General features: G+C 45.2%; 3 protein-coding genes and 1 pseudogene across 7 annotated transcripts; 3 read left to right on the top strand and 1 right to left on the bottom strand.

Annotated features, from left to right (window-relative positions):
• Positions 1 to 16,281: 16,281 nt before the first annotated feature.
• Positions 16,282 to 50,779, bottom strand: USP16 (ubiquitin specific peptidase 16). Its single transcript, XM_088481695.1, has 18 exons — positions 50,562 to 50,779; positions 43,450 to 43,520; positions 42,071 to 42,252; positions 41,059 to 41,162; positions 38,945 to 39,054; positions 32,266 to 32,453; positions 32,087 to 32,182; positions 31,532 to 31,665; positions 31,038 to 31,125; positions 30,336 to 30,417; positions 30,127 to 30,218; positions 28,714 to 28,770; positions 27,430 to 27,588; positions 24,819 to 25,617; positions 21,490 to 21,584; positions 21,046 to 21,132; positions 19,421 to 19,577; positions 16,282 to 16,826 (listed from the first exon to the last, which is right to left on the bottom strand). Exons 2-18 carry the CDS (start codon positions 43,499 to 43,501, stop codon positions 16,702 to 16,704), a joined length of 2,607 nt encoding a protein of 868 aa, XP_088337821.1. The 5' UTR covers positions 43,502 to 43,520; positions 50,562 to 50,779; the 3' UTR covers positions 16,282 to 16,701.
• Positions 50,780 to 51,081: 302 nt separating this feature from the next.
• Positions 51,082 to 60,967, top strand: RWDD2B (RWD domain containing 2B). 4 transcript variants are annotated; one of them, XM_088481694.1, is made up of 5 exons: positions 51,082 to 51,161; positions 52,449 to 52,674; positions 54,227 to 54,294; positions 55,560 to 55,919; positions 60,526 to 60,967. In XM_088481694.1, the coding sequence occupies exons 2-5, from the start codon at positions 52,462 to 52,464 to the stop codon at positions 60,770 to 60,772; spliced, it is 888 nt and encodes a 295-aa protein (XP_088337820.1). In that variant the 5' UTR covers positions 51,082 to 51,161; positions 52,449 to 52,461; the 3' UTR covers positions 60,773 to 60,967. The 4 variants fall into 4 exon arrangements, with proteins under 4 accessions (XP_088337820.1, XP_088337818.1, XP_088337817.1 ...); XM_088481692.1 differs by lacking the exon at positions 51,082 to 51,161 and adding an exon at positions 51,377 to 51,548; XM_088481691.1 differs by lacking the exon at positions 51,082 to 51,161 and adding an exon at positions 51,395 to 51,467.
• Positions 60,968 to 71,995: 11,028 nt separating this feature from the next.
• LTN1 (listerin E3 ubiquitin protein ligase 1) lies at positions 71,996 to 197,642 on the top strand. 2 transcript variants are annotated; one of them, XM_088481642.1, is made up of 30 exons: positions 71,996 to 72,218; positions 82,030 to 82,233; positions 90,084 to 90,182; positions 97,053 to 97,283; positions 103,440 to 103,492; positions 105,379 to 105,559; positions 105,777 to 105,950; positions 108,701 to 108,891; positions 110,320 to 110,467; positions 113,246 to 114,046; positions 115,451 to 115,492; positions 123,059 to 123,251; positions 127,640 to 127,879; positions 129,448 to 129,601; positions 130,661 to 130,811; positions 130,937 to 131,135; positions 136,992 to 137,154; positions 137,334 to 137,438; positions 138,302 to 138,444; positions 139,195 to 139,330; positions 141,363 to 141,513; positions 152,498 to 152,711; positions 161,650 to 161,884; positions 164,787 to 164,858; positions 174,134 to 174,320; positions 178,965 to 179,136; positions 181,087 to 181,307; positions 182,789 to 182,983; positions 185,132 to 185,299; positions 195,466 to 197,642. In XM_088481642.1, the coding sequence occupies exons 1-30, from the start codon at positions 72,177 to 72,179 to the stop codon at positions 195,526 to 195,528; spliced, it is 5,328 nt and encodes a 1,775-aa protein (XP_088337768.1). In that variant the 5' UTR covers positions 71,996 to 72,176; the 3' UTR covers positions 195,529 to 197,642. The 2 variants fall into 2 exon arrangements, with proteins under 2 accessions (XP_088337768.1, XP_088337767.1); XM_088481641.1 differs by having other exon boundaries at positions 141,360 to 141,513.
• LOC148513596 (U8 small nucleolar RNA) lies at positions 75,223 to 75,344 on the top strand (annotated as a pseudogene).
• Positions 197,643 to 286,671: the final 89,029 nt, after the last annotated feature.

The raw sequence follows: 286,671 nt of genomic DNA, 5'->3' as shown, positions 1-286,671 counted from the left end.
CTGTGTTGTTTTCCTGCAGGCGCTGTTCGGCAGGGGTTGATGGGGTGCATTTGTCTCAGGACGGTCTGTGCGGGCGGTGCCAGCTGGTACCTGGTCCCTCTAAACCCCCGGTGGTGCAGGATCCTCCTTGGGCAATGTTTACACAAGTGCTGGCGTCGATCGCGGACCGGCTTGCGGTCCCGACTGCGGTCCCTTCTGGGGCGTTGCCCCAGCCTACCATCCCCCGTTCCCCGGGTGTTACGCATCTGGTGCAGTCTCCTCCCGTGTCTCAGACTGTGGGTCCTTATGTGGGATTGCCTGTATACGTGCAGTCTCCCACGGTGACGCAGCAGTCAATGGTACCCTTTCAGGGGTATCTTCAGACGGTACCCCCTCCCTGGGTGGATGTCCTCTCCAGCTCTGTTCGGAGCCTGGCGGCTTCGTCATCGGCTTTTCAGTCAGTGTTGCACAGTGATTTGCCCCAAAGGCGTCCAAGCGACCCATTCCGGTTTCACTGGCGGCGCAGTTCACGGACATGTCTTCGGATGACTGAGAGATCCATGATGACTCTGACTCGGATGCCGGGGCCCAGGAGGTGGAGGCTAAATCCTCCATTAATGTGCTGGCATTGGTTAGGGCGGTGCGGGCCATCCTTCATATAGAGGAGGATGCGCCGGCTCCCAGGTCGAAGTACCCTAATTTTAAAAAGGCCAAAGTAGCTTCGACTGTTTTTCCCCTGTCCGACCAGTTGACGGATCATATGGCGGGGGCCTGGCAGTTGCCCAGTAAGAGATTCCAACCGCAGAAACGGTTGGCTTCCAACTATCCTTTTCCTGAGGCTCATTGCAGGAAATGGGAAACTCCACCTGCGGTGGATTCCCATGTCACCCGCTTAATTAAAAGCGCTACGTTGCCTTTACCGTGTATCTCCTCCCTGAAGGATCCCACGGACAGGAAAGAGGAGACTTGTTTAAAGTCTATCTACTCTCTCTCTGGGGCTGTGACCCGTCCGTCCATGGCCATCTCTTGGGTGGCTAAGGCCATCGAGAGCTGGGCCAATGCTTTGGAGGATACCTTTCCGGATGATGCTCTGGAGATCCAGAGAGCGTTGATAGGACAAATGAGGGATGCGGCTTCCTACATTGGGGAAGCATCGTTGGACGCGAGCCTGTTGACCTCTAGGGTGTCGGCTGCAGCTGTGTCGGCGCGTCGGTCCTTGTGGCTGCGGTCTTGGAGAGCTGACGCAGACTCCAAAAAATGCCTGGAGGCCTTACCTTTTAATGGAGAGTTGCTTTTTGGTCCAGACTTGGACAAAATAGTGGATACTCTGGCTAAGTCTAAATCAGCCTTCCTCCCTTCGGCTTCTGCACCTACCAAGGTACGGAGCTCTGCCTTTCGGTCCTTTCGGGTTCAGGGCAAGGCCAAAGGTCAATCTTCCAGAGACAGTGGGCGACCAAGGCCGCTTCTAAGCCCAAGAAGCAGGCCTGGAGTGCCAGGCGCCCTTCTTCCAAGCAGGAAGATAAACCTTCTGCCTGATAAGACAGGCCTCCCTCTGGGGGACCCCAGAGTGGGAGGCCGACTTCTTCAATTTGCCCAGTGCTGGCACAAAACCATCACGGATGCTTGGGTTCGAGAAGTGGTCTCCCAGGGGTACGCCCTGTGTTTTCGGCACAGGCCGCTCCACCAGTTTTTCTGCACGAGTCCTTCTCAGGACAAGACCAAGGCTTTACAGATTCAGGAGGCTATAGAGTCCTTGCTGAAAGCAGGGGTCATTGTTCCCGTTCCTCAATCACAACGAGGGACGGGGTACTATTCTACTCTTTTTCTGGTGCAGAAACCCAATGGTTCTCATCGTCCTATCCTCAATTTGAAGTCTCTGAACAAATTCCTCAGAGTTCCCAAATTCAGGATGGAAACGTTACGTTCCATAATTCTGGCGATGGAACCGGGGGATTACATGGTGTCCCTGGATATCCAGGACGGCTACCTCCATGTTCCGATAGCACCTTTGCACCAGCGGTATCTGCGGTTCGCTATCCTTCAGCATCATTATCAGTTCCAGGCGCTATCCTTTGGCCTCTCCACGGCACCGAGGGTATTCACAAAGGTTATGGCAGTCAGGGCCGCACATCTTCGGAACCAGAATGTACGGCTGCTGTATCTGGACGACCGCCTGTTGCTGGCGAGCTCTCCGGAGGTACTGCTTCAACTTCTCCACCTGACGATTGCTTGCCTGCAAGTGCACTTGTGGATGATAAATTGGAGAAAGTCCTCCCTGATTCCATCACAGCGGATGGTTCATTTGGGAGCTCTGCTGGATTCTTGTCAGCAAAGGATCTTCCTGACTCCGGAGAAGGTCTCCTCCCTACAGCTGCGGATACGCAGTTGCCGCCTGTCGGTCCGTTCGGCAATGAGAGTTCTGGGGTCCATGGTGTCAACATTCGACATGGTAGAATTTGCCCAGTTCCATTCCCGGCCCCTGCAGGGGCTGATTCTATCGGAATGGAACGGGTTACCTCACCGGATCCGCTCTCAGATGCTGGTGTTGTCCCCGGAGGTTCGGCAGTCTTTGGCTTGGTGGCTTCAGACAGCTCATCTGGTCGAGGGGCGCCCCTTTTGGATACCGGACTAGGTCCTGCTCACGACGGATGCCAGTCTCCGGGGTTGGGGGGCAGTGACCGGCTCGTTGTCGCTTCAGGGTTGTTGGTCTGCGGAAGAAGCTCTTCTCCCCCTCAACATCCTGGAACTGCGGGCAGTATACAGGGCCCTGCAGTCGTCCGGCCCCGCTCTTCACAGAAGGGCGGTTCAGGTGCAGTCCGACAACGCCACCACGGTGGCATATATCAACTACCAAGGAGGAACTCGCATTCGGGCAGCGATGTCGGAGGTTTCTTGCATCCTTGCTTGGGCGGAGTGCCAAATTCCAGCGATCTCGGCGGTCTTCATCCCCGAAGTCCTCAATTGGGAGGTGGACTTCCTCAGTCATCACGACGTGCATCCCGGGGAATGGTCACTTCACCCAGAGGTGTTTCAGCTACTCGTGGACAGATGGGGGCTGCCGGAGCTGGACTTGATGGCCTCCCGTCACGATCACAAGTTGCCCGTTTACGGGTCAAGGACAAAAGACGCAGGCGCCTGTCTGGTAGATGCTCTGTCGGTGAAATGGACGTTTCACCTGGCATATCTGTTTTCTCCGATATCCCTACTTTCTTGGGTCCTGCAGAAATTCAAGCAGGACGGCAGCACGCTCGTGCTGGTGGCTTCGGCGTGGCCCAGACGTCCTTGGGACTCCGATCTGAGGAGCCTCTCCATCGACGCTCCGTACCTTCTTCCTCAGCGTCGGGACCTGTTGTCTCAAGGGCCCTGTCTTTACCCGGATCTGGGTCGGCTGTCTTTGACGGCGTGGCTCTTGAGACAGCCGTCTTGAGGTCTCGGGGCTTCTCCAGTTCGGTTATTGGTACCATGCTCAGGGCAAACAAGCCTGCTTCTGCACGGATTTACCACAGGGTGTGGCGCACTTACTTTCAGTGGTGTGAGTCCAGAAGCTATGATCCTCAGGTGTTCCGAGTTTCTAGAATCTTGGAATTTCTTCAATCGGGTTTGGACCTCGGCTTACGTCTTGCCTCTCTGAAGGTTCATGTGTCCGCTTTGTCCGTGTGGTTCCAACGACAGATTGCTACACTGCCAGATGTTCACACTTTCCAAGGTGTTCTCAGGATCCAGCCTCCATTCGTGCCTCCTGTGGCTCCTTGGGACTTGGCGGTGGTGCTACGGGTCCTCCTTTTGAGCCTCTTGAGTCAGTGGAACTCAAGTGGCTGACATTTAAGACCGTTTTTCTCCTGGAAATTGCTTCTGCCAGGAGGGTTTCAGAATTGGGGGCGCTTTCCTGTCGCCCCCCTTTTCTGATTTTTCACCAGGACAGAGCGGTGCTCCGCACTCGTCCTGAGTTTTTGCCTAAAGTAGTCTCAAAGTTCCACATCAATCAGGAACTTGTTGTGCCAGCTTTTCAGTCACCTGATCTTTCTGCTGGTGAGGCTTCCTTAGATGTAGTCCGGGCGCTTAGAATCTATGTGGACCGGCCTGCTTCGGTTAGGAAGTCTGATTCATTGTTTGTCCTCTTTGGTTTTCACAAGAGGGGTTGGCCTGCCAACAAACAAACGTTAGCCCGTTGGCTTTATTCCTTTATTTGTGAGGCTTATGCACAGGAGGGTTTACCTGTGCCAGCCTCTGTTTAGGCTCATTCCACTCGTTCTGTGGGTCCCTCTTGGGCTGCTAGACGTGGCACCTCTGCTGTTCAGCTGTGCAAGGTAGCCACTTGGTCTTCAATTCAGACGTTTTTGAGGTTTTATGCGTTTGACACCTTCGCCTCTCAGGATGCATCCTTTGGGCGCCGGGTACTCCTTTCAGCACAGGAGCATCCCCGCCCTTAGTTGAACTGCTTTGGGACATCCCCAAGGTCAACCCTGTGGACCCCCTATGCACCCTGAAGTAGAAAACAAGAGATATGGTAAGAACTTACCTTTGTTATCTCTGTTTCTACGAAGTCCATAGGGTCCACAGGGCGCCCGCCCTGACTTCATATGGGCTGTGTGGCTGGTCACCGGTTTTCCGTCTCCCATTTCCATGAGTATGGTTTCTTGTGTGTTCCAGTCTTCCTTCTCTCTGTTTAGTCTCCTCCTCCGGCCTTTGCTGCTTACCAACTGAGGTGCCTGTGGCTCGGGGGTGGGGTATAGAGGACGGACCCAAGTGCATCCTGGGAGCAGCAAAGCTTTAACTGCGTGGTACCCGTGGATCCAGATCCAGCTATACCCCAAGGTCAACCCTGTGGACCCTATGGACTTCGTAGAAACAGAGATAACAAAGGTAAGTTCTTACCATATCTCTTGTTATTACATAACTACAATCTCTACTCCCTAAAAACACAAATTTCAATGTACAGTGGGCCTGATTCAGAGCCGCTCGTAAGCGGCCGCTTGTTCGCTCCGAGCGATGTTCGCACATCTGCGCATGCGTATTGGTTGTAAACTTGTAATACGCATGCGCCAACCAGTCAGTGCGGTCGGAAATCGTGTGTTTGCAAAATAGCGAATGCCTGCTAATTTGAGTGACAAAAGTGGGTGGTAACAGGGGAAGGTGCTTGAAAACGGGGAGTGGAGATCCGAACGCAGGCATGCTAAACGGTCAAAACGGGCGTTTTAAGGGTGTGCATAATTAAAAAGCAGCGTCATCGACCATGTTATTTGGTTGTCTTTTAGCCTGAACTGCTCGCATGATTGCGGTAGGAAAATGCTACCACAAGAATAGCGAGCAGTTCATACGCCTTTCGATGTACTCGATTAATCTAATAAATAGTGGAGATGACGTATGATGCGAGCGGCCAGGGGGCGTCTTTACAAAATAGCGAGCGCATGTTTCGTTCGCTCGTTCAGACATAGAGGCGTCAACAGACCGCAAAGAGCGAGCGCTCTATTTAAATATCCGGCCCCTTTTTCTGAACGAGCGAGCGCAAATAGCATCCGGCTCTGAATCAGGCCCAGTAATTCCCTGATAACACCAACACTATATGACTAGAACCCTCTTTCTCTGCACACTGTGAAGCTCAGAAGGATGGAATATATAGGAGAGTACAGGAGGGTAAGGTTATGGGGAGATGAAGAGGAAATGGGGCGGAGGGCCTCAGGGAGAGTAGAAGATTAGAGAGGTTAAAATCAGAAAGGGACGGAGCATCATAGCAGAAAAAGGGGTGGAGTCTTGGGGTGGAAAGATACTAGAGTATGATTAACATTGGGGATTCGGAGCATACTCTCACGACACGAAGCATACAGAGCACAATAAGAGCAGCACAGCCACATCACAGATCTGAAAAGATGGGGTGAAAGTCTTGTGAGATGAACAGCTGGGGAACTTAGGGATTTTTAAGCCATCCCCAGCTGTTGACTGCTGGCATCGGTGGCAGGGGGCCCCCCAGTCCCCACCGGGCCATAAACAACTTGCTCAGCTGCGTCAGTGCTCTTGACTTCTGAGCCGCCTTGCTCTGAAACTTTTAACACGGAGAGGAGCAGAGCCAACAAATTTCTAGTCTATTGTCAGACTCAGCCCCAGCTAATAGGTGGTGCCACACTGCCAATTACAGACAGTACAGGTCAGACTTGCCAGTCAGCACACTGCAGCCACAGCCCTACTCAGCCTCTACTTCAATCAGTAATGCCGATATAACCATAGCCTGGTCCCCAGAATCTGCTCGCTCCCTGCCTCTGCTCAGCACGCAGATCGGTCCACAACTACTCTAAACACTCACCCCTGCTACCGCGGCCCTTGTTGGAGGGTGGGCCAGGGTACATCTGAGGTGGTCCAGCGGGAAGTGTCCCGGTTTCCCGGCGGCCCAATCCGCCCCTGTATTTGCCTATGAAGCGCCATTGTTATTGTCATATCCCGGGTAAGTTTCAGCAGGATCTCATTAGATTCCCTGCTGAGAAACCATCAATAAGCATGTATCTGCAGTCTAAGCTACACCTGCTTGAACATTATAGTAATGCACAAGTGAATTAGCTTCTATGCCTAGTGAAAATTAGGGATGAGCAGGTCCGGTTCTCCGAGAACCAGACCCAACCAAACGTCGTGATACGAGGCGAGATCAGAGTCCGGCTTGGGGTTTCGATTTGAAAACGAGGAAAAACTTAATCCTCCCACTATCGGATTCTCGCGGGTTTTGGATTGTATAAAGGTCTTGGTGATCGGCGCCATTTTCATTCCGGCTGTGGAGAGTGTACAGAGCAGACATGCTGTGTTCTTCTAGGGTGCAGTCAGTGACTTGTCACTATTTGTTCAAGGGTGCAGTGTTGTCAGGCTGGGGCTGCAGTACATAAAGTGGGGGGTGCTGCTGTGTCACTCACTGTTCTGTCATTCAAGGGACTAGGGCTGCAGTACATAAAGGGCTGCTGCTGTGTTGTCCTGTCCATCAAGAGGCAGGGGCTGCAGTACATAAAGGGCTGCTGCTGTGTTGTCCTGTCTATCAAGGGGCAGGGGCTGCAGTACATAAAGGGCTGCTGCTGTGTTGTCCTGTCCATCAAGGGGCTAGAGCTGTAGTTTATAAAGGGATGCTGTGTTGTCCAGGGGTGCTCTTCACCAGTGTAAAAAAATAAGTGTTAAAATTAAAATATAAATGGAAAGTCCTGATTTAATTGCTCCAATGAACAATAGCCCTGTATATTAAAGTCTGCCCTTTATAATAATCATATACACTTTGCAAACCGAGTGGTTATCTTACTTTGGGCCTGATTTAGAGATGGATGGTATAGCATAGCCAATGTATCTTTGTACGCAGCGTCTGTGCCAAATATGATAAAGCAGCAGGAGGCGTCTTAAGTAAACAGATACCCACTGCCGGCTACTCCGATCCGCTGCTGCATCCAAAGACGCAGCCATCGGATCAACTGAGTGACCATCGGCCATCCGTGTGACCCTCAGGTTGCTTAGGATGCCTGGGAAAATCATGCTGCTGTGGCTAGTGACGCTGCGTCTAAAGAAGCAGCCACTGGCTTCGACACGCCCAGAAAACAGGGCCGAACCCCACCCCACTCTGGAACGCTTTATGTCGCCGCCCCCAATCACCAGCAGCGATATTGCAGCCTCAGATCTGCACACGCGCAGTGCGGCTTCTGTGCGCCTACAGGCATAAAAACATTGGAAATGTGCTTAAACATCAAATTTACATACATCTCTGATTTAGGCCCTTAGTCCAGATGGGACAGAATTCCATATTAGAAAACTCAGCAGCAAGCTGAAATTCTACTGTCCACGTGCTGGGGAAGCGAGTGGTATGACTATAGCAGTACCGATTCTTGCAGGGTTGTAGTGGTGGAATAAGTTTCAAGGTCCCAAGGCGGCTTTTACCAGGTAATCAATAGGTTAGAAATCCATGTTTGGGGGCCATGGTATGAGCGTTCTGATGTTGATAACAGGTAGCCGCAGACTTGCCGACATTTAGCTCCCTCCTTCCGGGAGGGAGCTGTAGGGCTTACAGAGCAGCGGGGTGTGGCACGGTCAAACGGGGCGGGACCCAGTGACTCATCATTTTCTGACTTCCCCGGTTCTCAGACAGCCTAGATCCGCCTAAGTCGGTCTCATGTGGCTGTAGACCGCTGTAGTAGTAAAAGGCATTGATAAAAATAAAAATGAGAGTTATGGTAAAACTTACCTTTGTTAACTCTCTTTCTTCGAAGTCCATAGGGTCCACAGGGATACCTTGGGGTTTAGGTGGAGGTTAGGACCAGACAGTTAAAGCTGTTGACTCCCAAGATGCACTGGTCCTTCCTCCTATACCCCGCCCCCAAGCCAGATGCCCTTCAGTTAGTTCTGATGTCTGCAGGAGTCAGATCACCGTTTAAGCAGCCCATAAGCTTTTATTTGATTAGTTTTTACTTATTTTACCACTCCATCATCCCTCTGGCGTCGCGACTCCAGTTCCGTCTGGTACTCTCGACAGGCTCCCGGGGACCTTGCTAGCTGGCCCCGCGGGATGACCATAGACTGCAACTCGGACACAGGGGACATGTAAGACGGGTTACCGCTTGCGGAAACCCGCACGTGGGCAGTCTTTCATATGGTCTCAAGCGACGGACCGGAGAACGCTGAGTGTGTACACCGGGGTAGTCCGCATGCTCGACTAAGACCACCAGGGTACATATGGTGCGGGAAACCAGCATCCCTGGGGTCAATAATCAGCCAGGGGAGGCCAGCTTTCCCTGTTTAAGAGGCCCCTCCCCCAGGACAGTGTGCCATTCCGCAGGGTCTAAACTGCTCTGAGCTGCATTTCCTCTCCGGCCACGCCCCCTCAGAGGTCTCTGACGGCCATCTTCTCCAAGGCTCAGCCACAGCTCTCTCAGGGAAACGCTGGGTCCGGGTCCCCCTACATACCTCTCCCTGGAGCTAGGTTATGTAGCGCTATAGCCTACCAGACATTAGAGTCTGAGTAGTTGATTTTAGTGCCAATTGTGCAGTTACGTTTCTGCATTGTATGCGATATGCTAGCGCTGTGTGTAGGTTTGATATTTTCACACGCTGCCAAACTTTGCCTATCATTTTTTTCTCTCTGGGTCCCTAACAATACCGGTGTATTAAGGGTCCATATACACTTCATCTCTTACTGGAGTTGTGAAGTTATCGCATACTGGGGCAGTTGCACTATACATAGTGCCATGAACGTGCTGAAGTTCTATAGCTTATATTGCTTCCCCCTTGAGTTTAGCTTTTGTCACATACTCCGTGGTTGTATACTGCCTCATACCATAGTGCTATACTACTCTACAATATGTCTAACACAAGCAAGAGTAATAAAAACAAGAGATATGGTAAGAACTTACCTTTGTTATCTCTGTTTCTACGAAGTCCATAGGGTCCACAGGGTTGACCTTGGGGTATAGCTGGATCTGGATCCACGGGCACCACGCAGTTAAAGGTTTGCTGCTCCCAGGATGCACTTGGGTCCGTCCTCCTCTATACCCCGCCCCCGGCCACAGGCACCTCAGTTGGTAAGCAGCTAAGGCCGGAGGAGACTAAACAGAGAGAAGGAAGACTGGAACACACAAGAAACCATACTCACAGAAATGGGAGACGGAAAACCGGTGACCAGCCACACAGCCCATTTGAAGCCAGGTGCGTCAGGGCGGGCGCCCTGTGGACCCTATGGACTTCGTAGAAAGAGATAACAAAGGTAAGTTCTTACCATATCTCTTGTTTTCTACTTCAGGGTCCATAGGGGGTCCACAGGGTTGACCTTGGGGATGTCCCAAAGCAGTTCAACTAAGGGCGGGGACGCTCCTGTGCTGAAAGGAGTACCAGGCGCCCAAAGGATGCATCCTGAGAGGCGAAGGTGTCAAACGCATAAAACCTCAAAATCGTCTGAATTGAAGACCAAGTAGACGCCTTACACAGCTGAACAGCGGAGGCGCCACGTCTAGCAGCCCAAGAGGGACCCACAGAACGAGTGGAATGAGCCTTAACAGAGGCTGGCACAGGTAAACCCTCCTGTGCATAAGCCTCACAAATAACTGAACGAAGCCAACGGGCTAACGTTTGTTTGTTGGCAGGCCAACCCCTCTTGTGAAAACCGAAGAGGAAAAACAAAGAATCCGACTTCCTAACCGAAGCAGTCCGGTCCACGTAGATTCTAAGTGCCCGGACTACATCTAAGGAAGCCTCACCAGCGGAAAGATCAGGTGACTGAAAAGCTGGCACAACAAGTTCCTGATTAATGTGGAACTTTGAGACCACTTTGGGCAAAAACTCAGGACGAGTGCGGAGCACCGCCCTGTCCTGGTGAAAAATCAGAAAAGGGGGGCGACAGGAAAGCGCCCCCAATTCTGAAACCCTCCTGGCAGAAGCAATTGCCAGGAGAAAAATGGTCTTAAACGTCAGCCACTTGAGCTCCACCAACTCAAGCGGCTCAAAAGGAGGACCCTGCAAGACCCGCAGTACCACCGCCAAGTCCCACGGAGCCACCGGAGGCACGAAGGGAGGCTGGATCCTGAGAACACCTTGGAAAAAGGTGTGAACGTCTGGCAGTGTAGCAATCCGTCGCTGAAACCACACGGACAAAGCAGACACATGAACCTTCAGAGAGGCCAGGCGTAAGCCGAGGTCCAAACCCGATTGAAGAAACTCCAAGATTCTGGAAACCCGGAACACCTGCGGATCATAGTTTCTGGATTCACACCACTGAAAATAAGTGCGCCACACCCTGTGGTAAATCCACGCGGAAGCAGGCTTGCGTGCCCTAAGCATGGTACCAATGACCGAACTGGAGAAACCCCTAGACCTCAAGAAAGCTGTCTCAAGAGCCACGCCTTCAAAGACAGCCGACCCAGATCCGGGTAAAGGTAGGGCCCTTGAGACAACAGGTCCCGACGCTGAGGAAGAAGGTACGGAGCGTCGATGGAGAGGCACCTCAGATCGGAGTACCAAGGACGTCTGGGCCACGCCGGAGCCACCAGCACGAGCGTGCCGCCGTCCTGCTTGAATTTCCGCAGAACCCGAGGAAGCAGGGATATCGGAGGAAACAGATACGCCAGGTGAAACGTCCATTTCACCGACAGAGCGTCTACCAAACAGGCGCCTGCGTCTCTTGTCCTTGACCCGTAAACGGGCAACTTGTGATTGTGACGGGAGGCCATCAAGTCCAGCTCCGGCAGCCCCCACCTGTCCACGAGCAGCTGCCTCTGGGTGAAGCAACCATTCCCCGGGATGCACGTCGGGACGGCTGAGGAAGTTCGCCTCCCAATTGAGGACTCCGGGAATGAAGACTGCCGAGATCGCTGGAACGTGACACTCCGCCCAAGCAAGAATGCGAGACACCTCCGACATTGCTGCCCGACTGCGAGTTCCCCCTTGGTGGTTGATGTACGCCACCGTGGTTGCGTTGTCGGACTGCACCTGAACCGCCCTTCCGTGAAGAGCGGGGCCGGACGACTGCAGGGCCCTGTACACAGCCCGCAGTTCCAGGATGTTGATGGGGAGAAGTGCTTCTTCCGCGGACCAACGACCCTGAAGCGATAATGAGCCGGTCACTGCCCCCCAACCCCGGAGACTGGCATCCGTCGTGAGCAGGACCCAGTCCGGGATCCAAAAGGGGCGCCCCTCGACCAGATGCGCCGTCTGAAGCCACCAAGCCAAAGACTGCCGAACCTCCGGGGACAACACCAGCATCTGAGAGCGGATCCGGTGAGGTAACCCGTTCCATTCCGATAGAATCAGCCCCTGCAGGGGCCCGGAATGGAACTGGGCAAATTCCACCATGTCGAATGTCTACACCATGGACCCCAGAACTCTGATAGCAGAATGGACCGACAGGCGGCAACTGCTCAGGCAACTGTGTATCCGCAGCTGCAGGGAGGAGACCTTCTCCGGAGTCTGGAAAATCCGTTGCTGACGAGAATCCAGCAGGGCTCCCAAATGAACCATCCGCTGTGATGGAATCAGGGAGGACTTCTTCCAGTTTATCAACCACCCGTGTGCTTGAAGACAAGCAATGGTCAGGTGGAGATGTCGAAGAAGCACCTCCGGGGAGCTCGCCAGCAGCAGAAGATCGTCCAGGTACGGCAACAAACGTAGACCCTGACCCCGAAGGTGGGCAGCCATAACTGCCATCACCTTGGTGAACACCCTCGGAGCCGTGGAAAGGCCAAAAGGCAACGCCCGAAATTGGTAGTGATGGTTCAGGATAGCAAACCTCAGATACCGCTGATGTGCCGGTGCTATGGGCACATGGAGATAGGCGTCCTGGATATTGAGGGAGACCATATAATCCCCGGGTTCCATCGCCAGAATGATGGAACGTAACGTTTCCATCCTGAACCTGGGAACTCTGAGGTATCTGTTCAGAGACTTCAAATTCAGGATAGGGCGATGAGAACCATTGGGTTTCTGTACCAGAAACAGAGTAGAATAGTACCCCGTCCCGCGCTGAGACTACGGAACGGGAACAATTACCCCTGCTTGTAGCAAGGATTCTATAGCTACCTGAATCTGACCAGCTTTGGTCTTGTCCAGAGAAGGACTCGTACAGAAAAACTGATTGGGGCGGCCTGAACCGAAAAGACAGGGCGTACGCCTGAGAGACTACTTCTCGAACCCAGGCATCCGTGGCGGTATTGTGCCAACACTGGGCGAATTGGAGAAGTCGGCCTCCCACTCTGGGGTCCCCCAGAGAGGCCCGTCCCATCAGGCAACAGGCTTATCCTCCTGCTTGGAAGAAGGGCGCCGAGCACTCCATGCTTGCTTCTTGGGCTTGGGTGCGGCCTTGGTCGCCAAATGTCTCGGGAAGGACTGGCCCTTGGCCTTACCCTGAACCCGAAAGGACCGAAAGGCAGAGCTCCTCACTTTAGCTGGCGCAGAGGCCGAAGGGAGGAAAGCCGACTTGGACTTAGCCAAAGTATCCACTATTTTGTCCAAATCCGGACCAAATAGTAAATCACCATTAAAAGGCAAGGCCTCCAGACCCTTTTTTGAATCTGCATCAGCCCTCCAGGACCTCAGCCACAGGGAGCGCCGAGCAGACACCGCTGCAGCCGACACCCTAGAAGTGAGCAGGCTGGCATCCAAAGACGCTTCCCCAATATAGGAAGCTGCATCCCGCATCTGTCCCACTAACGCTCTCTGGATATCCGGAGCCTCATCAGGAAAGGTATCCTCCAAGGCATTGGCCCATGCCTCAATGGCTTTAGCCACCCAGGAGATAGCCATGGACGGGCGAGCCACCGCCCCGGAAAGAGAATAAATGGACTTTAAACAAGTCTCCACCTTCCTGTCCGTGGGATCCTTCAAAGAGGAGATAGACGGCAATGGCAGCGTCGCGCTTTTGATCAAGCGGGTAACGTGGGAATCCACCGCCGGCGGAGTCTCCCATTTCCTGCAATGAGCTTCAGGAAAAGGATAGTTCGCCGCCAACCTCTTCTGTGGATGGAAACTCTTACTGGGTAATTGCCAGGCCGCCGCCATATGATCCGATAATTGATCAGACAGGGGGAACACAGTTGAAGTCACCTTGGCCTTTTTAAAATTAGGAAACTTCGACCTAGGAGCCGGCGCATCATCCTCAACATGTAGGATAGCCCGCACCGCCCTATTTAAGGCTGGAACATTAATGGAGGACTTAGATTCCACCTCCTGCCCCATGACATCAGAGTCAGAGTCCTCATGGATTTCTCCATCATCTGAGGACACTTCCGAGTCCGACAACTGCGCAGCTAGTGAACTCACAACCGGACGTTTAGACGCCCTTGGTGGCACATCACCTTGCAACATGGACTGAAACACCGAGGATGAAGCCGCCAGACTCTGTAAGGAGCTGGAGAGAACATCCACCCAAGGCGGAGGAGCCGTCGGAGCAAAACTCTGCAAAGGCACTACAGACTGACGCGTCCCTGGGGAAGACTGCACATACACAGGCAGTCCCGAGTAAGGACCCACAGTCTGGGCCCCGGGGGGAGACCGCAACATTTGTGGAACACCCGGGGAATGGGGGATGGTGGGCTGCGGCAACGCCCTAGAAGGGACCGCTGATGGGACCGATAACCGGTCCGCAATAGACGCCAGCACCTGTGAAAACATCGTCCAAGGAGGGTCCTGTGATACAGGGGGGTTGGAGGGGCCCGGTACCAGCTGGCACCGCCCGCACAGACCATCCTGAGATAAATCCTCCCCATCAACTCCAGCAGCACAGCGTCTGCAGGAAAATAGCACAGGAGCCACAGAGCGCTCAGTCTCCTCATCAGACATGATACCGTAAATCACAAGAAATAGGTATCACCAGAGGAATTACGGTTTTAACACCCGTGCACTCACCAGTATGCGACACAACAGCCCAGATATGGTACTGTGTAGCACACAACAGTATGTGACTGACCCCACAAATACGTGTTTTATATAAGTGAGGGTCTCAGAAAAACGCCCTTCCCCCACACACCTGCCGGGCCGCAGGAGAAGGAAAGGGATAGTTATAAGCTGACAGCAAGGAGAGTAAGTCACAGACAGGCAGCACTAGCAATAGTCACATACAATGCAGAAAAGTTAGTACTCACTGCACCTTCCGCTACAATCAACCGCCCAGATTCAGTGTCTGGGAGGGCTATAGCACTGTGTACACTGTCCTTTAGCAGGGGAGAGGTACACAGGGGGACCGGTCCACTTGATACCGCCTGGGAGTCTGCGATGTGCCAGTAAAGATGGCCGCCGGAGACCTCAGAGGAGGAGTGGCCGTAAGATAAGAGCAGCTCAGCAACGCCAGACTGCTTGTTGAAAGGCGCGCTGAGCTGAGTGGAGGAGCCGCTAGACAGGGAAGGCTGCCTCCCCTGGCTAGCAATTAACCCCCGGGTTGCCGGTCCCGCTACCAGCCTGTTACCCTGGTGGTCTAGCGGACACGCGGGGTATTCCTCAATTGAGGGGGAGCCCGCCGCCGCCGCTAGCGCCTCCGGTCTGTCCCCAGAGACCGGAGGCTTCTGACTGCATACAAAGTATCCGCGGGCCACCGCACGCGGCGACCCGCGGCTTGCCTGATCCCCGTCGCGTCCAGCAGCAGTCAAGGGAGTCCCCAGAGCCCGGCTAGTACAGGCTCTGGGGTCCCGCCGCGATCCCCAGAGCTGTACTGGCGTCGCGGCGCCAGCGGGGAGAAGGAGCGGCAGCGTGGACGTCCTAAAGGACAGTCTGATGCTGCCGCTCTAAAAGTGTAAAAAAAGTAGAAAAAAATAAAAAATTTCTCTTTTAAAATAAAGCTTAGGGGCTGCTCCTGCAGCCCCACTGCGACAGGGTGACCCGACTCCGGCCGGGCACCAACTAAAACTGAGGTGCCTGTGGCCGGGGGCGGGGTATAGAGGAGGACGGACCCAAGTGCATCCTGGGAGCAGCAAAGCTTTAACTGCGTGGTGCCCGTGGATCCAGATCCAGCTATACCCCAAGGTCAACCCTGTGGACCCCCTATGGACCCTGAAGTAGAAATAGCTTCTGCACCCACACTGCTCTCATGTAAATCATGTGCTGAAGGATTAAATGAGGATGATTTAATCCAAGAGGGACTTTGTGCCACCTGTTAAAATACACCTGGCCCATCAGTTCCCCCAGCCCCTGTCCAAGAGCCCCCCTGGGCTTCCTTTACTCAGGTGCTAAATACACTTGTTGACCACCTAACAGTCCCGGCAGTAATTCCTCCTCTGGGGTTGCCACAGCCGGTACAGGCTGTAATTTCCCCTATGGGGCTGCCACAACAGGCACAAACTATACCAGTGCCTCCTCTGCCCGCTACCTTAGAGAAGATGGTATCCATGGCTGCTAATAGCAAGAGGTTGACCACAGATGCAGCGCCAAACCAATTTGCATCCTCCTCTGAATCAGGCCCTATTTCTGTGAACACCCTATAAAACAGTACCAGGCAGGATGGGGCTATGGAAGAGGGAGGAGATAACATCGGAGTATACTGTAGGTACCATCGTCATGAATGAGACTATGGACCAGATTCCGAGTCGCACGCAAAAGCAGACGCAGCAGCGCGTATTGGCGGTCCCCCATCTGTGAGTTTAGGCAAATGGCCTACAAATGTGGCTTAACACCCCCCCACTTAATGAATCTCTTCTTGGAATGTGATAAGTGTTACGAGGCCCGGTATAAACCCATAAGGGCTCAGTCCTTGGCTTTTACAGTTATTGCTGGTAAAGGGGCAGCTTCCAGGTGCAAACTAGCTCCATCTCACATAGGTATTCTAGACTACCCATTCATTTAGTTAGGAGAAAAGGATTTTAAGTAAATATTATTAAATTAATGATCACAAATTATATAAATTTTATTCAACAGCGGCATGGCTTGTACTCGCAGTTGCTATCGTTTATTGCATATGTTCAGAATAGAGGAACAATGATTAGGGTAAATGCAGAGACACCCGGAATGGTCCATCAATATAAAACTCACTATGGTTGTGCTCATATATACAGATTTCTCATAATTATAGTTTTGGAATCAATGAAAGCGTACCAGTCACCTATACTGTGAGTGCAGCCATCAATTCACTGGGGACTAGTGACAGCCGCAGTCATGGCGAGCTGGTAACCTGCGTTCCCGTGAATAGTGGCTTATTCCACAAAATAGCTGTCATTGTGGTCAGGCAACTGGTGCTCTGAGAGTTCAATTAAAATAAATATTCCTTGGCAATTCAGAGCAGGATAAGCACTAATCCTCATCTTACAGGATCCTCTCATAAAATAGCAGGTAGGCCTGTGAGCTGAGCACTTTGGTAATTGGCACTGTTTGCACCTGGCTGTCGCTGATGTGGTACCAATGGCCATTCAAAGGTTCCGTATTCGACACTGCAGGGAAATAAAGAAGCATAGAAAATTAGACAATAAAGATTTTTTGGTACTCACTGTTAAATCCGTTTCGCTTACTCCATTTGGGGGACTCTGCCAACTTTGAACATTAGTGGGAGCTGTGAGCAGTGGGTACATTAAGCTAAAGTTATTTTTGAACCCCTTTACATCCCATCAGCCCCCCTCAGCCAATCAGAAGCCAGTTGAAAACTTAAAATTCATAGGAGTCTAAACAAGTACTAAACTAGAACCACACTCAAACCTTAGAGTGAACAAATACAAAGTGTACAATGAGAGGGAGGGGAGCGCAGTGTCCGCAGATGGAATACAAAAACAGATTTAACAATGAGTATCAAATATAGTATATACTCCGATCTGGGGGACACTGCCAAACTTTAGGATGTTCAAAACTGCCCCAATGGGAGGGTATGCTTAGCCAAAGTAGTGTGCAAAACTTTCTGCCCAAAACTGGCGTCTCCAGCATTGAACTTGTAACATTTGGTAAAAGTGTGAATGGCCCTGTACAAATGCTCTATAGACGCAGGGTTAAGCCGCCCAAAAGGTGCTTACCGATCTAGCGGAATGACCCAAAATATGCTTTGGGAACACAAATCTGTTCCGAGATGTACACCTAAGAATATTAGCCATGATCCACCTGGACACTGATTGTTTGGCCAAACACATTGGTGCAGATCATACAAGATGAGCACACTGTCAGTCTCACGCAATTACGCCGATCTACAGTATGCAAATAGATCCTCAAGGCCCAGACTAAATTCAGAAGCGATAGGTTATCTTCACTACCTGGAGCCAAATAGTGAGGCAATGAAGGAATTACAATGACCTGATTTAAGTAAAATCAAGACACGATCTTTGGCAAGAAAGAGGGACCCCTTTGTAGGACAGCTCAATTCCGGTGGAAAACCAAATACAAAAATCTACATGAACAAGCCACCAGTTCAGACACTCATCTGGCAGAAGAGATGGGCAGCAGAAAAGACACCTTCCAGGTAAGGTACTTGAAGTCCACAAAATCAAGTGTCTCAAAGGGGTTATATTCTGCAATGCTAAGAGAACCAAGTTAAGGTCACAAGGGCCCACCAGTGGAACATGAAGTTGTTGGACATACAACACATCCTGAAGGAACGTTTGAACTTCCGGAATGGTTCTCTCCATCTTATAAAAAAGAGAAACGATACTTGCAAACCAATATTCCACTTTCCAGGCCATGCTGCAAGAATGAGAAGAGGCTTGCCAACTTCAACACAAAGCTTTTAAGAGACATATTTTGCAAACTCTGTGGTAGTTTTTGGAAGATAAAGGTTTCCTAGCCCCGATTATCGTCTGGATGACCCTGTGAGAACTCCTTGGAGGACCTTGGTTTCAACAGCCAAGCTGGACTAAGTCTGGATGGAAGAAGGGAACTTGACTTAGCAGGTCTACATAATCAGGTAGTCTTCACAGTGGCTCCACAGTCAGCAGACGAATGTCAGAATACCAAAACCAGAATAACTGGGACCTTTTCTGCCTCGACTTTCTTGAGGTCATGCAGAATGATGGGTAAAAGAAAACAAAGATGGTAATGCCAAGGAGCAGACATGGCATCCACTAGGATGTTCAATTACTCAGAGACTACATGGGGATCCCTGGTTCTTGCCCAACATAGCTGAACCTTATGGTTCAGTCAAGATGCCATCAGGTCTACCAGATGGAGAACAGACACTGGAGTGAAAGCCAAGAGCACTGACACCTGACGCAAGATGGCGAAAATCTTGTCTTTTGGCAAAAACACCTGAACAATCTTATGAGAAGAGACCCAGGAACTTTAGACAACGAAACAGTACCAAGCCATGTCCCCTCCAGAGTCTCTATTGTCAATTGGAGAAGTGCTGCAGAGTTTGCTTTTATAAGCAGGTCATTGAGGTACGGGATAACAGTCACCCCTTTCAACAGCAAAAGAGCAGCCATTACTGCCATGATCCTTGTGAAGAATCGTCGCTAGACCAAATGGAAGCACACGGGAATGAGCACTGCCCAATCCAAATCTGAATATTGCTCCAAAAATTTGTCTCCCTTCATGGCATGAATCACTGATGAGAGGGATCCCAGTAAGACTGCATGTGCAGATTCAAAGATTTTATATTCAAACGTGGGCCCCAGCGCGCGGTCCCCAGGCTAAGCAGTCATCGCCTTGGGGTGGAGAAAGTGGAGAAGCCCGGGTCTCCCCACCATTTAGAACTGGAGATCATGTGGGCAGCCACAGCGAAATGAACGTCAAGGGTGCTCATCTGCCCCCCCCTCTAGGAGAAGCAAGTGAAAAGTATAAAATAAAAAATACTCACAAAGCTGCTCCTTCAGCCAACGATGTTGGTGCAGACTCCAAGTGCACATAAAGAAAGCTTGATTCGGATTGACTAAGGGAGCTAATGGGATGAAATAGGGGGAGTGCTTAGCTTCAAAAAAGTTTAGTTTAATGTGTCAACTCCTCACAGAGCCCTCTACACCCCAAGGTGGGTAGTGTCCCCAAGAATAGAGGACAGACAAATACCTATATGCTAATAAGTATCTAATACATTGTTAGAAGACAGTATTACCTTCGGGAAGTACTCCGCGGAGTACTAGTTCACCCAGGTTAGGGTTTGGGACCCGTGATTTCACATAAGCGGTGTAGTGTCCAGAGCGCATGGTGCCACTGTGTTCTATTACTCCATACAAGGAGTACAGCAACCTACATTCTTCATTAGCGATATTCTGTGAATGACAAAGCAATAATAGCTACACAGCTCTATGGTTACCCCACCCTATCACCACACTATTCCACATATCCTCCTATAAACCACAGACACACAATACATAGAAGTTGTAGCTTAATGACTGAAAAAAACATTATGGAGAAAACTGCTACAATTTGGGGGAAATCCATTACATGGACTAGTAAATGTATTACCCAGAAGTCAATGCTACAGAAATTGAGAGACTCATTAGAATATTTGCTGCACTATAACTTTTTCTATGGTTTCTGTGAGTCGGCCTCAATAGCACTTAGATGCTGAGCAGGGCAATTCTGTGCCATAAACTAATAAGCTGACAATCTAATAATGTGACAAAGGGGGTAGCTTTACCTTTTCCCTAATACTTTACATTACTTTAGTGAGGTCATTAAATTCAATGTTTCTCCTTATAGTTTAGTACATCACCAAACATCGGAGAAACACACATCAGAAAAAAGTGAGCAATAGTAGCAACCATCACAGTCCTGCAATCAATTGCTGAGAACAATCACCATCGGACAGAAAACATCTATACCCATAGAAGCGGTATGAAATCCCGCCGGCCACATGGCCGGGAGTTCGAATCCCGGCAGCGGCAGGCAGACAAATGAAGAGATCCCGGCAGCGCTGGAAATCTTGATCGTCCGTAGGTAAGTACTTACTAACCTAACCCCCGTAACCCTAACCCTCCTTAGGGGTGCCTAACCCTAACCTCCCCCCCTATGCCTAACCCTAATCTCCCTTCTAAACGCCTAAACCTAACCCCCCCCTTCCCTGCTGCCTAAACCTAAGTCCCCCCGGGGTGGTGCCTAACCATAACCTCCCCCCCGGGGGTGCCTAACCCTAACCCTCCCTCCCCCTAGCCTAACCCTAACCCCCCCCCCCCCCTGGGAGCCCTAAACCTAACCCTCCTCCCCCGCAGCTGTCCGCTCGCGTCGCCCGGCATCGGAAAAATGACAGGCGTCTAGATTTAGACGCCTATCATTTAACCCTCGCCGGGATAAAGCAGTCGGCAAGCCGGCTGTCGGGCTTACGTCAGCCGGCTTCCCAATTGCATCCCATACCCATGGTTCCAGTGTCTCCAGTGGCCATCCCCAATTCTTTGCTCTACTCCTCTTTAAAGTCCCCCACTCACTCTATTTGCAAACCTAAGAAGTTTAAATTCCCCCACTGACATACCCCTACTCAGCCTCTATTACCGGCGGTGACAGGTATGAGATGGAATGTGCAGATTCCATGTGTGATCTATATGAAATCTTATAGTATGCATATGGACAGCCCAATGGAAGTGTAAGCGTGTTTATTTTATTTTATACAGTGTTGTATTTGAAAATGTTACAACTACACATTAAATCTGCTACATTCACAACTATTAATCCGTCCATTCAGCTGGTGTGGCAACATTAGCGCTCAGGTGGTGGAATGAACACATGGTGGCTGCCACCTACCTTACATTTGACCGTACAGAAGGGAGCCAGATCAATCACCTCTGGAAACTTTATATGCTTATTGATCTTGTGGAGATTAAAACCGTTCTAAAAAAAAAAAAAAAAAGTGATTGGCAAAATCCCCCCCACAAAAACAAATTTAAAGCCGACCACTAAAGTCAAGACAATTTGTAACTATAAACTTTAACAAATATTACCACCAACATAATACAAGGAAGAGATAAAATGTTGGCTAAGGGACTGTAGCAAGATAGAAAGTTTGGACACAAAGCTAAGGTTGGATAGCTCCATGGTATAGGGGAATGATGGCTTGTGGAGGAAGAGAGGACTGTAGTAACAGAAGAGTCCATTTTCCTAGTGACAGCACCTATAATGCTTTGGTTCTCGTGCGCCCACACTTAACACTATTCAGACCAGCTTCAATAGAACTGGCGGCGGATTTACCTGCTGAAACCTCTTTAAGTGAAGCGTCAGGATGGGAGGTGGGGCAGACACTAACATCTGTTTCTTGGCATTTGTATAAACAAACTTATTATCACCTGAAAACAAATGAAAAAAAAAAAAAACAAGTAGTGAAAACAGATAGAAGTAAATTTACAGAATTCAAAAATATACGTTGAATATTACTCGTGGGAAGAATGTTCTTTGCAAAACTATGGTGCAAAAACCCCACATCTTATTACCGCCGGTTACTTGCACTTTTTTCACAATGCACTTAAAGATTTCTAGATAAAAGACACCACTCCTGGCGTGAAGGGTTTTTGCCTGCTCTTAGGTCCGTGAGAAGGAACCATTCACGGGGATTGAATAGCAGTGTCCCTTCTCCCCCCAGATACAAATAGAAACCATAGATATATCCACTGCACTGGAGCTTACATAATAAACCTTATTGCTTCACCTCTCCTTGAACATATCACGATATAACAGTAAATAATACTAATTATAGAGTCCAGCAGAGAGGGGTGCTACCAAAGATTTATGTAGATATATAGAATTAGACCAGGGAATGGGGGAAGCGGAAAACAATCTTGGACTAGGTGCACTCGAGCAATATATCAAATATTAAAATGTAACTTTTATTAAATCATATGTTAAAAAGTTTTTTTAATTTTATTAGCACATGTGAAGCTAGCGAAATAAAAACATAAATAGAAAAGAATGTGTAAAGAAATAAACAAGTGATTAAAATGTGATACCGCTGATGCTTATATTTATTAGCATCCAAATGTTCCTATGTTGTCACCATAAAATAACAACTATTAAAAATATGCTGTTCTTAGTATATTTTAGTGCAGCTGCCAGTAGTATAACTGTTGCAGAAATTACCTCTATAATCGCAACAATGTTGTACTAGAATTGTTACACAGATTGCAGATTATATTGTACTGTTACATATGCATGATGTTCATTGTATCTGAGAATTAATGCCACAGCGGTCAGAAGAAAATTCCTCTGACATCCTTCAGTATGGATTGAAATCCTCTCATATGATAAATCAATCCTGTATTCTGTTGAAATATAAATGATATAACGCAGCTCCTGCAATTGCTGCAGTCAGGGACCTGACTTCCAGCTAGATCAGGGTGTCATCGGATATAGATATCATAGTGTGGATATACAGTTAACTGATGAAAGGGAAGATATCCCCATGTGGTATGTGCGTTGTAGCAGCACTCGTTGCTAACACTACGCAGGATCTAGATAATACCAGTCTCCCGCAGGCATACATATAATAATATTTTTAATAATTAGTGGTTATTATATGGTGACAACATAGGAAAATTTGGATGCTAATAAATATAAGCATCAGCGGTATCACATTTTAATCACTTGTTTATTTCTTTACACATTCTTTTCAATTTATGTTTTTATTTCGCTAGCTTCACATGTGCTAATAAAATTAAAAAACTTTTTATCATATGATTTAATAAAAGTTACATTTTAATATTTGCTATATTGCTCGAGTGCACCCAGTCCAAGATTCTTTTCCGGTTCCCCCATTCCCTGGTCTAATTCTATATTTCCCCCCAGATATACCCTTGGAAGCAGTTTAATAGCGGTCTGGTGAAGAGAGAATGGGAATGCCACCGAATGGAACGGTGCAAATTGCACTGCTTTGAAGGCAGAAACCTTCTATCTCATGACCTTCCTACAATGGTAAACAAAATACCCATCTGCAAATTAACACACCAAGATGACCTTGTCTCCTGGTAAGAACACTCTTTGCTGATGGGTCCTAGTATAATCATCCAAATAGAATCAGCCAGGTTTGATTTCGTGTAATTGATAATCTAACTATGAGACTCCAAAGTCTGGGTCTTCAGAACATAACCCGACATGCAGTAAGGCTGGAGGGATCTCCTTGACCAGCAGATTGTCCGAGTAAGGGATGAAAATCATCCTCTTGTACCTGAGAAGACACCGAAAGGAAGGGATTCAATGGCAACCAGAGGAGACAGGTGTTCCCCCTCCTTGACTGGAACATGTAAGGACATATCCATGATGTCTATAGACATCATGAACTCCTCCCATTACATGCTGTTGAAGACAGAACGCAAATACCCTTTTGAAGCTGCCCACCCACAATATTTAGAGAATTCCAGGATAGGTTGATAGGAAGTGTCCGGCATTTGGACTTGGTAGACTTGTAATGAAAAATAATCTGGGATTTCAAGAGATCTATGTCGTCTGTGGTGGAACTGAACCATTGAGAAGAAGACGGGCTCTCACTGATTGAGTTCCCAGAGGGCAGCCTGTCAGTCACGCTGAATCTTGCTGTCTACTTTGGAGACACGTCCCAGATGATGGCACATAATAGTGGTTATCTTTCTACTGTGTCTGCTAAGGGATCTGATCAGGCTATTAACAGGCGTTGTGCTCCTTTTCGGGCTACAGGCTGTGACATTGAGCCAATTGACAAACATAACATAAAGTGAGGTAGTAGCAGGTGGGCAGAACTAGGATTAAAAACATTTTTTTATTGTTTTACTGAACTAAAGAATATACCTGAAGTAAATAAATGTGTCCAGGATGTGATCTGTCTCATCTACGAGACTGATTCTAAGTGTAACGGACCTCTGTGCAATGACGCATGCCCATCCTGAGTCAGACAGAATGTGGCTGGATGTGTTCTGTGAAATTGGGCTTTTCGGGGCGGTGACAATGCGAGAACACAGAACCGCGCTGACTTGTGGGAGTGTCATGGACATGTATTAAAGCGCTGTGCCATCCTGAGCCGTGCATAAGTCCTCCATCCAGCCTCATAGTAAGCAGTGCCACAGCTCATGTCTCCTGCTCCCGACGGGCAGAATGTGCCGCAATATGGCGCTATATGAATAACTGTAATAATAATAACAACACTGTAATCAGGCTCAATAATAGAAATATGAGAAGCCCCTGTAGCATTCAAGACAAGAGACAATATTTTTAAGCCTGTGGTACCCAGCTGTTCATGTCTGTAGGAGGGTGACCTCAGAATAGTTCAATGCTGGGTTCTCTCTTCAAAATTCAGACTATGGGGGGAGATGTATCAAACCTTGGAGAAAGATAAAGTGGAGAAGTTGCCGATAGCAACCCATCAGCTTTTAACTGTCAATCTATAGCCTGTGCTCGATAAATGACAGCTAGAAGCTGATTGGTTACAATGAGAAACTTCGGTCACATTATCTCTCGAAGATATGATACATCCCCCCTTTATATTGGTAAGATGATGTACTATGGATGAGGAGCTGGGTTGTGGAATCTTGCTCTGTGCATTTTGTAGGTTTTCTTACCTTTAGTATTATTTTGTATTGCCTTTGCCTGCTTCTGTGTGCAGGTATTACAAAGCAGCTGGTTACTGCCCACCAGGTTCTCCTTGCGTGTGAATTGATAGAGGCAACTCAGGACTGACCACTCATCTAACTGCATCTCCTTTCTGTCCGAGAGGGTGCAAAAGGCCGTTTTGGGGTCTTCGTTCACCACCTCGTAGATTTGCACGCAATGAGGTTCATCGATTATTTCAATCTCGATGTCATTGGGTTCAAGGTCGGAGCTCAAATTGAGCCTATTGATGTTTTCTGTTAGTCGGCTGACCCCAGTGTCTTCTTCTGCTTGTGGACTCTCTGATCCATCTAAAGTCCTCGCTTTACCATCACTGTTATCAATGTTCAGTTGACTATCATCTGTGTTTTCAAGGACCTCAATTGTTTCACTGCTCGTTTCACAGTTATTGTCTAGATTTTCCGAGCCGTCTTCAGTGTTATCCTGATTCTTCAGACTCAATTCGTGGCCATCTTCCCGATCTCCTACAGCTCCATGGCTGAAGTCTTCTGCATCTACCACAGCATTGTTCTGCAGATTATTTACACTTAATTCTGTGTTATTTTCCACTTGCTCTAGATCTTCCCCAGTCTTTTCCACATCTGCTTTATCATTTCCGCTTAAGCAAAGCCCATCAGTTTCCTCTTGCAGCTCAGAGATGTCATCCACTGCGTTATTGTTAGTGATGGATTCTTCATCATCGGGAGGTCTCACATTGTGACCACTGAGCGTCACCGTCTTATCCTGGATTTTCTGCTGTCGGCGTTGATTCTGAGGAATTGTAGGAAAACAATATAAAAAAAAGAAATTCAAAAAATCAATCTTGGGCTTGGGAGGCAAAGCATAGGATTAGACGAGTTGGTTCTAAAACCATTAAAATATACAGCTGCATTTGAAACCCCTATTTTCTTGCATTAGTTTGACAGGGACGCAAGACCACTACTTAGTGCTGCTGAGGGACCTTGCGGTTTCCACTGTATAACCCTCAGTCTGTGGCTTCCTTCTCACTTTCATTCCTCTCCTCACATGATATTTCACAGAGGCCTCTCATCAACTATATCACACAGGCGACTCTTAAAAGATCATGAAAAGGTGTTGGGAATCTTATTCATATACACATGATATACCAGACTTAACATAAGATACGTGATATTGAAGCTTTTATTACGTAGGCCTGTTTGTGTGTTATTATCACCATCTTTCCAGCAAAGATCTTAAATCGATATAGCTATAGATCTACATATATATTACATCTCTCTCTACACTGAAACAAGACACTCCCAATACGGACCGTATACAGCGGGAGGAACTGAAGCTCTTTTACAATCTCCTCTCCCCTAATACAATTATTCCCATGGCTCAGTGATACTTGCAGTTCTATGAAGAAAAGCAGCAGAGCAATTGTATACACCACAAGTGTAGGGCTCGGTAAGAGATCAATGATCCCTACATGACAGCTATTTACATAATAGTCTTAAATCCAACCATGCAGGGATGACTGTGGAGTAAAGCCACTTATGAGCACATATATTACCATTTGATATACCTACAGCTACAGCATAGCTGTGATCAGACACACAGTGTATGTGTATAGCTGTGATCAGACACACAGTGTATGTGTATAGCTGTGATCAGACACACAGTGTATGTGTATAGCTGTGATCAGACACACAGTGTATGTGTATAGCTGTGATCACACACACAGTGTATGTGTATAGCTGTGATCAGACACACAGTGTATGTGTATAGCGGTGATCAGACACACAGTGTATGTGTATAGCGGTGATCAGACACACAGTGTATGTGTATAGCTGTGATCAGACACACAGTGTATGTGTATAGCTGTGATCAGACACACAGTGTATGTGTATAGCTGTGATCAGACACACAGTGTATGTGTATAGCTGTGATCAGACACACAGTGTATGTGTATAGCTGTGATCACACACACAGTGTATGTGTATAGCTGTGATCAGACACACAGTGTATGTGTATAGCTGTGATCAGACACACAGTGTATGTGTATAGCTGTGATCACACACACAGTGTATGTGTATAGCTGTGAGCAGACACACAGTGTATGTGTATAGCTGTGATCAGACACACAGTGTATGTGTATAGCTGTGATCAGACACACAGTGTATGTGTATAGCTGTGATCAGACACACAGTGTATGTGTATAGCTGTGATCAGACACACAGTGTATGTGTATAGCGGTGATCACACACACAGTGTATGTGTATAGCTGTGATCACACACACAGTGTATGTGTATAGCTGTGATCAGACACACAGTGTATGTGTATAGCTGTGATCACACACACAGTGTATGTGTATAGCTGTGATCAGACACACAGTGTATGTGTATAGCTGTGATCAGACACACAGTGTATGTGTATAGCTGTGAGCAGACACATAATGAAGCAGGGCATGTTCCATTCTTTAAGCCCCTTGGAGACTCAGAAGAGAGACAAGAAAGGTGAGCTCACAGGGATCATACATCCCGTAGGGACATATTAGTAACATTACCATATATTACATCACTGTGATCGTCGCCTTAATGCGCAGATCCCAGATCACCAACCTTGGCTTGTTTTCTCGCCTGCTTTTTTGCCTTCTTTTGCAGGTGTTTACTCCCTCCAGGAGCCACATCGTTCCTCTCTTTTACATAACTATCGTCGTCGTCCTCTGCATTCTTTACAGAGACAGGTTTTGGTGTTTTTGTGCTGTTTTTCTTTGCAGGCTGAAATGCACATTGCACACAATATTAGGAGGGCAATTTAAACATCTGAGCCCTGTAAAAAAACAAAACACTGTCTCACCCTCACTAGAGACACGGGCTGATACACGGGCTGATATGTTATCTAGAGGTCATTTGTGATAAATGCTTTGCATGTTTTTCTACAGTATCTTTGTTCTATCCAATTACACTATTAGCAACACTTTACAAATAACTATTCCCCTTTTTTTCTACACAAGCAAAATAAAATCAGCCCCCTTTACTAGGATGCAATTCTAAGCTCACCATAACACTATGACGTCCATTATCCAATCCCCACCACTTTCTTACATCTGTTGGGAATCGGGACAAATGTTCTGCAAGTACTTTGGGCAGTAGATTAAAGAATTAACCTCTCAGCCCAAAATGGAGGCACCACTGTGGAGAGAGGAAGCCAAGCTCCGTGTACACTGTATCTGTTTGTATCATATCTACCGTTTAGTTGTTTTAATAGCTATTGGTAAGCAGCCAACACTACTCTTCCTGAGGACCCTGCTCTACTCCTGCAAGATGCCGACAGTATATTTCGGCTCGAATCTTGTAACCTAACCCTCTAATCTGCCCCTGAGCTGCCCTATGTGCAAACCCAGCACCCTGGGTAAATGCTCTGCCTGCTGTCTTGCAGTACTGATGCTGATCAGGAGGAACCAGCCACAGTCACCTGCAAAGTGGTGCTGCAGCAGCTGTATGCAACAGTAAGCAGGTGCCGAAACTACTCTCCTACAGCTTTTGTGCAGTTGGCACTTCCAGTCTGAATGTTGGGTGGCCCAAGTAATACTAACAGGAGTTGTCAATAATGGCAGGTTACGGATGTTAGGCGAAACCACAAGTTCCCACACAAGGTGGCAGAATAAGCACAAATGGACTTTTTCAGTACATCTCTACCTAGTTATATTTTATAGCATTGATTTAATCTTTTTCCAGAAATGTTCTTTGTATTCTTGCTTTTAAAAACAGCTTGCCGTGCTCACTCATCACTCCTGAGGACAAATTATTGACAAATTTTACTTGACCGACAAGAGTACAAATGTTGCAGCCTTCAAAATAAATCAATAATCATCTTTCACTGCACATCAACAGCGTTCTTACCGAATCGTCCAGGACAGGAAGGGACAGATCAAGAAAGGGCTCACGGACTAACGATACCTTTAAAGAAAAAAACATTTTTTTTTTTTTTTATGGATAGTCTAATGCGCAGTTTACGTTTTGACTTTTCATTGAAGCATAATGTATTGGTGCAGAAACTATAAAGTGTAGATCACTCCAATATAGCATAAGCCTTCTGTGGGCTGAAGCAGTGCTGGATTAAGGGCCACATGGCCCTGGGGCTGAAAGTGACCAAGGGTCTATTGTGAAAAGTGGAGGAGGTGTGACCAGTGCTGTGTAGGTGTCGCCAATGTCATGTGGGTGTGGCCAGTGCTGTATGGGAGTGGCTAGAGCCATGTGGGCGTGTACAGCCCGTACACTAGCAGCTCCACTATCACCCTAAACACATAAAAATAGACCCATCTGCCCCACTGTTAATCTGGCCCTGGGTTGAAGTAATGTTTATGAACATTGGAAATTCTAAGTACTCACTATATGTTGTATAAAATAACGGATATTTGCAGCACGTGTCATCAGAAATAAACACCGCCAACATTTTCCCCATTTCTTCACTGAAGAAATAAATGCAGGGCAGGGTATAAATAAATATTCATGAAATAGCACTTTAAAGTGGCGGTAACAATCACAGCAATGTTCGTACCTGGAGCCTATTCTGAGCGGGGGAAGCCATTATGTGGACTGAACTGATACGCACAGCTATAAATCTAGTAGTAAGTAGCGTCATCTCTGGTGCACAAACCACAAACGTATCATTGGTTCAGCCCACAAACAGGCTTCTTCCATTGTGTATAGCTGGCGGGTACAATCTGAGGGCCCAATTCTGAGTAGGATGCTGCAGCGTCCGTGTGTGTGCGCGGCATTAGCTAGTATTGCTTCTGCATCTATGCATCAATGCCGCTACAAGCCCTTCCCTGATGTGCAAGTGTGCGTCTGTCTGTGCAAGGACTGAGACGCCCACTGTGGCGTGGTGCTTCTTTACACCTAACCATCAGTCGCACCATGGAAACCTAGCCCCATGCTAGGTGTCTATTTCCCCCCTGAGTATGGCCTCCAATGTGAACGATTAAGCAGCAACTTCAGCGCCGCGCCTGCGATACTCCCATAACATGGACCATCTACGTGCACCCGCACAGCCACCTCCCTGTCACTGCCCAAAACATTTTCAAACCATTTCTAAGGCTGTGTGTCTCAATCAACTGTGACTGTGCGCACGGACCCGGGAAGCGCAGTGCGACTTAAGATTCAGGCGCAGTAGAATAAAAAAAATGCTCAACTGTATCAGACACAGGCGTTTGTGTTCTCCCCGTTATTAGGCCCCAAATAAATAAAAAAGGATATTATAAAAGGTATTTTTCATCAATACAGTATTTAGAAATAACAGAAGACTAAACGCACCGTCTGACAGGCCTCGCACATTATCGTACTCGTGAGCTCGCCTCCAAACAAGCGATCCACAAAGTTCGGGATGGCTCTTCTTTTTTCATAATCTAAACAGCAAGATGATCACACAGTAAGGAGCGAGGCTTTATACAGCTTACTATACTGCAGGCTGGACATTACCCAGAACAAGTAAAACATAATACATACTGTGCATACATGAATACCTTTAATAATCTTTTTCACTTCACTCTCATCTATGGTCTCTGATGCATCCTGTATGGTCTTGGAAAGGGCTGAACTTACTCTCTAGAAGTAATAAAGAAATTAAATCAGTATGAGACATACATGAAGGAGACCGAATCCTCTGTAGCGGTCACCACTGGTGACTCTTAGGGGGCAAGATTCAATTGTTTTGCACCCCCTGCTGGTCGTCTACACGAATAGGCGCCCGACTAAACAATTCAATGGTTTCTCCTTTCGGGCGCCCTTTAGTATATAATGCGGCTACAACAGCGGCTAAACTTGTCTAAAGAAGTGGTTATGGCGCAAAAACAGCCATTTAGGCGCCCAAACTCAAACACCGGAGTTTGCCCACATTTCCTCTCGCACCTAAGGAAGCTGCAATCAGAAATGCGTCCTCCCGCGGCTTCAGGCATCCGAACGGAGCAACTATTTAATTGCTCTGTTGGGCGCCCAGTCGTATAGAGACCCAGCAAAGGGGGGGGGGGGGCGCTGAAAACAATTGAATTGCCCCCTAATTCTGCTAGCGGCCTTATTTTATGCCAGTCCTCAGCAATCACTAGAAGTGCTGTGAAAAACACAATGACCACAGGGGACTTAAGGTGTTGGTGCAAAATAGTTCTCTGCTCCTAAACCAGTCTAGATACAAGTTAGAGAAGACAACACAGATGGCCGCTCAGTGATACCTGGATCTCCTCTCCTCTCATGCCATCTAGGAGGTAGCGGAGAAGTTCCTGGCTGTCTTGCTGTTGGTATCCTCTGAACTGTGCAGCCCTGGAAGGAAACACAATGCACACAAACCACTCTCATGGAGAATTATTAAAATCAAACAAACAAATAAAAAGTACAAATAAAATGAGCCTCAAGCGAGATCACTTATGACACCAATTTAAGTACAAGGTGAACAAAGCAGCATAGGAAAGCCTAGAGGAGGAGATTAAGCAGGCTCCCATCTGTACTGCTCTGAGTACTTAGAAGAAGAGTAACAGTGCCTCTGGAGGCGAGTGCAGGTAATGACCTGGTGATTGGGTATAGGGTTAACCATTGGGTTATCTACAACGATTTCACCCTTCCTGGCTTACCAGTAGGTAAATACATACAGGTAAATATCAGAAATATAGAACAAATGCAGCTTTGGAATGTAGCATAATATTTTGTCACACTCTTGGTACATACTCACTTTTTACAGACCTGAGAGAAAAGCTCTTTGGGGGTTACAACTCCCTTTTTGGTCTCCTGCATTTCAGTCACAAACTGCCACATGGCCAAAGTCAGGGGTCCCGGTTGCTGCTCCAACTTCACTTCCCGGTGTGACTGTAAAACAGAAGTATATGTAGGCCTAGATCAGGCAGAAATGCACATACACATTAACTATAACCACATAAAGAGTAGTGTACGGATCTGGGTACCATAGTTCCTTTGTTGTTATGCCTCAACAGTGGATAGGGTTATCAAGACCCCTCCACTACTCTACTATTTTAATATATTTACAGCCAAGGTCAGGATCCACAGAACGTGTCTCCAGGAGGCTGTGGGTTTTATCGGCTACAGTCAAGAACAAATCCATTTACTGTGCCATCGGAGGGATTCACGGGAATGGGTGCCAGGGAGAAAAGTATCACAGCAGAGCTCCGTTAACAGCTTCATTTTTTTTTTTTTTTAGCCAAAACCACTCTGATTTTTTTTTTTTAATACTTAATAAAATGTATAATGTATTTTTAAAACCAGCACTTACAGGTTCAGAAGAATCAGACACCTGAACAGTCACAGTTTGTCCCGGATGCTTCACATCATCTAGAAGTTCTCGTAGTGTAGGCGTCTGCGACAAATTCTTATAGAAAAACACAAAAACATCATCATCAGTACTAGAGTTACACTAACGTCTAATCACGTGACACGTGGCTATATACCCACCTGCATTACAGCATTGAAGAAACAAGTGTTCCCCAGGTTACTGAGCCCTCTCACAGCGACTTCTTTACGCTCATTATGCGTGTTGGGCGTTTCCTCCCTTTTAGCTATACTCCTGGCATCTTCAGCCATTTGGCGCGTTTTGTTCTCCTGCGTTTTCTCAGGGTGGCATGCATCTTGGTCTGATTGAACTTTTAATGCAAACACAAAAAGGAATGATGTCAGCTGTCAAACAGACGTTCTGTCCCAGTAAGGCACTTTGCAGCACATTTACACAACAAATTCAAAAAGTTGTCATAACTGCTCCTGCTTCATGTTCTGAGTAACAAAAGGAAAATCAAGCACCAGAAACACAATTTCATTACCTTAAACTACACAGAACAAGAAAATATTGCTCATGTGAGACACTTCTAATAATACACCCCCCCCCCCTTTCCCCCAATAACTGCATCAGTTTCTGGCCAATTGCCTGGCTGCATTTTCATCAACATTTGTTTCATCAAATGGCAGCCGTGATTGTGTGTGGAAGAGAATGCTACACTAATCTCTCCAACTGCACTGCAAATGGAGGAGACTAACTGAGGTGCTCAATTTCTGGCTGGGCATATTTACCATATCCCAACTGTCCCAATGTAGGTGGGACAGTCCATAGTCTAGTACTGTAGCTGCCAGGACTTTTACTGAACTCGGTGGGCGGTGGCACATCCGACTGCCACTGAGGCATAGGGCATTCCAGGGGGGTATTTAGAGGTAAGGTTTTGGGACACCCGGCACTTCAAAAGTGCTAGGCACATGCCCTAGAGGACTAGGCCTGCTACCAGCATGACATAAGCACACCCCTTTTTTGGATTCCCAAGTCCAGAATTTGTTGGACAGTATGGAAGTGTGCCACCTAGAGGGCACAATAATAAAAACAACATTAACAGTCATAACAAGGTTTTATATAGGAGGTAGGAAGCATATCTTCCTGCAGGTTGAAAGAAGTCTAATATTATTACTCTGCTGTTGGGCTACATGTTGGCCTAGACCAGTGTTGGCTAACCTTGACACGCCAGCTGTTGTGGAACTATATATCCCAGCATGCCCTGCCACAGTTTTAGCATGCCCTAATAGCAAAACTGTAGCAGTGCATGCTGGGTTATGTAGTTCCATAACAGCTGGAGTGTCAAGGTTAGCCAACACTGGCCTAGACTTTCCCATTACATTTAAACTAGGACACATAGTAATTGCCAGAGTTGAAATATTCTGTACTGATGATACTATTCTAATGTGGGTCCAATGTCATATGGTAATCGTAGCTGAATGACGACGACATCCCCCTGTGTTAGCAATGACCGCACTAATATGACTCCATCGGAGGCAGATATTTGGCATATGGCTATACTACTGGTCTATGTCCATGCGATCCAGCAGCGAGTCGGGTGGAAAAATCAGAGTTATGATATAACACACCTTAGATAACTCTTTTTCTTCGAGGTCCATAGGGTCCACAGAATCTACCTTGTGGGTATGTAGTTAGAGAGATCCATTGCACCAAACAGCTACAGCTTTAAAGGTCCCAGCATACACTGGTCCTCCTCCCTATATATCCCGCCTCCAGCCACAGGCATTGAGTTTGTAAACAAGCCTAACGGCAAGAGACGGAAAGTGGAGAAGCAAGTACAATGTACCCAAGAAACACGCTCAAAATACCAAGAGGGAATCAGTGATGCAAAAAAGCAAAGAACAGATCCCAACTGACGCCAGGTGCGTCAGGGTGGGTGCTCTGTGGACCTCGAAGAAAAAAAAAAAAAAAAAAGAGTTATCTAAAGTATGTTATACCATAACTCTGATTTTCTTCTTCAGGGTCTATAGGGTCCACAGAATCTACCTTGGGGACATCCTAAAGCAGTTCCCTTAAGGATGGGGACGCTCCTGAGCGGAGAGGAGAATCCGCCGCCCAAAGGAAGCATCCTGGGAAGGCAAAAGTATCAAATGCATAGAATTTTATAAAAAGGTATGGACCAAGTGGCAGCCTTGCACAGCTGTGCAGCCGAGGCACCATGTCTAACCGCCCACGACGGTCCGACAGACCGAGTAAAATGTGCTGAACAAGGAGATCAGCCTGTATATAGACTTGAGCAATACTCGTACGCAACCAGCGAGCCAGAGTCTGCTTGTTAGCTGGCAGCCTCGTTTGTGAAACCCATATAACACAAAGAGCAAATCTGATTTCCTGATGGAGCTGGTACGATCCACGTAGATTCGAAGGGGTCGAACAACATCCAGGGAAGCTTCATCTGTAGACGGGTTTGAAGACTGAAAAGCCAGGACTACAATTTCCTCATTTATATGGAAACGGGATACTACCTTCGGAAGGTAACCCGCCTTAGTATGAAGGACAGCTCTATTTTGATGAAAAAAATCAAATATGGAGAGCAACATGACAGTGCTGCCAAGTCAGAAACACTATAAGCTTAGGAGATCGCGAGGAGAAAAAGGGTCTTAAGTCCACCTTATCCAAGGGTTCAAAGGGGAAAGCTTGCAGCGCCCTGAGAACCAAGGATAAATCCCATGGTGCTACCGGAGGGACAAACGAAGGTTGCAGTCGGAGAACCCCCTGCATAAAATGTTCTTACATCTGCCAGGGGCGCAATTCTGCGCTGGAACAAAATTGACAAAGCAGAAACCTGAACCCTCAAGGTAGCCAGACACAGACCTAAGACTAACCCAGCCTGCAGAAAAGAAAGTAGTCTTGAAACCTTAGGGTCATATTTTGTTTGGGAACACCAACGAAAATATGAATGCCAAATCCTGTGATAGATGCGGGCTGAAACAGGCTTCCTTGCCCTCAACTTCGTCTGGATCACAGAAGCAGAGAAACCTTTGGCCTTTAAGACGGAAGCCTGTCAAAGCCACGTCAAGCCACGCCGTCAAAGCCAGCAAGGTAAATCCGGATATAGGCAAGGACCCTGCACTAGCAAATACAATCGTAGAGGCAGTGGAAGTGGCTTGTCTATTGATAGACATGTCAGATCGGTGAACCAAAGTCGCCTGGGCCAGGCCGGATCTATTAGTATTAACCTGCCACCTTCCTGCTTGAACTTTCTGACGACTTTTGGGAGTAGGGATATCGGAGGAAACAGGTATGCCAACCTGAAGTTCCACCTCACCGCCAGAGCATCCACGAAGGTGGCTGAGGGGGTCCCTCGTTCTGGAGCCGTACCCGGGGACCTTGTGGTTGAGGCGTGACGCCATGAGGTCTATGTCTGGTAGTCCCCACCTGTCCACCAGGAGTTGAAAGACGCCCGAATGAAGAGCCCATTCTCCGGCGTGCATGTCCCGACTACTTAGGAAGTCCGCTTCCCAGTTGAGGACTCCTGGGATGAATATTGCTGAGACTGCTGGAAGATGGCATTCTGCCCACAGCAGAATGTTCACCACTTCTCTCATGGCTGTCGGACTTTGTGTGCCTCCCTGATGATTGATGTAGGCCACTGTGGTCGCATTGTCGGACTGAATCTGGACAGGCCTGCCGTGAAGAAGGTCCTGCGCCAGACTGAGCGCTCTGTGCACTGCACGAAGCTCCAAGATATTTATCGGTAGGTGACTTTCCTGAGTCATCCAACTTCCCTGAAAGGTGTGACACCCTGTCACTGCTCCCCATCCTCGCAGACTTGCATCCGTGGTGAGGAGTACCCAGTCTGGGACCCATAACGGACGACCCTTATCTAAATGAGTCGTCTCAAGCCACCAAGCGAGAGAGAGCCAAACCTCTGGCGAGATGCGGATCATCTGAGACTTTATCCGATGATATAAACCATCCCAATGAGACAGAATCCATTGCTGCTGGGACCTGGATTGGAACTGGCCATAGGCCACCATATCGAATGTGGACACCAAGGAGCCCAGCACCTGCATTGCCAGGTATACTGACACACTTTGTTTGCAGAGTAGACTGCGCACACAAGACTGTAGTGCCGCAATCTTGTCCTCTGGTAGGAGAATAATCTGGCCCAGAGAGTCCAGTAGCGCCCCCAAGTGCACCATCCACTGAGTTGGAGAAAGAGAGGACTTTTTCCAATTTATTATCCAGCTGTGCTCTTGTAAGCACACAATGGTCATCTGAAGATGACATTGTAACAACTCCTGCGATTGTGCCAATATCAGGAGGTTGTCCAAATATTGCAGTATCCTGACCCCTTGTTGTCAGAGATGAGCCGTCATCACTGCCATTATCTTGGTAAATACCCGAGGGGCTGTGGCCAGCCCGAAGGGTAGAGCATAAAATCTCCAGGCTCCATTGCCAGCATAATTGATGGTAGGGTTTCCATATGGAATTTGGGCACATGGAAGAATCTGAATCTGTTGAGAGACTTGAGACTGGGCGATGTGACCAATATTGTTCCTGAACCAAAAATAAAATTTGAATAAACCACCCCTTCGCTGTTGCGTTACAGGATTATGACTCCCGACCTCAGGAGGGCCCCAAGAGACTCCCGGAAGGCCAAAGGTAGGGTTGTACCAACAAACCTTTGAGGGGGATGCCTCAAGAACGTAATGGCGTTGCCCTGAGAGACCACCTCTCGAACCCAGGCATCTGTCGTGGTCTGATACCAGGCCTGAGAAAACTGTAGGAGTCGGCCTACAACCCTGAGACCCCCCAGGGGGAGGCCCGCCCCATCAGGCAGTGGGCTTACTGTCCGGCTTGGAAGCAGGACGCTTGGCTGACCAGGATTTCTTGGTCTGCCGTCTCCCGTGGGAATCATCCTGTCTAGATGAAGACTGTTCCTTTGCCCTACCACTGAGTAAGACCCCGAACTCTGAGTATCAGAGTGCGATGAGGAGGGTGGGCCAGAATCTTGAGGCAATGTCTGAAGAGAACCTCTCTTATGCCCCTGTTTCTTTACTGCCACTGGTCTATTTGCCTGCAGCATACTCTGACTAGAGTGAGCAAAAGAATCAAACCGACAGGGATTCATAGGGGACATGTACATAGAAGGATGCAACTGCTGTGGGTATCCCACAGTAGGAGGCAATATCGTGGTAGGAGCACACGACGCTGCGACCTCATGCACCATATGCGGCAAAACCTGCAACCAAGACGCCACCCAAGATGGCTCTAGTGTAGGTGCAGGTGTACCAGACAGGAAAGGTGGCTGTTTACAACAGGCACTACACAATCCATCTTGCACAAAATCCTGTTCAGACAGGCCTGCAAACCAGGATTTACATGACTTGAGCAACGGAGGCTCACCCTTCTCACCTTTACCCTCAGACATGCCAAATGTGTGATCGGTATAAGGTGTACAGTATAGATGCAATGTGACCCTCTTCACATATGAAAAACCCCACACACATTTTCAGGGGGATGAGGAGAAACACAGTGATAGATATAACTTACAGTTTGAAAGCAAAAGACAGTATATATACAGCAGCTAGCATGAAAGTCACATACAATACAGAAATACAAACATTGCTATTGCAAATTGACTCTGAATCAACTGACCAGCCCCGCCGGGGTATTGGCAGGATATAGAGCACTATATACCAGATCCAGAGGAGAGGTATACAGGGAGACAGACCAGACCTCCAAGACAACCAGCCTGCAGCAGTACGCACAACTGTGAACTGCGAGCGTCTCGCACACGAGGTGGTCAGAAGCAGCAACCCAGAGGCAGGAATCCGTAACCGGAAGTTGCCTCTGGGGCAGGGAAAGAGCGGCCGGGGGAGCGCCTATCTCCCCTATGCTGCGATTTTGACGGCACGGGTATGCTGGCCTCACAGTAGTAGACTCCAACTAGTGCGCTCTAGTTCGTCTACTACCCATCCGCGGCAACAGACGATATGGCCCCGGCCGCCTTAGTGAGTACACGTTACACGAGGCCTTCACCCGCAGCCGCCTCTGGTGCGTCTCCTACACCAGAGGCCTGGACTGCGTCTCGCACGATTCCCCTCAAGAGGAGTCGCTTACCTGCCATTTCTGAATCTGATCACAGTCCGGACCCAACCTACTCCGCTAGCTAAGCCGAAATCACTAGGGTATATAGCAGTACTGGCGTTTCGGCATCGGCGGAGGTAGATGGAGTTGCAGTACCTACGTCCTATTTGATGCTTAGTACTGCTCAACTCAGAAGTTCAAAAAAACTAAGGTAGATCATAAAAGAAAAAGCCTGGGACTGCCTAGGCAGTCCCGCTGTTAAACAGGTGCGTCTGCCGCGCAACAAAAAAACCCCAAAAAACTGAATGCCTGTGGCTGGAGGTGGGGTATATAGGGAGGACCACCAGTGCATGCTGGGAGCTTTAAAGCTGCAGCGCTTTGGTGTAATGGATCTCTCCAACTACATACCCCCAAGGTAGATTCTGTGGACCCTATGTCGCTGAAGAAAAAACAAGTGGGTTGTCCAACATTCAAGTTTTTCTTTTTTTCTATTAAATAAAGAGAAACGAAATGAGCTTATGCAGAGTCAAGTTTTGTCTAGATGATGAAGTTGGTCAACTGATCATGTTTTGATTCAACTTTCATGTGATTAACTTTAGGAGGGTCAAACGTAACTTTTACAATTACTGAACTTTAACTGAACAGAAAAAGAATATATTTTTCTAGTTCTTAGCCTTTAAAAGACGTTGTATGCAACCAGTTGTAAACAATGTACAGAAAAGATGCTCTGACCCTTGTTAAAAATACCTCACATGTACAAACCTGTGCTTGCCGTCCTAATGTTCAACTTAGATTTTTTTGTTATATATTCCACCAATTGCCGAAGCCGACCGGAACACTCGTAATCAATTTGGTTATCACACAGGTAGCACCTAGTACAGACAAGACACAATCAGCAAATACATTGCAGCCACATAAATAATTTATTTTGCAATGGAAAGATTATGTCTTACAATACATAAAGTCTCAGAATAAAGCGGGGATATAAGATACAGGCAGGTGCATAAATATTGGGACATTGACAGAATTTTCATATTTTGGCCTCTCTTCACCACCACAATGGCTTTGAAATGAAACAAACAAGATGTGCTTTAACTGCAGACTTTCAGATTTAATTTGAGGGTAATTACATCCAAATCGGGTGAACGGTGTAGGAATTACAATGGTTTCTATATGTGCCTCCCACTTTTTAAGGGGCCAAAAATAATGGGACTATCAACTCAAAAGCTATTTCATGGACAGGTGTGGGCTATTCCCTCGTTATTTCATTATCAATTAAGCAGGTAAAAGGTCTGGAGTTGATTCTAGGTGTGACATTTGCATTTGGAATCAGTTGCTGTCGACTCTCAATATGAGATCCAAAGAGCTGTCACTATCAGTGAAGCAAGCCATCATTAGGCTGAAAAATCAAAACAAACCCATCAGAGAGATAGCAAAAACATTAGTTGTGGCCAAATCAACTCTTTGGAACATTCTTAAAAAGAAAGAATGCACCGGAGAGCTCAGCAACACCAAAAGACCCGGAAGACCACGGAAAACAACTGTGGTGGATGACAGAAGAATTATTTCCCTGGTGAAGAAAAACCCCTTCACAACAGTTGGCCAAATCAAGAACAGTCTCCAGGAGGTAGGTGTATATGTGTCCAAGTCAACAATCAAGAGAAGACTTCACAAGAGTGAATATAAAGGGTTCACCACAAGATGTAAACCATTGGTTGAGCCACAAAAACAGGAAGACCAGATTAGAGTTTGCCAAACAACATCTAAAAAAGACATTACAGTTCTGGAACAACATCCTATGGACAGATGAGACAAAAATCAACTTGTACCAGAGTGATGGGAAGAGAAGAGTATGGAGAAGGCAAGGAACTGCTCATGATCCAAAACATACCACCTTATCAGTTAAGCATGGTGGTGGTAGTCTCATGGCGTGGGCATGTATGGCTGCCAATAGAACTGGTTCCCTTGTATTTATTGATGATGTGACTGCTGACAAAGGAGGAGAATGAATTCTGAAGTGTTTCGGGTAATATTACATACTCATATTCAGTCAAATGCTTCAGAACTCATTGGACAGCGCTTCACAGTGCAGATGGACAATGACCCGAAGCATACTGCAAAAGCAACCAAAGAGTTTTTTTAAGGCTAAAAAGTGGAATGTTATGGAATGGCCAAGTCAATCCCCTGACATTAATCCGATTGAGCATGCATTTCACTTGATGAAGACAAAACTGAAGGGAAAATGCCCCAAGAACAAGCAGGAACTGAAGACATTTGCAGTAGAGGCCTGGCAGAGCATCACCAGGGATGAAACCCAGCATCTGGTGATGTCTATGCGTTCCAGACTTCAGGCTGTAATTGCCTGCTAAGGATTTGCAACAAAGTATTAAAAAGTGAAAGTTAGATTTAGGATTGTTTAGTTTGTCCCATTACTTTTGGCCCCTTAAAAAGTGGGAGGCACATATAGAAACCGTTGTAAATCCTACACCGTTCACCTGATTTGGATGTAATTACTCTCAAATTAAATCTGAAAGTCTGCAGTTAAAGCACATCTTGTTTGTTTCATTTCAAAGCCATTGTGGTGGTGAATAGAGGCCAAAATATGAAAATTCTGTCAATGTCCCAATATTTATGCACCTGACTGTATTTACAGAAGTTTGCATATCATTAGCACCGCTTGTGAGCAGTCACAACAAACCACCTAATATCAATGTAGCATGTTAAAAGGGAAAACCATGTTGCATTCAAAAATAGTTACCCAACTATCACGACATTTAATAATGTGTACTTGGCTTTACCAAGCAGTACATTTTGAACAAAAGCGCTCATCAGTTAAGTCATACCCCAATTTATGTATCAAGAGATTAACATATTACCATACGTTCCAGTCCCCAACACTGAGCACCAGGCAGTGCGGCTCCGATCTTGGGGTGTTATAATGGTTCAGCGCATGCTGCTGCTCTGAATATCTGCCGCACCCCTGCAAGGACAATAAAACAAACACACAAAAATTATTCTGCTTTTCATACGCTGCAACAAGTTAACTACTGCAATCTTCTGCACCACTGACACATATGCTAGAGGTCACAATTACGTCACTAGTGGACAGACCATACAGACTGGGGACCCATATATCATGTGTGGAAATGTCCATGGTCCTGGGTGGGAGAAGAGAGTACAGTATATGGCTTCTTTCCGCTATAGACCATTTGTCTGCGGCAGACAAAGGGCAAAATTTACTAAAAGGAGGTTTGACGGCGGTTTCTATGCCATTGTAAACCCCGGCGGTTTGGTGGCGGTTTCTATTCTATTCTAAACCCCGGGGGTTTGGTGGCGGTTTTGCATTGGTTTCTAAATGACAGCCCTGTTCTATTGTATTCTATTCTAAAGTGTGTTTTGACTGCGGTTAGGCGGCGGTTTTGCTTTCTGCAGATTTACTAAGGCCAAAACCGCTGCAAAACTGCCATCAAAACACATTTTAGAATAGAATAGAACAGGGCTGTCATTTAGAAACCACTGCAAAACTGCCACCAAACCCCAGGGGTTTAGAACAGAATAGAACCCGCCACCAAACCACCGGGGTTTAGAACAGAATAAAACCCGCCACCAAACCCCAGGGGTTTAGAACAGAATAAAACCCGCCACCAAACCCCCAGGGGTTTAGAATAGAATAGAAACCGACTTCAAACCACCGCTTAGTAAATTTTGCCCAAAGAAGCTAATTTTGGAGACAGTGATTAGATAGATGGAGCATGTGAATACTTCTTTATCAAATAATTGATTGCTACAGGTCCTGATTGAATAAAAGGTCTGGTTTAGCCATTGTGCAGGCTGTAAAATGACGCTTCCATTATAGTCGTGATATGGAGAAGTATGATGGAGTCTTACCCTGTGACCACATCGCAGACACAGCCAGACCACGTCCGGTTCCCTGTGTTCCTCCTCTCCATCGTTCGCAGTTTCCTTGCAGTCTGTCTGGCAGTCCTGACAGGCGTCCCACTCCACATTCACCAGCGCTCTCTTCACCGTCCCCTCATCCAATCCCTTCCGGATGTGTTTACAGGTGGGTTCTGAAAGCACAAATGCTGCAATTCATGGAGGAGTAGCCATTTGTGGCCTGAACAAATTAAATCATATTTAGCAGGTGAGTCAATTGTTTTGGGTGTCCGTAGCCCCCGTCTAAAGAGACTGGAGCTATACAAATGTTTGCACAACCAGCCCCGCACTGGTCACGTCAACCGCATTCTCGCGCCCAAATGCACTGGATTAGAAGAGGCTTCTCCTGTGCCAAGTGCCAGGCGTACTGCAGCTGAGGTGCGTCCGGCCCCAAACCACTACTCTAGGGAGACTTCTCACCCCTCGGAAGGGTGCGAGCAGTAATCTGCAGTGTGTGCATCCTCCCGGTCAGTTCAGACGGGAGCTACGGGTGCCCAAAACAACTGAATCGCCCCATTAGAACCGAAAGACTAAAGGGAATTTTCTGTAAAAGAAAAATTTTGCCTTAAACTGTCTTTTAAGAATAGTTTTTGTATGTGCTCCATTTTCTATAACAGAGATTCCCATATTCCATAGTCCTCAAGGCACACTAACAGTCCCAGTTTCAAGGATATCCACACTAAAGCTGGGTACACACGTAAAGATTGTCTGTCCAACCAGCCAACTAGTTGATTGGTTGGAATGAAAATCTGGTAATGTATGGGAGTAACTGATGATCAGAAATTTGCTCCTAAATGCCAGAAAACAGATGAAAATGGTCTTCAGACAAGTTTGTTAAATGTTTAATCTAAACAATTTGTTCAAACAACAGTTTTTGTCCATTTTCCGGCGTTTGGGAGCAAATTGCTGATTGTCATTTGCTTTCATACCGCACCAGATTTTCATTCCAACCAATCAACTAGTTGGATGGTTGGACAGAAAATCTTTACGTGTGTACCCAGCTTTACATAGTAACTCAGACATTTTGATTTACCAATGTGTGCTCAACCATGGATAGCCTTAAAACCTGAAATGTTACATGCCTTTGGCACACAACTTGGGAACTGCTGTTCTATAATGTTATACCACCATTTTTTATACAACTTCCCCCTCAGCCTTTGCAAAGTAAAATAACAAACAAAAAACAAAACAAAAAAGCAAACGCACAGATGTGATATAGGGGACATAACTATTATCCCTACACATTCCCGACATCGTTTCCGGTTAGTCTCGCCTTAAAACAAACTGCTGCTTTAAATGTACATTCCACGTAATCATACACATCATGCTACCTGCTTCCACGGAATCCTGCACAGGGAGATTCTTCACTTTTCTCTTTACCATGTCACCGTTTTAACACTTCCTACAAAATACAATGGAATAAAGATGAGCCAAAAGCATAACGTATTGCATAACTTATTGATTGCACGCAGTGATTCATGGGGACAGTTAGTGGCAATATGAGCCCAAAGTCACTATCTGTGGTCAGACAAATCCTTATTATGAGATAGCGGGATGTACAACATCAACAGGGCAACTACTGCTTAGATAAATTTAAATGAAAGAGCACTCGCTTAATTTTCACAGCTATATACAGAAGAGATCAGCATAATTATACGTAAACTTTCCACAAAGGATAAAATCCTCCAACCTGTCTATTTCACCAATACATCATCTCTCCCATATTTAAACACATATAGCTAAAGCTACACTACCTGTACTTTATGTATTCACTTAAAGAAGTTATAAGGGATGTTCACCTTCAGGCCTCAACCCGTTGTAAGTAGCTGTCCTTGTGATAGCCAATATCAATCAATAAGGATACAGAAGGCCTATGACCGGTTACTAAAGAACAAAAGATACTATAGCTATCCAATTCCCTGGAGGCTATAGTAGTCTCAGCGCTTATAGAGAGGTATATCAATGCATAGAGATTTTTTTCTATGTACTAGAAATATTTACGGTCAATATAAATAAAAAAGATGAATTGTTTCAGCAATGCAGCTGGACTAAATGTCAGTTGCAATTCTGACATATAATAAAGAAACACCATAAATCAAATAGAGACCGCGCTATTGCTGACAAATCACCTGTCCTGAAAAAGCTCCCAGGTACGAGTGAAACGCATGGATTGGGATACCCTTGTTCACCTAACTACCTTGGAATAACCTATTTCTCTATTACAATCAGCGATCCATTTGTATATTTGTACCTCCCAGTGGCAGCCCTTTACCACCAATAGGCTGTGTACCCGTGACTCCAGGAGAAGGCGGGAGTAGTAACCATTAAGTTATTCACCCGGAATTTTAGACAAAACCGGGCGGCTGTACGAGATCCTCTTACGGCGTTACCAACCGAGACACAGAGAGCCGGGAAGCAGCACACTGGGACCCACAGCTATAATCTCACAAGGAAGGTGAGATAAACATTTATCATGCACCCTTCTCTCTTTCTTTGCATAATGATGTATTAGTGCAGGGCGTGACAAATCCTGGGGGCCAGGTCGCCATGGCGACCAGATTTTTGCTGCCTGGCTACCAGATTTTGCAGGGAGGGCGGAAGCAGACCCTCGTCAGCCCTAGTGCAGATTAGTGTCTGTAGTATTGCAGTGGTCATTTCATGCACAAGAGGACATGTGCTGAGAGTCGCCTCCGGTGACTGATGTGTCTGTCCGTCCTGGTTTCTCTTGTACGTCCCATCCTGTGCTGACTCATCCTCTCCATCCCGGGCCTGCTGTAACTCCTGCTGTCTGTCCCAGTCTGTGCTTATCCTCCTGTACGACCCGGCTATCCGCTGTATTCTAACTCCAGCTGCATCAAGCTTTCCGGTAAGAGGGTCTATGTATGGCCAGGGATTGCGAATCGGCTTCAGGAGGGATAGTGGTGTGACCACGAGGGGGGTGGTATGGCCGCAGAAGAGTGGTCTGCCATCGGGTACCCCCCTAGTTGTGTGGGTATTGGGGGGGGGGGCTAACTGCACAGTAATGTAACTGTGGGGGGGGGGTTGTTTATCTGGGTGGAAGCTGCACAGCAATGGTTTGCCTGGGGTACTCCCTCAGTAGTGTGGCTGTGGGGGCTGGTTGCCTGGGGGGTAGGTGCTCAGGAATGTGGCCCCGGGGGAGCTGTGCAGAGCAGTGAGGGGGCCTCCATTTTACTATATCCATTCAACTGCGTACGTTTTGTGGACTAGTATAGTGTGTATAACAGTTGCACAACACACAGAGCTGTGCTCCTCACTCATTCCTGTATTTTTCTTTGGGGGGGGGGGGGGGGCGGCGGTCTGGCTTCTACACTTTCTTCCTGGCTGCGAGATTTTAGAAAAATTTGTCAAGCCCTGTATTAGTGGGTATAAATATCCACATTTGGAAGGTCCCTGTACACCCTGAGGAAGGACCCTATTGGTCAGAAACACATTGGTGGTGAAAGGGGACCCTCCATCTGTATGGACTCATTCAGTTTGTTTTCCCATCAGCTAAGTTTTCTAATTCCAACTCATTTCAGGTGAGGAGGGTATGTTAGCCTTGTGAGACCATCTGTCATTTGGAGGACCTGTTGTTTTATTGACCGTTTACACTTTTTTTGGGAATGAAATACTTTTATGAAAATCATCCGGATCTTTTGATGTTCCACGATCACGATACCTTCATAATCTATGTACGGATCTACTGATATAAAGAAACCTTTTGAGGAACGCCTATACCTGTGCCCAGGCGAGTCTATCCCCAAGGGGGAGATGCATCACTATACCTTCTTTTCTGCTATATGGAGGGGTAAGAACACGAGAGATACCTTTCAGTGAATGTATTTCACCTTCATTAGGTGAGTTTGGAGTTGTTCCAGATTGCCGAATGTGTAGTTTACAGGCACTAAGGACTAATTAGTATATTGTGTCTATATTTCTTTCTTTTCCCTAGAGGGGTACATTCCCATTACCTGACTCTAGAGAAGACCGATATATTCCATTCAAGGGACAGCGCCTATTGGTCCGCTCATTTATTTAATATTTCAGCTAAACATTTGATTTGCTGCGGGGGCCCAGTGTACAACGGGCATCTATGAATTAAATCCACGACCAACTGGTACAGATATATGATCATATTGCTCATTTACAAATGTCATAATCTACCATAGACTCTGTTGATATTTATACATATGGTCATGATGCACGGCTAATTAAACTCTGTGGAGTGTTGCTGAAGTGGTGCACTACAAGCACCAGCCTGCACTAACAAACTGGACATTTACTGGAAAAATATCCCATTGAGTAGCTAAGGAATTCCAAACAATATCCATGCTGAAATACTGCAGTATATCTATTATTAAGAAAAATTTGGGACAATCAGTCTGGACAAGTTAATAGGAGCGCGGTGATTTATAAGTTTGAATCTGCTGATGAGAAGGGTGAATTGGATAGGAAGCACTGTGATTATAGGTTGCTAATATCACTATCCATAATTAGTTACAGTACATTGTATTGGTATTAACAATATTTGATACCTTTTATCTACGTTTACATTTTTAGAATTTCTGTATAATAAATTGTTACATGATACAGAGAAGCCTGTGATCATTCCAGTGTCATTTATCAATTGTCAGCAATAGCGCGGTCTATATTTCATTTATTCTATGACCTGTTACTACTCTCGGCAGTTAGAAGGAAGCTGGCTATCTGAAGTAAAAGTGGACACTTCCTTGTCTTAAGCTGGGTACAGACATGAACAATGGTGAAACGCGGCAATGTAACAATGTATCACATCACACAGACGTACACACGGGTTGGGTATGAAATCCCAGCTGTCGGGATACCGCTGGTCAGAATACTGACAGCCAGAATCCCGACACCAATAGGGAAGAAAGGGGTTTTCCTAACCCCTTCCATCGGTGAAAACCCTAACCTCCCCCCCTAGTGCCTCAGCCTAACCTCCCCCTCCCCGCACACTAAAAATAACACCCCCTCCCCGGTGCCTAAACCTAACCTCCCCCCTAGTGTCTAAACCTAACCTCCCCCTACTCGCACCCTAACCCTACCCCTAGTGCCTAACCTTAACCCCGCACCCTAACCTCCCCCTAACACCCTGATACTTACCTATGGGATCCCAGCAGTCGGGATCCTGGTGCCGGGATCCCGACCTGTTGGGATTTCGGCGCCGGTATTTAGACAGTCAGCATCCCGCACGGCGGGATGCCAACTACATCCCGTACACACTACACGATCCGCAGTACGACAATGCTTCATGTAACAATACTGCGTCGTCCGTGGCATTGTCCCATCTTTAGTGGAGCAAATCAAAAATGAAACTATGCAAAAACCTAATTCATCAAATGATGATTTGGGAGGATTTGCCCATACACACTATACGATGGTCGCTACCATCCTTCGCGGATCGCAAAATCAGCCGATATATTGCATAGTGTGTACCCTGCTTAAAATAAGTGTAGCAGCTCTTTTTAGTGTGTGATGTCCAAAGGCCTTTTCCCCTGTAATTACAAAAACAAGAAGTGGGAAAAGCAGGAGGACACTGTGAGGGGCCTCACTTCATAACTCCAGGTTATTTCCTCTCTTTGTGAAGGGACAGATCATTAAATTACTAATTTCATTGTCCGTCATAAAAATAGGCGGGCGTTAGCTTTACAATCTGGGAGCATGTGTTACCTGTTATAACTTTTTGAATAAGCAAGAGTATTTTTGTAATCCTGGATTTATGTAGAGAGGTTTTTTTTTTTTTGTTTGTTTTTTTAACCAGAGTCGTCAAAAAATGGGATTTCTGTACTTCTGGTAAATCCCTTCCTCCGAGTCAGGGGACACTGGAAACAATGGAGCATAGAGCGTAGTAACAAGAGCTTGGGTGCTGGGCAAAGCCACAAGCTCCTCCCCCTCTATGCTCCCATTGGCTGCTTTGGAACTTTCAATACACTACCAACAATAGATGGGAGAGGAGACAAACTACAATCTAAACAAGGAAAACTGGGAAGCAGCAAACAATGAACAGAAACACAAACAAAGAGCAAAATAAAAAGAGGGCGTCCAGTGTCCTCCATAAGATTCGGAGAAGAAGATTTAACAAATACAAAATTCACAGTTTCTCATTCATGCTCTGAAACTGGAAACGTCCATAGGTGATCTCTATGGGAGCAGGGTATGCTCAAAAGCGGTCACGGTCCAATGTAAGACTGGCACTGTAGTGAAGGAGGACACCTGCTTGCGAGCGAACAGGGACTTCACCAGCTCCTCTAGAAAGAGGACATTGGGGGAGATGTACCAAGCCTTGGAGTGTGATAAAGTACTAAGATGTCTATTTATCAAGCAGTGAAAAGCGTGTAGTGAACCAGTAGAGGAGTTGCCCATAGCAACCAATCAGCTCTCAAGTAGCATTTATCAAGTAGAGTCTATAAAATAATAGGGAGGAGCTGATTGGTTGCAATGGGCAACTTCTCCACTGGTTCACTTCTCCACACTTTTCACTGCTTGATAAATAGACCCCCTAGTCTTCATTCTAGCACCCTGCACCTGTCACAACCCGTGCAGTTCCTCTTTCCTGTCTGGCGTGTCACGCTCTGCTCTGGTGCTTCTAGCGCACTCAGCTGATGCAACAAACTGCTGATATACAGACCAGTGTGTGCTAGAAGCACCAGAGCTGAGTGACACACCCCAGACAGGAAAGAGGAACTGCACCGGTTGTGACAGGTGCGGGGTGCTAGAATGGAGACTAGTACCAACCATTCAGTTCCTAACTCTCACTTTTACAGGCTGTGTTTGAAAAATGGCAGTTAGGAGCTGATTGGTTGGTACATTATCTCCATCCATCCTATCACTGTCCAAGGCTTAGTGCATCTCCCCCATTGTCCTCTGGTAAGAAGATTCTGGTCTGACAGTACTAAAAAAAAAAAAAACACAAGAAAATAATCTGCAGGGAATGTGTCAGGTTGGATCTCTGTAAATGAAAATCCAACAGATCTCAGCTGTCTCCAGAACAGAATCTCTGGATCAGAAGGGAAGGGATGACCATCATCTCCCTGGATCGGAGAAGATCAACCACCACTGCTATAATCCTTCTGCGTACCCTCGACACTGTGGCCGGGACAAAAGACAGGGCCCGAGATTGAAAGGGATGGGACTGACCAGCAAATCTGAGGAGACACTGCTGTTCCTCCCTGACAGGAGCATGCAAGTATGTGTCCACAAACACTGTGCGGTTGATGACCAGCCTCAAGGACCCCATCTTGAACCAGTTCACCGTCACCTGAACGTTTAGTGATTGCAGAAGTAACATTCCGGTTTCTGGACCAGGATGAGATTTGAGTAAACCCCAATGGGAAGATGTATGAATGGGTGTTAGGTGTAAATTTGGGAACTTTGCACGTTATGTGCTGCAGTTACCGCTTTCCTGCATGTAAAAACGTAGAGAAGTGATCAGAATGACAGGGGAGCTATGCCTAGATAGGGCGCCAAAGTGGTCTGGCAAGTTATGAGCGGTTAGTGGCACAGACCACTCTGACAACCGCAGCTATCAATTTTGACAGCTGTAGCTGCTGTTGCCGCACCACAGCACTGTCCCCGGCTGTCGGAATACACAGCAGATTCAGCTCAAGCTCCAGTCAGACACCGAAGAGGGAGCGCACAATCCACCGGACAGGCCAGTTAATACTCTCCCTCTTCGGTAAAAGTTCTTTTTAATACATTCCGTCGGTAATTGGACCTGCATCACCTCCATAATGAGTGAAGCAGGGCCAAGCAGTTGCCGAACGTTAACCACCTGTTCCATATGGGAGGTAGTTGATATGCCGGCTGTCAGGATACCGATACTCAGAATGCCAGTGCCGGCATCCCGACGGTAAGTAGTGGGGCTAGGGGGAGGGCTACAGTTAGGCATTAGGGGGTGGAGGATTAAGCTGCGGGTAGAGAGGTTTAGTTAGGGGTTGGGTACCTACGTTGTCGGTATTTTAAACCTGTCGGATTGTGGCGTCAGGATTCTGACCTCCGAAAACCCGAGCGCCAGCATTCCGTACCCAACCCGATCATACATCTCCCCCTTGGGCCGTTGTGCTCATCTTCCATATTTACTAAATCAGTAAAAAATTATTTTCGAGGTGTCTTTTACCCCATTAAGGTTGATTAGAAAATCATGTGAGTTTTTCTTATTTACTTTCGGTATAACAACAACCAGAGTGATAGAGCCAGGTGTTATTATAACTCAATGCTATAGTTTGGCATAATGCAGAGGCTCCTGGAAGTGACATGGAGTGATTTGGGTGGATACTAAACACATACATGACTGACACTGATGCTGAATAGGACCAACCCCAAGAAAAGTGCCACAACACAGGCTGAGCAAATCTGTGACCGGCATTCCACTACAACTTCTTATCTGACTTACAACAAGGAGGTAATGACTCTGCCCACCTACCTCAGAGGGTCTGTGCAGGCATATGGTGGTGATGCTGGCAATAAGGGAGCACTGCTGGCAGGAATTGCTGGCACATACCAGAATAGTGGGTACTAGAGGTTACACAATGTCCACACGCGTGTCACCTATTCTCTAGGGCTCTTCTACTCACTACCGGCTTACGGAAGGAGATCTAGCTGCTCCCACCGGCTTACTGAGGCTGCTGTCCGCCCCCAAGCCTAGCACAAGGCAGTGCCAAAGATAGAGCTTATGTTGTCGATAACATATTGCACATATAATGTCTTCAGCTGAAGGGCCGAAAAGTGCGTGCATCGTCCATTTTGTCGGAGACCAGAATCACATAAGAGCTTAAGAGAATGGACCCACACAAAATGGTTCGTAGATTGGGGACAGAAGACAATGAGCCATCTACGGGATTGAGGCGCAGACGTCTATTTTACGGAAACGCGAGTTGATGGATATCTGGGTTCCACCAACTGAAATAGAGACACGAATCTAAAATGTGACGGAACCGTGATTAGGCTCTGACGATGTCCTCCATTTTTGCTCCACTTCATTACTTGATGACGGTTGCTGATCCACGCCAAAATGGCGTCCAAGGTGACAGTCTTTAGTCACATATTACAAACAAAGACCACTAATACATTATGATGCCTTGTTTGAATAGCATATATTATATATTTACCAGGTGAATTAAGTGGACTGGTAATGTGAAAATCGAGGTTGCTTCAGTAACGATTACCAGTTCCAAAATGGCCACATCGGAATCAGCCGAATGTGGCCATTTTGGAATTGGTAATCGTTGCTGAAGGATTCGGAACCTCAATCATTTTCACATTATCACTATCAGTAGAATGGTCCTGTTGATTTGCCGATGGTGGTTAGTAGACCTTCCCTGCAGCTGCTGTGAGTAGATCTTTGGACTCTAGTCATTGCTGCATTTGAGGAAATGCTTTGTAGCTAAAACCTCTGGAGGTTCTGGTATAGGTAAGTACAGTAGAAACTTTGCTGTAGCAGGCACCTATCCTAGACAGGGAACCTGTGACTCCAGCTGCTCCAGGAAGCAGGGATGTGTGCTACAACAGCGGGTGAGCACTGCTTTCTCTAGGCTAGTAGGATACAGTCTTCTGTGTGTTAATGACAATGTTACCAATGTAGAGACAAATTTAGTATAGATACAGTACCTGTTCCCTGGGTAATGCTCCTGGTTTACAGCATTGTCCAGCTGTCTAGTATAACTTCTCTTTTTTTCTGTAAGTAAAATGCAATGATCTCTTTTATTTTTCTCTGGCTTATATAAGTTAATATATATATATCAAAGACAATTATTTAAAGTACAAATAATCTGACATTATAGTAATTTTTCCTGCTGCACCAAGATCTGTGTAGCATGCTTAGGTACACTACCAGTGCCTCTGATCACCTCAGTCTGCCCAAGCTCTGTCTACCCCACCCCTTCTCGATCTGTTGCTCTGCACACTGCTTTTGAGATTCAATGAAGAGGATTAGCCATGTAGAGCTGTCTGTCGAAACCAAAAAAAAAAGGAACAGGGAGATTTGGATATGTAATAGACACCGTTAATAGTTTTTCTTTATATAAATGCAATTTTTATAATAAGAAAAAAAAAAGGAAAGTGCCACAGATGTGGCCGCCATATTTAACCAATGTACATAAGGATACAGCTTATCCACTCATTAGGAAGTAGTGACATCACAAGGAGACGGAGTACTTTGGTGATGTCACTTGCTTCTAGTGAATTGAACGGATGCATTGGTACAGTCCATAAAATGGCTGCCTCCACTGTGTGCTGACATGAGGTGAAGTGTAATGTACATGCTTTATATTATTATTTATGTACTGCTTCAACTACCGGCCTGTTTATCTAGGCTCTCCCCAAGAATGATGAGCCAGGAGGAAGCCGAGGCTCAGATCTCTGAGCTAGATCTCCTCTCCAGTATGTTCCCCACTGAAGAAGAGTTTGCTGTGAGTGACCAGCTTGCGCTGGTAGAGTTGAGGGATTATGCAGAAAGACGCAGCTCACTTACGCCAACATTCAACATTCAGTACTCACTTACCATGAAAGTGGAGGACCGTGATACCGCCAACATCCAGGTAAGTTATCTGTGTATAACACCCACATTCCTGCGCAGCTCACTCTATGTGACCTTATTGTCGGGGCTGGACATGTATGAAACGTGGAGCAATAGAAAAATGTGCTGTAACTCCTAGCAACCAGACAGGGTCTGTCATTTTGGGCCTGATTCTGAGTCACGAGCAGGTCACGTTGCAGGTGGTTTACACACATAATCGTACTGCGCCTGTACGTAGGTCTTAATGCATCGCACCACACCACACCCCCCTTTTCCCGTACATGAATTCAAAGATCATCATTATCATTGGTAGTTGCACCTTCCTCATGCCTGGCGCATGAGATGCAACTGAAATTGGCATCCTTTTGGCGTACACACGGCTCAGAATATGGTGTAACTCTGGCTATGCTGCCACCAGACAATCCTCTTCCGAGTTGACACGTAGAAATGCCCATATCATGGACGAAAAGGAATGCCCAAAGTTTGTCTGACTCGGAATCGCCCACAAATGCGCCAAGATGCGTATGTTGACTATGGCACATGCCCAGTTTGTAAAACTGGCCAGATGCAGCCACATTCTCTAGCAACTGAGAGCAGATATCTCACAGGTTTGCATAGAGGACCTGATTCAGTGGTGAACGCTGAGCAGCCGGTACTGCGAATCATGCTGCAGCCAATGGGCTGTCTATTGAGAGGCCCACCGGCTGCAGCTCTAATCCGCCGTGGTGCACCATTAAGGGGATATCGGCCGCACCATCAGACTTCTAAACAACCCACTGGTTGCTCAGAATGTCTGACAGTATTTTGGCTGCCGGTGTCAGTGGAGCTGCGTCTTCTGATGCAGTCCCTGACACCGGCACACCAGCCGACTCAAACCAAACCCACCTCTCACCTCCTAGGAATGCCTATCGGAACTGCATGACTGTCTATCTATCTGCGTCCAACGGCGGTAACTGTCAGGGTACATACGCAGGGTGTATACTTATCTGCGTCCAAAAACGGTGACTATCGGGACACATATGCAGGGTGTCTCAGATGCATGCGCATAAGTAAAGCGCCCAGTGTTTTTTTTTTTATCCTTCCACCTCTGAACCCCAGAGTCCCGATTTTCTTTATATGTCCCCAAATCTGTTCCCATGAGCTTAGGGTGGCTGTTCTGGTGGGTCATGCTGAATACATACTAGTACACAGATTTCTGGTTATAAAAGACTACTGCACCAAAATTACTATCTGCCCCTTATAACAGAACTACTAGCGACATTCAAAGATGTATGTATGTGTGTATATATATATATATATATATATATATATATACATACACATACATACACACACCTTGAAAGACCATGAGATGTTATAGATTTATCACTTAGGGACTCTTTATTTACTGATAGTGGGCGGAGCTGACATTGCACTCAGGAGTTGTTTTTTAGGGATGGGAAGTTCTCCATAATAAAGACTCCTTTTTGCACAACTGCCGTTACCGATACATATGAAACGCTGTAACCTGCCTTTGGTTTTCTTTATCATTTAATTTATGCCATTTAATTAACAGTGATCTCTTCTTTTTGTAGCATGTGCTTTCCATGCATTGCTCGTACCCCCCACACTATCCAAATGTGCCGCCAGAAATCGTAGTCAGGTAATGAGCACATGTATGTTCTGTAATATCACTGTAACTACTTGTCTACAAACTTTAATGTGAATATTAGTTTAAAACCCACTTACTGGCTGGTAACAGTTACAGACTTATCGCAGTAGCTGTAATCTGGTATGAGTTGTGTTCAGCTCCTTTGCCTCATGTGATTGTGATGGTCCCCGCTGTCATTTGCCCAGTACCATCGTCGGAGAGGTGCTGAACTCGGTTGTGATACCAATCTACTGTTCGGCTAACCCAGGCAACCAGCAGATATGTAAGGAGCAGAGCCAAATGTTACAACTTTGCACTGTGCCTGTTATTACGCACTAGTCCCTGCAATATGCGCCTGATTTGCTGTGACTAGCTGCTTGCTGTATACAGATCCTTCAGCACTGGTGGATTAATCCAGTTCTAGCTGTACAAGTGCCTGGGAAAGGAACGTGACTTGTTTGCACCAAGGAATTGCTTTGGCTGCAGATATACATTTCAAACAGCTGCCATGTGCCTATTTTCAAATTGCACCAAATAGCCCTGTTTGGCACGCAGCATAATGCATAGGCCGCCTCATGCGTCCCGCTGCACTGTTGTTACCGAGTATGCATAGAAGTCGTATCGCTAAAGCCACAAAAGGACAGTATGCGAGTAATCTGGACACTGCATCTGGCATTTCATACAGCAGCAGTGGGTGACTCGGATGCTAGGGGGATATTTACTGAAGTGGAGATGTTGCCCATAGCGACCAATCAGATACTAGCTATTATATTCTAGAAGGTGCTAGATAACTGTTAAGTAGAATCTGATTGGTTGCTATGGGAACATCTCCACTTCTAAAAACATGCACTATAGTAAATATACCCCACGTCTCCAGTTTCTGTGCTGAACGCTGTACTTCTGCAAGGTATCAGCCTGGCTGGCTCAGGAACTGAACTCCTAAATAGCAGAGGCTATCTAAAGGTGGAAAACTCCTTTAACATATGCAAAATCAGCCTTTACAAACCGCTCTGCCCAATTGCAATCTTTCAACATACTCGTTGTGAACTCCAATGGGAACAGCGTTATAATGCTACTCTTTATTATTGTATAACTTTATTCTGTTTTCCACTTTGAGTGGCATTGAGTTATGTGCACGGACCTGTCTATGATGAGACCTGATATAAGATGTATATTCCCAGCTTTCTAAATAGAATTGTTAATCCTTTAAAATGCTGCAGCAATATTCTGGCGGGGGCTCTGCTATTTTTTGAAGAAGTTTTGTTGTTTTTAAATAGATCCCCGTCCCTGGTCCGGTCGCAGCAAGCCCAGCTCAATTCCGATCTAAACGCTTTCCTGAGAAGCAGCTGCAATGGCGATGTCTGCATGTTAAGTGCCAGCGAGTGGGTGAAAGACAACGCTATCACCTACATGAATACGATGTCTTCTGCAGATCACCAGCCAGGAACAGTGACCTCGGAAGAAGCCGTGTTCACCAGATTGTGGATTTACAGTCACCATATATACAATAAGCAGAAAAGGAAACATATTTTAGAATGGTCGAAGGAGTTGGGACTCTCTGGGTTCAGCATGCCCGGGAAGCCTGGTATTGTGTGCGTGGAAGGAGCACAAGAGGCCTGTGAGGAGTTTTGGTCCAGGTGAGTGGTTAGAAGAAGCACAAATCTCCTATGTAGAGCAGAGGCAGCCATTATGTAGGATACTAACGATACTGGATCAGAACCTCTATATACCACTGCCTATACCTTCTAATATCCTACCTATAAACCTCTAAGGATGACGCTAATTTGCGTACGCAGTCATACAGTAAATAAAGACTTAAGACCTGGAATCTGTGGTTCCAAAGCACAAGTATTATTCAGTTAAAAGTACAGTCAGTTACACGCTATTGATCCAGACACAATTCGGCGCAAAGGAATTATACAGATCCAAGTACAGTATACATACGCAGCGCTCCTGGACCAGATGTTAGGCATCAGCAAGAAACCCCTCGTCTATCAGCATTCAGCACGAAGACTAAAGACCCAGTGTTGGAGCACACATGTTTATACCCCCCAGGAATAGACAAAACAATTGAGACGTTTGTTGCTGATGCTATTGGTTCCCAAGGGGGATCCATCTGTTACAGACCATTTAACCGGCTGATTCAAATAGACACAACCCAGCCTCCGACAACTGAGGGTCCCTAGATTCCCGCCACATGCAACATCCTAACAGTTATTCATATCATAGTCGAGAATGCATGATGCGATCTCCCCACCGATAATACCGGAATACTGTGGAAAGAGTACGCATCAGTACAAAACCAAACACGGCTTACTTATCATGTATAAAACCTTAGTTACCAAACAATCTTTATTTCATAGCATTTATACTCAATGAACAAACTTATCTTATACCTTAAAGCTTATGAAACCTTGTATGGGAATATGTAATGTGTGAGTATGCGGGGTTTGATATAAAGACGCTGGTTAACTTGGTGCGGGTGCGTGCGCATTTAGCTACTAAACAGTGTTTTCATATAGGAATTTAGGCATTCGCTAATATGCGACTAGTTAACAGCGCAATTGTGCGTATTAATGTGTATATGGGAAATGATGAAAGATGCAATCACATGATGCTATTAGTAATATCGCCATATGTACTTAAATGTGAGTTTATCTAAAATGGCTCTTGGGCGGCCATTCGCAAAATGGCGTCTTGCGATCTCATTTCCAAGATGGCGTCTTGCGGCCAGTCGCAAGATGGCGTCGCCACGATTCAATTTTAGACTGATCTTGTCTCAGCCAATTATCCAGCTTCGACAATACCATGATGGTGTCCCAGTGATGTCACTGGTTCCTAATAAACTGAGGCTGTACTCTCTGATTTATGGTTCCACCCACAATTCAGCTGCCGGAGTCCAGGACATTTTCTGCATGTTTAAATGTAAGATGTCACATTACATATATGTTGTTTTATAACAGAAGGGAACATGGAGCTTTCCAAGTTTGCAGGTCTCCAAATTAATGTATTAAGTTTATATTCACTATTCAGTAGACCATTTTGTTTGTGTAACTATATTAGACCTGCTCATGGTATTTGGAAGCACAGTATGCTTGAGCCCAGGGGCATATTTATAATGGGTGCAGGGAGGGCCAGCACCGCACTCCCATAAAACTTACCTCTCCGGAGTCCCACGTAGGCTCCGGTGTCTGCATCTGTAAAAAAAAAAAAATGGCTGAAAAATGGCTGCCGCTGCTATTTTCTCTACGTTTGCGCATGCGGAGCACAGGGAAATTGACCGCCATGGCCATTTTCCTGGTGACCTGCGCGTGCGATATAGACTCTGGGCACACTCTAGTGCCCAGAGTCTATAAGTGTGGCGCTAAACCGTGCACCGCTCAGTGCACAGTTGGCCGCTGAACGAAGAGGAGGGGGCCCATGGCGGAGACTGCACACGGGCCCCCTCCTCTCTAGAAACGCCCCTGCTTGAGCCGGTTGTGTCAGTGAGTTTGTGAGACCCTTCCAGTTCTTATACCAGGTGTATCTAGGTCAGTGGTTCTAACCTCCCAGTCCCCAACAGGTCATGTTTTGAGGTTTTCTGTACGTGGAAACGTGGGATAATCACTATCAAAATAAATGAACTCACCTATGCATGATTAAAGAAATCCACAAAACATGACCTGGTGGGGACTGGGGTTGAGAACACTGATCTTGGTGACTGACTAGCAAATCCAGGAAAGACAAGGGGAGTTTTTACAATTGGGTGAAACTCTGGCCCTCATTCAGAAGCGGTCGCAAGAAGCGATTGCTCGTTCTGAATGAGGGTGACCGCTTCTATTTTTTTGTGCGGCCTCCTGGTCACTAGCTAAGCTGTGGGTTACCACCCACAGCTTAGTGACCGACCAGGTTGATGGTCATGACGGTCAAGACCATCGAGGCTTGCAAAGAGACCCTAAGGTTGGGTCTCGGCAACCGCAAGCCCCAGGGAGCTTCCTGCTCTAATTGAACAGGAAACTCCCCACTGACATCACTGCTGATGTCAGTGCGGCCGCCAACAAAACGGTAGGCGTTCCTTAAGGAATGCCTCCATTTGTGAAACCACCCCTCTCTCTCGCTCCGGGGCTTGCGTACGCGCAGTGTGGCCGCTGCGTGTACGCAGGACCAAAACATCGACCCGGTTGCGAGCGCTCAGCGCTTGCGACCGGGTCTGAATGAGGTCCTCTGATCTTTAAAGTTAGAAGGTGTATAGAATAAACATGCAATTGATTTATTAGAGTTGACCTAAGAAAAGATAGAGGTTTTTTAATCCATCTTTATACAGATGTGTCCACATATATCTTACCTCCATGCGCTATAAGTCTTGTTAAACATAATGCGTGAGCACCGAGCGACTTTTTAGCTTCAAATGCTGACACTGTAATGTAGCATTTTGCGTGCAGATACACCCGCCGTCACACACAGAATATAGGCATGGCGCATATCATTTTAATCAGAAGAAGCTGCTCGTGCATCCAATTCGCTAGCATCTTTTTTGCATCTTTATTTTCACTGAAAATGTATCTAAATCGCAATGCGATGCGACTAGGAAGCGCTAGCAGACTGTGCTGATTAATGTGATATGAGACACCTGTATAGCTGTGTGCTCCTGAGTTTGCATGTGAAGCACAACAGAACTTGGAATGAAAAAAGCTGCGGGCGCGACATTGTAGTACTTCATATACAGATTCAGAGACTAATTAACACCCGGGAAACAGTCAAAATGCAGACGGCTGGGGAGCCATCTGACTAAATCCCAGCATCTAAATACCGACGTGGGACTAGAGATAGGCGTCGAAATCCTGACGCCGGAATCTAGACAGACTGCTTCCCGAACGAAGGTAAGCCGGGCAGTGTTAGTGCTTAGCCACGGAGGGGGGGGGGGTTAGGTTTAGGGACTCCCTGGGGGATTTAGGGTTAGGTACCACCCCAGGAGGGTTAGGTTTAGGGTTCAGGGATGGGGGGGTTAGGTTTAGGCACCCCTGGGGGCAGTTAGGATTAGGCACCTACTCGGGAGGTTAGGTTTAGGGTGCGCGGAGGGGAGGTTAGGTTTAGGCACCCCTGGGGGAGGTTAGGCACCACTAAGGGAGGGTTAAGGCGGGGAGAAGGGAGGGTTAGGGTACTTACCAGCCCCAGTCGGGATCTTCACCTTTCGGGCTTGTGGCGTCGGGATATAGTCAAACGGCTTTCCGGCCGTCAGCATTTCATACCCAACCCTCACACTCAGATATACAAGTGTCGCATATCAAATTAATCAGCATAGTTTACTAGTGCGTCCTAGTCACATCTCATTGCGACTAATCCGCATTTTCTGTGCAAAAAGATGCCCCAGCGTAGGCAAAGTCTTGCGGCACCTGGCGCGCCAGGAGTGGCTTTTTAGCGCGATTGCAGCAAAAATTTATAGGGACACATCTGCACCTGCTCAAAGTGAAGGAAGCACAACCGGTGAATCAGCGATAGACACATGCGCCCAAGGCTCATTGATCTACGTGGGTAGCGAAGGCTAGCCCGCCTGGTCCTATCCCACGGAAGAGATACTGTAGCACAAATTGCTGAAAAGGTTAATGGTGGCTATGATAGGAAGGTGTCAGAACACACAGAGCATCGCAGCTTGCTGTGTATCCGCAGACCAGTCAGAAAGCCCTTGCTGACCACTGTCCACCGCTGACAACTGGCACGTGAGCGTTAGAACTGGGCAGTGGAGCAATGAAAAAAAAAATGGCCTGTTCTGATGAATCACCATGGCAGGGTGTGTATGTATCATTTACCTGGGGAAGGGTTGGCACCAGGATGCACTATGGGAAGAAGGAAAGCTGGTGGAGGCAGTGTGATGCTCTGGGCAATGTTCTACTGAAAAACCGTGGCTCCCGGTTTTCATGTAGATATTACTTTGACATGTACTGACTACCTAAACATTGTTGCAGACAAGTACACCCCTTTATGTGAACGGTATTCCCTGATGGCTGTGACCTCTTACAGCAGGATAATGGGCCCTGCAGAGATGGTCTGAGGAACATGTCAAAAAGTTCAAAGTATTGACTTGGCCTCTAAATTCTCAGATCTGAATCGTGGAGTCCATGCCTTGACGGGGTAGATAGATATATATCAGTCTGTCTGTTTAGCCCGAATACTTAACAAAACTGTAGTTTTGTGGTTTCATAAATGCTTTTCACGTGACTTTACATGAATGCAATATTTACTTTATTTTGTCTTTTGAATCCTCAGAATAAGAAAACTGACTTGGAAGCGCATTTTAATTAGACATAAGGAAGATATCCAGCTCTCCTGCCCTGCATCAGACACACAGACAGCCACCCAGAAGCTGAGGAAGTTTCCAGCGCTAGAGGAGAAGGCCTTCGATGTACACGGCACCCGGGGAAACCACATGGATCTAGGACAGCTCTATCAGTTCCTCCAGGAAAATGGATGTGCTGAGGTTTTCCCTATGTACTTTGGGATTGAAGGACGGTAACGAGAATGGACATAATCTATGAAGAATGCCCTGGCTGTGGAGAACAATTACATGTATCTTCTTGTAGTAGTAATAAACTCTTACAGTTTTTAAATGCCTTGTTCGGTCTTAACAAAAAAACACGTTCAGTATATTTTCTAAAAGTCCATCCCTGTAGAGGTATCTTTATGATTTATTTTTACACACCTTGTAGTAGTCTCAAGAGGAGGCCTACCCGTACGACTCCTTCCTATGTCCTACAATCTGTTAAAAGTCGCGGTCACGACTTGTTTCCTTCAAGCAGTTTACCCAGTCAGGACGGGGTTACTCCAGTTTCTCCTGTTGCTAGGTGATCGGCACGCCTCAGGAAGTGACATGTCTTCCTCAGTGCAGCGTTATTGGTCCGTCCTTCTATTTGTACACACTGGACTTTTGCCGCCTCGCTGACTATAGCGTATCTGTGGGTTCCATCGGCTTGGCTGCATGGTCAGCGTTCTGTTCCTCCTCGTGGTATAGATTTATGGCTTTTCCTACCTCCGGCTCTCCAGCTTCTCTACGGCTTCCTAGCTGCATCTATATCACAGTGCTGCCATCGGCTCCCCAAAGCGGCAGCACCGACTACCTACTTCTACCATCAGCTTTTGCCGCACCAACTGCTTCCGTGCTGTTCCCGGTTCTTCAGCCTTTTCTACGGCTCCCAAGCCGCACCTACACCTCCGTGCTGCCATTGGCTTTCCAAGACGCAGCTTTACTGTTGACAACCTATTTCCGGCTGTTGCCACACTATCAGCACATTAGCCGCACCTTCGGCACATTTGCCGCCCATCGGCTCTCAAAACCACAGCATATCCATTAACTGTCTACCAATGGTTATTACCACTCCATTGGCACACAAGCCTCACCATCGGCACATTTGTTGCATCATCGGCACATTTGCTGTATCATCGGCTCTCAAAGCCACAGCATATCTATTTACTGTCTACCAACGGCCACTGCCGCACCATCGGCACATTAGCCGCACCATCGAATCTCAAAGCCACAACATATCCATCAACTGTCTACCAACTGTTATAGTCACACCATCGGCACACAAGCCTCACTATCAGCACATTTGCCACATCATCAGCACATTGGCGGCATCATCGGCACATTGGCTGCACCTTCGGGCTTCCAAAGCCCCAGCATTACCATAGACTGTCTATCTACGGCTATTGCCACACCATCGGCACAGTAGCCGCATAATTGGCACACTTCACATCATCGGCTACCAAGCCATATCTCTCCATCTGAATTATCTGCTCTTCCTGTACAAGACTCCTTCTTTTATTTTCAGGATTCCAGTTGACACTCCTGTAAGCTGCTACTACTCCGAGCAGTAAGTCCAGGCGGCCGCCTAAGTATTGGTGAGCAATCTATCTCTAAGGGAACAACTGGCGGTTGTTAGTGGCAGAAGACTCGTAGCCTGGGTTCTAGACAACTTACTTGGCGTGGTCACTGGTAATCGTAACACAATCACTGGTGGAGCACAGCAGCCACATCTTCTTTTGGCGGCAGAGGTATTGCCACAGGGTGAAAGGCTAAAGGCAGCACCTGATTGGACCATTGTGGTCCCTACACTATCAGGTGTTCTGTTTGAATCTTAAATATCTAATTGAAGAGAAAAAAAGACAAGCACCATTCATGTGTGGGGTTGTTTCTCAGCCAAGGGAGTGGGATCACTCACAATTTTGCCTAAGAACACAGCCATGAATAAAGAATGGTACCAAAATATCCTCCAAGAGCAACTTCTCCCAACCATCCAAGAACAGTTTGGTGACAAACTCAGACCTTAATCCCATTGAGAATTTGTGGTCAGTCCTCAAGAGGCGGGTGGACAAACAAAAACCCACAAATTCTGCCAAACTCCAAGTATTGATTAGGCAAGAATGGGCGGCCATCAGTCAGTATGTGGCCCAGAAGTTGATTGACAGCATGCCAGGGTGAATTGCAGAGGTCTTGAAAAAGAAGGGTCAACACTGCAAATATTGACTTTGCATAAATGTAATATTATTGTCAATAAAAGCCTTTGACACTTATGAAATGCTTGTAATTTTACTTCAGTATACCATGGTAACATCTGACAAAAAGGTTTAAAAACACTGAAGCAGCAAACTTTGTCAAAACCAATACTTGTCATTCTCAAAACTTTAGGCCATGGCTGTATACTGTAACATAATGGGTAAAATATTCTTTAGTAAAGTATTACTTTTCCCTTCCACACCTCAGATATTTGTTCCAGGCACTAATTCTACTTCTAGATTGCATGTTAATCTGATGATGGCATTGATCTGCAAAGGCTGGGAATGGCTTTTTGCCCATTAAGTTAAAAATGAATTTCTCAGCAGCCTTACATAAGGATATGTTTGCTGATTCTTATATAGTTGGGGGGTGCAGATGGGCAGGCGAGACTGAAGGCAACCTCCATCCCATCACGCACCAGAGGGGTGTGCTGGATCCGCCATGGCTGCAGACTGGCAGCTGAACAGCATGTTCCAGCCGGCTCCTGCCACACCTGACACAGGTCAGGGAACTCTGTTGTTCCAGCTGCCTGTGCTGGGGACACAGCACCCGGTGCTGCCGGCGTTGATGATGGGACCTGTTGCTGCCTGTGCTGGTTGGAATGATATCATCCTGGTGCATGGCCAGCTTTACACTGTTGATAACCTCTCTCTGGGGCTGACACACTTATGCAGACTTGTGCACGGCCGTGGCCAAAGTTGTGTGAAAAGCAAGGGAAGAAGCCTCCTAACATAGGCCAAGTACAGTAAAGGTGTGTATACAGTACACCAATGCAGCTCATGCATATACACCTGTAAGGAGGCGCATCTTGTGCTAATGCTACATGGCCAGAGCCGTCACTAGACTTTTTTGGTGCCCTGTGCCAGAAAGAGCATTGGTGCCCCCTCATTTTTCAAAGGGACATAATGCACCCAAAAAATGGCCATGGCTTCATGGGGAAGGGCCAGAGAAGAGACAGGAGAGGCCAGGAGATGCTGGGGATAAAATAAGAGGAAGCTACAAGCAAGAATGATAATAAACAGAAAATTTACAGGCCCAAACAGTACCCCCGGACCTGTGGTGCCCTGTGCGATGGCACCGGCCGCACTACCCTAGCTACGGCCCTGTACATGGCAGGTGCAGAGGGGCGCACTGATGGTAACACTGTGTAGTAAGCCAGGCACACATACTGCTGGTGCAGCAGAGGTAGACCCATCTCCATGTATATGACTCATTATATGAGCAGAAATATACCGGTAGGTGGAGGCAAATTATATTGTGAATTACACAGCTCTGGTACATGGAATTGTCATCAGCAGAAGCCCTCGGAACAGAGTGACCGACAATAATTTAATTAACACAAACCACGATCAGAAGACAGGACATTAGCATCAGTGGATAGATAGAATTTAGGGTAAGGGTAGAGCAGAGGCAAAGTCTGGCCACAGGCTGAGCTCTGCATCAGGAGAGGATAACTGGAAGCCACACTCAAGGTCAGACTCCACAGACAGAGGTCAGGAATGTGGGATTCGGAGTATGAGCTTGCAGAATACACATGGGGAAGGTTAGAAAGCAGAGTAGCCAAAATCCAAAACCAGGTCTGTATACAGGGATCCAGGCAAAGTGCTGAAGCTTCGGGAACACCTGTCAATGATGATGTGAGGCATTACTCTCAGGCTGAGGCTCACATAGGCCTCTGATTGTCATGATCAGTAGCTGCTGACAGTGAGCATGTGCAGACCAGACAGATGCAATTGAGTATGCCCAGGAATTCTGAAGGTAATCTACATAGAAATTAACTAGACATACTATGAGAAAATATATAATCCAGACAGGTTCCTGGCACAAGCATCTGACAAAATGTTCTATGTCTCATGAAAATATTTATAAACTACTATTACGGACCCATTTGCCGGGTTGCTGGCTGTTGTGCTCATCATTGGTGCCCCTCCCCCCCCATATGTCTGTCCAAAATTTCCCTCTCTCTCCCCTTGTCTTATGCCCTCTCTGGATCTCCCTATTCCTCTTTTTTTCCCTGTCTCTCTCTCTTTACCCGTCTTTCACCGCATCTCTCTCCCCTGTTGTCCCTGTCCAGCCTCCCCATGTCCCTCTCCCGCCACCAGTGAAGGGAGACTCCTCTCAGCACAGGGAGACTTGTGTCCGATCTGAAATCGGGACTTACACTGAAGGGTGGACTCTGTTATTATTCCATCTACAGGTGACCGTGTCCTCCACACTGCACCATTTTAGAGAACATTACAGCAGAAGAAGGAGGCCGCATTAGGAGAGGAGCATTTACCCCTGACTGGGCATATCAAGGACAGACTTTTTATAGCATTATATAATATTGTACATGTCTAATTATAGTGGTAAGACATCTCACACAGCTCATTTTTCAGTAGACTGCAATTCTTGTTTTTGCTTTTTGTTACAATATCCTTATCTTCTCCCATATCTGTGCTGATAATCTTCTTAGATGGGTAGCCTAATGGTATTGGGTAGATTATCTTATGGGCATGGCCAAGTTCCAAAACATATGGTGAAGATGTACCCACCTTCTTCAATTTTGGCCTCAGTCTAATATAAAACTATGTCTAGAAAAGGACCTGCAGAGCCAGCAAACCGCACCAGTTTAGTTTATTGCCCATTAAAAGTTCCATAGTTAAGTACTTAAAATGATGTGACAAAGGGGCCCATTTATAAATGATCACATACAATGTGTTGTGGCCGCGATATTAACGCCCATTATCTCATTGCAGTATGCAGTCATATCGGCCAAATATATCACAGAGCAACCGTAGGAACGGGCTCCTTTCTGTGTCTATCCTTTCAATGTGCTTGGAGTGAAGTCACCGCGTTAGCGGTCTCTTCACTCCTGCGCTGGGACTCCAGCGCACGTGCCTTCTACTGACCATGCAAGCGCCATGGCCATTGTCCACGCATGCCCCTCTCCTGGTATTTTTTTTCAATCTGTAGCCCATAGGCTACAGAAGTACAATGCCATCTTTAGATGGCGATAGCTGCGGAGCTTGATAAATCCGACAGCATTGCATTCCCCATAGAAACCTAAGAGGGTTGTGGCTGCTGCGGAAATGGAGGTCCCTCCATAATGCATTGCAGGGATACTAATTATTTGCAGATATCCCCACGAAAACGGGTGTTTATTGGGTGATATGCCGCAAATATTTAATGATAAATGGGCCCCAAAGAGCGGTATTCTAGGTTAGAAGTTAGAACCATACGGCATGTTGTGTAGGACCCATTGTTTTGGCCATTTACAGCCGTCTTATGGATAGGTGAATTTGAGATCAATTAAAACACACCCATACCCCATCCTCATCCACCTTGTGCAATGATGTTGAACCTGTCTGTCACTGATGAAACCATAAACTTATAACTGCTACCATTGTAGATTAAAACGTTTTAGTCAGTCTAAAGGTGCCCATCCACTAGACGATTTATGTGAGCTATTGAACGATATCATTATCGTTCATAAATCATTTGCAAAAATGTCTAAAACGACCAGCGATGCGCGTGCCCCATGGTCGTTTAGACATCTATCATTGTGTGACACCCCGTTAAGGGTGTGCTAGGGTGATTCCTTACCAAGTACTTGTCTCTGGCTCACCTTGGGTTCTTCCGGAAGGTTACCAAATAGATACAGGCAATAATGGCAATAAGATATTTATTCAATTATTTGTAGTGCAGCAAAGTAACAACTTCTACACTAGTATCACAATACAACAATTTCAAGTACAATTTGTTACACAACTTTACACCAGAAAAAGTACACTGAAATCCGTAAGCTTTATTATGACTGAAACTCAGGAACCTTTGTCCAAGCTGATGAGGAAAGGGGTTAAGCAATAGGCATGCAACAAGAAAATATTACCATATATCGTCAATAATGGATGTCATAAATTGCCCTATTCTTTTGTGCACAAAACAAATTATAATTTCTCGTCCATTATGCATGCAGTGGAGTGACTAGTTGATGTAATGTTTGCAAATGGTGCCCGAGATATTTACTGAAGTCACTATTATTTAACTCCTAGGGAAACTGCAGACTGTATTGACGTCTTTTGAGACCGACTAATAAGTTTATGGTCTCCTGCCTCTTTATTTTCCTTTCCTTTGTCATTACAGCTGACAAAACGTTGAAATAACGGCTAAAAGGTTGGTTATGCAGTGAGATTTTAAGATGCAATTCTTTTTATGGCGATATTCCAGTTTATTCCTCCTACAACTTACACAGCGTAATAACTCTACTACCTCCAATGGGGCTATGTGGTCACTGGTAGAATAAATATAAGATTTTCTGCTGCCCATTAACATAGGGGTTCTCGACAGTTCTTATCCAAAAATGTATTACTGACTTGGGCTGTTCTATCCTTGAAGAATAATACGGTAGGATAATGTTTGAGATCTCAATTGTCTACTTGAGTGAAGATAACAGAGACAGATATATTGGGGGATAATCTGCATACACACTGTCAATTCCAGTAAGTTTTAATGTACTTCTCTTGCGTCTGTTAACAAAGTCTCTGCTGACTATAACTATGGGGGTCACTGTTACACCTCTCTATTAAGTCTTGTCAGCCCCTGACACTGTGGTGGTGGTGTGTATGTTTTATTAAAAAGGCTGGCTGGATTACTCACACGTCCCACCTCCAGCTCAACCCCCGACTGAGGTAGTCGCGCCTTCGGTCTCCAACACCACCGACTGATCACAGGGAGGATGACGTTGGACAACTCATCACCTCTCCAGAACTCCTGCTTAGGGCAATCACCTAACCAGCGGCTGCGTCTCTCCTCACAGCAGCGGCAGCGGTTCACAGCATCTGCCGGTCAGTCCCGCTTCTCAGTCTCCTCAGACAGCTCTTCCCCTTATCACACTGCAGGGCAGGCCAGACTGAGGAAAAGCTCCGCCCGCTCTCCACTCCCCCGATCCGCCTCCTGTCAGCGCTGATTACAGGACGGCTGCGTTGGGGAAGACTTCAGATCTACCCACTGACGCCGCCCCAGGACATGGACTCTCTGCTGGGGCGCTACGCAGCTCAACCTCCCCTGGAGCTCTGAGGTGAGCGCAACGCTGTGTACAGGACCCCTCTGCACTAGCTGCCTCAGGCACACTACACTCCGAGCGGCACCTCTTCCCGCCGCCCGCACGCGCCGCTTTAGCCCACTGCACATACTGGGCTTCTCCTGGGGCCATCTCCTCCCCTCTCCTAACGTCCCTGCCGCGTGCCCCTCATTTCTTATTGTACAGAGAGGGTAGCCTGGACCAAATACCCCTCTGCAAAAGGGGGGGGGGGCACTCATGTGAATGGGCAGTTTTCTCAGTCGAAAGGGTACACGGTACATATATTAATTTATGTATTGGACATTATACACTTTTGGGGTATCACATTCCTCCCCGCTAGAATGATGCATGTCCCCATGCATCTGCTGTTCCTAACAAGTTTAAGCAAACTGTATTTACAATCATCACCTTTAGATACACTTGTAGCAACAACACTAGTCACAGATGTTACTAACAATAACTTTACAAGTAACAATTTAATTTGCAACAGTTACTAGACATACTATTGCCTGTATCTAATGGGTAGAATTTCCTTTGTGTCGCTTTGCTGATTTGGTACACGCCTTTTTCAGAATAGCTGCTACCTCTTGAGAGCTTACCGTGGTGAACTCGTGGTCTGGATGGTACCATGCTGGGAAAAGGCTTCTCACTGTTCTCTTAGCTGGACTAGGAGTATCGGTAGATATATCTAGTTCAAACTTCTGTGTAGCTGAAGCTGGGCATTGGGGTTTACGCGGTTCAGATTCTTCTGCCATGGCCGTGTGAATCTCCATTTCAGGTTCAACGGCCTTTGAATTTTCCTGGTTGAAATAATTTACTTGGGGAGGGATATCTTCCACTATAGCTTCGCTCTCAGGTTCTGTAGGAGATTGTGGCCAGATTACATTCTGCCGACTCTGCCGTGCTGCTTCACTTTCTGATTCTTGAGGTTCCTCTTTATATTCATGGTATTGGTAATTATGTGGAGAACTCCTGCGACGTAAATAGCGCCAATAACGCTTACGATCTGCAGCATATGTGCTGCCTTGTACTGGGAAACCACCAGGACCGGTGACATTCGCTGCTTGCAGCTCTTTCACTCCTTGGACCACATCAAACTCTACTTTTTCTCCATCTCCCAAACTGCAGAGGTACTTCCTGGGATTGTTCTTTTTGATTGCAGTGTAGTGGACAAACATGTCTTCTTTGGTGTCATCCCGGTTAATGAATCCATACCCGCGTTTCACATGGAACCAGACGACTTTTCCGGACATTCTTCCTGCAGGTTGAGCGCTCACAAGTTTTATTTGGTTCTGTGATATTGGGCCTTGATTCACTTCTCCGGGTTGCCTATCTTCCAGCATTGGGCCTATTCCATCTGCCCCTCCTGAGGGTTGGCCCTCAACCTCAGGACTTCCGTGTTTAACAACTCTTTCTGATTGCAATAACATTCGATGTGGCCACTCTGGTGGCATCTTCGACAGATGGGTCGTCCTTGGGCATCGTATCTATCCGTGGCTCTTCTCCTCTCCCAGTGCCAATTATCTTCTCTGGGTTCTGCTGCGTGTCTCAAAAATGTCTTCATCTCCTGAAACATATCTATCATTCCAGATGCTAATTTTTCCATCTGACTCATCAAGGTTTGTAAAGGATCCGAAACGGTTGACTGTGCACTTTGTGCCACATTCTCCTTTATCTTGACGGCACCCGATACTGGTACCTCCCGTGTTGCTTCTTGGAAACCAGGTATTTCTGGATAGGTAATATCATCATTTTGGCTGGACCCCGCTACCTTAATAGAGGCTTCTTTGAAGTCAAGAAATGTACTCCGGGGCATTTGCATCCGTAGAAGGCGTAGTTGTGCTCTAGTACTCTCCCCTCTGGATCCTTCACTGAATTGATTGATGAGGGTTTCATCTAGGTTTCGCACTTCATCGATATCCACCGCTTGGATTTTCCGCAGTGCTTCCTGAAGACTTAAAGCGAAGCTTCGGAGAGATTCTCCCAATTTCTGATTTCTTGCGTAAAATGTCAGTTTTTCTCCTGGGGCCATCTCCTCCCCTCTCCTGCGGCTATAGTCCAAATGTCCCTGCCGCGTGCCCCTCATTTCTTATAGTACAGAGAGGGCAGCCTGGACCAAATCCCCCTCTGCAAAGGGGTGGGGGGCACTCATGTGAATGGGCAGTTTTCTCAGTTCAAAGGGTACACGGTACATATATTAATTTATGTATTGGACATTATACACTTTAGGGGTATCACAATTGTGCAAACATGCTGGACAACCTGACGATATCATTAGGTTCAGCGTGTGTGCAGATGATTAATGACCCTGCACTGAACGCTCGTTCAGTGTAGGCTCATCACAGACTGACAAACGACTGCACGATTACAATGTCGTAATTGTACAGTCGTTTTCATGTCTGCTAGTGGATGGGCACCTTAATACCCGTTCCATTAAATCATTTGACACACAAACGAGTTGTTCATATTTAATTGATTTATTCTCTGGGTTTAACGTTGTATAGCAGAGCGTCAGGCGGTCTGGGGAAAAAAAAAATCTTTCTAAAATGTTTTCTACCAATTTAGGTCATAAAATATTTGTGTAGCACTATAAATCCTTTTTACGATTGTTTAGCAAATGGGCGCGGTTTCCTGTGTAAATTGCATCATGAGAATTTGTGAGGTAAGCCCCAAAATATTTCCACCTAAAAGATCTCCAGGTGACATAAGACACTTAAGGTGCGTACACACTAGGTGATTTTTGGAACGATACATGCCCAATTCTGATGCATCTGAATGACATATTGTTCAAAATCGTCATGTGTACGCTTCATCTCGTCTGGTGCGCGCTCCCGTGGGGACGGCAGTTGCATCGTCAGGTTGGCCTGCATGTAGGGCTGACCTGGCGATGCGGCTGACTACCGCATGTAGCTGGATACGGCAGGGGTCGACATATCGGGCGGTTGGGCACCGGATTGTCTGTGTGTAGAAATTGATGATGAATAGACCCCTATATATTTCACTCCCTCTCTCTCCCTTCCCCCTTTCTTCACCCCAGCAATTTTATTGTTGGGGCACCCACAAGTCTTTAGGGCCTGATTCAGAGCTGCTCGCTCGTGCTGTGCGTTCGCAAGCGGCCCGATGTTCTGTGTACGTGCATGCTTTGTTCTGCGCATGCGTGAACTACACACTGCGATCGCAACCCATTCGCTCGCCCAGCAAAGGCAGCCCAGGCTAATGAGTGACAGGAGAGGCCGTTTGTGGGTGGTAACAGGGGCAGGACACTAATAACGGGGGGTTGGAGATGCGAACGCAGGCGTGCCTGAGTGTTTCAACGCTGTTTAAGAGGCGTGCATAATTAACAGGCAGCGTCATAGTACACATCACATGCCAGTTTTTTACACTGATTTCCTCGCAATGCTTGCGGCAGAGTAAAGCTACCACAAGCACTGCGTTCATATCCGATGGTGCTCGATGTACCAATGTTTTAATACACTTCCTGGAGATGACGTGTTGCTGGTGGGCGGCTCTGCCTGTGTGATCGGGCGTACATATACACAAAGTGGCCGCTCTCTAAGACATGGTGAGCGTGCTTATGCCTTGGCGAGCGATCGCTTCCCGTGGCGTCACTTTGACAAATTTGCATACGCATCCAGCGAGTGTACACAGATAGCAAATGGGTCTGAATCAGGCCCTTAATCCGGCCCTGCATGCTGAAGCAGCCCCAATGTGTCGGCTCCTGCGTACGACTATGGGCACTATATGAATAACTCCTAATAAACAAGTACATTGTCATGAACATGAAATACTGTATAATCTTACTGTATGCTGCTGTACTGCGCATATCTTGCTCTTGTACCCAATAAAAAAATATAATTAAATTAATAAAAAATATAATCGAACCATCAAAGCCAAGAAATAGGTACTAGATTGAAAAGTGAAAATTATGTTTAAAAAACAAAACAAAACAAAAAAAATCAAACTTAATACCGAGAGAAGTAATTTAAAGTGACACAATGAAAGGTGGGAATTAAAAGGTCACATAATCTCTGTGCAAAGCTGCCATTGAATTACAAAAATCCAACTTTACTAAATTAACAGCAGCAGCTCCCAAACTACAGAACTTTACTGCAGTCTCTGCGGTGAGTACCGATGTCATGTTCAGAGTGAGGGCGGAAGTACGGCAGAGGCGCTCTCAGGCCTGATGACGGCAAGAAAGGTTTCAGAGGACGTAATCGATCGCCGATCTGTTGGAGCAGACACGGTGGTTCGGTGTGTTGCCGGCCCGGTAGAGTTGTATCCCGGTGTTAATCAGAGGAGCGGAGGATGGGGGGAAAGAACAAGCAGAGGACGAAAGGAAATGTCCGAGTGAGTCACCCTGAACTTAGACTATGGGGGGGTGGAGGGCAAACTATGGAACCTCACCTGTGTACCATGCTTAGGCAATCTGCGGCTGCTTCCCAGCTGTTGTAGAACTACTACAAGTCCCAGGTTGGCCTGCTAGACTTTATTTGGCAAGGCATGCTGGGATCTGTAGCTACACAACAGTCCAGGTAGAGTTGCCCACCACCCCAGGCTCACCAGCACTTTGGGGGTAAAGGTGCCAGGTTTGTGTGGGGTTTTGGGATCACATAGATATGGGGTAACAATCCATAGGCAAAGTCACATCGCCATGAAGGGAGCAGAACCTCCCTAGGTGAAGGTTTGTGGGTGACAATGTGGCATTTGCTGGTACTGTCGTTTATATGCGTTACCTCAGACTGGCTAATCTGCGGCTTCATACTAATTCCTTTGCAACAAAGTACTAATCTCATGTACCCGGAACACGGTAAGGGGTCTATTTACCAAGCAGTGTTAGGAGACAGAGTGAAAAGTGATAAGGTGCCAGCCAATCAGCTCCCAACTGTCATTTTTCAAACACAGCCTGTGAGATGACAGGAGCTGATTGGCTGGCACCTTATCACTTTTCACTCTGTCTCCTAACACTGCTTAGTAAATAGTCCCCTAAGTGACTTAGCGTGCAGCTACCATGTGAATAAGCGTCTTGCACCATGTGACATAAAACATGAGGTGAATGAGGACAGATCTGTAATCTCATTTGATCATGAAAACTTTTATTTATCATACTATACAGTTTTCACAACTCTACAATAACTCTATGGGGGAAGATGTATCAAAGCCTTGGAGACAGAGAAAGTGGAGAAGTTGCCCAGTGCAAATTGCTGATTGTTATTTGCTCCCATGCATTACCACCTTTTCGTTCCAACCAACAAACTAGTTGGATGGTTGGTCCGGTGTGTGGGCAGCCTTAGAAGCGGATCGGTTGCTTTCGGCAACTTCTCCACTCTATCTCTCTCCAAGGCTTTGTACATCTCCCCCTATGTCTTATGTGGGGCACAAAGTTATCAGATGGGGCAGAACGTCCCCGTCACTTTATATGTCATTGCCCCAACAATTACTTTGTATGAAAGGGCCAAAAATATCCAGCTAACAACGGCAAAATCCAAATGTGATTGTCAGACTGTTATCTGCGATTGTGAAGAATCACATCAGCATGTGAGTGCAATCTACATACATAGCCCTTCAGTGACTGCACTGATTGGGCCCCATGTAGTACGGTTATGTGGTCTGATTGCTAAAAGACCAGCCTGTAAGTTTTGACCTAGAGTACCATATGTGGTAAACTGGTAACTTATATTCATCAGAAAGTAATTAATGACAACACAATACATGCGGTTATTAATTACGTGCCGTGATCGTTGGGTAAATGAGTGGGCTCAGGAGTGAGAGAAAATAGTTGGATGTCTTTGAACCATTGCTGCTGAGCCCAGTGTTTCTATTCTCTCGTGGAGTGACCTCGGTGGATCAATCTGTCTGTGAAATATATATATATTTTTTTCTCTCCTTCATCCACTAGGGGACACAGGCGCTCAAGACAGTGGGGTATAGACTGGGGTAGAGTAGAGCCTGGCACTTTAAATAATGTAGAAGCGTGATTGGCTCCTCCCCCTTTATGCTCCATCAGCTCCAGTTTAGAAAATGTCCCCGAGAGAGCCGGTAGCACATTAGTCTGTCTCCAATCTTTTCATATATTTTATCTTTTTCTTTAGTTTTTTTACAAACAAGCTTTGAGGACAGCCAGACTGCTTGCTGTGGCAGTCTGCCTGCTACAGGGGAGCCACCAGGAAGGGCACAGTCATGGCTACTGCAGCCTGTATCCGGTGACCCTAGGGAGGGGGCTCACAGATGGAGTCATCGGACCCTGCGAGGACCCGCCACAGCTGACATCGGCTTGTGTCCGGGTTCCTCGCCGCCCCCTCAGCCCAGCATCCCGGCTGCAGCAGCCTGATTAGCAGGAGCAGTGGATTTTATAGCTGGGCTCTGTGACATGCTGCGGCTGTCACTATTAAAAGAGACCCCCCGACCTCCTCACCCCCTGCATCCCCGCACCAACAGTTCTAATGGGAGCAGTCTATCTCAGCTGGGGTTAATTTCCGATTAGAGCGCGCTGCCGGGGCGGAGTTAATTTTCGGCGGCCATAACAACTGCCGCCCAGAGCAATGGCTCGTCCTGCACTCCAGTGGCGCCATTTAGTATTCGGGCTCTCCCTCACAGTGTGACGGCGCTATGACTGTAACACACTTGGGCGCCTGCTCTTCCCTCCTCTATGGTAGAGAAGAAGATATATATATTATTATTCGCTGCGGTTTTCCTACGGCGCATGCTCACACATCAGCCTGCCATTTTCTAGTAAGGCAGCATACACCACACCCGTAGCGCAGGGTTAGCATCTATTGCTGCATTGTAATCACCTCCCAGGTGTGTGTGTATGTGCACACTTTGGCAGTATATATACTAAAATTGAAAGTTGGGTTTAACTAGCCCTGTGAGCAATAGCTTAGGTGGCTCTAGGTCAGGGGTGAGGAACCTTTTTTCTGCCGAGGGCCATTTTGATATATATATTATTATTCACTGGCCTGGTGCAGGTCACACGGGGGCAGGGCCACAATCGCCCGGTGATTACAGCAATGCCCGGAGTATCTTGAGGATGATCCGGGGTGCTGTAAGGGCAACGGTGTGACCGTCTGAAGCGTCCTAAGGACGCTCCAGGCGGCACTGCTGCATAGATTCTGGCTGCAGGTGCCATTCTGTGCACCCTGTTAGTTAGATAAGGCGAGCAGGAAAAAGCTCCGAGGGACAGACCAATCCCTGCTGTAGGTGCTAGGGCTCAGGCTTTACAGCTTTACATTGTGATTATCACAGTTTAGATTTCGTTACCACTAAAATGCACGTGGCACCCATTTACCACTGCAGAGCAACAGTGACAGTGTCCCCCAGCCTCCTAACCGCCCACTGGACCCTGCAGAATAGATAATCAGTGAGGTTGATCCTTACCTGTTCCTCCTTATGGAAAAACAGACATGATGAATGAAAGAGGGTCCGCTTCGGCAAGTGATACAGGACGGTGAATATATATATATATATATATATAATGTGTGTGTGTGTGTGTATATATATATATATAATGTGTGTGTGTGTATATATGTATATATATATATATATATATATATATAATGTGTGTGTGTGTGTATATATATATATATATATATATATATATATATAAAGTGTGTGTCCTGTGTCTATCTCGTATGTAGGTACATGTATATAAAGGTGTGTGTGTTCCTGGGGCACTGGCTGTCCAGATACGGTTGTAGGCTCTAATGGTGAAAGACGGAGCCCGAATAGCTCAGTGAGAAGTCTTCCATGCAGTGGCCAGCACAGTGGTGTGCACCTTAACTCCTCACCTGGGGCACCGCATACACGGGTTCAAGACCCGTCCCATTAAGTGACCACCGCATTGGCAGGGAACCATCAAGAGGACGTCCTGAGCTGACGGTCCCGTTACCAGTGGTCTGGGATGGGAATTTGAAGACATTCTACTCACAACTCTTGGGCTAAAATTTAGTATAGCACTGTTCCTATTAGTTTAGATCTGATACGCCCCTTTCTAGGGGCCTATTTTTTTTTAAATTGCAGTAATCTAGCTCTAAGACCCTGAACTCGCCTATCTCGTGTGATCTTGGAAGCTTAACAGGATCAGGCTGGTTAGTACTTGGATGGAAGACCGCCCGGCTACGCAGTATTCTAGGTAGTTGTGATGTCCCATAGCTCAGCAATAGAAGTCTCTAATGCAGTACCTCCATGTAGGTTTCCAATCAAAACATAAACATTTCGGGTTCTAATCCACCCTCAGAGCTTAAATGGGTTAAATTATAACATACTGCTGTTACAGCTACTAATTCTGCAGGCCCAAAGGTCACCCTCAAAGATGTTAGGCAGGGTGAGGTCTGGATGGAATAATATTTGCAATTATATTGTTTATTTTCATTGTCCTTCTTGTTGGCAACCAAAGTCTTTTTGTCACGGGTCACAGGTTTGGGATTCAGGGTTGAATCTGTGATATTTCTATGTGGTGATTCCGCCTCTTTAGCTAAAAAGCTCTTCACCATCCTAAAGTTACGATACTTACCCTGCGTTCCAGTGGGTAAAAACAGTTAGGAGGTACTGTGAGGATTGGCCTCTCTATCTTTCTTAAGCACACAGAGTGTTTAAGCACCCCGTTTTTATGGGTGGGGGGTATATGTATATTCTATATTTGTCTGTGTATATATATCCTTAATGGAGCACTCTCAGGTAAGATCATAGAGTGCGGTTCTGTTGTATGACCTAACTGTCTCCACTAACAATTCTGCTAGTGTTCTACTGCCACATATCCAGGCTGAACTCTGAGCTGTAGATCTTGGAGTCTTATGGTGCATACACACGATCAGATTTTTCCTTCAGATATGAACGATAACGATTTTAAAATCGTTCAGTCGTTCATATCTGAAGGAAAATCGTTCATATCTGACATGCCTGAACGATGGACGATCAACGATGCGCGTTCCCGTTTGTCAGATAACGATATCTGACATCTGATGGGTTTGCAGTCAGACTTGGACGATTCCATTCATTTTAATGCAGTCAAAAATCGTTCAAATCGTTCAAATCGTTCAAAACTTTGGTAAAATCATTCAAATCGTTCAAATCGTTCAATCGTTCAGTCGTTCATCTGACAAATCTGACAAGTCTGACAAATCTGACCGTGTGTACGCTCCATTATGGTGCATACACACGGTCAGATTTTTCCTTCAGATATGAACGATAACGATTTAAAAATCGTTCAGTCGTTCATATCTGAAGGAAAATCGTTCATATCTGACATGCCTGAACGATGGACGATCAACGATGCGCGTTCCCGATGGTCAGATAACGATTTCTGACATCTGATGTGTTTGCAGTCAGACTTGGACGATTCCATTCATTTTAATGCAGTCAAAAATCGTTCAATCGTTCAAATCGTTCAAAACTTTGGTAAAATCGTTCAAATCGTTCAATCGTTCATCTGACAAATCTGACAAGTCTGACAAATCTGACCGTGTGTATGCTCCATAAGACCACCTACGGAACTTATTGCTACTCTTTATACCGGACGAGGCTGGTTGCTGCGAGATGAGAAAGGTCAGTGACCTTTTACAAAGCGTCCATAGGCTTCCTGGTCGCCTACAGGTAGACAGGCATATCCCACTAATGTCTTGGATGATACTCCTGATAATGCACACCCTAGCTGCTGTCCTAGCAGTCACCCGCCCAATTAGGGTACCCGTTCACTTCAGTTGGCTCTCTACCTTAGAGCTTTCCTAGCGTTTGGGTCCATAGTTCCAACACAGCTTTATTCCTCCTTCCCATAGTCTGTCTCCACGGGTGTCGTTAGTATCTTCCTACCATCGTCCAGCAATGATGTCACGGATAGGTGTGAGCATTTCTGGCTGAGACTTCGACACATATTGGAATCGATGGTTCCAGTTTTCTTAAAGACATTTCCCTCTTTTGTCACAATTCTTCTAGGAGCGTTAATCCTCAACTTGAGGGAACCGTCATTCTCTGACATAAACTGATATATAATTCCACTTTCTCCTAGATGGAGAAGGGTAGTTTTCTCTCAGAGTGCAAGGTTAGCTCGTAGTGATGCTTCTCAATGGCTGTCGCTTGTTTTGGAGGCCTCTCCTGAGTCATCTCTTAAAATGGACTAGAGATTTGTGACGTTATTATGCTAGAATCTGTTGGGGTTATGCTAAATTCTGGACTAAGGTGCCTAAATGGGCTAGTGCACATGTTTTGCAGCATTAATGTGTGAGAGTCACAGGTTCAGTTATTAGACAGCGATGTTTCCACGCAGGAGACCTTACTGTGTTTTACTGTTTGGTATCTGTTGATACTTTCATTATACTGACTGTCTGCTTCCTTATATCCTTGTTTTCCTTAGTCTCCACTTGGTTCTTCTGGGGACAGAGGTCATTACTCCCTTTCGTATATCCAGGGACTCTAATGGGTGCATTACAGTTCGTACATGGCTTATAGACACGAGCTCTCCACCTTTTCTAGGGTACCTACAGGATTTTCCTCCTAGTGTTCTAGCCTCACTGTATAGGGTGCTTCCCTATATTGGTAGTTCTTGCAGATTGCTCGTGTCTGTTCACTAGCTCTTCTTCTGCTAAGGTATTCTGGTTGTTTTCATATGAGGTTCGGGCCAGAAAGCTGGTTCTGACTGCACACTTCCATCAGGTTTGGAAGTCGTCTGTTGTTTGGGTTTTTAATGCTGTAGTTTTTCTTTTCTGCCGTTACCAAGGGTTGGTTGGTTTTCCAGACGAGGCATCTCATCCTCTCCAAGGTGTTGTAGTCTCCTTTACTCTCGATTCCGCCTCCTGACCTGTGGGATCTCCACTCGTTTGGGAATTCTATGATCTAACCCTTCCGATGGTTAAAACCACCCCTAATTATATGGACCTCAAGAATGGTCTTGGTCGACTGTTCTGTACTTGATTCTGGCCTTCAGGTATACTCTTTGCTAGTGAAGTCTGTGGTGGATCAGCTTTGAATATGTATATACAGTATGTGTGCATAATTTATTTATATATATATATATATATATATATATATATATATATATTTATATGGGATGTGCAGGCTCGGTTTTACTCGGATCTCAAAACGGCATTTTATTGGCTATCGCCTATCATGTGTTTTGGATAGCCAATATAATAAATCCGAAATTTGCGGTAAAGTGGCGATAAGGACCGAGTAAATCCGAGCCTGCACATCCCATATATATATATATATTCTGATGGCCAGCAGTGCTGGGATTCTACTGTCAGCGGCTGTTGCTTCTTCCTATTTTTAACAATCTGGTAAGGGTCTCTCGAGTTTTGTTCTCGTGATGCTTCCCTTCTCCTACGGATGCTTGTTGGGGCTGTCTTCTGCCAACAGTCCAGTTTGGTTTGTGTTCAGCTGATCTTGCGATGTTCTGACTTTTCATGTTTGCTATTGTCCACCAGTGTCACCATTCTTCTGTTCCATACGACTTACGCTGTATGTTGTGGAATCTTCTGTGACTGTCGGACGAGGAGTTCTGATTGTCTCTTGGGCTCTACGACGCTTGATTCTCAGCTCTTGCTTTTAATTTGAGCCTACGGTTCTTGGCGGTCCCTGTTTAGGTTGGCCACAAGGTCGGGAGGTTAGCTTTGGGACCTCATCACTGCCTTGTGCTCCAGTGTCCCCTAGTGGATGAAGGAGAAAACAGGATTTTGGTACTTACAGGTAAATCCATTTTTCAGATTCCAAAGGGGAAACTGGACGCCACTCGGCGCTGCGAACCTGCTGCTTTGTTCTATTGCGATTGTCTGCATGGTATGGTTGTGTGACTGCATGTGTTCCCTGCAGTGGGTTCCTCTGTCCTCCTTCAGTTGGTTTTGTTCAGTTTTGTGGACTACTTCTCCTCATCTTCCTGTTGTCCTCCATCTCCTCTCGGGCTCAGTTTCTTAACTGGGGCTGATGGGGCATAGAGGGGGAGGAGCCAGTCACACTTCTAAATGATTTAAAGTGCCAGGCTCTACTCTTCCGCCGTCTATACCCCACTGTCTTGAGCTCCAGTGTCCCCTGTGGAATCGGAGAATTGGATTTACCGGTAAGTACCAAAATCCTGTTTTTTTTAGATTTAAATTTCCACATATATCTCAGCCGCAGCCCCCATAGGCATGTGATGCTGTCTGATTTACCAATCTCCAGAATGCTCCCAGATCGCATTGCAAATGTAATTATTGATAAATGGGCCCCTTAGTGACATAAATTGTAGTGTACTTTACCTTAGCTTCCACTCTTTATTATTGCTCATAAGTATTGCTGCAAAGTAAACTGCCCAGTGTGAACCTGTACAAGGAACACTGCTATGTAATTTACTCTACATCCTTTAATATATTTTTATTTTCCCCTTTGAAAAGTTGCTTGCTCAGATCAGGCCTAGCCCATTACTTTCAGGGGGAAAAGTACTATCCGTGAAGTAAAAGATGCACAAACTGCCATTGCATAAAATAAATGATTTTGTCGCTTTTTTTTTTTTATGTTTCTTTTTTTTTTTTTTTTTTGGGGTGGGGGGGGGCGGCGAGTGTTTAATTATTTTCACTTGTTATTTCATTGTTTGGTGATAAGAGCACAGGGCCTGATTTTGGCCAAGTGCGCATGCGCACGAGGGAGCCGGCTCCGTCGTGCGCATGCGCGAGACCCGAATAACGACGGCCCTGCCGTCGCTATGGGTCTCGCACCAAAGGGGCGTGCTGTCGATGGTGATTGACAGCACGCCCCCTTTGGTGGGCGGGAGTGCCGGGGGCGTGGCTGCCCAGACGGAGGCATTACCATGGGAACGCCTACCGTCTGGGGCCGGCCCCACTGACATCACTAGTGATGTCAGTGGGAGTACTTTTGGACTTGCGGCAACGAGACCCTACCACAAGGGTCTCGCTGCAAGCCCGATGGTCGCGATGGTCTTGACAATCGCGACCATAATTTTGGCCGCTCGCTATAGCTGTGGGTGGTAACCCACCGCTATGCGAGCGGCCAGGAGGCCGCTCTTAAATTCAGAGGGACGGCCCTGATTCAGAGCGAGCGCTCTGTTAGAGCGTCCGGCTCTGAATCAGGGCCTCAGCCCAAAGTGACGGACCCCCACCCCTTGCTCATTTTCACATGATGGGGGAAAATCCAATTCTCAGCACTGTGTGGTGTGAGTATCACGGCTCACCAACATCGCACATTTATCTGCGTACCTCGTGCCTCTGTGAGGTGCTAGGGAAAATGTGTGACATTGGTGGTAGTGAGGTGGCGGTGAACCGACCATTTTTTCCTTCACTTCATGCCCATCACTTCCAGTTCATTTGACCCAAAAAAGTCTGTTTACACAGAACTCCACTGAAGGGTTTAATCTTTTTAAGTTGATTATGCAGAATATATTTTCAGCACTCAGTAGGTGAATGAAATATAGTGTTCATTCTAGTACCTGTCACGTGCAGTTCCTCTTTCCAGCCTGGGTGTCACTCTGCTCTGGTGCTTCTAGCACACTCTGGTCTATATCTCAGCAGTTTGGGAGAAGCACCAGAGCAGAGTGACACCCCAGGCTGGAAAGAGGGACTGCATGGGTTGTGACAGGTACATGGTGCTATAATGAACACTAGAAGTAGATATGCTTAGGAAATTTTGGGGTGTCCACCTTGTTACCAAAAGTCGGGTCACTCTTCATATCGCCCACTTCACTACAGCCCGGGGGGAGTATCTAAAATGGGTGCAGGGTTACACGGGCCGAGCCGGCGTTACAGAGCAACAAAAATCACTGGGATAATGGCGTCGCCCATTTTCCCAGTGACGCGCATGCGCAGTGCTGCTGTCCTCGGGAAAACGGCGCAGGCGCCATTTTCCCGGAGACCCACGCATGCGTAGTAGATTCTGGCACTAAGCCAGAATTTACTGCACCACGGCACCGCCAGAGAGGAGGGGGCCCATGCTGAGTCTGCACATGGGGCCCATCCTCTCTTACTACGCCCCTGACACTGCTAATAGAGCTCTATTGTGAAGGTATGGTCAGATTCAGTTCTTCCGCTCAGTGCAAGTTCCTTCAACTGGGGGCCCCACATTGTCTGTTGGTGCTGTCTGTTATATCGAGGAAAGATCGTTCACAACCCCTTTATATTGTAGGTTTAGTGGTCCTGTACTGTAGCTCACAGATGGGGGACTAAACCCTGTCTATATATTGCAGCCGTCAAGCAGCGGGAGGGCCGCAGAGCTCCTTGCGAAGGAAAGCGGGACAGTGCCTGGTTTCATTGGGTTTGGATCCTCACAGAGTGACCTGGGTTACGTCCCTGCCGTGCAGGGCGCCGAAGAGGTCGACAGTCTTGTTGATGCCGACTTCCGAATGGTGTTACGTAAGCTGTCCAAGCGGGACGTCACAACAAAATTAAAAGTGAGTGTTGTTGCAAAATAATAACCAGTATGATATATATATTGCTCTTTCTTGTTACAGAAGATACTTTTTTGTTTTTAAAATCGTAACTAGCAACGGACATTGCTAGTAATTTTTCTGCTCCTCTATGATAAAAAATTGACCTGTTACCAGGTTCCCTGGTGTCATTTTATTACATTACCACCCTTGTGCCACCCGGTGGAGGTTTTATTTATCCATAGTGCTCCGTACACTCCATGAGGCCGGCAACTGGCCTCCTCCAGAATAGAATTGTAGAAGCCCAGGAGTCCATCCTCATTACGGAAAGCGCAACTTTTTCTTCAAGGGAGGATAACCATAGTGTTCATTCTAGCACCCTGCACCTGCGACACCCTAGACTATAAAGAGGAACTGCACTAGTTGTGACAGGTGCAGGGTGCTAGAATAAGCACTAAATAAGAAATAAAATGAAATGTACATCTTTCCTACCAGGAAGCCAATAAAGTAGTGGCACCTTGTGGCTGAGCTTTCCTGAGAAATGTTACTTATGACTCATTTCACATTAAATAATCCTCCTCCTTAATTCACATTAAATTTAAGTTTCTTCTTCAGGTTCTATAGGGATCGACAGGGAAACCATGGGTATAATGTGGTTGGAGTTATTCAGGCGCCAAACAGTTAAAGCTTTCAGCTCCCAGGATGCCTCGGGTCCTCCTCCACATATACCCCGCCCCTGGCCACAGGCATTCAGTTGTTCGTTTGGTGCGGCAGGATTCAGATGCACCTTTGTAACAAGGGACTGCTCAGGCAGTCCTAATCTTTTATTTTATGTTCTATTTTATTTTCTGTGTTTTGAGTTAGCAGTGCTGAGCATCTGAATTAAGAAGCATACAATGCGACTCTGTCTACTTCCGCCGGGCCGCAATATCAGTAACATCTCTGATGATTTCGGCGGGTCATGGCAGAGCTTGCTAGCAGCGATGCTGGGGTCCATACTGCAACCGGACACACGGAGATGTCAGGAAAGGCAAGTCCTTGCTTCTGGCACCGCGTCCTCACTAGACCATCGGGGCCTTATCGTTCTGACGCCGGGGATCGCCAGCTCTTCTGCTGCCATGAAGCCGGCTGGTTGATGCAACTTAGGGGAGGTAGGCTCTCCCCCGGCAGCTCCTCCCTCAACCCAGGCGCAGTTCCTGCAGAGGTTATCGTGCGTATGGGTCGCACCTCCTACCCGTCTCGTGTATATGAGACGCTCACATTCCACTATCGGTGCGCTGCTGTAGCTGTTGATCTCGGGCTTTTTGGGTCAGTCTCCTTGCATACCTCTCCCTTGGGTCAGGTATAGAGTGCTCTATATCCTACCAAGCCTCGTGTTTTGAGTAGTTAATTCAGAGCCCATTGCAACTAAATTGCATATGCACTGTATGTAACTGTTTGCTAGCTGCTGTGTTGATACTGCCTTTCTCCTCATCCCTCTGTTGCAAGTGTTTTTTTGTGTTTTTTCTTTATACTTCACATTTACTTGTTATTTGTGAAGGCTGTCACATTACATTACTTTTGCATTGTTACCTTTATAATTGATGTGTAAAAAATTAAAGGGAATCAGGAGGGGGAGGCCCAATGCTGGTTTCATATAAATCCTGTGTGGCGGGCTTGTTCCCTCAGGATTTTATAAATGATGGTTTGTGTGCTGTCTGTTATAAAGAGCCACCTCACCAGTCCAGTATACCAGTTCCTGTACAGGAGCCATCTTGGATGTCCTCCTTGTCTCATGTAATGAAGCAGTTTGTGGATCGTATGGCTACTCCCACACTGCCTCCTTGTATGTGGTACCCACAGCATGCTATGTTTGCACCTCCTATACATCCTTCCTGGATGCTCATGCCCACTCAAGTCAGAGTATGGCGCAGTCAGCTGTTGCGAGCAGACCGGTAGTCACTAAGGCGCCTAAATGGAAGTTAGATTTTTATTGGTCTGTTCAGCGTATGGATTCAGATGCATCATCGGATGAATCAGATGATGCACAGGGTTCTTCTTCGGGGTCTACCTCGGGAGAGGAGGATCATCCTTCTACAGTGGATGTTCCTTCTTTGGTGAGGGCAGTTAAATTAATCCTAGATATACAGGATGATGAACCAGCTCCTAGTAAGAAGGCTCCATTGTTTAAACACCGGAAGGTGGTAAAAGCTGATTTTCCTAAATCCAAGCTGCTCACTGAACTTATGGAAGAGGCATGTGGTAACCCAGATAAACAGTTTTTTGTTACTAAAAGATTAGCCTCATTGTATCCTTTCCCAGCTTCTGAATGTACTAAGTGGGTAATCCCTCCTACTGTGGATGCTCAGGTGACACATTTAGGGCTCTATTTACTACAATCCGCATATTGAATGCGGATTGTAGTGTGATATTACCGAGTGAATTCGCATTGCGAATTCAGGTAATATCACAGGGATTTACTATAAATCCCTTGCAGGGACAGAGCTTGCGATAAAGCTCTGTCCCTGCGGATCCCATCCGCACTCTAGTCGCGGTATTTTCGGAAAAAATACCGCGACTAAGAGCCCGCGCATGCGCCGACCGACCACCGCTACTACCCCCCCACCGACGCTAAGCCCCGCCCCCGGCGCTAAGCCCCGCCCCCGCGATCGCGGACCCCCGCGAACCCCCCTCCCCCCCCTCCCTTCATTACACTTACCTGCATCCTCCTGGCCTCCGGTGGTCTTCTCCGGGCTTCCCGATCAGGTGATCTCCCATACTGCACTGGGGCCCGATCACCTGATGACCGGGCCCCAGTGCACTGTGGGAGACCAGCTGACCGGAGAGGAGCCATCACCGGAGGCCCGATCACCGGTCCCTGGATTCAGGTAAGTGAAAAAAAAAATGTTTAATTTTTTTTTTCTTTTTTTTACAGCAATCAGCTTGCGATCTATTTAGACCACATAGCTGATTACTGGTCCTGGCTCCCGCCTCTGCTCTCCCCATTAGAGCAGAGTGGGAGCCCGGTAACCGGGTGAGACCCTGGATAACGCCACCTCCAGGTGGCGTTATTATCACAGGGCTTCCCCCGGTATTTTTTTACAATTTATATTTAGTAACTTGCACACAGATCACATTTCCCATTACAATTATGGGAAATGCGATCTGCTTTACTAAAAATAAGTGATACTGGGGGTTGGAGTAGAATTTTACTAATTCTACTCCAATTGCCCTGTAATAAATACAGGTGAAACTAAAATTATGTGAAAAGGGTGTGAAAACACCCTTTTTCACTTTATTTTAGTAAAAATAATGTTAATAAATAGAGCCCTCACTCAGGAATGTTACGTTGCCTATTCCGTCAGCATCTTCTCTCAAAGATCCTACAGATGGGAAAATGTAAACATATCTTAAGGCAATATTTTCATCATCTGGAGCTGTTACTCGTCCAGCTATGGCTGGGGTTTAGGTAGCCAAAGCGGTTGAAGAATGGACATTAGAGGATTCTCTACCAGATGCTACCAGAAAACTGCTTCCCGTATGTGGGGGATATATGTTGAGCTAACTCCTATTTGGGAGAAGCTACAATAGATGCGGGACTCTTAGCTTCTAAAGCATCAGTAGACTCAGTGGTGGCTCGTAGTGTCCTTTGGTTAAAGTCCTGGAAAGCTGATACAGGGTCAAAGAAGGCTCTGGAATCCTTACCTTTCTATGGAAATATACTTTTTGGAGCAGAGGGCCTGATTCAGAGCTGAACGCTCTGACCAGAGCGCTCGCTCTGAATCAGGGCCCTCCTCCCTGAAAATGGAGCGTCCTCTTGGACGCTCGCATAGCTCTGGGTGACCACTCACAGCATATGCGAGCGTCCATCGCGACGGAGACCCTGCGGTAGGGTCTCGCTGCCGCAAGCCCAGGAGTGATTTTGGCTCTATCAGAGCCAAAATCACTCCCACTGACATCACTAGTGATGTCAGTGGGGCCGGCCCCAGACGGAAGGCGTTCCCATGGGAACGCCTACGTCTGGCAGGCACGCCCCCGGCACGCCCACCAAAGGGGGTGTGCTGTCAATCAACATCGACAGCACGCCTCCTTTGGTGCGAGACCCGGAGCGACAGCTTGGCTGTCGCAGTCCGGGTCTCGCGAATGCGCACGACGGAGCTCCCTCCGTCGTGCGCATGCGCAGTGGGGGAACATCGACCCGTTTTAAAGCGTCCTTTGCTCGCGAACGGGTCTGAATGACCCCCAGAGTTAGATAAGATAATAGCTACTCTGTCAGCTTCAAAATCTGCAGGTCCGGTATCTATGGCTACATTAAAGTCCAAGGCAGTTTTCTTTTTGGTCCTTTTAGTCCTCAGGGACGAGGAAAGGAGCAGTCTTCTTCCAGGCCGTCTAGTTTTCGCAGGACAACCAGGTGACAAACTAAGAGGTCTGGGCCGGCCAGACGTTCAGCTTCTAAGCCGGACGACAAACTCTTGGCCTTATGGGGTGGGCCTCCTCTTGGGGGATCCCAGGGTGGGGGGCCGACTTCTTCAGTTTACGGAGTATTGGTCCGAGAAGTGCTCTCAGGGGTATGCCCTTTCCGGAGGCATCCTACCCAGAAGTTTTTTTGCACAAATCTTCCATTAGATGCCATCAAGGTCTTGGTCCTTCAGAAAGCTATTTACTCCCTGCTGCAGGCAGGGATGAAAATCCCTGTTCCTGTGTTGCAACAAGGAAGGGGTTATTATTCCACTCTGTTGTTGGTTCAGAAACCGAATGGGTCTCATCGCCCTTATTCTAAATCTGAAAACCCTCAACAAATGTATCCGTGTACCAAAGTTCCGTATGGAAACTGTTTGGTCAATTATTTTGGCAATGGAGCATTTGGATATGGTTTCCCTGGACATTTAGGATGCGTATCTGTATGTGCCTATTACGCCATTCCACCAGCAATTTCTACAATTTGCTGTCCTGCAACAACATTACCAGTTTCAGGCACTGCCCCTCTGGTCTTTACCAAAATAATGGCGGATATGACGGCCTATCTCAGGTGTCAGGGAATCCAAATACTACCATATCTGGATGACCTTCTGATATTGGCACAGTCTCCAGTTGTTTTACAACACCATTTCCAACTGACCATTGCCTGTCTACAGAAGCACGGCTGGATCATCGATTGGAAGAAATCCTCTCTTTCTCCAACACAGCAGATGGTACATCTGGTGGCACAAAGTGTGTATCTGTCAGAGGGCAAGGTTGCGGCCCTATCATTGCGAGTACGCAAATTGCTATGCAAGCGAAGGGTATCCATTGCATCAGTGATGCAGGTCCTGGGGTCAGTGGTATCCACCTTCGACATGGTGGGGTATCACACCTTTCAGGGAAGATGGACAAATCAGGAAAGTCATCTGCCCATAAACATTCTGGAGCTTCAAGCAGTATACAAAGCACTCATCGTGGCTCAGGACCTGTTCCAGGGCAGGGCGGTCCAGATCCAGTCTGACAACGCGACCACAGTAGCCTATCTTAATCATCAGGGAGTCACGCGAAGTCATGCAGCCATGAGGGAAGTGACAAGAGTTCTTATTTTGGCAGAACGTCATCTTCCGGCTACTTTGGCAATATTAATACCTGGGGTTCTCAATTGGGAAGCAGACTTCCTAAGTCGTCAGGACATACACGCCAGAGAGTGGTCTCTCCATCCGTGAGTCTTTCAACTCTTGGCAACACGTCACAACCGCAAGGTCTCCAGGTACGGGTTCAGGTCCAGATACCCATCAGCAGTCTTCGTGGACGCACTGGAAGTAAGATGGGACTTAAAGCTGGCATATCTCTTTCCTCCGATTTCCCTCCTCCCAAGGGTCCTTAGAAAATTCAAGCAGGAAGGCGGAACAGTAATACTAGTGGCTCCTGCTTGACCCAAACATCATTGGTTCAACGACATACGGAATCGATCCATAGACAGTCTGTATCCTCTTCCTATATGGCCGGATCTGTTAGCGCAGACTCCCTGCCTGCATCCGGACTTACCTAGCCTATCTTTGATGCCATGGCTCTTGAGTCTTCCATCTTAAGAGCCAAGGGTTTCTCAAGCTCTGTGATTCAAACGTTGCTTAGGGCATGAAAGATTTCCTCTGCCCGCATCTATTACAGAGTTTGGCGTTCTTTTGGTCAATGATGTCCCCACAGAAAATATGACCCTAAGGTGTTTAGTGTTTCCCGGGTACTGGCTTTTCTCCAGGCTGGATTAGAACTTGGTCTCCGCCTGGCCATTTTGAGAGTGCAGGTTTTGCACTGTCAGTTTGGTTCCAGAGAAAGATTGCTTCTTTACCAGATGTTAGAATTATTTTTCAGGGGGTTCCCCGAGTTCAGCCTCCTTTTGTCCCACTTGTAGCACCATGAGATTTGTCTTTGGTTCTTAAGGGGCTACAAGCTCCCCCATTTGAACCTCTGGACTCTGTAGACTTGAAATGGTTGACAGCAAAGACACTTATTCTTCTAGCTATTTCTTCTGCACGCAGAGTCTCTGACTTGGCAGCGTTCTCTTGTCACTCACCATTTTTGATTTTTCACCAGGATAGAGCTGTTCTTCGTACAAGGGAGGGTTACCTTTCTAAGGTAGTGTCCCGTTTTCATATGAAATTGTAGTTCCATCTTTTCATGTTTCAGATCTTTCTGTAGGTGAAGCCTCCCTGGATGTCGTTTGTGCTCTCCGTATCTATGTGGAACGTACAAACTCTTTTAGAAGATCAGATGGTCTTTTTGTGTTATATGGATTTCACAAACGAGGATGGCCAGCTAACAAACAGACTCTGGCTAGATGGTTACATATGGCTATCTCTCAGGTATACACACAGGCTGATCTCCCTGTTCAAAACACAGTGACAGCACATTCTACTCGGGCTGTAGGGCCATCATGGGCGTTTAGTCGTGGTGCCTCTGTTGAGCAATTGTGCAAGGCAGCCATGTGGTCTTCTGTTAAAAACTTTTCTCAGGTTCTACGCCTTTGATACTTTTGCCTCTCAGGATGCTTCCTTTGGACGATGAGCTTTCCTTTCTACTCAGGAGCGTCCCCACCCTAGGGTAACTGCTTTAGAACATCACCATGGTATCCCTGTGGATCCCTATGGACCCTGAAGAAGAAAAGAGTTATGGTAGACTAACCATTGATAACTATTTTTTTCTTCGAGGTCCATAGGGTCCACAAGGCACCCACCTTGACACACCTGGCTGCATGGGTAAGTTTTCTTTTTGTCAATGATTCCTTGATCTTGTATGAGAGTGTTTCTGGTGTACGATTGCTCTTTCTTCTCCTCTTTTTCTCCTGCCTTGGGCTTATTTACAAAACTGCATGTGGCCAGGGACGGGGTATATGTGGAGGAGGACCAGAGGCATCCTGGGAGCTGTAAGCTTTAACTGTTTGGTACCTGGATCACTCCAATCACATTATCCCCATGGTATCCCTGTGGACTTCGAAGAAAAAGAGTTATCAATGGTAAGTCTACCATAACTCTTATCATTCATAGACACTAATGGAAATTACTTCAGTCAGATTGAAGTCATTTTTCAGTACAGTTGAGCCTGTAGTGGAAATTTTGTCTCTGCAATGTCTACAGTTCCTTTGTTCTTATCTAAATTATGTCAGCCCACAAAATGGCTGCCTGCACTGTGTGTGTTGTCAACCGGTTCTCTGTACAAAGCTGGTCTTGGTATAACATGATTGGGAAGATTAGCTCGCCCCTAACAGGAATAAAACCCCCAAATAAACATACATTTCCTATATCCGTTCTTTTTTTGACAGAATAAACCTAGTAGAAGCAGTCCTAAACAAGTGTGCGGGCACAGTGTTCTACTTTTTAGGTTAATTATTTCTGGGGCAATATTATCATTCATTTATTTTGTATTTAATATTCTAGGCAATGCAAGAGTTTGGTGCAATGTGTAAGGAGAGAGACAAGGAGACAGTTCGAGGTGTCCTTACTTATTGGCCCAGGAACTACTGTAAGATCTCCCTGGTAAGTATTGTGTATGATCAGTGAATGGTTGTACAGTAGCCTTATACAAATTAAGACTTTTTTTTATCTTCTACATGGTTTATATTGAACACAAAAAATGTAAAACATTAAAATTCAGGTCTTTTCATACATTTAACTTGATAAAGGGGTAAGATGCTTGTAAGATGTTCTGATGATATCGCTTAAGGTTTTATAGTGATAATAACGTTGCCCTTGCCCGGACAGACTTCAAGATTAAACAAGGGTTAGTCATTTAGTCAGGGCATAAATTACAATAACAGAAAAGAAATGATCTTGTGCCTCATGCCTCAGTGTCACTGATTGTGTTGACTGTTCTCGTGAATCTCAGCTGTGGCCACAAAATGGCTGCCTCTGTTATACCGTGTAGGTGATATGAACTCTTTATGGCTGGATACATAGAGCGGTGCAGTAAAAAGTTGTCTTCAGCTGCTTTCTATTGCTATGCTGTTAAATAAGAGTGATCGTTCTATATGACGATGTACACGCAGAATGTTGCAATAGATATTGGCTTGCAGTCACGGCCCTCCCGATACACCTCTTGCAGTCACGGCAGTTTCTTCCCGGGTCTCGAGCAGGGTTTTACGCGGGTAAAACCCTGGTCAGGCTCAGCGGAAACGGGTAACCCGGGTCTTCCGACCCGGGACCCGTTTCCAGCACGGTGATTGTGTGTCATTCGGAAGCTGTCTGTGTGACAGCTGTCACAGGGAGGGAGAGATTACAGCCTCCCCATATGGGGCCGTATTCAATTTGAGGCGAAAAGTCAGTTTCCATGATACTTTTTCGCCGATGATGTCATTTTCGCCTGTTTTGAGTTTCCTCCGTACTCAATTTGGAAGACTTTTCGCCTAGGTGGAAAGTCAATGCAATGTAATAGGCGAAAACGTTTCGCCTATGAATAGCAGGCGGAAAAAAGTGCAGAATTGCGGGTTTTGGGGTACAACATTGCGGGAACCCCCGTGCAGCCTGAAGACAGTCCCCTAAAGGTAAACTGCGTAAAAAAAAGTTTAAAAATATTCTGGACACCCCCAAAAAATTGTTTAATTTTGGGGGTAAAAAAAAAAATAGGGGATCAAAGTGCCAAACTATCTAAATTAATTCAGGTCGGGTCCCCATGTATGCGGCAGGTGTTTCCTTCATTGCAGGGACAAGCGACAGGTGCAATTTTGCAGATATTTTAAAAATAACTTTAGGGACTTAAAAAAATGCTTTACCCCCCCCATTTTCATGTACCCCAAATTTGATAGGAATAGTTATTTCCCCCCCCAAAAAAAGTGCTATTCTTTACCACTTCTTCATAGCTGCAAAATTGCAACTTGCGCGGCTATTACAAACCCCGACTTCCTTCAGCAGGCAAAAATGGGGGTACCCCCATGTCTGGACATCTTTAGGGGGGTCCCAGGCATATTTCCCGAAAATTCCCTTTTTTTTTCTTAAATGGGGCGAAGGGTCATTTTAAAAAAACGGATAATTTTTCAATTGCCTATAGCAGGTGAAAAAAAAGTGCAGATTTGGGGTTCAGGGGTGCAGGCTTAAAAAAAATAGCCTGCACCCTTGGGGTTGCCCCCTTTAAAACGAAATGTGCAAAAAAAAAAAAAAAAAATCTCAACACCCCAAAAAAATGTTCTTCAAAATTTTGGGGTGATAAAAAAAAAATAGGGAAACAAAATGCTAAACTAAGGAAATTAATTCTGGTGGAGTCCCCAAGTATGTGGCAGGTGTTTTTTTTCATTGCGCAGAGTAGCGGCAGCTGTATTTTTCTTCCGGGGGTACCTATAGTGATCCCCGAGGTCTGGACATCTTTAGGGGGGTCCCAGACACATTTCCCGAAAATTCACGTTTTTGTTCGTAGATAGTGCAAACAGTCAATTTAAAAAAAAATTTGATTTTTTCAATTGCCTTCAGGAGGTGAAAAAAAGTGCAGATTTGGGGTTTAGGGGTGCAGGCTTTAAAAAAAATAGCCTGCATCTTTGGGAATGCCCCTTTAAAACAAAATGTGCAAAAAAGAAAAGAAAAAAAAAATCGGGACACCTCAAAAAAACATTTTTTTTGGGTGAAAAAAAACAACAACTAAAAACCACTTCTAAAATAGACAAATTAAATCCACAGGGGTTCCCTTATGTGCGGCAGGTGTTTTCTTCTTTGCACAGAATAGCGGCAGGTGCATTTTTGCAGAATTTAAAAAAAATTAGTTTAGGGACTTAAAAAATATGCTAGTACCCATTTTCAAGTACCCCAAATTTGATGGGACCACTTTTAATAATGAAAAAAAAAGCTAAGTGCTCTTCTGCATCACTTCTTCAAAGTCGGGAAAAAAACACCTGCCGCAACTATTAAAAAATCCGGCATTTTTCTGCAGGCAAAAACGCGGGTACCCATAGTGATCCCCCAGGTCTGGACATCTTTAGGGGGGTCCTACATTTATTTCCCAAAAATTCACGTACTTTTTCGCTGATCCAAGTTTCGGCTGTTCCCGTTTTCGCCTACTTTGGAATTGAATACGGGGAATAGCGGGCACGCGTGCGATACTTTTCCGCCTGGAAAACAGGCCGAAGGAGACGAAAAGTCTGGACTTTTCGCCTCAAATTGAATACGGACCATGGTCCAGACCGTTTTTATCCCACCCCCACTTCTCACGGGGAGGATGTAATCTCTCCCTCCTCAGTGACAGCTGTCTGTAGTGGAATCTAATACACTGGTGGGGAAGCTACCTTCTATCTTCTCACTACCCATAGTATTGTGTTATAGGTTATTAGCTAATCATGGCACCACAGGTATCTGAGTTGCTATACATTATTAGGAGTGTAAAGTGTTGCATTAGCTGAAGTACCCTCTAGGGCAGAGGTGTCAAACTCGTGGCCATCCAGCTGCTGTGGGACTACATATACCAGGCATAGCGGGATGGGCTTTCTTTGCCACCCTGTTGGAACTTTACATGTTATCTGGGGTTTTAATTACCACCAGTATCTTGTGTACCATTTCTACCTGTATCACATGGCCAAGCCAGACAGTTGTCTACTGTGTCAGCTGAGCACTAAAGTGTTTCCCCAGTCTTAGCAGAATAGCTGCTGCCATCGCCAGGATTCTTCGCTGGTACATGGGTGCTCTCCCGTGTGGTGTGTGTAACTTCTGTAACACCTCCTATCAAGTTACCCTGACTGGTTCCTCGTGACTGCTTGATTTGGATCAGGAAGGCTGGGTAGCATGCAGCGAGTTGACTGCAGTGTTATCGCGTAAATGTAGGTCATAGGAACACAGCTATTATAGGCATCTCGCAGGAACAGAGCAGGATCTTTAGTAGTCATGATGTTTTTACTCCGAAATGTATTTTACAAGAGCTTCTATACATAACACCACTTGCAGCTAGTAGATGTTATATACATGTTCCATGTTAGCATGCAGTAATGAAGGCCCCTGTCCATTTAACCAGTCCAAGCTGTTTCTTTTATCTATCACGAGGAATCCACCTGGAACAGCGCTCACTCTGAATCGGGGCCGTCCTTCTTGATTTTTTAGAGAGGCCTCCTGGCCGCTCGTATAGCTGTGGGTGACCACCCACAGCTTTAGCGAGCGGCCAGGAAGATGGTCGCGAAGGTCAAGACCATTGCGACCATCGGGCTTGCGATGAGACCCTTGTGGTAGGGTCTCGTTGCCGCAAGCCCTAGAGGGCTTTCGGCTCAAACAGAGCCGAAAGCTCTCCCACTGACATCACTTGTGATGTCAGTGGGGCCGGCCCCAGACAGTAGGCGTTCACATGGGAACTTCTCCGTCTGGGCAGCCACGCCCCCGGCACGCCCACCAAAGGGGGCGTGCTGTCACTCAACATCGACAGCACGGCCCCTTTGGTACGAGACCCGGAGCGACGTTTTGCCCATCGCTATCCAGGTCTCGCGCATGCGCACTGGCCCAACATCGACCCGCTTACGAGCGCGGGTCTGAATCAGGCCCTCTGTTCCAGGGTGCTATGCTTCCTCAGGCCACTCCCCACTGGTAAATGTCATCTTTGAATGTTGCACCGAAACTCACTTTTAGGATCCCTGCTTTGGGCTACTGGTAGCAACTCCAAGCTGAAATTGGTTTCAGAGAAAGCTGGCCAGTAGTCTCCCTGCTGCCGCCACAGAAGCCCCTGGGGTTCCAGGATAGGTGTTCGCCTCCTATGACTGCTAAATGAATTCAAATTAATTCTGGAGATAATATGTGAAGCCCACCAGATCCCCCTGCTCTGCTGCTCCCATTTTCCGGGGAACCTGAGCAGTGACCCAAATCTTCTCCATTCCCACATCCCACTAATCACCAGGTTAAGTCCTTTTACTTTTCTTTTTTTTTTTTTTTTAACTTGATTTAGCATTTACAATATGTACACATTATTCTGCACAAGATGCATTGTACCTGCAAGATATATAGCAATGGGAAAATGATATAGGAAATCCCTTTCCTGCAGCACGTGGGGGAAGCGGTACTCCAATACAAGTGGTCTCTAAAGGTCCTTTCTTCCCTCCCTAGGTGAGGACTTTGACAGATGTCCCCCAGTTGGCTAAATGACAAAATGGGCTTTATTAATATTCTATGGTATCTTTATTTCTCTGAAGCCAGTGTGGGACACAGGACTATCTAGTACAGTGGTCAGGGAACAGGGGTAAATTACCCCACATGGGATAAAAATGAAATTCCTGGGGGTAATGGATGGACAGCCAGGCATGCATATGAATCATTCTATAATATAGAATGATTCATATGCATGCCCGGCTGTGCCGCAGGGAGGCTCTCAGCCGGACGCCCGCTGAGATGTTATTACCAGCGGGCGCCCAGCTCCTTCCCTGCAGCGCCGCGTTAGCCGGAGGCTGGAGTTCTCTTCTGAACTCCAGCTTCCGGCTCTCTCCATGCGCACTGTGGGAGAGACGTCATGACGTCTCTCCCATAGTTCCGAGGAGCAGCCGGGCGGACAGGACGGCGGCGGATGCAGGAGCGAGGATTAAGGCAAGTGTTTTTTTTTTTTGTACAAATGGCACTACAGGGGCATTATATGGGGGAACTACTACAGGGGCATTATATGGGGGCACTACTACAGGGGCATTATATGGGGGAACTACTACAGGGGCATTATATGGGGGCACTACTACAGGAGCATTATATGGGGGCACTACTACAGGGGCATTATATGGGGGCACTACTACAGGAGCATTATATGGGGGCACTACTACAGGGGCATTATATGGGGCCACTAGTATATGATTTCCTTCCTTTCAAATCAAGGGGGTAACGTCGGCGTATCTAAATATATTTTGGGGCAAAAGGTAAAAAAGTTCCCTGACCACTGATCTAGTACCTGAAAGGTCTCTTTTGGAACTTTTGTTCCACCCATGTTTCCTCTTCCCAAGCTGGATACACACAATGTGTCCATTGTACGACATATCGTTCTCACTCTGAACAATATATCATGTGGATTGCATAGTGTGTACACCCGATGGCGTCTGCCCACGGATGGTTTCTCGCATCATCACATATGCTATACAGTAGATGGGACAATGATCAACACCACGTAGCGAAATGCAGCATGGAAAGATGCTTTGTGCTGCAGTTACTTTGTTTCATCCTGTTGGCTGGGTACACCCTTGTGTAGTGTGTACCCAGCTTAAGATTGATCAATGTTTATATATTTATGTTTATATCTTTACCCTGATGTCAGTGGAAGGAGTTATGCCTAACATGGGGGGATGAGTTGTATTCTTGTTGCCTCCTGTACTTGACCTTAACCCCAGAATACTGTCTTATTTCCCCAGCGGCCTCATAGACGATGATTTTGCAGTCCCAACCTGTACACAAGCACTTAGCCTATAGACTTCTATGGTCAGAGAGCTCCTCTGTGACTTCCAACACCCATATCCATTCAGGGCCTGATTCAGTGCGGATCACAACTGCGATCACAATAGCGATTACACAAGCACTATCACTGCGAAGATATGCTACTGATTGCAATCACAATACCATACGCAGGCTAACATAAGGACGCCCCCTTTACCTTGCACACATCCGTAATACTTGTGGTGCATTCACACGGGACGATCGATAATGATATCGTTGAACGATCTCCCGGGTGTGCTGGATGATCGATATCGATCATCCAGCACACCACCAACGATGGCCAACAACCCACGATCAATGATCGCAGATCCCTATAGTAACCTGGTTGATATCGACAATATTGTTATCGTCCATACATGCCCGCGAATCGCAGGTCGTTGGTGGGTTGGAGGCACCGAAAAATGCACAATATTAACGATATGATCGATAACGATATGATCGATGTCGTTCATAACGTGCATTTTAATCGTACCGTGTGTACGCACCTTTAGCAAAACTGCATAACCATCGGTAACTTTGAGTACAATCGCAGCCTCACTCACACTTGCACAAGGTCTGACCTTACTCAGGAATTGCTAACCTCGTTACACTCAGTGGAAGCCCGAGCTGCGTATGGCATCGCAGTGGCTAATTAATGCACACCTTTGCAACGGCGTTCAGACGCACTGGCACACCTGCGTTTCGCCGACCACCCCCCCTATCAACACCCCCAAACGGTACTTCTTGTCAATCACTCTGCGATGGGTCTGTGTAGTCACTGCGATCAGTCCCTATCACAGTTGAGTCTTCGCGCATGTGCAGTGCAATGCATATGCGTGCGCAGTACGCAACAATCGGCCGATTGCGTGCGTAGTCGCAGTTGCGAACGCTGCTGAATCAGGCCCTCAGTCGGGTGTGGATTATCCCCTTGTATCTTATTTTGCAATAAGTGAGCATTGTCCGTACAGCTGTCCTGTGAGAACTGATTGCATTTCACTCCGCTCCCTGCAGGACCACGACCGCAGAGTACGGGAGGCCACTCAGCAAGCCTTCCAACAGCTTATTCTGAAAGTGAAGAAGTATTTGGCCCCTCACTTAAAAAGTCTGATGGGGTTCTGGCTTATAGCCCAGTGCGACACCTACTCGCCAGCAGCAAGTGCAGCCAGAGGGTCCTTTGAAGCTGCCTTCCCTCCGCACAAACAGCCGGAAGCCCTGGCGTTCTGCAAAGACGAAATTGTGCATGTGAGTTTGTGTAATGTCTGAGGTCACCAATGTAAACAGGTTCTCGGTAAGAACATTCCTCTGTCGTGGCCGTGCGTTTCAAACATTGGAATCAAGAGAGGGGTTTGCACAAGCAACGGGCCATCAAAGAGTCATCCAGATTTGTACAATAGCACAACATGAGGAGTTGACCTAACGGAACAGCACTTTGCAGCCATCGCAAATAATCATATTGACCACTTATATATATATATTTTTTAGCATTTGTGTTATATACATGTATAATACAAGCATGCCTAATTTAAGCTTTTGGAAGCAGAACTAAACTGATTACAAAAACAAATGTTTAGATATGTGTTGATGTCGTAATGATGATAAGCTGATGGGTCTTTTTAACTATTGGTTAGACATTTTAAAAAAGTTTGATTAACGAAAAAAGAAAGGGGTGTATTTACTAAACTGCGACTTTTCAAAGCTGACCATTATCAGCCTTTTTACCCGCAGAATTTAACTTAATTGTATTGCGGGCAAAAATGCTGAAAATTAGCAGCTTTGTAAAGATGCCTTTTAGTAAAAACCCCTAGGTATGTGTGACAGACTTTTACGTAAATATGCCAGCATGCAGCGAGCAATGGAATCATTGACCAGAGTTGTTCTAACATTTAAACAAATTGAATAACATACAGTTTGACACCCTCGGGAACATTCAGTTTTATATTGTTTTGTTTGTTTTCCCCCCTGCAATTACCTCTCAGAAGGGCTGCGTTTATTCCTGTTCTAGGCAGACATATTGGGATTGCAGAAGTGATTACAGTTATTGGTCTATTACCACAAATTATGTGTAAAAGTGCTCATTACCTACGTACAGTAGAATGGTGGTAACCAGTGCTCAGGCTATCAATTCACCAGGAACTCATGGTATCACACAGGCAACTGGCACATAGTAACGTCCCTTTGCTGCTAGTGGATTGATTTGCTGTGTTCTTGTGAATGTTGGCTCAGCCCACAAAATGGCTGCCGCACCTGTGTGGAGGCGACTGGCACCTTCTTTTTCAGGTTCCTCCGTTATATTAATGCTATTGAAATATATGCTCCAAACTAAAGATATTTTAGGGGTCATCATCATAAGTATCGTAGGGCACAGGTTTTTAAACTCTGTCCTCGGGACCCCAAGCAGTGCATGTTTTCCAGGTCTCCTCACAGAATCACAAGCGAAATATTTAGTTCCACCTGTGGATTTTTTAAAATGTGTCAGTGAGTAATAACTACACCTGTGCAGTGACCTGGAAAATGTGAACTTTGTGAGGTCCTGAGGTCTAAAGGTCTCATTCAGACCTGGTCGTAAGCGCCGATGCGCTCGGAACCGGGTCGATGGTCCCCACAGAGCATGCGCACGACGGAGCCAGCTCCATCGTGCGCATGCGCGAGACCCGGCTAGCGACGGGTGCTCCGTCGCTAGGGGTCTCTTAGCAGAAGGAGGCGAGCTGTCGATGTTGAGTGACAGCTCGCCCCGTTTGCTGGGCGGGCCGGGGGCGTGCCCGGCCAAACGGAGGTGTTCCAGTCAGAACGATTGCCGTTTGGGGGGCGGCCCCACTGACATCATTGATGATGTCAGTGGGGAACTTCCTGCTCAAACAGAGCAGGAAGTTCCCTGGGGCTTACGAGAGCCCAGACCCAACCTTAGGGTCTGGTTGTAAGCCCCGATGGCCGCGATGGTGATGACCATCGCGACCATCACCCTGGTCGGTCGCTAGAGCTGTGGGTGGTAACCCACAGCCTAGCGATCGACCAGAAGGCGGCACTTAAAAAAGTAAGTGGCCGCCCTCATTCAGAGCGATCGCTTGCAGCAAGCGATCCACTCTGAATGAGGTCCTAAGTTTGAGAACCACTGTCCTAGGCAGGGGTGGGTGCAGAGTCCAGGAGGGCCCACACCGCACACACCCTGCGCTCATTTATTAAATACTTATCTCTCTGGAGTCCTGTGTCGGCGGTAACATCGCTCTACAGATCGCCTGAAAAATGGGCACCACAGTCATTTTCCCGGCATTTTGCGCAGGTGCAGTAAGGAAATCACAGGGGAAATGGCGCGACGTAGCTCTAGAGTCTGTTGCGGTCAGTGGCTGCCATCCGCCGGGGTGAGGAGGGGACCCCGGACGGAGACTGCACACGGGCCCCCCTCTTTTAATACGCCCTGAGTCCTAGGGGTACTGAAACATACCGAAGTATGGTTAATGCTGTGTCCGCCCTGTCTGGTCTGGACTTAGAACTAATATGTTATGTTACTGTACTGTATATAGAATTGGTTCTGATTAATTATATGGGGCTATAAGCGTGATGTAAATATAGTGAATAAAAACAATCTACATTTTTGCCTATGTATTAGTTATTTTATATTGGCAAAATGCTGCAGGGAAAAACAATTTGGATTATTTGTTTCAGAAACAGTATGCATTTCCTATTTTGCACTAATATTTCCAAGAACTAATTTCTCAACAATGTCAGTTTAGCTAAATGACATGTACACATCTGTTGTTTTTCCCCCCTTTGCGTACATCTTATTTAGTTAGCGAATGGAACATTACACTTTATTGGCACCAATCTAAACCAGCTATTACACAAGGTTCTAACTCCAACATCTGCTGTGGTTTGGCCGCCTATAGATCAAAATGCGTCAGGAAAATAGACATTAATCTGCTTTACATCGTGTGCAGGGGGAAAGCCCCTTCTCTGGACCTTTTCCGATCCTCGCTGTTTACTGTGTGTGTGTTCTCCTGTCAGTCTCCTTACTTTGGCTACGTCTGAAGTTTAGCGCAAGTTCAGAAGGACTTGTTCAATGATCTCCCTCTCTTAGGGTTAGTTCAGAGTATATTATGTTCTAGGACATCGTGGCATTTTTCCTGTTTACACCAAAATGGAATAATGTTCTCTGTATCAGATCTGATCCTGGGTTTGTAATTTATTATTTTTTTTTTTACCTTTTTGTCCTATTGGTTTAATTAAATCTATACACGAGCCAGAAGATGGGATTTGCTGTGCCTATCGCTGGCATTTAGCGGATTCTACCAAGATGTAATAAATACCACTCTAATTGATATTGTGGGTTTATGACATCCAGCTTCAGAAAAGCCAAAAGCTGTGTAATGTCAAAATATTTTATTTTTCTCAAAACAGTTTAGATGATCTCCTCCTGAGCTAGGTGGCGATGCAGTTACCGTTCACATGTATGATTTGGGCGCTTTTGACACCGCACTCTTCCTGGGGACAGGACAAGCATATCGCTGCTCTGATTGGCACCCAGCAGATACCAATAATTTCCACACTTCGTTGCAGCAAATGAGAAGCCTTTGGGGTGGGTAGGGTTGCATAAAAATTGGATTTTTAAAAAAAATAAATAATCAAAAACTGATTTATTTGATTTAAATCAGATTTTTGGGGATTTAAATAGGATTTTTTATTAATTATTTTTTTTTTTAAGTAAACGGTTTAAATTTGAAAACGTTTACTTAAAAAAAATTTTTTCATACAAAATCCTGTTTAAATCCCTCCAAAAAAATCTGATTTAAATCAAATAAATCAGTTTTTGATATTTAAAAAAACAAAAACAGATTTTTATGCAACCCTGGACTGTGGGACAATCGTAAATAACGCTCTGATTGGCCACTTAGTTCATCCATCTAGTGCGTAGCTTGATGCTGTTCACCAGGATTAGTTTTGGGACTGTCCGGGGGGGACGGGGGCTCTAGATGAAAAGTTTGGGTGACAAGCATAGGTGCATAAGACAGATCCACTTTGGGAAACCTTTGCTATATGGACGATTATCATCGTTTGTGTATATATAACTTTATGATAGCACTCGGCTCTCTACAGATACATTTTTCTACATTCCCATTAGGCCCAATTGATGTGAGATAAAATTGTGATATATAAATCACCAACCAATCGGCTCCAAACTGTCATTTCTTAAACACAGCCTGCAAAATGTAAGTTAGAAGCTGATTGGTTGGTGATATATATCTCACAATTTTATCTCACATCAAGCTTTGATACATATGCCCTTTAGAGTGTAAACTCCATTGGGCCTAATGGGAATGTAGAAATATTATCTTTACAGAGCTGAGTACTATCATACATGATACATACTGTATGCCCCTAAATTCCTTAGGAGTAAAAAAAAGTGCTATTTGCAATAGTGCTCATAAAAAAAACGTCAAGAAGAGAAAAAAAATTTAAGATAAATCTTTATGGGGTTTGTTTTTAAAATTTGACTACATTTGTTGGGCTTCGTGAAATAATTTAAAACGATGGTGAAACGCAGGTGTATAAAAGACAGCGGATAAGAAATGTTGTGTTACTTCATATTCCTGTACAAATAAAACCACTTGACAATAATACTTTTTACTTAATACCAATAAAGATTACGCATTCATTTACATGGTAGGATGAGTGTCCCAATAAGCGAGAGTACCCCTACTTTATCTGCTTTTATATTACTCTAGTCCCACTCACATGGGCGCACCTCCACACCACCTGCTCAGTCCCTGTTATTACGCCCTTATTAGTGCTATTGTGGACATACTACCCCCATACACCAGTTGGAGTATACCAGTCTTGGCGTCTCCCCCCTTTCTCCTTTTCCTTGGATTATAAAATCCTATTCCGTTATAATGATCTCCCTAGCCATTATTACCATACAGTTCTTTTCTAATATCTTTCTTCTTAGTACGCCACTTTATCGCCTGTATTCACCTGCATTTTACTAGTGTTTCAAGTATTTGGCCTGTCTAGCGAAACCCGACCAATGTAGTTAATATAAAATCTGTTTCTACTCCTATTTGAAACCGTTTATTTTTTTATGCACCACTGCAAATAACCATACAGTAGTTAATTCCAAAGCAATAAAAAGCCATCAGTAATTCATACTTCTAATTTGAAGTTATTACTACTGTAATTCGAGGGCCAAAGCAGGACTATATTCCTACTTGTGCCGGCCCTGCCCCCGCTACATGTCATGTCCACTGGAGCCAGGAATGGGTGGCACTGCAGCTGTGGTCGCTTCGGGTGACTCTGTAGGCTGCAGGATGCCGTTCCCGGCAAACTGCGGGCCAAATGCTGGTGCCACGGGGGAGTGATGGTGCTTTCCCTTGGGCGTTGGCATCGCTTGCCCACCCTTAGTTACAGCCTTGCTGAATACTACCGGACACGTGCATACGGATCCGTTTAAGTTGGCAGCCGTTTAATATGAAGAGGTGTGGGCTGTTTATTACTCTATCTTAGTTGTGGTTTCCGGTTGCAGCTTTGTATAAAGCTGTGAGATAACATACAGGCAGCACCAGCGTGCTCCTTGAAATACCCCAAAGTTTGGGGGATTGCTCCTCATTAGTTGGTTTGGTAGGACCCTCTGCCACAGAGGAGAGTAACCAGTAACACGTCACAAGAAAGATGCCAGATGACTTTATCTTTCTGTTGATATTCTTGTGAAATGGGTGAACAGCCCCCTTTTTTTCTCTAGGGGTCTAATTACTAAGCTGTGTTAGGGGATAAAGTGAACGGTGATAAGGTACCAGCCAATCAGCTCCCAACTGTCATTTTTCAAACACAACCTGTGAGATGACAGTTAGGAGCTGATTGGCTGGCACCTTATCACCGTTCACTTTCTCCTAACACAGCTTAGTAAATAGACCCCAAATGGTGGGTACACACTACACGATATGCTCCCTGAGCGATATCGTGTAGTGTGTCCCCAGCAGGCTGTGCTCAATGTCATTCATGACACTGAGCACAGCCGCTGAACGATATCATTAACGATATAGTTCAGCGCCGGGCTCTCTCCCCCATTCCCTGACATGCAGCAACCTGACGAGATCGTCAGGTTGGCCTGCATGTCAGCCCGATAAACGATGATGACGAACGACCCGCGGGATCGCGCGTCGTCGTCATCGTTCATCTTTCTGGGGTTAAAAATGGACGACTGAACGATATCGTTATCGTTCAGTCGTCCACTTTATCGCCCAGTGTGTACGCACCATTAATGTTTTTCTTTTTTGTCCCAGTGTTGGCTGTTGTATTTTCTATATTATTATTATTAATATTTATATAGCACCACAAACTGCGGTGTTTTTATAATATACATTGATAAACGGTTTTAATCTTTGTTTTCTTTTCCTGTTCTGTTTTTAGGTTTTGCTTGATCACCTGCTGAAGGAAACACCCGACTCGCTAAGTGACCCCCAGTATGCCTATTCCTGTTTATTGTTTGTGCCCATTTCTCTGTGTATTTGGTGTTTAAATATTATCTGTTCCTATATTAGCCCAATTCTCTTGGTAATATTTGCCAATGTTTCTGTCCATTACTGCCTGACGATAACCTCCATCGTATTAGCACAAGAGTACTCTCCTCTGCATCTCCCAAACTGCAGGGCTGACACATAGCGATTACCCTCAGCTGTACGTATGAATACAAGAGGGAGCTTTCTGCACTGTATAATGTTCGAGGCATTTACATATGTCGGGAGTTCATCAGAACCGGAGTTACTGTGTTAGGCTGCCATCATATGGAGATTGTATTGCCTACAAGCACTTGCCTGTCTGTTTATCATATTGCATTAATGGGCATTGATAACTGAATAAAGTACCATGCAGGGGGCCTCTCTGTGTGTGAACTGGCTGATAACAGAGTACAATAGCTTAGACTCATCCACGCAGTAAATGTAGTCACCGCCAAAGGTAGTGTCACTTACATGCATGTATATGTGCGTGTATGTATATGTGTGTGTGTGTGTGTATATATATATATATATATATATATATATATATATATATATATATATACATATATATACATATATATATATATTATGCAAAAGATATGGAAAGCGCACAATCGTGAAAATAGTATAAAAACTAATTTCACCTACATTAAAGATAACAGTATCAAGCATGTGACATACTATGTTCCGGTCTCCGTTCACGCAAGTGTCTCTGTGCCACACTGGGCACAAGACTTTCCGATTAGACTCAGTTGCACTTTCTAGAGTAATCTCCGGCCGCTGGAAGCGGCGAGTGACGTCACCGTGTTCCACATCCTCCAGACATGCCCTATGCATTTCATCACTATATGACGAAGTCTGTTCTAGTGACGAAACGCGTAAGTTATCTAATCGGGAGATATGCTGCCCAGTGTAGCCCAGAGACTCTTGCATGAGCGGAGACTGGGACATAACAGCTTGTCACATGCTGGATACTGCTGTCTTTGTTGTACAGCATGTCAGCTTTATTTATTAGTAATATTTTATATTTATACTATTTTCATGATTGTCCGCCCTCCATTTCTTTTGCATGTTTTGAATACTATGTGCCTTGCGGTTAAGGCTGGCTGGATTGTGCTGCACTTCATCAATATTTAGGACTGCAATCGGACATATATGTACACTTTTTGGCTCATTGGAACTGTACTAGAAACTGTGCGAACACTGGGTCTCATTCAGTGCCGCTCGCAAGCGGCCGCTCGTTCGCTCCGAGCGATGTTCGCACAACTGCGCATGCGTACGGATTGTAATACGCATGCGCGAACCAGTCAGTGCGGCCGAAAATTGTGTGCTCGCTAAACAGCGAATGCCTGCTATTTTGAGTGACAGGAGGAGGCGTATGTGGGTGGTAACAGGGGAAGGTGCTTGAAAACGGGGAGTGGAGATCAGAACGCAGGCGTGCCTAAAGGTCAAAACGGGCGTTTTAAGGGTGTGCATAATTAATACAGCAGCGTCATTGACCACGTCACTGGGTTATTTTATAGTCAGAACTGCTCGCAAGATTGCGGTAGGAAAAACCAACCACAAGAATAGCGAGCAGTTAATTCGCCTTTCGATGTGCTCGATTAATCTAATAAATAGCCGACATGACGTATGATGCGAGCGGCCAGGGGGCGTTTTTATTAAAATTACGACCGCAAGTTTTGTTCGCTCGTTCAGACCTAGAGGCGTGAACAGACCGCAAAGAGCGAACGGTTGATTTGAATAGCCACCCCCTTTTTCTGAACGAGCGAGTGCAAATAGCGTTCAGCTCTTAATCAGACCCACTGCTCATTTCATTTTGGTTATTAATATGTCCGTATGTGTCCCAGGACCGTTCCAGCTGAGGAGAGGGACGCCAAGTACTTCCGTGTTGTGACCTGCTCCATGCTGGCCTTGAAGCGTCTTCTGTCCATGTTACCCAGCAGCGAGATCAGCTCCCTCCAGGAGAGACTTGCTCACCTGCTGTCACAGAGCACCTTCTGGAAGTACAGCAAGCACAAGTCACCAAACGTAAGTACCTGGTCTGACCAGTAAGCCCATTACTAACATTATAATAGACACGTAATACTACTGAGTGATACAAGCGCGGAGAACTATCCGGAGAGAGATACGATAGATGCAGTCGATATTTCAGCAGAACTACCCTTACCATTTCATGAAAGCATGTGTGTCATTTAAATTGTTGAGGGTGTTAATAGTTTTTTATGTTTCTTTTTGTGTTCTGTAGATTCGTTCGGCTTTCTTTGAGCTCATCTCCGCGCTGTGCCAGCATCTTCCTGCCCTCATAAACGCTGAGGCCTCTCGGGTGTGTCTGGCGGTGCTGCTTAGTATTGATGATAGCGACGCCGTGGTGTGTCCGGCGCTGTGGGAGTCTGTCCTGTACACTATAACCACCATAGAGGTAATCTGACCGCCATCAGTACATACATTGTTCGTTTATAATGTTGTTTTTTTCTTAGTTGTAGTCATATCCCAGATACAGATCACTGCTGAGCAATTAATGCGCCAGATGCAGGTTGAAATGTTTAAAAGTCTATGTTCTCAGGGAAGTCCTGGTTTAGATGTGTTTGATTAGGGTCAGAACACCTATTATACTACTCCTTAGGGTCTGATCGCTCACAGAAGTGCAGGAGATTAAATAGAGCAACCTGTAACCAACGACAACATTATAATGTTAAATGACGAGTATTTCATCTCGGGTAGCTCCTGCACGCCTGAGCGGAGGCAAATTTGCGTATGAATGGGCTCGGGGCAACATGAAGGCAATGTAAGCAGCAGCCCACAAAGTACTGAGGCTCTTGCAGGAAGCTTATGGGTCCTTATCCACAGTTGCAAGTTGCTACAAGTTCATCTCCCTGAGAAAAATGGGATAGCAGCAGTATGTAATGGTATATGGTGTCACCGTACTGTGTCTTGGAAATGCCCAGTCCTGCATCAGTTGTAATCTGACATCTTGTGAGTCACTTTGAACACCAGCTAGGCTGCGCCTGGCAAGGCAACGTGAATAATCAGAGTTTGAACGGGGCTTGATAGTGGGTGCCCAACAGATGGGCCATTTTATTTCCGAAGTTGTGCGGACAGTCAACATTCCTCCATCTACGGTGTCACGTGTGTACCGGGAATACCTCCTAGAAGGCATTACCACCCACCGTGGACAGTGCAGTGACCGACCACGGGTGCTTAATGATCGTGAGCAGAGGTGTCTGTCTGGCCAGTGTTGTCCATGGTAACAGACAAGCGATACTGGCTCAAATTGCATCCACATTCAATGCAGGAGGACGCATATTCAGCAGGTCAGTGCAGCATTCTTTAGCTTCAGTAGGATTTGGGAGCTGAAGACCCACCAGAGCGCCCTTGTTAACACTAAGACACTGGACACAGCGTCTCTCCTGGGCTTGTGACGTTCCTAAGTGGACCCTGTAGGACTGCCAATGTGGCATGGTCCGATGAGTCACCCTTCTAGTTGTTTTTGGCTCATGGTAGGGCACAACCCATTAGGCCATGGGCCCCAGTTGACAGCATGGCACCATGCAGGATGAAGGTGGTTCCATATTGGTGTGGGCTGTGTTGACGTGGCATGACTTGGGTCCGCTGGTCAGATTGAATACGTCAATGACCGGTAACCGCTACGTTGCATTGCTTAATGACCATTTGCAGCCCTTCATGGACTTCATATACCCCCACAACAATATAATATTCCAGCTGGATAATTCACTGTGTCATCTGTCCCAAGTTGTCCAGCACTGGTATGAGGAGCATTCTGGAGAGTTCAGACGAATGGTGTGGCCACCACTTTTGCCTGACATGAACCCAATCGAGCATTTATGGGACGTGGTGGAGAGGTGCATCGCCCCCAAGATCCCGCACCTACAAATATCAGGGAGCTGTGGGACGCTATCCAGACGGCATGGGTCAACATCTCTCCACCTCCATGGGCCGGTTCACTAATGCACACCCGTGAGTCGTCAGCGACATCGCCCATCGGACCTGCATGCAGTTCAGACGGGCGACATCGTTAGCAAGGGCCATTCTGTCGAATGCAGAATGGCCATTGTGCTGTCGCTGCCGGCATCAGCAAGTGTGTATGCACTTGCCGATGCCGGCACCCCGCCGGGTGCCTTTGCTTATGAGCTCTAGACAGCGTCCTGCTCTCCGACTGAGAAAGAGAAACGTTTTGAACATGCACAGGAAAATAATACTTTCAATATTAATGAAAAACAAACTATTTTAATATATATAGGAAAATTCCCTGGAAATCAAGAGAAGAGGTTGGAGGTGCACCATAGAGAGTAGTACATTTAACTCAGAAGATCAGAAGGACCCCAAGATGAAAGCGAGCGTTCTTTAGTTGGACTGATCTTTGGGTCCTTCTGATCGTCTGTGTTACCTCGGACTGCCCTGATCAAGTGCCACATGTCTGACCACCTGACACTGGTCATGTGAGCTGCTCCTGACCCAATCAGCAGCTGCAGAAGCTGCTGGGAATTGTGTTCTGTCTGTGTAATGACATACACATGCAGTGTACAGTGTCAGACATAATACCTCACATAGCAAACTAAACCACGGAATGTGTTTTGTGCACTAAAAAATAAAATGCAACATGTGGCAATTTTTTTTTTTTTAATTTTACAAATTATATGAGACAAGCATCATGTACCTAAGCAGCTTCTATATTTTCCAGACTAGCCTTGTGATGAGGCTATTGAAGGACAGTGCCAGGGATCACTTATAGAAGGGTGTGGTATATGTCGACAGAATGTCGACATGTGCATTATGTCGACATGGAACATATCGACCAAGAAATGTCGACATGCTCATTATTTTAGTTTTATGCCTACATTTAGCATTACACTGCAACGTCAAAACTTTTACTATCGAAATGCACTATGTCGACATGTTACATGTCGACATTCTGACTGTGTACTTTTATCAAGCAGTACAGAAGAATTACATTCAGCTTCATTGTTGTTTAAAATATATTCTATATTATTATGATAGAGGAACATTCAGATATGTTTGTGACTGTTCTACAATTACTTACATGTTGCATCAACATAACTTTAAGTTTAATATTGCTGTAGCTCTGTGGTGTCCCTGTGACTGTGCAGATAGCTGTGTGAATCTTGGATCGTGTTCTTCTGTTCATTCCAGAACTGCTGGGATCATGTAAATCTAAAGAAGGGAGTACTGCCCAAGCTATGGACAGTCCTGAGAGAGGGCGGAAGAGGCCTGGCTACCGTCATCTTCCCCAACCTGCTACCGTTTATTAGCAGAATCCCACAAGAAATAACCGACACTCGTCTGGACTTCTACAGCACCTTGTTTGACTCTTTAATCCAAGGGTATGTATGTTGCAATTCCAGATAAGCCTGGTCTGGATGCTGGCTCAGGGACTGTCTGTCTCATTGTGTTGAGGTTTATAAACAGGGAACAGAAGAAAAGATGTCTTTCTCTGCCCCAGTGCGTACTGTGGGGAGGATTGACATGGTGATTTTATTTTTTGAGTGTGGTTATATTTTGGCTTCCAGCTCAGAATGTGACTTGGATAAATCCAATAAAAAGTGCTCATACACTAGACGGGCATTACAGGCAGTAGAGTGGCATATACATCTAGCACTAGCAGCGGGGGAGCCGGGCAATAGAGGCAGTAGAGTGGCATATACTGCTAGCACTAGCAGCAGGGGATCCGGGCATTACAGGCAGTAGAGTGGCATATACTGCTAGCACTAGCAGCGGGGGAGCCGGGCATTGCAGGCAGTAGAGTGGCACATACTGATAGCACTAGCAGTGGGGAGCTGGGCATTACAGGCAGTAGTGGCACATACTGCTAGCACCAGCAGCGGGGAGCTGGGCATTACAGGCAGTAGAGTGGCACATACTGCTAGCACCAGCAGTGGGGAGCTGGGCATTACAGGCAGTAGAGTGGCACATACTGCTAGCACCAGCAGCGGGGAGACGGGCATTACTGGCAGTAGAGTGGCACATACTGCTAGCAGTGGGGAGCTGGGCATTACAGGCAGTAGAGTGGTACAAACTGCTAGCACTAGCAGTGGTGAGCTGGGCATTACAGGCAGTAGAGTGGCATATACTGCTAGCACTAGCAGCGTGGAGCTGGGCATTACAGGCAGTAGTGGCACATAGTGCTAGCAGTGGGGAGCTGGGCATTACAGGCAGTAGAGTGGCACATACTGCTCTCACTAGCAGTGGGGAGCTGGGCATTACAGGCAGTTGAGTGGCACATACTGCTCTCACTAGCAGTGGGGAGCTAGGCATTACAGGCAGTAGAGTGGCACATACTGCTAGCACTAGCAGTGGGGAGCTGGGCATTACAGGCAGTAGAGTGGGATATATTGTCACAAAGTAGAGTGTTCTGCCTTTACCAGTATTTATAATAGTAATATTAGAAAAGACAAACTGTACCATTAGAGCAATTTAATTGTAACTTTGCTGGCAGAAAGGATGCCGGGTTGCAATAAACAGATCAGCTCACAAGTATTCTGTTTAGCAATTTATTGTAATACTTATTACAACTAAAAGGATTAAAGCAACTAATTGCGTTATTATTCCCTTTGGCTGGGCAGCCCCTGGCAATCGGGTTAATCCTACACATTATATTTCAGTCACGTTGTGTTGCATCTGGAATCTGTGTTGTAAAATGCTGCGATACCATAATAGCGACACTGTTTATAGACTGTTATTGGAAATCAGCTATTTGCTGCAATGAATAACCGCAATACAATTGTATTTCTTTGTATTTCCTATCCTAACAGCCTGTCTAGTGAGCGAGCCATCGCCAGCCACATGGAACATTCCGCCATACTCGCCGCCTACACGGAATGCCTGCGCTTTGCCATGCAGGAAAACGCAGGAGAGGGAGAGGAACGCGTCGGGTTTCGTGAGATGCTTATTACCAACCAAGTACGAGATGTTAATTATCTGATATTAGAGATTAAGGGGAAGATATATTAAACCTTCTATAGAGTGAAGAAATTGCCCACAGCAACTAATCAGCTTCTACATATCATTTTATAGAAATTACGTCATGACATCTCTCCCATAGTGCACTGCACACACTGCTGGAGACGGAAGCCGGAGCTCAGGAGTGAGCTCCAGCCTCCGGCTGGCGGTGCGGTACAGGTAGGGAGCCGGGTGCCTGCTGGTAACAAAATCTCAGCGGGCCCGGAAAATGGAGCCTGTTGGCTGACCGCGGGGAACAGCTCTCTCCGGTTGGCGGGCCACCCGACAGAGCTCTGCGGGCCATGGGTTGAAGACCCCTGGTTTAATACATCTCACCCTAAGTTTTCAGTTTCCTGGACACTTTGTGACGCCTTGTAAATAAAATATGCGCGTCTGAAAAGGGGGCGGGACCAAGGAAAAGTGGGCCTGTCTTTAATACGCGTCCCATTTTCGTTACTCTTGGGGGCGTGCCTGGCACTTATGGACATGCTGGGCTGCCCCCAAGTCCTGCTATCAGTGTGAATGGATGCTGTGTGCATGCGCCCGGCATCCATTCACCGGCAGTGACCGCTACACTGCAGTATTCCCCACCCGCGGGACAATGCGACCTGCGGGTGGGACGGCACCCCGTAGGCTGTTTCAGTGGGGAGCCGCACTGGAGTACAGGGTGCTTTTTGCCCTTTAGAAATAGGAATGAGCGCTGCGCCCCGCTAAAACAGCCTAGTGGGAACGCTAGGCCAGTTAGTGTGGCAGGTTAGTAGATAACAATCATAAGCCAACTGAATCTTCTGTTTCTTCGGGAAATGATAGATCCTGGTATATCACAATTGGCACTTTTGTGCCCCCAAAGTCAGCAAATTTAGTAGACAAAAACATTTCACTGCACCGCACATACTATTTTTCATTTGCTTGGTGTTTTTTCGTCCAGTTGTCATGGTGACCGTGCTCTCATGATCGTGTTTAAGCTTGACCTAAGCTTGTGTAATTATTTTGTATTAGTTTTTTTTAGGGGTGGAGGGGGGCAGAGTTGTGGAGGGTGCTCAGAGTTTGTGGAAGTTTTTTTTTATTTTTCATAGACCTCCGCAGTAGGTACACATTGTGCATGTTAGATCCAATGTGCTCGCAAGTGCAGTGCAACTACGTGATGAAATAATTATCAGCACAAGATTTTATAATAATATAGATTATCATCATTTCATCCTTACAACAGTACTTTTTGGAATTTTATACCCCCCCCCCTTTTGTGGATTGTGCATCCCTTTGTGTCTTTTTTTCCTTCTATGCTGGATGAACTTTTTGGTTGTGGATAATGTTGTGGAGATGTTACTAGGTGAGGAGTGTTTGTGTTTTCCTCATATTTAATATGAAAAATATCAAGTGTTTGGAAGTAACATCACTGACACGAGTGGGAGAGGTCAGCGTTCAGACCAATTATCATTGCAATCCAACGTGATGTCATAATTTTTATCAGCAGTCCATTTTATTATAGTGATTAATCAAAAACACTAATTTTTAGCTATTTAGTATTTTTGTAGAAGGTAATAAAGAGTAAGTAACTATGCCATGCTTGTCTCTATGTTTAGACAGTAGCCAAAGTTAGTTTTCCAGTGACCTTTTGTTTCTGTCAATGATATTAAATCCCAGAAGCAATGTGGTTTCAGCTGGCAGAGGCCTATTTGGGTCATTATGTACAATAAATATTTTGGTCTGTTATAATCTGATTACTAAAATGACCTCTGTGTTATGGGTATAGATTTCTGTATTTGTATAGGTTTTAAGGTTCGGAATAAAAAACAGTGCAGCCACTTGGCATCAGTCGTATATACAAGCATATTTGTTACCATCCCAAGTGGTGGTGTAATCTTTGGCATTGGCTGTACATTTTCGGATTCTGAAAATATTCTCCCTCCCATCTGCAATAAATAAAGTAAAAACAGACCTGTCATTACTGGATTGCGATGTATTGTGATTCCTCTAACTCCACCCCCCCTCTATTATATCTCTCTTCCTCCTGTTCTCTCTCTTCCTCTTCACCCCCCTGCTCTCTCTTTCCCCCTCTTCACACATCCCCCCTCATTTCTTTATTTTTTTCCCCTGCCCCTTCGTCTTTTCTCCCCTCTCGGCCTCCCCCCTTTTCCCTCTCTTCCTCTTCTCCCTCTTCCTGTTCCCCTTGTTGTCTCTCAGCCTCTTCCCCCTGTTCTCTCTCTTCCTCTACCCCCCCCCCCCCGCCCCCTTCCTTTCTACGGCTCACCTGACTGGTTCTACTGGTGTTCTCAATTGTCTAATATCCCACCGTCTGTGTGTTTCTCAGTCTTCCACCAGCAGCTTTCCTTATGGTGCATACACACGGTCAGATGACGAACGATTGAAAATCGTTATCGTTCAGATCTGAAGAAAGATCTGACCGTGTGTATGCACCATTCGTGTGTTTCTTGTGACGTTGGCCGCCATTACTGTGAGTGGGAGCTTCTGTGGTCTTTGTGACGTGCGTGCGACCGTCTGCCTTCTCCCTGGGCTTTCATAGATCCCATTTCTTGTTTAAAAAAAAAAAATATCTTAATTATCCTGGTTAACATCGGTTGGTCTGAGGAATGTTTCATGTCCTTTCTTCCATTGCTGCGGTATGAACATTACGACCGGTCCCCTTAAGTGGACCAGGTGTTTGTATCACAATGTTTTGTCATGCATTATTTTTATGTGACTGACAACCTCTAACCCTGTAATATCTGTCTTCCATAGCTAATCCCACTTATCGATTCCTCGTTAAAAGATCCAAAACTTCAGAACAGTCTACTCTTTGGCCAAGTAGAAGAAACGGTACATGCTTGGGAGAAAAAAGCTGAAAACCAAGGGGTCGGCGATGACCTTCCCATGGCATACATCACTGTGTTGTCTTCATTTTGGGAGAACCTGGAACGGGTGTGTGTGAGGCATGTCGATGCAATAGAAGCTGGAGAGAGGGAACTAGCCGGGGTTTCGGGACTTCTTCAAGTGCTAAAGAACCCAAACAGTTCCGTGAAGACATGCAAAAAGAAGGAAGCCAAGATCCGATTTACTGATGAAGAAGACCGCATAAATGATGATCTCAAAGTGGATCCTCATCCCTTGGAATCTCAGGTAGCCTCAATGGTTCTGACCAAGGATGGGGAATACCACCGGACTCCGCTGAGGCAGAAGCGCCTCGAGGACTTGGTTTGCAAGCTGGCGGAGCTGAGCATGGTGTATATTTCTGAGCAAAGATCTGATCGGCACTTGAGGTTCTTGGCTGCCCTCCTAAGTACTTTCCCCTCCGTCAGGGTGTTCCAGGTGCTCCTAGAACAAAGCAGTGAAGGAAATGTTACTAGGGCACAGTCAATGGAACAGGACCAGCCGCAGGAAGCTGGAAACCCAGCGGTGCAATTTCTGTATGAAAAACTAACAGTCTGGCTGCGAGAAGGCAGCCGAGAAGTGGCCGATTTTTTAGTAGACATTTTGTACAGTGTTCTGTATTGCTGTCTTGGGCCATTAGAAAGAAAACTGCTTTTGAACGACTTGACAAAGGTAAAAACAAATGGAACAAAGATAATCCCATTCTATTTATGCAGAAGTTCAGAATCTGAAGGGCTTTTGAACAGTGGTGGGTACACACGTGACAGATATATCTGCAGATGATGGTCGTTTATACACACTGATCGGCCATCATCTGCGGGTCCCGGCGACCAGGAGTCGTGTCGGGGGCGTGTTCCACCCCCCTCCTCGTAGCTGCCGCTCTGTTTGTACGGGCGGTCTGTAGGCTGCCCGTACACACCTGCTGATGGACAGATATGTCTGCAGACATATTTGTCCATCGGCTATGCAGCACAGTCAATGCGATATGTCTGTGGACGCCGACGTTCACCGACATATCGTGGGTACACACTGCCCGACGGGGAGCAGATACATTGGCCGATCAATTGCTCGGCCAATGTACCTGTCAGTGTATGCCCAGCTTTAAAAACAAGATTTTTTTTTTTGGCATGGTTTTTTGTGAGTCCGATGATTTGACTGTAAAATGTCAATCATGCACTTTTTACATGGTAGCAGTATTATGGCAATACCATACGTCATTTTAAAGCAAATACAGTTCAATCATACATATGTTAAAAATGCAGTAACTACAATTTACATTAACAAACGCAAGGCACAGGTCTGATAACATAATCCCTTTATCTGTTTGCTGTGGCCAGGCCTTGTCACAGGGGATGCAATTAGCCAACCATTGCTGCTGTACCATAGATCCGCCTGCTGAATAGTCAGTGTTGACCAGGCAAGATTATTGCTGGCTGCAGTAGTTCCACAACCAGCTCTTGACTGGGAGTAAAAACACCTTTGTACAGCCTACTGTAAACAATAATACAACATAGACCTTAATGTATGTACCATAAGTATGAATGATTACACATCATTCCGGGGTGCCAGGGAGGGGGAACCATAGTGTTCATTCTAGCACCCTGCACCTGGCGGAACCCATGCAATTCATCTTCCCTGCCAGGGGGTGTCGCTCTCTGCTGTGGTGTTACTAGCACACTCTGGTCTGTATCTGAGCAGTTTGTTGCATAAGCTGAGTTGGCAGAAAGCACCAGAGCAGAGAGTGACACCCCAGGCAGGATAGAGGAACTGCATGGATTGTGACTGGTGCAGGGTATTAGAATGAACACTAAACCATATGGGTGATGTCTGCTGATCCCAGTCCCTGTCTCTGTGTGAAACGAGGCGCAGTCTATTTGAGGTATTATACCCAGGGCCAATGGAGATAAATAATAATATGAATACGTTATTGAGACGCTCAGAAGGAATAATAACACAATGCATTTAATAAAAGTAGCAGGAGGGGACAGTAAACAAAACAAATCACTGGAAGGTGATAAACTTCTTTGGAAATGCCCAGTTACCCAGCTAACGGTCTGATCTTTATCTCTGTTCCAGATGGATTTTCAGTGGCATATTTTTCTCTACATCATTCGTAAGGTAAGTTCTGTGTTCCCTGTACTGTATTTCTTAGTGTGCATTTAGTGGTCGTGTTACAGGAAACTGACTTATACTAAGGCCGTGTTAGGCCGCAGCTGGTCCCGTGTTAGGCCGCAGCCAGTCCCGTGTTAGGCCGCAGCCAGTCACATCCCTACCCATGTGACACGAGCACTATGTAGAACATATAGAATGTATTGAAATCCAACTAAAGTGAATGTTCACTGTTCTGTAAATGCAGGTCAGAGATGCCGGGTGTTCAAGGACAACTCAACCTATAGTATGTTACCGATTATAAAATACCTCCTATCAGCATTCATAGATGTAAATGTCTCTCTGTACCTTGGTGCATTTTTAAGATGGCTTATTTAGTGTTCATTCTAGCACCCTGCACCTGTCACAACCCGTGCTGTTCCTCTTTCCTGCTTGGGGTGTCGCTCTCTGCTCTGGTGCTTCTGGCACACTCTGCTGATGCAACAAACTGCTGAGATACCAGACCAGAGTGTGCTAGAAGCTTCAGAGCAGAGAGCGACTCCCCAGGCAGGGTAGAGGAACTGCACTGGTTGTGACAGGTGCAGGGTGCTAGAATGAACATTATGTACAGATCAGTGCAAGCTATTGTTCTCTGTTACCAGAAATTGGGCCTGGTTCAGAGATGCACTCCCATACGCAGGTGGCGTGCAAAAATATGCAAAGGTCGCAGCCGCCGAGATATCTGTTGAGACGCCCCCGGGCGTCTTTGCAAATCCAAGCATCTGCGTGCAAAGACGCAGCATTGATTGCAGATCATTCGATGTTCGTAGTCTTGAGTAACTATAGGGTTGTGCAGAATGGCCGCAGGAAATGAGATGCCGGAGCCGTGTTTACAGTGTATGGGATCGCAGACTCCGGATGTGACATGCCGCCGAAATGGCCGTGGCACACCTGCGTTTTTAGCCGTTACTCCGCTGCAATCCACTACGGTAATGTACCTTGATGCATGCGCAGACGGACGATATTTGCTCAGCCACGAAACCATCGGCATAGTGTACAACTCTGAGACAGGCCCTTTTTTTCTTCCTCCACTATCGAGCACAGAGATCACTCTGGGTATAGCCTGGTGAGGAGAGACTGGGCACCAAACAGTTACTCATTTTCTTCCCAGCAGCCCCCGGCTCCCTCTCCACCATACCCCGCCCCCAGCCTCAGGCCAGCAGTTTCAAGTTTGGTGTGGCAGGAGCGGCACCGTTACTATGGGGGGCTGCTTTTAAGTGGGACACAGCAAGTGCCTCTCTACCCTGGCAGGTAAGAGACCAGCTCCCTGCTTGCAGGGAGCTTTATCATTGTGGCTATACCCTACCGGTGTTGGGAGAACACCGGAGGGGTGGATGTAGTGGCCATCCAGCATGCTGCTCCGTCCACTGGACCACCAGGGCAGCGTGTAACAGGGCACTGTTGTGGCAGTGTAGAATCACAGTCTGTGGGGGTTTTGTCACCTGAGGGGGAGGTAAGCAGCCTGTTAACCCCTCCCCTGCTCCTGGGCACACTTGCAACATAGTTGACTGCATGACACGGTTGCTTCTCTCCTAGTCAGGGCCCGGCTCTAGGGGTGTTCGACCTAAACAGTCGAACAGGGGCGCCACCCATAGAGGGCACACTCTTCCCCAGCATCCCGATTTCAGCGGGACAGCACTGTCCCGCTGTTCCATCCGTGGGCCGAAGTGGCCCGCAAGTGGTCAAAGAGGGGGGTTGGGGACCCCCACCGCCGCAGCTGCGGCGGTGTCGGGACCCCGGAGTCTGAATAGATGCTGCGCGCATGCGCGTGGTAACTATTCAGTGCCGTGAGAGGGCTGGGGGAAGCCCAGCTAGTGAGGCTTCCGCCAACCTGACGTTATTTGGAGGTGTGCCATGCATGCACGCCCCCCAGATAACGGTACATAAGGGGGCGTGGCATATGGTAACTAGGGCACGCCCTCAATTTCAGTCGCACGCGGCTGCTCTGCGCACGATAAAGAGCGCAAGCCACTCGCCCGGCACAGGGCGCTGATAGCCCTGGAACCGGCCCTGCTCCTAGTATACCGGGCAGCCATTTTAAAGCACATGCCATTTTAAAGCACATGGTTCCCTCCACTCTGGACACAGTGAGAAGCTTGGGCTCCAGTCTCCTACATACCTCGCTCCTAGCTGCCCGGTAGTAGTAATATACTCCTTCCTGCTCTCTCTGGCTGGAATGTTGAGCATTTTAGCCCATTTATTCAGTGCATTGTCTTGATTTCTCTGCTGGTATTGTGTTTTTTTCTGATAGGAAACACCTCACAGGTCTTTGTGGTCCTCCCATGTTATATTGCAAAAATATATTGTTTACAGGTGCATTGTCACTCTGGCATTTTAACTAAAGTACTCACCATTGCTTCAGCCTTGTGTGTGGAATATATTTAGATTGCATTTAACAAGGAGCTGAGTGCTCCAGTGCCACGCACTTTTTCCTCAGAAATCATAGAGAAATTACTTCAGTATGACCTGAGTTATTCTCTCTATAGCCCCACTTATTTCTCTATTTGTGATGCTTTATCATTCGCTGCACTACCCCGTAACTACACATCACTGTTTTTATAACTTTTGTGTGGGGGATACACTTGGACTGCTTTTAAATATCTTCCAAGGTTGAAGCATCCAGAGAGGTGGGTGCTCCTGTGTTAGGTGGAGAGAAGGCTGAATCAATCACATTGAATCTTTTTGAGGCCTCTATGTACTAAAGTACTTTTTCCACAGACCTTTGTGTTCTGGCATTCTGAACCACGATGACAGAGCAATCCCTATAACAGACCTGTGTTTCAAGGCTATGTGGCATGGGGGTTCCTTCGATAATGGCTGCCAGTTAACCCGGCAGAGGCTTCCAACTACAGGTAATGCGGATGTTAACTAACCAGGTTGCAGCACCTGTCCCAGTTAGAACTTTCTATGAGCCGACATTGTGCAGGTCTCCTTCCTACAGGAAGTTCACACCTGCTGTAGAGCCAGGTAGATGCAGCACTCCTTCTCTTTCTTGGTACAGGAGTGGATGATACTAGCCAGCAAGTGTATGGTTCAGCACAGGCCAGACAGTGCTAGGTCCTGTCCCGATTATACATCTACTCCTTGCACAGGAAGCTAGATTCTCCATTCCTGTAAAAGGGTAGAGACCATGATAAGGATATTTCTGTTTTTTTAAACAGTTCCCTCTGGTCTAGAGCCAAGGTTCTTCGGTGTTAGCTGAGGGTATGACAACAGTATTCTCTTCCTTTAGGTACTGTAGCTCCTGTCACCTCTTACCGGAGGCTTCTGGATATCTAAGCACATTGCTTTAGTTTTTCCGCTACCAGCATCGGGCAACTTGGCAATCCCCCGACTTGTTAGATCTGATATTCTGGGCAGCTGAATCGTTGCTCCAGAATGATCTATTGTAGTGCAGGGGGCTGCCGGGCACATGCCCTACAGACTGTCGCCGTTCGAGGACAAGTTATTGTCTTTTGGAAGACAGATGGGCTACTACCTAGTTTGTTCAGAGGTCATTGACAGTCGTATTAACCTCTTAAGTGTGGATATCTGTTGTGATGGCCAGGACAGTCCTCTGACTGCATTCCTGGCGCGCTGTCACAGACTCTTAAGAACTTAGAGGACCTTCTGTATTCAAGGAAGGTCTTCGTGGTATGGGGTTGGACAAGACAGTCTCTAGGTAGCGCCTAAATACATTCTCTGACTTTTGCACCAGACCGTCTACTTTCTAGGTTAACGAAGTTCCTCCTTTATAAGCCCTGGGTCCTGACATAGGTGAACAGTCCGCCAGACAGCTGGCAGGTCTGTTGCCACAGCTTGAGGTGGAATTCCACCCAGAGAACCCTAGTGTGGGGTCGGGATAGCCGAGTGGTCTAGGGTGCTGTGTACAGGCCGCAGTCTCCTCTGGAGACGTGGATTCAGATCCCATTTCTGACAAACAACCTAGCTGATTAATAACGTTCAGGGGTAGTGTTCCCTTCTTGGGACCAGCACAGCCCAGGTTCCAGTCCACTTAGAGGCTTATTTATACCTTTGCAGGTTTCCCACACACTCTTTCACTCCCCTCTGACCTCTAGGATCATTGTCCAGTTCCCCTGTCTATGAAGGTGATAATTACTATATTGGCCTCTGTCTGGTCAGATGCCTTCCTCATTCTCTAAGCGTCAATCGGGAATCCAAGGTTTCGCAAGGGGTTGGTCCGTTTCGTCATTCGCTCAGACTAGAGGTTTTCGAGCATCCTTTCACACCTAGGAGGCCTATTTTCATATCCGAGTCAGTCACCTGCACTTCCTCAGGTAGACTGAACGGGAACGTCACTTCCAGTTTCCGGTATCTCTGTTGGGAGTAGATCTGGTGGCTCATTGGGCTAGAGCGCATGTTCTACAGTTTTACACTGTGACTAGGAAGGTCCACAGCCCTTCGTGTTTTTAATAAGGTACAGGACAGTCATGGCAGCTCCTCTCGACCTACTCTTCAGGGCTCAGTCTCTGGACCCACAGATGAATAATTACTTGAAAGCTTTTCTCCTTGGGGGAGAGCTTTGCTGCATTCCAGGGTTCGGCAGGTATTTCTCCCTGCCGTTAAACTAAGGGTCTTTTGGTTACCGTTCCCTCTATTCTGGCATCTACACAGAGTGTTATTACACTCTCGCAGGCAGATTTTGGGCTCTCTAGTCTACTCCTTCGACGAGGTTGAGATCATTCCCTGCTTCTTCACAGGGAAATGTGGGTCCTATGACATAGATCCCGTCTTCTCTTTATGACACAGCAATCATTCCTATTTTGAGGTAGCCAATGGCTCTCCCTTTGGGATCCAGGACAGGGTTCCTTCTCAGCATCGATACACGTTCGCTGGTGGAGGGCAGTAACCTGTCTTTAGACCTTTAGGATCGGTGGATGGATCAGGAGAGCCTGTTACTGATCTTCCTCCTGCTGCTCTGTATAGTCTTCAGAACTCTGTCTGGTTCTACCTCTCCTCCAGCATCATCCGGTCCTGGTACAGTCCGTCAGTGCGACACACGTTGCCCGCATATTCCATCAGGATGGCGCTCTCTATCGCGGTTCCATTAAGACGGTTGGCCTCTCCCCTATTTGGGTGGAGTGTCAACTTACAGCTCTGTAGGCGGTCTTCCTTCCCATAGTTCTCCTGGAGCAGCGGACTCCTAAGCTGCCAGGTTGTTCACTCGGGGGAATGGGCTCTGCATATGGAAGCTTTTCAGCACCTTGTGATCGCTTGGGCCGGATGGACATCGAGATTATGATGTCTCGCATACCCGCTGGTTACAGAGATACTTTTCAGGCTCCAGAGTTTCAGGAGCTCCCTTAATCGTCGCTCCGGTGGTACAATGGAGCTTTCTTCGTGGCTTAGCTTGGCCACGGCAGCTATAGTACGCAGCTCTTTCCGCCTCTTAGTCGGCACTCCACTGCATCTTCCTCTACAGTCGGCCCTTTGGACTTCGGGCCCGAACTTCCGTCAGATTCTGGCCTGCCTCGCTTTGCCAGAGTGGTTCTTGACACCTGTCCTGAAAGCTAAGAGAGTTATTTCCAGAGGAGTTAGTTGTACCATGTTGCAAGCCTATTAGCCAACTTCAGTCAGAATTTCATACCGAGTTGGAGGACCTATTGGGTGTTTTGGTTAGGCTTCCCCCACGATCATTACAGCTAATATGGGTCCTCTCTTTTCTACAGATTGTTTGGGGTTTGGGCCTGCATCTCCCTCCATAGAGAAACAGGTCTCGGACCTGTCGGTTCTCCTCCAGCGACTGCTTCCACTCCTACCTGAGGTTCAGGCGTTTATTTTCAGCTTGTCCTCTATGTGCAGCCACCATTTTTTCTTAACAGGAGGCTCCATCGAATCTCTCCAGGGTTATTTGGTCTCTTCAGTAAGCTCCCTCAGAAGTCCTTGATTATGGTGCACATTGCTCATTCGTTCGTTTACCTGGATAGCGGTTTTCCTACTTGCCATCGCTTGGCGTGGTGGGTGTCGGTTTAAACACTTTGTCTTCCTGCTTCCCCTCTCTGATATTATTCTTAGATCAGGCCGTTCTGCGGTCTCACTTGGATTCCTATCCAGAGTTGTGTCTCTGTTCCTCTCACCCTGCGTTTGGGTCGATCAGGCTTTCTATGTTCCGGACTCCTTACCGGAGGACACATAGGTCTGATTCCAGTGATTTTTCCATGAACAAACCCAGAGATCAGTTTCTCTGTGGTCCTGTACGATTTTCTCAAGCAGGGCTGGCTGATTTCTGAACATTAATTATCCTGGTGGCTTGCTTGGCTATACACCACCATCTGTCGCGGTTCTCCTGCCCCTGTTGTGGTGACTGCTCTTTACTGTGGACCTTCTCACCAGCTCAGCGTGGTGTTTCTGCGGTACAGCTGCCACATGGTTCTCTGCTCACTCTTCAGTTGTTTTTATGCAGTTGTCACCTTTGCGTCCCCGGACGCGGCCTTCGGGCAAAGAGACACTCCATGCAGCCCAGGAGCGTCCTCTCCCATTGGGGGACAGCTTTAGGACGTTCCAGAGTGATCCCTGTGCCCCCTAGTGGAGGACCAAGAAAGGAGGATTTATGGTCTTACCTTGTTAAATCCTTTTCTTCAACTCCATCGAGGGCACAGGGTGCCCACCCTGACGCACCTGGTTTGCGGGGCTTATTTCCTCTGATGCCGGTTCTTGGCGCACCTTTCTCTGACTTTGTCCTGAGTGTATGCCGGTCCACTGTCTCCCTCTTCTTCTCCTCACTTCTGCCATTGGCTTGCTAACTTAAACTGCTGGCCTGTGGCTGTGGGTGGGGTATAGTGGAGAGGGAGCCCGGGGGCTGCTGGGAAGAAAATAAGTAACTGTTTGGTGCCCAGTCTCTCCTCTCCAGGCTATAACCAGAGTGATTCCTGTGCCCCCTATGGAGTCGAAAAAAAATTATTTAGGGTAAGACCATAAATCCTCCTTTTCTGCATAAAATGACCTACTATTGTGATCTTTAATAGGATTACGGACGGGGGGGAAGGGCAGATGGGGGGCATTGCCATATATAGGAACGAAAAAATTCTCCATCATTTCTTGTGTCATTCTAATCAAGTCCATACATTTTTACTTATAGGTTTCTTTTGCTTAGACCAAGTTCTGTGTGTATAGCATCAGCATTTTATTCTTAAGATAAAATCCATTAAGTGTTGTTTGAGCTGTGTACTGTTATCTTTTTGAAGAGACAAATCTAAATACGCATGATATCTACCATCATATTTAGGTCTAGGAGGTGACTGTAAACGACTCGGTCAGGTATTGATCACCTGACAGATAAATAGAAATTGAGAAAAAAGGGGCATTATGAGGTGTAAGGCTCAGAAAATCAAACTTTGTTCATCAAGAACTATTCATTTATTTTCTGGGTATGATATTCCCGGTGTTGGCAGTTCACTAACTGCCCTATACCCAGGCAGAAGTGCGGGCATCCTACATTACGTTTGTCTGTCTTGTATGGTTGGGCAGGGACCTTCTGTATTATAATTTTATTTGGAGACTCCCTTTAAATGTGTTTTTGTCTTTCCTTTTAATCAGGGATGTTCTGATCCTCTGAAACACACCTTGATCGCTGATTGGCTGAAAGGTGATATTCTGGGTAACAAGCTGATCTCTCTGGCAAGTGATTTGTGTACCAGTGGTTTGACAGACAAGGCGACACGCCCGGAGTCCTATCGCTGTGACCAGTGGTCCCTGCTAAGCTTGGTACTCTCAGAGCATGTTAAGAATGGTGAGTACAAATGATGCAGCGAGACCACTCTGTAAAGTCATCATAGGTGCATAGTGATTCAAGGAGTCAACGTTATGCTTTTCCGTCATCATTAATCATAGTAGATTGAAAACTAAGTAATGTTCTTTGGCTGGAGAGAGAGAAGATGTAACATCAACAAAGGTTTCCGTAAGTGAGGATTTTCCTTATCTGCTTAGTTAAAAAGGAGGAATTCTCTTTGGAATATGTTCTTACTATGCTGGCTTTTACTCTCTTTATACCAGTCTTTTGCAAATATGCAAGTCCAGTAAAGGTTTGTGCCCTACAGGAAGGGGCTGCCGACTCTGCAGAGAGAGGGGGACCTAGGTGGCAGTTGTGGGGTATGCACCGGTTGCCATTCCGCAAGCTGTGATTGGCTCGCGCCCGGCGTCATAATTCAAATGCCGCCAATGCCCTTTCTCCCTGGCTATCGGTGCATTTCCCACCGCTACCACCCGGGTCCCTTTCTGCATGACGGGCATAAGAAATCTGGTATGTAGCGCCTGACCCTGCCCTGAGCACTCCCTAGTCCAGCCAGCCTACCCTGCACCCCCCCCTATTCTAGCCATCCAGCTTGCCTTTCCTGCCCTCCCCCCCTCCCAGTCCAGCCTGCCTTTCCTGCCCTCCCCCCCCCCTCCCAGTCCAGCCTGCCTTCCCTGCACCCCCCTATTCTAGCCACCCAGCCTGCCTTTCCTGCCCTCCCCCCCCCGTCCAGCCAGTCTTCCCTGCACCCCCCCTATTCTAGCCACCCAGCCTGCCTTTCCTGCCCCCCCCCAGTCCAGCCTGTCTTTCCTGCCCTTCCTCCCCCCCAGTACAGCCAACCTTCCCTGCACCCCCCCTATTTTAGCCACCCAGCCTGCCTTTCCTGCCCCTCCCCAGTCCAGCCTGCCTTTCCTGCCCCTCCCCAGTCCAGCCTGCCTTTCCTGTCCCCCCCCCAGTCCAGCCTGCCTTTCCTGCCCCCCCCCAGTCCAGCCTGCCTTTCCTGCCCCCCCCCAGTCCAGCCTGCCTTTCCTGCCCCCCCCCAGTCCAGCCTGCCTTTCCTGCCCCCCCCCCAGTCCAGCCTGCCTTTCCTGCCCCCCCCAGTCCAGCCTGCCTTTCCTGGCCCCCCCCCCAGTCCAGCCTGCCTCTCCTGCCCTTCCTCCTTCCCAGTCCAGCCAGCCTTCCCTGCGCCCCCCCCTATTCTAGCCACCCAGCCTGCCTTTCCTGCCCTCCCCCCCAGTCCAGCCAGCCTTTCCTGCCCTCCCCCCCAGTCCAGCCAGCCTTCCCTGCACCCTCCCTATTCTAGCCACCCAACCTGCCTTCCCTGCCCTCCCCCCCCCCCCAGTCCAGCCAGCCTTCCCTGCCCTTTGCCCCCCTTCCCCCACCATGTCTAGCCATCCCTGTGCCCCCAATAGGTCCAATCCTCACTGTCCTGTACTTCCTCCTTCTGGCTTTTTATGTGGCTCTGGCTATTTCAGTGTATTTTATGTAGTTACGGCTTTTCTTTTATTCATACACATATATATATATATATATATATATATATAATATATATGTATATATAGAGAGAGAGAGAGAGAGAGAGAGAGAGAATCGACGTTGCTTACCCTATATATTTAGTATAGATACTAGTTTTCTCTGTGTGAATTTGCAGCAGTTTTCCCTCTTATATTTCTGTATTTGTATAGTTTCATATATAATATGAGAGAGTGACTTGTGATAATAACAATCGCCCCCACAGCCAAAACTTTGAGAGCATTGAAACTGTTTTATGCAACAATTGATGCCGCACCCCTGAAATAGCTCCACCCACATCCACAGCTCCGCCCACCTCTAGGCTGCCTATTTTGTCAGTACCCGGCCCCACAATTTCTGATGGCAGCCCTCCTCAGGCTATTCATTTCAAGTCTCTCTAAACATGGCCTCTGAGGCTACGGATTTTTGATCAGGAACACAGCCGTGGTCACAGAAACACCTGTGCCACGTAACACGCTCAGGAGACGGCCTTTTTGTGTGCAAATCAGGCCACCAAATTACCAGCGATCCCATACGCAACTGCGATCACCATCATACGTTAGGTTCGTGTCTGTGCAATAAGGATTTTTAGGACTTTTCGTGCAAAAATCTGTCAACATCGGCGTAGCGTCCATCTCTGAATCAGGCCCAATTTCTTTAGCCCGCACCCATAAGATTCTTTATAGTGAGATTGTAAATACTCCGTTTTACTGACGGGAGCATTAATTGCACCGAAACAAGGGAAAAGGCTAATTGTGATTCCACTTCTACCTTTGGGACCACCCGTAACTCGTTATCTACACCAGAACATTACGTATGTATCAGAACAGCGCCTTTACTTCTGCAATGGCCGCAGCTTTCACATTGGCCTGCTCTTACCCGGATACTAATGTGGACTACGCCACCAGACCATCAGTAGCTGGAACTCTCACACTGGCCTGCTCCCATCCGGATACTACTGCAGACTATACCATCGGCCCATCAGTAGCTGGAACTCTCACATTGGCCTGTTCCCACCCGGATACTAGTGTGGACTATTCCACCAGACCATCAGTAGCTGGTACTCTCACACTGGCCTGTTTCCACCCAGATACTAGTGTGGACTATGCCACTGGTACCATCAGTAGGTGGAACTCTCACACTTGCCTGTTCCCACCCGGATACTAGTGTGGACTACGCCACTGGACCATCAGTAGCTGGAACTCTCACACTGGCCTGTTCCCACCCGGATACTAGTGTGGACTACGCCACTGGTACCATCAGTAGCTGGAACTCTCACACTGGCCTGTTCCCACCCAGATACTAGTGTGGACTACGCCACTGGGACCATTAGAAGCTGGAACTCTCACACTGGCCTGTTCCCACCCGTATACTAGTGTGGACTACGCCACCGGACCATCAGTAGCCGGAACTCTCACACTGGCCTGTTCCCACCCGGATACTAGTGTGGACTATTCCACCAGACCATCACTAGCTGGTACTCTCAGACTGGCCTGTTCCCACCCAGATACTAGTGTGGACTACGCCACTGGTACCATCACTAGCTGGTACTCTCAGACTGGCCTGTTCCCACCCAGATACTAGTGTGGACTACGCCACTGGTACCAGTAGCTGGTACTCTCACACTGGCCTGTTCCCTCCCAGATACTAGTCTGGACTACGCCACCGGACCATCAGTAGCCGGAACTCTCACACTGGCCTGCTCTGCTCCCTCTTGAATACCAATTCAAACTACTCTATAGGATCATTGTAATGGAGCTTTCCATTTTCCAGGTATCAATCCAACATCTCTGAGAGTACAATTGTGTGGTTATCCGCCATGGACAGTGCGGGCTGCCTACACCTGGTAACTGATCAGCTGCTTTATACATGCACTTTGCAGGATTTATTTGACAAACACAATATTATTTTATTTTTGTTCACGGTGCACGAAAGCAAAGTCTGTGTCACTGGAACAATTACCACAGGCCAAAGTTATCACATCACTGCTGAGGTAACAGTAATCCTCCTCCTCCACCTCATTCTCACCCTCCTCCTGTAATGTAGCCCCCTGTCTAACCCATCCGAGATAATATATTGCGCAGGATCTGCCTGGAGTAAGCCTGCAATTTTGCGCTGTTTTCAGATGTGTTTAATCCATAAAGTCTCCACTCAGTATAACATCTATGTCTTCTGCCAGCTGCCTAGTGTCACATCTAAGATGAACTTACATTTGCTGCCTTTATAGAGCTCTGATTTGTAACCTAGTGTAATGGGTCCTCCAGGGTGCCACTCACTATACGGATTCAATGAATCTGGCACTACCGTGAAAAACACAAATATACCCTTATATTTTATACATCAGGCTCACAGAGCCAGCATTTTCAGTTCAAATGCTTTTATGCAGCTCATGCGGACAACTTGGTGCAACACAACAGCTTGTGCAACTGTAATTGATTATTTTATATATTAAAAATCAACATATACTCAAGTTTCTAACTAGTCAGCTGGAGATCCCAGTTGGCATATATTTATATGACAATATAAGAGCTGTCCAATCTCCTTTCCCTCCTGATTGCACCCAATAAGGCAAGTCAGGCCTTCACACCGCTGTTAGTATTTTACTATGGTGCAACAAAGCAACCAATCAGCTTCTAACTCTTATTTGTCTAGCACTATCTTTGAAATGATAGCTACAAACTGATTGGTTGCTATGGGAAACTGCTCCACTTGTCCACTTCTCCACTCTTTAATAAGGTTTAATACATCTCCACTTATGTTTTTTTTTTTTTTTTAAATTATTTTAATGACCAAATATTTTAAAACTGGTAGGATTGGATCTGTGCAATTATGTCAATTGAATAATATTTTTTTTTAAATATTTTAATTATTTTCAGAGTCATTGATTGCGGAAACCTACATGGAGAAGATGATCGATAAACTTCACTGCGCCCTGTCCAAAGCCAAAGACCTCTCTGACGCCGGTGATATTGAGCAGTCCGTGTCCTTTATCTGCGACGTCGCCTCCAACTTCTTCAGTTCCGTAAAAGGCTGCTTGCAGATGCCATCTGCTGAGGACCTGCTCCTTACCGTATTCCAACTGTGCGCTCAGCCAGCTGACGTCACTCATTTATCAGGTAGGATTACAGTGCATGTATTACATAGCGCAGTGTGGTGAGTAATGTTTTGCATACAGTTAATAAATAGTGCTTTTAGATGTAGCAATGTTCACCTATAGCTGTGCCACACTCTGATAATAGTGCTGTGGAGCTAGCAGATCTAGACCGATCTGCCATCAAAGCGGGTGATTGGTAACCTATGCACACTTACCAGTCTGCCGCTCGATGTGTCTGGGCTGACATCCCAACTGGACGGGCATTTAAATTGCCCGCCCAGTTGTGGTGTCAGTGTCGGCAGTCCCTGCAGAAAGTGTACGGGCAGTCGCCCGTACACACAGCCAGTTCACGGACGTTTTGTTCACAGGCATATCGGGTGTACACACCTGCTGATGCCCTGGCGATATATCGCTCGTCAATAGAAGGAGCGATATATCGCCAAGTGTTTACCAAGCATAAGGGATGTGCTAGATCACACAGTTTAGTCAGATGAATAGAACAAGAATAAACAGAATTGGGCAACAAAAGGGGGTATCTACATTTGGCAACAAGCTTGCTAAGGACATTTGTTACTTGTCCTGTCCTCTAAATAAGCTGAGACAGGAGCCTAGTTGTAAAAAGTAGGCGCAGGAGACTGGGGGTCAATCCAATTAGGTGCGAATTGAGAGTCTCAAGTGAGTTTATTTCATGAAACTCGCAGACTCTGCACGAACGCACGCTCCCGAAAATTCTACAATCCAATTAAAAATGCCTATTCGCAGTACTCGCAGCGGAGGTTTGCAAATTGCCTGTCAAACGCGATGTAAGAGAAGTACATGAAAAAGTGGGGAAACCATCTTGGACCCCCCAAAATTGATCATTTTGTTAGCAGGACCGTATAGAAGGCAGTTTGTGGGCATTAGGAAAGTACTGAAGGTTTTTAAATGCTGTCAAATGGCTGATTTGTGTGTTTTTTTTTTTAAATGATAAAAAGCTAACTTTTTTGTTTCAATCTCAAATTAATTAAATGAAAAATGGTAAAAAAAAAAATAGGAATAAAAAAGATTTTGGGGTACTTTGAGGGCACTGAAAAATGGTAAAAAAAAAAAAAAATGATGGAAAAACAATTATTTTTCAATTAAAAAAATACTGTAATTAAATACTGTAATTAAATTTGGGGTGCCTAAACTAAGGAAAAAATTGATTTTGGGGTTATCTGAGGCCATTTTTTTTTTTTTTTCTTAAAGCCTCCCCTGTCATAGTCCCTCCACTATCATACTCCCAGTCATGCTCCAGACATTTTGATTTAAAAAAAATTGTTTTTATACAGTACATGTGTGCCTCCCCAGCCATTGACTTCACCGCACATCACTGTTACTAACATATAGGGGTCTATTTACTAAGCAGTGCTAGGAGACAGAGTGAAAAGTGATAAGGTGCCAGCCAATCAGCTCCTAACTGTCATCTCACAGGCTGTGTTTGAAAAATGACAGTTGGGAGCTGATTGGCTGGCACCTTATCACTTTTCACTCTGTCTCCTAACACTGCTTAGTAAATAGACCCCATAGTTCGTGAATTGACAGTTTATGAATTCTGTGTGTTCCTGCCAGAAACCCTGATGTTGAAGTTGAAACGCACATGGATGGCCGGTCTGAATTCACTGGTGCTCCAGTTTCACCTTGTACCGCAGGGAAGCACATTCCTGAACCGATCTGCCAAGTGGGTCAAAGATCAGGTTCAGGCATCACACCTGAGTGTTCAGAGGTAAGATCCTATTCATAATTATGTTATGGCGTGATCCATAGCCAGCATCTGGTCTGAGGGCTATTAATCCAGAGTTAATGCTGAAATCACAGGTTTCCCTTCCAGAATATAAGATTACAGGTATTATCATCTGGCCCCACCTGCTTTATTTGAGTATGCAAAATATTATTCTCTATGAAACAGCTAAAAAACATTTGTGTTCCTGTGGGTTTTATCATGGATCTGATTCATAAATAGTTTTTGACATAGCAGCAAATCACACAAATAATTATAATTTTTTTTAATCTAACCCAGTTTTTGAATTGACCATTAGAAGCTGATTGGTTGCTTTGGGCAATTTCTCCACTGTATCTCTGTCTAAGGCCTGATACATCTCCCCTAACATGTTATCTACACCCTGCACCACCAACTGCTGTAATAACCTCTGCTTCACCTGTGACTGGTTACTATGGCTAGTGCTCTATTGGGACTAATATTGCGTGTAGGACCACAGATTTTACCCTTTTATATGTAAAATGATATGTTATTGGATGCAATTCCAAACCGCTCCCAAACCCAAGTGATTGAAGACTAGAACTGTTGTATCGGATGGGTTGGGTACAGGATGCCGGTGCTCGGGATCCTGGCGGTTAGGAACCCAACACCGGCATCCTGGCAGGGATAGGTTACCGACACTTGTTGGTAAGTACCCTAACCAAACCCTTAAACCTAAGCCTCCTTCCCCGCTGCCTAAACCTAACCTCCACCCCCGGCCCCCTCAACGCAGCCTAAACCTAACTGTTCCCTCCCCCCCTAGTGCCTAACCCTCTCCCTAGTGCCTAACCCTGTCCCTAGTGCCTAACTCTCACCCTAATGCCTAACCCCACTACTTACCGTCGGGATGCTGCCACCAGGATTCTGACTGGTGTCTGCATTCCGACACCGACATGCCCGTGTTGGACATATTGCCATAGTTAGATGCCCATTAGAGTAGTGCCTCTATCTTCTAAACAGTTCATAGATGGTGCTCTTGCAATGTCTGAGGACTAAATGTCTCTATATGGACGTCTATTTGCTCAGCCTCCAGTCACTAATAGCCGCCGTGAATAACTTGCACAACAAGATTCTGGAGTCCGGGCCGCCCGCCTCTAATTTCCTGGCCGAGCACGTGGCCCTGATGATGCCGGGTGACGAGGGATGGCAGAGGATGCGCCAGTGTCTCCCTGGACAGGTCTGTGTTTTCTTACTCACTGCTATGTACATGTAATCATGGTAAGGTAGATGTCCAGTGATATCTCATGGAGACAGACGAGGTGCGGAAAGCTATTCTGTTGTGACCGCTCCGCTCTGTTACAGTGGCTGAGCAGACCGCTTTTGGAAGGGCGATTAAGCCTGAACTCGGAAACATCTGGGACAGATCCTAAATCATTCCCCAAATCTTGGCTGCCCCACCACCTCTGCACAGCCGCTCTGCTGAGCAAAATGGCTTTCCGGCTGCTGGAGAACGACGCGGTTATTAAGGAGAAGGAAATTGAAGTGAAAATAAACATTACTGGTAAGCACATTTTATTGGAATGCAGAGAGAGTGATGTTTTATTTCTTTTATGTCACTGGTAATATTTCCATTTTCTGTTATATTTTTTTTAACAGTTTAATTTTTCATTTTTTCTCTGATTGTTTGGAATTCACCTTCGTCGACGCTGGGGCTGCCAAAGCTTCTTCTCGATTCTAGGACAGAACAACTTATGTTTAGATTAAACCCAATTAGTGTCCATTAATTGGCCAGCTGGAACGCTCTGGGAACATTGCGGATTGTTCTACCCACGCATCAGTTAGAAAGCTTTTCCAATTAGCTATTGCTCACTTGGGGGAGATGCACTAAGCCGTGGAGAGAGATAAAAGTACCAACCAGTCAGCTCCTAACTGTCACTTTGCAGCTAAACTGATAAACCACCAGGCAATAAGCTCCCAACTGTCATTTTTCAAACCCAGCCTGTAACATGACAGTTGGGAGCTGAGTGGCTGGTCGTTTGAAAAATGACAGGAGCTGATTGGTTGGTACTTTATCTCTTTCCACTTTATCTCTCTCCAAGGCTTCGTACACCTACCCGATTGTCACTGCTTGTAAGGTAATTGCGGACTATAGATCCGTGCTGTCAAAATCAATTTCTTTCAATCAGCATTTTTTTCCCAGCCCATCAACTCTCACCCAATGGGTTGATAACAGTAACCTGCCTCTTGCAGAGATGCACCCTCAGTGATAGTTACAGTATTTACTGTAGAGAGACAGAAATCTAGCAGCCCTTCTTCAGCAGTGAAATCCCTCTCTCCCTCTTAGGCCCTCATTCAGAGCCGGACGCTCTGAGCAGCTCTGAATGAGGGCCGTCCTCCATAAAAATGGAGCGTCCTCCTGGACGCTCGTATAGCTGTGGGTCACGGGGTCGGGGTTTTCGACCACAAGCCCTGGAGTGATTTTGGCTCTATCAGAGCCAAAATCACTCCCACTGACATCACTAGTGATGTCAGTGTTGCCGGCTTCTGACGGTAGGCGTTTCCTTGGGAACGCCTCCGTCTGGGAGGCACGCCCCCAGCACGCCCACCAAAGGGGGCGTGCTGTCAATAAACATCGACAGCACGCCCCCTTTGATCAGACACAACGAGCGAAGGAAAGTCCTTCGCTCGTCGCGTCTGGCGCATGCGCATGACGGAGCTCCCTCCGTCATGCGCATGCGCAGTGCACACCATCGACCCACTTGCGAGCGGACAGCCGCTTGCGAGTGGGTCTGAATGAGGCCCTTAGTCCGTTCAGTAACTTCTATCAAGGGAGATGATGTATGAGCTGGAATATGGAGAAAAGGCCTTCGGAAGAACACTAAGAGGGGTATTCAATATGGGTGTTTTTTGCGTTAATATCGCACTTTTTATCGTTTTTGCGTTAATATCACTGGTTTTAGTTTTACACCGTATTCAATATCAAAGACTTATCGCAGTTTTGAAAAGTCTTTGATAAAAAACGGTGATAACTTTTCACCATTGAATAGGTGTTGAAAAAAAGTGCAGAATTGGGGTTTAGGGGTGCAGGCTTAAAAAAAATAGCCTTCACCCCTGAGATTGACATTTAAAAAAGAACTGTGTCAAAAAAAGTAAAAAAAAAATATAGGGACACCCCAAAAAATTAATTTAAAAATTGGGGTGCAAAAAAAAAATAATGGGAAAAAATTGTTAAACAATAGGCAAATAGGTTCAGGGCTATTCTGCAAGTATGCGGCAGGTGTTTTCTAGAATAGAATTATAGCTGCAGGTGCACAAATGCAGAATTTTTGAAAATTTACTTTAGGGACACCAAAATATGCTAGTACCCATTTTCATGTACCCCAAATTTGATGGGACCACTTAAAAAAACGAAAAAAATAACCTAAGTGCTCTTCTGCAACACTTCTTCAATGTCGGGAAAAAAGCACCTGCTGCGGCTATTTAAATCCCCGACTTTCAATTAAAGGCTAAAACGGGGGTACCCATAGTGATCCCCCATGTTTTTACAACTTTAGGGGGGTCTTACAATTATTTTAAGGAAAAATTCATAACTTTATGCAAATCCAACTTCGGAGGTTCCCCTTTTTCGTTTTCGTTAATTTTATATTGAATACGGGGATAAGCGGGAGCGCGCACCAGACTTAACGCAGAAAAAAATCTCCGATATGAAACGTTAACTTCGGCAGTGAAGCTAACCTTTCATATTGAATACCCCTCTAAGTATATTAAAACCGTCCATAAAGATATAAATAGCCTCTGTGTTCTTTCAGCGTACAGAACATGGGGATACATAAAGAACCTATGTAGGTGCCTCAGATACAATGGGGTGCTCCTGTCAAATAAGTAAAATGATTGCAATCCACAACAATACATTTATTAGGGAAGAATAAAATATATCCAAAGCTAATTGTAAAGGATATTTAAAAAATAAATAAAATAAAAACGTGTAAACGTGAATTTGGATTAAATGTAATCAAATATGGGGCACATTGAGTACGTGTTATGGGTCGCCTGGTACAAACATTTTCTCTCACACTGAGACTGGCAAAAAAAGGAAAACCGTTGTGATACTTTGGGTTAGAGGCATCGTTGCGTCGCAGGGCCTGATTCAGGGGTGCTGGCTATTACAGCCGCGACTGAGTCTTTTACAGCAGCGTGACTGCGTTTTTATGCTGACGGACTTTGTACAGAACCGTCCACTGGCTGCGGAGCTGATCCGTTGCACCAGTCCTATGGAGACGCAGAGTATCCGTCTGAACATGGCCGCCGGCATCCGTGCAACTGCCGCAAACTGCGTCTGGCTAGCCACCCCTCTGTTGCAACCCAGAAACGCCCAAAATTGTCTCTCTCTCTGTCCAAATACGAGGGCTTATTGAAAAGTAATGAGACTGATTTTTTTATTCAGAATTCGATTACTCCACAGGATCTGAACATTTTTTTATTTTTCAAAGTAGCGTCCTTCACATGTAATATGTTTTTTTGCAGCGTTTCAACAATAACTCAGAGACGTGCAGTAGGCTGTTCTGTGACATCACTGTTAGTGTTGCAGCTGTAGCATTTTTCACTTCATCGTCTGTTGAGAACTTCTTTCTGCGCAGTTGTATTTTCAAGGTTGGGAATGCCCAGAAATCACAGAGCGCTAAGTCCGGGCTATGTGGAGGATGTTCTAGCGTAGTCCCATTCATTTCAGTCAGTGCTGCCAATGCAACAGCAGCAACATGTGGTCGGTATTGTCTTGGAGCAAATACCGCTGTTTCTTCAGCAAATGTGGTCTTTTCTTCCTCGTTGCTCCACGTACATGTGGTTTCAGGATGTTTGCATAGTAGTCGTCATTAACATTAATTGTCTGTCCACGGGGAACCCAGCGCTGCAGGATTATACCGTGTGCATCAAAGAACAGCAGAAACATGACTTTACACGCCGAAGGAATCACAAGGAATTTTTTGGGCGGAGACAAACTCACGTATCCTCTCCGACATTGGAACGGTGCTCTTGCCCGATTCAACTTGTCATCGTATCTGCTCTTCTGTGAGATCTCTGGGTACCCACCTGGCACACACGCGATGCATTTTCAGTTCCTTTGTCACAATTTGTTGATCCCATTCGAATGAGATGCCAAGAGAAGACGAAAGTTTGCGTAAAGCTACCGTCTGTCATTTTGCGACATCGCCACAGCTTTGGAAATGTTGACATCTGTAACCGCGGTGGATGGTCTCCCAGAACACGCTTTGTCAGTCACTCGCGTATTACCCGCTTTAAAGTGCTTCCACCACCGAAATACTGCAGCACGGCTAATTGTTTCCCCACCATATGCTGCCGTAACATTTCATGAGTTTAATTTCCCCTTTATCGAAGTTTAACACAAAATTCAATCACACATCTCTGACACATCTCACATCCATGTATGAGCTTCACAATGACCAGCGTAGCGTTGCCACGTCTACCTATGGGACAGGAAAACAGACGGCAGCCTCATTACTTTTCAATCAGCCCTCATGTTCTGTGGCTCCCAACGCTAAGCATCAGGACCCGTGCACAATGCAGCTCGGAGGATATACAGAACGAAAACATCGGCCGCTTGCATGCGACGTCAACACTGCGCACACCCCTGCGTCTGAGTCAGACCTACAGTCTATTACTACTTTCACTGCTACAGTGTAATAATCATTCTTTTAAGTGCATTGTACTCACCATCCTCGGTCTGTAGCAAACATACAACAGGAATCTCAGACAGTCCGTTCACATAATATTCAACCCCAAAGAAGCGGTGACAAATATACAACTGTGTATAGTAACAGTTAGCGGTAAAATAACCTGATTGGATGGTAGACTGGTCTTTGCCAGCAGGACATAACAAAAAACCTTTGATGAGGGGATAACTTTATTTAAACTGTTTGGACAAATTCTCATGGAAGGTGTCTATTTCATTATTTGTACTACTGATTTGCAGAATGAATTAAAACACAACTACAGTATAGTCCATATTATTTTTTCCTTTTATCGTCTTCCCGAGACTAGAGGGGTATATTACTAAAGTGCAGGTTTTTAGAAGTGGAGATGTTGCCCATAGCAACCAATCAGATACTAGCCATTATCTTCTAGAAGGTGCTAGATAAATGATAAGTATAAACCTGCACCTATTAGAACTGTGAGACGCTTGCCTGCCTTTTTGGTAGATGCTCAGCTCTCTCTTCTCCAGGTGTAATGACCTGGAAAACTTTGAATGTGACTAAGAGTTGGGGTGCTGCTTGTTTTGGACGGCTGCCTCCTGTAGTCATGTCTCAATTTTAACCTTAACATTGATTACATTCGTGACAACCAGATGGTGAATAAGCAGGCACTGTATGGATGGACGATCAGGGGATCTGCATCTTTTGGTCAGTATGGGTTCAGCACTTGTTCATCGATACAACACAATCATTGTCATGGAAAATCATACCCCTCCCCCTTTGTCATATCATTAATTTGCACCTGTGCACATGAAACCTTCATTCACAGGACACCTCAAACTGAGCAAATATTGATCCGGCAGATATATTGCATTACCTGCATTGATTGGGAATCGGCCCAAGGTCGGAACCTAACTATTGATGATTCCGATATTTCAATGGAAAAGGGGAGGAGCCAGGATATCTCATGAGGCTGCTGGGGATTGGACCTCTTTGGAACTCTGGGCCTGATTCAGAGCCGCTCGTAAAAGGCCGCTCGTTCGCTCCGAGCGATGTTCGCACATCTGCGCATGCGTATGGGTTGTAATGCGCATGCGCCAACCAGTCAGTACGGTCGGAAATCGTGTGCTGGAAAAATAGCGAGTGCCTGCTAATTTGAGTGACAGGATGAGGCGTTTGTGGGTGGTAACGGGAAGGTGCTTGAAAACGGGGAGTGGAGATCCGAACGCAGGCGTGCCAAACGGTCAAAACGGGCGTTTTAAAGGTGTGCATAATTAACAAAGCAGCGTCATCGACCACGTCACTTGGTTGTCTTTTAGCCAGAACTGCTCGCATGATTGCGGTAGGAAAATGCTACCACAAGAATAGCGAGCAGTTCATACGCCTTTCGATGTACTCGATTAATCTAATAAATAGCGGAGATGACGTATGATGCGAGCGGCCAGGGGGTGTCTTTACAAAATAGCGAGCGCATGTTTCGTTCGCTCATTCAGACATAGAGGCGTCAACAGACCGCAAAGAGCGAGCGCTTAATTTAAATATCCGGCCCCTTTTTCAGAACGACCGTCCGCAAATAGCGTCCGGCTCTGAATCAGGCCCTCTCTTTTTCTGTGAACTACTTAAACTAACTTGTCCGGAGAAATGTGCATTGGTGACCGATTGATTTACAACTGTCAGGCATCCTAATTCCCCCCCCTATATTTTCTCAGTTGCAGAAATGCTCTACAGTTTACAGTGGTGCGAGGAGCTGGAGAGACCTCCGGCTATGATTACGGAGTGTTGCGATATGCTCCGCACAATGGACGTTACCCATGAAAGAGTAAAGGAGCTTGGCCACCACCTTCCTGCTCTGCCGGTGCTGCTGTATAGCCGGTGAGTCATCGGGAAGACTTTTTCCTCTCTTCTGCTCAGAATGGTTTTTTTGTTTCTAATAACTCACCCAAGAACCTGGCGATTAGAACACAATTTGGATTAACGAATAATTCTCATTCCTGTGTCGTCTTTCTTTTGTTCTGCATAAATGAATGGGATGTAATCTCTCCGATTTACAGGTCACTAGAGATGGGAACACTTTGGTCCCTGACTCTTCACAAACTTCTTAGTTTGAGGAATCCTGGACGCGAAGAATTGGATCTGCTGACAGCGAGCACTGAGAGGTCCGTCGTCCATTCTTCCTTGTGTTTTATAGCATCAGTTGTGCATATATAAAATCTGTGATGGGCAAGTGGTTAGGATACAATGCTCTGGGTACACAAGCTTTATTAAAGGATTCCAATACCTCCTAGTTGACCTTTTGCATTTCGGTGTTGGCATTTGTTTTAACAAAGCCTGGCACTAGCGAGCATAGCAACCACCCAATCAGGCTGGCATTTCAGACCATGTACCTATTCTAGTACAGTTTGGCACAGGATGTAAGGGGCAAGAAAAGGTTGGGAAACCATGGGAAATACTAAAACAATGGCACTCTATATCATTTTTTTTTTCTTCGTATTTCGCTATTTCCGTACAATCCGTTTGCCTAATTTTGACACCACTAAGATTGGTGGGGTGTGTCGACATGGTAATAACCCTCCCGCCTGCAACCTAACCCTAATGTCGACATTCTGGCAATGTCAACATTTCACGTGCCAACATTCTGCGAATGCTGCCATGTTGTCCTCGACATTTTAACAATGTCGACTACATAATTGTCAACAATTGTAATTGTCGGCCTATTTACTACATCCCAATTGGTGTATTATGGCCTCACCCTCTATGGGAAAGTATTTCTTGCATAGGGAGATGTATCCCATGCACCACACGCTGATGGGCAGTATATTTCTCTCCCGCTAATGCGGGGATGTTGGTTTTATTTGGCATTGCCCATGTCGCAGCTTCCAGATCTGCAGCGTATTAGTACCGTGTACCGCTGAGTGCACTGGGAAGGAAATTGGGATGCAGATTACAGTTTTATCCTGAATAAGTGTACAGTACATTTCTTTATGCAATCCAGTAGATGTTTATGTCTATTTCCATATAGCTATTTTCCTGTGACCCAAGGCAAGCTGCACACTGTCCAGTGCCTGTCTCCATTCTTAAGTAATGAGGAAAAGGAGTCTCTTATAATCCAATGTACGGCCAGACTCATGACCTGCTGTGCTCCGGCTGTGTCCTGTACAGATGGTGAGTGAACACCAGAGGGCGTACTTTTCATCTATACCAGAGGTTCCCAAACTTTTTAGAATCACGGCGCCCTAGAGTAACAGCATTGTTTTCACGGCACCCCTAAGCCAAACATTTGCTATTGAGAAATTCAGAAAAAAATGTAGTAAAGTAATAAAGTGAAGTAAACTGCTTACCTGTCATCCTTCGGGTCAGTTATGTGGTGTTGGACAGGATTGAGCTTCTGTTTGTCCACATATTTCCATTACATTGACCATAAATAATGATTTAGTGCTGGACCACCAACCTGAGGCACCCCTGCAAGTGTCCAAGGCACCCCAGGGTGCCATGGCGCACGGTTTGGGAACCACTGAACTATACAATTAGCTCCTTACATGCTAAAGAAAAGTGTGTTCTATCTTTGATTCCTTATCACAAGGAATTTTGGATGTTCTGTTCTGTTCTTTGGTATAATTTGAATGCTACGTGGGATTTGCCACCCAGTATACTTCATAACTTTGGGGCAGTTTACCTAAAATATGTTAAATTTGATTCAAAATGGCCCCCGTCCCCTCATTGCCCCGGCATTTCCTTGCCCATTGCCTCGTGTGGTGTGATAGTGTGCGGCTATCGAAGAGGTGCTCCGTAATCACGCCTGCGTAATTGGCCACCTTGTTATAACCTTACTCAGTCTTCATTTTATTACTATTATGTAACATTTTATATAAGCATTAATGGTGGGTTTGTTTTTCAACCCCGATTCTGTGCCAGGTGGATTTGGTTATCTGGCTATTATCATCTCATGCCTGGATTCGGAGTCCATTCCTTCTGCGGAGGTGCTGCCGGCCATACTAAAATTAATTTCAGAATGGAAGAATAATCAGGACAATCTCTTTCTGTTCAGCAGGTGAGTAAATATAATATACACTTGCTTACCTATAGAATGCATAGGGAGCTGTACGGGCTCAGTGTATAAGAGGTGTTAGCTAGATCTGTTATATTGCATAGTATCTTGTTATCACACAATCCTGCCAGTTGGTTTGGATGAGAAGTAGGTTGTAGACCAGGGGTGTCAAACTCGCAGCCCTCCAGCTGTGGAACTTCACATCCCAACATGCACTGCCACCGTAAAACTGTGGCAGGGCATGCTGGCATGTGTAGTCCCACAACAGCTGGAGAGCCACGAGTTTGACACCCCTGTTGTAGACAAATTAATGTATGGACATGTCAGGTATACATACTGTATACATAGAGCGATACATGTATGGAATGTATCTTATCAGACATCGGGAACGGTCTGTCTCTGGAATAACCAGGCAGACGTTGACAACTGAATATAAATTGGCACCGTCAGCGAGTAATTGTCATACTGAAATGTCCATAGTGGGAGAGGTCATGTCTGCCATCTTGTTGCTGTAAAATGCTATGTCGTAGGCAGCGGTATATAGGAATGGTATTACTGTACTAAGTTAGGCCAGTGCAGTCTCGCACATTAGACTGTTTAGAGCAGTAGTGGGGATTACCTGCTGTCTTCTGACCTCCTTATTATGTGTTATTGTTGTGTATGAAGCCCTTGGTCAGATGGACACCTTGTACCTGTAGATGATACAGATTGTACAGTGAAAGATGCCTGAGGCCCAGCTGAGTTCAGTGTTCTGTGAAGTGTCTGGTTCTATGTGAGATCACAGGATATATTTATAGCTGTGTTCCTGATGCCAGGGGTTCCCCAACTTTCTTTAATCACGGCGCCCTAGAGTCTCAGCACATTTTTTACGGCACCCAGATGCCGAAAGGGTCTTATTGAGAGATCCAGGGAAAAAAAAATGAAATGAAGTAAATTGCGCTTACATGCATGGGCGTCGGAACAGGGGGGAGCAAGGGGGCGGCTCGCCCCCCGCCTGAACACTTGTGAAGCACCAGTGGAGCGTTGGCTGTGGAGAGGGTCAGGGACTGTGCATTATAGCAATAGGCTACACAAGAGGAGGAGGAGGTGTAATGTGTGGCCTTTGTTCCTCTGTGCAGTGCGGGGGTTGGGCAGCCTATTGCTATAATGTGCGCAGCCCCTGCCTCCTGCAACCTAATTCCTGATGGTCCCGCCCTCTCCTTCTTTTGTGGTGCCGGCCTGCTGCTACCGACCAGCAAACAGGTAAGTGAGAGGGCATGGAGAGATCGAGGAGGGGGGGCACTAAATTCTGCCCCCCCCCCCCCCCTGCCAACATAAAATAATTGTGACGCCCCTGCTTACATGCCATCCTTAGGTTCCATTCAGTTGTGGTGGTGGGCAGGGCTGTGCACATATTTTATGATTGGCTGCCACCAGCTTTACATTGACCATAGCTAATTTGATTTGCCTTATGCTAAATTGCCTGGCCACGTCACTGCCTAGATACAGTGTAGGGGGACACATAGCACAATCACTTTGTGGCCTGGACCAGTTGCTGTCAGGATGCAGCCGGTCCCATTTCCTTATTGCTGAGGTAAAAAGTGGCGCTGTTAGCAGGCACTGTGACTGGTGATATGGGATAGGCAGGATATTGTCTCATGCCAACAAGTGTAAGTACGGCTGTTAAGGGCTGTTGGAAAAAAACATGTGGTGATCCCTACATTGTGGGGTCTCTTTTCCCCCATGCAAGATTATTTGTGTTTTTATTGTTAGTTCACAATTATTTGGGAGTTCACAATCGCGGGTAGGGAACGTTTCTGTGTCCTAGGCGGTGTGCTCACGACCCCAGTTGGCATTTCTTCTACACTCTTGCTGCTAGTCGGGCTCACTAATTCCTTTGTGATATATTTATTTTTTATTCATTTATTTTTAAAGTTGCAGTTCTTGCAAAGTGCAAAATCAAGATTTAAACTCATGTACAACATGCAATTAATATGATTCAAAGTAATAGAGTTTTTTTTTGATGAAGCAGCATGTTTGTGTGTTTCTGCAGCAGTTTGCAAGACGCCAGCCTGCAGCTGATCGGCCTAAATGTTGAAATGATCAGATTCTTGTCTCTCCTCCTGAGATACTCATCCTCTGCATTAACCTCTCTGGGGGACGGGGAGTGGGATTTCATATTGTGCTCCATGTTGGCGTGGATAGAGGTAAGTTGGCATTGCTAAAGTTTAGTATCGCTATCCTAGTAGGGATAATATCTCCCCCATTGTGGATCAAGAGACCTGACTGTATGTCCTGCTGCGCCTTACCCATAAGCACCAAGTATGTCCTGCTGCGCCTTACCCATAAGCACCCAGTATGTCCTGCTGTGCCTTACCCATAAGTGCCAAATATGTCCTGCTGCGCCTTACCCATAAGCAATTGCTGCGCCTTACCCACAAGCACTAAGTATGTCCTGCTGCGCCTTATCCATAAGCCCCAAGTATGTCCTGCTGCGCCTTACCCATAAGCCCCAAGTATGTCCTCCTGCGCCTTACCCATAAGCACCAAGTATGTCCTGCTGCGCCTTACCCATAAGCACCAAGTATGTCCTGCTGCGCCTTACCCATAAGCACCAAGTATGTCCTGCTGCGCCTTACCCATAAGTACCAAGTATGTCCTGATGCGCCTTACCCATAAGCACCAAGTATGTCCTGCTGCGCCTTATCCATAAGCACCAAGTATGTCCTGCTGCGCCTTACCCATAAGCACCAAGTATTTCCTGCTGCGCCTTACCCATAAGCACCAAGTATGTCCTGCTGCGCCTTACCCATAAGCACCAAGTATTTCCTGCTGCACCTTACCCATAAGCACCAAGTATGTCCTGCTGCGCCTTATCCATAAGCACCAAGTATGTCCTGCTGCACCTTACCCATAAGCCCCAAGTATGTCCTGCTGCTCCTTATCCATAAGCACCAAGTATGTCCTGCTGCGCCTTACCCATAAGCCCCAAGTATGTCCTGCTGCGCCTTACCCATAAGCCCAAAGTATGTCCTGCTGCGCCTTACCCATAAGCACCAAGTAGGTCCTGCTGCGCCTTATCCATAAGCATCAAGTATGTCCTGCTGCGCCTTACCCATAAGCACCAAGTAGGTGCTGCTGCGCCTTACCCATAAGCCCCAAGTAGGTCCTGCTGCGCCTTACCCATAAGCCCCAAGTATGTCCTGCTGCGCCTTACCCATAAGCCCCAAGTATGTCCTGCTGCGCCTTATCCATAAGCACCAAGTATGTCCTGCTGCGCCTTATCCATAAACACCAAGTATGTCCTGCTGCGCCTTACCCATAAGCACCAAGTATGTCCTGCTGTGCCTTACCCATAAGCCCCAAGTATGTCCTGCTGCGCCTTACCCATAAGCCCCAAGTATGTCCTGCTGCGCCTTACCCATAAGCACCTGCTGCGCCTTACCCATAAGCACCAAGTATGTCCTGCTGCGCCTTACCCATAAGCACCTGCTGCGCCTTACCCATAAGCACCAAGTATGTCCTGCTGCGCCTTACCCATAAGCACCAAGTATGTCCTGCTGCGCCTTACCCATAAGCACCAAGTATGTCCTGCTGCGCCTTACCCATAAGCACCAAGTATGTCCTGCTGCGCCTTACCCATAAGCCCCAAGTATGTCCTGCTGCGCCTTACCCATAAGCACCAAGTATGTCCTGCTGCGCCTTACCCATAAGCACCAAGTATGTCCTGCTGCGCCTTACCCATAAGCACCAAGTATGTCCTGCTGCGCCTTACCCATAAGCACCAAGTATGTCCTGCTGCGCCTTACCCATAAGCACCAAGTATGTCCTGCTGCGCCTTATCCATAAGCACCAAGTATGTCCTGCTGCGCCTTACCCATAAGCACCTAGTATGTCCTGCTGCGCCTTACCCATAAGCACCAAGTATGTCCTGCTGCGCCTTATCCATAAACACCAAGTATGTCCTGCTGCGCCTTACCCATAAGCACCTGCTGCGCCTTACCCATAAGCACCAAGTATGTCCTGCTGCGCCTTACCCATAAGCACCTGCTGCGCCTTACCCATAAGCACCAAGTATGTCCTGTTGCGCCTTACCCATAAGTGCCAAATATGTCCTGCTGTGCCTTACCTATAAGCCCCAAGTATGTCCTGCTGCGCCTTACCCATAAGCACCAAGTATGTCCTGCTGCGCCTTACCCATAAGCCCCAAGTATGTCCTGCTGCGCCTTACCCATAAGCCCCAAGTATGTCTTGCTGCGCCTTAACCATAAGCACCAAGTATGTCCTGCTGCGCCTTACCCATAAGCCCCAAGTATGTCTTGCTGCGCCTTAACCATAAGCACCAAGTATGTCCTGCTGCGCCTAATCCATAAGCACCAAGTATGTCCTGCTGCTCCTTATCCATAAGCACCAAGTATGTCCTGCTGCGCCTTACCCATAAGCACCTGCTGCGCCTTACCCATAAGCACCAAGTATGTCTTCCTGCGCCTTAACCATAAGCACCAAGTATGTCCTGCTGCTCCTTACCCATAAGCACCAAGTATGTCCTGCTGCGCCTTACCCATAAGCACCAAGTATGTCCTGCTGCGCCTTACCCATAAGCCCCAAGTTTGTCCTGCTGCGCCTTGCCCATAAGCCCCAAGTATGTCCTGCTGCGCCTTACCCATAAGCCCCAAGTATGTCCTGCTGCGCCTTACCCATAAGCCCCAAGTATGTCCTGCTGCGCCTTAACCATAAGCACCAAGTATGTCCTGCTGCGCCTTATCCATAAGCACCAAGTATGTCCTGCTGCGCCTTACCCATAAGCACCAAGTATGTCCTGCTGCGCCTTACCCATAAACACCAAGTATGTCCTGCTGCGCCTTACCCATAAGCACCAAGTATGTCCTGCTGCGCCTTACCCATAAGCACCAAGTATGTCCTGCTGCGCCTTACCCATAAGCCCCAAGTATGTCCTGCTGCGCCTTACCCATAAGCCCCAAGTATGTCCTGCTGCGCCTTACCCATAAGCCCCAAGTATGTCCTGCTGCGCCTTACCCATAAGCCCCAAGTATGTCCTGCTGCGCCTTACCCATAAGCCCCAAGTATGTCCTGCTGCGCCTTACCCATAAGCACCAAGTATGTCCTGCTGCGCCTTACCCATAAGCACCAAGTATGTCCTGCTGCGCCTTACCCATAAGCACCAAGTATGTCCTGCTGCGCCTTACCCATAAGCACCAAGTATGTCCTGCTGCGCCTTATCCATAAACACCAAGTATGTCCTGCTGCGCCTTACCCATAAGCACCTGCTGCGCCTTACCCATAAGCACCAAGTATGTCCTGCTGCGCCTTACCCATAAGCACCTGCTGCGCCTTACCCATAAGCACCAAGTATGTCCTGTTGCGCCTTACCCATAAGTGCCAAATATGTCCTGCTGTGCCTTACCTATAAGCCCCAAGTATGTCCTGCTGCGCCTTACCCATAAGCACCAAGTATGTCCTGCTGCGCCTTACCCATAAGCACCAAGTATGTCCTGCTGCGCCTTACCCATAAGCCCCAAGTATGTCCTGCTGCGCCTTACCCATAAGCCCCAAGTATGTCTTGCTGCGCCTTAACCATAAGCACCAAGTATGTCCTGCTGCGCCTTACCCATAAGCCCAAAGTATGTCTTGCTGCGCCTTAACCATAAGCACCAAGTATGTCCTGCTGCGCCTAATCCATAAGCACCAAGTATGTCCTGCTGCTCCTTATCCATAAGCACCAAGTATGTCCTGCTGCGCCTTACCCATAAGCACCTGCTGCGCCTTACCCATAAGCACCAAGTATGTCTTGCTGCGCCTTAACCATAAGCACCAAGTATGTCCTGCTGCTCCTTACCCATAAGCACCAAGTATGTCCTGCTGCGCCTTACCCATAAGCACCAAGTATGTCCTGCTGCGCCTTACCCATAAGCACCAAGTTTGTCCTGCTGCGCCTTACCCATAAGCACCAAGTATGTCCTGCTGCGCCTTACCCATAAGCACCAAGTATGTCCTGCTGCGCCTTACCCATAAGCCCCAAGTATGTCCTGCTGCGCCTTACCCATAAGCCCCAAGTATGTCCTGCTGCGCCTTACCCATAAGCCCCAAGTATGTCTTGCTGCGCCTTATCCATAAACACTAAGTATGTCCTGCTGCGCCTTATCCATAAGCACCAAGTATGTCCTGCTGCGCCTTACCCATAAGCACCAAGTATGTCCTGCTGCGCCTTACCCATAAGCACCAAGTATGTCCTGCTGCGCCTTACCCATAAGCACCAAGTATGTCCTGCTGCGCCTTACCCATAAGCACCAAGTATGTCCTGCTGCGCCTTACCCATAAGCACCAAGTATGTCCTGCTGCGCCTTACCCATAAGCACCAAGTATGTCCTGCTGCGCCTTACCCATAAGCACCAAGTATGTCCTCCTGCGCCTTACCCATAAGCACCAAGTATGTCCTGCTGCGCCTTACCCATAAGCACCAAGTATGTCCTGCTGCGCCTTACCCATAAGCACCAAGTATGTCCTCCTGCGCCTTACCCATAAGCACCAAGTATGTCCTGCTGCGCCTTACCCATAAGCACCAAGTATGTCCTGCTGCGCCTTATCCATAAGCACCAAGTATGTCCTGCTGCGCCTTACCCATAAGCCCCAAGTATGTCCTGCTGCGCCTTACCCATAAGCCCCAAGTATGTCCTGCTGCGCCTTACCCATAAGCCCCAAGTATGTCCTGCTGCGCCTTACCCATAAGCCCCAAGTATGTCCTGCTGCGCCTTACCCATAAGCCCCAAGTATGTCCTTCTGCGCCTTACCCATAAGCCCCAAGTATGTCCTGCTGCGCCTTACCCATAAGCCCCAAGTATGTCCTGCTGCGCCTTACCCATAAGCCCCAAGTATGTCCTGCTGCGCCTTACCCATAAGCCCCAAGTATGTCCTGCTGCGCCTTACCCTTAAGCCCCAAGTATGTCCTGCTGCGCCTTACCCATAAGCCCCAAGTATGTCCTGCTGCGCCTTACCCATAAGCACCTGCTGCGCCTTACCCATAAGCACCAAGTATTTCCTGCTGCGCCTTACCCATAAGCACCAAGTATGTCCTACTGCGCCTTACCCATAAGCACCTGCTGCGCCTTACCCATAAGCACCAAGTATTTCCTGCTGCGCCTTGCCCATAAGCACCTGCTGCGCCTTACCCATAAGCACCAAATATGTCCTGCTGCGCCTTACCCATAAGCCCCAAGTATGTCTTGCTGCGCCTTATCCATAAACACTAAGTATGTCCTGCTGCGCCTTATCCATAAGCACCAAGTATGTCCTGCTGTGCCTTACCCATAAGCACCAAGTATGTCCTGCTGCGCCTTACCCATAAGCACCAAGTATGTCCTGCTGCGCCTTACCCATAAGCCCCAAGTATGTCCTGCTGCGCCTTACCCATAAGCCCCAAGTATGTCTTGCTGCGCCTTATCCATAAACACTAAGTATGTCCTGCTGCGCCTTATCCATAAGCACCAAGTATGTCCTGCTGCGCCTTACCCATAAGCACCAAGTATGTCCTGCTGCGCCTTACCCATAAGCACCAAGTATGTCCTGCTGCGCCTTACCCATAAGCACCAAGTATGTCCTGCTGCGCCTTACCCATAAGCACCAAGTATGTCCTGCTGCGCCTTACCCATAAGCACCAAGTATTTCCTGCTGCGCCTTACCCATAAGCACCAAGTATGTCCTACTGCGCCTTACCCATAAGCACCTGCTGCGCCTTACCCATAAGCACCAAGTATTTCCTGCTGCGCCTTGCCCATAAGCACCTGCTGCGCCTTACCCATAAGCACCAAGTATGTCCTGCTGCGCCTTACCCATAAGCCCCAAGTATGTCCTGCTGCGCCTTATCCATAAGCACCAAGTATGTCCTGCTGTGCCTTACCCATAAGCACCAAGTATGTCCTGCTGTGCCTTACCCATAAGCACCAAGTATGTCCTGCTGCGCCTTACCCATAAGCATCAAGTATGTCCTGCTGCGCCTTACCCATAAGCACCAAGTATGTCCTGCTGCGCCTTACCCATAAGCACCAAGTATGTCCTGCTGCGCCTTACCCATAAGCACCAAGTATGTCCTGCTGCGCCTTATCCATAAGCACCAAGTATGTCCTGCTGCGCCTTACCCATAAGCCCCAAGTATGTCCTGCTGCGCCTTATCCATAAGCACCAAGTATGTCCTGCTGCGCCTTACCCATAAGCCCCAAGTATGTCCTGCTGTGCCTTACCCATAAGCCCCAAGTATGTCCTGCTGCACCTTACCCATAAGCCCCAAGTATGTCCTGCTGCGCCTTACCCATAAGCCCCAAGTATGTCCTGCTGCGCCTTACCCATAAGCACCTGCTGCGCCTTACCCATAAGCACCAAGTATTTCCTGCTGCGCCTTACCCATAAGCACCAAGTATGTCCTACTGCGCCTTACCCATAAGCACCTGCTGCGCCTTACCCATAAGCACCAAGTATTTCCTGCTGCGCCTTGCCCATAAGCACCTGCTGCGCCTTACCCATAAGCACCAAGTATGTCCTGCTGCGCCTTACCCATAAGCCCCAAGTATGTCTTGCTGCGCCTTATCCATAAACACTAAGTATGTCCTGCTGCGCCTTATCCATAAGCACCAAGTATGTCCTGCTGTGCCTTACCCATAAGCACCAAGTATGTCCTGCTGCGCCTTACCCATAAGCACCAAGTATGTCCTGCTGCGCCTTACCCATAAGCCCCAAGTATGTCCTGCTGCGCCTTACCCATAAGCCCCAAGTATGTCTTGCTGCGCCTTATCCATAAACACTAAGTATGTCCTGCTGCGCCTTATCCATAAGCACCAAGTATGTCCTGCTGCGCCTTATCCATAAGCACCAAGTATGTCCTGCTGCGCCTTACCCATAAGCACCAAGTATGTCCTGCTGCGCCTTACCCATAAGCACCAAGTATGTCCTGCTGCGCCTTACCCATAAGCACCAAGTATGTCCTGCTGCGCCTTACCCATAAGCACCAAGTATGTCCTGCTGCGCCTTACCCATAAGCACCAAGTATTTCCTGCTGCGCCTTACCCATAAGCACCAAGTATGTCCTACTGCGCCTTACCCATAAGCACCTGCTGCGCCTTACCCATAAGCACCAAGTATTTCCTGCTGCGCCTTGCCCATAAGCACCTGCTGCGCCTTACCCATAAGCACCAAGTATGTCCTGCTGCGCCTTACCCATAAGCCCCAAGTATGTCCTGCTGCGCCTTATCCATAAGCACCAAGTATGTCCTGCTGTGCCTTACCCATAAGCACCAAGTATGTCCTCCTGCGCCTTACCCATAAGCACCAAGTATGTCCTGCTGCGCCTTACCCATAAGCACCAAGTATGTCCTGCTGCACCTTACCCATAAGCACCAAGTATGTCCTGCTGCGCCTTACCCATAAGCACCAAGTATGTCCTCCTGCGCCTTACCCATAAGCACCAAGTATGTCCTGCTGCGCCTTACCCATAAGCACCAAGTATGTCCTGCTGCGCCTTATCCATAAGCCCCAAGTATGTCCTGCTGTGCCTTACCCATAAGCCCCAAGTATGTCCTGCTGCGCCTTACCCATAAGCCCCAAGTATGTCTTGCTGCGCCTTACCCATAAGCCCCAAGTATGTCCTGCTGCGCCTTACCCATAAGCCCCAAATATGTCCTGCTGCGCCTTACCCTTAAGCCCCAAGTATGTCCTGCTGCGCCTTACCCATAAGCCCCAAGTATGTCCTGCTGCGCCTTACCCATAAGCCCCAAGTATGTCCTGCTGCGCCTTACCCTTAAGCCCCAAGTATGTCCTGCTGCGCCTTACCCATAAGCCCCAAGTTTGTCCTGCTGCGCCTTACCCATAAGCACCTGCTGCGCCTTACCCATAAGCACCAAGTATTTCCTGCTGCGCCTTACCCATAAGCACCAAGTATGTCCTACTGCGCCTTACCCATAAGCACCTGCTGCGCCTTACCCATAAGCACCAAGTATTTCCTGCTGCGCCTTGCCCATAAGCACCTGCTGCGCCTTACCCATAAGCACCAAGTATGTCCTGCGCCTTACCCATAAGCCCCAAGTATGTCCTGCTGCGCCTTATCCATAAGCACCAAGTATGTCCTGCTGCGCCTTACCCATAAGCACCAAGTATGTCCTGCTGCGCCTTACCCATAAGCACCAAGTATGTCCTGCTGCGCCTTACCCATAAGCACCAAGTATGTCCTGCTGCGCCTTACCCATAAGCACCAAGTATGTCCTGCTGCGCCTTACCCATAAGCACCAAGTATGTCCTGCTGCGCCTTACCCATAAGCACCAAGTATGTCCTGCTGCGCCTTACCCATAAGCACCAAGTATGTCCTGCTGCGCCTTACCCATAAGCACCAAGTATGTCCTGCTGCGCCTTACCCATAAGCACCAAGTATGTCCTGCTGCGCCTTACCCATAAGCACCAAGTATGTCCTGCTGCGCCTTACCCATAAGCACCAAGTATGTCCTGCTGCGCCTTACCCATAAGCCCCTAGTATGTCCTGCTGCGCCTTATCCATAAGCACCAAGTATGTCCTGCTGCGCCTTACCCATAAGCCCCAAGTATGTCCTGCTGTGCCTTACCCATAAGCCCCAAGTATGTCCTGCTGCGCCTTACCCATAAGCCCCAAGTATGTCCTGCTGCGCCTTACCCATAAGCCCCAAGTATGTCCTGCTGCGCCTTACCCATAAGCCCCAAGTATGTCCTGCTGCGCCTTACCCATAAGCCCCAAGTATGTCCTGCTGCGCCTTACCCATAAGCCCCAAGTATGTCCTGCTGCGCCTTATCCATAAACACCAAGTATGTCCTGCTGCGCCTTACCCATAAGCCCCAAGTATGTCCTGCTGCGCCTTACCCATAAGCACCTGCTGCGCCTTACCCATAAGCACCAAGTATGCCCTGCTGCGCCTTACCCATAAGCACCTGCTGCGCCTTACCCATAAGCACCAAGTATGTCCTGCTGCGCCTTACCCATAAGCACCAAGTATGTCCTGCTGCGCCTTACCCATAAGCACCTGCTGCGCCTTACCCATAAGCACCAAGTATTTCCTGCTGCGCCTTGCCCATAAGCACCTGCTGCGTCTTCCCCATAAGCACCAAGTATGTCCTGCTGCGCCTTACCCATAAGCACCTGCTGCGCCTTACCCATAAGCGCCAAGTAACATCCGGTTGATTTTCTGGCAGAGTATGATTTGCCCTCACAGGTGCCAGACTGACTGCTGATCCCTGTATAAAAGCTGGGAGCCATAATGAGAGTTCTTCCTGTCCTTTGGATTTCTCATACACAGTATTTAATATGGTGGTGTTGAAATTGATGTTCCCCACCAGGGCCAGATTAAGATTTGCGGGGGCCCCAGGGCAACTAACATGTGGGGGTCCCATACCAATAAAATGCTTGGCAATTTTATTAAAAGGAATAATGTGTAAATGCTCCCAAAATACAGACAGATAAAACTCATTGGAATAGAGCAAAAGTGCCAAGAAACAGGAGTGACATTACCCTCGTGGCTATGCACAAACCAATAGTCCAGGTTAGGCTGGGATGCCTACAGCGTATGACAATAATTGAGGACAGACAGAGGGGGCTGAGCGGGAGGGGGGATATATCTCATATGGTGCGCAGTAGGGGAACAGTAAGGGACCCAGTTTTGACTCCATGATTATGAATTCTGGTTATCCCTCACTAAATACTTTTGCTTTCCACAGGCACCAAATGCTCTTAGGGGCTGCAATGCTGAACGCAGATTCCCAATTACCGGGAATCTGAGTGTGCTCAGCACCCGTTCTACAAATGTGCAGGGGCGGTGAGGGGGGAGGGTACTGCTGGCGTTTCCAGAAGCGGTGGCTTGTCCGACCCATTTTCCGGGAGTGGCAAGGCGAGTGGCTGCATCCACGGACGCACTTTCCTGGCCTCGTAAGCCGGCCAGTCTGAGTAAGCGGTGGTTATCCCAGCCTGCAATCTTGGTCGCAGTGCTGGGATCACAAATGCAGAAGAGGGGTGTTGTACCCAGCAGAGGGTTGTGTCCTACACGGCAGAGGTTTGTCGTACCCAGGAGAGGGGTGTCATACACCTCCTGCTGCATTTGCATGTTTGCTTGCATGCAGCTTTGCAATTCCGTCCAGTACTTAATCACCCCTATAAAACTTGTGGCCTACGATTTAATAGCTGGGATAAATAATAGGTTACCGCAATCATTATATAGGTTTGTTCTGGTGCTTGAATTTCAGTATACACACACACATGCAAAATGTTCTAGTTTGCAACTAATCTTTAACTTCTGATGGTATTCTTATGGACGGCATTACATTACATGTGAAGAAGATACGTCATTAAATACCAGTGGAACCTTTTTAGTTTCCTCTGCTACGCGCTTACACTGCCTCTGTGCAGGCCACCGTATAGTGATCATTGATTGATCAGCTGTTAGAATCCCCCCTGCGTCACTTTCCGCAAACAACCCGACTTTCGTTAGAACACGAGAAAGTTCACGTGTATGGCACATAGCGAAATGTAAAGCATATTTTCATGCCAGATATTTAGAATATACAAAAACTGTTTATGATTGATAAGGCGTTAGGTTAGAGCAGCTGTTTAATGCAAAAGTCTAGACTATGAGGCCTCTCTTTGAATTCTCCTAAATAGCAGTTTGAAATGTTGCATTGAATCAGGCACGCTCATTCCTAGATAGGCGCATTTGTTGTGATTTATGCTATGTTATGACTATTACTAGGAAATGATTTGTGTGATGCCTAGTGGGGAGTGTATTTTCCTGCCCGTGTCTAAACTCCTGCAGTTGATGCAAAACTCCTGCAGAGGGCAGTGTTGAGCTATAAATAGTGTAGCAATGTCTTAATTGCACTTTGACTGCTCTCCTTGGAAAGTATTTTACCTACACGTGTTTTTTCTTTGCAAACCTTAATGCCTATGCGTGTAGAAGTGCATGGAGAGGCGTGTTGATCAATAAAAAAGATAAATCGGCATTCACAGTTCTTTATTGCTCTGGTAGGTCATTATAAGGCCTGTTTTTGATTTATTTATTGAAGTGTAATGTGTTGCAGGTTAGTTCAATTATAGATAAGCTGGAAATATGTTGCTGTGATAAAGCTTCTCCCTGCTCTGATCAAATATTATTCTGCCGTGTTCACATTCTCAGACTGCGTGTGAGAGCTCCGCGCTCTACCATACTCCACTCGTCCGGCTCTTTGCCTGCGTCAGTTGCCACCTGGCATCGGATCTATCTGGTTATTTTCAAGCTGTCACCGCCGGCACTTCTGCCAAGCTTCCCGCGAACCTCATCTCCGAGTGGAACGAATTCTTTTCTGAAGGGGTCCACAGTTTACTGTTACTGATGCTGGTAAAAATAGCAGGTAACCCACATGATGACTGTTGTTATAGTGTGATGGGAAAATGTAACCTTACATAATGCAGTACACATAAGAACACTGTAGTGACTGTCCCAAATGCACATCAGTTTGCTATGTACAGATGTATCGCATACACCTATCCTCAGATCGCGCCAAATAGCCCCGTTTAGGCACGCCACGGACTTTGCGGCTTAGCGACGCCAAGTTTTCTGCCAGAGACTTTTTCACCAAAAAATGTGTTTTATTCGCATCACTAATGCAATAAAAGTCTGGGTACCCTGAATGCGGACGGTAGCATTACATGTAACGCTTGTGACTTGGGGCATGATACAGGGATGGCTGGTAATGCAGCCCCGCTCTGTCAGTAGCAGTTACTGGAATATGCAAATTCTAATCTACGCTTTCTCTTTGTGCTCAATATTGAGATGATGTGTACGAGCGCCGAGACGCCAACTTTCAGGCTGCGCGGTCTGTGCGTTTGCGAAGGAGATTGTAAACACTCCAACATTGGCGTGACATTGGTCGCACCTTAGACATTGGCGGTAGCTACTCTAGCTACTCTCCACACATCGATCAAAACATGGCCTCTGAAGCATTGGTTTTGCTATTGGGGACACGCCCGTGACACTCCCATAGTACGCCCCTGACACGCCCGTAGTACGCCCCTGACACGCCCGTAGTACGCCCCTGACACGCCCGTAGTACGCCCCTGACACGCCCCCTTTTGGCGATCACTTTAGGTCACCCAGTCTCCACCCTGAAACACCAAGGGATCGTGAACCCCTTCTCAAGTGTTAGTGATGCCGAACGCAATTGCAGACGCCATCGGACACTTAGGTTTGAGCGTGCGCAGTAAGATATTCCTGGACTTTTCGCACACGCGCAGTAGCCAAAGTAGGGTAAAAAGGAAAAAGACGGAGGTCCGATATGAGTGATCCGCACCGCGCATCCTTATGCTTAATCTGTGACTGTTTGTGGTTATGATGTGAATAAGATGCAAAATTCAGGAAAAGTACTTATAGTACGGGAATCGCTGCTCATGGCGGAACTTCTAAATAAACCATATGGCGCAAAATGGATAGGTGTATGAGGACACATCTGTAGTTTTTATGACTTTGTTGTCAAACATTAGATGGTGACGTCACCAATAAACATTCAGCACTGAGATCCATTACAGCAGAGCTTGAATTTTAGTGAACTTTTCTATAATTCCCCCTAGTGCGTACTCAACACTACGGGGTATATTTACTAAAGTGCGGGTTTTCAGAAGTGGAGATGTTGCCCATAGCAACCAGTCAGATTCTAGCTATTATCTTCTAGAAGGTGCTAGATAAATGAGACGTAGAATCTAATTGGTTGCTATGGGCAACATCTGCACTTCTAAAGACCAGCACTTTAGTAAATATACCACACATATTTAATTTGGCCCAGTTGTTGAACACTGTGAAAGCCGTACACCTTGTGGGCTTGCCAGTGTGAGCGATTGCTGTCATTCAATACACTCATCAGTACACACTCATCAGTACACACTCATCAGTACACTCATCAGTACACACTCATCAGTACTTCCAAGTCACATGACAGGCTGCAGTCAGATATTATTTTTAATGTTTTTGTTTTCTTACAATTTATGTATCATAACCTTTAGACCTAGGATATAATAATAGAAAAAAAAAAATCTTAATTGTATATTTGCATTTCATTTCTTAAGTGATAAGTGAATGCCGCCATTCTGATTTTCTGGGTGCAGTGACATAAAACTATTGCCATAGACACCACTGTAACGATACGTCTAGAGCCAAAATTATAATGAAATGAGGGTCAAAGGATCTTTCAGATGTCTTACACAACAGCAAGAGGGCTACTAAGCCAATCCGGCGTCCTCTTCCTCCTACATGACCGCATATACAATGCGAGCTGAAATGTAGCGCTTGGCAGCTGATCGCGCCCGACAGGAGCAAGAATAGAATAGCTCTGTTGGGCGCGATAGGGGCTGGAGAGAATTGAATTCTGCCCCTGGAGCTTACCGGCGGCGTGGGCCACGGTGAGGAGGGGTATTTACATGCTCACTGCCTGACTCTCCAGTGTGTGTACCTGCGGGGGAGTACTAACTTGGGGAATGTGGTGGGACCGGCCTTGTTTGGTCACATGATTTCACTTGGAACTACATCCTCCGGTGCTAATCTGCATTCACTGCTTTGCACCTTTTAGGGCTGGAGAGACAGGGTCTGTATATACAGAGCAACACCGCAAATCTGGATTTCTATTTTATGCACAATGCAGTACAATGGTCCCAACCAGACACAGGCTAAAGCCTCTGGTTATGTGTCTCATTGTATTCCTTTCTTATGCTACTGTTACACATAATTCAATTCATTGTAGTCCGATGCTAAGAAGAAGACTTCATCTGTCACCCAGCTGAATAGACAAATATAATACTGTGAGTTGTGCTGCTTGTGACCAGAAGATGCCTGAAGGTTTGGCAGAGAGGATTTGTACTAACTGTTATTGTATTGGCCAGCAGCATCCTCTTCCTAATATGGCTCCACTTAGTAAATGGATGAAGATAGGATTTACTGGTTCTTTTGTTATGAAGGAAGATTTGCTTCAGTTAGAACCTGAAAGGTCACGGTCATTAGTCAGCATTGAGAAGAATGTGAATGAGGTGCGTAACATCTGAATTGTCTGATGAAGGCTCATTTTCAGCCTCGGAGGAGTCCAATTTCATTGTGGCTTTTATAGAGCGATCTATAAAGTAACTGAGATTGATGAGTCTAGAAGAAACCGTCATTGCGGGAAGCACTGTTTTGAATGTCAAAGAAGGACCCACAATATCCTGTTAATAAAGTTCTTAAAAGGATTACATTGGCAGCATGGTGTCACAGTGGTTAACATTGCTGACTCACTGAGTTGGGGTCATGAGCTCAATTTCCAATCAGGTGCCTATCTGTGTGGTGTTTGTATGTTCTCCCTTAATTTGCGTGCGTTTCCACCCGGCGATCCATTTTTTTTCTACTGCAATTATTATTCAGACATCTGGAATTGCGGTGTTCTCTCTGTGGCACTCAGGTGTGCATTGTGATTTACGTCCCTGGATTTCAGTCTCGTGGTCCAAGAACAAGCTGTTGTCACTTCCCTGTGAAGGGAGAATATCTTTTTGGTCGGAAATTGGATGTTTTACTTCCTCTACTCTCAGGAGGCAGATCAACATGACTGCCTCTAGAAAAAACTACTTTGAGGTGAACAGGGGATAGCCCAGAGAAAGATTGAAAGGAGGTAAGCCTATACAAGCCTGGCAGGAGTTTTACTTCCTCTTGCCTCCATGCTGGGAGACACTGGCAATTACGTTGGGTTGAGGGCTGGCTGAGGAGTTAAGGCACAAAGTTATACTTTTTCGGCATCAGAAGGGGAAGGAATTTCCAAGGATCCTTCACACCCTCTTCCCAATGGAATGGTCCGATCTTCACAATCGATCAAAGTGAGAGGCAGACGTCAAAGGTCCTAGAAAATTGGACCTCAGCTACCGATGAATGGTTAAAGGCAGGAAGCAAGTAAAGGATATTTGTTAAGCTGCATACACACACAACGATTTTGTTACCAACGATTTTCTGCCAGATTTTTTAAGGTGTAATGAACGATTTATTTTAACTACAAAAATTTTTGTAACTTCCCTTGCTGAAAATCGTTGAGTTGGTCAGTGTGACTGAATTACAAACTTAAACGCGCATGAACGATAATCGTTCATCGTTTTAACTCAGAAAGTGAACGATTTTTTGAACGATAAACAATATCGATAATCGTTCAAAAAATCGTGTGTGTATGCACCTTTAGAGGTAAGGGATCTGCGCCCAGAGACTGTTGTTAAAGATTTCCAATCCCAGGATCCAGGGAAGAAGAAGAAATGGATAAAGAGAACTTGAAAATGTTGTTGCGGCAAAAGATAGTTTGCAAAGTGCCTGCAACAGAGGAACAGGTTTTTATTCCAAATATTATGGGGAAAGGATACAGCGCTGGATATCAAGAAATGTTAGAATAACAAAACCTGGTATCATACAGCTTTATATATAACAATTTATTGTACATGATAATACGTGACATATAATTTATGAAAAAAATGAAATAAAATATAAAAAAAGATGGAACAACACTATTCAAAAACAGATGTGTATAGGCAGTGATCACTGGTTCTCCAGCTGACCAGACACTGACGGATTGATGTCTCTTGACATATAGTTAAAGGGATCAGTTGCTGAATACCATCCCAGTGTGGTCCAAATGAGTGAGGAATAGATCCGTACAGTCTATTAGCACAGTAAACTTACATGGATTGAAGCTGATGGTGAAAGAAGATAAAATCTGTAACAGGTTTGTTATGGATGGAGAGTGATAAAAATCCGAGCGTTCAGTGGGTGAGAGCTTGACACGTTTCGCTGCGGTTAGTGCCCGCAGCTTCTTCAGAAGCATGTTTTATTCCAAGTATTATAGAGAAAACAGTGACGGTATTTGCATTGTTATGGATTTAAGAATGTTTAAAATACACATCGACACCAATAAATTAAAAATGCAGTCACTAAGGACCATCCGGAACACCATGAAAGCATGACGTTTCCTAGCCTCAGTGGATCTTAAAGATGGCTACCTCCAGCTACCAGTTCTTACAGTCACATGTTCAATCAACATTTTCAATACAAATTCCTCTTTGGACTGTCATCCTCACCAAGGACCTTCACAATGGTGTTGATTGTGGTCATTCCAAATTTAATCGGGATTGAAAATGGCAATGTCAGAGGAGAACAGCTTGGATCACAGCCAAGTTCTGAGAACTTGGTCGATCGGAAATGAAAAGAGCCATCTTATGTCCAACTCAGGAATTCGATATCAGGGAAACGTTTGATCACAGCACAAGGGGAAATGTTTCTAATGCTAGAAAGAGAAACCTGCAGTTAGTCTTCCTAGCAAGCTGGAACAAGGATATAGAATCAAGGTCCACCACTTCCTCTTACAAAAGATATATGGAAAGACCTACAACGGTGGTCATCCTACAAAAATTTGACAAGTGGCAGATCACAAATGCATCGTACTCGCAACAGATGCCAGGAAGCAAGGATTGGGTACCACTAGCAAACATCCAATAGCACAAAGTCAGTGACAAGATACAGCAACCTTGCTCCCAGAAAATGAAAGCAGTATACAGGGGTTGCTTAAATTTCCATAATAGAATTGTGGGTCACCATGTCTAAAACTGGGTACAGACTGACAGATATATTGGCCAATCAATTGATTGGCCAATATATCTGGTGCCAGTCGCCCAGTGTGTACCAGCGATATCACAGCCGATGGACAGATATATCTGTCCATAAGCAAGTGTGTATGGTCGATCAGCCGATCGCCCGTACACCCACAGCGGCAGCCCCGTGGAGGGTGGTGGACATGCCCCCCTGGCGAGCAGGACCCGCGGCTAGCTTGAAGACCAAACATCCAAGTAGTCTCTCCATTCCATGTGACAACGTTCTTCTTTCATTATGTCCTAAACCAAAGAATCGGACTGAAGAAAATTCCATTTGTGTAGATTTAGTTGCAGCTATTAACATTTATATCTAAGTAGAATGAAAAAGTTTAGATAAACAAAGCAGTATCTGTTTTTAGTATTTGGTACGGAGGAAGGTGAAGCAGCCTCAATAGCATCTATTGTAAGATGGATAAAATCCTGCCGAGAGGTGGATATGGCAAAGGTGTGTAAATTATTAGACTTAAAGAAGGAAATTAAAACAGTCACACCTTACACCTTTTTCTATAAAACGCTTTGGTTGACTCACTGTTTACAGCTATTAATACTTTGTATGACATCTTTTGATGTTTATAATTATTGTTATAAGGTTTGGCTGCTGTTCATAAGTGTCACAGTTTATCTTCATGTCCATCCCTGTGCCCTATTCAGATGACTTCGTCTATGAGGCCAATCTTTGTGGCGATCGTCATCTTCTTGAGTTTTTCTTTACAATTGCCCAAAGATTCTCGTTGGATTTGCATTTGGCCAGGGAGGGACATCTACGTTTTGGCCAAGGCTGCCACCTTCCAAAAACAAAATTTCCCTACCAAATTTTTATTTAACTGGAAGACCTAGAATATTAGATAACACATGAAGATAACCTCATTGCTTTGCAAAACCGTTTTACGGTTTAAGTTATTGGCCATTAAGTCAGGAAAACGATGAAATGTAAAAAACTGGCGTTGAGCCGAGCCATGGGTAAAGGCAGAATCGGCATTCATCGAAGAACTTTGCCGAGCTGCACTTTGGTTGTCTATGCATACGTTCTCTAAACATTACTGTATCCATATTTAAAACATGGGTGGAGCTGACGTTTCGGAAAAACGTACTTTGAGCAGTTATATGTAAAGTAGCTATGGGCCCACTTTAAGAGCACTTCCACTTCGGCATCACCCCATTGTGTTTGCTCCATGGAGGAGGAAGAGGATACCCGAGATTATTACCCGCTTGTCTGGTTTCCTTCACTCTCTCGACTCGATTACTACAAATATGTTGTATTGAGGTATTTTACAAACTGGGGAGAACTAAAACACATAGGAGCTCATTCAGACCCGCTCGCTACATCACGCTCGCTCACTGGGAGCGATTTTCGCACATCTGTGCATGCGTGTAATTCCCAGTGCGCAAGTCATTTGTTGCGATCTGATTTTGGTAGGTCGCAAGCCACTATCAGGTCGCTACTTTGAGTGACAGTGCCATTTGTGGGTGGTAACGGGAAGGTGCTTATGAACGGGGGAGTGGACGTGCGAACGCAGGCGTGTCAGGCTAACAAAACGCTGTTTAAAGGGCGTGCATAATTTACAAAGTAGCGTCATGGTACACAACACCTGAATGTATTTCAACCAGCACTGATCACAGTGCTTGCGGCAGGCTAAGGCAACCCCAAGGGCTGCGAGCAGCTCCGATGGCTCTCGATGGTCCCGATTAAACCTTCATTTTCCGGAGATGACGTCTGTTGCGAGTGGCAAGGGGGCGTCTTTATACACTTTCCAGCGCACTTTGCCATAGCTCGCTAACACACAGTGGGCGTCCTTACGAGACGCAGTGCGTCTACTTCATTACAATATCTGGCCCCTTTTAGCCAGCGAGTGATCGCATCTTGCGAGTGCAGTCCTCTATTACCGACCTAAGGGCGGTATTCAATTAGTTTCGCATGCCGGGCTTTTCGCCTTGCATCGCGTATTTTAGCCGGGGGAACTTATCGTGCGCGTCCCAGCTATTCGCCCTATTAAATTCCAAAAGATGCGAAAACGGAGACTTGCGAAGTCAACACAGGCGGAAAGTGGTCTCCGAATCGGGGAAATCATCCTATACCACCCAAAAAGATGCAGAAACATTGGGGATCAATGTAGTAGTGCCCGAATAGCCCTAATAAAATGGTTTGGGGTACTTAAGTTGGTACAATAGACTCTAATTAGCGACTTTGCACAAGTGGTGAAGAGTGGCATAAAGCAGTTGTTTTGGGTAAAAATTAGAAGTCCTGTCTAATTTGGGGTACCTGAAAATGGGTGCAAGCAGCTTTTTTTTTTGTATAGTGAAGTTTTGATAAAAGTAAAATTGCACCCTTATAAAACCACCTGCAGCCCCAAAAACACTTGACCCCTTCTTAGAGCACCCCCGGAACCTTATTTTACTAGTTTGCAAACTTGTCCCCCCACTTTGTGCTTTTTCGCCCCCAAATTCAAAGTACATTTTTGGGATTTTCCTAAATTTTTTTCAGGGATTTTTTGAGGCAGTTGTCCATTGGGGGCTGTCCAAAGGGTTCTGAGTGGTTTCCCCACCTTTGCACCCCAAAACAAAAGTGTTGCACTTCTACTTTTCTCCTGCTATTCAGAGGCGAAGCTTTTTCACCTACTACATTGCATTGACTTACCGTGTACGCGAAAAGCGGATGGAATTGAATACGGAGATAAGTTTCCGACAGGCGAAAAGTCGCAAATGGCGATACTTTATCTCTCGGCTTTTCGCTTCTCATTGAATACGGGCCTAAAGCTTTGAAGAAAAAAAAAAAAAAAAAAGCTTATATGAGATAATAGCATCATGGTGATGTATCCTAATGAGAATCTGTATCCCGTGCTGCACTAACCCTACAAAACATTGCTCCCACAGCTGTGCACATTGTGACTGGTACATGGGCAGTTTAGTAGGTGAGTGAGGGCCACTACTCTAAAGCGGTCACCAAATAGGGAACTCTACTGATTGAGGGTAACTAATACTGGTCTTTAGGGGTCTATGTACTAAGCCTTGGAGAGAGATAAAGTACAAACCAATCAGCTCCTAACTGTCATTTTTCAAACACAACCTGTAGAGTGACAGTTAGGAGCTGACTGGTTGGTACTTTATCTCCATCCAATTTACCTCTCTGAAAGGCTTAGTACATAGACCCGTTAGGCACCCCATACTACATTTCAGTAAGAAGGGTACAGTGTCCAGAGAGGTCTAGTTTACACAGCCTAAAATAAGCAGATAAACAGCTCTAATTCGTAAATAGGCATAACCGATATTTCCACACTGCTTTTATTTGTTGAGCGTATTATTTTATTTGTTTTATTTTCTGTGATTCCTTTTGCTGTTCTATATTTACATAGATACCTATATAGAAATGAAATCTGTTTTTCCCAGTGCGGTATAGTCGTGGTCAGATTTAATCTTTGAAATGTTTTATATCACATCATAAATGACATAAAATCTTAAAAAGAGAAATATTTCCTCTAAAGACCCTCTCCAGTAACCTACATACCCTGGCTGTAATTTATGATCTACAATAGGGAGTGAGTTCTGTCTTTGTCATACCAGAAATGTAAAAAATGCGTCTTTGGAATTCCTTTCCTAAATGGCTTTTATCCCTCTTTTTTTTTTTTTCTTCCCTTTCTCCTCTGCTGTCCTGCGTAGGGGAGGGCAAGGCTTCAGAGACATCTTATCAGAGGCCTGTCCTGCAGTCGCTCGGCGAAGCTTTGCGGTTCATTACAAAGGACCAGCTGCTCAACCACAAGCTCCCGGCCAAGTTTGTTGCTGGACAGAAGACCAACCTCAGTGACCGGCTACAGAGCTTGCTCAACACCCTGGCCCCGTTCCTGCTGCACAGAGAGAGAGCCGTGCAGATCGCAGTTTACCATATGCTGAATAAGTAAGAACACAGTGTATTTCTACCTCCGTCATGTGGGATGCCAGCTTCCCTGTATGTTTGTTTAGTTACCACATCTTTCTTTTAATTCCTCGTCGTTGACTTCACTGTCTCCCATATCTAGCATTTTTCTGCAGTGATTCTACTACAGTGCAGACAATCCAGTGACAGAAGGATTTTGTAAGAGAAGATGCGTTGCCTCTGGCCGTCCAATACTTGGCTTCCCTTGGGCCTTTTAGTTAATTCTTTGGACATACACAACAATGTGAATCTTGTCTGCAATTCGCTGTAATTCCGTCAATAATAACCACTGCAATAAATCCCGAAACGCGTAGACAGTCCGTGGTCTGCTGAAAGATATTTATTGTCACACTTATTTCCTGTTGACCTTTTAGGGCCATTAAACTTTTAATATATGTTGACTCCGTATAGAAAGGCATCTGCTAACGATACATTTATATCTGTAATCCGTTCTGTTGAAATACAGAAAAGTCCAGTTTTATTATTATTCAGAAGAATACATTCCTCCTCTCTCCACTAGTAAAACTTTGGAACCATTACCCACAGGCCTCTGCAGTTATCAGGATGCTCATCCCTGGTGTTCCTGGCTCAAACTCTACCCCAGGACTTTGCACCTGGCTGTTTGTTCCGACAACTGCCACAAGTTCTGCTCATTTATAAACACTTGTTGACTGGGCGTCCTGTATCCAGTCAAACCCGCACAATGGCAATGTATTTCCTTAATGGATCCCCCATGGTTCTGCTAGTTAGGGCTTGCTATAAAGCAGAGGAGGCTGGCGCTATGTCAATTTTAATTTTTTTTATATTTAATGTGTTTCTCCTAAAGGAAACGGGAAGTAGTTAGTTAGCCGACGTTACAGTGCTTTAAATAACATTACAACGGTGTTGGCAATCTCATGTCGATATCATTCTGTCAACTATATTGGCTGATGACCGCATCAATAGCGACAAAACGTTTTGTCCCCAATTTGTACAATTTACCAATCCTCCAAGCAGTTTTCATTGTCGAGACCATCTCTAAGACGCATCACGTGCCGAGCAGAAAACCCATGTCCTACACTAATGACCGCAATAAGGATGGTGCAGTCTGCCGGTGATAGCCATGTAAATGGCATTTTCTCATCACGGCCACAGAATAGAAGTTGATACTTTACATTAGTCACCAGCGATTCCACTATGGGCCTGATTCAGCGGCGGCCTCGGTGGTGATGTCACACGCAAGCGGCCAATGTTATAAGTCTGAGTCGCGCTGCGCATCCGTCCTGATTGTTACCACTCACCGACGCAGTACTGATTCGGACGCAGGGCCGGTGATTTTCAGTGGGCGTACCTGCGGGGTAACGGGAGCGGCTAAGCAGATGCGTGCCGATGGTTAGCGTACATCTCCGATGGTTTAAGGTCTGGGCATGTGCAGAATGGGTCCTGCGATCTAGCTCGCAGACCCCCCCCCTCTCAATTATTAGAGCCAGAAGCTATCTGGGGCTTACGGCCACGAGACCCTACCGTCCGTCTCTGAATCAGGGCCTGTGTACGGTGCTACCATTGGGGGAGGTACTGGACCATCGCCCCTACAGCCCTGACCTGGCACAGAGTGTTTTCCATCTCTTGGGACCATTGAAGAAGCAACTGGTTTAAGGCGATTTGTAACTGACCTTGACGTTCAGGCGCTTGACACTGATTTCTTCTATGCTGGGGATAGATGCCTTGGTGTACCATTGGAACAAATGAGAGGACACCAATTTCTTCTATGCCGGGATAGATGCCTTTGTGTACCATTGGAACAAATGAGAGGACACTGATTTCTTCTATGCTGAGGATAGATGCCTTGGTGTACCATTGGAACAAGTGAGAGGACACTGATTTCTTCTATGCTGAGGATAGATGCCTTGGTGTACCATTGGAACAAATGAGAGGACACTGATTTCTTCTATGCTGGGATAGATGCCTTTGTGTACCATTGGAACAAATGAGAGGACACCAATTTCTTCTATGCTGGGATAGATGCCTTGGTGTACCATTGGAACAAATGAAAGGACACCAATTTCTTCTATGCTGGGATAGATGCCTTGGTGTACCATTGGAACAAATGAGAGGACACCAATTTCTTCTATGCTGGGATAGATGCCTTGGTGTACCATTGGAACAAATTAAAGGACACCAATTTCTTCTATGCTGGGATAGATGCCTTGGTGTACCATTGGAACAAATGAGAGGACACCAATTTCTTCTATGCCGGGATAGATGCCTTGGTGTACCATTGGAGCAAATGGGAGGTCTCATTACCTTATTTGGTGCACCACCATTGTATATATCAGCCCATGTGCATCCTAAACCAGCCACAGAAATGTATATTAGCAAGTAAAAAGGAGCATCTTTTCACCCTCAGTTGATCATATATGGATAGTCCTGTCCCATAATCTATTATTTCATAGTGGTACTATTAGCATTTTTTTAAGATGGACTGTTTGCGTAACTGTATTTCCGTACACGCATCAAATACTCGCCACAATGACGGTACGAGAGGATTGTTGAAAAAAAATATAGAAGTTGCCAACAGCTGTAGAAAAGTGACAGCAGATGTGACTGGGAATCCCTGTGGGAAAATCTGCGCATCAAAGATGTACACTTACTCTACATTAGTGTATACTGTACATTCATTGCAGTCAGAATGTTGTCATGCTCCAAAATGATAGCGTAGGTGGATACTCACCTTCTCAAATAAGTCTGCGGCTGAGATAAGGTCTCAGTCCATCCACCTACGTATATAATTGTTGTTAATCCCTAAGAGCCTGGCCGGAATAGAGCGCATTAGGCAGCCCATGTCGTATTGTAATGATTGCTGAGCCAAGGTGTTTGAACAGATCTGTCCCCTATCCTTTCACAGAATTATGGTTGATCTGCCGGCATTTGATGATGATGATGACCTGAAAAGCGATGAAGAAGAGGAACCCGCCTTGTAAGTGCCACATTTCCGTTTTGTATCCGTTAGTGCTTTTTGCGACTTCGAAACAGAAATTCCAATACGCCAATGTCCTGCTATCCCATAGTTCTTTCCCCTTGTTTGCTTTTAGTTGCCAGATGCAATAAAATATTTTGTATTTAATCTTTTGCCACTAATCCTGTTAATTCGCTGGGAGTTTGAACTTTTGCAAAATAAATTTTTTTTTTTTTTTGTTAAGAGATATTTTGCAATATTCATTCACACTACGGCCAGTGCTGGAACGCAGCCCTTGCTACATAGTTTTCTAGATAGTGTTATATGTCTCCATATCTTGCGCTCAGGAGCAGTGATGAGCGGTGGGAGCCCATGTATAGTTAGCACTGGAAAGGCCTCAATTTTAAAACAGAAGATAAGTTCTAGAACAACAATTTTTTTTAAAATGAAGCCATTTATTCTAATCCTGTAACCCAAGCCAAAATGAAAGAAGCACTGTGACCCCACTACTGTCACTACACAAGCTGTACGTTGTTTCCTTACACACACAGGAGGTCAGTAAGGACACCAGCATTTATCATATCCACAGGCCATGTGGTTATCTGTCTGATTAGCCAATCAATATGGTTTGTTTTGGGGTTTATTTTATCTGGCAGGAACAGTAATGTAGGCATTAAACTAGACACTCTCATAACTGAACACACATTTTAGAAATTAACCAGTCAATTACTCCTAGGGGTAAATTTACTAAGAATCGAGTTTTTTGTTTTTTTTAATCTCGATTTGCATTGCCGAATCTCGGGTGATTTTCCCGTTTTTCATCTCTCAAATTTACCAATAAGTGAGTTTAGGTGAAGGTGAGTTTTCCGATGGTGAAGCAGATCGAGATATCTCCCCCCGAGTAGCAAGTTTAGATGAGATTACTCACCTGAGATTGCAGTGTTTTCTCAGTGAGATATGTGAAGGCTGCTTGTGTGTTGTACCTGTAAAAAAGCGGGTTAAATGTTTATAAAAAAAATGATGTAGGGTCCCCCCAAAAAGCATAACCAGCCCCGGACTGCTCAGCCAGTTCTGGTTCCAAAAATAATGGGGAACAAAATGAGTAGTGTTCCACAGTAATTTAGGAACCAGCACCAGGCTGCAGGGCCAGTCCTGGTTTTATATATAGAGGGGAAAAAATTGCGTAGGGGTCCCCCTATATTTAAAACCAGCATCGGACCCAAACCGACCGGGGTGTACTGCCACAGCCAGGAGACCCTATCACCGGGGCTCCATCGCCAAATCATTCACACCACAAGCCGGTAAGGCCAATACGGGGATCTCAGGGGAGGTGGGGGACCCCACAAGAAGGGGTCCCCCCTCTCCCGAAACCCCAGGCTTTGTCTGAAGCCCGGGGCTCTTCCCCGCATCCCTGGGCTGTGTGGGTACGGTGGTGATAAAGTGTTAAATAGTAGTACACTATTGTATTTTACAGTGGAACTACAGGTGCCAGCATGCCTGCCCTTTGGCACTTGTGGAACTACAAGTGCCAGCAGGTGACCAGCACCCGTACCGCCACTGTAAAATAAATAGTGAGAGAACTCTCTCCCAAACTCACCAGAATTTGCCTTTAGTAAATTTGCGAGATGAAAAACATGTCTAAACACACCTGAGATTGTCATCTCGATCAGACTCGATCCTTAGTAAATTTACCCCCTAGTGTTGAATTTACCAGGGAAAGTGATTGAGACCCCAAAAAGTTATGTATACATGTGAAGTCCAAGTACCCAGCAGTACCATAGCAATTGATGATAACATATTATCATACCCCTATGTAACAAAAACATTGTTTAAATAAGCTATGGTTCGAAAAACGGCAACATCCTCTATGACACAATATATGGCCTGAGCACTACAGAATTGTGCAGCTTTTTATTTTTTTATTTTATCTGCTCCTATATTAGTCATGTACAAGTATTAATTGGTGCATTGGGAACGACTCCATCCAAAGAACCCAAAGTTTAGGTAAATGAATGGATAACTACGCTTAATAAATAAAATATTTAAAAACTTGGCCTTCGGTCCATGATTTATAACATAATAACTATATTATTAGATTACAGCACTAATAATTCTGGTACCATATGTAAAGAACTTCTCTCTCTTATAGTTTGCCAGTAAAACTACAAGGGAGTGGGCACCCGGGAGAATCTCTTACACTTGTCAAACAAATGCCCAGCGCGGAAAACTATTTGTGAGCGTATTCTATCGTGATCTTGTTGATGATGTGTTGGTGCTGGAACCCTTGATGCCATTAGGAAAAATGATGGGGCTAGGTCACATTTCCTCATGATTCAAATTGTTTATTTGGGAACACTTCATAAATGAGAAAGTTAAACTGTTCAATACATCTCTCCGGGGCGGGAGGCACTATACTCCAAAAGGCGGCCAAACCTCTGAAAATGCAGGTTGTCTGAAGTTTGACCGCTTTCCCCGTATGCATCAAGCTCCGGAAAGCGGAACTTTACAGAGCTTGTTCCACATAGGCAATGCCGTCTATAGAGGGCGTTGCCTATTAGAAGCCTATGGTTTCTTTTTGCTTTGTTCCCTGAGAGGAATCCTATAGGATCACCCTCCCAGTGTTCCCCGCGGCTCGCGTGTCGGCCAGCGGATGTGCAGAAGGACTCCTGGGTCATAAACCTGGAAGGCCAGTCATCGCAAAGGACCATTCTTTCCAAAAGAGCTGTCCTTTGGGCATAGGTATGAAATACTGCTGGACCTATGTCCGGCGGTTGAAATCCTGACGCCGGAAGACCGGCAGCAGTGCAGAACCCGACAGCTAATAAAGTGAGTATAACTAACCCTCCCCCCCCCAACCCTAACCCTCCCCCCTCCTAACCCTAACCCTTCCTTAGGGGTGCCTAAACCTAACCTCCCCCCTAGTGCCTAACCCTAACCACTCCCCTGGGGTGCCTAAACCTAACCCCACCCATCCCCGCAGCCTAAACCTAAGTCTCCCTTCCAGTAGCCTGACCCTAACCCTCCCGGGGGGGTGCCTAATCCTAAATCCCTCCAGGAGCCTTTAAACTAACACCCCCTCCCCCTCCCGCATGGCTGTCTGCTTACCTTCATTCTGTATGCCGGGCGTCGTGCTCCCGGCGAAGGTATAATAAAAGGCGTCGAGACTTCGACGCCTGTCATTAGTTTCCTGCCGGGATTTGACGGGCGGGAAGCCGGCGGTCGGCATTTCGACCGTCAGCTTCCTGACTGCGATTTGTGATTTTTAATTGCATTTGTACGTGCATACCGGTGTACTCCAGTATTCACGCGATCAGTGGCGGGCTGTATCGCATCCATATCGTGATGCTTCATGCATCCCACCCTGGGCCCGATACGTTGTTGAACGCAAAGTAGCCGTACATGCTCTGCACTATGCGTACAGAAAAAGATGCATATATGCGTATGTACACAAACAAACCTACGTACAACTCCCCATCCGCCACTTTGTGTATAATTGCATTTTACCATCATTTATTATAATTCTAATATATATATATATATATATTTTTTTTGAGTGGTGTTACCCTTTTAATGCCATACATTTTATAGTTCCGCGTGTTCCAGGTTGCCTTTTTTTTCTTTAGACCGTTCAGGGTTAAAGAGAGAGTAAAACGTGCCCATTTCCATTTGATGAGTTTGTTGGTTCTGTTACAGTTTATGCAGTTCCTAGAGGGACATCCCTACTGAAAACTGACTCACAGATGACTGCTGGCACTGAGCAAGCGTGATGTGTTACCGTGCAGTATGGTTTCAGTGGGAAAAACATTGGCACAATCCCGCGCACCGAAAAATAAATGAATATCCAACGTACAATAATTCAAATTTGATTAAGTAAATGTGAAAGACGTTTATTCTCTGCAGTCACATTCCCAGTATGTTCCTATTAACTATACGGAATTTCTTCTTCATCTTTGTAAAGAGCCAGATTTTTGTTCCTATTACCACCAATAAAGGGGGGAAAAAATCATCCCAGGGATTTCCGTAGCTTTTGTGCTGTTTTAACTGTATGATTACCCTAAATTGGTAAATTTCATTGCACGTTCTAAAGAATCTGGAACATTTTGTGATCTGGTGCAGATTTAACAAGAGTAACACATCGCTGAGCAGCGCACATACTGTTGTACTTTCTCCTGATGTTCCATTGCCATGTCATCATCCCTGCCTGTCCTAGAACTTACTATGGGGGTAATTCAATTAGCATCAATGGCTGTAAGCGCCGGCACTCTGGCACCTTCTAGGCACCGAGATCGCACATTTCCCCTGCACTGCGTAGAATTGCAAAGGAAAATGTTGGGGTACTGTAATTCTCGGTGACCTGTGCAGCCACACATCACTATTGCTGAGAACTGAAGTGCCTCCTATATCTTGCTTTCCGTAACGTTACTGCCTCATTTCTGTATATGTAACATCTTTGAACTATTTTTTTTTTTTTTGTTCAGATTGCTTTCTTTCTGGCTTACATCTACAGTTAGGTGCATAAATATTGGGCCATTGACAGAATTTTCATATTTTGGCCTCTATTCACCACCACAATGGCTTTGAAATGAAACAAACAAGATGTGCTTTAACTGCAGACTTTCAGGTTTAATTTGAGGGTAATTACATCCAAATCAGGTGAACGGTGTAGGAATTACAACGGTTTCTATATGTGCCTCCCACTTTTTAAGGGGCTAAAAGTAATGGGACTATCAACTCAGAAGCTATTTCATGGACAGGTGTGGGCTATTCCCTCATTATTTCATTATCAATTAAGCAGGTAAAAAGTCTGAAGTTGATTCTGGGTGTGACATTTGCATTTGGAATCAGTTGCTGTCGACTCTCAATATGAGATCCAAAGAGCTGTCACTATCAGTGAAGCAAGCCATCATTGGGCTGAAAAATCAAAACAAACCCATCAGAGAGATAGCAAAAACATTAGGTGTGGCCAAATCAACTGTTTGGAACATTCTTAAAAAGAAAGAACGCACCCAAGAGCTCAGCAACACCAAAAGACTCGGAAGACCACGGAAAACAACTGTGGTGGATGACAGAAGAATTATTTCCCTGGTGAAGAAAAACCCCTTCATAACAGTTGGCCAAATCAAGAACACTCTCCAGGAGGTAGGTGTATGTGTGCCACAGTCAACAATCAAGTGAAGACTTCACAAGAGTGAATATAGAGGGTTCACCACAAGATGTAAACCATTGGTGAGCCTCAAAAACTGGAAGACCAGATTAGAGTTTGCCAAACAACATCTAAAAAAGCCATTATAGTTCTGGAACAACATCCTATGGACAGATGAGACAAAGATCAACTTGTACCAGAGTGATGGGAAGAGAAGAGTATGGAGAAGAAAAGGAACTGCTCATGATCCAAAACATACCACCTCATCAGTGAAGCATGGTGGTGGTAGTGTCATGGCGTGGGCATGTATGGCTGCCAATGGAACTGGTTCCCTTGTATTTATTGATGATGTGACTGCTGACAAAAGCAGCAGAATGAATTCTGAAGTGTTTCGGGCAATATTATATGCTCATATTCAGTCAAATGCTTCAGAACTCATTGGACGGCGCTTCACAGTGCAGATGGATAATGACCCGAAGCATACTGCAAAAGCAACCAAAGAGTTTTTTAAGGCTAAAAAGTGGAATGTTATGCAATGGCCAAGTCAATCCCCTGACCTGAATCCGATTGAGCATGCATTTCACTTGATGAAGACAAAACTGAAGGGAAAATGCCCTAAGAACAAGCAGGAACTGAAGACATTTGCAGTAGAGGCCTGGCAGAGCATCACCAGGGATGAAACCCAGCGTCTGGTGATGTCTATGCGTTCCAGACTTCAGGCTGTAATTGCCTGCAAAGGATTTGCAACAAAGTATTAAAAAGTGAAAGTTAGATTTAGGATTGTTTAGTTTGTCCCATTACTTTTGGCCCCTTAAAAAGTGGGAGGCACATATAGAAACCGTTGTAATTCCTACACCGTTCAGCTGATTTGGATGTAATTACCCTCAAATTAAATCTGAAAGTCTGCAGTTAAAGCACATCGTGTTTGTTTCATTTCAAAGCCATTGTGGTGGTGAATAGAGGCCAAAATATGAAAATTCTGTCAATGTCCCAATATTTATGCACCTGACTGTATGTGTTTTATACCGCAGTGTATTTAATTATATTGTTATATATATATATATATATATATATATATATATGCACAAACAAATAAATATACACAGATGTGTCCTTATACATCTTTCCTGTAGTCGTGCTAAAAAGCCCCTCTCAGCGCACCAGGTCCTGTGAGACTCTGGTAGCATCGGGCGCAATGTGATGCGTCTGGGACGCACCAGAAGACTGTGCTGATTAATTTGATATGTGACACTTGTATATCTGTATGTGACTGAGGGCCTGATTCAGAAAGGAAAGCAAGTGAGAGAACACACGGACCCAGACACTGAGAAAATATGCTAATCAATGCATACGCCTGGCAACTGCAGCACAAGATGCAGACGCCCAGCAATATATAATGCTGTCCACCTCCCTTTACTCACAGCCTGAGTGGTCCGCAAGATAGCGGTAACATCGAGAACCATCAAACACATTAGCATAATAGTGATTGACCTAACCTCACTCTTCCTGCACGCAGTGAGCGCTCAGGCTGCGTAGGACCTCACAATGGCTAATTTATGCACGGCCGTGCAACGGCATACAAACGCACTGGCACGTCTGCGTTTGGCCGACCACCCCCCCTGTTACCACCCACAAACGGCACTTCCTGTCAATCAATATCTGAATGGTCTGCGTACACACTGCGTGTAGTCTGCGTACCCTTACCCGATCGCACTGGCTAGTTTGCGCATGCTCAGAGCGATGCATGTGCAGTGTGAAAACATCGGGCGAATGCGTGTGCGCTCTCACTTGCGTTTCTTGCTGAAGCAGGCCCTGAGTCTCTGACTCTGTATACGAAGTGCTACAATGTAGCGGCCGCAACTTTTTTCCTTTCGTATTCAGACTCCGTCGCACACAGATATACAAGTGTCACATATCGCATTAATCAGTACAGTCTCCCATATACAGGCTCAGTCACACACAGATATACAGGTGTCACATATCACATTAATCTGTGCAGTCTCCCATATACAGACTCAGTCACACACAGATATACAGGTATCACATATCACATTAATCAGTGCAGTCTCCCATATACAGGCTCAGTCACACACAGATATACAGGTGTCACATATCACATTAATCAGTGCAGTCTCCCATATACAGGCTCAGTCACACACAGATATACAGGTGTCACATATCACATTAATCAGTACAGTCTCCCATATGCCGGCTCAGTCACACACAGATATACAGGTGTCACATATCACATTAATCAGCGCAGTCTCCCATATACAGGCTCCGTCACACACAGATATACAGGTGTCACATATCACATTAATCAACGCAGTCTCCCATATACAGGCTCCGTCACAAACAGATATACAGGTCTCACATATCACATTAATCAGCGCAGTCTCCCATATACAGGCTCAGTCACACACAGATATACAAGTGTCACATATCACATTAATCAGTGCAGTCTCCCATATACAGACTCAGTCACACACAGATATACAGGTGTCACATATCACATTACTCAGCGCAGTCTCCCATATACAGGCTCCGTCACAAACAGATATACAGGTGTCACATATCACATTAATCAGCGCAGTCTCCCATATACAGGCTCCGTCACACACAGATATACAAGTGTCACATATCACATTAATCAGTGCAGTCTCCTATATACAGGCTCAGTCACACACAGATATACAGGTGTCACATATCACATTAATCAGCGCAGTCTCCCATATACAGGCTCCGTCACACACAGATATACAAGTGTCACATATCGCATTAATCAGTGCAGTCTCCCATATACAGGCTCAGTCACACACAGATATACAGGTGTCACATATCACATTAATCAGTACAGTCTCCCATATACAGGCTCAGTCACACACAGATATACAGGTGTCATGTATCACATTAATCAGTGCAGTCTCCCATATACAGGCTCAGTCACACACAGATATACAGGTGTCACGTATCACATTACTCAGTGCAGTCTCCCATATACAGATAGTCACACACAGATATACAAGTGTCACATATCACATTAATCAGTGCAGTCTCCCATATACAGGCTCAGTCACACACAGATATACAGGTGTCACATATCACATTAATCAGTGCAGTCTCCCATATACAGGCTCAGTAACACACAGATATACAGGTGTCACATATCACATTAAGCAGTGCAGTCTCACATATACAGGCTCAGTCACACACAGATATACAGGTGTCATGTATCACATTAATCAGTGCAGTCTCCCATATACAGGCTCAGTCACACACAGATATACAGGTGTCACATATCACATTACTCAGTGCAGTCTCCCATATACAGATAGTCACACACAGATATACAAGTGTCACATATCACATTAATCAGTGCAGTCTCCCATATACAGGCTCCGTCACACACAGATATACAAGTGTCACATATCACATTAATCAGCGCAGTCTCCCATATACAGACTCAGTCACACACAGATATACAGGTGTCACATATCACATTACTCAGAGCAGGCTCCCATATACAGGCTCAGTAACACACAGATATACAGGTGTCACATATCACATTATTCAGTGCAGTCTCCCATATACAGGCTCAGGAGCACACATATATACAAGTGTCACATATCACATTAATCAGCACAGTCTCCCATATGCAGGCTCCGTCACAAACAGAGATATACAGGTGTCACATATCACATTAATCAGCACAGTCTCCCATATACAGGCTCAGTCACACACAGATATACAGGTGTCACATATCACATTAATCAGTGCAGTCTCCCATATACAGGCTCTGTCACACACAGATATACAAGTGTTACATATCACATTAATCATCACAGTCTGCTGATGCAACTAAGATGGATTTTCGGCAAGAAAAGACGCCCGGCGCTAGCAGAGTAGCACGGGACCTGGCGGCTCACTCATGTTGGGAAAGTCGCACTGCGTGGAGTATTGAGGTCAGATGTATGAGGACACACCTGTATATATTAAATATAATGTGTGTGTACAAACTGATTTATTAAACTTGTCTAATATAAGTGTCACTTCATTTTGGTGCGTTGGTGACTGGGGAACCACGACAGTAAAAAGGCCGTGGCCCCAGCTTGTCCCTCTTCTCTTATACATCACGTGTGTTGTTTGCGTGTAGGTCTCCACCAGCGGCTCTGATGTCTGTCCTGGCTGTTCAGGAAGATTTAGTTGAAAGTCTGCTAGAAGGAATCCAAGTGGGAGAGTTTGCCATAATCCAGCCACTAAAAGAAGAGTTCTGCTTTGTTCTCGGTTATCTTCTTACTTGGAAACTGATTCTGACTTTCTTCAAGGCTGCATCATCTCAAGTATGTTATTATTACTATCTATATTGACTTTCCGCCCTCCGCACCGGGTTCTGTGCATCTTAAATCAGACAGTGGTATGCTGGCTGCAGATCATATTCGGAGTACACACTGGGGTCACTTGTTCTGTGCAAAATTACATTTATCAGAAGTGAAGGCACGGGCTGGGTGACACTATCATTTCATTAGACAGCTGAGTTGCTGACTGAGGAGTAAATAAATAGCCCTGAAGAGGCAGAAGATGAAGTATACATAGATCAGGGCTTGACAAATGTTTCTAAAACCTAGGAGCCAGGATGAAATGTAGAAGCCAGACCCCCCCTTCCCCTGGGGCAGCATTACTGAGCACCTACGCCCCGGGCAGCCAACCCCCATGGCCGCACTGCTAACAGGGTACCCCAGATAACCACCCTCCCACAGCCACGTTACTGAGCAGCTAACCCGCCTCTCCAGGCAACCAACCCCCAGAAAGACCACACCTCCGCAGCCAAAAAACCCAGGCAAGCAAAGCCACCGCTGGCAGTGGCCGAACTAGAGCGTAGTAGGCCCAGGTGCAAGAATATGCTTTGGGCACCCCTATGCAGTGTCCCCAGTAGTGGTCCGCCTATGCAGTGCCCCCAGAAGTGGTCCCCCCTATGCATTGCCCCCCAGTAGTAGTCCCCCCTATACACTGCCCCCAGTAGTAGTCCCCCCTATACACTGCCCCCAGTAGTAGTCCCCACTATACATTGCCCCTAGTAGTGCCCCCCCTATACAGTTGCCTAGTAGCAATCCCCCCCTTATGCAGTGCCTCCAGTAATGGCCCCCTTATACAGTGCACCCAGTTAGTGGTTTCCCCTTTAATCAGTTCCCGAAGAAGTGGTCCCCCCTATGCATTGCCCCCAGTAGTTGTCCCCCCCAGTAGTAGCCCCCCCTATACAGTACCCCCAGTAGTAGTCCCCCCCTATACAGTACCCCCAGTACAGTCCCCCCATGCAGTGACCCCAGTAGTAGTCCCCCCCTATGCAGTGACCCCAGTAGTAGTTCCCGCTATGCAATGACCCCAGTAGTTGTCCCCCCCAGTAGTAGTCCCCCCTTATACAGTATCGCCAGCAGTAGTCCCCCCTATGCAGTGACCCCAGTAGTAGTCCCCCCTATGCAGTGACCCCAGTAGTAGTTCCCGCTATGCATTGCCCCCAGTAGTTGTCCCCCCCAGTAGTAGTCCCCCCTTATACAGTATCGCCAGCAGTAGTCCCCCCTATGCAGTGACCCCAGTAGTAGTTCCCACTATGCATTGCTCCTAGTAGCGGCCCCATCCTGTACAGTGCCCCAGTAGTGGCCACCCCCACCTATGCAGTGCCCCCTGTAGCAACCACCCCCCCTATGCAGTGCCCCTTACACACACAAAAAAAAACACAACTCACCTGATCCCCGCTCCTGCCGGCGACCGCCGCTGTCTGCTCTTCCCGCTCTGCACTATGGGAGAGACGTAATGACGTCTCTTCCATTACCTGCTGTGGGGGAAACCGGAAGGCGGAGCTAATGAGTGAGCTCCAGCCGGCTCACTCTGTGGACGCAACAGCCAATGAGAGTCTGACTGCTGGCGGCGGTGTGTTTGTTACTCTATAGTGTGGTCCGCGCTTTGCACTACACTAGCAGCGGCAGGGGTTGCTGCAAATCTGGACGCCAGGCAGCAAAATCTGGTTGCCATGGCGACCTGGCCCCCGGGTTTTGTCGAGCCCTGACGTAGATTAATGATGGTAGCAATTGTGTATGTGAAATTAAACAGAGTAGAAAATGCCTAAATTACTGGCTAAATGTTTTTGTAAATCTGTTTTTTATGGTATATTGGACAGAAGCCCACTTGTAGTAGCCTGTAATCAGTATTGCGCTAACATTGGCCTAGTAACAGGCTCAAGATTTCTGAATGCTCCCATTATAATTTCAGCAGCTAATAAAGGTAATTTCACATGTTTGCTATGCTGTGTGATACTATAGGTGAAAGAAAATGTATGTATGTGTATATACAGATGTGTCCTTGCTCATCTAGCATTAATACGCCATGTCTGGCATGAGTGAGCCGTCGGGTCCTGTGCAACTCTGGCGATGACGTGACTAGGACGCAACAGCAGACTGTGCTGATTAATATATGATATGTGACACTTGTATACAGGGGCGTTTTAAGAGAGGAGGGGACCCGTGTTCAGCCTCCGTTTGGGCCCCTCCTCTCTGTTGGCGGCTCAGCGTGGCACTTTAAGCGATGTAGATTCTGGCTTCATGCCAGAATCTACTGCACATGCGCGGATCTCCGGGAAAATGGCGCCCGTGCCTACTTTCCTGGGGACATCTTTTCTGCCCATGCGCACATCACTGGAAAAATGGCCGCCGTCATTTTCCCAGTTAGTGTTTGCTGCTCTGCAGCGCCGATCTGGCGCTGTGGAGCAGCACTTCGGAAATCGGCGGAAAGGTAAGTATAATTACCTATAGGTGCAGGGTGTGGGCCCCCCTGGACCCAGGGGCCCGTGTGAACCGCACACCTTGCACCCATTATAAAGACGCCTATGCTTGTATATCTGTGTGCGACTGAGACTGTAAACACAACTTGGCGTGGAAAAAAAGCTGCGGCCGCTGCATTATAGCACTGCGCATGCTGCTTCAGAGACTCATTCGCATAAAGGCGTTGGGAACGGGATCCCGGTGGTTGGGATGCCAGCAGTCTCAATACTTACAGCGGCGTCCCGACAGTCAGAATCCCGACCCAACTGTGTAAGTACCCTAACCCACCCCCGCAGCTTAACCCTAACCCCATCCCCCAAACCTAATCCTCTCCCTAACCCTGGTTAGGATGCCAGCGGTCGGGATTCTGGTGCTGATTTTCTGAGCACCGGTTTCCTAACCGCCAGGTTGCTAACTGCATCCTGCACACAGATATGTGTCATATATCAAAGTAAACAGCACAGCCTCCTGTTATCGCATTGCGACATAGACGCTTCTCCAAAAAAAAAGAGACCAGGCGCTAGCAGAGTCTCATGAGACCTGGCGCCGGTTTTTATGCTTATTATTTTTCTTGTTTCCAAATATTGAGCATGGAGTTAACAATTATTAAGTTGCATACTTTACCTTTCCTGAGCTGTAATAAAGATGTGGTCAATTCTGGGATTCAGTGTGGCTCTTGTGTATAAGCGCTATGGGGGGTTTGCAATGATGCTTGTATGCTGGAAGAGTGGAGTCCTGGTGATTCCTATGGATGAGTTCAGTTAGGTGCCATCTTCGGGTTGGGTATGGGATGCCGGCTGTCAGAATTCCAACTGCGGCATCCGATTGCCAGAATCCCGACTCTCAAAGGTAAGTCTACTACTGATAACTCTTACCCCTAACCCTCCCTTCACGGGTGCCTAACCCTATCCTCCCCGCACCCTAAACCTAACCCTCCCCCGTTAGTGCCTAGCCCTCCCTCTAGTACCTAACCCCTATCCCTAACCCTCCCCCGTTAGTGCCTAACCCTCCCTCTAGTACCTAACCCCTATCCCTAACCCTCCCCCATTAGTGCCTAACCCTCCCTCTAATACCTAACCCCTATCCCTAACCCTCCCCCGTTAGTGCCTAACCCTCCCTCTAGTACCTAACCCCTATCCCTAACCCTCCCCTGTTAGTGCCTAACCCTCCCTCTAGTACCTAACCCCTATCCCTAACCCTCCCCCGTTAGTGCCTAACCCTCCCTCTAGTACCTAACCCCTATTCCTAACCCTTCCCTGTTAGTGCCTAACCCTCCCTCTAGTACCTAACCCCTATCCCTAACCCTCCCTCTAGTACCTAACCCCTATCCCTAACCCTGCCCTGTTAGTGCCTAACCCTTCCTCTAGTACCTAACCCCTATCCCTAACCCTTCCCTATTAGTGCCTAACCCTCCCTCCAGTACCTAACCCCTATCCCTAACCCTCCCCTGTTAGTGCCTAACCCTCCCTCCAGTACCTAACCCCTATCCCTAACCCTCCCCCGGTAGTACCTAACCCTCCCTCTAATACCTAACCCCTATCCCTAACCCTCCCTCTAGTACCTAACCCCTATCCCTAACCCTGCCCTGTTAGTGCCTAACCCTCCCTCTAGTACCTAACCCCTATCCCTAACCCTCCCGTTAGTGCCTAACCCTCCCTCTATCCCTAAACCTCCCCTGTTAGTGCCTAACCCTCCCACTAGTACCTAACCCCTATCCCTAACCCTCCCCCATTAGTGCCTAACCCTAAATCTAACCCCTGATACTTACCTTCTGGTTCCAGCAGTCGGTATAATGGGGCGGGGATCCCGACGGCTGTTGGGATTTCAGCGCCAGTATTTAGACCGTTGGCATCCCGTATAGCATCTTCCCCCGACTACATCCCCCATCTTCACTTACAGTTTTGACATCTTGGACATATGCCCGGCATACGCAAGTGCGCAGTGATGATGAGTCAAACAAAGAGGTCCACTTGCAAAAGATGTCTATAACACCAAGTACATGCAGATATATACATTTAGTGCCATGCATGCAATGCGAGAGCACTTACAGATGATTTGCATTGACCTCTAAGTGTGTACTGCTAAATGAGAAGTAAAAAGTGTTACCACCTGTTTCAGTTTCTATACTGATGAAATGTATAACAGATATATACCTATATTTTTTTTCACCAGCTACGAGCGCTCTATTCTCAGTATCTGCGGAAAACAAAGAGCTTAAATAAACTTCTTTACAACTTATTCAAGCTTATGCCTCACACACCCATTGTCCCGATACAAGCGAGCGACGCAGCTGGCAAGGACCTCAAAACTTTCTTTACCGAAGAGTTAAACTTAACTGTAAAAGGTGAGTGAAGGCTAATTACTGTAAGTAAGGACACTCTTATCCCCCGTAAATATCTGCTACTGGTTACCAACGCGTTTCGCCGAGGTATTATTGAAAGCAGTTATTTATTACTTTAACCCAACTTCTAAACTCTGCTTAGATGTTTGTGTGTGTCCTAATTTGGGTTCTCTGCGTCAAAACGTTCCGCAAAGGGGTGAATGGGCCATCTAAGGACCAGGGAAGGGATTGGGGTGCAGCTCACTAGCTTCCTGCTATCCTGATTTCTGAGAAAGTAAGGATACTAGTGAAACCCTCAGGCAGTCGCCTGATTAATGGTGCTAGTTTTCCTGAGAGAGGCATCTCCTCTGTTCCTCATTCTGCGTGATACTGGCAAATTTAGTATACATGAATGTCATGTAGAAAAAGATAAGCCCATATATCAAAGTTCTGGAGGTCCACCCAACTACAGGCTTATCCACTGCACACACCACTGATAACGGCATGTAGTCATTATGTTGACATTATAAATGTCGACAGTCCATGTAAGTGTTGGGCTACGTTTAGGGTTAGGCTTGAAAATTCGCTAAAACTCTAGGTCAGCATTCTGGCATTATACGTCCATATTGACATTCAGATCATGGCGTAATTCTGAATATCGGCTTTTTGTACCACGCCCCTGATGACATGCTATGTGCACCCAGTTTATCATTAGCAATATTCGTATTATATGGTTATGGTGAGACTTAACTGGAATGTACTATGTTTAAACCCTCTGACCAAGGCAAGTAAGTTAATCGAAATAGCAAGTAGAGTACTGAGAATATAAACCATGGAGAGCGATTTATGTAAAGTGCCAGCAATTGCTTATTTAGTACATATAGTGTAGACATCTGTACACTGGTGTTGTGTTTTGTTTTCTATCCAAAATGTGTCATCTCTGCGCTAATCCCAAACGTTGATAATACAGCGATTATCCGCCAAAAAGTAATCCGCAACATTTATTTCTCTCTCTTTATGTAAATAAGCCTTCATTCTAGCAACTGGAACCATGACAGCACACGTCCAAAACTATTAGAGAAATAGGATTACAAGAACGCTAACCCGCATGGGGTTAATAGAAGAAAGTGTTTTACGGAGAATGATAAAGGCCGGAATTGACTGAGATTAGAAAATCTCATGATCTCAGGAAGCTGGATTTGTGCATCCTGACATCATTATTTGTATAGACTCCTAATGTACTGTAGGAAATATATTCGCTTTAGCGCAAGCGTCAGAAAAAAAAACGTTACATTTTACTATGTGCTGTCCAAAAGTAACATTTATCAATTTATATGGAAATCAATTAGCACTGTAGATATTTACCATAAGGGTGTGTTGTTTGGGGGTGAGGGGCAGCAAATTACAATGCAGTTAAGATTTATTTTCCACAATTCTGTTTAAGATCGGATGCTCTCCTGGAAAATTGGTGATTCCAGAGGATAATAAAATGTGCTCGGCTACAGCCAGTCTAAATACTGTAAATTGTGCACATAGCTGATGGGTTACATTTTGAGGATTAGGGGTCTATGTACTAAGCAGTGAAAAGTGATAAGATGCCAACCAATCAGCTCCCAACTGTCATCTCACAGGCTGTGTTTGAAAAATGACAGTTGGGAGCTGATTGGCTGGAACCTTATCACTTCCTTATCACTTTTCACTCTGTCTCTTATCACTGCTTAGTACATAGACCCCATAGTTTTTAAAGGAGCTGTACTGGGCGCACCTAAAGGTTTAGGCAATTAGGGATTGTGTTCATGGTCCTCCCTCTTGGAAGCTCACTGATTGGTGAAGGTCTGGGAGGCGGGATGTTCGTTGATTGGTGCCATTGAAGGGGGCTGATCTATATACCCTGAGTCGGTCAGACTGCAGGTATGGCGCTCAGGATTTTTACTGTTAAGATCATGGTCTGTTAATCCTGCGTCCATCTCTCAGGCTCGGCCGCGCTGCAGTATGAGATTCCCCATTTGGCTTGCTGCGTGTATCACATCACCTTACAGGATTTACCAGCCATGGTCCGGCTGTGGTGGAACGGCTGCGAGAAGAGAATCTTCAGTGTGGTTGACAAATTCACCACCAAGTACGTCAGCGGCGTGCTGTCTTCTCAGGAAATAACCTCTGTACAGTGCAGCACGCAAGTCTTCGATGGCATGACTGTAAGTCCAGTTCCATGTTTATATACTGTTACCCCAGTGTTTCACCTCTGCTGTGTTCTCGCTCTGTTTGCGTCCTCTCCGTGCCACCCTCTGTAAGCTCACAGGCCTGTTTGTTACTCACTCACTTCAGCTGTGAATGTGCCACCAAGAGCTCTTCTGGCTTTAGCCTCACTTACACATATTCTTATATACGGCAGAAATACACAGGGGGAGATGTATCAAAGCTTCTAAAGAGTGGAGAAGTTTCCCATCTCAACTAAATACAGTAGCTTCTAGCTAGCATCTACGGGTATGCCTCCTACACTGTGGCTCAATCTCACGGCAAATAGCCCCCCTTGGCACGCCAGGTTCCTGGCAACTCGGCCGCGCAGTGCGTCTTCCTCGCGCAAAATGTGCATCTTGTTCACGTGAATAAAACAACTGGAAACAACAAAATTACTTTGCTAGACTGCGCTGATAAATGTGATGTGCGAGATTTATACATCTGTGTGCGACGTTTGCACATCTGTGTGCGACGTTTGTACATCTGTGTGCGACATTTGTACATCTGTGTGCGACTGAGTCTGAATCTGTATATGAAGTGCTACAATGCAGCAGTCGCTGCTTTTTCTCACGCCAAGTTCCGCTGCGCAATTCTATGTATTTAAAGCTATTTCCTGTGCAATTATAGTCACAACCCGGCATTTCTATTACACTTTTACAGTTTTCTGCTGCATCTGTGTTACACATAACACGCAACGTTTAAAGAAAGAGATGGCACATTACACCTCTCGGAGCGTCTGCTATGCCGGGCATCTTACGCCATATGGCTATAGACATTAGGGGTGTGAGGACATTCTGTATCAAGTATATTTTAGAACATGATAGGTGTTGACTGGTTGCTGTGGACACTTTTCCACTCTTCAGAAGCTTTGATACATATCCCAAATAGTAAAGCCAAGACAGGGATGGATTTAGGGGTCAGGCTGCCCCTAGGCACAATATTAATGGCCTCAATTTTATTATTTTCATTATTTTCATTTTGGCGATTGCCAGTATAGTAATAAAACAAGCCATGAGCTTTAACATTTCGTTGTATTTATAATTATGTAAATAGGGCAGTTTTACAGGGGGTTCCTTGTTGCTTTCAAAATTTGTTTCAAAACATTTTGGGCTGACACTAATAAAACAGCTGAGTGCCACCCCGACCCAGAAAGTGGCACCCCTGGGCACGTGTCTCATGGGAAATTCTCCACTGGCCAAGACGGCAGAGTTCCAGTTCTCATTGTTGCTGCAAAGGCTCAGGGGAACCATGGACTTCTCTCTCTTGCTGCTGGGGGGGGGGACAGAGTCTAATCCTGTGTTCACCGGGTTTGGATTTGTAAAATTTGTTATTTATTTTAATAAAAATGTTAGTTATTTATTTCTGTAATATGTACATCTGCTGTTGTGGTTAGCTTATGTTCATACATTAATATTCTTTTAACCTCGTGTGTTCTTAGGTGAAAGCACGTCCTACTACGCGGGAGGTAATAGCTACTTATTCTGTTGATGACATCTGTATTGAGCTCATTATTCTGCTGCCACAAAACTACCCCTTGGGTTCAATCGTTGTTGAAAGCGGCCGGCGAGTAGGCGTGGCCGTGCAGCAGTGGCGCAACTGGATGCTGCAGCTCAACACTTACCTGACGCACCAGGTGGGTACTATAAGCAAGTTATGTCACTTACACTAAGGAAATGACCATTCATGGTTTGGTTTTTAGGACCTACAGATGTGTCCTCACCTACTGGTTATTCATGTGGTGGCGCGAGACACATGGCAAAACGGAGACCCTCTTGGAGGAGTAGTGTACCATATTTTTTCTTCTATGTTTGGCAACTTTGTCAGAGGCTTTTTGCTGCGTCTGCGGCTATGTACTAGAGACGCCGGGGCTGCTGCAGATGTGTCCTCAGACATCTAGCTTCAGTACGCCTCGCAGAGCGACTTGCCCGGCGTGAGTGAGCCGCCAGGTCCCACGTTACTCTGATAGCGTTGGGCATCTTTATTTGCCGAAAATAAGTCTAAGTCGCACCAGCAGACTGCGCTGATTAATGTGATATGCGACGCTTGTATATCTGTACGCTACTGAGTCTGTATATGAAGCACAACGGAACTTGGGATGAAAAAAACTGCGGCCGCTACATTGTAGCACTTCGTATAGAGATTCAGAGACTCAGTCGCGCACAGATATACAAGTGTTGCAAATAAAATTAATCCGCACAGTCTGCTGGTTTGTCCTAGTCACATCGCATTGCGACTTAGACGCATTTTTGGCAAAAAAGGACGCACAGCGCTAGCAGAGACTCACAGAACCTGGCGCGCCAATAGGGGCTTTTTGGCATATTTGCAGCAAAGATGTGCAAGGACACATCTGTACTGTAACCGCAGAGGAATTCGTTTTACACACCTACAAAGTGTCAGAACAGAAGTTGGCGTGAAGAGAAGCCGCGGCCGCTCGCATCAACACCCTTTTTACACAGATTCAGATTCCATCGCACATAGATGTATAAAAGTCGCACATAAAATGAATCAGTGCAAGCTAGAAATCTAGCCTTGTCGCTCCCAGGTGTTTTATCTGTGCAAAAAAGCGCACAATTAAAGTGGGAGAGACTCCTGGTGCGGTACAGTCACGCGCTATTTGATGCGACTGAAGCAGCAGTAAGAAAAGACACATATGTATACACAGCACTGTACTGTGCAGAGTGTATACACAGAGGTGAGATTTCATCTGTATCTAATCTAGCACAATAAAAACACAGGCTCTGAGCAAAGTTAGGGGATTCTGTTTATATTCACTTTTACTTGTCCTCTGTCATTTTACATTCTCCTGATTTGCTCATCCCAGTTATGAATTCATATCACATCTCCAATCTGTTTTATTGTGAGGTAATTATCACACATGGGGCCTGATTAACAGTGGCACTGCAGGGCAGTGTTTCCCAAACTCATTCCTCAGGGAGCACTAACAGTGCATGTTTTCCAGGTCTCCTCACAGAATCACAAGGGAAATAATTAGTTCCACCTGTGGATCTTATAAAATGTGTCAGCCAGTAATGAATACACCTGTGCACCAGCTAGGAAAAATGGAATCCGCGCACTGTTAGAGCTCCCTCAGGAATGAGTTTTGGAAACACTGCTCTAGGGCAAGGAAAATGCTGCAGGGTCATTTGTACCTCTATTGAAGATAGGGAATGCACTACAGTATAAATATGATCATGCTTATATTCATTTGTCTGTTATAAAAAATACATGGGGAGAAAATGCTAGTGAACATTTAAATCCTGTTTGTAGTTCTTTAGAAAGTGTATATAATTCAGTGTAAACGCGTTTCGCCTCTCCACTACTTTTCCTCTTTTTGTCACTGTAGTATCATTTAGTGCACAGGTTCTCAAACTCCGTCCTCAGGACCCCAAACAGTGCATGTTTTCCAGGTCTTCTCACAGAATCAAAAGTGATGTAATTATCTCCACCTGTTGATCTTTTAATATGTGTCAGTGAGTAATGACTGCACCTGTGCACCTGCTGGGTGACCTGGAAAACGTGACCTGTGTGGGGTCCTGCGGACCGAGTTTGAGAACCACTGCTTTAGCATAACCATAATGTCGTTGCTTCCATCTAGTGAGCCTGGAGTTCTTAGAACTGTTCTGTTTTAGGAAAAGCCATGTTAATGATTTTAAGCTTGTTATAAAGTCATTACTAAACTGTATTACTACCGTACTCTTCTAGTGAGTGCAGTGATTCCTATAGAAAGGTGTGAAAATAAACCAAATAACTTATCATTGACTTTCATGTTTGACTTCCATAGAACGGAAGTATAATGGATGGCCTTGCCCTTTGGAAGAACAATGTGGACAAGCGGTTTGAAGGCGTTGAAGATTGTATGATCTGTTTCTCTGTCATTCATGGTTCAAATTATTCTCTACCAAAAAAAGGCTGCAGGACCTGCAAGAAGAAGTTTCACTCGGAGTGTTTGGTGAGTGCCATAGTTAAGGAACTTTCACGCTTGTTGGGTGAGCCGGAGAGCTGAAATCTCCTCCCCATCTCCCAGAGTGATGGTAGATTGAGCAGCGCCACCCTCCTAAGCAGCTTATTACATATGTCAGCAAAGGGATGGGACCGATTGGATAGTTAATAATCACTATTTATTTCAGGTATATCATTTAGCTGATTGATGCAGTAGTTTTGATATGTCAATGCAGAATAAATATGCAGAGCCGAAGTTAGGGGTGTGCTCGCACCGTCGCTACCAGACGATCCCTGCATCTAGCTTAGAACCCAGTCCCTGGGACAGCACCCTGCAGCCAGAATCGCTGCAGCAGCGCCACCCGGAGCGTCATCTGGACGCTGCAGACAAGCCCAATGCAGCCTGTACAGCCCCCAGAGCATCCTGAGGATGCTGAAGGAAGTTCTGTTCTTCACAGCGCTGGCGGCCCCGTCCCTTCGGCATGACGCCATCTAATGTGACGTAATCGGGCAAGCAGAGGGCGCCGAAAAGCCCTGTTACGGCACTGTAATTGCGTGCAGTTTTGTTGTTCTTTAGTTTGTGCATTGTATTTTACTTATAAACCTATAAAGTCCCCAACCTTAACCACTTAACTGACACATTTTTTTTTTGTTAACACCCGACATAAATTGTCTGTTTTTTTTTAATTTTTAATTGTCTAAATAGTATTTTTAAAAATATATTTATTTTTTTATTTTTTCTTTAAATATACCTAGGGGGTGTTGTGCACACCCCCTACCCTCACCTGCAGAGCGCAGCGGAGCGTGGTGCAGGGGGAACTGGTCATCAGTCCCCCCAGTGGCAGCTGTACTTTGTACATGCAGAGATCAGCTTACTGGTGTTCCCCTCTTTGCACTTTTACTTTAGGACCATGCGCCTGGAGTGCCGTTCGCACAGCGTTCTGTGGCATGATATTGGCGGTCACAGACCACCACATCACTCCAGGGGGGACCTGAGGAGGAGGAGGAGATCTGTTATGCACCTGTGCAGAATGGATTTCCTCCATTACACAAGGGGGATCTGGAGATGCAGCACTAACGCATGAGATGCCAGGTAACGCACTCGCGGGTGCAGTCGCATCTCATGCGTTAGTGCCAGGCCAGTGATTAAGGACAGTGGGCCTGATTCAGAGCCGCTCGTAAGCGGACGCTCGTTCGTTCCGAGCAATGTTTGCCCAACTGCGCATGCGTATGGATTTTAATACGCATGCGCAAACCAGTCAGTGCGGCCGAAAATCGTTTGTTCGCAAAATAGCGAATGCCTGCTATTTTGAGTGACAGGAGGAGGCGTATGTGGGTGGTAACAGGGGAAGGTGCTTGAAAACGGGGAGTGGAGATCCGAACGCCGGCGTGCTTAAAGGTCAAAACGGGCGTTTTATGGGTGTGCATAATTAATACAGCAGCGTCATTGACCACGTCACTGGGTTATTTTATAGCCAGACCTGCTCGCAAGATTGCGGTAGGAAATACCAACCACAAGAATAGCGAGCAGTTCATACGCTGGTCGATGTACTCGATTAATCTAATAAATAGCGGACATGACGTAGGATGCGAGCGGCCAGGGGGCGTAATTATCCAAAAAACGACCGCAAGTTTTGTTCGCTCGTTCAGACCTAGAGGCGTGAACAGACCGCAAAGAGCGAACGGTTCATTTGAATAGCCACCCTTTTTTTCTGAACGATTGACCGCAAATAGCGTCCGGCTCTGAATGAGGTCCAGTGTCCAGAATGGATACATTTTATTCACATTTTGATTATTTCAGCTTTTGTCTTTTAAGATAGTGCTATTTGCCAGCCCAAGCAATAATCATCATTAGACCGAGCTAAGATGGCGGATATTGGGTGCATAATACAAATACAGGGCATTATTTTTTGTAGTGGTCTCGGATTGTACAAAAAAAAAGAGCCACATTGCGCTCCCTGTGCTTCCAAATCTGTATGGAAGTATAACGATCAACGTAACACTTCCATATGTTGTGGAAGATGTATACATTGCTGCCCAGGTATGGTGATATACACCAGAGGAAATAGCGGGCGTGCGCATTTGCCATACTGGCAGATTATTTCTTGGCTGTGATCGCCGCTGCATTGCGTCCGTGACATTAGTGGGGCCGTACATCTCCCAGAAGTCTCGTATCCAAAACTTTTTTCAATAACATACAGTTACAGATGTGTCGTTATACTTGTAGCCTCCTTGCTTGTAATCTCTCCATGCGGTGGCGCCGAGTCATGCCGTCCTGCATATCATATTATTCAGCAGACGCATTCGCATCACTGTGTGAATAAGACGCATTTGAAGGTAAAAAGTTGCACGAAAGACTCTCAGCGCTACCGAGGTAGACGGAGCTCCCGCATTATCTGTGGCGCACGGAGGGTAGATGTATGTGGACACATCTGTATTCGTCTTAAAGTAGGAATCCTCTACATTACTAAATACTGTTTTATACAGTCCATGAAACCTCTGTATATTAATGAGCACATCTACTTTAAGCAGCCATTTTGCTGCCTGACTCAAAGTAGATGACAATGCAATTTATCAATTCACTATGAATGGGTGTGGTATATTTAGTCGCCATTCATAATGTCGACATGGGAATGTCTATATGGTCATATATTATCATGTCGACACTGATGAAATTTCGACATGATTATAATGTTGTCAAAACGTGATGACTTACCTGGTATGGTGGCTCCAGCCGTGTCTTCCGGATCCACCTGTGACGTCCTGATGACTTACGACTCATCGTGTGGAGATTCCAGCGCTGAGTATATCTCAAACCTCTAGTGCAGTGATTCCCAACCTCAGTCCTCAAGGCACATGAACAGTCCTGGTTTTAGTGATATCCATGATTGTGCACAGATGGTTAAATCAATATAACTGAGGTACTAATTAAGTCACTTGTGCTCAAGTATGGTTATCCCTAAAACCTGGACTGTTAGTGTGTCTGAAGACCGTGGTTGGGAACCCCTGCCCTAGTGCCTAACCCTAACCGTCCCCTACTGCAGCCTAACCCAAACCGTCCCCTCCTGCAGCCTAACCCTCCCCCTGGTGCCTAACCTCCCTTCCCCTAAGCTAACCCCTTTCATAGCCTAACCACAACCCCTCTCTTCCACAGCCTAACCCATACCTTCCCTTCTTGCAGCCTAATCCTAACCATCCCCTCCTGCAGTATAATCCTCCCCTCCTGCAGCCTAATACTAACACTCTCTTCCTGCAGCCTATCCCTATCCTTCCCCTCCTGCAGTATAATCCTCCCCTCCTGCAGCCTAACACTAACACTCTATTCCAGCAGCCTAACCCTAACACTCTCTTCCTGCAGCCTAACCCTAACACTCTCTTCCTGCAGCCTAACCCTAACACTGTCTTCCTGCAGCCTAACCCTATCCCTCCCCTCCTGCAGTATAATTCTCCCCTCCTGCAGCCTAACCCTAACACTCTCTTCCTGCAGCCTAACACTGACACTCTCTTCTTGCAGCCTAATCCTAACACTCCCCTCCTGCAGCCTAACCCTAACACACTCTTCCTGCAGCCTAACACGAACACTCTCTTCCTGCAGCCTAATCCTAACACTCCCCTCCTGCAGCCTAACCCTAACACACTCTTCCTGCAGCCTAACCTTCCCCTCCTGCAGCCTAATCCTAACCCTCCTCTCCTGTATTATAATCCTCCCCTCCTGCAGCCTAACCCTAATTTTCCTTCCTGCAGCCTAACACTACACTCTCTTCCTGCAGCCTAATCCTAACCCTCCCCTCCTGCAGTATAATCCTCCCCTCCTGCAGCCTAATACTAACACTCTCTTCCTGCAGCCTAACCCTATCCCTCCCCTCCTGCAGTATAATCCTCCCCTCCTGCAGCCTAACCCTAACACTCTATTCCAGCAGCCTAACCCTAACACTCTCTTCCTGCAGCCTAACCCTAACACTCTCTTCCTGCAGCCTAACCCTAACACTGTCTTCCTGCAGCCTAACCCTATCCCTCCCCTCCTGCAGTATAATCCTCCCCTCCTGCAGCCTAACCCTAACACTCTCTTCCTGCAGCCTAACACTAACACTATCTTCCTGCAGCCTAATCCTAACACTCCCCTCCTGCAGCCTAACCCTAACACTCTCTTCCTGCAGCCTAACCCTAACACTCTCTTCCTGCAGCCTAACCTTCCCCTCCTGCAGCCTAATCCTAACCCTCCCCTCCTGTATTATAATCCTCCCCTCCTGCAGCCTAACCCTAACACTCTCTTCCTGCAGCCTAACACTAACACTCTCTTCTTGCAGCCTAATCCTAACACTCCCCTCCTGCAGCCTAACCCTAACACTCTCTTCCTGCAGCCTAACACGAACACTCTCTTCCTGCAGCCTAATCCTAACACTCCCCTCCTGCAGCCTAACCCTAACACTCTCTTCCTGCAGCCTAACCCTAACACTCTCTTCCTGCAGCCTAACCCTAACACTCTCTTCCTGCAGCCTAACCCTAACACTCTCTTCCTGAAGCCTAACCCTAACACTCTCTTCCTGCAGCCTAACCCTCACCCTCCTCTCCTGTAGCCTAACCTACAAAATGTCGATATTTCATATGTTGACATTCTGCAGATGCCAATATGGTCAGTGTCGACATTTCAACACTGTCGACATTGTAACTGTTGACATTATAATACTCTCTCCTCCCTATCTTCCCCTTCTGTGTCACACCTGTCTGTATGCCCCTCCCCTTTAGAATGTAAGCTCTCACGAGCAGGGACCTCTTCCCGCATGTGCTTCTCCTTACACTTTCTTCTACTCCTTACTCCCCATAAGGGCACCTAACACGTGACTGCCAACTCCCGGCAGCTTATTGTGAGTGCTTTAATCACTATTGCAGCAATGTATATAGTGTCCTTCACTGTACTGTAAGTTACTTGTTTGTTTGTTTTTGTTTTTGTGTTCACTTATTAGTTTTATGTACTATGTAAGGCTCTGCGGAACACTTGTGGCGACATATAAATAAAGGATAATAATAATTATGGCTGCATTCCATATGAATCGCCGACATAGGGGTTATTGTTTCAGCGGACACTAGCCCCTTCAGAAAATTAGTTATGTTGATGTGTGTAAGCGATAAGTGCTATAATCATTTTCTTATGGAATAATAGCTTGCTTATATACATAATTTTCAGAGGTAGGGACTTCAAATTTCTTTCTATTTATTTGTTCTTAATTAAGATTGGATGCCACAACCTTGTATTTTTGCCTTTCTCGGTAATAGCGGCAGATAATATCCACGCTTGGCTGGCCGCGTGTTTACGAGCAGAGGGGACAGTACACAGGGAAAGGTCTCTCGTTCTTCAGTGGTAGTTGCTCCTGAGCCAAAGCCAGCAATATCCTATTTAATCTTCTAAGACAAGCCCTTCAGTGCAGTACTCGCAGTTCTGTTATACAGGAAAAGGGCTGGCAGATGTAAGAAACACCAGGCGGCTTAAACAATAGCAGGTGTCTAACCTCTGGCTCTTCTTCCTAATCTATGCCCAGCTATCTGATCTCTAGGAAAAACATCTTTGGCAGGGGCACATGGCTGGCGCTTTCCGGTTTCAGTGAACCTAGAGACCAGGTGTTACATGTGTATCTTGCGCTCTTAATACATTGTGTATGTAATGGGATTACAAGGATAAGCTTTGTGATTCCTGTGTATTATGGTCAGGACTGGACAAATCCCAGGAGCCACGTCGACAATGCCTGTAACAGAAAACATTTTGCTGCTGGCGATCACAGTGATGTAACTGGATGGACGTCTTCCCTGGCTCCTTAATTCTTGCTTGTTTTCTCCATCCCTGACTATAATAAAGCATTGGCATCATTTTAGTGTGTGTTTTATTTTTATTAGTTAATTATCTTTTTTTTTCCCCCCATAGGAGACGCATCACATAAGGCATTAACAGAAAAGAATAGACTTACAGCAATGTTTGCAATGTTGAACTTTTTTAATATTCCAAGTGTAAAATAAATACAAGATATTTTCAATTACAGACTCGTGGGCAGCCCTAAGGAAGCAGTGAGGAGTTCTACTCGGGATGCAGTCAGGAAGCCGACGGTCGTTATGCCGACCGCCAGCTTCCCTACTGTCAAATTCCGGCAAGGTACAAATGATTGGCGTCGAAATACCGATGCCTGTCATTTGACCTACGCCAGGAGCCCGGCATACCGATCGAAGGTAAGCCTGGCGTGGACAGCCGCGCGCGGGGGGCGGTTAGGTTAGGGGCTCCCGGGGAGGACTTGGGGTTAGGCAGCCCCCCGGGAGGGTTAGGGTTAGGCACCCTTGGGGGGAGGTTAGGGTTAGGCACACCCCCCCCCGGGAGACTTAGGTTTAGGCTTCAGGGAAGGGGGAGGTTAGGGTTAGGCACCCCTAAGGAGGGTTAGGGGGCAGAATAGGGTTAGTTTTACTTACCTTCTTGATTTAATAAATATAATAATTTGATTTCATTTTACTTAACCTAAAAATAAAAAGTAACAGATCTATAACTAGCCAGGCAAGGGGCCGTAGATACAGCCTCGGTGTGCTCGTGTCCAGCGCACGTGTGGCATGGTTTGTGCGCAGGAACTGATCGAGCAGCAGGGTCTGAGAATTGTGCTGGCTGTGACTGGGGAGGTGGCTGTCCAGATGCATGGAGGAGTATCGTCTTATGGGCATCTTATGGGCGTGTTATAGGAGTGTGGCATAACTGGTTTGAATACGCAGACACTTAATTGCTTACGTTGGAGGCCATACTGTGACAGAGATTCTGCAATGGGCTGGTGCAAGTTTCCATGTTGCTACCGATGGTTGCGTCTACAGACGCACAAAGAGGGCTTCCCAGTCCTTTTATGCTCAGGCGCACGGCTGTACACCAGGGAAGGGCTTATAGCAGTATTTAGCATAAAGTTGCAGAAGCAGAAGACGCACACGGATTACATTAGACTATTCTTGAGTTTTATGTATAAACAGCTGCCATTCTGAAATACATACACCCTCAGGAAGCACCGACCACATGATATATGTATTAGAGAGAAGACAGTAACTGAATGACCTCAATATACAGGTATTTAGCAGCGCATCAGTGAATGCGCCATGAGCGCATCAATAGCAGCTGACCACTTGTATCTGCTCTTTACTTGTCTTCAACTCCCTCTTGCAGAAAAATAATGATGCCTTTAACTAGAGATGAGCGGGTTCGGATTAGTTCGGATTTTCACGCCGAGTTCGTTTTTTTCCCTGCAAAAAACGGGACTCAGAAAGAGGCAAAACGTCATTTTTCATGGACAAACATCATCATTCCTGGACAAAAGTCCAGGAATGATGATGTTTGTCCATGAAAAATGACGTTTTGTTTCTTTCTGAGTCCCGTTTTTTTGCCGGGAAAAATCCGAACTCGGCGTGAAAATCCGAACCCCCTCATCTCTATTTTAACCCAGAAAGGAATTCCAAAGCTCGCAGGTTTGCATTCTCACCCCATATTATTTAGTGACGGCTGTTTGCTTCCATCTGGGTTGTAATTTTCACCAGGGATGACATTATTATATATTCCGCATCTATTTAATGTGGTTTTTGTTTTTAATGTCACCTAAAGACACTTTTTCAGATTGCAGTCACTGTGTGTTATGTCAGTCCTGACTGATTGGTTCTAGGTGTTGGCACATACAGGCCCATATCAACCCAAATCTGATGAAGCCCTGTATGGGCAGGATTATGGGCTTCATTCAGAGGCGGCCGTACGGTCTACGACCGCACGGCCGCCTGGATGTTTGTCCAGTGCGCATGCGCACAAGGGAGCCGGCTCCTTCGTGCGCATGCATGAGACCCGCTACGACCGACAGCGCCGATCGTAGCGGGGCGAGCTGTCGATGTTGATTGACAGCTCGCCCCTTTTGGAAGGCGGGCCGGGGGGGTGGCAGCCCAAACGGAGGCGTTCCCATGGGAACGCCTGCCGTTTGGGGGAGGCCCCACTGACATCACTAGTGATGTCAGTGGAGCGCTTCCGGCTCTGACAGAGCCAGAAGCTCTCCGGGGCTTACGACAAGTGAGACCCTACCCTAGGGTCTCGTCATAAGCCCCGATGGTCTATGACCATCGTGACCATCACCCTAGCAGTCGTTACACCCACAGCTCTAACGACTGAAACAGAGGCGGGGGCGGTCAGGATGCAAGCGGCTGCCCAGTTTTTGAGCGACCGCTTGCATCCTCCGACCGCCTCTGAATGAGGGCCTATGTCTCTGAAGGCCATTGCAGTCAGCCTACCTAACCCTAGAATGACTGATACCACAGAATGGTAGCTTCAAATGAAATATATCCAAGCTCAAAACATGAAGGTGCTTCTACACCTGAACAAATATGTTCTATTCCTATTTCCCTCCAGTCACAGACAATTATGTATGATTGTTTTTACTATGGATCTTTGCCTAGTAGTTGCCCTCCAGGACTCTGTATGTCTCCCACAGCCAGGCTGTAGGCAAGATGAGGGTGTTACACCATGTACCATAACAATAGCACTGGTTGTCTATGGACTAATCTATTCTACCAGATATCCAGCTTTAAGAGTTGTCTGGAAATCTTTTTTTTTTTTTTTATTATTATCAATGGATGGGGCCTAAATCATACAAGTATTCGTATTCTCAGAGCCACATTCTGTAACAGGACCCACTAGTTTTGTTTCTTCTTTCATCTATTTCTTATGTACACTGTGCACAAATGTAAGGTAAGTATTCAATTAACGACAATGGCCGCAAGGTGGCGCCATTTTGACTGTTCCATCGGGACCTTGCTGCTGTGGATTTTTCCTGACAAAACAATCTGCAGTTTGGCTTACCATCGTTAGTGTTGATGTGTCCAGCTTTATATCGTGATCACACATTGCTGCTAATTTAATGGCAATCTCCTTAGTATGGGTTCATACTCTGCATGCATAGAAAACGGCACAGTACCACCTGTCATAATGTATGCTGGGTGTGTAAGTGTGTGTGTTCTCATTATTCATGGGTTGGCAGCTTCTCTTGTTTTGTACATTGTATTACCGGGTTTGATTCACAGTATTATTTCATGCAGGGATAAATACATTTACTAGTAAAAATCTACATATCTTGGAATTATCAACTGCCATTTTTACTATGGGGGGAATTCAGTTAGCCCCGCTAATTTAACGCCCATTAAATTACCCTGGGGACGGATCAGACCCCCCCCCCAAAAAACAGCTAAATAAATAGCTCCGGGGGTGGTGAATTAGCCCACAGTAAATTGCCACAGCAAAATGAATTCCCCCATGTCTGTAAACTGACTATGCAATATTTGTTACAGTATTGCACAAAATCCTGTATTTCAGTACCTCTCATGGGACAATTGCAAGTTGTATACAGGTTGAGTCTCCCATATCCAAAATGCTTGGGACCAGGGGTATTTTGGACAACGGAATATTCCGTATTTTGGAATATTTGCATATCATAATGAGAGATCTTGGGAATGGGACCCAAATATACACACAGCATGCATTTATGTGTTATATACACCTTATACACACAGCCTGAAGGTCATTTTATACAATATTTTTAATAATTTGTGCCTTAGACAAAGTTTGTGTACATTGAACCATCAAAAATCAAAGGTTTCATTATCTCAGTCATGCCAAAATTAATACGTATTTCGGAATATTTGGATATAGGAGACTCAACCTGTATTATGTTTTATAAACCCTTGTTTACAATGTTTTCAAAATATCCTTTAAAATGTAAAATTCTAGCGAAGTTTCTTCTTATTTCATTGTTACTGTTATTCTTCATTTGTCCATAATCTTCTCCCTTATTATACAGTGTTGTAGACTATGTAGGCACTATGTAAAGCATAATAATAATAGACCTAAAAGAGTTATACACACTATTTCCTTGATCTGGACCGATGACAAATCCAGTTTTCTGGTCATTATGATCACTGTGCGATTGCCATTAGAATTGATAAGGATATAATGTATAGGAAGCACAGGTTAATCTCCTGTTGCTCATTTCTTTATCAGTGGTCTACAGAGAATTTCCTCCTTGTTGTAAACTTTTTTTTTTTTTTTCAGTAGAAAATCATTTACTGCTTTTGTCTATTGAACTCGGTGTACAGCATATTAAAATGTGTAAACTTTTTTTTTTTTTGTCCTTTTAGTACAAGTGGTTCACTTCCAGCAACAAGTCTACATGCCCCCTGTGTAGAGAGACTTTCTTTTGAATCCTGCCGAGAACGCCAATATACAGTACCATTCTGCAAACTGCTGGATCTGTATAATAAATCTGTGCACAATCCTGCACTAGGTAAATACCTGTATATTGTATTTCAGCAGTATGTGAATATGTTTCTAATGTCTGATTTTGATGTACAGAAGCAGCTGAACTAAAGTTTTTCTTCCATCAAACCACCCAAATGTGATAAAACCGTTTCTGTGTAGATCGTGTTAACATCGGGTTGTGGTGTTTTTTGCTGAGCTTTCTATGTGGAATCCACTATGCTACCCATTTTAATGATTACAGAAGAGATGAATTGGACACAGATTTTTAAATTTAACTAAACTGTAAAACCTTTTAGGTTTTGCAGATTGTACAATTGACATGTACAGCGATAAAAGCCAACATTCGCTTGGAAATGTATCTTTTTTTTTGGAAAATGAAATTTTGAGTAAAGTCCATTTGAGAAAGGTGTTTTGTGTCAAGTTTGTTATGCAATTTCCCCCTAAATTATGTAGATAACAAAATATACAATAGGATTTTGCGTTCGCTTTAAAGTCTTCCTGTCTACGACCTTATCACAGTACACAAGGTACTGCTGAAACTAAATTCTTTTTTTGACACCCATTTCTTGCATCTATTTGACAGGAGTCTCACTGTTGGTGACCCTGGTATTATCTAACCCAGTCTGTGAATTTCTCCTTATCTAAATTCCCCTCCTCAGATCATGACACTAGCCCTGTCCTCACTAACACATCCTCATCTCCTGATATGCTCTGTGCTGCTGGGGGACCCTGCTTCTTCCATTATATAACCCTCAGTCTGTTTTCTGCTGCCTCCATTTCTTTAATCAGATCACTCCCCTGTCACAAGCAGCCCTATTCTCACCGACTCATCACACCTGATTTACTCTGTGCTGCTGGGGGACCCTACTCCTTCCACTATATAACTTTCAGTCTATGGCTCCCTTACACAGCTTACAAATACACAGACATGATTACAACCATTGAGGTGCATTTGTGCCGGGTATTTCCACCAGAACACTATGGAAACATATAAGGTCCAATTCTGAGTTGCACACAACCCAACAGAAATTCTGTGCACTGGCTCCGATCTGAAGTCTACGTAGTGCGTATTTTCGGACGCATCTATGCGACTGCACCACCCCCAGCCCTCCGTCTGCTAGAGCAGTCATCATCACTATTAATGGCACTTACACCTACTCCATGCAATGCGCAAAAGTTAGAACTAAAAAAGACGTCTACTCGCCATACGCACGACTTGCAGTAGAAGATGCAACTCTTGCCCACAGACTGTTCCCTTCTGTGTGTACACCCACCTGACTGATGGAGAGAGCCATCGCGATGCGTCTAACTCTGTCACCTGGAGATGTGCAAAAACAGGTATGTTCACAGCGGCGCATGACCAGCTTGTTAGAGCGCACCAGATGCGGCTTCTTCTGAGGAAACCGTTAGAATTGTAAAGAAACGGAGAAACGCGTTAAGAACCCTAAGGACTGTGAATTCGTCACACCGGCTACACTTTGCTCTGCAAACCATCTGAGGGTGATACCAGCCATCCGATACATTTGTGACCATAGAGACCGCATCATAAGTGAAAAGCCCTGGTGGGCAATACCTGCTTCTTACTGCATCCATAAGGCACATAAGTCAGTACACTGCGGAGAGTCCGTTACAGGTGGAGGCTGTGAGTACATACGGAGCCGGCAGACTTTGGCTGTATAGCTCCGCTTATTACAACTTGACCGATGCTATTAACCAGCCAGCTGCTTTGATTTGGAACTCTGATCAATTCTCCAACAGTCTCTCTGGAACTATATCACATGGAATCTTATTATTATATTGCCATTTGAGCCGGTAAAGTGAACTATTTTTTTATCTAATATATATGAAAGTCAAATCTCTATTCCGGAATATTACTATCCCTTATTTGGATAATTTATATACGGGACTTCAGTTTACCACCAAGGAGTGGGCTTTATTATTCTTCCCGGAATCAGTATTTCTCTATAAAATTTGGACTATAAATCCATCGGTCCTTATTGCTTATTATGCAAATCGGCAATCAGCTGATTTACGATATCACTTTTGAAGTGTTTTACTAGCTGTTTTTAGAATCTATTATGTTTCATGATTGCTATTAAAATTGTGATTTATATTTATCAAAGAGATTTACTTTATTTTTTAGCGCTTTCTATAATTGTGTATTTTTTTCATGTCTGTGTATCTATGGAGTGTTCCCAAACACTTCTTTTGAAAGCTGCTTGATTGGTTGTTTTTTATTGTTATTTAATATTTAATTTGTGCGCCTGATATATACTTGATTTAGTATAAAATTATTTTTTTACCAATATGTCTCTAGAGTTATACAGTCAGGTGCATACATATTGGGACATTGACAGATTTTTCATATTTCGGCCTCTATTCACCATCACAATGGCTTTGAAATGAACCAAACAAGATGTGCTTTAACTGCAGACTTTCAGATTTATTTTGAGGGTAATTACATCCAAATTCAGGTGAACGGTGTAGGAATTACAACTGTTTCTATATGTGCCTCCCACTTTTTAAGGGGCCAAAAGTAATGGGACTATCAACTCAAAAGCTATTTCATGGACAGTTGTGGGCTATTCCCTCGTTATTTCATTATCAATTAAGCAGGTGAAAGTTCTGGAGTTGATTCTAGGTGTGACATTTGCATTTGGAATCAGTTGCTGTCGACTCTCAATATGAGATCCAAAGAACTGTCACTATCAGTGAAGCAAGCCATCATTAGGCTGAAAAATCAAAACAAACCCATCAGAGAGATAGCAAAAACATTAGGTGTGGCCAAATCAACTGTTTGGAACATTCTTAAAAAGAAAGAACGCACCGGAGAGCTCAGCAACACCAAAAGACCCGGAAGACCACGGAAAACAACTGTGGTGGATGACCGAAGAATTATTTCCCTGGTGAAGAAAAACCCCTTCACAATAGTTGGCCAAATCAAGAACACTCTCCAGGAGGTAGGTGTATATGTGTCAAAGTCAACAATCAAGAGAAGACTTCACAAGAGTGAATATAGAGGGTTCACCACAAGATGTAAACCATTGGTGAGCCACAAAAACAGGAAGACCAGTTTAGAGTTTGCCAAACAACATCTAAAAAAGCCATTACAGTTCTGGAACAACATCCTATGGACAGATGAGACAAAGATCAACTTGTACCAGAGTGATGGGAAGAGAAGAGTATGGAGAAGGCAAGGAACTGCTCATGATCCAAAACATACCACCTCATCAGTGAAGCATGGTGGTGGTAGTGTCATGGCTTGGGCATGTATGGCTGCCAATGGAACTGGTTCCCTTGTATTTATTGATGATGTGACTGCTGACAAAAGCAGCAGAATGAATTCTGAAGTTTTTCGGGCAATATTATATGCTCATATTCAGTCAAATGCTTCAGAACTCATTGGACGGCGCTTCACAGTGCAGATGGACAATGCAAAAGCAACCAAAGAGTTTTTTAAGACTAAAAAGTGGAATGTTATGCAATGGCCAAGTCAATCCCCTGACCTGAATCCGATTGAGCATGCATTTCACTTGATGAAGACAAAACTGAAGGGAAAATGCCCCAAGAACAAGCAGGAACTGAAGACATTTGCAGTAGAGGCCTGGCAGAGCGTCACCAGGGATGAAACCCAGCGTCTGGTGATGTCTATGCGTTTCAGACTTCAGGCTGTATTTGCAACTAAGTATTAAAAAGTGAAAGTTTGATTTAGGATTTTTTTAGTTTGTCCCATTACTTTTGGCCCCTTAAAAAGTGGGAGGCACATATAGAAACCGTTGTAATTCCTACACCGTTCACCTGATTTGGATGTAATTACCCTCAAATTAAATCTGAAAGTCTGCAGTTAAAGCACATCTTGTTTGTTTCATTTCAAAGCCATTGTGGTGGTGAATAGAGGCCAAAATATGAAAAATCTGTCAATGTCCCAATATTTATGCACCTGACTGTATATCATCTTTTATAGAATACATTGTGTGCAGGTCATAATATATATTCTTTCACCACTATAGTGGCCACTTATAGCTACAATTGCTGGCAAGTCTTGCAGCCCACAGACTTTGAATGCTTATAATTAAAATCTGCTGTTATCCAATAAAACATAACTTTCCAGCTGCCTAAATAGACAAAGGAAAAGTCACTAGTCCTGCTTGTTTGATTACAGTGTTACAATGCAAAAGAGAGTAAGCTCCATCTTTGGAATCCTCTTTTCATTCTGTTGGAGAAGAGCGTTTAATCTTTCATGATATCATAGACAGAAAATCTGCAAGCCAATAAATGTGATGGGCAAAAAGTCACTTGAGAACAATCTGCATAATGGCTCGGTGCTCCAGTTCTACCAGTCCTGCTCACACGCTCCCTGCTCCACCTCACCTGCAGCAAATGCAATTGCATCCTGAAAGATTTAAAAAGCTATATTTTTTAAAGTTATTGATTCTATGGGGTGAGGTATCAAACATTTTAAAAAGGACAAGTGGTGAAGTTGCCTATAGCAACCAATCAGCTACAAGTTGTCATTCTAGTGTGCTAGGTAGCTATACAATACATGAAAAAATCAAATTACAATATGTGCAACTTGGTACCAGTGGGGATTCTCTGTGTGAGATCCCAGAGGGTCATATATAGGTGTGGAGCCTTTCCTACTAGCTGCCCTCTACCATAGCCGGATCATCCATTAGGCAACCTAGTCTCCCAAGTGGACCAGATTACCCTACGTTGGGTAAGGGGCCCAAACCAATATGTTGCTTAAGGCCCCATGGGATCTCTATTCAGCTCTGCTCCCAACAGTACACCATGCAAACCTACCAGTCCTGTAAGCAAACCTACCAGTTTAGAATCGGGATGGGGGTGTTGGCATGTCCTAGTATGGTACCGCTGGTGTTGTAGTGGGCACAGATAAGTTAGGTGTAGATGGTACCTTACACCTGAGACAGCAGCTCCAGTGGATCTTCCTTCTGCTTTGTCAATGTTTCCATGAGCTTTATCCGCCTGCTGCACAGAGGCTAGCCCCATTCACACAGTAACATGGCATAACGTTACAGACTTGGTAAATAGAATAATCAAGTAGATTTATTAAAAGGGGTTAGGAGGGCGTAGATTCAGGGCAGGTCACTGTGAGAAAATAATGATCACCATACATATGACTGGAGACTACAAAAAGGAGTATAGCAATTTCACCACAGTAGTTAGCAATACAGTAGTGAATAGGCGATGGGCAATAACTCTCTCCAATATTTAAACAGGCTATTTTATCTTTGCTGATGAAGCACATTTTTGCCTATAGCTTGGAAAAGGGAAATTTCCTGGTTGTCTCAATATTCTATACTTTAACCTTTGCAAAACACAGGTATACTGTACAGTAATAGCACCTGGCCAGTATGGCACTTGCCAGGGGCGCCGGCCAAGGGTTGGCCAACCCAGCAGTGCCACACGCGGCTAGATATGCCCCTGACTGTACACAGGGCCGGCCCATTACGCCAGGTATGCAGCTGCGTACGGCGCCAAACTGTAAGGGCGCAGCCGGCATCACAATAAGTCACAGTGACTTATACTATATGCCGCTGCGCCGCTATCGGGGGAAGACTGCAGTGCTCCCGGGCCCGGACCCTGGCTGAATGGGGAAGCCTGCCCGCTTCTATCTCTACTCCCTCCAGCGGCGCTCGCCGCGTCCAAAACAAACTTTGTTGAACATATCCGCCGGCGGCAGCCAGCGGGCCGTCCAGGTCCCCTATGGTCAATAAAGTTTGTTTTGGACGTGCCACGTGTGATGACGTCACTGGGGGGAGTGGCGATAGGAGCGGGTGGGCCCCGGCGGTGTGAAGTGATGGCTGCTGGAGTCTGGACGTACAGGAAGGTGAAGGGGGCAGAAGAAGATGGAGGCTGGGCCAGAGGAAGGTGATGAGGACTGGGGGGCAGAAGGTAACAGGTCACAGAGGCAGGTGAAGGGGGCAGAGGATAATGAGGGAGGCTAGAGGCAGAGGTGATGGGGGCAGGAGGTGACGGGCTGGAACGTGAAGGAGCAGAAACAGATGAAGGAGGCTGGGGCAGAGGAAGGTGATGGGGCAGGAGGTGACAGGGACTATTGCAGATGAAGGTGAAGGGGCAGAAGCAGATGAAGGAGGCTGGATGCAGAGGAAGGTGAAGGGACAGAAGAAGATGAAAGGCTGGGGCAGAGGAAGGTGATGGGGGCTGGGGTAGAAGGTGACAGGCTGGAAGCAGAGGAAGGGGATGGTGCCTGTGGACAGAGGAAGATGAGGGAGGCAGAGGAAGGTGAAGGGGGCAGAGCAAGATGAGGAAGGTGATGGGGCAGGAGGTGACGGGCTGGAAGCAGAGAAAGGTATGGTGCCTGGCAATGGAGGAAGGTGACGGGAGGCTTCTGGGCTGAGGATGGTGATAAGAGGCTGAATTTGAGGAAGGTGATGAGGGGCTGATGACTGATGATGGCTGGCTGCAGACACCATTCCTCTTACTCCTGAGGCAGCCACAGCACTCATCAAGAAGACCTTGCACAAAAGACAGAAGACAAGAACTACAGCCTGAGAGATGGTGTGGTAAGCAATGGCATATTTTTACTTTATTTAAAGGCTGGCATATATCTCATTTTATATATATATATATATATATATATATAACATAAAATAGTTTGGCAAATAGGCGGCACTCCTGAGACTTCTACATGTGTGGCATAATACATTATAAAGGGCATTACATGTGTGTGGCGTAATAAATTATAAAGGGCATTACGTGTGTGTGGCATAATATATTATAAAATGCATTACATGTGTGGCATAGTATATTAGGGCATTACATGTGTGTGACATAATGTATTGGAAAGGGCATTACTGATTTCACCCCCTCCCTGTTACCAACTACTGTCTCTCTCTCCCTGTCACCTATTGCTGTCACCCAGTGCTATCACCCTCTCCATGTCGTCACCCAGTGCCGTCATCCTCTCACTTCCACCAGATCCCCGAATATGTATCTTTAGGTGTAATTGTAGCTTAGCACCAAGAGTGGTCCTGTAGTATAAGGACTTCACAGCATAATTATTTTCACGTGGGGGCTGTGTTTTTTTTTAAATGCGTAGCCTATGGGGGTTATTCAATTAGATGTAGGGTTTCCCCCGTGACTAATTACCGTCAAAAATCCCCGCAGCGTGGGGAAAGGCTGTGCAATTAAATAGTCTTTTTCTGTCGCTGAAAAATCGGGATTATTTCAAAAGGGGCGCCAAAATTTCTATCCGCTTACCAAAAAAATTAGGCTTGGGCCGGCCCTGACTGTACATGAGGTGCTCCCCGCTCACACAGTGCATGCCTAGTGGCTGCGCAGGCTGACAGTGTCAGCAGGGAGATGCCAATGCAGAGAGGACAGCGAGTCTGTGAGGGGCTACAGTGTCGGCACAGGCGCCCGGCTGCTGATATGGGAAGCAGTTGTGGATCTAGAGGAGGGGGCGATCAGGGCAATCTCCCCTATGCAGCCACCATGGTGTGTCAGGATGTCCGTCCTTACAGAATAATGATGCTGCAGCAATGCAGCTTCAGGAAGGGAGGTGAGCATGAGCTGAACCTGCGGCCAGCCGGCTACATAGCATCACAGTCAGGTGGAGCCGTATCGGCCGGAGGCGGAGCAGGGACTGTCAGCATCCCCATCATAAGCTAGCTCCTCTTACCGAATCCCGTCACTGGTTTGAATTTGGAACCGGCCCCTAAGTGAAAGGGCCGTGGCAGGAGGGATGGATGTAGTCATATTTAATATAACTTAAAAGCAACTAAACTGTAACAATATGCATAGTGTTCACAGTTATAATACAACTCTATTAAGTAGGCAGACATATGTCATTAATTTTGGTTCTATCCGTTCGGTGTCCTAAATGTATTTTTAAACATCATAAGCCCAGTAAATTCATCGGCTCCTCCGCCTTGTGCCCCCAGATAATTGATAGAAGGGCTTTCATTTTTTTTGTAAGAAAGGGAAAAAAAAACAAAAAAAAACGAAAACCTGTATTTAGTTACTGAACCATAACGGAACATAAGATTTATTAGAAAGAAATAAAATGATCTCATCCAGACTCCCAAAATAGAAACTATTTTGCCAAATAAAATATATGAAACAATAATAGTAACTTATACGACAGGGTAATTCTAACATTTAATTTTTCTTTTTAGTTTCCCCAAAAGTCTTTAGCTCACGGTGTGTCCAGCACACATCTGTGCTTTCAACATTATTATAAATACAGACTTGTCGTATCTGGTAACAATAGCTGGAAGGCCACGATGCATTCAGCCGGTACTGAGCTGTTTCAGCCTGCAATGCAAGATTTCAATATGAATGAACATTTTGCCTGCAATTATATCAGCAGAATTATCAAATTCTATTTTCCGTTCTTCGAGTACTGTTTGGTTATATGTGGCTTCCTTTAGTACACTGAGAATATAAAGTATGACCTTTCGGGGTTTTATTTGGTGTGCACCTGTTGCCTACGACACAGCGGAGGCAGCAATTCAGAGCCACCATTCATGAGAGTTCAGCCAATGAAATCGAAGGGAACCATGGAGGCGCTTAAAGTCCGCCTGTCGTTTACACACAGTGGAGGCAGCCATTGTGTGGTCTGAACTAATATTCATTTAAATGTAACCAATCAATTCATTAGGACTCATATAGGACCCACTACCTCATTAATATTATATAGGTAGTGTTTTAGTGATCAATAGCAGACTGTGGACCTCATTCAGAGCCGGATGCTATTTGCGCTCGCTCGTTCAGAAAAAGGGGCCGGCTATTTAAATTGAGCGCTCACTCTTTGCGGTCTGTTGACGCCTCTATGTCTGAGCGAGCGTCTGAAACATGCGCTCGCTATTGTGTAAAGACGCCCCTTGGCCGCTCGCATCATACATCATCTCCGCTATTTATTAGATTAATCGAGTACATCGAAAGGCGTATGAACTGCTCGCAATTCTTGTGGTAGGATTTTCCTACCGCAATCATGCGAGCAGTTCAGGCTAAAAGACAACCAAGTGACGTGGTCGATGACGCTGCTTTGTTAATTATGCACACCCTTAAAAAGCCCGTTTTGACCGTTTGGCACGCCTGCGTTCGGATCTCCACTCCCCGTTTTCAAGCACCTTCCCCTGTTACCACCCACAAACGCCTCATTCTGTCACTCAAATTACCAGCCCCTCGCTATTTTGCGAGCACACTATTTCCGACCGCACTGACTGGTTGGCGCATGCGCATTACGACCCATACACATGCGCAGATGTGCAAACATCGCTTGGAGCGAGCGAGCGGCCGCTTACGAGCGGCTCTGAATCAGGCCCTGTATTTGGTTCAGGCTACAAAATGGCTGCCACTGATTTGCTCTCTAACTGTCACAGGTCATCTTATGTTAAATATAAGCTATTAAAAGCCTCTAGGAGTTGATGGTGAAGATTTATCAAAATTTTAAAAGGAAAGAGTGAAAATGTTGCCTATAGCAATCAGATTCTACTTTAGCTAGGGATGGCCATCAACGGTTTTGCAACCATCTATGGCCGATGGTAAGTGTTATTGCCATTGATGAAGGCCTACCAATGCCGCACTATCGATGGCAGTGCCCCGAAATGATGATTAACATCGGAGGGGGCCAGATATCTCAGGTCTGCAAATGTGCAGCTCTCAGAGTCTCATTCAGACCCGCTCCAAGCGGGTCGATGTCGAGGCCCTGTGCATGAGCAGCGGCCGCACCGCGTGCGCAAGCCCCGGAGCGAGAGAGAAATTCTCTCGCTCCGGGGCTCACTAGAAAAGGGGCGGCTGTCGACAGCTCGCACCGTTTTGTAGGCGGGGTTGGGGGGTGTCAGGGAAAACGGAGTCGTTCCCGAATTAATGCCTGCCGTTTGGGAGCGGCCCCACTGACATAACTCGTGATGTCAGTGGTGAGCTTCTGGCTCTATTAGAGCCGAAAGCTCACTGGGGCTTGCGGCAGACGAGACCCTACCACAAGGGTCTCGTCGCAAGTCGCGATGGTCTTGACCATCGTGAGCATCAACCTGGCCGCTCGCTAAAGCTGGGGGTGGTCACCCACAGCTTAGTGAGCGGCCAGGAGGCCAGCTCATTAAAGAGAAGCGGCCACCCTCATTCAGAGCGAGCGCTCGCATTTTGCGAGCGGCTCTGAATGAGGTCCTCAGTCAGCAATGGCTAAACCATGGATGGTTTTCCAACAATGGCGAAAAACCATTGACCCAGGCGCAGAACTTTGGGAGACAATGGCGGCGCCTGCCGCCGGGCTCCAGCTCTGAAGGGGCACCTCCTCCATTGTCCACAATATATTCACCCCAGTTAGGGCTGTTACTATCTACCCGGAGTGTACCGTCACGGCACCTGAGAAGCCACCATACACTAGTGGAAAGCTCCATGTCAGACTATCAGCTGCTGCCTTCGGTAATCTATAGCCTGTCTGCATGCGAATTGCTACATTACAGTGTCAGCGGCTGAAAGGAGGGGGGGCCCACCAAATTATAACTTGCCTCCGGACGTCTGGGATGAACTTACGCCACAGCGGTCACATCAGGAGCGGGGATTCAGGTACGTTTTTTTTTTTGTGTGTGTAAGGGGCACTACATGGGGGGGGGGGGGGGGGGCGCTACTAGGGTCAATGCATAGGTGGGACTACAACTGGGAGCACTTTATAGGGGGGACTACTACTGGGGGTACTATATAAGGGGCACTGCATAGGGGGGACCACTACTGGGTCTGGGGGCACTACAGGGGGCATTAAGGGGCACTGCATAAGGGGCATTACTACAGTGGGCACTGCATAGGGGGGGGGGACCATTACTGGGGGCACTGCTACTGGGGACATTGCATAAGGGACACTACTACGGTGGGCATTGCAAGAGGGACCTTACTACTGGGAACATTAAGGTGAATAAAAAAGGAAATAAAATGTTCCTATGGGGACAAGAAACGGTGGTATATAGGGTCCCCCACAGACCTTAATCCGGCCCTGTATTCACGATCAAATACATGCTTATATATTTAGGTGTAAGCATGATATTTGCCTAACACAGAGGTTCCCAAACACTGTCCTCAAGGCATCCCACCAGTTCAGGTTTTGGAGATATACATGGTTGAGCACAGGTGGTTAAATCAAATTGAATGAGGTACTAATTAAGCCACCAGTGCTCAACCATGGATATCCCTAAAACCTGCACTGTTAGGGTGCCTTGAGGACTGCGTTTGGATAGCTCTGGCCTAACATAAACCTTTCTCATATGCTAGTGCAGAGGTTCCCAAACGCGATCCTCAAGGCTCCTCAACAGTTCAGGTTTTAGAGATATCCATGTTTAAGCACAGGTGCTTAAATCAAATTGACTTTGGTACTATTTAAATCACATGTGCTCAACCATGGATATCTCTAAAACCTGAACTGTTGGGGAGCCTTGAGGACTGTGATTGGGAACCTCTGTGTAGTGGCACAAAGCAGATTGCCCAACACTGCATACGCACAGAATTGCGTTTTTCTTTTCTTCAGAAATTTTACGTCTGCAGATTTGGAGGCGGCTGCGTTCGATGCACAGCCTGAGGCCCAATGTGTTTACAAGAAATAAATAAAGGGATTACTAAAATTGTCTTTTGAGACTGGTGGAAATAACTAGAACATTTATATCCAGGGAAATCTCGCCCTCGATCATGGCTGGAAAACTCATTCTTTTGCCTGTTTTTATCTCTACAGGTGGCCGTGCTTATTAGGCTGACACAAGGAATGACCTCACCTTCCTCAGCTGTGTTCGCTGTTAGTCTTGGCTATTTTTTACATCTTAAAGCCTAACTAATTATGATTCATTTTTTAACCTATAAATCTCCTGTATAAATGTTTGCAACATTTCATTTAATTGCTTTAGCACAGCCACAATATAAAGCAATGTTTTCCTTGGTGTAGGCTCGATCTATTTTTGCCAAATCAGATTCTATTTCCACTTCTGAAAGTGATTGGAAAGTTGGTATTGACAGTTTAACGTCCCTCTTGTCATGAAGTTATGCGTTCTCCATAATTACCTCTGAGAGACGCATCTAAAAATTATTATTATATGAAGCTGTGCTGTGTGGGCGTGTGAGTGCCCAATGCTCTGTAGCTAGCACCTGAATAAGGTTTAAAAATGCCTTTGGAACCTGACAGGAATGTCGTAGCTGTGTCATAGCTTTTAAAATGTCAGTTTCAGGGGTCAAGTCCTGCGAGCAGAGGTTCCCAAACTCCGCTATTACAGTCCAGGTTTTAAGGCTATCCATGCTTGAGTCCAGATGGTTAGATCAAACTGACTTAGGTATTAAGCACTAAACTGACAATTTCTTTTTTTTGAAAAACCGCTGAGAATTTTTTATTTATTTATGAGTGAATTAGGTGAAGAACATCTATTTCAATTTATCCAAAATAATTTAATTGAAAAAAAGAAAATTCAAAAAATTATTTTTAATATTTAAAGAAATTTTTTTTTTTTTTCTTCCAAACATTGGAACATTGGATCACCACCATCGGAACATTGCAACTTTCCATTTTACAGCGGCTACAGGCACCAAGTGGTTTTAGGGGGTGAGGGGGGTGTTCATTTACCTTTTCCCCGCGACTGCTAGTCTCAGCAGCCGCTGGGTGAGGGTCCTGCTGTGCTAACTGATCAGCAGAGATCGCCAGCATTACAGACACTGGGGGAGGGTGCAGGCAAGCAGAGCGACCGGAAGGCCCCTCTGAGAGCAGCAGCTGTGGGAAGATTCTCTCCGCCCTCACTGTTTATCTGACAGGTTGGAATATTGCGACCAGATCAGATAAAGCACTGCCTGGTATCGTCGGAAAAATGCTCCCCGGGAGGAGAAGCAAAAGGTAGGCAAGTATGGTAAAGGCCCCTACACATGGAATAATGAGCTCAATGATGCAATGTATCGTAAGCAATTCTCCCCGGAACTCCAGGACACAATGTGCAACTGCACGATGTGACACAAGCTCTATTGTGCCCCAACTAATGATTTGCTTATTATTAGATCGTGTATGATAGTAGGTAGATGCTTGCATGGATCGGGGAGGTCCCTGATGCAAGCATCGGTCACAGATTCACGCATGGATCAGTGCGATCTGTGCTACAAGCATCTTTGTAAAAAAAAAAATCAATAAGACACAGATGCAGGGACTGATCACTGAGATCCATTCGATCATCTGTGTTAAAAAAAAAATGCAGTGTCCCCCCCCAAAGCTCAACCAGCACCAGGCTTTTCAGAGGCAGTCCTGGTTGTCAAAATACAGGGGACAAAAGACATAGGGGCCCCCTATATTTAGCACAATTAGCACTGGGCTCTGAGTCGGTCTTGGTTTTGGAAATACAGGGAGCAAAAAGCATAGGGATCCCCTATATTATCCATAATCAGCAACAAATTTTTTTCTAGAGGGGAGTAATGCCACAGCCAGGAGAACCCTTTCACCGGGTCCCCCGGCCAAAGCATTACCCGTGACTGCTAGTCAGCCTAGGCTGGGGATCCTTGGGGAGTTGAGTACCCCCCAATAAAGGGGTTCGCCTCTGCAGGGCACCCCAGGCCTAGGCTGATAGCTCGGGGCTATCCCGGGTACCACTGGAGCGGTGGGTGCCGGGTTGATAGTGTATAGTGTGGTGCAATTGAAAGAGTTAAAAATATTATCTTTTGCAGTAGAACTACTGGTCCTAGCAAGCCTCCCCAGCATGCTGGTACTTGGAGAACCACAAGTACCAGCATGCGGGGCATTATGGGCCCGCTGGTACCTGTAGTTCCTGTATTATGCAGTGCTAAAGGGGTTATGCATCGTTGATAAATGGGGGCCATAATAAGGTAGTAAAATTGAAGTTAAATAACAAACATATAAGGTCTGAGGCAATAGTGTAGTCGAAGTCAATTACTAGAGTTTAGAGCAAGTAATATAAACGTCTAGTAGAAGCATACATTGCCTACACTCCCGGAAGTTGCGGGAGGCTCCCGATTTTGTTGCTGCTGTTGCATTGGCAGCACTAAGTGAAATTAATGCGACAGCACTGGAACACCCTCCATATAGCCCGGACTTAGCGCCCTGTGATGTCTGGGCATTCCCAACCCTGAAAAACAACTGTGCGGAAAGAAGTTGAAGAAGATGATGAAGTGAAAAATGTCACAGCTGCAACGCCAACAGTGATGTCACAGAACAGCCTACTGCACGTCTCTGAGTCATTGTTGAAACGCTGCAAAAGATATATTGAATGTGGAGGACGCTACTTTGAAAAAGAAAAATGTTCAGATCCTGCGGAGTCATCTGATTCTGAATAAAAAATCTCATTACTTTTCAATCAGCAAAGTGCATGTTTTTAGAAGTGGAGATGTTGCCCATAGAAACCAATCAGATTCTATTTAACATTTATCTAGCACCTTATAGAAGATAATAACTAGAATCTGATTGGTTGCTATGGGCAACATCTCCACTTCTGAAAACCTGCACTTTAGTAAATATACCCCTAAAACTTTGTTTCATTATTATTATTCTGTGTCTTCTTAATGACAAAATTCTGTCCATCATTTATTTCATTAATTCATGCACCAATGCTTAAAAATAGAGGACACTGTTTCTTCAATATTTAAATCCATTGAAACTGTTGCTATAGATCGTGAAATCATTATTACCTCACAAAACCTGACGGTAAAAATATCTTTCTGAGTTTATTTTTTCCCCGTCGGCAAAGGATGGGAAATAAACACTTTTGGAAACACATCGTCTTAATGCTTAACATCTTTATGAACTGTTTGTGTCTGTCAAACCGGGAAACCATATGGGGAAGTTATGTTAGGAAAATACACGCTGATCTAACTGTGTGAAAAAAATCTTTCCACTTCACGGCCGGTATCAATAGAAGATTCTTTTTTTTCCATTTTATATCCATTTCTTGCACAACAGATGTGTGGCCCTGGTTCTGGATACTATTGCTAAACAGCTAATCAAAATGAATGAGCCCCAACTGGGTCATTTGTGTTTAAACATGCAATAAATAATGGCACATTAAGAATGTATGATAACAATATACTCAACTGCTTTATAATGTTTAGTACAATCCTGGAGGGTTCATAGTATTTCTTATCTAGCCGTCAATGCCTAGTCAGCACCACTGTCCTCTCAGCTTGAGATGACTTGGTCCGTAGAAAAAGTTTGAAATATGTCTAATCCATCCCAAAATATTGTCCAACGTCTCAAAAGAGGAATGGCAATGGTTTTGAATGTAGGGCCCAATTACATTGTTGTACGCTTTTGGCAGGGCGCTGTTTCTTGGGACAAGCATCTTGTGTGAAAAGACGTCCACTGCCGGCTTTTGTGATTCCGATTCTGCGTCTGAAGGCGCATCATCGTATCATCTGTGTGATCATCGGTCATCTGAGTAACCCTCAGGTTGTAAATCACACTTCCAGGCCCAGTGAAGCTGCATCCAAGGACACGGACACATTTTCTGTTTCTGTAACGCTGGCCGTTGCCAAACCCTTCCCCACCCCAAACGGCTGCAGCCGTATTCGCAGGCACAGATCTCACATGCGCAGATCAACAAACATCGGAGATGCAGGTAAGCCATCGGGGTTTGCGTTAGTTTCTGAATTGGGCCCGTAGTTGCTGTCTGTGCATATCGATATTTTGTAGCTAATTTGGGGAAGCCTTAGAAGAACATCTTCTCTTGTAAGCTATTATCAATGGTGTAGAAACAGCATTGGGCTACTTTGCAACTCCAATATTCTACACTGGTTCAAGGCTTCACGGTTGTTTTCCTGTCTTCATTACCACAAAACCACAGAAAGGCAAGGCTCCCCACTATACAAGGCTTTATATATAAAGAACACTGCACATTATATCACTGCACAGCACACTCACAAGAATTCTGAAGTAGAAAGTTTCCAATACCTGCTGGACATGTTAATGTCTTCTGCTGGTGAAAACTCCACAGGGTTAGGGCCAGAGCCGGCCCTAGGCATAGGCAAACTAAGCAAATTCCTATGGGCATCCAAGCCTGCCTAGGGCCATAGGAGGTTCTGGGCAGGCACCTGCTGCTGGGTGGGAAGAGACTCTGGCCGTTGTTATTGCAGCTGGCATTGTCCACGATCAGAGCTCAGTTGACAGCTCCAACCGGACATGGCAGCAGCAAACAGTGACCGGGCAGTGGCAGTTTGTGGGTGCAGAGCACCTGGGCATCAGCTAGTGGTAAGTGCTGGGGTAGCATGCACCGGGTTGCAGTAGGCCTGCCTGTCTGAGCGGGAACAGCAGGTACCTTGAGTCGGACAGCTGTGCAGATTGCAGTCACTGCACTCAAGTCTGGAACTGGGAATAGGCCAGGGTGCTGTGGTCCTCACTGCTGGGAGAGGGTTGCTCTGCTGGCATAGGGGTGCTAGGTAAGGGTAGGATGGGTGCTGACGCTGTGCTGGGAGACGGGGATTCTGTGTTGGGTGAGGGTCGGAGTGCTTGGTGAGGGGTGTTGTCATGCTGGGTGAGGGGGGTGCTCTGCTGGGATAAGTGTGCTGGGTCAGGTGAGGGGTGCCATTGTGCTGGGTGAGGGCAGGGGTGTTGGGTGAGGGGTATTGTGCTGGGTGAAGATGCTGTGCTGTGATAGGGGTGCTGGGTCAGGTAAGGGGTGCAGACACCATGCTGTGCTGGGAGAGAGGGGGGTGCTCTGCTGAGTGAGGGTCGGGGTAATGGGTGCTGTGCTGGGAGAGGGGTGATGGGTCTGTGATCTGTGCAGTGCTGGGAGAGGGGTGATGGGTGGTGTGCTGTGTTGAGTGCTGAGTGCTGTGATTTGTGCTCTGCTGGGAGAGGGGTGATCTGTGCTGTGCTGAGACAGGGTGCTGGGAGCACAGCACCATGGGAGTGGCCACAGCACAGTGAGACCACACCCCTTTTGTGAGGTCACACCCCTTTTCAGGATCCCACCAGGGGGATGGCTGCTTCTGATTAGGGCGCTACTCTAGAGCAGTGGTGCCCAAACTCGTCAGGGACCACTAGGATTTCCAGATCTCTTAGATGATGCACACCTAATGTGCTACCCCAGGTGTTGCGGTGGGCACAGATAAGTTAGGTCTAGAATAATTCAGGGGTGGGCAATAAGCGGTCCTCCAGCTGTTGTTGAACTACAATCCCAGCATGCATTTCAACATTTTTAGCCTGGCCAAATAGCAAAACTGTGGCAGGGCATTCTGGGATGTGTAGTTTTACAACATCTGGGGGGTTGCTTATTGCCCAACCCTAGGAGATGATGCCTTACAGTACAGATGGCAGCTCCAGTGGATCTTCCCTTTCTCTGGCAACGACTCCATGGGCTTGTCCTTCTCAGACTGTAGCAGAGAGGCTAGGGGCAAAATGTACTAAGCGGCGGGTTCTAAACCCCGGCGGTTTGGTGGCGGTTTTGCTATCTGCAGATTTACTAAGGCCAAAACCACTGCAAAACCACCGTAAAACACATTTTAGAATAGAATAGCACAGGGCTGTCATTTAGAAACCGCTGCAAAATCGCCACCAAACCCCCGGGGTTTAGAACAGAATAGAACCCGCCGTCAAACAGCCGGGGTTTAGAACCCGCCGCTTAGTAAGTTTTGACCATGGCCCATACACACAGTAAAGAATAATCAGCTCCTAACTGTCACTTTACAGGCTGTGTTTGAAAAATGGCAGTTAGGAGCTGATTGGCTGGTACTTTCTCTCTCTCCACTTTATTACTCTCCAATGCTTAGTACATAGCTGGCCCATAATGAGATATCAAAAATTTATTATTACTCAGCAAACTAGACTGATCAGTCATTTACTTTAAAGTGAACACAGAGTTAATTTGTTGAAGTACTATCTTTCTAGGTGTACTCAGAAACCACAATTTGTAAAGTAGGTATAATAAGCATCTAATGCTGATCTTTTCTGGATCCAGAGAAAACAATAGCTTTAGCCAGGGGCGTATTGGGCCACCTGGAGCACGGGACAGATCCCACTGGACCGGGCCCCGTGCTCCCCTCAGTGGCTTGCCACAGCCCCTGACCATAAGACCCCCACTCCCCCTTCCCTGGGCCAAATTTTTATTTCTTTACTCTGCCTGTGTACGGGGCTACATAGGCTCATTGACGCTTCAAGGTGGCTTGTCCGTCCCCTGGGACCAGTCATACTATCAGATGTGCTGCAGATCAGCCCCGAGCTGAAGTTGAGCCATCCTTCCCATCCTATTCCTCGCCTCCTTCTGGCTCTCTCCTCCACCGTCCTTGGATTTCCACCATTCTTCTAGGTGGCCAGGAATGCCACACAATTTTCATGAGCCTTCTGGATGTTTTGGTAGAGTAGGCACCAAATGATTAGAGGCATTTTGTCGTGACTCATTGTCTTAGGTATACATTATTCCAACCTGAATAAAGTAACCTTAGACTGATATATTCCAAATATAACTCCTATCATTGGGCAGTTACTCTCTCTATAAAATGTATCTAGCCTTTTCCTTACAGACTGGATTATGCCATTATACAGTACATGCGTGCAGTCTATACCAGGCCCCTCACCATATTAGCTAGTCTATATCTGTGGTTGAATAGAGTAGAGGTAAATGGCAAAGGGAAAAAATGGGCGTCCTCAGATATCAGCGCTTAGATAATACTGCACAAAGTTCATCAATAATCACGTAATTTATAATGCATATCTGTGGAAGAACAAAGTCCCCTTCTTTCTCCTTGTCCTTTCTTCTCTTGATGTCTCAGAAATATATGCGGGCAAAAAAGAGAGAAGAGACAAAGGGACAATCTGTTGGTCCTTTTCTCACGATATTATGGCGAGTCAGGTATAGATCTTATCACGTACCCAGACTCACATTGGTAAGTGAGTAGGCAACCCTCTAGAGGTATCTTTAATCTTCTATCATACCGTCTGTTTCATATATCAACAAATATCAAACCGGTGAAATAAGTTGGTGAGCGTACCATACTCGCATCAATTGCAAGGCGTTCTCTCATGTAAAGGTTTCTTATTTTCAATATGTATTTATTTTAGCAAAATAAAAAACTTTTAAAAGGCTTTAACAGCTATACATCAAATGGTTAAAAATAAAATCACATAAAACAAAGTGTATATCTACCAATGCATTTCTACCCGCAGGTCTTTATCAAGGCAACATATACAACCACCTTGGATCCACCTTAAATACCCTCACCTCCATCTCCATTCAATGGGGCGGGGTCTGCATCAATTCTAGTCATGCATCGTTATTTCCACCTAAATAACTTGATCCCAACAATTCAGCCCATCTTATATTGTCTGACCGGTACTCACAACCCACCTGTTTCTTTATTCAGTAGTAACCCTTATAGTATTCTCGTAATTAATGTTAATCATGATGCGTTCCACAATTTGGAGCGCATCGACTTCCGCCGGAAGGGTCTTAATTCCCTGATTATCCAAAATTACACTGCGTTCCACTGCCTGGAATGCATCACCTTCCACTGGAAAAGGTCACATCACGTGTCATTCAGGTGCACATAACCCCCCGGATGGCCATACTTCCGCGTTCCATTGACTAGAGTGTTCACCGGAAGTCGGAATCCATAAACAGCTTTTGGGGGAAGGCTTAGCTCCTCCAAACTTATTTGACTTCCGCGTTCCACCTTTGGGACGCAAATAGGAAGTGAAATATTATACTTGTATCATGTTTAATTACATCAGAACAAAACCCTCAATCTACTAAATCTCATTCTCTATAGTCCTAATGGATTAATAGAGCATATTGAATATTTAATATATCCTAAAATAAATCATTCTGGTTCAAGTATTTAAGTTCAAGTAAAACATATTGAACATATCACCAAAGAAACCATTCTAGTTCAAGTAAGAAACCATTTTAATTAAAAATCAGAGTTGAGCCCCTTGGGTACAAGGGTGCCCAACTCAAAAATTGCACGCATTTCCGCCCTAGCCAATCTGGCCTCTTCATCATTCTTCCTCCATGTATGCGGGACCTGGTGGATACCACAAAACAGGACTAGATGGGCAGGATTACGGTTATGTACACTATTAAAGTGCGCGGAAAGGCTATGAGTCACAAGACCTTTCCTAATATTTCATACATGTTCTGCTAATCGTTCCTTTAATTTACGTGTGGTCCTTCCCACATACTGTTTATTACAAGAACACTTCAGTAGGTAGACCACGTTCTTACTGTTATATGTAATGTATTGTTATTATTTTTTAATATGTTTGTACACAACATATATTCAGTAATTTTTGTCTATTTGGAGACACAATTCTTACACATAGGACAATCGCCACATTTGTAGAAACCTTTAGAGGTAATCAGACTCCTAGTGAGTCTGGGTCTAGATAATAGAACCCTTTTAACTATTTTCTGTTTAATATTGTCTGCTCTCCGATACACAAATTTCGGTCTGTCCTCAATATACTCTCTAATCTCTGTGTCTTTCCCCAAACTATATCAATTTTTACTGATGATTTTTTCAGGATCTTTATACTGCCCACTATATTTAGTAATAAATTGGATAATTGTATTGTTTGTTCTTTAGATAGATCTTCTTTATTAAATCCAGATGTATCAATATTCTCATATTTTATAAAAAGATTTCTCCACTGGATCCTTCTTATATCCTTTTTCTTCATTGCTAAACCCTGAGTCATATAGTCCTCCTTTTTAGAGCAGTTTCTCCGAACCTGATGAAATTGACTATTAGGTATCGCCAATAATCAGTTGGCATGATGATTACTTGTAAAGTTAATTAAAGAGTTACTATCAGTTAGTTTGGTGAACACCTTTGTGCAGATTTTATTATCCTCGATGAATATCGATAAATCCAAAAAATTTACTACTTCTTTGCTTATATTAAAAGTCAATCTTATATTCCTCTCATTTGAATTGAGCTGTTCACAAAATTTCTCCAAGGTGTCACCATCGCCCTTCCATATAAACAGAACATCATCTATATACCTCATCCAGGACACTAGGTTCACCCCATATTCATGGCCCCCTGGACAGATGTAATTTCCCAGAAGGCCATGAACAAGTTGGCATAACTTGGGGCGAACCCGGTGCCCATAGCAGTCCCCTTAGTTTGTAAATAAAAGGATTCTTGGAACCAAAAAAAGTTATTCCTCAAAATAAACTCCATACTTTCCAGAATAAAATTCCTCTGTTCTAAATCTAAACCTTCATATTCTAAAAATATTTTGTGGCCTCCAAACCACGGACATGCTCTTTAATAGTATAGAGGGAGGTAACATTCGCTGTAACTAGGAACATATCTGTACTCCATTTTATTTTTTCTAATTTAGTAATTACCTGGAGAGAGTCTTTTAAGTATGAGGTGGTATTCACTACAATAGGTTGTAATTTATGGTCAATTACTTGCGAAAGATTAGAAGAGATGGAATCTGTCCCCGCCACAATCGGTCTTCCTGGCGGGTGATCCTGATTTTTGTGGATCTTTGGCAGTGTATATAACACTGGAATGGAAGGGTGAACTATTTTAATAAATTTGCACTCTTTATCTGTGATTATTTCTCTCTCCTTATATTTTAATAGTAAGGTATCTAATGCCTTATTGATGTTAACTGAAGTATTACCTCTTAGTTTCTTATAAGTATCTGTATCAGACAATTGTCTTTTAATTTCATAATTGTAATCGCCTACATTCTGCAGAACCACTCCTCCCCCTTTATCGGCCAGTTTGACCACAATTTTTTCATTGGTTTTTAAACTTTCCAAATCTAGTCCTCTTTTGTGGTATCCTCCAGGTCCCAAATACATGGAGGAAGAATGATGAAGAGGCCACATTGGCTAGAGTGAAGATGCATGCAATTTTTGAGTTGGGCACCCTTGCACCCAAGGGGCTCAACTCTGATTTTGAATTAAAATGGTTTCTTACTTGAACTAAAATGGTTTCTTTGGTGATATGTTAAATATGTCTTACTTGAACTTAAATACTTGAACCAGAATGATTTATTTTAGGATATATTAAATATTCAATATGCTCTATTAATCCATTAGGACTATAGAGAATGAGATTTAGTAGATTGAGGGTTTTGTTCTGATGTAATTAAACACGATACAAGTGTAATATTTCACTTCCTGTTTGCGTCCCAAAGGTGGAACGCAGAAGTGAAATAAGCTTTCAGGAGCTAAGCCTTCCCCCAAAAGCTGTTTATGCATTCCGACTTCCGGTGAACACTCCGGTCAGTGGAACGCGGAAGTATGGCCATCCAGGGGGTTCCGTCTTGAAGGACACGTGATGTGACCTTTTCCGGCGGAAGGTGATGCGTTCCAGGCAGTGGAACGCAGCGTAATTTCGGATAATTGGGGAATTAAGACCCTTCCGGTGGAAGTCGATGCGTTCCAAATAGTGGAACGCATCATGATTAACATTAATTACGAGAATACTATAAGGGTTAATACTGAATAAAGAAACAGGTGGGTTGGTGAGTACTGTTCCGACAATATAAGATGGGCTGAATTGTTGGGATCAAGTTATTTAGGTGGAAATAACGATGCATGACTAGAATTGATGCAGACCCTGCCCCATCCAATGGAAATGGAGGTGAGGGTATTTAAGGTGGATCCGAGGTGGTTGTATATGTTGCCTTGATAAGACCTGCGGTTAGAAACGCGTTGGTAGATATACACTTTGTTTTATGTGATTTTATTTTTAACCATTTGATGTATAGCTGTTAAAGCCTTTTAAAAGTTTTTTTTATTTTGCTAAAATAAATACATATTAAATTCATTCTCATCTCGGATCCATCCTTGGAAAAAGAAACCTTTACATGAGAGAACGCCTTGCAATTGATGTGAGTATGGTACGCTCACCAACTTATTTCACCGGTTTGATATTTGTTGATATATGGAACAGACGGTATGATAGAAGATTGAAGATACCTCTATAGGGTTGCCTACCCACTTACCAATGTGAGTCTGGGTACGTGATAAGAGCTATACCTGACTCTAGTGTACTCGCCATATTATCGTGAGAAAAGGACCAACAGATTGTCCCTTTGTCTCTTCTCTCTTTTTTGTCCACATGTACTTCTGAGACATCAAGAGAAGAAAGGACAAGGAGAAAGAAGGGGACTTTGTTCTTCCACAGATACGCATTATACATTACGTGATTATTGATGAACTTTGTGCAGTATTATCTAAGCGCTGATATCTGACGACTCCCATTTTTTCCTTTTGCTGCATGTATTTAGTGTTGGGTGGACACTAGGAGTCTTCGTTTGAAATTGCCAGCTATTAGGTTGCGCTTTGGAGCGGGTCATTCTTTTTCTTGTGTGTGTAAATGGCAAAGGGTCCACGTTTGTAACAAGTCGCTGGGAGCTGGGTGTACACAAATGTCTGCATTTATCATGCATATTGAAAATCTGATCACAAATAGTATGTTAATATATTTTCCATCCTAAAGATGAAGCAAGCAATTAATTTGCCCATTTGGTTTTTTTTTGTATATTTTTGTTTTATACCCTTAATTTATCCTGTAAATTCAACATGTTATAATGAAAATAACTTGTTATCTACCACTGTTAAGTCTGCAACTATTTTTAAATTGTTTGAATAGTTCTACAATGTAAAACATGTGAAGAATTTGTTTACCAAACAAAAGTATGTGTTAGATACTAGGTAAGGTTGATCTTTGTATACTTATGTCATCCAGGCTGATTACATCAGCACCAATTGCTAACCTCCCTCATCCTGTATCTCTCTAACGCACTGGATCACTGTAATACCGCTTTTATACCTAAATTCCAGGTCTGACCTGGAGGTTGGAACAGGGTTCCAAACCGGATCAGACCCGGAATTTAGCCGGCGCCGACCCAGGATATTCCAGAGTCTGCGCCGTTCACACCAGAGCCTGGTCTGCAGAGACCCAGCTTTTCCGGCGTTGAAGTGAACTCTTGGAGATTACGACATCTCCAAGCGCCACTCAAGACGGCCAATCGGCAGGCATGCGGCACGATCCAGGTCATCGTGACCCGGATCGCGCCGTTTACACTGCAGGGTTTCACGGGTCATCCCTGTGTTAAATCCTGCAAGTTACCTGGGTTGGATTGCTGGGTCACTCCACCTGGGAATCCAACCCTGTCCCCTTTTACACCAAGGAGCTACCCACCCGGGTTACCCCTGCAATAACCCAGGTTTTATCTCTAGTGTAAATGGAGTATTATTTGTCCCCACCATAATATAATGCTTATAACCCCCAGCCAGTGTCCCCCCAATATCTGTTCCACTACCATTTATCATGTACCCTATCGGGGAGGATGGACTCCCCCAAAAACATTGCAATACCAGGTCCCAAGATATTAAAAGAGCTTGCGGCGTAGGTTTTTTTTCCTGCAGTCAAGAGGCTTTTCCCATTCACTCACCTGCGAGAAAATCAGGCTCAGTAATTACTATAGAAAATAACGCAGCATTTTTCTAGCAGCTTTAAAGCAAGTCTGATTTTACCTAAAATAATTTTTTTAAGGAACAATTGACATGACCTGCTTCAGAACCCCTAAGACCACCCCCAAAAACAATGACTAATTAAGCAATTGAAAGTGCCCAAATTAGCTTAATTAGTCCAACAATTACATGTCATTATTGGTTGTTAAAAGTAATAATGTCCTCAAATTACCACAAATTAAAAATGTTGTTAAAATTAAGCAAGCGGTGAATAGATGCAGCGTGCGTGCGTGCGGTGTCTGTTCACTTGGGAGAGCAGGTCCCGGCCGAAGCACTGGGCATGCCGCCAGCATGACATAAACAGGGTGGGCATGACTCGCAGGTACATAATTTCAAGCAAGGCCACAACTCTCGATGCCGGATTGCACCCACTGCCATGAAGCCACACCCCCATGTTGGATGCTCTGATTGTATGCAATCCACAATTAGAGCGGCCGAGGAGCATCTATCTCTGCCTGCCCCTCAACTGGCTGCCCTATGCACAACGAGGGAGACCACAAACTCCATGTAGATGCCTCCTGCCCCAGCCTGTCCCTGCTCGAAGGCACCTAGAATCGTGGGGCTACGGGCGAAGGCCCCTAGAATCGTGGGGCCCTGGGCAGCTGCCCAGTGTGCCCATGCATTAAGATGGCTCTGAGTTAAGTACTGGGCTGGCGAATGATCTCCTTAGCAGCAGCACACACCAGCTAATTAACACCAGTTCCCGGGTATTGCAGTGGCCCAGAATCCGGAAGGATCCCGGTACTTTCCGCCGATGATGCGGGACCCGGAGGAGGCCGCAGGCATGGCAGCGGGCCTAGAACCTGAGCGATCCAGTCCCCGTCAGCCATTACTTCAGAGTTCGTCAGTGGCTATGGGTTCATCGGTGAAGGGGCTCTCACCGCTCACGACGCCATTTTTTAAATGGATGGCAAATTCAAGATTGCCACAAAGAGCCAATCATGTCAAATTTGGGTCCCCCCTCCTGTGGATCTTCCCCGCACTCCTGGAGGCAGTGGGTGTAGGGGTAATGTGTAAACAATAGTTTTAATATTATTCTTTATAGTAGAACTACAGGTCCCAGCAAGCCTGCCTTATCATGCTGGCACTTGGAGAACTACAAGTGTCAGCATGTCTGGACATTAAGTGAAAGCTGGCACTGTAAAGAAAATTTTACAAAAACATCAGGAAACAAATACCGATTGTTTTAACATTTTTTTAAACACACTCACACTTTATACTTACCTACTCCTTGGATGGGCTTGGTCCCCTTATCCTTGTAGTAGTCCAGGCTCCTGGTAAAACTTAAAAAAAAAAGGCAGTGACCCGAGCCCTAATGGACATGCTGCACAGCGCTAACGAGGGACAATACACTACACAATAGTGAAACACTGATTGGCTAGGAGTCTAACACTCTCAGCCAATCAGTGGATGCTGCCATAGAAATCACATTTTACAAAACAAATCATCTAGGAATAGAGGGCCTGATTCAGAGCTGAACGCTCTGACCAGAGCGCTCGCTCTGAATCAGGGCCCTCCTCCATGAAAATGGAGCGGCCTCCTGGCCGCTCGTATAGCTGTGGGTGACCACCCACAGCATATGCGAGCGGCCAAAAAGATGGTCGCGATGGTCTTGATCATCGCGACCATCGGACTTGCGACGGAGACCCTGCGGTAGGGTCTCCCTGTCACAAGCCCTGGAGTGATTTTGGCTCTATCAGAGCAAAAATCACTCCCACTGACATCACTAGTGATGTCAGTGGGGCCGGCTTCAGACGGTAGGCGTTCCCATGGGAACGCCTCCGTCTGGCAGGCACGCCCCCGGCCTGCCCACCAAAGGGGGCGTGCTGTCAATCAACATCGACAGCACGCCCCCTTTGGTGCGAGACACGGAGCGATGGAAAGCCCGTCGCTCCTCGGGTCTCGCGCATGCGCACGACGGAGCTCCCTCCGTCGTGCGCATGGGGAGTGCGGAACATCGACCCGCTTGTGAGCGTCCTGGCGCTTGCTCTGAATCAGGGCCCGCCTTTTTTTATTTTTAGAACGGCCTCCTGGCCGTTCGCACAGCTGTGGGTGACCACCCACAGCTATAGCGAGCGGCCAGGAAGATGGTCGCGATAGTCAAGACCATCGTGACCATCGGGCTTGAGACGAGACCCTTGTGGTAGGGTCTCGTGGCCGCAAGCCCCAGAGAGATTTTGGCTCTAACAGCCGGAATCTCTCCACTGACATCACTTGTGGGTGATGTCAGTGGTAGGCGTTCACATGGGAACGCCTCCGTTTGGGCAGCTACCCCCCTGCCTGCCCACCAAAGGGGGCGAGCTGTCACTCAACATCGACAGCACGTCCCCTTTGGTACGAGACTCGGAGCGACTTATTGCCCGTCGCTAGCCGGGTGTCGCGCATGCGCACGATGGAGCCGGCTCCGTCGTGCGCATGCGCTCTGGGCCACCATCGACCCGGTTGCGAGCGTTCAGCGCTCGCGACCGGGTCTGAATCAGGCCCAGAGCTGGGAGGATGGCAGAGAATTCTTTCATGTTAAAGGTCAAACTCACCAACACTTCAATATGTTTACAAATGGTTCCATACACTATGGACCTGATGGTGGGGCGTTGTGCACGCGGGCTCGCCACAAACGGGCCGGGGTGGGGGGGGTGGCCGGACAAACGGAGGCGTTCCTTCAGCCGGCAGCTCACTGGAGCTTGCGACAGACGAGACCCAACCACAAGGGTTTAGTCGCAAGTCCAATGGTCGTGACTTGCGACGGAGTCGCAAGTCACCCACAGCTTAGCGAGCGGCCAAGAGGCCGGGTTTTTTTAAACAAAGTGGCCGCCCTGATTCAGAGCGAGTGCTCGCTTTTTGCGAGCGCCTCTGAATCAGGCCCTATATTAGAAGTGACAGAAGCCCCACTGCAGAGGCGGTTTAAGAAAAGAGAGGGTCTAAGTGTGCAGTCTCTGTGCGGGCCTGCTCCTCTCTGGCATTGCAATAGACTCCGACTTTGTACCGGGATCTACTGCTCATGCACAAGTCTCCGGGAACATGGCGCCCGTGACACATTCCCGGAGACTTCTCTATAAACACCAGGAAATTGTCACATCGTCATTATGCCATTGGACCTTGAAGAGGGAATAATAAATATGGATGCAGGGTGTATGGTGTGGGCACCGCGTGCACCTCACACCCTGCAACATACCTCCCAACTGTCCCGCATTCAGCAGGACAGTCCCGTTTTTCTGGGACTGTCCTGCTGTCCCGCAGTGGGGTGGAAGGTGGGGAGAGCACATACTGCTGCTCATAGCAGAGCAGGGGGTGTACGGAAGGTGAACAGATGCCGTGCGCATGGAGAAGTTGCCCAAAGCTACGAATCAGCTCCAGTGTCAATTCATAGACTGTGCTAGATAAATGACAGCAACGTCTCCACTTTATCTCTCTCGTGGGGCGGGATGTAATAGAGATGGAGTCTGCCGGAGGTGCGGGACGCAGACTGATCTCGATCGTTTTTGTAAAGTTGCAGTCATTTACCAGGCAAAGCCAGTTCGACCAGTTCGGCCAGTTCAGCTTTGCCGTGTAAATAACTGCAACTTTACAAAAACGATCGAGATCAGTCTGCGTCCCGCACCTCCGGCAGACTCCATCTCTATTACATCCCGCCCCAAGACTTGATACATCTAACCTTCTTTGTTTTATTATATAAAATAGTTTTAGTGAAATAATGATGTATTATTATTATTACTATTAGTAATCAGGATGTTTATGATTACTAAGAGTCAGATATTATACACAGGATCTGTTTTATGGTTTGTTTTATTGATAATTCTGAAATTGGGAATGTCCTGACGGATGTTTTTTATGAAGCATTTCAGAATCAGTTTTACATTTTTAATATGCTCTTAAAACGTTTCTCTCTTTACTGGAATAGCAAAGAAATGACCATAAATGTCACTGAGGTTTATTTACATTTGTTCTACAAAAAAAAGTTCCAGACACTGAAAACAAGGAATTCCACATTTTCCGCGCTTTTTATGCTCTTGTCAAATGTCAAATATTTGTTAAAAATATGAAAGTCTGTTTGAACTTAAGTTGCAATGGCTTTTAAACATTTCAAAGATCATCTAATAATTATATACAGTATGAACATCAATATAATAAGCGAGAAAGTATGTCTGTCTGTCCGTCCTTTATGCACTTTCAGAGTTTTGGACATAGGGCCTGTTTCAGACCCGGTTGCAAGCGCTGAGCGCTCGCAACCAGGTCGATGGTGGCCCAGAGCACATGCGCACGAATGAGCCGGCTCCGTCGTGCGCATGCACGAGACACGGATAGCGACGGCAGTGGCGGGCTGGGTCGGGGGCAGCGTCATGCGGGCCATGGACAGTCTGCGTCACTGTGACACAGACTGCACCGCGTGTGTAGCGCTGACCGACGGAGTTCAGTCAGTGCCACACAAGTGACAAACACGGGGGGGGAGGTGGGGGATTTGCTGGCACTACAAGGGGGAGACCACTACTGGGGTACCACAAGGGGGCAACCACTACTGGAGGCACTGCAACGGGGGGACTACTACTACTGGGGGCACTACAAAGGGGGAACCACTACTGGGGGCACTACAAGAGGGAGGGACTACTACTGGGGGCACTACAAAGGGGGAACCACTACAAGGGGGAGATCACTACTGGGGGCACTACAGGGGGGGGCACTACAAGGGGGGACCACTGCTGGGGATTATAACTGGGGGCACTTCAAGGGGGGGACTACAACTGGGGGGAACTACTACTGGGGGCACTACAAGGGGGGGACTACTACTAATATGGGCACTACAAGGGGAGGGGACAACTACTAGGAGCACTACATAGGGGGGAGGGGTCTACCACTGGGGGCACTGCATTGAGGGATCACTGCTTGGGGCTCTATAAAAAGGGCAATACTGGTAGTACTGCATAGGGAGGAGACTACAACTGGGGCCACTATTTAAGGGGCACTGCATAAGGGTTACCACTATTGGGGGCACTGCATGAAGTGTGGACTGCTACTGGGGGCACTATATAAGGAGCACTGCATAGGGGGTACCACTACTGGGGGCACTATATAAGGGGCTTACTATTGGGGGCACAAGGGGCACTGCACAGGGGGGACCACTACTGGGGGCACTGTATAAGGGGCACTGCAGAGGAGGGATCACCACTGGGGGCACTACTGGAGACCTGCATAAGGGGGTCCTCTCCTGGGGCACTGCATATAGGCACCACGACGGGGCTGTCCCTAATCTTTATTTTTACTTTACATTAATCCCGTATGGACCCGCCTCCTCCCTGGAACACTTGAGGGGGGGGGGCACCATAGCATGCACGTTCTTTGGGCACCCTGGCTTACACGCTACTCCTCTGCCAGGGCCGCCTGCATTCATTTGCCCCCCAGGCTAAAAGTTGCCAGCCAGCCCCTGAGCAACGGGCAAGCCGTCGCTCCAGGTCTCGCACCAAAGGGGGCGTGCTGTCGATGTTGAGTGACAGCACGCTCCCTTTGATAGGCGGGCCGGGGGCGTGGCTGCCCAGATGGAGGCGTTCCTATGAGAACGCCTACTGATTCAGCGCTCGCTCTGAATCAGGTCTGGTCTTTTTTTTTTTTTAGAATGGCCTCCTGGCCGCTCGCATAGCTGTGGGTGACCACCCACAACTATAGCGAGCGACCAGGAAGATGGTCACGATGGTCAAGACCATCGCAACCATCGGGCTTGCGATGAGACCCTTGTGGTAGGGTCTTGTTGCCGCAAGCCCCAGAGAGAATTTGGCTCTCGCAGAGCTGAAATCTCTCCCACTGACATCACTCGTGATGTCAGTGGGGCTGCCCCCAAATGGAGGCGTTCACATGGGAACGCCTCCGTTTGGGCAGCCACTCCCCCGGCCCACCCACCAAAGGGGGCATGCTGTCACTCAACATCGACAGCACGCCCCCTTTTGTACGAGAGCTGGAGCGACGGTTTGCCCGTAGCTATCCAGATCTCGCGCATGCACTTTGGGCCACCATTGACCCGCTTGCGAGCAAATAGCGCTTGCGAGCGGGTCTGAATCAGGCCCAGAGCCCATTCAGGTTATGTCACACAGTAGTACCCCTTATACACATTATGCCATGCAGTAGTAGTGCTCCTTACACAGTATACCACACAGTAATACCCTTTAGAGATTATGCCACAAAGAAGTAGTGCTCCATATAAACACATTATTCCACACAATAGTAGTGCTCCTTATACATTATGCCACACACAGTAATGCCCCTTATAACATTATACCACACAGCAATGCCTCTTACACATTATGCGCCCCCCCAGCAACTCACCTCCCTGTGTCCCTCTAGCAGCCTCTCACCTCCCTTTTTGTGCATCAGCATCCAGCAGGTGTGGAGCTCGTACTGGGCCGCCAGCTAATTACAGCTGGTGCACCGGCAGGCAGCGGCAGACTTGGACAGACAGCGCTGGTGCAATTTGAATTGGGAGCTAGCAGACAGGCAGCCAATCAGGAGCCGCCACTGCTGCTTGGCTGCCGGTCCACCAGCTCTGATTGCCTCGTGACCGGCGGCGCTGTCTCTCCGTGTCTGCCAGCGAATGCTGCCACTCAGGCTCCCCTCGGTGGCCCTGACTGGACTTTGCCCACCTTGTGTGTGTGACTGGGTGTAGTTGAGTGGCGGGCAACAGAGGCAGGTCCGGCACCATAGGGGCCGCACTCCTTGCACCCACTGAGTAATTTGCAGGCTCAATGGAATGGGGTTATAGGCGAGGACAATGTAAACAACTAAATGCTGCAGGTGTAAGTCAGGATCCAGTCTTCAACCCGGGCAACGCCGGTTATCCCAGATAGTATATAATATGACGGTGGATATAAATTATTCAGCATAATTTCGAATTACCCATAATAAAAGCATTATTATAGATAAATGATTCTTGCATTATATAATGTTAGCAGTGCACATAGTGGCCCAAATATAGTAGCCTGTGAGCAGTGGTGCTGAAGGGAAAAGGGGGGGGTACTCTTCTGGAAGTGTACTTCACAAATACTTTTACTTGTGAAGACTGTCACATTGCATTGCATTTATAACTTGTGCCTTATACCTTTTATACATTGATATGTCAAAGGTTAAGGATAATCAGGAGGTTGAAGCTCCTGTGCTGGTATCATGTAAATCCTGATTAGCAGGCCTGTTGGCTAAGGATTTCATACAGGATGGTTTGTGTGCTGCCTGTTATAGGAGATAGCTACCTTACCAATCCAATGCACCAGCTCCTATACAAGGGCCATCCTGGGCATCCTCTTGGTCTCAGGGTATGTCGCATTTAGTGGCCCATGCAACAGCTCCGGTACTGCCTCCCACTATGGGGTTCCTGCAGCAGTTACATCCTGCTATGTATATGCCCACCATGCATCCTTTCTGGATGTATGCCTATGCTCACTCAAATCAGAGTATGGTTCAAACATCTACAGCTGCTCACCAAGTGGTGCAAATGAACAGACCAGTTACTGTTAAGCATAGGCATAAAATAGTATCCCATCTGGCGCAGCCTGGGGATTCTAACACATCATCAGATGATGATACACATGGTTCCTCTTCTGAGTCTCTCTCGGCTGGGGAAGACCACCAATCCTCTGTGGATGTCTCCTCTCTGGTGAGAGCAGTTAGATCCATCCTTAGTATAGAGGAAGAGGAGGTTCCACCTAGGTCTAAGACTCTGATCTTTAGGCATCAGAAAGTGGTAAAAGATTACTTTCCTCAGTCTGAGCAGCTTACGGGCCTCATGGCTGAAGTTTGGAGCACTCCTGATAGATGTTGTCATGCTACGAGGATGTTAACATTTTCACCAAGTGAATATACTAAGTGGGAAATTCCACTGTAGATGCTCATGTGACACAATTGATCAGGAGCTCTACATTACCTATTTCATCTGCATCCTCATTCAAAGATGTTACAGATAGGAAACTTGAAACATGTTTGAAATCAGTCTTTTCATTGTCTTAAGCTATTACCCAGCTGGCTATGGCCGTAGCCTGGGTAGCTAAGGCAATGGAGGAATGGGCAAAAGCTCTGGAAGACAGTATGCCACAGGCTACCAGAGAACAACTGTCCTATATCTCCCAAATGCAAGAAGTGGCGGCTTATGTGGGAGAAGTGGTTATTGATGCAGGACTTCTGGCTTCTAGAGTATTGGAAACTTTGGCTGTGGCTCGCAGAACCCTTTGGTTGAAGTCTTGGAAGGCAGATACGGGATCTAAGAGAGCCCTTCAATCTCTGCCTTTTGCTGGAAAAATGTTTTTTTGGTCCAGAATTGGATAACATAGTGGCTACCTTGGCAGCAGCAAAATCTGCCGGACTGCCATCTGCGACTACCTCTAAATATAGGCAGTCTTAGTTTCTGACCTTTCGCCTGCAAGGAAGGGCAAAGACACAGTCTCTTTTCAGACCAGATAATTCCTGCAGGAAGGCCAGACCGCAGACCAAGAAATCATGGTCGGCCGGACGTCCAGCTTCCAAGTTGGACGATAAGCCATATATCTGATCGGGCGGGGCACTCGGGATGGGAGGCCGACATCTCCAGTTTTCCTATGCCTGGCATTAGACAACAACGGATGCTTGGGTTCGAGAAGTGGTCTCTCAAGGATATGCCCTCATGTTTCAGAGGCATCACCCTCAGAAGTTTTTTTGTACAATTCCTCCATCAGACACGGTCAAGGCCCTGGCCCTTCAAGAGGCTTTGTGCCTTGCTGGTTTCAGGGGTAATAATCCCCGTTCCTCTGGCCCAACAGGGAAGGGGTTATTATTCAAATTTATTTTGAATTCAGAAGCGAAATGGGTCTCATCACCCTATTCTGAATCTGAAATCTTTCAACAGGTTTAACCATGTGCCCAAGTTACGTATGGAAACCCTATGGTCAATTATGCTGGCAATGGAGCCTGGGGATTTCATGGTTTCCCATGACATACGACAAAGGTTTCTGAGGTTTGCTGTTCATCAGCAACATTACTAGTTTCCGGCTTTGTCCTTTGGTCTGTCCACAGCCCCTCGGGTGTTTATCAAGATAATGGCAGTCATGACGGCTCATCTCAGACAACAAGGAATCAGGATACTGCCATACTTGGATGACCTCCTGATATTGGCGCAGTCTCCGGAGATGTTACAATGTCATCTCCAGCTGACCATAGCCTGTCTACAAGACCATGGCTGGATAGTCAATTGGAAAAAGTCTTCTCTTTCTCCAACTCAACAGATGGTACATCTGGGAGCGCGACTGGATTCTCTGGCACAAAGGGTCTTTCTACCAGGAGACAAGATTTCAGCTCTACAATTGCATGTACGCAAATTGCTCCGCAATTGAAGAGTATCAGTTCACTCAGCAATGCAGGTCCTGGGGTCCATGGTATCCACCTTTGACATGGTGAAATATGCCCAGTTCAATTCTAGGCTCTGGCAGCGATGAATTCTGTCTCAGTGGGATGGTCAGTATCATCTGATAAAGTCTCAAATGATCCTCATCTCGCCAGCGGTTCGGCTCTCCCTCTCATGGTGGCTACAGATAGCCCATCTAAACAAGGCTCGTCCATTATGGATCCTAAATTGGGTTCTCCTCACCACGGACGCAAGTCTTCGAGGATGGGGTGTGTTGACAGGTCATCACACCTTTCAGGGAAGATGGATGGTTCAGGAAAGTCACCTGCCTATAAACATTTTGGAGCAAGGTGCTCATTCTGGCACAGGACCTCCTTCAGAACAGGCCGGTCCAGATTCAGTCCGACAAGGTGACCACAGTGGCCTACATCACCCATCAGAGAGGCACACAAAGTCCGGCAGCTATGAGGGAAGTGGTGAAAATTCTGGTTTGGGCGGTATGCCATCTTCCAGCAATCTCGGAAGTATTCATCCCAGGAGTCCTCAACTGGGAAGTGGATTTCCTTAGTCATCAGGACATACACGCCGGAGAATGGGCTCTCCACCCAAATGTCTTTCAGCTCCTGGCGGACAAGTGGGGACTACCAGATGTAGACCTCATGGCATCAAGTCACAACCAAAAGGTCCCCAGGTACGGGTCCAGGACAAGAGACCCATCAGCCACCTTTGTGGATACTCTAGCAGTGAGGTTGGATTTCAGGTTGCCATACCTGTTTCCTCCAATCTCCCTCCTACCAAGGGTCCTCAGCAAATCAAGACAGAAGGAGGCAGGGTGATACTAATAGCCACGGTTTGGCCCAGGCAACATTGGTTCACCGATCTGACATGTGTATCCATAGACAATCCACTTCCTCTAGAGCCGGATTTGCTAGGGTGGGGTCCCTGCCTACATTTGGACCTACGTAGTCTGGCTTTGACGGCGTGGCTCTTGAGTCTTCCATCTTAAAAGCCAAGGGTTTTATTTAACTCTGTGATTCAGATGATGCTCAGGGCAAGAAAGCCTTCCTTTGCCCGCATCTACTACAAGATTTGGCAATCCTTATTTCAATGGTGTTCCCACAGAAAGTACGACTCTAAAGTTTTCAGGGTCACCCGAGTTCTTGCTTTTCTCCAGGCTGGACTAGATCTCGGTGTTCGCCTGGCTACCTTGAGAGTTCAGGTTTCTGCATTGTCAATTTAGTACCAGCGCAGAATTGCTCCCCAGCCAAATGTTAGAACATTTTTGTATTATTATTATTATTAGCATTTATTTATATGGCGCCACAAGTGTTCCGCAGCGCCTTACAAAGTACAAAAACAAATTGTATACAAGTGACTTACAGAACAATACAATACAGGACATGGATAATATATATTGCTACATTAGTGACCATATCACCCAGATAAGCAACAGAGCATAAGCAACCAAGTGTTAGGTGCCCTAGTGGTGAGTAAGAAGTAAATGACACTATAGTAAGGAGAAGCACAAGAGGGTAGATGGCCCTGCTCGTGAGAGCTTACATTCTAAAAAGGTGGGGGAAGACAAACTGGGTTGACACAGATGGGGTAGATGGGGACGAATGAGCATGTAGCAAGGCGTTAGAATGATAGCTGGAAGGCTTTGATGAAGTAGTGGGTCTTGAGAGCCCGTTTGAAGGATTGCAAACAGGTGGAGAGTCTGATGCGGAGTGGGAGAGAGTTCCAGAGGTGGGGAGCAGTGCGGGCAAAATCTTGGAGGCGGGAGTTGGAGGAAGTAATCAGCTGGCATGAAAGGCGGCGTGCATTAGTTGAGCGAAGAGGGCGGAGAGGAGCGTAAAGGGAGATGAGATCAGAGATGTATATGGGAGAAGATTGGGTGAGGGCTTTGTGAGCGAGCGTGAGAACCTTAAATTGGACTCTGAAGGGGAAGGGGAGCCAGTGTAGGGCTTGTAGGAGAGGGGAGGCAGATACAGAATGTTTGGAGAGGAAGATAAGCCGTGCAGCAGCATTGAGGACAGACTGGAGAGGAGAGAGATGGGATTTGGGGAGGCCAGATAGGAGGAGGTTACAATAGTCCAATCTGGAGATGACCAGTGAGTGTATGAGGGTTTTAGTAGCATCCTGGGTGAGATAGGGTCTGATCTTAGAAATATTTTTGAGATGGAAATGACAGGACTGTGAAAGGTTCTGGATATGTGGTTTGAAGGAGAGGGATGAGTCCAGGATAACTCCAAGACAGCGCACCTTGGGACTAGATGAGATAGTTATTCCATCAATTGATAAAGAAATAGTGGGAAGTGAGGTGATGTGGGAGGGTGGGAAGATGATTAGCTCTGTCTTAGACATATTAAGCTTAAGAAATCGCTGGGACATCCAGGAAGAGACAGCAGAGAGACAGTCGGAGATACGAGTCAGAAGAGAGGGGGAGAGATCAGGGGAGGAAAGGTAGATTTGAGTATCATCAGCATAGAGATGATAATGGAGGTCAAAAGATCTGATGAGTTCACCTAGAGAGGAAGTATAGAGGGAGAATAGGAGAGGACCAAGAACAGAACCTTGGGGAACACCTACTGTAAGAGGCTGTGGAGGGGAAGAGGAGTCGTGAGAGGAAACTGAAAAAGATCGGTCAGAGAGGTAGGATGACAGCCAGGAGAGGGCAGTTTCACGTAGACCAAGGGAGTGAAGGATATTCAGCAGGAGAGGGTGGTCAACAGTGTCAAAAGCAGCAGAGAGATCAAGGAGAATGAGAAGAGAGTAGTGGCCTTGGGATTTGGCAGCAAGGAGGTCATTGCTGACTTTTGTGAGGGCAGTTTCAGTGGAGTGGAGAGAACAGAAGCCAGACTGAAAAGGGTCAAGGAGGGAGTGGGAGGAAAGAAAAGTGGTAAGGCGGTTGTAGACAATCCGCTCAAGGAGTTTGGAGGCAAAGGGGAGGAGAGAGATGGGACGGTAGTTAGAAAGAAGGTTAGGATCAAGGGTAGGTTTTTTTAAGAATGGGGGAGACAAGGGCATGTTTGAATGCAGAAGGAACAGTGCCTGATGAGAGGGAGAGGTTAATGAGGTGGGCAAGATGGGAGCAGGCTGAGAGAGAGAGGAAGCGGAGGAGGCGGGAGGGGATGGGATCAAGGGGGGAGGTGGAAGGGGGGGAGGACCGGATGAGGGCCATGACTTCCTCTCCAGATACAGGGGAGAAGGATGTTAGAGTTGGTAAAGTTGATGGGGAGGGGTGACTAGGGAAAGGAGGAGGTGGAGAGCTGGGGGACTGATTGGATATGATGTCCTGACGTATGGAATCAATTTTAGATGTAAAGTAGGTAGCAAAGTCAAGGGCAGTGAGCAAGGAGGGGAGACGAGGAGGGGGTGGGCGAAGGAGGGATTTGAAAGTAGTGAAGAGACGCTGGGGATTAGAGGACTGAGAGGAGATGAGGTTCTTAAAGTATGACTGTTTAGAGAGGGAGAGCGCAGCACTATAGGATGAGAGCATAAATTTGAAATGGAGAAAATCTGCCTTAGAGCGTGATCTTCTCCACTGTCGCTCGGCAGTTCGAGAACACTTTTGCAGGTATCTGGTGCATTTGGAATGCCAGGGTTGAGGAGTAGATCTGCGAGTGTGAATAGTGATCGCTGGGGCAACAGAGTCCAGAGCAGAAGTAAGGGAGGCATTGTATAGGGAGGCGGCTTGTTCAGGGCAGGAGAGAGAGAGGATAGGGGAGAGAAGTGAGTCAAGCAGGGAAGAAAAGGAACCTGTGTCGATAGTGTTAATGTTACGCTTAGTAATGGAGGCTTTTGGAGGTAGAGGAGGGGAAGGAGAGAGGGACAGGTTAAAAGAGAGAAGGTGATGGTCAGAAAGAGGGAATGGGGAATTGAGGTGGTCAGAAATATCACAACGGTGTGTGAATACCAGATCAAGCACATGGCCACTCACATGGGAGGGTGAGGAGGTCCATTGGGAGAGACCAAGTGACGATGTGAGGGAGAGGAGTTTGGAGGCAGAGGATTCTGTGGGGATATCAATTGGAATATTGAAGTCACCTAGGATAATGGAGGGAAGGTCTGAGGAGAGAAAGTGAGGGAGCCAGGAAGCAAAGTTGTCAAGGAACTTGGAGGGAGGGCCAGGGGGACGGTAAATGACAGCTACTTGGAGGTGTACTGGGTGGAAGAGGCGTATAGCATGGACTTCAAATGAAGAGAATGTGAGGGATGGTTCAGAGGGAATGGGTTGGTATGAGTAACCAGGGGATAGAAGGACCCCAACACCACCACCATGGCGACCCCCAGGTCGTGGGGTGTGGGAAAAGGTGAGGCCCCCAGAGGAGAGAGCTGCAGGAGAAGCGGTGTCAGAGGGTGAAATCCAGGTTTCAGTAATAGCTAGGAGATTCAGGGAGTTGGAGATGAAAAGGTCATGGGTTGGGACCAGTTTATTACAGACTGACCTGGCATTCCAGAGGGCACAGGATAGAGGGACAGAGTTTGTTGGAGAGATTTGAATGAGATTATCAGGGTTGCTATAGCGTGGGGGTGAGATTAATTTGGGGGACCGAGCTGAATAGAGTGTAGCGATGGTGCGGACTCCAGTGCTAGAAGGGGAGCCAGTAGAAGGTGGGCAGTAAGGGAAATTAATGATGTGTGGATGGATGTGGGGTAAAGTGACATGGAGAGGGGAGTGGGAGGAGGGATTAGCAGTGAGGTTGTAGGACCCCTGTAGAGTATAAGAGAATGAAAGTGGAGTAATGGGAGAAGATGGGGAGGAAGGTAAACAGAGGAGAGGAGATAAGGGGAAGAGGAAATGGAAGAGACAAGGGGGAAAGGATAAAGATGGAAGCAAGGGGCAGAACAAAAGATTAGGTAGACACTGAGTGAAGGTGGGATTTGAAGAAAACATGGTAATAGTAAGGATGATGTAAATAGGGGAAGAAAAGTTAAAAGTAGTAATGAAGACAGAATGTAGGAGAGAGCAGATTTCCAGAAACGCAAGTAATAGTGCAGTGTGGGAAAAGAGTCTGTACTGCAGAAGTTTATTATTGAGTATAAAAAAGTGGAGATTTGGTGGGAGCAGAAATTAAATAGTAAAATATACAGTGGTAGGAGCTAGATATAAGACTTAGAAAAAGAGCTAAGGTAAAAGTACATTATTATAGAGGAAAACTGACATAACACAGATAAGTATGCATTAGGATTATATGTAAAGCACAGAGCCAGCAGCAATAGTAGCAAGGGAGGCACCAGGTTTATGCAGCCGCCAGACAGGGAGTTCAATAATGAAAGTCCTGGTTATGTGTCCACAGGAGCTAGTAGTATGGAGACTGTGAACTCACAATTGTTCATTCCACTTTGTCCAATTAATTAGGTTGTTGTTTGTAGTTTGGTGGGTTTCCTTCTGTTTCACTGCTGTTTAACGCTGATATAACGCCAATTAATCGATTTAAAAAGAAGTTGACACTTTTAAAATAGGGCACCCAGCCAAGGCTTAGTCCAGCCTTCTAATGAACCTTACATAGGAGACCTAGCATGTGAAACCACTAATTTCTAACAACCCCCAAAACACTCCCACTATTATTGCAAGCAATAAATTACCTTAAACAAACAAACAAACAAACAGAACATACCATTAAGCTAGCATCTTATTATTATTATTATTATTATTATTATCCTTTATTTATATGGCGCCACAAAGGTTCCGCAGCGCCTTACACAGTACATAAATGAGCACACAAGAAAAACAGTTAATAGTAATACAAAACAATGCAGGACAAGGACAAGGTTATAAACTCAGCTGCAAAACACAAGCAGCAGGACATGAGCAACCAGGTGGTAGGTGCCATTGTAGGGAGTTAGGAGTAAATTATACTATAAGTAGGGGGAGGAGAAGCACGTGAGGATGAGGGCCCTGCTCGTGAGAGCTTACATTCTAAAGGGGAAGGGCAGACAGACAGGGGCGACACAGAGGGGTAGATAGTGAAGAAGGAGCATGGAGCAGTGGGTTAGGATATGTGCTGCGGAATGTGTGTGTATAAGACGACCTGATGTTATGTAAAAATTAAGTCCTTCATACATCTATCTCTATGATAGAAAATAGATTGTTTGTGTTATTTACATGAGAGATGTACAAAGTAAAGTAGAAGCACTTTAATTTGTGTGTTACATTTTAGCATCTATATACAGCCTGACAAGAAATGCAGCTATTATGGGACTGTCCCGCCATCCTAATACAGTAGTGACTACTTTAGTTCCAGCTGCTGGGTGCTATGCCATGCTCCTGTGAGTGGGTGCATCTCACATGCTAGACCCACTCACAAATGGGTGCAGCCATACATGATGTGGTCCCACAGGATGTTGCAGTACCCGGGCCCAGAATTTCTCTTGGCAGCCCTGGAGGTGACAGACAGAACGAGGAGGGAATGGGGCTTAGTAGTGGGGTAACAAGACCATGGAGGGAGGTGGTTGAGAGTGGAGGTATAGGAGAAGTGGGGGAAAGAAGCAGAGGGTTGGAAGCAGACTGATGAGAGAAAAAAAGGAAGAACAGCCAGTGGAGGAAACAGGAGGGGGAAGAGAGGGACGGATAAAGTAGAGGATTATGTGGACATAGAATATGGGGGTTGTGTGAAGTAAGGGTGTTCATGCTGTGGACAAGGTAATAATTGAGATGTAAACTGGAGTGGAGGCTGTGAGATATAGAGTCAGTGTGATATAGAGACAGTGTAATGTGGAGGCTGTGTGATGTAGAGACAGTGAGATATAGAGTCAGTGTGGATTAAAGTTGTTAAATGTTCAAAAATACATGTAAAGAACAGTGCTGCTAATGTATGAGCGCAGCTCCAAAAGTGATATATAAAGGAGAGGTATGCGAGTAGTGGGTGCAGGAATTAGTTTATAAACAAATGATTAATGTGGATAGATGTGACACAATTGGAAAAGGCAATACAAAATGAATGAGGACAAAATTACAATGTACCCGAGCTGATCCAGTCCAAAGTGTTCTGATCAACAAAGATCAATCAACAAGAGCAGCACACAGACAGGGGAGCACTTGCAGTGTCCAAGCAGTGAGTGCAGTAAGTAGTTGCCTGGATACAGCAGAAGATGTTGATTTTGTTCTTTCACATAAGTATGTTGCTTCTTGTTGTTCAGAAAGTGTTCTGGTTTTGAGTTTCGTATTCCTCCAGTTTAACTCCAGCGTAACTCCGACTTAGTTATCAAATTGTATTTACACTTATAATCAGAACACTTTGAATCTTAACACAGTCTATGGCAGCCTCCGGCTATGCAGCCTGTGGGAGCAGTAATATCTAAAGTTACAAACATGTGTCTCTGTGCTCACTGATTGGGACCCCACCCCAAAAGCTCTAACGCACACTAAATTGGGATGCAATAAAGTCTAAGATAAACAATTTGTGAGAAGGGGGAGGCCAACACAGATTCACAATACATTCCTAACTTCCTTTAGATAAATTGCTCTTAGTATAGCAGTAGTTGTAATTTACCTGTGGAATGCTGGGTCTATATACCTTGCATTGAACTAAGAAAACACAAACATAAAACTATATTCTAAACCAACAACTACAGATACTATGCAGTGATATACTACTTAATTTAACATTACATCTAAGTTAATTGTTCAAAGCAGTAGTCCTTTACAAGTATCATGCAGCAGGAATATGCTGGGAGCAGTAGTCCTTTACCTAGTACAGCTCGGGCAGGGACAAACAATTATAATGCAGCAAGAATATGCTGCTGGGAGCAGTAGTCCTTTACAAGTATCATGCAGCAAGAATATGTGTTCTCTGCCTTCAACCAACGTTTGTCCCTCTGGTGGCACCATGGGATTTTTCCTTGGTTCTCAGGGTGCTGCAGGCTCCTCCCTTTGAGCCCTTGGGCACAGTGGACCTCAAATGGTTGACAGCGAAGACACTTTTTCTCCTTGCTATCTCCTCAGCTCGCAGAGTTTCTGATTTGGCAGTGCTTTTACCTCGCTCCCCATATTTGATTTTTCACCAGAATAGAGAGGTCCTGCGTACACGGGTGGGTTACCTTCCGAAGGTGGTATCCCGTTTTCATATGAATGAAGAAATTGTAGTCCCAGCCTTTCAGTCTTCAAACCTTTCTACAGGTAAAGCTTCTCTGGATGTGGTTCGAGCCCTTCGTATCTACGTGGATCGTACCAACTCCATCAGGAAATCAGATGCGCTTTTTGTGTTGTATGGTTTTCACAAGCGAGGCTGGCCAGCTAACAATCAAACTCTGTCTCGCTGGCTGCGTATGACTATATCTCAGGTTTATACACAGGCTGATCTCCCTGTCCTTAACATGGTGACAGCACATTCGACTTGGTCTGTGGGACCATCATCGGCGTTTAGGCATGGCTTCTCTGTGGAACAGTTGTGCAAGGCAGCCACTTGGTCTTCTGTCCACACTTTGATCAAATTTTATGCATTTGATACTTTTGCCTCCCATGATGCTTCCTTTGGGCGGCAGATTCTCCTCTCGGCTCAGGAGCATTCCCACCCTTAGGGAAACTGCTTTGGGACATCCCCAAGGTAGTTCCTGTGGACCCTATGGAATCTGAAAAAGAAAATAAGAGTTATGGTAGACTTATCTTTGTTAACTCTTTTTCTTCGAGGTCCATAGTGTCCACAGGGCACCCACCCTGACGCACCTGGCCTCAGCTGAGATCTGTTCCTTCTTGTCACTGATTCCCTCATCTTTGTGAGAGTGTTTCTAGTGTGATTTGTACTCCCTTCTCCACTTTCCTTCTCCTGCCATTTAGGCTTGTTTACATACTGAGGGCCTGATTCAGAGACAGATGCTCTGAACGAGCGCTCGCTCTGAATCAGGGCGTTTTTTTTTTTTTTTTTTATGTCCGGCCTCCTGGCCGCTCGCAAAGCTGTGGGTAACCACCCACAGCTATTGCGAGCGGCGAGGTTGATGGTCTCGATGGTCAAGACCATCATGACCATCGGGCTTGCGACGAGACCCTTGTGGTAGGGTCTCGTTGCCGCAAGCCCCAGAGAGCTTCTGGATATAATAGAGCCGAAAGCTCTCCCACTGACATCACTGGTGATGTCAGTGGGGCCGCCCCCAAATGGCAGGCATTCCTTCGGGAATGCCTCCATTTGGCCAGCCACCCCACCTGCCCGCCTACCAAATGGGGCGAGCTGTCAATCACTATCGACAGCTCGCCCCCTTTGGTGCGAGACCTGGAGCGACGGAGCTAAAGCTTTGACTGTTTGGTGCCTGGATCTCTCCAACCACATACCCCAAAGTAGTTCTTGTGGACCCTATGGACCTCGAAGAAAAAGAGTTAACAAAGATAAGTCTAACATAACTCTTATTATTTCCTATGTTTCCTGTGATTGTGTCATCCTTCTTGTGTGAGGGCATATACAAAATCAGTGTTGTGTGGCATAATGTATAGCACAGATATTGAGACTTTCGATTTGCCGGACAATCGCCACGTTTGTCGGCCCGAGTGTGTACCTATTGTATCCTTAGAGATTACTTCACTTTAATCAAACATGGAAGCTGGACAGTGAGTGTGTAATGCTTGGTACACACTAGATTGACGATTCGGCCCATTGGCTGACCCGCCGACCTATCTGACGATTGGTAAGTGCATATACATTTACCAATCGTCTTCCCAATGTGTCGGGCCTGATGTCACAACTCGGCGGGCATTTCAATTTGCCCGCCCAGTTGAGCTGTCAATCACCCCCAGGTTCTAGAAGGTGAGTAGCTTTCAGATGGTACAAGAAGGAATAGAGCTGCAGAAGAACAGAGAGAGAAGATGTATGAGAAGCATCATATCTTTCCCAGTTACAGTGCCAGTTTGGTTTGTGCTAGGTCAGATGTGACCATATTTTGCAATTGCTCATGGAGCAAAGATATTAATGCACAAGCCCAATCCTTTTGTAGTCGGCCATATTCTTGAAGTCAACTGAAAGGGAATATTTACAAAAGCCAGAAACGTAAACATTTCGTAAAAAGTAGCATCACAGGATGCAGAAGACGTCAGTGTCTATAAACTAAAGTATCTGACTTCATCCTTGACTCAGGGGAATGTTATGTTCTTGTGCCATCTAAGAGCAGACGTGTACTCAATTACCAATACTCCCTGGGAGATGACATTAAAGCCAGTGAAAGACAGAAGGCTAGAGATGAAGATCGAGATATGCAAAGTCTTAATAGGAAAAGCATTCAAAACAATCTATACTTAGTTACCGTGTAAAACAAAAGTCGTATTTTTAAGACATCCGCCTTAATGTGTCACAGAAAGAATGCAGAGTATATCGATAGAATCTGTAAACAATTTAAAGGTTTCCAAATGGCAATGTAGTAAGACATGTAAATCCAGTACCCAGGAATTGCACAATTGCAGAACTATTTTTATCAGCTATTTAACAATGTAATGAAATACAGAGCAGGGATGGCTATATTAATATCCATGACTAATGCCATTAGCATTTTCTACTAGAATAATAGAAAGTTCTATAACAGAGGCAATAAAGAATTTTTATTTTTAGTTATTATTATTATTATTATTATTATTATTATTATGTTTGCTATTACCTTTAGTGTATATTTATCATGTGTCCTATAACATTAAAAATACCAGGATCTCCATGAAATTATCGCGCTCATTGCAACCACCACTCTTGACTGGTACCAAGCCAAAAATCCTTTTGCTTTTCACTCCCTGCTCCCCCCATTATATCTTCATGTGAGTGTCTAGTCACAGGAGCTGACACTCTAATACAGTGTTTCCCAACCTCAGTCCTCAAAGCACACTAACAGTCCAAGTTTAAAGGATAACCATACTTGAGCGCTGGTGACTAGTACCTTTTTTTGATTGAACCATCTGTGCTCAAGCATGCACATCCTTAAAACCTAGACTGTTAAGGCCACCATACACCTACCGACAGGTTGCGCGATCCTGCTATCGGATCGGAAACATCAATCTGCCAGTTGGAAATGCCGACCGTCGGCCATCGATGTTCAGCAATCCGTCAGAGGATTGGTGAAATTCTCCATGTTAAATTTCACAGATTTGCAAATCACAATCATATTTTGATCGTGATCAGCAAATCAGTGAAGTCCAACATGTTGGATTTCATCGATCCTGCAATCCGGCATCTCCGGATCGCAGGAATGCGACAATCCGTTGCTAGTGTATCAGCCCCTTTAGTGTGCCTTGAGGACTGAGTTTAGGAAACACTGCTCTAATAGGTGTATTGTCCCTCTCAGTCCCTGCTCCCCCTATTACATCTTCATCTGAGAAATTAGTCACATGCAGGAGCGTTGAGAGGAAGGGGGAGTGGGTACAAACTACCTGGGCCCGGGCTTACTGGAGGGGCCGGCGGGGACTCGGATCCGGCACCGCTCCCCCCCCCGCGTTACATCACAGCAGCTCAGCACACGTTGCTATGTGCTGGACTGCACTGGCAGACTGCTCGCGGCTGCTAAGAAACAGCCACAGCAGTCTCCTATGGCTGTGGGGGGAACGATCAAGCTGATTGCGCCCCCCACTGGTTATGCGCCGGGCTGAGGCTCACTGCGCCCCCTCGTCAGCACGCAGCACCGCTTCGCGGTACTGCAAAATGTTTTTTTTTTAAATCTAAGGGGGGCGTGGCCACGCCTCCCGCGGTTAGACCACGTCCCCTTTTTACCGTGGCCTGGTGCGGCTCTAGACGGGCCTGGTCACAGGAGCTAATGGGAGCATTGTCCCTCTCACTCTCAGCTCACCCCATTAAGGACCTCATTCAGAGTCGGTCGAAGCGGCCGCACGGTCGTAGGCAGCCGATGTTTGCTAAACTGCGCATGCGTAAAGTTCGCCGCAATGCGCGTGCGCAAACTAGCGGCTACGATCAGAAATTTCTCTCTCCATGAATACAGCCAGGTCGGTAGTTTGAGTGACAGAATGAGGCGTTTGTGGGTGGTAACAGGGGAAGGTGCTGGAAAACGGGGGTGTGGAGATCCGAACGCAGGCATACCTAATTATGCGAACGGCATTTTATGGGAGTGCATAATTAATAAAGTAGTGTCATGGCACACGTGACAGGGGAGGTTTTACACTGACATGATCGTAGAGCATAAGAGAGGGTATGGTCAACCTTTAGCTCTACGACCAGTTCCGATGGTTTACAATGCTCGCGATTAATCATTATATAGCCGGAGATGACGTGTTATGCGTACGAGAATGGGGCATTTTTTTTGCGAACCAACCGCATCCTCCCCTTAGTCGGCCAGCTAACGATCCGACCTTAGGGACGCAACATGCGTGTGCATCATTTGCATATGCGGCCCCTTTTCCTATACGACCGTGCGGCCACAACGACCGACTCTGAATGAGGTCCTAAATCTCTGTGTAAGAGACTAGTCACAAGAGCTGACATTTTTATAGCTGGGGTCCAGGGGACCCCATTATTATTGTTCTATATATAGCACATACATAGCATGTTAGAGATTTGTCAAAGGAGCAGACACTCTAATAGGAGCATTGTCGCCCTCACTCCAAGCTCCCCATGAGTCCAATTGCAGCTGACTTGGGTTCAAATCTACATTGGCCCCTCTATCTTTAGATATATTAACCATCCTACAGGGTATAGGGGCCTATTCATCATAACTTAAAATTCGAGGGAGGTAATTAGGTTTAGAACTCGCATGGAGTTCTACCTAATTACCAGAGGAATTCATCATTCCTCCTCTCCATAACTATCTATTCCGAAAAGCTGTCATTTTTGCGATGATAGCTTTTAGGGAAATAGATACTTTTCCCTGTCTACACTACCTTACCGCAGCTGTAATCTGTGCTGCGCATGCGCTGTTGTATTCGTAAAACCAGCACATGCGCAGCACTATGTACAGCTGCTGTAATTTTGTGTTCCTCCCCAACCCCCTCCCCTCTCCGCATACCTCCCCCCTGTCCCGCACTTACCTGCCCGCTGCAGCACCTCCGGATCCGGTGTCTGCTCTGACATGTGTTCTCCCAGCAGACCACAGTACAGTTTAGAAAAAAAAAACGTTTTGTTTTTTTTCTAAACTTTATTGTGTTCTGCAGGGAGAACACAGTGTCCGAGCAGACACCAGAGCCAGAGGAGGGATCAAAGTTCTGGAGGAAGACGCCGGGGGACCTGCACACGCTGTCACAGGTAAGTGTAATCTGCTATTCGCCGCCTCACAGTGGCGGATAGTAACTCCATCAAATTCCGAAAATACATAATTTTCGGAATTTGATGAATACCATAATTTCCATATCCCCATACTAATGTATGGGGAGTGTGGAAATTAACGCAGGGGGACTTAACACAGGAGATATCACTGATATCTCCTGGTTAAGTCTCTTCATGAATACTAAAATACCGGTAATTAAGGAAAATGTCCTTAAAAACTTTATTTTAGTGTTGATGACTAGGCCCCTAAGTTACTAAAGTAAAAATTGTTTATTCAAAGAAGATTTAAAAGGGAACAACCTTATTTTGTGTGTATTACTTTTGCCTCTTTAAACCCAGCCCTCTAAGCTGACAATAATTGGTGGCTTTGAAAACCCCATCTCTAATACCTGTACACAAAAGGGGATCATTTATCAATGAGTTTTATCATACGCAAGGAGTTCTAAAACTCGTTGTGTATGTTAAATGGCACTCCAGGTAATCAGCTCCCAACTGTCATTTATGAAACAGGTGACAGTTAGAAGCTGATTGGCTGGAGCACCATTATCATACGCAATGAGTTTTAAAGCCCCTTGCCCCTAAATCTTTTTTTTTTTAAATCAAGCAATGAAAGTTCTTTTGCAGTCTAAGCAGAAATATTTTGAGAGTGGAAATTAAAAATAAAATAAAAAAAATACTAGCAAAAGCCTTCAAAGAAAAACAAGCAGCTATATTTATACATTGTGTTATAGCTAAATTAGAAACAGAATACAAAAAAACTCAAAATATACCAGCAATATTTCACGCATATTATTTATAATTGTACAGTAAAAGCTCCACAATCACAAGCTAACTACAGTTTAAAATGAGCTGAGACTTTAGAAAAACCTTTCTCCCTATTAGACGCTAGCTAAGTCATTGAGATTATCCCATCTGGTACAATATCTGTGTCTGATAGCCTTTTTATTTAGTTCTAAAAATCACTAGATGGAGTTCCACTAATTTTGCCAAGTTAGACACAACGCCACCTACTGTCCCCAGTATAGTCACTCAATAATTAATCTATAGCTATTGTTGTATTCCAACCCCCCTTTTCAACGGGATGTAGTCAGGATGCCGGCGGCTGGAATGCCGACCGCCAGAATCCCAACATTTAAAGCATAGCATGGGGCTAAAGATAGGCGTCTAAATACTGGCACCTATCATTAGCCCCACGTCAAAATCCCGACACCCGGCATACCGAACGTAGGTAACACGGATGGCGGGAGCTGTTATCCGCAGGGCGGGTTAGGTTTAGGTACCCCCGGGGCGACTTAGGGTTAGACAGCCCACCGGGAGTGTTAGGCACCACCGGGGGGTGGTTAGGGTTAGGCGCGCCCCCCCCCCCGGGTTAGGTTTAGGGTGTGGGGAGGGGGGTTAGGGTCAGGCAGCACGGGGGGGGGCTTAGAGTTAGGTACTCTCCCGGAGTCTTATGTTTAGTCACCCTCAAGGGAGGGTTAGGGTTAGGGGGGGAGAGGGAAGGGTTAACTGTACATACCAGCTGGCGTTGGGATTTTCTGCTGTAGGGCTTCCAGCGTCGGGATTTGAACTGGAGGCTTTTAAGCCATCGATATTTCATACCCAACCCTTTTCAATAGCTGTGCCTTAGTCCACTAATCCCTTTTCCTTTAAGAATGTATGGTGTCCTTCCCCAGGTAGATGCTTTGTTCCCTGATGCTTTTTGCATTGCTGATTATCTGGCCAATCACTGCCTCTGAGCAAGTAGCTTTCATGGGCGCACTAACTGGTTTTGCATCTCCAAACTCAAAATAATTTCCTGTATTTTCTGTCTTTGATTAAGAAGAAAACTGACATCTTCTCCTCACTCTGCCTAAACAAGCAGCTAATAAATGCACTTCATGTATTATGATATAACTGTCACAAGCCGCCGCACTGCGAATGCAGGGCAAGACGAACGCCGGGCAAGCGATCGCTGAAACTCCTCCTACCTCCTATCCATCATGCCAGGATTGATCTGGATTGGCTCCTGCTTCAATTTTGTCCTGGTGTGAACGCTGCTCCAATGCCGGTGGTAGCGTTTCACGTGTTTCTGGTTGTGGTCAGTCTCCTGTTGTTCCAGTTGAGTTCCAGTGATCCTGTCAGGTTTATTTCTTGCCTGCTCTTTGAACCATAGAGGTGGCATGGTCCGCATATCTGCCACCTGCCGATTGTGTCATCTAGGCAACACAGTGTGCGTCCCAGCTCCCTGCCGCGTATGTCATCCAGGCGGCACAGAGTGCACTCGTAGTCCTGAGTGCACTAACCTGCGTCCTCCGGCTAGTGTCAACCCGGTGGAGCAGGTCGCACCTCAGCATTCCAAGTACGCAACCCAGCATACCATCGCTTGTGTCACAAAAACAGACAAATCTCAGGTGCACAACTCCAAATTATTAATAATATATAAATGCAATAAAATTTTGCAATCAATAGAGGTTTTTAGCATAATCTTGGCCAAGGTTATGGGCCTACCCACCAAATCCAGGTAAACTCTGTAGGGTAGGTCCCTAACATACTACAATTCAAATCCAGTGCGCAGAACACCCCCAAACTAGCCCAGCTAAGCTGCCCCAGGGCACCGCCATAGTAAGAAAAGTGCAGTGTGAAAGAGATAGTTAAAAGCAGCTACTGCTGCATATAAAGAATGAAAATAAAAAGTGAGGTACATATATAATAAACAAACCAGTGAAGGGTTAAAATGTGTTATAAAAGCAAAATGTGTTATAAGGCGGTGCCCTGAAACAGATCAACAAAGGCAATCCAGGGGGAGCCACGCCCCAAAAATGAACCAAAGTTGCACTACAGAATATAAAACTTGCAGGACTTACCTAAAATTGTGCCTAATACTAGTGTGCATATTCATTACAAGACTCCATGCTTTTAAACCAATAAGGTAGGGGTGCTAATCCAGACCGAGGGCATCTCCTTTCCCTCAGGTGTGCAATAAAGCACATTAAATGGAGTATATGGGAAAGATTTCTGGACTGCACACCCTGAATATATATATATATAATATATAATGGGAGGTGCTACCTGATGAGTCTAATTGCAGGCACAAAAACAGACAAATCTCAGGTGCACAACTCCAAATTATTAATAATATATAAATGCAATAAAAGTTTGCAATCAATAGAGGTTTTTAGCATAATCTTGGCCAAGGTTATGGGCCTACCCACCATATCCAGGTAACCTCTGTAGGGTAGGTCCCTAACATACTACAATTAAAATCCAGTGCGCAGAACACCCCCAAACTAGCCCAGCTAAGCTGCCCCAGGGCACCGTCATAGTAAAAAAAGTGCAGTGTGAAAGAGATAGTTAAGAGCAGCTACTGCTGCATATAAAGAATGAAAATAAAAAGTGAGGTACATATATAATAAACAAACAGTGAAGGGTTAAAATTTGTTATAAATGAAAAATGTGTTATAATGCGGTGCCCTGAAACAGATCAACAAAGGCAATCCAGGGGGACCACGCCCCAAAAATGAACCAAAGTTGCACTACAGTATATAAAACTTGTAGGACTTACCTAGAATTGTGCCTAATATTAGTGTGCATATTCATTACAAAACTCCATGCTTTTAAACCAATAAGGTAGGGGTGCTAATCCAGACCGAGGGCGTCTCCTTTCCCTCAGGTGTGCAATAAAGCACATTAAATGGAGTATATGGGAAAGATTTCTGGATTGCACACCCTGAATATATATATATATATATATATATATATATATATATATATAATGGGAGGTGCTACCTGATGAGACTAATTGCAGGCACAAAAACAGACAAATCTCAGGTGCACAACTCCAAATTATTAATAATATATAAATGCAATAAAATGTTGCCATCAATAGAGGTTTTTAGCATAATCTTGACCAAGGTTATGGGCCTACCCACCATATCCAGGTAACCTCTGTAGGGTAGGTCCCTAACATACCACAATTCAAATCCAGTGTGCAGAACACCCCCAAACTAGCCCAGCTAAGCTGCCCCAGGGCACCGCCATAGTAAGAAAAGTGCAGTGTGAAAGAGATAGTTAAGAGCAGCTACTGCTGCATATAAAGAATGAAAATAAAAAGTGAGGTACATATATAATAAACAAACAGTGAAGGGTTAAAATGTGTTATAAATGAAAAATGTGTTATAATGCGGTGCCCTGAAACAGATCAACAAAGGCAATCCAGGGGGACCCACGCCCCAAAAATGAACCAAAGTTGCACTACAGTATATAAAACTTGTAGAACTTACCTAGAATTGTGCCTAATACTAGTGTGCATATTAATTACAAGACTCCATGCTTTTAAACCAATAAGGTAGGGGTGCTAATCCAGACCGAGGGCGTCTCCTTTCCCTCAGGTGTGCAATAAAGCACATTAAATGGAGTATATGGGAAATATTTCTGGACTGCACACCCTGAATATATATATATATATATATATAATGGGATGTGCTACCTGATGAGACTAATAGCAGGAACAAAAACAGACAAATCTCAGGTGCACAACTCCAAATTATTAATAATATATAAATGCAATAAAAGTTTGCAATCAATAGAGGTTTTTAGCATAATCTTGGCCAAGGTTATGGGAATACCCACCATATCCAGGTAACCTCTGTAGGGTAGGTCCCTAACATACTACGATTCAAATCCAGTGCGCAGAACACCCCCAAACTAGCCCAGCTAAGCCGCCCCAGGGCACCGCCATAGTAAGAAAAGTGCAGTGTGAAAGAGATAGTTAAGAGCAGCTACTGCTGCATATAAAGAATGAAACTAAAAAGTGAGGTACATATATAATAAACAAACAGTGAAGGGTTAAAATGTGTTATAAAAGAAAAATGTGTTATAATGCGGTGCCCTGAAACAGATCAACAAAGGGAATCCAGGGGGACCCATGCCCCAAAAATGAATCAAAGTTGCACTACAGTATATAAAACTTGTAGAACTTACCTAGAATTGTGCCTAATACTAGTGTGCATATTCATTACAAGACTCCATGCTTTTAAACCAATAAGGTAGGGGTGCTAATCCAGACCGAGGGCGTCTCCTTTCCCTCAGGTGTGCAATAAAGCACATTAAATGGAGTATATGGGAAAGATTTCTGCACTGCACACCCTGAATATATATATATATATATATATATATATATATTGGGAGGTGCTACCTGATGAGACTAATTGCAGGCACAAAAACAGACAAATCTCAGGTGCACAACTCCAAATTATTAATAATATATAAATGCAATAAAAGTTTGCAATCAATAGATGTTTTTAGCATAATCTTAGCTAAGGTTATGGACCTACCCACCATATCCAGGTAACCTTTGTAGGGTAGGTCCCTAATATACTACGATTCAAATCCAGTGCGCAGAACACCCCCAAACTAGCCCAGCTAAGCCACCCCAGGGCACCGCCATAGTAAGAAAAGTGCAGTGTGAAAGAGATAGTTAAGAGCAGCTACTGCTGCATTTAAAGAATGAAACTAAAAAGTGAGGTACATATATAATAAACAAACAGTGAAGGGTTAAAATGTGTTATAAAAGAAAAATGTGTTATAATGCTGTGCCCTGAAACAGATTAACAAAGGCAATCCAGGGGGACCCACGCCCCAAAAATGAACCAAAGTTGCACTACAGTATATAAAACTTGTAGAACTTACCTAGAATTGTGCCTAATACTAGTGTGCATATTCATTACAAAACTCCATGCTTTTAAACCAATAAGGTAGGGGTGCTAATCCAGACCGAGGGCGTCTCCTTTCCCTCAGGTGTGCAATAAAGCACATTAAATGGAGTATATGGGAAAGATTTCTGGACTGCACACCCTGAATATATATATATAATGGGAGGTGCTACCTGATGAGACTAATAGCAGGCACAAAAATAGACAAATCTCAGGTGCACAACTCCAAATTATTAATATATAAATGTAATAAAATTTTGCAATCAATAGAGGTTTTTAGCATAATCTTGGCCAAGGTTATGGGCCTACCCACCATATCCAGGTAACCACTGTAGGGTAGGTCCCTAACATACTACGATTCCAATCCAGTGCGCAGAACACCCCAAAACTAGCCCAGCTAAGCCGCCCCAGGGCACCGTCATAGTAAGAAAAGTGCAGTGTGAAACAGATAGTTAAGAGCAGCTACTGCTGCATATAAAGAAAGAAAATAAAAAGTGAGGTACATGTATAATAAACAAACAGTGAAGGCTAAAAAATTTGTTATAAATGAAAAATGTGTTATAAATAATGCGGTGCCCTGAAACAGATCAACAAAGGCAATCCAGGGGACCCACGCCCCAAAAATGAACCATAGTTGCACTGCAGTATATAAAACTTGTAGGACTTACCTAGAATTGTGCCTAATACTAGTGTGCATATTCATTACAAGACTCCATGCTTTTAAACCAATAAGGTAGGGGTGCTAATCCAGACCGAGGGCGTCTCCTTTCCCTCAGGTGTGCAATAAAGCACATTAAATGGAGTATATGGGAAATATTTCTGGACTGCACACCCTGAATATATATATATATAATATATATATATATATATATATATATTGGGAGGTGCTACCTGATGAGACTAATTGAAGGCACAAAAACAGACAAATCTCAGGTGCACAACTCCAAATTGTTAATAATATGTAAATGCAATAAAAGCCTGCAATCAATAGAGGTTTTTAGCATAATCTTGGCCAAGGTTATGGACCTACCCACCATATCCAGGTAACCTCTGTAGGGTAGGTCCCTAACATACTACGATTCAAATCCAGTGCACAGAACACCCCCAAACTAACCCAGCTAAGCCGGCCCAGGGCACCGCCATAGTAAGAAAAGTGCAGTGTGAAAGAGATAGTTAAGAGCAGCTACTGCTGCATATAAAGAATGAAAATAAAAAGTGAGGTACATATATAATAAACAAACAGTGAAGGGTTAAAATGTGTTATAAATGAAAAATGTGTTATAATGCGGTGCCCTGAAACAGATCAACAAAGGCAATCCAGGGGGATCCACGCCCCAAAAGTGAACCAAAGTTGCACTACAGTATATAAAACTTGTAGAACTTACCTAGAATTGTGCCTAATACTAGTGTGCATATTCATTACAAGACTCCATGCTTTTAAACCAATAAGGTAGGGGTGCTAATCCAGACCGAGGGCGTCTCCTTTCCCTCAGGTGTGCAATAAAGCACTTTAAATGGAGTATATGGGAAAGATTTCTGGACTGCACACTCTGAATATATATATAATATATATATATATATATATATATATATTGGGAGGTGCTACCTGATGAGACTAATTGCAGGCACAAAAACAGACAAATCTCAGGGGCACAACTCCAAATTATTAATATTATATAAATGCAATAAAAGTTTGCAATCAATAGAGGTTTTTAGCATAATCTTGGCCAAGGTTATGGCCCTACCCACCATATCCAGGTAACCTTTGTAGGATAGGTCCCTAACATACCACGATTCAAATCCAGTGCGCAGAACACCCCCAAACTAACCCAGCTAAGCCGGCCCAGGGCACCGCCATAGTAAGAAAAGTGCAGTGTGAAAGAGATAGTAAAGAGCAGCTACTGCTGCATATAAAGAATGAAAATAAAAAGTGAGGTACATATATAATAAACAAACAGTGAAGGGTTAAAATTTGTTATAAATGAAAAATGTGTTATTATGCGGTGCCCTGAAACAGATCAACAAAGGCAATCCAGGGGAACCCACACCCCAAAAATGAACCATAGTTGCACTACAGTATATAAAACTTGTAGGACTTACCTAGAATTGTGCCTAATACTAGTGTGCATATTCATTACAAGACTCCATGCTTTTAAACCAATAAGGTAGGGGTGCTAATCCAGACCGAGGGCTTCTCCTTTCCCTCAGGTGTGCAATAAAGCACATTAAATGGAGTATATGGGAAAGATTTCTGGACTGCACACCCTGAATATATATATATATATAATGGGAGGTGCTACCTGATGAGACTAATTGCAGGCACAAAAACAGACAAATCTCAGGTGCACAACTCCAAATTATTAATAATATATAAATGCAATAAAAGTTTGCAATCAATAGATATTTTTAGCATAATCTTTGCCAAGGTTATGGACCTACCCACCATATCCAGGTAACCTTTGTAGGGTAGGTCCCTAACATACTACGATTCAAATCCAGTGTGCAGAACACCCCCAAACTAGCCCAGCTAAGCCACCCCAGGGCACCGCCATAGTAAGAAAAGTGCAGTGTGAAAGAGATAGTTAAGAGCAGCTACTGCTGCATATAAAGAATGAAAATAAAAAGTGAGGTACATATATAATAATCAAACAGTGAAGGGTTAAAATGTGTTATAAAAGAAAAATGTGTTATAATGCGGTGCCCTGAAACAGATCAACAAAGGCAATCCAGGGGGACCCACGCCCCAAAAATGAACCAAAGTTGCACTACAGTATATAAAACTTGTAGAACTTACCTAGAATTGTGCCTAATACTAGTGTGCATATTCATTACAAGACTCCATGCTTTTAAACCAATAAGGTAGGAGTGCTAATCCAGACCGAGGGCGTCTCCTTTCCCTCAGGTGTGCAATAAAGCACATTAAATGGAGTATATGGGAAAGATTTCTGGACTGCACACCCTGAATATATATATATATATATAATGGGAGGTGCTACCTGATGAGACTAATTGCAGGCACAAAAACAGACAAATCTCAGGTGCACAACTCCAAATTATTAATAATATATAAATGCAATAAAAGTTTGCAATCAATAGATGTTTTTAGCATAATCTTAGCCAAGGTTATGGACCTACCCACCATATCCAGGTAACCTTTGTAGGGTAGGTCCCTAACATACTACGATTCAAATCCAGTGCGCAGAACACCCCCAAACTAACCCAGCTAAGCTGGCCCAGGGCACCGCCATAGTAAGAAAAGTGCAGTGTGAAAGAGATAGTTAAGAGCAGCTACTGCTGCATATAAAGAATGAAAATAAAAAGTGAGGTACATATATAATAAACAAACAGTGAAGGGTTAAAATGTGTTATAAATGAAAAATGTGTTATAATGTGGTACCCTGAAACAGATCAACAAAGGCAATCCAGGAGGACCCACACCTGAAAAATGAACCAAAGTTGCACTACAGTATATAAAACCTGTAGGACATACCTAGAATTGTGCCTAATACTAGTGTGCATAATCATTACAAGACTCCATGCTTTTAAACCAATAAGGTAGGGGTGCTAATCCAGACCGAGGGCGTCTCCTTTCCCTCAGGTGTGTAATAAAGCACATTAAATGGAGTATATGGGAAAGATTTCTGGACTGCACACCCTGAATATATACATATATAATGGGAGATGCTACCTGATGAGACTAATTGCAGTCATAAAAACAGACAAATCTCAGGTGCACAACTCCAAATTATTAATAATATATAAATGCAATAATATTTTGCAATCAATAGAGGTTTTTAGCATAATCTTGGCCAAGGTTGTGGGCCTACCCACCATATCCAGGTAACCTCTGTAGGGTAGGTCCCTAATATACTACGATTCAAATCCAGTGCGCAGAACACCCCCAAACTAGCCCAGCTAAGCCACCCCAGGGCACCGCCATAGTAAGAAAAGTGCAGTGTGAAAGAGATAGTTAAGAGCAGCTACTGCTGCATATAAAGAATGAATCTAAAAAGTGAGGTACATATATAATAAACAAACAGTGAAGGGTTAAAATGTGTTATAAAAGAAAAATGTGTTATAATGCGGTGCCCTGAAACAGATCAACAAAGGCAATCCAGGGGGACCTACGCCCCAAAAATGAACCAAAGTTGCACTACAGTATATAAAACTTGTAGAACTTACCTAGAATTGTGCCTAATACTAGTGTGCATATTCATTACAAGACTCCATGCTTTTAAACCAATAAGGTAGGGGTGCTAATCCAGACCGAGGGCGTCTCCTTTCCCTCAGGTGTGCAATAAAGCACATTAAATGGAGTATATGGGAAAGATTTCTGGACTGCACACCCTGAATATATATATATAATGGGAGGTGCTACCTGATGAGACTAATAGCAGGCACAAAAATAGACAAATCTCAGGTGCACAACTCCAAATTATTAATATATAAATGTAATAAAATTTTGCAATCAATAGAGGTTTTTAGCATAATCTTGGCCAAGGTTATGGGCCTACCCACCATATCCAGGTAACCTTTGTAGGATAGGTCCCTAACATACCACGATTCAAATCCAGTGCGCAGAACACCCCCAAACTAACCCAGCTAAGCCGGCCCAGGGCACCGCCATAGTAAGAAAAGTGCAGTGTGAAAGAGATAGTAAAGAGCAGCTACTGCTGCATATAAAGAATGAAAATAAAAAGTGAGGTACATATATAATAAACAAACAGTGAAGGGTTAAAATGTGTTATAAATGAAAAATGTGTTATAATGCGGTGCCCTGAAACAGATCAACAAAGGCAATCCAGGGGGACCCACGCCCCAAAAATGAACCATAGTTGCACTACAGTATATAAAACTTGTAGGACTTACCTAGAATTGTGCCTAATACTAGTGTGCATATTCATTACAAGACTCCATGCTTTTAAACCAATAAGGTAGGGGTGTTAATCCAGACCGAGGGCGTCTCCTTTCCCTCAGGTGTGCAATAGAGCACATTAAATGGAGTATATGGGAAAGATTTCTGGACTGCACACTCTGAATATATATATAATATATATATATATATATATATTGGGAGGTGCTACCTGATGAGACTAATTGCAGGCACAAAAACAGACAAATCTCAGGGGCACAACTCCAAATTATTAATATTATATAAATGCAATAAAAGTTTGCAATCAATAGAGGTTTTTAGCATAATCTTGGCCAAGGTTATGGCCCTACCCACCATATCCAGGTAACCTTTGTAGGATAGGTCCCTAACATACCACGATTCAAATCCAGTGCGCAGAACACCCCCAAACTAACCCAGCTAAGCCGGCCCAGGGCACCGCCATAGTAAGAAAAGTGCAGTGTGAAAGAGATAGTAAAGAGCAGCTACTGCTGCATATAAAGAATGAAAATAAAAAGTGAGGTACATATATAATAAACAAACAGTGAAGGGTTAAAATTTATTATAAATGAAAAATGTGTTATTATGCGGTGCCCTGAAACAGATCAACAAAGGCAATCCAGGGGAACCCACACCCCAAAAATGAACCATAGTTGCACTACAGTATATAAAACTTGTAGGACTTACCTAGAATTGTGCCTAATACTAGTGTGCATATTCATTACAAGACTCCATGCTTTTAAACCAATAAGGTAGGGGTGCTAATCCAGACCGAGGGCTTCTCCTTTCCCTCAGGTGTGCAATAAAGCACATTAAATGGAGTATATGGGAAAGATTTCTGGACTGCACACCCTGAATATATATATATATATAATGGGAGGTGCTACCTGATGAGACTAATTGCAGGCACAAAAACAGACAAATCTCAGGTGCACAACTCCAAATTATTAATAATATATAAATGCAATAAAAGTTTGCAATCAATAGATATTTTTAGCATAATCTTTGCCAAGGTTATGGACCTACCCACCATATCCAGGTAACCTTTGTAGGGTAGGTCCCTAACATACTACGATTCAAATCCAGTGTGCAGAACACCCCCAAACTAGCCCAGCTAAGCCACCCCAGGGCACCGCCATAGTAAGAAAAGTGCAGTGTGAAAGAGATAGTTAAGAGCAGCTACTGCTGCATATAAAGAATGAAAATAAAAAGTGAGGTACATATATAATAATCAAACAGTGAAGGGTTAAAATGTGTTATAAAAGAAAAATGTGTTATAATGCGGTGCCCTGAAACAGATCAACAAAGGCAATCCAGGGGGACCCACGCCCCAAAAATGAACCAAAGTTGCACTACAGTATATAAAACTTGTAGAACTTACCTAGAATTGTGCCTAATACTAGTGTGCATATTCATTACAAGACTCCATGCTTTTAAACCAATAAGGTAGGAGTGCTAATCCAGACCGAGGGCGTCTCCTTTCCCTCAGGTGTGCAATAAAGCACATTAAATGGAGTATATGGGAAAGATTTCTGGACTGCACACCCTGAATATATATATATATATATAATGGGAGGTGCTACCTGATGAGACTAATTGCAGGCACAAAAACAGACAAATCTCAGGTGCACAACTCCAAATTATTAATAATATATAAATGCAATAAAAGTTTGCAATCAATAGATGTTTTTAGCATAATCTTAGCCAAGGTTATGGACCTACCCACCATATCCAGGTAACCTTTGTAGGGTAGGTCCCTAACATACTACGATTCAAATCCAGTGCGCAGAACACCCCCAAACTAACCCAGCTAAGCTGGCCCAGGGCACCGCCATAGTAAGAAAAGTGCAGTGTGAAAGAGATAGTTAAGAGCAGCTACTGCTGCATATAAAGAATGAAAATAAAAAGTGAGGTACATATATAATAAACAAACAGTGAAGGGTTAAAATGTGTTATAAATGAAAAATGTGTTATAATGTGGTACCCTGAAACAGATCAACAAAGGCAATCCAGGAGGACCCACACCTGAAAAATGAACCAAAGTTGCACTACAGTATATAAAACCTGTAGGACATACCTAGAATTGTGCCTAATACTAGTGTGCATAATCATTACAAGACTCCATGCTTTTAAACCAATAAGGTAGGGGTGCTAATCCAGACCGAGGGCGTCTCCTTTCCCTCAGGTGTGTAATAAAGCACATTAAATGGAGTATATGGGAAAGATTTCTGGACTGCACACCCTGAATATATACATATATAATGGGAGATGCTACCTGATGAGACTAATTGCAGTCATAAAAACAGACAAATCTCAGGTGCACAACTCCAAATTATTAATAATATATAAATGCAATAATATTTTGCAATCAATAGAGGTTTTTAGCATAATCTTGGCCAAGGTTGTGGGCCTACCCACCATATCCAGGTAACCTCTGTAGGGTAGGTCCCTAATATACTACGATTCAAATCCAGTGCGCAGAACACCCCCAAACTAGCCCAGCTAAGCCACCCCAGGGCACCGCCATAGTAAGAAAAGTGCAGTGTGAAAGAGATAGTTAAGAGCAGCTACTGCTGCATATAAAGAATGAATCTAAAAAGTGAGGTACATATATAATAAACAAACAGTGAAGGGTTAAAATGTGTTATAAAAGAAAAATGTGTTATAATGCGGTGCCCTGAAACAGATCAACAAAGGCAATCCAGGGGGACCTACGCCCCAAAAATGAACCAAAGTTGCACTACAGTATATAAAACTTGTAGAACTTACCTAGAATTGTGCCTAATACTAGTGTGCATATTCATTACAAGACTCCATGCTTTTAAACCAATAAGGTAGGGGTGCTAATCCAGACCGAGGGCGTCTCCTTTCCCTCAGGTGTGCAATAAAGCACATTAAATGGAGTATATGGGAAAGATTTCTGGACTGCACACCCTGAATATATATATATAATGGGAGGTGCTACCTGATGAGACTAATAGCAGGCACAAAAATAGACAAATCTCAGGTGCACAACTCCAAATTATTAATATATAAATGTAATAAAATTTTGCAATCAATAGAGGTTTTTAGCATAATCTTGGCCAAGGTTATGGGCCTACCCACCATATCCAGGTAACCTTTGTAGGATAGGTCCCTAACATACCACGATTCAAATCCAGTGCGCAGAACACCCCCAAACTAACCCAGCTAAGCCGGCCCAGGGCACCGCCATAGTAAGAAAAGTGCAGTGTGAAAGAGATAGTAAAGAGCAGCTACTGCTGCATATAAAGAATGAAAATAAAAAGTGAGGTACATATATAATAAACAAACAGTGAAGGGTTAAAATGTGTTATAAATGAAAAATGTGTTATAATGCGGTGCCCTGAAACAGATCAACAAAGGCAATCCAGGGGGACCCACGCCCCAAAAATGAACCATAGTTGCACTACAGTATATAAAACTTGTAGGACTTACCTAGAATTGTGCCTAATACTAGTGTGCATATTCATTACAAGACTCCATGCTTTTAAACCAATAAGGTAGGGGTGTTAATCCAGACCGAGGGTGTCTCCTTTCCCTCAGGTGTGCAATAGAGCACATTAAATGGAGTATATGGGAAAGATTTCTGGACTGCACACTCTGAATATATATATAATATATATATATATATATATATTGGGAGGTGCTACCTGATGAGACTAATTGCAAACACAAAAACAGACAAATCTCAGGTGCACAACTCCAAATTATTAACAATATGTAAATGCAATAAAAGCTTGCAATCAATAGAGGTTTTTAGCATAAGCTTGGCCAAGGTTATGGACCTACCCACCATATCCAGGTAACCACTATAGGGTAGGTCCCTAACATTCTACGATTCCAATCCAGTGCGCAGAACACCCCAAAACTAGCCCAGCTAAGCCGCCCCAGGGCACCGTCATAGTCAGAAAAGTGCAGTGTGAAAGAGATAGTTAAGAGCAGCTACTGCTGCATATAAAGAATGAAAATAAAAAGTGAGGTACATGTATAATAAACAAACAGTGAAGGCTAAAAAATTTGTTATAAATGAAAAATGTGTTATAAATAATGCGGTGAACTGAAACAGATCAACAAAGGCAATCCAGGGGGACCCACGCCCCAAAAATGAACCACAGTTGCACTGCAGTATATAAAACTTGTAGGACTTACCTAGAATTGTGCCTAATACTATTGTGCATATTCATTACAAGACTCCATGCTTTTAAACCAATAAGGTAGGGGTGCTAATCCAGACCGAGGGCGTCTCCTTTCCCTCAGGTGTGCAATAAAGCACATTAAATGGAGTATATGGGAAATATTTCTGGACTGCACACCCTGAATATATATATATATATATAATATATATATATATATATATATATATATATATTGGGAGGTGCTACCTGATGAGACTAATTGAAGGCACAAAAACAGACAAATCTTAGGTGCACAACTCCAAATTGTTAATAATATGTAAATGCAATAAAAGCCTGCAATCAATAGAGGTTTTTAGCATAATCTTGGCCAAGGTTATGGACCTACCCACCATATCCAGGTAACCTCTGTAGGATAGGTCCCTAACATACTACGATTCAAATCCAGTGCACAGAACACCCCCAATCTAACCCAGCTAAGCCGGCCCAGGGCACCGCCATAGTAAGAAAAGTGCAGTGTGAAAGAGATAGTTAAGAGCAGCTACTGCTGCATATAAAGAATGAAAATAAAAAGTGAGGTACATATATAATAAACAAACAGTGAAGGGTTAAAATGTGTTATAAATGAAAAATGTGTTATAATGCGGTGCCCTGAAACAGATCAACAAAGGCAATCCAGGGGGATCCACGCCCCAAAAGTGAACCAAAGTTGCACTACAGTATATAAAACTTGTAGAACTTACCTAGAATTGTGCCTAATACTAGTGTGCATATTCATTACAAGACTCCATGCTTTTAAACCAATAAGGTAGGGGTGCTAATCCAGACCGAGGGCGTCTCCTTTCCCTCAGGTGTGCAATAAAGCACTTTAAATGGAGTATATGGGAAAGATTTCTGGACTGCACACTCTGAATATATATATAATATATATATATATATATATATATTGGGAGGTGCTACCTGATGAGACTAATTGCAGGCACAAAAACAGACAAATCTCAGGGGCACAACTCCAAATTATTAATATTATATAAATGCAATAAAAGTTTGCAATCAATAGAGGTTTTTAGCATAATCTTGGCCAAGGTTATGGCCCTACCCACCATATCCAGGTAACCTTTGTAGGATAGGTCCCTAACATACCACGATTCAAATCCAGTGCGCAGAACACCCCCAAACTAACCCAGCTAAGCCGGCCCAGGGCACCGCCATAGTAAGAAAAGTGCAGTGTGAAAGAGATAGTAAAGAGCAGCTACTGCTGCATATAAAGAATGAAAATAAAAAGTGAGGTACATATATAATAAACAAACAGTGAAGGGTTAAAATTTGTTATAAATGAAAAATGTGTTATTATGCGGTGCCCTGAAACAGATCAACAAAGGCAATCCAGGGGAACCCACACCCCAAAAATGAACCATAGTTGCACTACAGTATATAAAACTTGTAGGACTTACCTAGAATTGTGCCTAATACTAGTGTGCATATTCATTACAAGACTCCATGCTTTTAAACCAATAAGGTAGGGGTGCTAATCCAGACCGAGGGCTTCTCCTTTCCCTCAGGTGTGCAATAAAGCACATTAAATGGAGTATATGGGAAAGATTTCTGGAGTGCACACCCTGAATATATATATATATATAATGGGAGGTGCTACCTGATGAGACTAATTGCAGGCACAAAAACAGACAAATCTCAGGTGCACAACTCCAAATTATTAATAATATATAAATGCAATAAAAGTTTGCAATCAATAGATATTTTTAGCATAATCTTTGCCAAGGTTATGGACCTACCCACCATATCCAGGTAACCTTTGTAGGGTAGGTCCCTAACATACTACGATTCAAATCCAGTGTGCAGAACACCCCCAAACTAGCCCAGCTAAGCCACCCCAGGGCACCGCCATAGTAAGAAAAGTGCAGTGTGAAAGAGATAGTTAAGAGCAGCTACTGCTGCATATAAAGAATGAAAATAAAAAGTGAGGTACATATATAATAATCAAACAGTGAAGGGTTAAAATGTGTTATAAAAGAAAAATGTGTTATAATGCGGTGCCCTGAAACAGATCAACAAAGGCAATCCAGGGGGACCCACGCCCCAAAAATGAACCAAAGTTGCACTACAGTATATAAAACTTGTAGAACTTACCTAGAATTGTGCCTAATACTAGTGTGCATATTCATTACAAGACTCCATGCTTTTAAACAAATAAGGTAGGAGTGCTAATCCAGACCGAGGGCGTCTCCTTTCCCTCAGGTGTGCAATAAAGCACATTAAATGGAGTATATGGGAAAGATTTCTGGACTGCACACCCTGAATATATATATATATATATATAATGGGAGGTGCTACCTGATGAGACTAATTGCAGGCACAAAAACAGACAAATCTCAGGTGCACAACTCCAAATTATTAATAATATATAAATGCAATAAAAGTTTGCAATCAATAGATGTTTTTAGCATAATCTTAGCCAAGGTTATGGACCTACCCACCATATCCAGGTAACCTTTGTAGGGTAGGTCCCTAACATACTACGATTCAAATCCAGTGCGCAGAACACCCCCAAACTAACCCAGCTAAGCTGGCCCAGGGCACCGCCATAGTAAGAAAAGTGCAGTGTGAAAGAGATAGTTAAGAGCAGCTACTGCTGCATATAAAGAATGAAAATAAAAAGTGAGGTACATATATAATAAACAAACAGTGAAGGGTTAAAATGTGTTATAAATGAAAAATGTGTTATAATGTGGTACCCTGAAACAGATCAACAAAGGCAATCCAGGAGGACCCACACCTGAAAAATGAACCAAAGTTGCACTACAGTATATAAAACCTGTAGGACATACCTAGAATTGTGCCTAATACTAGTGTGCATAATCATTACAAGACTCCATGCTTTTAAACCAATAAGGTAGGGGTGCTAATCCAGACCGAGGGCGTCTCCTTTCCCTCAGGTGTGTAATAAAGCACATTAAATGGAGTATATGGGAAAGATTTCTGGACTGCACACCCTGAATATATACATATATAATGGGAGATGCTACCTGATGAGACTAATTGCAGTCATAAAAACAGACAAATCTCAGGTGCACAACTCCAAATTATTAATAATATATAAATGCAATAATATTTTGCAATCAATAGAGGTTTTTAGCATAATCTTGGCCAAGGTTGTGGGCCTACCCACCATATCCAGGTAACCTCTGTAGGGTAGGTCCCTAATATACTACGATTCAAATCCAGTGCGCAGAACACCCCCAAACTAGCCCAGCTAAGCCACCCCAGGGCACCGCCATAGTAAGAAAAGTGCAGTGTGAAAGAGATAGTTAAGAGCAGCTACTGCTGCATATAAAGAATGAATCTAAAAAGTGAGGTACATATATAATAAACAAACAGTGAAGGGTTAAAATGTGTTATAAAAGAAAAATGTGTTATAATGCGGTGCCCTGAAACAGATCAACAAAGGCAATCCAGGGGGACCTACGCCCCAAAAATGAACCAAAGTTGCACTACAGTATATAAAACTTGTAGAACTTACCTAGAATTGTGCCTAATACTAGTGTGCATATTCATTACAAGACTCCATGCTTTTAAACCAATAAGGTAGGGGTGCTAATCCAGACCGAGGGCGTCTCCTTTCCCTCAGGTGTGCAATAAAGCACATTAAATGGAGTATATGGGAAAGATTTCTGGACTGCACACCCTGAATATATATATATAATGGGAGGTGCTACCTGATGAGACTAATAGCAGGCACAAAAATAGACAAATCTCAGGTGCACAACTCCAAATTATTAATATATAAATGTAATAAAATTTTGCAATCAATAGAGGTTTTTAGCATAATCTTGGCCAAGGTTATGGGCCTACCCACCATATCCAGGTAACCTTTGTAGGATAGGTCCCTAACATACCACGATTCAAATCCAGTGCGCAGAACACCCCCAAACTAACCCAGCTAAGCCGGCCCAGGGCACCGCCATAGTAAGAAAAGTGCAGTGTGAAAGAGATAGTAAAGAGCAGCTACTGCTGCATATAAAGAATGAAAATAAAAAGTGAGGTACATATATAATAAACAAACAGTGAAGGGTTAAAATGTGTTATAAATGAAAAATGTGTTATAATGCGGTGCCCTGAAACAGATCAACAAAGGCAATCCAGGGGGACCCACGCCCCAAAAATGAACCATAGTTGCACTACAGTATATAAAACTTGTAGGACTTACCTAGAATTGTGCCTAATACTAGTGTGCATATTCATTACAAGACTCCATGCTTTTAAACCAATAAGGTAGGGGTGTTAATCCAGACCGAGGGCGTCTCCTTTCCCTCAGGTGTGCAATAGAGCACATTAAATGGAGTATATGGGAAAGATTTCTGGACTGCACACTCTGAATATATATATAATATATATATATATATATATATATATTGGGAGGTGCTACCTGATGAGACTAATTGCAAACACAAAAACAGACAAATCTCAGGTGCACAACTCCAAATTATTAACAATATGTAAATGCAATAAAAGCTTGCAATCAATAGAGGTTTTTAGCATAAGCTTGGCCAAGGTTATGGACCTACCCACCATATCCAGGTAACCACTATAGGGTAGGTCCCTAACATTCTACGATTCCAATCCAGTGCGCAGAACACCCCAAAACTAGCCCAGCTAAGCCGCCCCAGGGCACCGTCATAGTCAGAAAAGTGCAGTGTGAAAGAGATAGTTAAGAGCAGCTACTGCTGCATATAAAGAATGAAAATAAAAAGTGAGGTACATGTATAATAAACAAACAGTGAAGGCTAAAAAATTTGTTATAAATGAAAAATGTGTTATAAATAATGCGGTGAACTGAAACAGATCAACAAAGGCAATCCAGGGGGACCCACGCCCCAAAAATGAACCACAGTTGCACTGCAGTATATAAAACTTGTAGGACTTACCTAGAATTGTGCCTAATACTATTGTGCATATTCATTACAAGACTCCATGCTTTTAAACCAATAAGGTAGGGGTGCTAATCCAGACCGAGGGCGTCTCCTTTCCCTCAGGTGTGCAATAAAGCACATTAAATGGAGTATATGGGAAATATTTCTGGACTGCACACCCTGAATATATATATATATATATATAATATATATATATATATATATATATATTGGGAGGTGCTACCTGATGAGACTAATTGAAGGCACAAAAACAGACAAATCTTAGGTGCACAACTCCAAATTGTTAATAATATGTAAATGCAATAAAAGCCTGCAATCAATAGAGGTTTTTAGCATAATCTTGGCCAAGGTTATGGACCTACCCACCATATCCAGGTAACCTTTGTAGGGTAGGTCCCTAACATACTATGATTCAAATCCAGTGCGCAGAACACTCCCAAACTAACCCAGCTAAGCCGGCCCAGGGCACCGCCATAGTAAGAAAAGTGCAGTGTGAAAGAGATAGTTAAGAGCAGCTACTGCTGCATTTAAAGAATGAAAATAAAAAGTGAGGTACATATATAATAAACAAACAGTGAAGGGTTAAAAATGTGTTATAAATGAAAAATGTGTTATAATGCGGTGCCCTGAAACAGATCAACAAAGGCAATCCAGGGGGACCCACGCCCCAAAAATGAACCAAAGTTGCACTACAGTATATAAAACTTGTAGAACTTACCTAGAATTGTGCCTAATACTAGTGTGCATATTCATTACAAGACTCCATGCTTTTAAACCAATAAGGGAGGGGTGCTAATCCAGACCGAGGGTGTCTCCTTTCCCTCAGGTGTGCAATAAAGCACATTAAATGGAGTATATGGGAAAGATTTCTGGACTGCACACTCTGAATATATATATAATATATATATATATATATATATATATATATTGGGAGGTGCTACCTGATGAGACTAATTGCAGGCACAAAAACAGACAAATCTCAGGTGCACATCTCCAAATTATTAATATTATATAAATGCAATAAAAGTTTGCAATCAATAGAGGTTTTTAGCATAATCTTGGCCAAGGTTATGGCCCTACCCACCATATCCAGGTAACCTTTGTAGGGTAGGTCCCTAACATTCTACGATTCAAATCCAGTGCGCAGAACACCCCCAAACTAACCCAGCTAAGCCGGCCCAGGGCACCGCCATAGTAAGAAAAGTGCAGTGTGAAAGAGATAGTTAAGAGCAGCTACTGCTGCATATAAAGAATGAAAATAAAAAGTGAGGTACATATATAATAAACAAACAGTGAAGGGTTAAAATGTGTTATAAATGAAAAATGTGTTATAATGCGGTGCCCTGAAACAGATCAACAAAGGCAATCCAGGGGAACCCACACCCCAAAAATGAACCATAGTTGCACTACAGTATATAAAACTTGTAGGACTTACCTAGAATTGTGCCTAATACTAGTGTGCATATTCATTACAAGACTCCATGCTTTTAAACCAATAAGGTAGGGGTGCTAATCCAGACCGAGGGCTTCTCCTTTCCCTCAGGTGTGCAATAAAGCACATTAAATGGAGTATATGGGAAAGATTTCTGGACTGCACACCCTGAATATATATATATATAATGGGAGGTGCTACCTGATGAGACTAATTGCAGGCACAAAAACAGACAAATCTCAGGTGCACAACTCCAAATTATTAATAATATATAAATGCAATTACATTTTGCAATCAATAGAGGTTTTTAGCATAATCTTGGCCAAGGTTATGGGCCTACCCACCATATCCAGGTAACCTCTGTAGGATAGGTCCCTAACATACTACGATTCAAATCCAGTGCACAGAACACCCCCAAACTAACCCTGCTAGGCCGCCCCAGGGCACCGCCATAGTAAGAAAAGTGCAGTGTGAAAGAGATAGTTAAGAGCAGCTACTGCTGCATATAAAGAATGAAAATAAAAAGTGAGGTACATATATAATAAACAAACATTGAAGGGTTAAAATGTATTATAAAAGAAAAATGTGTTATAATGCGGTGCCCTGAAATAGATCAGCAAAGGCAATCCTGGGGGACCCACGCCCCAAAAATGAACCAAAGTTGCTCTACAGTATATAAAACTTGTAGAACTTACCTAGAATTGTGCCTAATACTAGTGTACATATTCATTACAAGACTCCATGCTTTTAAACCAATAAGGTAGGGGTGCTAATCCAGACCGAGGGCATCTCCTTTCCCTCAGGTGTGCAATAAAGCACATTAAATGGAGTATATGGGAAAGATTTCTGGACTGCACACCCTGAATATATATATATATATATATATATATATTGGGAGGTGCTACCTGATGAGACTAATTGCAGGCCCAAAAACAGACAAATCTCAGGTGCACAACTCCAAATTATTAATAATATGTAAAAGCAATAAAAGTTTGCAATCAATAGAGGTTTTTAGCATAATCTTGGCCAAGGTTATGGACCTACCCACCATATCCAGATAACCTTTGTAGGGTAGGTCCCTAACATACTACGATTCAAATCCAGTGCGCAGAACACCCCCAAACTAACCCAGCTAAGCCGGCCCAGGGCACCGCCATAGTAAGAAAAGTGCAGTGTGAAAGAGATAGTTAAGAGCAGCTACTGCTGCATATAAAGAATGAAAATAAAAAGTGAGGTACATATATAATAAACAAGCAGTGAAGGGTTAAAATGTGTTATAAATGAAAAATGTGTTATAATGCGGTGCCCTGAAACAGATCAACAAAGGCAATCCAGGGGGACCCACGCCCCAAAAATGAACCAAAGTTGCACTACAGTATATAAAACTTGTAGAACTTACCTAGAATTGTGCCTAATACTAGTGTGCATATTCATTACAAGACTCCATGCTTTTAAACCAATAAGGTAGGGGTGCTAATCCAGACCGAGGGCGTCTCCTTTCCCTCAGGTGTGCAATAAAGCACATTCAATGGAGTATATGGGAAAGATTTCTGGACTGCACACCCTGAATATATATATATATAATGGGAGGTGCTACCTGATGAGACTAATTGCAGGCACAAAAACAGACAAATCTCAGGTGCACAACTCCAAATTATTAATAATATGTAAATGCAATAAAAGTTTGCAATCAATAGACGTTTTTAGCATAATCTTGGCCAAGGTTATGGACCTACCCACCATATCCAGGTAACCTCTGTAGGGTAGGTCCCTAACATACTATGATTCAAATCCAGTGCGCAGAACACCCCCAAACTAGCCCAGCTAAGCCGCCCCAGGGCACCGCCATAGTAAGAAAAGTGCAGTGTGAAAGAGATAGTTAAGAGGAGCTACTGCTGCATATAAAGAATGAAAATAAAAAGTGAGGTACATATATAATAAACAAACAGTGAAGGGTTAAAATGTGTTATAAATGAAAAATGTGTTATAATGCGGTGCCCTGAAACAGATCAACAAAGGCAATCCTGGGGGACCCACGCCCCAAAAATGAACCAAAGTTGCACTACAGTATATAAAACTTGTAGAACTTACCTAGAATTGTGCCTAATAGTAGTGTGCATATTCATTACAAGACTCCATGCTTTTAAACCAATAAGGTAGGGGTGCTAATCCAGACCGAGGGCTTCTCCTTTCCCTCAGGTGTGCAATAAAGCACATTAAATGGAGTATATGGGAAAGATTTGTGGACTGCACACCCTGAATATATATATATATAATGGGAGGTGCTACCTGATGAGACTAATTGCAGGCACAAAAACAGACAAATCTCAGGTGCACAACTCCAAATTATTAATAATATATAAATGCAATTATATTTTGCTATCAATAGAGGTTTTTAGCATAATCTTGGCCAAGGTTATGGGCCTACCCACCATATCCAGGTATCCTCTGTAGGATAGGTCCCTAACATACTACGATTCAAATCCAGTGCACAGAACACCCCCAAACTAGCCCAGCTAAGCTGCCCCAGGGCACCGCCATAGTAAGAAAAGTGCAGTGTGATAGAGATAGTTAAGAGCAGCTACTGCTGCATATAAAAAATGAAAATAAAAAGTGAGGTACATATATAATAAACAAACAGTGAAGGGTTAAAATGTGTTATAAATGAAAAATGTGTTAAATTGCGGTGCCCTGAAACAGATCAACAAAGGCAATCCTGGGGGACCCACGCCCAAAAAATGAACCAAAGTTGCACTACAGTATATAAAACTTGTAGAACTTACCTAGAATTGTGCCTAATACTAGTGTGCATATTCATTACAAGACTCCATGCTTTTAAACCAATAAGGTAAGGGTGCTAATCCAGACCGAGGGCATCTCCTTTCCCTCAGGTGTGCAATAAAGCACATTAAATGGAGTATATGGGAAAGATTTCTGGACTGCACACCCTGAATATATATATATATATAATATATAATGGGAGGTGCTACCTGATGAGACTAATTGCAGGCACAAAAATAGACAAATCTCAGGTGCACAACTCCAAATTATTAATAATATGTAAATGCAATAAAAGTTTGCAATCAATAGAGGTTTTTAGCATAATCTTGGCCAAGGTTATGGACCTACCCACCATATCCAGGTAACCTTTGTAGGGTAGGTCCCTAACATACTACGATTCAAATCCTTTGCGCAGAACACCCCCATACTAACCCAGCTAAGCCGGACCAGGGCACCGCCATAGTAAGAAAAGTGCAGTGTGAAAGAGATAGTTAAGAGCAGCTACTGCTGCATATAAAGAATGAAAATAAAAAGTGAGGTACATATATAATAAACAAACAGTGAAGGGTTAAAATGTGTTATAAATGAAAAATGTGTTATAATGCGGTGCCTTGAAACAGATCAACAAAGGCAATCCAGGGGGACCCACGCCCCAAAAATGAACCAAAGTTGCACTACAGTATATAAAACTTGTAGAACTTACCTAGAATTGTGCCTAATACTAGTGTGCATATTCATTACAAGACTCCATGCTTTTAAACCAATAAGGTAGGGGTGCTAATCCAGACCGAGGGCGTCTCCTTTCCCTCAGGTGTGCAATAAAGCACATTAAATGGAGTATATGGGAAAGATTTCTGGACTGCACACCCTGAATATATATATATAATGGGAGGTGCTACCTGATGAGACTAATTGCAGGCACAAAAACAGACAAATCTCAGGTGCACAACTCCAAATTATTAATAATATATAAATGCAATTATATTTTGCAATCAATAGAGGTTTTTAGCATAATCTTGGCCAAGGTTATGGGCCTACCCACCATATCCAGGTAACCTCTGTACGATAGGTCCCTAACATACTACGATTCAAATCCAGTGCACAGAACACCCCCAAACTAGCCCAGCTAATCCGCCCCAGGGCACCGCCATAGTAAGAAAAGTGCAGTGTGAAAGAGATAGTTAAGAGCAGCTACTGCTGCGTGTAAAGAATGAAAATAAAAAGTGAGGTACATATATAATAAACAAACAGTGAAGGGTTAAAATGTGTTATAAAAGAAAAATGTGTTATAATGCGGTGCCCTGAAACAGATCAACAAAGGCAATCCTGCGGGACCCACGCCCAAAAAATTAACCAAAGTTGCACTACAGTATATAAAACTTGTAGAACTTACCTAGAATTGTGCCTAATACTAGTGTGCATATTCATTACAAGACTCCATGCTTTTAAACCAATAAGGTAGGGGTGCTAATCCAGACCGAGGGCATCTCCTTTCCCTCAGGTGTGCAATAAAGCACATTAAATGGAGTATATGGGAAAGATTTCTGGACTGCACACCCTGAATATATATATATATATATATATAATATATATATAAATATATATATATATATTGGGAGGTGCTACCTGATGAGACTAATTGGAGGCACAAAAACAGACAAATCTCAGGTGCACAACTCCAAATTATTAATAATATGTAAATGCAATAAAAGTTTGCAGTCAATAGACTTTTTTAGCATAATCTTGGCCAAGGTTATGGACCTACCCACCATATCCAGGTAACCTCTGTAGGGTAGGTCCCTAACATACTATGATTCAAATCCAGTGCGCAGAACACCCCCAAACTAGCCCAGCTAAGCCGCCCCAGGGCACCGCCATAGTAAGAAAAGTGCAGTGTGAAAGAGATAGTTAAGAGGAGCTACTGCTGCATATAAAGAATGAAAATAAAAAGTGAGGTACATATATAATAAACAAACAGTGAAGGGTTAAAATGTGTTATAAATGAAAAATGTGTTATAATGCGGTGCCCTGAAACAGATCAACAAAGGCAATCCTGGGGGACCCACGCCCCAAAAATGAACCAAAGTTGCACTACAGTATATAAAACTTGTAGAACTTACCTAGAATTGTGCCTAATAGTAGTGTGCATATTCATTACAAGACTCCATGCTTTTAAACCAATAAGGTAGGGGTGCTAATCCAGACCGAGGGCTTCTCCTTTCCCTCAGGTGTGCAATAAAGCACATTAAATGGAGTATATGGGAAAGATTTCTGGACTGCACACCCTGAATATATATATATATAATGGGAGGTGCTACCTGATGAGACTAATTGCAGGCACAAAAACAGACAAATCTCAGGTGCACAACTCCAAATTATTAATAATATATAAATGCAATTACATTTTGCAATCAATAGAGGTTTTTAGCATAATCTTGGCCAAGGTTATGGGCCTACCCACCATATCCAGGTAATCTCTGTAGGATAGGTCCCTAACATACTACGATTCAAATCCAGTGCACAGAACACTCCCAAACTAACCCAGCTAGGCCGCCCCAGGGCACCGCCATAGTAAGAAAATTGCAGTGTGAAAGAGATAGTTAAGAGCAGCTACTGCTGCATATAAAGAATGAAAATAAAAAGTGAGGTACATATATAATAAACAAACAGTGAAGGGTTAAAATGTGTTATAAATGAAAAATGTGTTATAATGCGGTGCCCTGAAACAGATCAACAAAGGCAATCCAGGGGGACCCACGCCCCAAAAATGAACCAAAGTTGCACTACAGTATATAAAACTTGTAGAACTTACCTAGAATTGTGCCTAATACTAGTGTGCATATTCATTACAAGACTCCATGCTTTTAAACCAATAAGGTAGGGGTGCTAATCCAGACCGAGGGCGTCTCCTTTCCCTCAGGTGTGCAATAAAGCACATTAAATGGAGTATATCGGAAAGATTTCTGGACTGCACACCCTGAATATATATATATAATGGGAGGTGCTACCTGATGAGACTAATTGCAGGCACAAAAACAGACAAATCTCAGGTGCACAACTCCAAATTATTAATAATATATAAATGCAATTATATTTTGCTATCAATAGAGGTTTTTAGCATAATCTTGGCCAAGGTTATGGGCCTACCCACCATATCCAGGTATCCTCTGTAGGATAGGTCCCTAACATACTATGATTCAAATCCAGTGCGCAGAACACCCCCAAACTAGCCCAGCTAAGCTGCCCCAGGGCACCGCCATAGTAAGAAAAGTGCAGTGTGAAAGAGATAGTTAAGAGCAGCTACTGCTGCGTATAAAGAATGAAAATAAAAAGTGAGGTACATATATAATAAACAAACAGTGAAGGGTTAAAATGTGTTATAAAAGAAAAATGTGTTATAATGCGGTGCCCTGAAACAGATCAACAAAGGCAATCCTGCGGGACCCACGCCCAAAAAATGAACCAAAGTTGCACTACAGTATATAAAACTTGTAGAACTTACCAAGAATTGTGCCTAATACTAGTGTGCATATTCATTACAAGACTCCATGCTTTTAAACCAATAAGGTAGGGGTGCTAATCCAGACCGAGGGCATCTCCTTTCCCTCAGGTGTGCAATAAAGCACATTAAATGGAGTATATGGGAAAGATTTCTGGACTGCACACCCTGAATATATATAATATATATATATATATATATATATATATTGGGAGGTGCTACCTGATGAGACTAATTGCAGGCACAAAAACAGACAAATCTCAGGTGCACAACTCCAAATTATTAATAATATGTAAATGCAATAAAAGTTTGCAATCAATAGAGGTTTTTAGCATAATCTTGGCCAAGGTTATGGACCTACCCACCATATCCAGGTAACCTTTGTAGGGTAGGTCCCCAACATACTACGATTCAAATCCAGTGCGCAGAACACCCCCAAACTAACGCAGATAAGCCGCCCCAGGGCACCGCCATAGTAAGAAAAGTGCAGTGTGAAAGAGATAGTTAAGAGCAGCTACTGCTGCATATAAAGAATGAAAATAAAAAGTGAGGTACATATATAATAAACAAACAGTGAAGGGTTAAAATGTGTTATAAATGAAAAATGTGTTATAATGCGGTGCCCTGAAACAGATCAACAAAGGCAATCCAGGGGGACCCACGCCCCAAAAATGAACCAAAGTTGCACTACAGTATATAAAACTTGTAGAACTTACCTAGAATTGTGCCTAATACTAGTGTGCATATTCATTACAAGACTCCATGCTTTTAAACCAAGAAGGTAGGGGTGCTAATCCAGACCGAGGGCGTCTCCTTTCCCTCAGGTGTGCAATAAAGCACATTCAATGGAGTATATGGGAAAGATTTCTGGACTGCACACCCTGAATATATATATAATGGGAGGTGCTACCTGATGAGACTAATTGCTGGCACAAAAACAGACAAATCTCAGGTGCACAGCTCCAAATTATTAATAATATATAAATGCAATTATATTTTGCAATCAATAGAGGTTTTTAGCATAATCTTGGCCAAGGTTATGGGCCTACCCACCATATCCAGGTAACCTCTGTAGGATAGGTCCCTAACATACTACAATTCAAATCCAGTGCACAGAACACCCCCAAACTAGCCCAGCTAAGCCGCCCCAGGGCACCGCCATAGTAAGAAAAGTGCAGTGTGAAAGAGATAGTTAAGAGCAGCTACTGCTGCATATAAAGAATGAAAATAAAAAGTGAGGTACATATATAATAAACAAACATTGAAGGGTTAAAATGAGTTATAAAAGAAAAATGTGTTATAATGCGGTGCCCTGAAACAGATCAACAAAGGCAATCCTGGGGGACCCACGCCCAAAAAATGAACCAAAGTTGCACTACAGTATATAAAACTTGTAGAACTTACCTAGAATTGTGCCTAATACTAGTGTGCATATTCATTACAAGACTCCATGCTTTTAAACCAATAAGGTAAGGGTGCTAATCCAGACCGAGGGCATCTCCTTTCCCTCAGGTGTGCAATAAAGCACATTAAATGGAGTATATGGGAAAGATTTCTGGACTGCACACCCTGAATATATATATATATATATAATATATATATATATATATATATATATATTGGGAGGTGCTACCTGATGAGACTAATTGCAGGCACAAAAACAGACAAATCTCAGGTGCACAACTCCAAATTATTAATAATATGTAAATGCAATAAAAGCTTGCAATCAATAGAGGTTTTTAGCATAATCTTGGCCAAGGTTATGGACCTACCCACCATATCCAGGTAACCTTTGTAGGGTAGGTCCCTAACATACTACGATTCAAATCCATTGCGCAGAACACCCCCAAACTAACCCAGCTAAGCTGGCCCAGGGCACCGCCATAGTAAGAAAAGTGCAGTGTGAAAGAGATAGTTAAGAGGAGCTACTGCTGCATATAAAGAATGAAAATAAAAAGTGAGGTACATATATAATAAACAAACAGTGAAGGGTTAAAATGTGTTATAAATGAAAAATGTGTTATAATGCGGTGCCCTGAAACAGATCAACAAAGGCAATCCAGGGGGACCCACGCCCCAAAAATGAACCAAAGTTGCACTACAGTATATAAAACTTGTAGAATTTACCTAGAATTGTGCCTAATACTAGTGTGCATATTCATTACAAGACTCCATGCTTTTAAACCAATAAGGTAGGGGTGCTAATCCAGACCGAGGGCATCTCCTTTCCCTCAGGTGTGCAATAAAGCACATTAAATGGAGTATATGGGAAAGATTTCTGGACTGCACACCCTGAATATATATATAATATATATATATATATATATATATATATATATATATATATTGGGAGGTGCTACCTGATGAGACTAATTGCAGGCACAAAAACAGACAAATCTCAGGTGCACAACTCCAAATTATTAATAATATGTAAATGCAATAAAAGTTTGCAATCAATAGAGGTTTTTAGCATAATCTTGGCCAAGGTTATGGACCTACCCACCATATCCAGGTAACCTTTGTAGGGTAGGTCCCTAACATACTACGATTCAAATCCTTTGCGCAGAACACCACCATACTAACCCAGCTAAGCCGGACCAGGGCACCGCCATAGTAAGAAAAGTGCAGTGTGAAAGAGATAGTTAAGAGCAGCTACTGCTGCATATAAAGAATGAAAATAAAAAGGGAGGTACATATATAATAAACAAACAGTGAAGGGTTAAAATGTGTTATAAATGAAAAATGTGTTATAATGCGGTGCCCTGAAACAGATCAACAAAGGCAATCCAGGGGGACCCACGCCCCAAAAATGAACCAAAGTTGCACTACAGTATATAAAACTTGTAGAACTTACCTAGAATTGTGCCTAATACTAGTGTGCATATTCATTACAAGACTCCATGCTTTTAAACCAATAAGGTAGGGGTGCTAATCCAGACCGAGGGCGTCTCCTTTCCCTCAGGTGTGCAATAAAGCACATTAAATGGAGTATATGGGAAAGATTTCTGGACTGCACACCCTGAATATATATATATATAATGGGAGGTGCTACCTGATGAGACTAATTGCAGGCACAAAAAAAGACAAATCTCAGGTGCACAACTCCAAATTATTAATAATATATAAATGCAATTATATTTTGCAATCAATAGAGGTTTTAGCATAATCTTGGCCTAGGTTATGGGCCTACCCACCATATCCAGGTAACCTCTGTACGATAGGTCCCTAACATACTACGATTCAAATCCAGTGCACAGAACACCCCCAAACTAGCCCAGCTAAGCCGCCCCAGGGCAGCGCCATAGTAAGAAAAGTGCAGTGTGAAAGAGATAGTTAAGAGCAGCTACTGCTGCATATAAAGAATGAAAATAAAAAGTGAGGTAGATATATAATAAACAAACAGTGAAGGGTTAAAATGTGTTATAAAAGAAAAATGTGTTATAATGCGGTGCCCTGAAACAGATCAACCAAGGCAATCCTGCGGGTCCCACGCCCAAAAAATGAACCAAAGTTGCACTACAGTATATAAAACTTGTAGAACTTACCTAGAATTGTGCCTAATACTAGTGTGCATATTCATTACAAGACTCCATGCTTTTAAACCAATAAGGTAGGGGTGCTAATCCAGACCGAGGGCATCTCCTTTCCCTCAGGTGTGCAATAAAGCACATTAAATGGAGTATATGGGAAAGATTTCTGGACTGCACACCCTGAATATATATATATATATATAATATATATATATATATATATATATATATTGGGAGGTGCTACCTGATGAGACTAATTGCAGGCACAAAAACAGACAAATCTCAGGTGCACAACTCCAAATTATTAATAATATGTAAATGCAATAAAAGTTTGCAATCAATAGAGGTTTTTAGCATAATCTTGGCCAAGGTTATGGACCTACCCACCATATCCAGGTAACCTTTGTAGGGTTGGTCCCCAACATACTACGATTCAAATCCAGTGCGCAGAACACCCCCAAACTAACCCAGATAAGCCGCCCCAGGGCACCGCCATAGTAAGAAAAGTGCAGTGTGAAAGAGATAGTTAAGAGCAGCTACTGCTGCATATAAAGAATGAAAATAAAAAGTGAGGTACATATATAATAAACAAACAGTGAAGGGTTAAAATGTGTTATAAATGAAAAATGTGTTATAATGCGGTGCCCTGAAACAGATCAACAAAGGCAATCCAGGGGGACCCACGCCCCAAAAATGAACCAAAGTTGCACTACAGTATATAAAACTTGTAGAACTTACCTAGAATTGTGCCTAATACTAGTGTGCATATTCATTACAAGACTCCATGCTTTTAAACCAATAAGGTAGGGGTGCTAATCCAGACCGAGGGCGTCTCCTTTCCCTCAGGTGTGCAATAAAGCACATTAAATGGAGTATATTAGAAAGATTTCTGGACTGCACACCCTGAATATATATATATATAATGGGAGGTGCTACCTGATGAGACTAATTGCAGGCACAAAAACAGTCAAATCTCAGGTGCACAACTCCAAATTATTAATAATATATAAATGCAATTATATTTTGCAATCAATAGAGGTTTTTAGCATAATCTTGGCCAAGGTTATGGGCCTACCCAACATATCCAGGTAACCTCTGTAGGATAGGTCCCTAACATACTACGATTCAAATCCAGTGCGCAGAACACCCCCAAACTAGCCCAGCTAAGCCGCCCCAGGGCACCGCCATAGTAAGAAAAGTGCAGTGTGAAAGAGATAGTTAAGAGCAGCTACTGCTGCATATAAAGAATGAAAATAAAAAGTGAGGTACATATATAATAAACAAACAGTGAAGGGTTAAAATGTGTTATAAAAGAAAAATGTGTTATAATGCGGTGCCCTGAAACAGATCAACAAAGGCAATCCTGGGGAACCCACGCCCAAAAAATGAACCAAAGTTGCACTACAGTATATAAAACTTGTAGAACTTAACTAGAATTGTGCCCTCAGATGTGCAATAAAGCACATTAAATGGAGTATATGGGAAAGATTTCTAGACTGCACACCCTGAATATATATATAATATATATATATATATATATATATATATATATATTGGGAGGTGCTACCTGATGAGACTAATTGCAGGCACAAAAACAGACAAATCTCAGGTGCACAACTCCAAATTATTAATAATATGTAAATGCAATAAAAGTTTGCAATCAATAGAGGTTTTTAGCATAATCTTGGCCAAGGTTATGGACCTACCCACCATATCCAGGTAACCTTTGTAGGGTAGGTCCCTAACATACTACGATTCAAATCCTTTGCACAGAACACCACCATACTAGCCCAGCTAAGCCGGACCAGGGCAGCGCCATAGTAAGAAAAGTGCAGTGTGAAAGAGATAGTTAAGAGCAGCTACTGCTGCATATAAAGAATCAAAATAAAAAGGGAGGTACATATATAATAAACAAACAGTGAAGGGTTAAAATGTGTTATAAATGAAAAATGTGTTATAATGCGGTGCCCTGAAACAGATCAACAAAGGCAATCCAGGGGGACCCACGCCCCAAAAATGAACCAAAGTTGCACTACAGTATATAAAACTTGTAGAACTTACCTAGAATTGTGCCTAATACTAGTGTGCATATTCATTACAAGACTCCATGCTTTTAAACCAATAAGGTAGGGGTGCTCATCCAGACCGAGGGCGTCTCCTTTCCCTCAGGTGTGCAATAAAGCACATTAAATGGAGTATATGGGAAAGATTTCTGGACTGCACACCCTGAATATATATATATAATGGGAGGTGCTACCTGATGAGACTAATTGCAGGCACAAAAACAGACAAATCTCAGGTGCACAACTCCAAATTATTAATAATATATAAATGTAATTATATTTTGCAATCAATAGAGGTTTTTAGCATAATCTTGGCCTAGGTTATGGGCCTACCCACCATATCCAGGTAACCTCTGTACGATAGGTCCCTAACATACTACGATTCAAATCCAGTGCACAGAACACCCCCAAACTAGCCCAGCTAAGCCGCCCCAGGGCACCGCCATAGTAAGAAAAGTGCAGTGTGAAAGAGATAGTTAAGAGCAGCTACTGCTGCATATAAAGAATGAAAATAAAAAGTGAGGTACATATATAATAAACAAACAGTGAAGGGTTAAAATGTGTTATAAAAGAAAAATGTGTTATAATGCGGTGCCCTGAAACAGATCAACCAAGGCAATCCTGCGGGTCCCACGCCCAAAAAATGAACCAAAGTTGCACTACAGTATATAAAACTTGTAGAACTTACCTAGAATTGTGCCTAATACTAGTGTGCATATTCATTACAAGACTCCATGCTTTTAAACCAATAAGGTAGGGGTGCTAATCCAGACCGAGGGCATCTCCTTTCCCTCAGGTGTGTAATAAAGCACATTAAATGGAGTATATGGGAAAGATTTCTGGACTGCACACCCTGAATATATATATAATATATATATATATATATATATATATATATATTGGGAGGTGCTACCTGATGAGACTAATTGCAGGCACAAAAATAGACAAATCTCAGGTGCACAACTCCAAATTATTAATAATATGTAAATGCAATAAAAGTTTGCAATCAATAGAGGTTTTTAGCATAATCTTGGCCAAGGTTATGGACCTACCCACCATATCCAGGTAACCTTTGTAGGGTAGGTCCCTAACATACTACAATTCAAATCCAGTGCGCAGAACACCCCCATACTAACCCAGCTAAGCCGGCCCAGGGCATCGCCATAGTAAGAAAAGTGCAGTGTGAAAGAGATAGTTAAGAGCAGCTACTGCTGCATATAAAGAATGAAAAAAAAAGTAAGGTACATATATAATAAACAAACAGTGAAGGGTTAAAATGTGTTAGAAATGAAAAATGTGTTATAATGCGGTGCCCTGAAACAGATCAACAAAGGCAATCCAGGGGGACCCACGCCCCAAAAATGAACCAAAGTTGCACTACAGTATATAAAACTTGTAGAACTTACCTAGAATTGTGCCTACTACTAGTGTGCATATTCATTACAAGACTCCATGCTTTTAAACCAATAAGGTAGGGGTGCTAATCCAGACCGAGGGCGTCTCCTTTCCCTCAGGTGTGCAATAAAGCACATTAAATGGAGTATATGGGAAAGATTTCTGGACTGCACACCCTGAATATATATATATAATGGGAGGTGCTACCTGATGAGACTAATTGCAGGCACAAAAAAAGACAAATCTCAGGTGCACAATTCCAAATTATTAATAATATATAAATGCAATTATATTTTGCAATCAATAGAGGTTTTTAGCATAATCTTGGCCTAGGTTATGGGCCTACCCACCATATCCAGGTAACCTCTGTACGATAGGTCCCTAACATACTACGATTCAAATCCAGTGCGCAGAACACCCCCAAACTAGCCCAGCTAAGCCGCCCCAGGGCACCGCCATAGTAAGAAAAGTGCAGTGTGAAAGAGATAGTTAAGAGCAGCTACTGCTGCATATAAAGAATGAAAAAAAAGTGAGGTACATATATAATAAACAAACAGTGAAGGGTTAAAATGTGTTATAAAAGAAAAATGTGTTATAATGCGGTGCCCTGAAACAGATCAACCAAGGCAATCCTGCAGGTCCCACGCCCAAAAAATGAACCAAAGTTGCACTACAGTATATAAAACTTGTAGAACTTACCTAGAATTGTGCCTAATACTAGTGTGCATATTCATTACAAGACTCCATGCTTTTAAACCAATAAGGTAGGGGTGCTAATCCAGACCGAGGGCATCTCCTTTCCCTCAGGTGTGCAATAAAGCACATTAAATGGAGTATATGGGAAAGATTTCTGGACTGCACACCCTGAATATATATATATATATAATATATATATATATATATATATATATTGGGAGGTGCTACCTGATGAGACTAATTGCAGGCACAAAAACAGACAAATCTCAGGTGCACAACTCCAAATTATTAATAATATGTAAATGCAATAAAAGTTTGCAATCAATAGAGGTTTTTAGCATAATCTTGGCCAAGGTTATGGACCTACCCACCATATCCAGGTAACCTTTGTAGGGTTGGTCCCCAACATACTACGATTCAAATCCAGTGCGCAGAACACCCCCAAACTAACCCAGATAAGCCGCCCCAGGGCACCGCCATAGTAAGAAAAGTGCAGTGTGAAAGAGATAGTTAAGAGCAGCTACTGCTGCATATAAAGAATGAAAATAAAAAGTGAGGTACATATATAATAAACAAACAGTGAAGGGTTAAAATGTGTTATAAATGAAAAATGTGTTATAATGCGGTGCCCTGAAACAGATCAACAAAGGCAATCCAGGGGGACCCACGCCCCAAAAATGAACCAAAGTTGCACTACAGTATATAAAACTTGTAGAACTTACCTAGAATTGTGCCTAATACTAGTGTGCATATTCATTACAAGACTCCATGCTTTTAAACCAATAAGGTAGGGGTGCTAATCCAGACCGAGGGCGTCTCCTTTCCCTCAGGTGTGCAATAAAGCACATTAAATGGAGTATATGGGAAAGATTTCTGGACTGCACACCCTGAATATATATATATATAATGGGAGGTGCTACCTGATGAGACTAATTGCAGGCACAAAAACAGTCAAATCTCAGGTGCACAACTCCAAATTATTAATAATATATAAATGCAATTATATTTTGCAATCAATAGAGGTTTTTAGCATAATCTTGGCCAAGGTTATGGGCCTACCCAACATATCCAGGTAACCTCTGTAGGATAGGTCCCTAACATACTACGATTCAAATCCAGTGCGCAGAACACCCCCAAACTAGCCCAGCTAAGCCGCCCCAGGGCACCGCCATAGTAAGAAAAGTGCAGTGTGAAAGAGATAGTTAAGAGCAGCTACTGCTGCATATAAAGAATGAAAATAAAAAGTGAGGTACATATATAATAAACAAACAGTGAAGGGTTAAAATGTGTTATAAAAGAAAAATGTGTTATAATGCGGTGCCCTGAAACAGATCAACAAAGGCAATCCTGGGGAACCCACGCCCAAAAAATGAACCAAAGTTGCACTACAGTATATAAAACTTGTAGAACTTAACTAGAATTGTGCCTAATACTAGTGTGCATATTCATTACAAGACTCCATGCTTTTAAACCAATAAGGTAGGGGTGCTAATCCAGACCGAGGGCATCTCCTTTCCCTCAGGTGTGCAATAAAGCACATTAAATGGAGTATATGGGAAAGATTTCTGGACTGCACACCCTGAATATATATATAATATATATATATATATATATATATATATATATTGGGCGGTGCTATCTGATGAGACTAATTGCAGACACAAAAACAGACAAATCTCAGGTGCACAACTCCAAATTATTAATAATATGTAAATGCAATAAAAGCTTGCAATCAATAGAGGTTTTTAGCATAATCTTGGCCAAGGTTATGGACCTACCCACCATATCCAGGTAACCTTTGTAGGGTAGGTCCCTAACATACTACGATTCAAATCCAGTGCGCAGAACACCCCCAAACTAACCCAGCTAAGCTGGCCCAGGGCACCGCCATAGTAAGAAAAGTGCAGTGTGAAAGAGATAGTTAATAGCAGCTACTGCTGCATATAAAGAATGAAAATAAAAAGTGAGGTACATATATAATAAACAAACAGTGAAGGGTTAAAATGTGTTATAAATGAAAAATGTGTTATAATGCGGTGCCCTGAAACAGATCAACAAAGGCAATCCAGGGGGACCCACGCCCCAAAAATGAACCAAAGTTGCACTACAGTATATAAAACTTGTAGAACTTACCTAGAATTGTGCCTAATACTAGTGTGCATATTCATTACAAGACTCCATGCTTTTAAACCAATAAGGTAGGGGTGTTAATCCAGACCGAGGGCGTCTCCTTTGCCTCAGGTGTGCAATAAAGCACATCAAATGGAGTATATGGGAAAGATTTCTGGACTGCACACCCTGAATATATATATAATATATATATATATATATATATATATATATATATATTGGGAGGTGCTACCTGATGAGACTAATTGCAGGCACAAAAACAGACAAATCTCAGGTGCACAACTCCAAATTATTAATAATATGTAAATGCAATAAAAGTTTGCAATCAATAGAGGTTTTTAGCATAATCTTGGCCAAGGTTATGGACCTACCCACCATATCCAGGTAACCTTTGTAGGGTAGGTCCCTAACATACTACGATTCAAATCCTTTGCGCAGAACACCACCATACTAACCCAGCTAAGCCGGACCAGGGCACCGCCATAGTAAGAAAAGTGCAGTGTGAAAGAGATAGTTAAGAGCAGCTACTGCTGCATATAAAGAATCAAAATAAAAAGGGAGGTACATATATAATAAACAAACAGTGAAGGGTTAAAATGTGTTATAAATGAAAAATGTGTTATAATGCGGTGCCCTGAAACAGATCAACAAAGGCAATCCAGGGGGACCCACGCCCCAAAAATGAACCAAAGTTGCACTACAGTATATAAAACTTGTAGAACTTACCTAGAATTGTGCCTAATACTAGTGTGCATATTCATTACAAGACTCCATGCTTTTAAACCAATAAGGTAGGGGTGCTAATCCAGACCGAGGGCGTCTCCTTTCCCTCAGGTGTGCAATAAAGCACATTAAATGGAGTATATGGGAAAGATTTCTGGACTGCACACCCTGAATATATATATATAATGGGAGGTGCTACCTGATGAGACTAATTGCAGGCACAAAAACAGACAAATCTCAGGTGCACAACTCCAAATTATTAATAATATATAAATGCAATTATATTTTGCAATCAATAGAGGTTTTTAGCATAATCTTGGCCTAGGTTATGGGCCTACCCACCATATCCAGGTAACCTCTGTACGATAGGTCCCTAACATACTACGATTCAAATCCAGTGCACAGAACACCCCCAAACTAGCCCAGCTAAGCCGCCCCAGGGCACCGCCATAGTAAGAAAAGTGCAGTGTGAAAGAGATAGTTAAGAGCAGCTACTGCTGCATATAAAGAATGAAAATAAAAAGTGAGGTACATATATAATAAACAAACAGTGAAGGGTTAAAATGTGTTATAAAAGAAAAATGTGTTATAATGCGGTGCCCTGAAACAGATCAACCAAGGCAATCCTGCGGGTCCCACGCCCAAAAAATGAACCAAAGTTGCACTACAGTTTATAAAACTTGTAGAACTTACCTAGAATTGTGCCTAATACTAGTGTGCATATTCATTACAAGACTCCATGCTTTTAAACCAATAAGGTAGGGGTGCTAATCCAGACCGAGGGCATCTCCTTTCCCTCAGGTGTGCAATAAAGCACATTAAATGGAGTATATGGGAAAGATTTCTGGACTGCACACCCTGAATATATATATATATAATATATATATATATATATATATATATATATTGGGAGGTGCTACCTGATGAGACTAATTGCAGGCACAAAAACAGACAAATCTCAGGTGCACAACTCCAAATTATTAATAATATGTAAATGCAATAAAAGTTTGCAATCAATAGAGGTTTTTAGCATAATCTTGGCCAAGGTTATGGACCTACCCACCATATCCAGGTAACCTTTGTAGGGTAGGTCCCCAACATACTACGATTCAAATCCAGTGCACAGAACACCCCCAAACTAACCCAGATAAGCCGCCCCAGGGCACCGCCATAGTAAGAAAAGTGCAGTGTGAAAGAGATAGTTAAGAGCAGCTACTGCTGCATATAAAGAATGAAAATAAAAAGTGAGGTACATATATAATAAACAAACAGTGAAGGGTTAAAATGTGTTATAAATGAAAAATGTGTTATAATGCGGTGCCCTGAAACAGATCAACAAAGGCAATCCAGGGGGACCCACGCCCCAAAAATGAACCAAAGTTGCACTACAGTATATAAAACTTGTAGAACTTACCTAGAATTGTGCCTAATACTAGTGTGCATATTCATTACAAGACTCCATGCTTTTAAACCAATAAGGTAGGGGTGCTAATCCAGACCGAGGGCGTCTCCTTTCCCTCAGGTGTGCAATAAAGCACATTAAATGGAGTATATGGGAAAGATTTCTGGACTGCACACCCTGAATATATATATATATAATGGGAGGTGCTACCTGATGAGACTAATTGCAGGCACAAAAACAGACAAATCTCAGGTGCACAACTCCAAATTATTAATAATATATAAATGCAATTATATTTTGCAATCAATAGAGGTTTTTAGCATAATCTTGGCCAAGGTTATAGGCCTACCCACCATATCCAGGTAACCTCTGTAGGATAGGTCCCTAACATACTACGATTCAAATCCAGTGCGCAGAACACTCCCAAACTAGCCCAGCTATGCCGCCCCAGGGCAGCGCCATAGTAAGAAAAGTGCAGTGTGAAAGAGATAGTTAAGAGCAGCTACTGCTGCATATAAAGAATGAAAATAAAAAGTGAGGTACATATATAATAAACAAACAGTGAAGGGTTAAAATGTGTTATAAAAGAAAAATGTGTTATAATGCGGTGCCCTGAAACAGATCAACAAAGGCAATCCTGGGGGACCCACGCCCAAAAAATGAACCAAAGTTGCACTACAGTATATAAAACTTGTAGAACTTACCTAGAATTGTGCCTAATACTAGTGTGCATATTCATTACAAGACTCCATGCTTTTAAACCAATAAGGTAGGGGTGCTAATCCAGACCGAGGGCATCTCCTTTCCCTCAGGTGTGTAATAAAGCACATTAAATGGAGTATATGGGAAAGATTTCTGGACTGCACACCCTGAATATATATATAATATATATATATATATATATATATATATTGGGAGGTGCTACCTGATGAGACTAATTGCAGGCACAAAAATAGACAAATCTCAGGTGCACAACTCCAAATTATTAATAATATGTAAATGCAATAAAAATTTGCAATCAATAGAGGTTTTTAGCATAATCTTGGCCAAGGTTATGGACCTACCCACCATATCCAGGTAACCTTTGTAGGGTAGGTCCCTAACATACTACAATTCAAATCCAGTGCGCAGAACACCCCCATACTAACCCAGCTAAGCCGGCCCAGGGCATCGCCATAGTAAGAAAAGTGCAGTGTGAAAGAGATAGTTAAGAGCAGCTACTGCTGCATATAAAGAATGAAAAAAAAAGTAAGGTACATATATAATAAACAAACAGTGAAGGGTTAAAATGTGTTATAAATGAAAAATGTGTTATAATGCGGTGCCCTGAAACAGATCAACAAAGGCAATCCAGGGGGACCCACGCCCCAAAAATGAACCAAAGTTGCACTACAGTATATAAAACTTGTAGAACTTACCTAGAATTGTGCCTACTACTAGTGTGCATATTCATTACAAGACTCCATGCTTTTAAACCAATAAGGTAGGGGTGCTAATCCAGACCGAGGGCGTCTCCTTTCCCTCAGGTGTGCAATAAAGCACATTAAATGGAGTATATGGGAAAGATTTCTGGACTGCACACCCTGAATATATATATATAATGGGAGGTGCTACCTGATGAGACTAATTGCAGGCACAAAAACAGACAAATCTCAGGTGCACAACTCCAAATTATTAATAATATATAAATGCAATTATATTTTGCAATCAATAGAGGTTTTTAGCACAATCTTGGCCAAGGTTATGGGCCTACCCAACATATCCAGGTAACCTCTGTAGGATAGGTCCCTAACATACTACGATTCAAATCCAGTGCGCAGAACACCCCCAAACTAGCCCAGCTAAGCCGCCCCAGGGCACCGCCATAGTAAGAAAAGTGCAGTGTGAAAGAGATAGTTAAGAGCAGCTACTGCTGCATATAAAGAATGAAAATAAAAAGTGAGGTACATATATAATAAACAAACAGTGAAGGGTTAAAATGTGTTATAAAAGAAAAATGTGTTATAATGCGGTGCCCTGAAACAGATCAACAAAGGCAATCCTGGGGAACCCACGCCCAAAAAATGAACCAAAGTTGCACTACAGTATATAAAACTTGTAGAACTTACCTAGAATTGTGCCTAATACTAGTGTGCATATTCATGACAAGACTCCATGCTTTTAAACCAATAAGGTAGGGGTGCTAATCCAGACCGAGGGCATCTCCTTTCCCTCAGGTGTGCAATAAAGCACATTAAATGGAGTATATGGGAAAGATTTCTGGACTGCACACCCTGAATATATATATAATATATATATATATATATATATATATATATTGGGCGGTGCTACCTGATGAGACTAATTGCAGGCACAAAAACAGACAAATCTCAGGTGCACAACTCCAAATTATTAATAATATGTAAATGCAATAAAAGCTTGCAATCAATAGAGGTTTTTAGCATAATCTTGGCCAAGGTTATGGACCTACCCACCATATCCAGGTAACCTTTGTAGGGTAGGTCCCTAACATACTACGATTCAAATCCAGTGCGCAGAACACCCCCAAACTAACCCAGCTAAGCTGGCCCAGGGCACCGCCATAGTAAGAAAAGTGCAGTGTGAAAGAGATAGTTAAGAGCAGCTACTGCTGCATATAAAGAATGAAAATAAAAAGTGAGGTACATATATAATAAACAAACAGTGAAGGGTTAAAATGTGTTATAAATGAAAAATGTGTTATAATGCGGTGCCCTGAAACAGATCAACAAAGGCAATCCAGGGGGACCCACGCCCCAAAAATGAACCAAAGTTGCACTACAGTATATAAAACTTGTAGAACTTACCTAGAATTGTGCCTAATACTAGTGTGCATATTCATTACAAGACTCCATGCTTTTAAACCAATAAGGTAGGGGTGTTAATCCAGACCGAGGGCGTCTCCTTTGCCTCAGGTGTGCAATAAAGCACATTAAATGGAGTATATGGGAAAGATTTCTGGACTGCACACCCTGAATATATATATAATGGGAGGTGCTACCTGATGAGACTAATTGCTGGCACAAAAACAGACAAATCTCAGGTGCACAACTCCAAATTATTAATAATATATAAATGCAATTATATTTTGCAATCAATAGAGGTTTTTAGCATAATCTTGGCCAAGGTTATGGGCCTACCCACCATATCCAGGTAACCTCTGTAGGATAGGTCCCTAACATACTACGATTCAAATCCAGTGCACAGAACACCCCCAAACTAGCCCAGCTAAGCCGCCCCAGGGCACCGCCATAGTAAGAAAAGTGCAGTGCGAAAGAGATAGTTAAGAGCAGCTACTGCTGCATATAAAGAATGAAAATAAAAAGTGAGGTACATATATAATAAACAAACATTGAAGGGTTAAAATGAATTATAAAAGAAAAATGTGTTATAATGCGGTGCCCTGAAACAGATCAACAAAGGCAATCCTGGGGGACCCACGCCCAAAAAATGAACCAAAGTTGCACTACAGTATATAAAACTTGTAGAACTTACCTAGAATTGTGCCTAATACTAGTGTGCATATTCATTACAAGACTCCATGCTTTTAAACCAATAAGGTAGGGGTGCTAATCCAGACCAAGGGCATCTCCTTTCCCTCAGGTGTGTAATAAAGCACATTAAATGGAGTATATGGGAAAGATTTCTGGACTGCACACCCTGAATATATATATAATATATATATATATATATATATATATATTGGGAGGTGCTACCTGATGAGACTAATTGCAGGCACAAAAATAGACAAATCTCAGGTGCACAACTCCAAATTATTAATAATATGTAAATGCAATAAAAGTTTGCAATCAATAGAGGTTTTTAGCATAATCTTGGCCAAGGTTATGGACCTACCCACCATATCCAGGTAACCTTTGTAGGGTAGGTCCCTAACATACTACGATTCAAATCCAGTGCGCAGAACACCCCCATACTAACCCAGCTAAGCCGGCCCAGGGCATCGCCATAGTAAGAAAAGTGCAGTGTGAAAGAGATAGTTAAGAGCTACTACTGCTGCATATAAAGAATGAAAAAAAAAGTAAGGTACATATATAATAAACAAACAGTGAAGGGTTAAAATGTGTTATAAATGAAAAATGTGTTATAATGCGGTGCCCTGAAACAGATCAACAAAGGCAATCCAGGGGGACCCACGCCCCAAAAATGAACCAAAGTTGCACTACAGTATATAAAACTTGTAGAACTTACCTAGAATTGTGCCTACTACTAGTGTGCATATTCATTACAAGACTCCATGCTTTTAAACCAATAAGGTAGGGGTGCTAATCCAGACCGAGGGCGTCTCCTTTCCCTCAGGTGTGCAATAAAGCACATTAAATGGAGTATATGGGAAAGATTTCTGGACTGCACACGCTGAATATATATATATAATGGGAGGTGCTACCTGATGAGACTAATTGCAGGCACAAAAACAGACAAATCTCAGGTGCACAACTCCAAATTATTAATAATATATAAATGCAATTATATTTTGCAATCAATAGAGGTTTTTAGCACAATCTTGGCCAAGGTTATGGGCCTACCCAACATATCCAGGTAACCTCTGTAGGATAGGTCCCTAACATACTACGATTCAAATCCAGTGCGCAGAACACCCCCAAACTAGCCCAGCTAAGCCGCCCCAGGGCACCGCCATAGTAAGAAAAGTGCAGTGTGAAAGAGATAGTTAAGAGCAGCTACTGCTGCATATAAAGAATGAAAATAAAAAGTGAGGTACATATATAATAAACAAATAGTG

This window comes from Taudactylus pleione, unplaced genomic scaffold, assembly GCF_031769625.1.
Source record: "Taudactylus pleione unplaced genomic scaffold, aTauple2 ptg000276l, whole genome shotgun sequence".
Taxonomy (NCBI): domain Eukaryota; kingdom Metazoa; phylum Chordata; class Amphibia; order Anura; family Myobatrachidae; genus Taudactylus; species Taudactylus pleione.
This window is presented reverse-complemented; position numbering and strand designations above follow the sequence as displayed.

What these genes read in the sequence shown, in the direction of transcription:
- USP16 (XM_088481695.1), bottom strand. Translation starts at nt 43,501, where the DNA reads ATGGTAAAGAGAAAAGTGAAGAATCTCCCTGTGCAGGATTCCGTGGAA. An exon ending in AGTGAAAAAGATTATTAAAG is followed by an intron (nt 30,219 to 30,335) that starts GTATTCATGTAT and finishes CTTGCTGTTTAG; the next exon opens with ATTATGAAAAAAGAAGAGCC. An exon ending in TTCCTGTCCTGGACGATTCG is followed by an intron (nt 27,589 to 28,713) that starts GTAAGAACGCTG and finishes TGTGCATTTCAG; the next exon opens with CCTGCAAAGAAAAACAGCAC.
- RWDD2B (XM_088481691.1), top strand. Translation starts at nt 51,436, where the DNA reads ATGGTGGTTAGTAGACCTTCCCTGCAGCTGCT. An exon ending in AGACCTTCCCTGCAGCTGCT is followed by an intron (nt 51,468 to 52,448) that starts GTGAGTAGATCT and finishes CTGTTTATCTAG; the next exon opens with GCTCTCCCCAAGAATGATGA. An exon ending in GTGATACCGCCAACATCCAG is followed by an intron (nt 52,675 to 54,226) that starts GTAAGTTATCTG and finishes TTCTTTTTGTAG; the next exon opens with CATGTGCTTTCCATGCATTG.
- LTN1 (XM_088481641.1), top strand. Translation starts at nt 72,177, where the DNA reads ATGGGGGGAAAGAACAAGCAGAGGACGAAAGGAAATGTCCGA. An exon ending in ACTACTGTAAGATCTCCCTG is followed by an intron (nt 90,183 to 97,052) that starts GTAAGTATTGTG and finishes CGCTCCCTGCAG; the next exon opens with GACCACGACCGCAGAGTACG. An exon ending in AATCTCTTTCTGTTCAGCAG is followed by an intron (nt 139,331 to 141,359) that starts GTGAGTAAATAT and finishes GTGTTTCTGCAG; the next exon opens with CAGTTTGCAAGACGCCAGCC.